This window comes from Leguminivora glycinivorella, chromosome 5 (genome assembly GCF_023078275.1).
Source record: "Leguminivora glycinivorella isolate SPB_JAAS2020 chromosome 5, LegGlyc_1.1, whole genome shotgun sequence".
Taxonomy (NCBI): domain Eukaryota; kingdom Metazoa; phylum Arthropoda; class Insecta; order Lepidoptera; family Tortricidae; genus Leguminivora; species Leguminivora glycinivorella.
The window spans coordinates 22,990,866-23,279,223 of NC_062975.1; the positions used below are offsets into that span (position 1 = coordinate 22,990,866).

The following is a 288,358-nucleotide window of genomic DNA, read 5'->3' on the forward strand; positions in this document are numbered from 1 at the left end:
ATAACATATAGTTTACTTGCCTTACTAAAACTAATAGTTTGTCTTAAAAAACTGCGCAAGTAACATCAATGTTACGCAGTTGGGTGTTGTCAGCCCCTTACAGAAGCAGTAATGAACAACCATATAAATGCACCGTTGCACTTTATTTCAGTTTCAGTTCAGCGAAGCTTTTAAAAGCTAACCTAGTCAATCAGATCCCGCGATTCCTAGTTTGCAGATCCCAGTGCGCGCTCACTCGCGATTCAAACGCGTCTGCGAACGCTCGCGTCCGTACGCCGTGCGCCCACCTTCCGCGCGAAATAAAAAAAAAACATTTAAAAAGTTAAAATGTCACACGAAGTGACTTAAAGTTGTACTAAATAAATAAACCGACTGTTGTTTATCTGTGACCGTGTTTTGTGAAGTGACTTGGTGATAATTATTTAAATTATCCGATAAATTTCGGAGTCAAGGAAACATTGAACTAGTTGGTGAGTAATTATATAGGCAATTTTCTATTTTATAAGTTGTTTATTACTTGAGCTCCTTGGTGTAATAGCTAAGCAGTTATTATGTCCGGTACTTAGATAATTATACCGTAGCGGTATATTGTCAACAATATACAATTATGATAGGCGCTTTAACCAAGATGTTAAATTCATAAGCACCTAACCATTAAAATAATTATAGTGTGTTGAAAAAATAATTATGATCATAAAAACGTGTTAGTGAAATTGAGCTGTGAAAAGAGTTACGGAGTTCGTAAGTAAAAAGCTTCGTAAGAAAGTATTTGGAGATAAAAAGTTTGGAATCTCAATTCTTTTGCGCTTGGTTGTAAACTATGTAAAACTTTTTTTAAGGTACGTATTATTTTTTAATTGCTGGCTTTACTAGCTAACTTCAAAGTAAGAAAGATTTAAAGTAAATTAATTAAGAATTCTACTTCGACTGTCGCTAAATAAAAAAAGGGTTTTTCTCTAGAGGAGTGTCAGACGTTAAATAATTTTACCCCTCACTAGCTCGGAAACACGTGTTTTGTCCTCTAATACCAGCGGGTAAAAACGCATTTTATCCACTAGTGGGTAAAGTAATTTGACCTTGAATAAAATCAAATTAACTGCTTTAAAATTGATAAAAGTAGGTGAACTTAGTAATAAAGATCATTTACCACCTGTGGAACTACTGGAAGCAGTGATAAACGCATTTTTTGCGTTGTAGTTTCCTCGCTATAGTGAGGGGAAAAGTTTTATGTTACACTCGGGTGCAAATGTATTTTACAAATGGATTCGTGTGTCACTCGCTTCGCTCGTGGTTCAACTATAGAATCCTTTCGCTTGCTCGTTTTTCAATTCCACACTCTGCGTTAAAATACAACTTTGCCCCCTTGTATAACAAATAACTATTAAATAGCGTTTTAAAATATTATAAAAAAGAAAGGACTTTTTGTTTCTGGCTAGATTGTTAATAGAAAAAAAAGTTGGTTAAGCGTATTATCCAATATTTAAATACTGTAAACAAATGAATTTGCAGAACACATACCTACATAAGAAACTGTTTACCCCTTAGAGAATATTATAGCCGTGAATTTACGTATGTATTGATACATACGGTAAAGGGCATCCGAGTCCATATTAAATCCAAAAATAATGGGATTTTTCCTCAATCCGTTTTTGCAATATTTTTAACCCCCGACGCAAAAACGACGGGGTGTTTGAATTTCAATTTCAATTTATTTATTCACAAATAAGCTTACAGTAAACACCAAGCGCTTAAATGTTAGGTTATTACATACTCGTACCTATATTATACAAGTCACTTTATACTATACAAAATTAAATCATAAATCATAAATCAATCATTTATTCGTGATAAACAACATACAACACATATAAAACAATAAAAGCACATTAAAAAAGTTTACTTACGAAAAACAAAAATAATAATTCAAAAAACAAAGAAAAATAAAACACATTCATATAATTGTTTATTACGAAATGGTTACCACTCTACTACAAAATTACATGTCAAAACATTAGAAACATACAACAATTAAAACATTATTAACAAACAAACAAATAATAAATCAATAATAAGTAATGTCAAAAAAAAAAACTATTCATACTCATCCATAAAGTAAACTAAAACTAATCTAATATACATTAAATTATATTCAAATATTCATTCATTCGTGTTATAAGTTTGACGTGTCTGTCTGTGTGTGTGTCTGTCTGTCTGTGTGTGACTCTCTGTGGCATCGTAGCTCCGGAACGGATAAATCGATTTAGATTTAGTTTTTTTGTTTGAATGTTTCATGAAAATCGGTCCACTATGTCGGGGTTTTTTTCAAAATTTTAATTTTTGCGATATTTTTAATTTCGCAATAAAATTGGGCGATAAAGGATTGTTTACCGTAGCTTAGGCGTTGATCTAAATATTAATAGGAAATTGATATGTAATCCCATTATTATACTTACATTTTATATTTTGTGCTGGCAATAAGGTATATTCAACCAATTTGAATCATAAGGCCACTGTAGAACCACAGTATAATAAAGATTATTATCGTACAGTATAGTCACTCCCGCTCCCCGCTGAAAGTGCCGCCCACCCCCTCTCGGTTACCTCAGAGTTACCGCCTGTCAAAAACGCGAACAGTCGACCTGTCATATTTCACTCATACAAGCATAGTACGCGTTCATCTACACGAGCTTAGACTGTGTGCTAGGATCTATTAAAGAAAAACCAAAAACCATGTAAATAAATAAATAAATAATAAATAAATATTGGGACACTTGTTGTCATAGATCAACTATGTTATAAACTAAAAGCGAAAAGCTTGTACTATGGGTACTAAGCGACGATATACATACGTAAATAGATAAATACATACTTATATACATAGAAAACATCCATGACTCAGGAACAAATATCTGTGCTCATCACACAAATAAATGCCCTTACTGGGATTCGAACCCAGGACCGCGGCTTAGCAGGCAGGTTCACTACCGACTGAGCCAAACCGGTCGTCATGTAGTTAGGCTCCTTAGATCCGATGCTAATTGTTATTAAGATATGCGCCCGTACGGAATACACACGCTGTATTTATCAGTAATCCGGTAGCAATTGCTGTGGATTCGTGGAATTATGATATACTAGCTTATGCCCGCAGCTTCGCTCGCGTTAAATTTGAAAAACCGGCCAAGAGCGTGTCGGGCCACGCTCAGTATAGGGTTCCGTAGTTTTCAGTATTTTTCTCAAAAACTATTGAACCTATCAAGTTCAAAACAATTTTCCTAGAAAGTATTTATAAAGTTCTACTTTTGTGATTTTTTTCATATTTTTTAAACATATGGTTCAAAAGTTAGAGGGGGGGGACGCACTTTTTTTTCCTTTAGGAGCGATTATTTCCGAAAATATTAATATTATCAAAAAACGATTTTAGAAAACCCTTATTCATTTTTAAATACCTATCCAACAACATATCACACGTTGGGGTTGGAATGAAAAAAAATATCAGATAAAACATTTTTTTCCATTTTTTATTTTTGCACTTTGTCGGCGTGATTGATATACATATTGGTACCAAATTTCAGCTTTCTAGTGCTAACGGTTACTGAGATTATCCGCGGACGGACGGACGGACGGACAGACAGACATGGCGAAACTATAAGGGTTCCTAGTTGTCTACGGAACCCTAAAAATGCGGAATGCTTCATAAAAAATTTCACCCATTATTTTAGGGAAGCGGGGTTAGAAAGGCAAAATGTAGCCTATGTCACTCTCCGTCCCTTCAACCACACCTCGGACATTGGCGATCAAATATATGAAAGAGGTGCGTTCCTAGCACACAGTCTAAGCTCGTGTAGGTGAACGCGTACTAAGCTTGTATGAGTGAAATATGACAGGTCGATTGTTCGCATTTTTGACAGGCGGTAACTGTGAGGTAACCGAGAGGGGGTGGGTGGCACTTTCAGCGGGGAGCGGGAGTGGCCATACTGTACGATAGTACTCTTTATTATACTGTGCTTCAACTATCTCCACTTAAAAAATCACGTCAATTCGTCGCTCCGTTTTGCCGTGAAAGATGGACAAACAAACAGACACACACAATTTCCCATTTATAATATTAGTATGGATGCGAGATAAGTATGTACTTAACTGGTGGTGGTGGGGTATGTGAAAAGATATTTTTTTACAAACTGAATAAAATATCTTATTCTTATTCGTCCCTCGGAAATACCTTGTTTTTGTTATTTGTGAACGACCTACCATCGAATATTGGAGCTGGCTTGCCTGTATTGTTTGCGGATGACACGAATGTATTAGTTGGTGCAAGTACTTATGACCAGTTGGCTTTAAAAATTAATGATGCTTGCCACCAATTGCAGGTGTTAGTTATATAATAAAAATAATAAGCTATATGGTATAGATTATTGAAATATGTTTAATGATAAATAAAAATAAAATGATTATTATATACTAAGCAATATTTGAATATTATTATTTTCTTTACTAAGAAATAAACCAATATGTGAACAAATAGCAAAGCAATATCTACTATAAAAATTATTTCATTTCATTTAAATCACAGCAATATAGAAAACAATAAAATGAAGCATGATCGTACCTCTTGTTGTCTTTTCGCTTAACCAGAACAAACTCTGCCCGAGAACCGAGCTACCTGGCCTTTTAAAGCCTTTAGAACAAGGAGCAACCATGCTAGTATGACCAGTTATCACTGTTATCACTTAACCATCTTTTAAATTGATGGACAATACATTATGATCACAATTATCATCTTTACGAAACTTCAAATCACATAAGATATTTGTTTTCTTAGATTACATTACAATAAAATACAATTAAATTATAGATAGGAATAATAAACACTAAACTGAAACATCAACGTCCAAGTAACCAAATTGTGATACTAATAATGAGGGTAGTTTACAATTCTGAAATGTTACTATGACACAATCTTTAAACATAATGAGGTTTTATAAATCTGTAAGTATGTGTATGTGTTTGTATTGTATTGTATTATATTAGATAGAAAGCTATTGCAAATATAATCTATCACAGGCATGGTTTTCAACAAATGGTCTCTTACTCAATTTTTCTAAATCAAATATAATGTTATTTTCCGGTCGAAAGGCACAACCACCATCATGCATGGCTAATTTTCCGATGCCCGTGTGCGAACAGAGTAAGTTTTTAGGGTTCCTGATAGACAACACTCTGAATTGGAAGTGCCATGTTGACAATCTTTGTGATCGATTGGGTGGTGCGTCGTTTGCGTTGAGGAAGCTGAAGCCTCTTATCTCCGCGGAAGCCTTAAAGCAGGTGTACTTTGCGCATTTCCACTCTATCATGGCATACGGATCGCTGCTCTGGGGAAACTCATCAGATACAATAAGAGTCCTTATAATGCAGAAACGTGCAATACGTATACTTGCTGGAGTAAGAGACAGGCACCCTTGCAGAGAGCTCTTTATTTCTCAACGTATAATGACGCACTATGCACAATATATGTTTGATATACTGTTATTTGTTAGAAAAAAAATATCTCAATTTGCTCGCGTTGCCTGTCCGGGCAAACAGCTTCGAGCTACAGGCCGTCTGAGAACAGTCCCCCGTCGCATGGCACTTTCAAGAAAGAACCCGCGTGTCATCGGCCCTACTTACTACGAACACTTACCTGCCGATCTTAGGAATGAGCCATATGACGAAGCATTTAAGCGCAAATTGAGAAACCTTTTGTTAGATAACCCTCTGTACTCTGTAAATGAGTACATGGAATTGAATTTGTGATAGCATGCATTTGATTACACTGACTTCGGATTTTATTTAATTTCTTAATTTTATTGTGTTTTGTGTATTTCTATTTGTAAATGACGATCCTTATTGGGAGAAAATATTCATTTTATTATTTTCAATTTATAATGTAATTTTCGACGATCATGATGAGAAGATAAACATAACTTTGGCATGTAACAAATTTATAGTGTAATTTTTATCATGAAATAAAGAAATCTAAATCTAAATCTAATCTATAAGTACATATATTAAAGAAGAAACGGTGCAGGCGAGATACAGGCGTTTTTTGAGAATTTCTTTTTTTTTTGTAAATTTTTTTTTTTTATTGTTTTAGGGAATTTTAGGTCAATTGTACTCAGAATCACGAGTACTTTCAATCTCACTGGGAGACAAAAAGTGTCCCAGAATTTCCATACATTTTTGTTACTTTCCTTTTTGTTACCCTATACAACATGTACGGAAAATGGTAACAAAATAAGAAAAAATCGTATGGGACAATTTTTTTAACTACTAGGATTGAAAAGGCTAGTAATTCTCAGTAGAAATAGCATTTTTTTTTTAAATATCACACTTCATAAAAGTGGCAAAAAAAAGAAATGCTCTTTTAGGTATCGCAGCAAAAGTTTCAAGACTTTTTCTTTAATGTATATGTATGAGTGCGGTGTGAGCTGTGGCTAAGAATTTTATAATGTTTTGTGTAGATGTATTATCCGTTAATGATCCTGATCCGTAGGTAAATAAACAAAATATAATATACAGTCTGGCAAATCTCGACTGGGAGGCAATTGTAACTGATGCATTTTTTCCATTATTACACACTATGATGTTGAGTTCCACATGTATCCACTGAACCGCCTACCATATATTAGCAGTGGACACTCTAATTAATAATGTATTGTAAATCTTGGAAAAAGGGACCAGTTACATTTGCCCCCAGTCGAGATTTGCCCCGCTGTACCTTAAATTAATAAAAACCGGACTAGACCCCTAAATAATCAACTCTAAATGCTTCGACTGACCTCAGCATTGGTCCCATAATACAAGTTGTTCATTATGACCTCAAAAGTCACTATGAAAAGTCTACAACCCCCTACAATCTTCTCTGCTAAGGTTGACTGGTAGAGAATGCCTCATGGCATTAAGTTCGCCTTTTGTACATTATTCTTTTGTGCAATAAAGTTTAAATAAATAAATAAAAGTATGGCTGCTCCTTTTTGTTATGTATGTGTGCGTGCGCGCACAACCCCGCTTACATTACTACGCGAATAAACCAGTGTGTCTATAGCCATCGGTTGTTTCACTCGTGCCCTACCCAAAATACAACACTTTTTATTTCACCGTGTTAGGTTACTGGCTTTTGCTTGCCTGCTAGAAGTAAAAAGCAGCTTACCTATTACAATATGATAAAATGAAAAGGAAAACCGCTATATACAGCAACTACAAGAAATAGTTATTTGTATTGTAGTTATTGCGAGGGTATCAAGGCACGAAGGTTAAACAAACTTTGCCACCGAGTGAAACACAAAATTTTTCACCACACCAACACTATGAAAATATGAACTGTAAAACATCAAAATAAATAAAAAACTTCAATTTATTTAACGTCCCTGATTCAAAATCATCATTTATACGTGAATTCGAACACCCAGCTTTAGACATCAAGTTAATATTTGTATGAAATTACTTTGCACTCTTGTGGATAAAATGCAATTTTGCTATCTGTTTTCGAATAGCAAAGAGAGCCTTTATCAGTTGGTGTGGTGAAAAAGCATTTGCTTTTTCCAGTTGTTTTCGCTCATTAACGTCTGAAGCGCTAATGAGAATAGGTACCAAGTCAACGTCAAAATTGTTTACGCTTCGTAAACACATCACAGCCAGGGTACGTAGCCAAATGCACAAACGCTCACGAAACGAAACGCTCGTAGATATCTATCTCTATCGCTTTTGCGTATTGGCGCGACAGAGCCAGAGACTTTCTAAGAAAAAAGCGTATAGAATCTCGGACTAACCGAGAATCAACCAAAAGTGTAGCGCCATCTAGGCGACCAAACATTTCTCTTCATGAAACTTCAAGACAGATGTCCGGTCCGAGGTTCAAAAGTTTTAAAACCAGTGTCGAGAGATATCAGTCTATACACTCGCAGGTCGATATTTTACTTTGACAGTAGTTGTCTATATACTCGATCCTCTTTGGCTACCACTAGGTAGCCAGGTTTGGCTACCAATAGCACAGTATAATAAAGAGTACTATCGTACAGTATGGCCACTCCCACTCCCCGCTGAAAGTGCCACCCACCCCCTCTCGATTACCTCACAGTTACAGCCTGTCAAAACCGCGAACAGTCGACCTGTCATATTTCACTCATACGAGCTTAGACTGTGCGGTAGGAACGCGCCTCTTTCACATATATTTGAACGCCAGTGTCCGAGGTGTGCCAATAGGTGGACCATTTTTTTCAAAGTTCTCCACCCCACTTTTTTTGTAACATGGGTAAGTATTTTTACTCGATTCATACTCAGAATCGAGAGCTCTTTCGATCCTGATAGGAGAAAAAAAATGTCCCAAGATTTCCATACATTTTTTCGAACCTTCCATTCCGTTACCGCCATACAAAATGTATGAAAAAGTGGTAACGGAATGGCTAAAAAAAACCTTGGGACACTTTTTTTCTCCTATTAAGATTGAAAGAGCTCGAAATTCTGAGTGGAGAACACATAAAAATTTCCAAATCTAAAAAAAAAGTGGGGTGGACAACTTTGAAAAAAAAATGGCCCAGGTACCAATAGGACGTACCCAGCTTTATGTACAGTCAACCAATTTGAATTATAGGCCACTGTAGAACCTTTGCATAGTAAATGTCAGTGTGACTTCTTATGGAAAATAGAACACGGTTTAAATGAGATAGGGTTCTAAAGTGGTTTAGCATTGAAATTGGTTGTCTACAATATTAGAAATCGAAATAAGTTGTCATATATTAAAGAAAAAAATCACCCACTGCTTGCCCTTAGAGTTGGTCAAAGACGCCTAGTCTTACAAAGATGACATATAGAAGAGAAATTTCGACGGCTTCCGCTGTGACGGGGTGGCCTAGGGGTTCATGGCGTTAGCCCGGATTGCTAAAGACGCCGCCGGTTCCGTAATTTTTTCTTTAATATATGACATCTATAGTCTATTATTTTTTTGACGATCACATAGATTCTTATAAATTGACTTAAATGTAATTTGTACTGTAATGATGTTGTGAAATAAATATATCTAATCTAATCTAATCATCTTATTTCGATTTTTAATTTATATATAGTAGTGTGACTACTTAAAAAAAAACACAAATGAAAATATTTGTTAAAATAATTTGATTTGTTCCCATAGTTGCGTGTACGATTTTTTTTTCTAGCCTGCGTTAGTGTCCCACTGCTGGGCAAAGGCCTCCCCTCTCTTCCTCCACTCGACCCTATCACTCGCGTTTCCCCACCAGTTGGGATAAAATTTTCCATTTCGTCGCACCATCTCCTTTTTGGTCTGCCTGAACCCCTACATACACCATCTATCGTAGTCCGTGGGTCCCACTTGGTAACCATTTTGGCCCACCTTTCAGGATGCATGCGGCAGACGTGTCCAGCCCAGGCCCACTAAAGCTTAGCGGTCTTGGCACCTACATCTACTACTCGAGTTCTGGAGTGCAGTTCCGTGTTTCTGATTCGATCAGTTCTGCGAACACCCAGTATACTGCGTTCCATCGCCCGCTGACAAACCTTGAGTTTGGACCTGAGCGTGTATGATATTGGCTTGAATATTAAGACATGAGATGTGGTAGATTATGCCTTATGCCGATCACGAATTGGATTATATAGGAAGCGGCGCTGTCGCTCGGTCAGAAATGCTGGTTAAATCATCTGTAATGTAAAGATGCATAAGGCCTAATGATGATGATGAATTAAGACAAAGGAGGACAACCCCGGTCCCGATTGGTAAATAATACATTCAAAGAATGCCTTTGGTATTCATTTCAGTATTCATTTAGTTAGGAATAAGTTATTCGAAATAATTAACATAACTAAACCTAGTGGTTTTATTTAAAATAAGAATATCAGTCGAAATGAATCCACAAAGTTTTTAAATTTAATATATCAATAATTTAATTTAAATATTTATTTCTATTCGAATGCGTAATTGCTCATTCTTTTGCACTTCACATTAATGCACAATAAAACTTATTTCATTAAACTGCTAGTTTTGTTCAGCAATTTTCTTGTTTGAATATTAGTATACTCTAGGAGATGTTATACAGTGTTACCAGCAAGTGGGCTTTTTACAAGCTTTTATTCAACTTGCCTTGTTAGTATGTTAGTTTGGGTCAAAACGTAAAAGCTAAATTTGACCCACTTCCCGGTTTCCGATTGAGCTGACATTTTGCACACATATGTAAATCACGTGACAATGCAATATTATGGTAACATGGAGCTGATTTGATGATGGAGCAGAAAGGTGGTCATAGGAACTCTGTCATGAAACGAGTAAGGGGTTTTTATAAACGTTTCGGAGAGCAGTAGATGGTTGAAAGGTGCAGTCGGCGATAAAAGCTTGTAACAAATATGAAATTTTTGAAATAAACTTATTTTCAAACGAGTGTAGTGTAATCTAACATGGTTGTTTAACTTAACTATACAAAATTTAATTAAAAAATAAACATTTTAACTTGACAAACTTTTAACAAAAAATGTTATAGCAATGTACACCATCTAGTGTGTAATATACACTTGTCATTGTCAAATTAGTGTGTTTTCACATTATCCGATCCGATATCGGATGTAGGACCGATATCCCATACATTACAGGCGCCATCTTTGATTTTTTCCATCGAAATCCTAAATCCTTCCGATATCGGATCGCGTATTGTGAAAATGGATTAAGGGCAATAACAGCTCATAACTCTTGTATTACTTAGATAGAACAATTAAATACTAGCGTACAAAATAAGAAATAGTACTTAAACCATTATAACAATTGAACTTGTTTTGCTACAATTTTATTTAAATTGGAACTTAAGGCACTTTAATTTTCAAGATAGGTATAAATTTAATTTAGTTAGCAGGTATGTACGGAACCTTTTGCGAATTTAATATTGGTTTTAATTCAATTATTAAGTAAGTCGAGTTTTGCAAAGAATTGATCGGCAAACTCCGGAGGAGCGTTATTAATTTGAATGATTACTTTATTAATACTATGAAAGGGCTTTTTTAATTAATTAATAATTTGACCACCCTATTTCCCCCTCGTCATCGACTATGGGATATGGGTTCAATTAGGGTGTGTGCGAAGGGCTAACAACTTGTCACTGTATCTAATACCACGATTTCGTTTTCTTTCAAGCCCTAAATTGCTGACTATTTAATTAAACAAAAATTTAAAACATGCATCTACCTACGATTTTATACCGTGAATGATAAAACTATGATTATTATTGTTTTTACCTATAACTTTAAACCCAGTAGTCTCAAGAAAGACCATCCTGTAAGATAATCTTTTTGTAGTTTTAGGATTATTGGTTTGAATTCATGATTTTTAAAGTTTTGCCCTTTAAGAGGATACGGTAGCGAAAATGCTAAAATGGAAAGGAGCCCCCCTTTCAACTTGAGAATTTTAGTTAAATATACAAGTGTTATTAACTAGATTTATCGAAAAAAATTGTCCATTAAGAACAACTAGCTAAAAGATATTTCAAAAAAATCTTTAAAATCGAGGTTCCGCTCTCGACTCTTTCCTCCTTCAAAACTTAATCAATCGGAACGAAATTTCAGAATCTGAATAACAATGAAATAATCTATGTCGGACCGTTTAGCTTTTTTGGTTCATTGTTACCAATCTTGAGTATCACACCTTTTTTTGCGCAACAATGAAAAAGGCCGTTTTTGGAAATTTTTGATTGGCTCTAGAGTCTTTTAAAAGCAGAATATCAAAAAAATCAAAACGGTCCGACACAGATAAAAATAATAACAATCTGTGTTGAAAAAATCATTGCTCTATCTTCAAAAACCAGGGAGGAAACAGTCGAGAGCGTTTGTATGGAGAATTGACCCCTACCGTATCGTCTTAAAGGGTTAAATTTTAATTTCAATATTGATGATATGGATTGTAAATGAGTATTTTCTATATAAATGACTGAAATTGAAGTGGCAAGACTTTTTTCAATCAAAATCATAGAGGAATAAGTATGGGAAGAGTTGTAAACTCCATGCATCAGTAAATGCGGGTTATTTGTATAGGCATAGTTAAATGACATCTAGCGACAATCACGCGTCAATCACGGGTCAACTAGCGTAAATTATCAGTACTGCTACTTGTCAATAGATGTCGCGACGAACGAAAAGTATAATTCTCACTAATTTTTAGCTAATATTTATTACAATAGTATTATTCAGTATTCTGTTTTCAATTCCTTCTGCTTGTAATATAAGTTGTAAACTGTTCTAATATTAAATTTATGGCAGACGAGGCAGTTGCCATCTAGTATCGAGTAGTGGTACTGATAATCCACGCTATTTGACGCGTGATTGACGCGTGATTGTCGCTAGATGTCATTTAACTATGCCTATACAAATAAACCGCATTTACTGATGTATGGTTACAACTCTTCCCTTACTTTATTCCTCTGTGATCAAAATAAACAGCTATGGTCGATATATCTGTCCTTGCTTGTCTAGTTTCAAAAGGGTCAATGAAATAGATCTAATACCTACGCAATACAGAAACCACTACACTAAATTACTTGGAGTGATTAATGTACTTAATTGAGAAACAGATATTACTCAGTTTAATAATTGAAAGCTGAAATGGATTTTAGATAGTGGTTGCACTTCTTGCATTTAGGAAATATTCTTAATAGCTTTAATGCATTGATGATTTATATCCATACTTATAATATTATAATTGGGAAAGTGTGTGTGTCTGTTTGTTTGTCCGTCTTTCATGGCAAAACGGAGCGACGAGTTGACGTGATTTTTTAATTGGAGGTAGTTGAAGGGCTGGAGACTACTTTTTGTCAATTTCTAACAGCTTCTTTCCCTAAAATGGGGGGTGGATGTTTGTATGGAACACGGAACGCGGGAAAAGGCTAGTCTACCTATTTATATCTACTCGATGTATGTTGATGTAATTAGTATAGACTTAAAAATAAAAATAGTATAGACTTTAAAGCGTTATTAATTAAGACGATACAGTAGGGGTCAATTCTCCATACAAACGCTCTCGACTATTTCCTCCCTGGTTTTTGAAGATAGAGCAATGATTTTTTCAACACAGATTGTTATTATTTTTATCTGTGTCGGACCGTTTTGATTTTTTTGATATTCTGCTTTTTAAAGACTCTAGAGCCAATCAAAAATTTCCAAAAACGGCCTTTTTCATTGTGGCGCAAAAAAAGGTGTGATACTCAAGATTGGTAACAATTAACCAAAAAAACTAAACGGTCCGACATAGATTATTTCATTGTTATTCAGATACTCAAATTTCGTTCCGATTGATTAAGTTTTGAAGGAGGAAAGAGTCGAGAGCGGAACCTCGATTTTAAAGATTTTTTTGAAATATCTTTTGACTGAGTTGTTCTTAATGGACAATTTTTTTTCGATAAATCTAGTTAATAACACTTGTATATTTAACTAAAATTCCCAAGTTGAAAGGGGGGCTCCTTTCCATTTTAGCATTTTCGCTACCGTATCCTCTTAACACAAAAGCCTCGGAAAGTAGTATCTTGGTTACAAGATATCTTAGCGTTATCTTAGTTATCTTAACGTCGGGACAACAGTATGACAAAGCCGACCGGTCTGGCCTAGCGGGTTCGAATCCTGGTAGGGGCATTTATATGTGCGATGAGCACAGGTATTTGTTCTGGATGTTTTTATGTGTATAAGTATTTGTATATATATATAGTCCTCCTCATCGTTTTCGATGACGGCGACCCTAAATAAGTCTTACGGACGTTTCCTTGCGTGTGCTCTAATGTGGCTGGCCAGGCCGAACTTTGTTTTAAATACTCGCTGGCACGGGTGGCAACAAAGTGGAGCTTGCTGGGAAAAGGTCATCTTGGCGAACTACCATCTATAAGTATTTGTATATATATATATCGTTGTCCTTAAGAAGGCTTGTGATGTGGGCACTCCAACATCACAAACCTTCTTGAGCTTACCGTGGGACTCAGTCAATATGTGTAATACTGTCCTATAATATTTATTTATTGTTCTTATAAAGCCTGCATACAGTTGGCACGACGACGCTGTGCTCGCGAGACGCTAGATGGGGGGAGGGGGGGCTAAGAGGTATCTTAGCGTTGAAACTCTATGCCCAATGGGGTCCCACCGCGTTAGTAATTACTTTAACTTCGTTTGAGGAGTAGGTACAATATACATTGTATATTTTATTTATTTGCTCTTGTTTCAGTACCGTATGAAAATATGTTTAATAACACACTTTGGTACAGCAAATTCAGCTATCCGCATGATTTTTATAAAGATGAAAGGAGCATTGCTGATTCGTAATATGAAACACCAATATCAAATTACTCGAGACATGAGAAATTGTCACAAAAGAAAAAATCTGTGGGTATTTTTTTCTAATTTATTTCTGTCAAATAACACTTCGTTCAAGATATATACTTAAATGTTTCTTTGAACATTTTCCTTGCTCAATTGAAATATGATTCTTCTCTACTTAGAAGTACTTCAGTGAGATTAAAAATGAGGGGAAAATCATTCCTTGTATTCTGATGGTTTTTTCTTTGACGACGTGCCGACCGCGGAATTTTGATATTTTAGAATACGTTACCCGATATTGTAAATGCTAAGGAAAATTACATGCTATGTATGGAGAACGCTGGTGGCCTAGCGGCAAGAGCGTGCGACTTTCGATCCGGGGATAGCAGGTTCTCGTACCAATTAGTTTTCCGAACTTATGTGCAAAATGTCATTTGATATTTACCGACCGCTTTCCGATGAAGGAAAAAATCTTAAGGAAACCGCACTAATTCCAATAAGGCCTACACTAGTATGTACTAGTACAGTATGGCCACTCCCGCTCTCCGCTGAAAGTGCGCCCACCGGCGCTCGGTTACCTCACAGTTACCGCCTGTCAAAAACGCGAACAGTCGATCTCTCATATCTTACGCGTTCACCTACATGTGCTTAGAACGCGCCTCTTTCATAATTATATTTGATCGCCAGTGTCCGAGATGTGCTAGTATCAAAACTTACATAAATAAAAACCATACTGGAAAACGAAAAGGTATTATTTTTGTCCTAAATGCGTGTAATACGAGTTTCCACAAAGGTGTGCAAAAAGTGTTGCCCTTTTTAATTATTTTTTGCCTCGAAAACCCAGCAATGGTTTGCTCAAATTAAAATGAAAAGTGATATCTGAGGATCCGACAGGTAAATTTTAACATAATTCGCAATATTGCAACACCACATGGCAGGCAAGTATGGTCGCGCGATAAATGATAAAACATCAGGCTGTTCCTATCGCACTTACAAATAGTACAATAGGCGATCTGCCGGCGTATCATGCTTTCAATTTTATCACTTATCTGCGTGGATAAGACACCCGTGGAGAAAGGGCCGCGCGCTGGTATGGGACGCTATCTGCGCCGACATGTTGGCAGCGTCCTACATCCAACTGACCAGCAAAAAGGGCGGAGCGGCGGCTGACGCACGGGAGCGGTTTAAGGCCAACAAATATAGCTGTCTCGGCGCCAACTATGAGTTCGTAGCATTTGGCGTCGAGACACTAGGACCGTGGGGTAAAGGAGCGCGTGGGCTTCTCAGGGAGTTGGGGAAGCGGTTAAGGGGAGCAACAGGTGACCCTTGATGAGCACTTTGCCGAGAAGCCAGGGTTTAGACTTTTAGGTATTTATATTTTTTAGATAGGTTTAGTTTTGGTTTTCTGTCTAGTATAATTTTAATAGTATAATTTGTAGTATGTATTTATTTCTAATAATAAATCTTTTTAATAACAATAAGTTATTCATTAGAATATTCTCAAATTAAGCCAGATAGGGTTTGTCCGAAATACATTTGCTAGACTATAATATTGGAAGCACCATTTATATGTACTCCCTAAAATAAAAAAAAATCAGACCTTATAAATATCAGATATTGCTACCTTCAGATCATACTCTGCATGGGAACATAATATCTTATCTTATCTTATCTTAAATCTGCGGGGGCCCTTACGGATACACTTCGACCCATCGGGATCTTTTGTGCAATTACCCCCTACGATCCTAAGATCCTTCAGCTATTCAGGAGCTTCTCGACCATTTCCACGTATCGGGTGATGAGGCTCATGGGTAGCATGATGGGAACATAATAAGACAAAATCGTTCTTTATTGGATTGAAAAAATAGACAAAATAATACTAATCATAAACTAAACGTTAATCTAAAAATAAATACCTAACTTAACTAAAAATATTAAGAACTAGGTGAACTCCTTAGGCATGGCATGGTGCCGTAGACACTGGCAGCATTTCCTCGCTGTATCGCTAGGCTTATTCTTTGGGCGAGGAAGCTGCCAGCCCTACGGTCTCCGCTGACCCTTTTTTTTTAATAATAAATGGGCTTACTCTTGGCCACAGACTAGCCAAAGGCCTTTAGATGTGGCCTACGATGGAGTGAGCTCGACCAGAAGATGCCTGTTCACTCTTGATTTGAAGGTTACCGGGTTATATGAGCTCCTCCACCACCTCTGACAGTTTTTTTGACAGTTGACCTCTGACAGTTTTTTCGACAATGCACATGTCGACATTTAGACTCGGTTTTATTTGATTGTATACTTAACGATGCAGTCTTTACGTAGGTATTTTTTTTTTGACGGCATATTATATAACTGTTACAATAAAATATTCGTAATTATTATAAAACTTAAAATGCTAAAAAGTTTTAATTTTTAATAATGTTTCCGTTTTCCATTAATATTACTCATAAAAAGTGTGTAAATGCGAATGAAATATAATCAGAGTCCGCGCAGAATTTAATTGAGGCCAGATGGTAAATAATTTCGCGAGTAACATTTTTACCAAGTTGGGGTATTCTGAAAAGTTAAAAACCACACTGCACACCTCGGACACATCTCGGACACTGGCGATCAAATATATATATATATGAAAGAGGCGCGTTCCTAGCACACATTCTAAGCTCTAAGCTCGTGTACCATGCTTGTACGAGTGAGATATGATAGGTCGACTGTTCGAGTTTTTGCCAGGCGGTAACTGTGAGGTAACCCAGAGGGGGTGGGCGGCGCTTTCAGCGGGGAGGGGGAGTGGCCACACTGAGAGAAATTTGCATTGTGAATTTAACAAGTTCGACTTGTTGCGGTTTATCCGTTTGAATCAGCCAAACGTATGTTTAAAACAATATGTGTCAGGTTGTTTTTATAAAATCGACTTGTTGATTCAAATATATTGCCGATTCAAATGACAAGTAGCTTGTTGTTTGAACCAAAGAGCACGTAGGCGCTATTTTAACCAAAAAACTTGTTGATCGAACATGAAAACTGGTTGTATTTTCTCTCAGTGTAACTGTGAGGTAACCGAGAGGGGGTGGGCGGCGCTTTCAGGGGGGGGGGGGAGTGGCCATACTGTACGATAGTACTCTTTATTATACTGTGCCTCGGACAACGTCGATTAAAATATATGAAAGAAGCGCGTCTCTTTTTTTTTATACTACGTCGGTGGCCTGATGGAAATCATCATCATCGGCCTTCAAGTCTCTAACAGACTATTCAAGCAGTGTCAGGTAGGGCAACAATGTTTTTCGTGGCTGTGTAAGCCAATAAATACGGGAGCGGCAAACACGACCACAACTCTGGCTGGTGTAGTGTGCCCGTGGCGAAGAGGTATCGCGCTGATAACACTTGGCTCGCTTACTTGCGAGTGCCGCAAACCAAGCATTGTTGTGGATTGTACGTCCATCATACACCAATTTGCGGCTGATGGAAAGCGGTCACCGTAACCTATGGACGCCTGCAACTCAAAGAGTGTCACATGCGCGTTGCCACCCCATTAGAAACTTTTACACTCCTTTTTGCTGTGTTGCAGTACAAGTACACAGCAAAAAGGAGTGTACAAGTTCCAGTGTTCGGGTTGCCGACGACTCAAAGGACAATAGACGGAACAAATTATTTCCGTAAGTCCTCCCGTCGTCGGCACACCGCACCCTCGTTGAGTTCTGGCAGCCTTACTCACTGGCAGGAACACAACACTATGAGTAGGGTCTAGTGCTATTTGGCTTCGGTCTTCTGTAAGGCGGAGGTACTTCACCAGTTGGGCTCTGCTCTAGATTCGAGCGAGAAGATAAATCCGCCGCGCTGTGCCCTACCACACAAAGCGGAATATCATTCGGTATGCCCTACCTCTTACAAGTTCCTACGCACAAAGTCTAAGCTCGTGTAGGCGAACGCGTACCATGCTTGGACGTGAGATAAGACAGGTCGACTTGTCGCTTTCTTGACAGGCAGTAACTTTGTGGTAACCGAGAGCTGGTGGGCGGCACTTTCAGCGGGAAGCAGGGAGTGGCCATACTCTACGATAATACTCTTTATTCATCATCATCATCATCTTTTTCATTGGCCACATAGCAGATGATCGTTGCAGTGATTTTATTGTGTGGTGCCGGTACATCGTCTTTGGTGGCTTAGTAGTCCGATGGCAGCCCGACACCTTTTGCCACATCTGTCACAGGTGAAACGCGAGTCAAGAGGAGGAGGAGCTTGGATCGGAGCCTTTTCTGCTTAAGGTTGTGGAGCCAGGCTTTGTCGTGCTCCGTCACCCCGTCGGTCAGTCACGGCGCCATTCAGGGTGGCTAGCCGAATGGCACAATCGCTCACGCAGGTAGTGCTAGCGCGTGTCTCCCAACTGTCTAGGTTTATACTAGGGATGTACCGACTAGTGATTTGGCCGACTAGGCCGACTACCGACTAGTCGGCGCTTGGGTGGCCGATTAGTCGGCCGACTAGTCGGCTAGTCGGCCAGAACATAATTTTCGACTAAATTCACCAGAATTTTTGAATGACATTTTTGAACCTTCGCTCGCGCATGATTTTCACAGGTTCAAAGTTCAAACGTCTATGAGAATACTTATAGACCGTAGGCCTGAACAACCCGAAATATTATAACCACGCACTTTTTGAGGTAAAAGGAAACGAAAAATATATTTAAATTATAAGACTTTTTAATTTATGGAGAGTGAGTATGAAAAGTCTAGAATACTTACATAGTGGTGTAAATTTCAGTCAAAAATGCGTTTTTGCCCGAGTTATGGCGGAAAACAGTTTTAGAGAAAGATGTAATTATCTCTGAATCAAAGCCAAATCCAGATAATTTGACATTATAGTGTCTAAATGTGGAATACACTGTTAAAATCTTTCGGGTTATTTAGGCCCACATTGTATTACACGGTTCGGCTTAGTGGGTAGTGATCCTGCCTATAAACCGATATTCTTAGGTTGGACGTTGGACATTAATTTTTGTGATAATCTCAGATCAAATATCTCTGATCATCACATTCTTTTAACTAACAGAACTAAATTATACAACCATACCAGCTTTTCATTTATTTTTGTACTGTTTTTCTATCAGTCATAAAGTGCCGACTAATCGGCCTTTTTTACCGACTAGTCGCCGACTAATCGCCGACTACAAATGTGGCCGGATAGTCGGCCTTCCCGACTAGTCGGCGACTAGTCGGTACATCCCTAGTTTATACTAAAAGATTGCATATCCCGTTTACATGAATCTTTGAACCTTAACATTGGCAAAACACAGAATAAGTAATAATACTGCTGACCTATCATTGGCAGTCGTTTCTTTGTTTAAAGCCAATTACAATAAACAATAAAAAAGTTAACGTTATGACAGAAAAATTCTACGCTTAGCTAATTAAAACAATTCTTCTTCTTATCGTGTCGAGGTTCCTTTCTTATACAGTAGATGCCGAATAGGCAGCAGCATTAAAACAATTAAAAGTTTCTCTAAGTTTGACGGCATTTATATTGAGTTTTCATTTCATGCTTATATTTTCCTGTCGACTGTCGCAATTTCTGTTTCTTAATTTTCGACTTCACTGTAGCGACAACGTCTTCGATTTAAGTCGATTTGTTTATAACCAACTTCGAAGAAGGAGGAGGTTCTCAATTCATCGGGATCTTTATTTGTATGTCCGGATGTCCTCCTCTACAGACTACGTAGCCAAATGCACAAACGCTCACGATAATATCATTATCGTAGCTATCTATCGCTCTTTCATATTGGCGCGACAGAGCCAGAATGCGTTTCGATAGGCGTCTACCGTTAGCGATTGTTGAAACATTTTGTGAACATATTCTATTTTTTTTTTGTCTGTGAAAATAGTTGATAATGTGAAAATTGCCATAAATGACTCAAGCGCCAATAAATCTATGAAACTTAGACCATGGGGACTAGACGGTAGTGACATTACAAATTAAGTTTTTTTCCGTTTTGCTTTTTTAACCCCCGACGCAAAAACGACGGGGTGTTATAAGTTTGACTTGTCTGTCTGTGTGTGTGTGTGTCTGTCTGTGTGTGTGTCTGTCTGTGGCATCGTAGCTCTCGAACGGATGAACCGATTTTGGTTTAGTTTTTTTTTTGTCTGAAAGCTGAGTTATTCGGGAGTGTTCTCAGCCATGTTTCATGAAAATCGGTCTACTATGTCGCGGTCGGGGGTTTTTTAAAAATTGTAATTTTCTAAGCATATCGCGAAGGACTACAGCTACAGCTCACCGAGCCACTATTTTACAATGAGGTAAGCCAAAGTAAACCGTAAAGTAACCGCCTCTTGTTTTACCTCTTAAGTTGTTGTGTATACTTACTATATTGTTTCCTGTATTGAAGTGTGCAATAAAGAGGATTTGTATTGTATTGTATTGTATTGTAAACTAATCTAAAATCCTAATTAGATAGGTAATTTAGATAGAATGGTGAGTCGCCAAATTTAATCTGAGTATAAAAAAATCTATGTTCCTGCACTGTTGTTACATTACCAGAAGGGAAAATGGAATGTTCCTGTTTTTTTTTTCATTTTACCTCTGTCGTCCCAAGTTAGAAGCAGGTAACTGACAAATTAAATTAGAATCTAATTGTTTGTGGCGGAATGCAGGCCTACCTCCTGCCTGTACCTAGCCAACTTCACAATCGCTTACGTTTTTCGTAAGCGTATCGTAACTCAACTCGTTCTCTCTATCGCTCTTTTGTCACTACAAAAAGCGGGACAGAGCGTTTGCATTTCGCCACGTAGCGTCAATAATTCTCACGTCGGCTAGACTGCCTGGGCAAAATTTCTGATGGTAAAATGATTGCAAAAGGAATGAAATTTCATCCTCTGGTCCTAAGGAGCAATACTGTCAAAGAAAATTTGTTGTTCATGCTACTCGGAGTATCACTAACCTAAAAAAAACTGGCCAAGAGCGTGTCGGGCCACGCTCAGTGTAGGGTTCCGTAGTTTTCCGTATTTTTCACAAAAACTACTGAACCTATCAAGTTCAAAATAATTTTCTTAGAAAGTATTTATAAAGTTCTACTTTTGTGATTTTTTTCATATTTTTAAACATATGGGTGGTTCAAAAGTTAGAGGGGGGGGACGCACTTTTTTTTTCCTTTAGGAGCGATTATTTCCGAAAATATTAATATTATCAAAAAACGATCTTAGTAAACCCTTATTAATTTTTAAATACCCTATCCAACAATATATCACACGTTGGGGTTGGAATGAAAAAAAATATCAGACATTTTTTTTTGCACTTTGTTGGCGTGATTGATATTGGTACCAAATTTCAGCTTTCACGCTAACGGTTACTGAGATTATCCGCGGACGGACGGACGGACGGACGGACGGACGGACGGACGGACAGACAGACATGGCGAAACTATAAGGGTTCCTACTGACTACGGAACCCTAAAAAGGACTAGCTATGTGCTGTTAATAAATTATTAATTTACTCATCGTCATTCCCTAGCCCTATTCCCATTATTTGGGGTCGGCGCAGCAGATCATCTTCCTCCATTCCTCTCTATCAGCCGTCATTTCCATACTACTAACTTTCACTCTCATAAAATATGAATTTACTATCGACGAAAATCTATTAAATCTTAATTTGTAAGCAAATATTAATTTGGTGTACCGTACCAGTACTGATTATAATCATATTTTTGTTTTCGGCATCTCAAAATGATGTTACTTACATAATTATTTTTACAAATTAAAAACATTTTACTACAACAATTACAAGCTTTTTTATCTGCTTAAAATATTAACAGATTCAAAAACATGTTACTGTCCTAATTAGCGACAAAATTAGTGCTGACCCGTTATAGGTACTTACGTATTAATTGTTTCAATTTTTAATTTCACGGGTTGCTTATTAAAATTGTAATGAATGCAATTCAAACGGGGCCTCCACGGTTTTAGGGTTCCGTACCTTGAAAGGTGAAAATGGAACCTGTATGGGATCACTTTGCTATCTGTCAGTCCGTCGGTCCATCTGTACGCGTGTCATCTTAGAACGCTGAAAAATAGTAAATTATTTTACAAGGGGTTAAATATTTGATACCCAAGCAAGCAAAAGATTCCAATATCAAACTGCGAGCGTATCGAGTTCAGAATGTGGAATCTTGAGCGTTGCGAGGCTTTCAAGCATTTATTTTATTGTTACTTAAGATGATCAGGAGGTCCATTCTCCATACAAACGCTCTCGACTATTTCCTTCTTGGGTTTTGAAGATAGAGCAATGATTTTTTCAACGCATGTTACTATTATTTTTATCTGTGTCGGACCGTTTTGATTTTTTTGACATTTTTATTTTTAAAGACGCTAGAGCCGATCAAAAATTTTCCAAAAACGGCCTTTTTAATTATGGTGCAAAAAAGGTGTGATACTCAAGATTGCCAAAAAAAAACTAAACGGTCCGACACAGATTATTTCATTGTTGTTCAGATTCTAAAATTTCGTTACAATTGATTAAGTTTTCAAGGTCGACAGTGGAACCTCAATATATTTTTACTGAGTTGTTCTTAATTTTCAATTTGTTTGCGATAAATCTAGTTAATAACACTAGCATATTTAATTAAAATTCCTAAGTTGAAAGGGGGGCTCCTTTCCATTTTAGCATTTTCGCTCCTATAGCGTCTTAAACATTCAAAATAATCAATTAAACGTCAATTCTTCAAGTCCGCTTTGAGCAATAAGTTAAAATTTGTAGAAAATTACTTTGCACTCTCGTGGATAAAATGCAACTTTGCTATTCGTGTTTGAAGTGTCAAGAGAAGGCTTACCAGTTGGCGTGGTGTAAATAAAATTAATAGACTGAATATAAATCTGCAAAAAACTGCGTTACTTTCTAGAAAAACAAATTGAATTACGCCTTGGGGCACGTTAATGTTGTTCATCCATCACAATTTAAAATTAATAATAATATTATTTACGTCACTCAACATGTCTGTATAAATTGAATGATAAATCATCATCTGAATTTAAAAAGCACTAAAATCTACGCAATATATGTCTAAAGAAATATTTAATGTATTTTTGTGGGTTGAAAGTATTTATTTAATAAAGCATTCTTTTATCATTCGTTCTTATTTTATTTATATTATTGTGAACGAGCACTGTAATCATAGATTCTAGGTATTCTTTCTGTAGAAATTCATGTACGAAGATCAAAATATAGAAACATCCTTGGGGCCCATTTACACGGTGCAAGAGCTCAAACGAGTTGATATCTGATGACAACGGTATTTTAACGTATTATAAAACTTCAAATTCACTGTAGATTTCATTCATTTCATTTATTTCTTGCTTTTGTGGGTTTACAATAGATCTTACAACTAGACATCAGTGCTTTTACCACAAATCCTGTTAGGGCGCTGCATTATTATATACTTATACATACATATACATATAATCACGCCTGTATCCCATAAAGGGGTAGGCAGAGCACATGAACTACTAAGGTTTTAGTGCCACTCTTGGCAAAGAGGGGTTGAAAGAAATCCAAATTGTGACATTGCAGTGACAGGTTGCCAGTCTCTCGCCTACGCCACAATTTAACCCATATCCCATAGTCGACTTCTACGACACCCACGGGAAGAAAGTAGGTGGTGAAATTCTTAACCCGTCACCACACAGGAAACCCCAACTAACTTATAAACTAAAATATACAATATTAGATGCTCAAGTTACGTTGCCAAAAGCCTCCTACCTCTACCGCTCTTCCGTAATTGGCGCGACAGATGGCTGCGTTTCTATCGGCGTTTAGCGTCAACGATTGTCATTCGGCTAGGCTACTGAGCTAGCAAAGCATTCCTACTGCCTGTTATCCGATAACACTGAGATACGCTTTGCTAGCTCAGCAGGGCATCAGCCGAGCCTGACTAAATGTTGTATCTCAAAATACCAAGTTTGTGAGAAATCAATTCAAGCGATAAACATAAAATGTTACAACATTTTCATACATTTTTGAATGGATTAACGGACAAGTTCTGAGAAATCGTAACTCAGCGGAGAAATAAATTGTTAAATATTTTTTCTGCAAATAAAAAGACCGGGAGACATGATTCTGCGTAACTCATTCTGCGTAACTCAGCGGAGGAATAAATTGTTAAATATTTTTTTCTGCAAATAAAAAGACCGGAGACATGATTCTGCGTAACTCATTCTGCGTAACTCAGCGGAGGAATAAATTGTTAAATATTTTTTTCTGCAAATAAAAAGAGGAGATGTGATTCTGAGTAGAAAAAATATAAAAAATTCCACAAAAAAAAACAGACAAAAAAATGATAATCTGATTAGGCCGGCAGGTAGTTGGCACCACCATTTTTTTTCATTAACAACAGCACAAATATTGACAAATTGATATTTTAAGTAAGATGACAAAAAATGGAAACGTAATTAATCCTCATAATATCCACTCGTAAGCTCGTAACCTTATATAACTCAAATGGTTTGTACATTATCTCTAGTGCCTTTATTGTATTTCCATTTCCAGCATTACAAGTACCAAAGACATATATAACTCCGTATAGACAGATATAGGTCTAAGAAAGATGTACTGTCATCTAGATGGCGCTACACCTTTGCTTGATTCTTGGTAAGATGGCGTTACTATTAATATGACAAGTTTGACAAATATCAAGTTAGGAATATAGGCCAAATTGTCAAAACTGACTTTCAAACGTTTTAATCATGTGTCGAGAGATGGCAGTTTATCCACTGCGACTACACATTTTACTTTGACGGTAATTCTCTATATACTAAATAAATCCTCTTCTTAATAAAAAAAAAACTAAAAATACATTAAGAAAATATGTTTCTAAGTTGATATTAGAATTTCTTTCATATTTCTTCTAAAATTATCTTTAGGTAGCCATTTATAAGCATTGGAAAAGAGAAAAATGGCTCTTTTTATTGTAAAATTATGATAATCACAGAATATTTGAGGATTTAACATGTTTCCTAAGTAAAACGCCCACATGAGAATTTTCTCCATCTACTATACTAGCTTTCTCGCACGGCTTTGCTCGCGTTAGAAAGGGACAAAAAGTAGCCTATGTCACTCTCCATCCCTCCAACTATCTCCACTTAAAAAAATACGTCAATTCGTCGCTCCGTTTTGCCGTGAAAGACGGACAAACAAACAGACACACACACTTTCCCATTTATAATATTAGTAATGATTCGTATGCGAACTATGGTGTGTAAGCCCGCTAACACCCGCGGTCGTGGCAAGCCGCCCCTTAGTGCGTTTTCACATTATCCGATCCGATATCGGATGTCGGACATTCCTCTATCTTCAAAAACTAGGGAGGAAATAGTCGAGAGCGTTTGTATGGAAAATGGACTCCTCTTGTATCGTCTTAATTTATCGCCACTCGTTTCAAATTTCCTCTTTACCGCACTTGTATCGTAATCTACCATTTCTCAGTTTTAATGTATTTATAATGCTGAGGTAAACTATGTCGCCATACTACTTGTTTGAAACTGACATTTTAGCAAAAATTTACCAGGATTCGAACCCGGATTAGCAGGCAGATCACTACCCGCTACGCCAGATGGGTCATCAACTCATCACACAGTGTAAAAAAGAAAAGAAAAAAAAAAGTATAAAGAAATGTGAAAGTAGTAAAATTTTATTAAATTCTATATTCTGGATACTCAGAAATATTGATGCTCTTTTTGTAACAAAATAAGAATTAAAAAAAATGTATTACTTAGGTATTGACTATTGAGCGTATTGAATATAGAAGAATTATACGTAGCTGTCTAAAAATCTTTGAAAATTTCGATTTATAAATGTTTGTTGCACAATTACTTTGATAGATGCTACCATGAGTTTTTGGCCCAGCGCAAATAATGTATGCAGGGTAAACTCGCCTCATTCGGTGACACGCCAAATTCGGTGAAACAACTCCCATGAAACTGAAAACTTACTTCAATAGTTAATTTTATGAATAATGTAATATTTTGGGCAACAAAATCAATGTTTAATAATTGTTCACACTGTATTTTAATTATATAGGCAACAAAATATGTTTAATAATTGTTCACACTGTATTTTAATTATACCGCGGTACAGGCCTAGCCTAGTGCGGGGACCCCTGGAAACTTATGTTAATAATAATAATTAATTAATTAGGCTATGCACAAATGGGTGTAAACTTTTTCTTCAGCAATTGTTTTTGTGTTTACGTGCAATAACCGAATTTTTATGTTTAAAAAAAAAAACAAAAACAAAAATCGTATTTCGGAACAGTGCTTCAAAGCTTGTATCACCGAATTAGGCGTGTCATCACCGAATGAGGCGAGTTTACCCTAGTTACACCGTGGGCCCGAAAACACACAAATAATGCAACATTATAATGCTGAATACTTATTTGTAAATATTATACTGATGTTTTCAGCTTAGGCGATTCATTTTCATTGTACGTTTCATTGTATGCATGTTATTTACATTTTCAACAATGGTAATATGGTGTTATTGCTATAATAAATCAAGTTCACGGTGTGAATAAAGGCAGATGAGTGACAGGTTAAAAAATATACACGTATGATAGATAATCCTCCTTTTTAATCGAAAAACTGAAAGTTATGTTCAATATTTTCCGTTATAATGAATATTAGATAGATTAGATTAGATTCATTTATTTCATAATACAAATTACAGTATAAATTGCATGTCAATCTACAAGAATTCATATTACGATCGTCAAATACAATAATATTAATAATTTCATAATACATAGTTCTAAAAATAAACTATTATACAATCTAATTAATGTTTAAGTATTATCTCCTGTAGCGGATCGTCAAATTACACAAATATAAGTCAAATTACAATAAATTCAATAACATATTTAATACATGGGGCCTAACAAAGGCGAAAAATTGAACTGTATGTACTCCTTATACTGATCAACATTTGTTCAGTGACTTTTAAAAATTATGAAGTTTTTAAATTTTAAATTTTTCATACAAAATAAATATTAGCTTCAATGTGCCATTATTGTTGTCATTGATCGTCACACAAATTAACAGAATTCGCAATACATTATAGAAAAAGCTTTCAAGGGTGATAAAAATCAAAATACAAGTTATTTTTAAAAGTCGCCGAACAAATGTTGATCAGTATAAGGAGAATAGCCTACAGTTTAATTATTTAGGCCCCATATATCGATTTATAATAACAACCTAATTTAGAACATGGTATTCAAAAAAAAATTTTTTTTTCAGGTTTAAGAACTTTTATTTCTCAAAATGTATTAATTTCAATATATTATCTCCTGTAGTGGATCGTCAAAATAACCATTCATATATTCATTAACAGAATAAAACGGTCTATCCAACAAAAAATCTCTGAATAGGCGTTTGAATGTTTGGTCGCACAGTTCATTTCTTACGGTGGCTGGAAGGCGTTCAATATTATGCCGTGAACTATTATCCTTGTAAAAATATTGTTGATTTAATAACACTTTATTATTTTAATTTACTCAATTCAATAAATAGCTTTTGCCCGCGGCTTCACTCGCGTTAAATTACAAAATTGCGGAATGGTCCACACAATGTTTCACCCCCCATTTTAGAGAAGTGGGGGTTAGAAAGAGACAAAAAGTGGCCTATGTGACTCTCCATCCCTTCAACTATCTCCACTTAAAAATCACTCATTTCGTCGCTCCGTTTTGCCGTGAAAGACGGACAAACAAAGAGACACACACACTTTCCCATTTATAATATTAGTACGTTAGTATACTTGGTAAGTAGGTAGGTATAAGTATGGATCGACGCCGTGTCTTGCGTGGGCGACGGTCGCGCGACCGTCGCCGTCGCGTCTCATACTTCCATATCGATAAGGTTTGATTTCGTATGCGTCGCATCGCCGTCGCGCGACCATCGCGCGACCGTCGCCCACGCAAGCCACGGCGTAACAAGGCAAACGTCCATAGTTCGTGATCACTGATCAGCAACACAGGCTTCATTAAATGGTCTGAAAATAAACCTGCTACAGGATTTTTAATGAGATTCATATTTCGAACTACACTTTGTGGTTTTCAATACCAAATTATGATAATAAATTATTTTATCCTTTGAAATTTTCTTCAATAAAGCAAAACATCTATCTCAAAACAATAAAAGAAAAAACTTAACTAAACTTAAAATCTACCACGCAACATAAATGTAAGGTACAGCGGGACAAATCTCGACTGGGGGGCAATTGCAACTGATCCATTTATTCTATTATTACACTATGATATTGAGTTCTACATGTATCCACTGAACACGCCTACCATAAATAACCGGTGGACACTCTGTTTAATAATGCAAACATTGTAAAAAATAGACCAGTTACATATGTCCCCCAGTCGAGATTTGTCCCGCTGTACCTTGCACAAAATATATTTACAGAAAGAAGATAGAAGGCAGGTAGCATTGCCGCGCTAGATGTAATTGCTAATCCGCTGGACAAGAAAGGCACCCACCAGCCCACAGGGCCCATTTCTCGAAGCTACAAGTTACAATTTACAAGTGTGTGTCGATGTCTAATATGACAAGTTGAAACAGACTACCGCTTGTAACTTGCAGCTTTCAGTTTCGAGAAATGGGCCGTCGTCACCCGTCGCATCAATAAGGGCCACTTTGCACCACCCGCTTAAGGGTGCTTTCGAGAAAAACGTCAAAATAATGTAAAATTGATAGTTTTAGTCGGTGAAATACTACACTTTTCATTATCTAATAGATATATTTAATTCAAGTTTCAATTAGATCATCTTATTATCTTGATACTTATCAGACTGGATTTTAGAAAACTAACTCATTAAATTAATTATGAATTTTTCTCTGATGCACGTTTAGGAAAACATAAATACTACGTTTAGCTTTCTTTTATGCGGGGGGCTTCGCCCCCCGAGCCTCCCTTTGTTTGCTCTTAAAGGTCACAAGAAAACGCTAACCCAACTTATTTTAAATACTACGTTCATCTTTCTTTTATGCGGGGGGCTTCGCCCCCGAGCCCCCTTTGTTTGCTCTTAAAGGACACAAGAAAACGCTAAACCAACTCATCTTAAATACTACGTTGATCTTTCTTTAATGCGGGGGGCTTCGCCCCCGAGCCCCCCTTTTTTTGCTCTTAAAGGTCACAAGAAAACGCTAACCCAACATATTCTAAATACTACGTTGATCTTTCTTTTATGCGGGGGGCTTCGCCCCCCGAGCCCCCCTTTGTTTGCTCTTAAAGGACACAAGAAAACGCTAAACCAACTCATCTTAAATACTACGTTGATCTTTCTTTAATGCGGGGGCTTCGCCCCCCGAGCCCCCCTTTGTTTGCTCTTAAAGGTCACAAGAAAACGCTAACCCAACTTATTCTAAATACTACGTTAATCTTTCTTTTATGCGGGGGGCTTCGCCCCCGAGCCCCCCTTTGATTGCTCTTAAAGGTCACAAGAAAACGCTAACCCAACTTATCTTAAATACTACGTTGATCTTTCTTTTATGCGGGGGGCTTTGCCCCCCGAGCCCCCCTTTGTTTGCTCTTAAAGGTCACAAGAAAACGCTAACCTAACTTATTCTAAATACTACGTTGATCTTTCTTTCATGCGGGGGGCTTCGCCCCCCGAGCCCCCCTTTTCTTTTCTCTTAAGGATCACAAGAAAACCTTAACCCAACTTATTTAAATACAACGTTGATCTTTCTTTTATGCGGGGGGCTTCGCCCCCCGAACCCCCCTTTGTTTGCTCTGAAAGGTCACAAGAAAACGCTAACCCAACTTATTTTAAATACTACGTTAATCTTTCTTTTATGCGGGGGCTTCGCCCCCCGAGCCCCCCTTTGTTTGCTCTTAAAGGTCACAAGAAAACGCTAACCCAACTCATCTTAAATACTACGTTGATCTTTCTTTAATGCGGGGGCTTTGCCCCCCGAGCCCCCCTTTGTTTGCCCTTACAGGTCACAAGAAAACGCTAACCCAACTAATTCTAAATACTACGTTGATCTTTCTTTCATGTGGGGGGCTTCGCTCCCCGAGCCCCCCTTTTCTTTACTTTTAAGAATCACAAGAAAACCTTAACCCAACTTATTGTAAATACAACGTTGATCTTTCTTTTATGGGGAGGGCTTGGCCCCCCGAGCCCCCCTTTGTTTGCTCTGAAAGGTCACAAGAAAACGCTAACCCAACTTATTTTAAATACTACGTTAATCTTTCTTTTATGCGGGGGGCTTCGCCCCCCGAGCCCCCCTTTGTTTGCTCTTAAAGGTCACAAGAAAACGCTAACCCAACTCATCTTAAATACTACGTTGATCTTTCTTTAATGCGGGGGCTTCGCCCCCCGAGCCCCCCTTTGTTTGCTCTTAAAGGTCACAAGAAAACGCTAACCCAACTTATTCTAAATACTACGTTGATCTTTCTTTCATGTGGGGGCTTCGCCCCCCGATCCCCCCTTTTCTTTACTTTTAAGAATCACAAGAAAACCTAAACCCATTTTTTTTTAAATACAACGTTTATCTTTCTTTTATGCGGGGGGCTTCGCCCCCCGAGCCCCCCTTTGTTTGCTCTGAAAGGTCACAAGAAAACAGCTATGATACGATGTTCCATCATGTAGTTCCAGTTCATATCTTCCGGCTCCATCATCAGACCTTGAAACCTAATCGTAGTCAAAGTTCATTACAAGACTTTTCTAAGAAGCCCAAAAACAGCTATGATACGATGTTCCATTATGTAGTTCCAGTTCATATCTTCCGGCTCCATCATCAGGCCTTGAAACCTAATCGTAGTCATAGTTCATTACAAGACTTTTCTAAGAAGCCCAAAAACAGCTATGATACGATGTTCCATCATGTAGTTCCAGTTCATATCTTCCGGCTCCATCATCAGACCTTGAAACCTAATCGTAGTCAAAGTTCATTACAAGACTTTTCTAAGAAGCCCAAAAACAGCTATGATACGATGTTCCATCATGTAGTTCCAGTTCATATCTTCCGGCTCCATCATCAGGCCTTGAAACCTAATCGTAGTCATAGTTCATTACAAGACTTTTCTAAGAAGCCCAAAAACAGCTATGATACGATGTTCCATCATGTAGTTCCAGTTCATATCTTCCGGCTCCATCATCAGACCTTGAAACCTAATCGTAGTCAAAGTTCATTACAAGACTTTTCTAAGAAGCCCAAAAACAGCTATAATACGATGTTCCATCATGTAGTTCCAGCTCATATCTTCCGGCTCCATCATCAGACCTTGAAACCTATTCGTAGTCAAAGTTCATTACAAGACTTTTCTAAGAAACCCAAAAACAGCTATGATACGATGTTCCATCATGTAGTTCCGGTTCACATCTTCCGGCTCCATCATCAGATCAGTTCAACAGTACCATATTATTGTATTGTCATCAGAACTACATACAGCTGCCAATTTTCATTACGCTACGATCCTTGGAAGATGGTTAAATTAGCCTCCGCAGATTCCATTACATAGTTAGTTACATACACGACGACCTAATAAAAGCGTGTTAAAAACAAAAGCTGTGCTCATCTCACAAATAATATTCCCTTGCCGGATTATTACGCAATTCAATGATAGTGCTGCATTCAGCACTATCATATCGGCTGAAACACGTGCGTTAAAGTGTATAAAAACACGTGTTAGTCGAAATAGTGTATCAAGTGGAGCGCCGGCGCCATTCTGTGGAATCTTAAGTGAAATATTAGTGCCAAACGCTTTTGACGGCTATTTTGATATCGAAAGTGCTAAAAAGCTACTTAAAAAGTTTGGGTGAAATGGTCTCCCCTTGCAGTACTCCCCTTTGGATTGATGGTTACTGTCGTTACTGCGTTTGTGAAGCCGAACTTGTATTGGTGTTGGTGCTGAACTAGACAGCTCTCGAAGCAAATTACGTAGCGATTGTAAGTAAAGGCAGCAATGGAGAGAAAATACACGGCCTGATGCTCGACACTGTCGAAGGCTTTTTCGTGATCTACGAAAGGCAGCCGCTGAATCGCATGTGTTAAAATGCGCAAAAAAGCCGTTATTGTATCTGACCTTATCATTGAACATTGAGGCATATGTACAGTCAACCAATTGGAATCCTAGGCCACTGTAGAACTATGTCATAGTGACGTTATAAATCAGATTGAAAGAAATCTCTTATTGCATGTCAGTTTGACATGGTTGTAGAGTGGCCTAGGGTTCCAATTAGTTGACTGTACCTGGCTGGTTGCAACGAAAATTAGGTAAAAAGAAAATTAAATATTTATTTCCAAGTAGGCATATTACAATGCGCTTATGGATGTCAAATAAAGCCACGAGAAGATTTCAGTCAACCTCCGTTAGGAGGGGACCGTATCCACTATGGGACCGGTAAGAAACTCGGCGAGCCACTTATTTCAAAACATTAGGCGACTCACTCATTCAATTCGTTCACCTATTCAATCAGTCAGTGACAGAACAGAATGACCAGAATGGTTTTGAATGGTGGAATGGTTGGTTGGAATGTGTGTGTTTTATATTTAGATCGAGTGCAAAATGAGTTAATGTTTGTTTTTCAATAATTTGAGGAAATAGCAATGTAAAATATTTAAAACGGTAAAAAGATGGATGTATTTAACTAAACGCAAAAATGTGCTGGTCACTTGACAAAATGTTTTTGAGGTTATGTTAGGAAGTTTCACTTTTTGCGCGGAGGGACTCCACACACTGTCTTTTTAGTGCCAAGATTTGGTTGAACGTTTTTTTTATACCACGTCGGTGGCAAACAGGTATACGGTCCGCCTGATGGAAAGCGGTCAACGTAACCTATGGACGCCTGCAACTCAAGGGGTGTCAAATGCGCGTTGCCGACCCATTAGAAACTTGAACACTCCTTTTTTGTAGAACCCCATACTGTAGTTCATCGGGAATACCTCGGCAAGGGGAGCTCATTCCACAGCCGGAGCGTCCGCGGGAGAGAATTCCTCTGAAACCGCATGGTACGCAACCATTGCTTTGCATGGTGTGTGGATGAGCGCCCTGTCGATGGCGAGCGGTGCGATGATGAAAAGTGGACGTTGGCATCATGTCGAACAGTTCCTCAGAACACAACCCATTGTACAGGCGTCTCTAGAAGTCGGTGATTTTGAAAAGCGTGCAAAAACACGAGCCAAAATAGTGAATCAAGCGGTAGCCGGCGCCATACGGAATCTCGAGTGCTAATACGTCTAATGCCAAACGCTTTGGTAACGGCTATTTTGATATTGGGAGTGCAACGTCTTGGTTAAATTTTGTATAAGGTACAGCGGGGCAAATCCCAACTGGGGCAAATGTAACTGATCCATTTTTTCCAAGTTTTACAATGTTTGCATTATGAAATAGAGTGTCCACCGGTTATGTATGGTAGACGTGTTTAGTGGATACATGTATAACTGAACATCATAGTGTAATAATGGAAAAAATTGATTAGTTACAATTACAAAAGCCCCCCAGTCGAGATTTGCTCCGCTGTACCTTATAGAAATACTTGCGTAACAACAAATGTTACTTTTTACATGGAGGCAAAGTTACTGTTTGGAAATCGCGTCCGTTTTTATTGATAACCGTTAACTTTAAGCGAAGGTTTTTTAGGTCAAATAGAATTAATTTCGCTAAGGAACTCATGTCTTAACTCTTACTATTATTGAGTTGTTAAAAAAATAAATTGAATGACTGATAAAGTGAATCAATACCTTTACTAATTGCTAATATTATTTATTTTGACATGTGCCATCAGATACTTGACATTAAATTTTATGTTTTTTCGAATTTGACAAAAGGCGATTATGTTACCAGCGGGCCGATTTTTGAGTCTCACGCGTTCGAATTCAGAAAATTGTCACTGAAAATAATAAGCAAGTCACCGTTTTCAAACGGTATTTTAGTGACAAAATCCCGTATGCGAGATTCAAAAATCGCCCTCCAGTTAGCTTCTGTTAACGAGACTAACCTTCCGTGGAAGTTAATGGAACTCAAAAACCGGCCAAGAGCGTGTCGGGCCACGCTCAGTGTAGGGTTCCGTAGTTTTTCGTATTTTTCTCAAAAACTACTGAATCTATCAAGTTCAAAACAATTTTCCTAGAAAGTCTTTATAAAGTTCTACTTTTGTGATTTTTTTCATATTTTTTAAACATGTGGTTCAAAAGTGCGTCCCCCGTAATTTTTTTTCCTTTAGGAGCGATTATTTCCGAAAATGAAAAAAAATATCAGCCCCCACTTTACATGTAGGGGGGGTACCCTAATAAAACATTATTTTCCATTTTTTATTTTTGCACTTTGTTGGCGTGATTGATATACATATTGGTACCAAATTTCAGCTTTCTAGTGCTTACGGTTACTGAGATTATCCGCGGACACGGACGGACGGACGGACGGACGGACGGACGGACGGACGGACGGACGGACGGACGGACGGACAGACAGACATGGCGAAACTATAAGGGTTCCTAGTTGACTACGGAACCCTAAAAAAGCACGGTGTATAATAAACCACCACAATTTAGGAATTCGTCGCCACTTACCTCCTACCTATTTTAAAATTAAGTACGCGAGTAACGCGAAGCTAGAATAAATGTAAGTTTTATCTGATCTCCTTTTATAGCATTGTATTACAAAGAAATGCACTATAAAAGTACTCCTTAGTCAGGACACGTACCTATTTCAGCTCAGAGTACTCAGAGGGTATAATAATATTACCCACATTTCTATACACGTGCGAAAAATAGGAAATTTACACCTCATGTCGATTTAAAATACTCCGCTAAAGATAATAGGCACATATTCGTAAACTCGTAAAGTGATATTTTATGTATTCTTTATATATTCTTATCGTCAGGATCGAATCAGCTCGTGATTCTGAGAAGAATGAGCCCAGACACGTCCAGATCTGGTGAAATTCGACATTCGAGATTTATCTTGGAAAACGCCCATGTTTATATTTGTTATTACTGTCTCTCGTTTCAGTAAACCAGAGGGTGGAATATTTTCGGACAAAGAAAATGTGTAGGTCTGAATTTGACAAAGGGTTCTTTTTATTTGGAAAAATGCACGGTAGTTTGAACACTTTGAACCGCAGGGGATGATCGAAAAATGACAGTTTCGAACTTATCTGTTTTACCTATAGGTTTTTTTTGTTTTACATGCGGTGAAAAATGTTTTACTTCTTTCAGAGTTAATAAATAGATAAAGCAGGTATTAGTAATAGCCCTAAACAGCTTAGAAAGTCAATATAAGTATGTACACATTATACAGGGTGTCCCACGGCGATGCCACATGGAGGGAAAGTACCTTAAATATCATAGATAGCATATTTTGCTGAAAGAAGACTTTATTTTATTTTCAAAACTTAGTAAAAGTGCATTCAAATTTTTTTAATTTTTACTATGAGGAGGTATTTTGATAGCGGGGCAGTAAGGGCAGCTATGAGATCCCGTAGTCCTACATGAAAATAGTCTAAGGGGCATCCATCAATCTGAAATTGATGAAAAATGGCAATTACAGATTTTGGAAAACACATACAGGGTGCGAGAAAAAGGGCATTTTTGACAAACTTTTTTTTTGTATATTATTATAAGACGAATATGTTGATCGGCCGACGATGGGCATGGATGTGTGACATAATTATGTCCATAAGATTACGTGTATTTCTGACAATCAACAACAAATTAAGTTAGTGAAGATTTAGATTTAGATTAAATTTAGATTTCTTTACTTCATGATAAAAAATACACTATAAATTTGTTACATGTCAAAATTATCTTTATCTTTTCATCATGATCGTCAAAAATTATATACCTAATAAATTCTAAATAAAAATAATTGTGTCTAATAAATAAGGTAATTGTAATTTATAACCCTAATATATACTGACATTCTTATTTTTCTTTCTTCGTTATTTCTATTAGGTTTAAATTAAGATATATGGCTCAACCATTCTTGTTTAAATATTGACGATACTATTTCTAGACAGACACGTAGTCTAGTCAAATACAAAGTTGTTTCGTTGGGTCGACGACATCCGAAAAATTGCAGGTCACGTTTACCGAAAAACAGTGACTATTTTATTTAGATTCATTAAAACCACAATGATTACCTATAGGTATCATTTATACACCGTGTTTTTTTTTGTTTTCCGTTACATTCGACACGCAGTTAGGTTCATTATCAGGAACCATCCTGTATATCGCTTTTTGTTAAATTCGAAAAAAAAAAAATTTTGGTGTCCATACATAATAAATGGATTAATTAGCGCGAGAGGACCTTAATCATAACATTAAAGTCATTGTCAAGTGTTGGACGGCACATGTCAAAACAAATAACAATAGGAAGTGGTAAGGGATGCCACACACGTGTTCAGTAATTATTTTTTTTTTTTTTAATAATTTGATAACCGTAAGAGACTAGTTTCTTAGAGAAATTGATTGTATTTGAACTGAAGAATCTACTCTTAAAGTTAACGGAATTCAATAAAAACTGGGTGTATAAGGTGTTACCAAATTAGTCACGGATATTTTTACGGCTATCAGCTTCGTTTCCTGGAGTATATTTATGTATGAAACATCATAGGTTTTGTTATGTTTTTTTGAGAAAACTAGGAAACAAATTTGCAACATTAAAACACCCTGTTAGTGTGATCATATTTTAATGAAAACTCATTGAAGGTTTTATTACCTCTTAACTGTAACTGGCCAGTATTTCCGCTGAACCACAATGACATTTAATAAATACAACAATTAGGTAGGTAAAGTATTTTGAATACGTTATAACGATCACAAAAAGTCAATATAACATGGTGATTATTTTCAGATGAAAATTAAAATTTTTTGTTCGGTAAATGAAAAAAAAAATCATATGAATAGTTTCTTTTTAATTTCTAGTGGAAGTTAATTGTTTTGATGTTCATTAATGGCCCTTAAAATATCCGTGATATAATTGGTAATCCATACTTATATTATAAAAGGGAAAGTGTGTGTTTGTTTGTCCGTCTTTCACGGCAAAACGGAGCCACGCATTGACGTGATTTTTTAAGTGGAGACAGTTGAAGGGATGGAGACTGACATAGCCTACTTTTTGTCTCTTTCTAACGCGAGTGAAGCCGCGGACAAAAGCTAGTACCTTGTATATGATCATGACGTATCTTTAAATATGCCCATGAACTTGTACCTTGAATATATATTTAGCTCCAACTCCGGTATCAGCTACTTGAACAAGATACCGCTCAACAGCGGATATCAACCAATATGAATTCCTTTCATTCATCATTGATCATTTTTAAACATGGAGGAAATAGACTGGAGACTCCTTCATGTAAAAAAATCTGCTGAATTTTGAGGGGAGTGAGGAAATAACACATACAAAAGCTTATACTTACTTACTCACTAATGCAGAAATCTTTGTCAGTACACACGCACGTTATGATAAAAACAGTAACATACTCGTATTCTCATTATTATGCACACAAACATATCACACATTATCCTGGTTAATATACATTTATGATTATAAACTCTGTTGTAATTGCAATTGAGTTAATGCTTAAAAAAATAATAAAATCGAGTCTCAGAGGGGGAGTGCGATGGACGTAGGTATGTATTTATTATCCGCAATCGAATTTTTAAATCGATTCGGGCTACATTTCAAATACAAAGTCCCGATAACACTTGAGATGGTCATTAAGCATTACCAATAGGGTTAGTAAAAGAAAAGATACCTGGCCAGTGTGTGTAGACGAATGCACAAACACTTCACGAAACGCTATTTTTCGGCGTGGCACGAGTAGGTATTTAGTTGTAAGCAATTTGCACCGAAGCGTGTCAATTTAAAGTGGTCCTAATTAGATAACAAAAGGCAAACATTATGAGCTCTTTTCTTCAAGTACTATAGCGCCTTCGTGTTTGAAATGGATGATCCAATTATATCTTAGAATCAAATCAATAAAGTTAAAGTGCTTATACGTAATATTTCAACATGTCTCCAGCCGTTGGGTCACATCCAAGACCTGGTAAAGTTAATTGAAAACCTCTTTGGCACGTGCCACCTCTTCTGATTTATTTTACGCTTCGCTTGTGATGGTACATGACCAAATACGCAAACGCTTACGATAATGTCGTTATTGTAGGCAGCTATCTCTATCGCTCTTCCGTGTTGGCGCGACAGAGCTAGACTGCGTTTCGATTGTAAACCATTTTTGGCACGTGTCACAAATCTTCTGATTTACGCTTCACTTATCAGGACGTGGTTTGGCTGAGACTACACAAGACCCGCTACCATGAATTTCTCATTCTTACCACTACGAATATAATTATTTATTGATGTGAAACTTCTAATGCGACTTCTAACTGACAGCGCGTAACACTCAATCAGTGTTACGTTGCGTGAAATGCCGACTCACTCAGCGCGGAACATTCTGTCAATGTCGTTGTGCTGAACGCGACTCATTCATTCCATTTTATTCACTCAGTCAGTGTTACGTTGCGTGAAATGCCGATCACTCAGCGCGTAACATTCTGTCAATGTCGTTGCGCTGAACGCGACTCATTCACTTCATTCATTCACTTATTTACTCAGTCAGTGAGTTCAGTGACAGAACCGAATGCCCAGAATGGTTGAGAATGGTGGAATAGATGGTTGGAATGTGTGTGTTTTTATTTAGATCAAGTGAAAAATTAATCTATGTTTGTTTTTTCAATAATTTAAGCAAATAGCAATGTAAAATATTTTTTTAAAACATATGGTTCAAAAGTTAGAGGGGGGGGATGCACTTTTTTTCCTTCAGGAGCGATTATTTCCGAAAATATTAATATTATCAAAAAACGATGTTACTAAACCTTTATTAATTTTTAAATACCTATCCAACAATATATCACACGTTGGGGTTGGAATGAAAAAAAATATCAGCCCCCACTTTACATGTAGGGGGGGTACCCTAACAAAACATTTTTTTCCATTTTTTATTTTTGCACTTTGTTCGCGTGATTGATATACATATTGGTACCAAATTTCAGCTTTCTAGTGCTTACGGTTACTGAGATTATCCGCGGACGGACGGACGGACGGACGGACGGACGGACGGACGGACGGACGGACGGACGGACAGACAGACATGGCGAAACTATAAGGGTTCCTAGTTGACTACGGAACCCTAAAAAGAGACAAAGTAGATCGATCAATCTGGGCGACGACGTAACAGCGTGGCTCCGTTATCCTAATACAGAATGATTTGAAGTCAAACTTTGCATAATAATATTGTCTTCGGTTATCGCCATAGCTGGGCACCGTTAATCAAAATATAGTTAACTTCGATAATCGTTAATCCGTTACTTAAAAAGTTAACTTCGTTAATCGTTAAAGCGATACATTTCGGTAGATTTAACGGAAGTTAAAGTTAATCGATAATCCGTTAACACGTCATAAAAATAGGACTCCACTGTAGGTATTATGTATTTCTATTTACTAAGTATCCACCAAAAACCATTAAAACCTGTGACGCCAATCGGTAAAAAACCGAAATGTAATAATTACGGTCTCTTCGGGCTTTTACCGCCGTTGGTTGGCTAAATCGTAGGTTTTACTTCGGATTGGTAATTATTGGGTCATTCATGCGGTCACGATCGTGGTGTGTCAGTTCTTCAGATTGAGATTTGAAATGACAACTCGATGCTGTGGGTCACGATAGGTAACTTGGTAGAGTAATCTAAGGCAGCGTTCCCACGCGTCGCGTGTCTCGGGGCGCGCAAAGGGCGTCCGCGCCACGCCACCTGAGTGTAATTCAAAAAGCGTCTCCTCAGTACATTTTGTATAGGAAGGACGTAAGGCGCGCCGCCAAGCGGCGCGGCGCGCGCCCGCCGCCGCCACGCCACCTGGGGCGCGTCTTACGTCTTTTCTATACAAAATGTACTGAGGAGGCGTTTTTTGAATTACACTGAAGCGGCGTGGCGCGGACGCCCGTTGCGCGCCCCGAAACACGCGACGCTCTGGTGTGGCCGGTCACTAAGGCCCGCGCCGGACTCTAACTTGATGCGTCGGTTGCGCGATTTGTCTGTCATGCCTGATGATTGCACTCTATTCCCAGGTTAGTGATCGATCTAGCACGCCTAATAAGATTTAGAAGATCTCGAATTTATAAGTGATCCAAAGTCGCCAATTGGTCTTTAGACTGTTTATAACCGACGGATCTGCTTTTACCGATAAAACCTAGGTTTTGCCGTACTACGGGCTTTTACAGTAGCAGTAAGAACGTGGTTTTCGCGGCGCAGCGAGCCGCTTGGGGTGCTGTATTAACGATTAACGGACTCTATGAAATTTAACGGAAGTTAACGAATCCGTTAACATTTTTTAAAGTTAACTTAAAAGTTAATCCGTTAATCGAAATGTTAACTTCGTTAATTAACGATTAACGGATTAACGAGTTAATGCCCAGCTATGGTTATCGCGATAGTTACTCATGAAATAAAACTATGGAAACGGATTTAATCGCATTGTAATTTTTCCTCAGTCACCCGTTGACCACGAACGCTTTAAAGAGTTCGAAACGTCGGGATTATTTTTAAATTCATTATACGCGATTTAATTCGTTTCCATAGTTTTATTTCATTTGCATAATGACTTTTGAGATCATAATGAACCAATTTTAATTAATATGGGACCAATGCTGAAATCGCGAAAAAAAAATTGGCTATTCCATAAAAATAAGCGGCTTCACTTCTGTCGAAATGTATGAAACAGCCAAAACGTTGATAATTCTGACCTTAAAAGTCACTACGCAAAGTTTGGAAAGTACCTACTTAATATGGACCTAGTTACTTACAAAGTCAACCTGTAGGTATATTTTTGGCACCATCTTCGAATGTCTTTGACAGCCTGCCTATACATTCAATATCGGATCGGATAATGTAGAAACGCTCTGAAACTGACATTTTCGCTAGCGTGTTTTTGATTTATTTATTGATAATGGATGGAATCGGGAGTTATTTTGCGTAAATCCATAATAATAAAAGTTTAGAAAATTTCTTTAACATCCTCCAGCTCTCCTGAGAATGCCTCGTGGAGAGGCGAAACACGTGTCGAGTTTTGTATTTTTGGTGGTTTGTTATATTTATTTGTGTTGAGGAGGGTTGCAACATTAATTGAATATAAAAATTAGGGCCATTTTTAGGGTTCCGTAGTCAACTAGGAACCCTTATAGTTTCGCCATGTCTGTCTGTCCGTCCGTCCGCGGATAATCTCAGTAACCGTTAGCACTAGAAAGCTGAAATTTGGTACCAATATGTATATCAATCACGCCAACAAAGTGCATAAATAAAAAATGGAAAAAAATGTTTTATTAGGGTACCCCCCCTACATGTAAAGTGGGGGCTGATATTTTTTTTCATTTCAACCCCAACGTGTGATATATTGTTGGATAGGTATTAAAAAATGAATAAGGGTTTACTCAGATCGTTTTTTGATAATATTAATATTTTCGTAAATAATCGCTCCTAAAGGAAAAAAAAGTGCGTCCCTCCCCCTCTAACTTTTGAACCATATAAATAAATAAATAATAAATAAATATTATAGGACATTCTTACACAGATTGACTGAGGCCCACGGTAAGCTCAAGAAGGCTTGTGTTGTGGGTACTCAGACAACGATATATATAATATATAAATACTTATATATATATAGAAAACATCCATGACTCAGGAACAAATATCTGTGCTCATCACACAAATAAATGCCCTTACCGGGGATTCGAACCCGGGACCGCGGCGCAGCAGGCAGGGTCACTACCGACTGCGCCAGACCGGTCGTTAATATGTTTAAAAAATATGAAAAAAATCACAAAAGTAGAACATTATAAAGACTTTCTAGGAAAATTATTTTGAACTTGATAGGTTTAGTAGTTTTTGAGAAAAATACGGAAAACTACGGAACCCTACACTGAGCGTGGCCTGACACGCTCTTGGCCGGTTTTTTTTTAAGTTGTCCACCCCACTTTTTTTGTAACATGGGTATTTTTTACACGATTCATACTCAGAGTCGAGAGCTCTTTTGATCCTGATAGGAAAAAAAATGTCCCAAGATTTCCATACATTTTTTCGAACCTTCCATTCCGTTACCGCTATACAAAATGTATGAAAAAATGGTAACGGATTGGGACACTTTTTTTCTCCTATTAGGATTCGCGATTCTGAGTGGAAAGCACATAAAAATTTCCAAATCCAAAAAAAGTGAGGTGAACTTTGAAAAAAATCGCCCATCATCGAATTTGACGTGTAGCGGTCATATATGTCAGGTAACTTTCGAATGTAACGCGAATCAAATGGGCATACTCGCGAATAAAGATTCAAAAAACTTTTTTTTTCTAAAATAGGCAAAGTTCTTCAAGCCCTTTCGATCTAATTATGTTAATAAAAGCGTCCCAAATTAAATTTTTCTATTTCGTTACCATTTTTCAAACACTTTATACAGCGGTTACATAGTGGAAAGTTTGCAAAAAAATGGAAAATTTTGAGACCACTTTGTTGTCATTTTAAAATGAATAAACAGAAAGAATTCATTTATAAAGAATCATTTTATTTCTGTATTTAGGTACATTTCATTTTGAATCATAAATGAAATGAAACAGTGGTGTTACAAAAATTAGTGAGCGAAGTACTACTGTCCTTGCAGAAACTATTTCCATATAACTTTAGTAACTTTACACTTGTATGTTAAGGCCCAAATTCAATCGGACATATCGTGAACGATCGTCGCATCGAAGGTGCCAGCCACACACGTCGTATGTGATCAAGTAAATTGTTAACTATGTATACATACACTGTCGATCAGTCGTTTCGATTATACGTACAGGGAATCTTCGCGGTAACAAACAATCACCAAAAAAATTTCTAAGGTAGGTAAACTAGGTAGAGCGAGCGAGCGATTTCCGATATCATGAAATCAAGAATTGTTAACTATGAGAAACATGTCGTCGGTCATTTTCTAGGGAATTTTCGCGAAAACAAACTTTCCACTTTGTAACAAAGTGTTTGTAAAATAGTAACAAAGCGGACAAATTAAATTAAGGGCGCTTTTTTTTAACCTAGTAGGGTCGAAAGGGTTCATGATTCCGATTTGGCCTATTTTGGAAAAAAAAAAGGTTTTGAGTCACAGATATATCGTACCGTGAATGGGGGGCTTAAGACATACATATAAGTAGTTGGTCAATACCGGTTCCGTCTTTGAGAACTGCCAACTATTGAGCCAGTTCACCCAGTGCGAGCCATCGCCACCGGGTAAATTGGATTGCAACTATTGGATCACATTTGTGCTATGTGTAAATTAAGCCTTCATTTGAAGGTACATTTGTATGTCATTTGAATTAGAATGCTTGCAATATCCAGCGACTTTAAAAGTTATTTACGTGACTTTAGTGTATCTTCCATACTTACAATAACATCCATGTAAATAGTTTTCTATACAATAGCTCGCTCGCGTTAGAAAGAGACAAAAAGTAGACTATTTATGTCACTCTCCATCCCTTAAACTATCTCCACTTAAAAAATCACGTCATTTCGTCGCTCCATTTTGCCGTGAAAGACGGACAAACAAACAGACACACACACTTTCCCATTTGTAATATTAGTATGCATTAGTAATAGTATGGATATACCTAGTCTAAAGTCATAAATTGAAATAGATATGATATGAAAATCAAAAATATGAAAATTGAAATATATACGATCTATTTCTAGCCTTGGAAAAAGAAATGACAATCTAGTTATATAGTTGACGCTAGGAAATGACAATCATTGATTTAAAATTTAAACGCAGTTTGCCTCTGGTGCGTCAATACGGAAGAGCGATAGAGATAGCTAGCTAAGATAACGATATATCGTGAGCGTTTGTGCATTTGGCTACGTACCCAGGTAAGAGTTTATCAACTAGTCTAGTGATTGGCTGTCAGTTCACTGTTGAAACGTTCGATGATTGAAATGAAACAAATGACTAATCGATGAATTATTATATGATGTTTTCTTTGCAACATAATATTGTGGTGTATGAATGTATCTATAGATATATATGTCACGTATTGAGTAGTCTGTACTCGTAAGTTGGGTTTGAACAATAAACATGTAATCTACTTAGCTCCGTACTTTATTGATATTCCGCCAACTGTACATGGCGACCTTGCCAGGATACAATATTCTAAATTAAAAAAATATAGTATCGGTTGCCGATATCGTAACGCAAAAATTACGATGCAACAGTAGATAAAGATTTCTTAATTATATTAAGGTAAAAGTTACTAAATGTAAATCAAACCTGTGCAATTTTCAGAAACGTTAAGTAGTTTTCATTTTTTTTATACTACGTCGGTGGCAAACAAGCAAGTGTACGGCCCGCCTGATGGAAAGCGGTCACCGTAACCTATGGACGCCTGAACTCAAAAAGTGTCTCATGCGCGTTGCCACCCCATTAGAAACTTGTACATTCCCTTTTGGTGTGTTAAATGCACAGTAAAAAGGAGTGTACAAGTTCCAAGGAGGGTTCGGGTTGCCGACGACTCAAAGGACAATAGACGGAATAAGTCAATTCCGTAAGTCCTCCCGTCATCAGCACACCGCACCCTCGTTGAGCTCTGACAGCCTTACTCACCGGCAGGAACACAACACTATGAGTAGGGTCTAGTTCTATTTGGCTGCGGTTTTCTGTAAGGCGGAGGTACTACCCCAAATGGGCTCTGCTCTAGATTCGAGCGAGATGATATCCGCTGTGCTATGCCCTACCACCATAAAATATCCAATATAGCAGTAATGGAAACTGTATCTACAACAGTTTGCAATAGCAGCAAAATGAAAATAAAAACCATTTTTAAGCTCACTTTCTACTAACTGCTTGCCCGTAGTGGGTAGCCTATTGGTTTTTATTCTTTTTTGCGCAAAATCGATAGGCCGTTTTATTTCATGCTGTTTTTATTTAGTTTAGTTAGTAGGTAGGATTAAATATGAATTTAAATTAATATATCGACTAAGACATTATGGGTTCCATTGTGCTGTGGGCGATGGACAAACAACCGGTCCGGGCGCGATCAGTGTCGTGCTCTGTGTTTATTTCGGATAAATTGCAAATTATGGCGAAATCTACGATAGATTCATTAGAAAAAGCGTTAGAGAAGTTTCTGCTACCAAAAATTGGATGTGCAATAAAGGAGATTAAGAAGTTAAAAGGAAAATTAAGCCTCCTAGAAAACAAGCAAGTGATTTGTGCTAAGTGCTACCTACCTACCAACTACCTACCTGTAAAAGAAGCGGTAAATTTTAAAACTATATTGCTCACCGGCGAATTGTCTTCATAAAACTCGTTCCTTCCTAAACCTTGACGTTGACGGATTCATAGACGAGCCAAAACATTAAGGTCTCATTCCCATAGAAAATTTTGATTTCGCGCCATTTTTGAGTGCTGAGATTTGGTTGATCGTCTATTTAACCTTTTGAATCACTAATTCAATCTGTGCTGAATGAACTGAGTCATCGTGGATTCCATGACGCATTTACATACAGTTGATACAGTTTTATCCATTCCGCTTAATTTATTTTGTTTACATACACGCCTTCAGAGTGGTGTGTAGCGAGATATTTATTTTTTGTCGGTATCTTTCTCTATTAATACTCTGCTGGCAGCTTTGAATCGAGACCCAACACGTAAAAGTGCATGGAAAATTTCATCAATGAATTTATTCATAATTTCTCCATGCAATTTCGCATCTCACTGTACCCACATATCGTCACTACTTTTAAAAAATCTCGTATCTCACGCTGTTGCTCAAAGTTAAAGCGCAGTAAGTCTATATGCATTCCATACATACTTACTACAATTTTATTTTCATTGACAGACGAAGATACAAGTTTTTTTTTAAGTAGTGACGATATGAGTTTTGAATGATTCACGGTTATTTTCATGAGACTTATATTGACCGGGATATAGACCGTGATTACCTTTTTGATTTTTGTCGAGCTCCCGATATTTCGACGCAGTTGCATGCATCATGATCACGGAAAACTGACGAAGGCGGGTGGATGTTAAGGTAATCACTAGGGTGGAGCGAAAAAACACTTTTCTGGAATTAGCAAACCTAATAGTTATCAATCAATGCCCCTTAGTCTATGAAGCCTTTGTGCAAATTTTCAGCTTTTTAAATCAACATCTTCTGCCTCCGCATTAGGGTTGAAATTTTGAAAATCTCATACAAACTTAAAAATTCAACTTTCAGATAAAAAAAAAATTCGACTGTATTATGTTTAGTATATGTTATTGATACATATCATTATGAGAAACTACAAAAAGTTGCGAAAATAGCGTCAAGAATGGCCAAAGTTTGTCTAGTTTCAGTACATTCGCCAAAATAGCCGCTAAAATACTGAAAATTGGCGATTTTTAACGCTATTTTCGCAATTTTTGGTAGTTTCTTGTAATAATATGTATCAATAATGTATACTGAACATAATACTGCCGAAAAACATTTTTTATCTAAAAGTTGAATTTTTGGGTTTGTATGAGATTTTCAAAATTTCAAACCTAGTGCGGAGGCAGAAGATGTTAATTTAAAAAGCTGAAAATTTGCACAAAGGCTTCATAGACTAAGGGGCATTGATTGATAACTATTAGGTTTGCTAATTCCAGAAAAGTGTTTTTTCGCTCCACCCTAGTAATCACGGTCTATATCCCGGTCAATATAAGTCTAGTGACGATATGGTCTATTACTTAAAAAAGTGGTTATAGTGTAGGTCAAAAATATCTTCATAAATAACACTTATTTAGGTCTAGTCAGCTTTTTTAAGCGGCAACAAATTGATCTAGCAAAGTTTTACTCCTGGGAAATCCAGGATTTTAAGGCAGACAATGTTCTCTAGGTCAAGCCATAATTTTCAACAAATACTTTGTAGCAATTCTTTGCTCGCCTTCTGTAAGAAGGAAAGGCACATTTACAGCGCTTGGTATCCGTTGGCTCGTTGGGTGGACGACATCCAGAAAAATGTGGGTCACAATCAACTGCCGACGTATCATGCTGCCAATTTTATCACTTATCCACGTGGATAAGACATCTGTCACTCTCACACTGGACTTGATAAAGTGACGGATGTTTTACCGGGATAGTGATAAAATTGGCAGCATGATACGCCGGTGGACCAGTGGACCGGGATAAGTGGTGTACACTAAGGGAGGCCTATGCTCAGGAGTAGGCGATTACTGGCTGAAATGATGATGATGATGAATCTATGTCGCGGCGAGACACTGTTGCCCAGTTGTAACGTCAAATCCCAGTGACGATTTCCCTTGTATCTGTTGCGTTTGTTTATAATTTAATGTCGTCGTAAAGTGCGTATCGCGGTCTGCTCACAATGCTGCCACAGATAAGAAAATAAATAAAACGAGAAACTATTTCAGTCGTAATGTTGTCAGTGTCAAGGTCGATGTTTTGGATAAACATTTGAACTTTTACTGTTTTATAGTATGTTTTTACTAGCAACGTGCAACGCTTCTGGTATTTGTATAAGTACGAACAAGAGATCTGATATGAGTCATATTAGAGTACATTGTGCAACATGGGGCGTAAGATAAATATACTTACGCTCCGAGTTGTTAGGTGTTTGTTGTTATTTTTGTGTCAGTGAAAGGTGTTATAATATAATGTACGAAATTTGGGATAGTCGTATTGTTAATATTTTTAGGATAAACCCTAAATAAACCAGTTTACTACTTTCTCTTATGCATAAAAACAAAACCCTTAAAATATTACGACCTACCTAACTTACACAATGTTTTTCATCATACTTGTAATGAAAAAGAAATTAAAAATATGTAAAGTTGTACAAGACATTTTATAAATCTTTCAGGAAAAACTATTTTCTAGAACTTTCGCCTACGTGCAATCGTATATTTACTGTGCATTGAGCAATTATGATTATGATAAAAAAATTATATCTAAGTAATCTCTAGTTCCATGGTCGGATGCGAAAAAAGTCAACCTTTCAGAAGACAAGACCTAATAGACCAATTTTTTTAACCCCGACGCAAAAACGACGGGGTGTTATACGTTTGACGTGTCTGTCTGTTTGTCTGTCTGTCTGTCTGACTGTCTGTCTTTGTGTGTCTGTCTGTGGCATCGTAGCTCTCGAACGGATGAATCGATTTAGATTTAGTTTTTTCTTGTTTGAAAGCTGAGTTAGTCGGGAGTGTTCTTAGCCATGTTTCATGAAAACCGGTCCACTATGTCGCGGTCGGGGGTTTTTTCAAAATTTTAATTGATTTGTAAATTCGGATCTTTCTTTTATTTCTAGAAGAGTTCAAAACTTAAATATAATTTGTATTTGTACAATAGAGAAACGAGAGAAGTTACGAGGATAGGTAAAAGGAATATACTTATCATGTACAGTCGACCAAAAATGTGGTTTACCACCCTACGGTTGAGGTTCGTTTGAACGTCATGAGACAACAAGGTCAGTGACAATTGCTCTGTCTATATATGATACTTACGTCATGTCATGAGTCAAGTCAACCTTAGCGATCGTTAGAGCACACAGAAACTTTTGTCAAAACTGGCAGACCATTTTCTTGGCCCACTGTACCTAGTTGCAAAAACTAGTTGAAGTAGTACCTAGTTGAAGTTGTCAAAGCGGACCCCATCAGGCTCCCATGAGCCATGGAAAATGCCGGGACAACGCAAGGAGGATGATGATGTACCTAGTTGCAAAAACAAGTTGACATTTATAACTCTTTATGCTTTAGCCAATTTGTTGCAAAAAGCTGACTAGACCAAAAACTGCGAAAGATAAAATTTGCCATACACTTTTGAACTGCCGTCCTAAGGTAAAAGGCAGCTATTCGACATTTTGCCGAAATTGAGTTATTGTGATATCCGTAATGTACCTACAGATTAAGCTGCATCGACCACTCTTTTCCGTTTTCCGATATGTTGCCTAGTTTCCGAGAAAAAAACTCTCTTTCCGAGATTTCCTAGCCTAAAAAGCAGATATTTAACAAAACTAAGCTAAATCAACGTATATGCAGATATACGTTTTTTTATGCTCTGGTTGCGGGATAACGCAAGGAGAATGATGATGTACCTAGTTGCAAAAACAAGTTGACATTGTAAAATCAACTTAATGTTAATATTGTAACATTTATAACTCTTTATGCTTTAGCCAATTTGTTGCAAACAACGCTGAGAAAATCCGCTGCAATCTCTTCTGTATCTTGTGAAATAACATTTAGAGCCAGCGACAGTATTGCGACTAGAAAAATCCAAGTCCGTCTATAGTTCATTTAGGAGACTTACAACTAAATTACTTCTGCGTAACGGTGATAAATAGTATCGTAACTTTTCCAGCAATTCCGGTGCAGCATGGTAGAAATAAAGGAATTCATACATGTGTCTTCTACTCTCAAATACTGTTTTTTTTTATATTTACCCTAATTAACTATTTCAGCTGTCTTAGGACATACCGGGTGCCCGGTAATTAATGGACAACCTTTTAACCACCAAGAGGGCACCTTAGGGTCCCCCCACATCTAGCGTCTCGCGAGCGTCGCGTCGGGCCAACTGTATGGGAATGGCGTCAGGCTTTGCCCATACAGTTGGCCCGACGCGACGCTCGCGAGACGCTAGATGTGAGGGGACGCTTATACTGGTCAAGAAAATCGACATTAAGGTTTAATAAAAGTCGAGATTTTCACACTTTAAAATTTTAGGTAGTATTAAAATTTTAAAAAGTGTGAAAATCTCGAAAATCAGGCGACTTTTACTAAACCTTAAAGTCGATTTTCTGGACCAGTATAAGGTGCCCACTTGGTGGTTAAAAGGTTATCCATTAATAAAACCCATAAAATTTTAAGAAGTGTGAAAATCTCGAAAACCAGGCGACTTTTACTAAACCTTAAAGTCGATTTTCTGGACCAGTATAAGGTGCCCTCTTGGTGGTTAAAAGGTTGTCCATTAATTACCGGGCACTCTGTATATAGGTACTTAAATACGATAATGCTGCACAATAATTGCTGGAAAATTTATCATGTCTGTTGATAATAGTGAGTGTCTGTTCGGTATGTGATCCTTCTGACTATATCTCTCCGACATTTTATATTCTCTTTCCGACAACACAGAAGCCGAATGGCACAAACGCTCACGAAACGCTCACGTACCGAAACGCTCGTAGATATCTATCTCTATCACCCATGCGTATTGGCGCGACAGAGCCAGACTACCTTTCGCGGCGTTTCGTTTTCGTTTCGCGTCGCAGAAATGCCATTCGGATACGGCACTAGGGTGGAGCGAAAAAACACTTTTCTGGAATTAGCAAATCTAATAGTTCACACTGATTTAAACTTTCACGATTATTACACATCATTATTTCCCATCATTATCATCATTATTTTTTTTTTTAAGTCCCGATTTTAAAAATAATAATCTAATAGTTATCAATCAATGCCCCTTAGTCTATGAAGCCTTTGTGCAAATTTTCAGCTTTTTAAATCAACATCTTCAGCCTCCGCATTAGGTTTGAAATTTTGAAAAACTCATACAAACCTGAAAATTCAACTTTCAGATAAAAATTTTTTTTCGGCAGTATTATGTTCAGTATACATTATTGATACATATTATTACAAGAAACTACCAAAAGTTGCGAAAATAGCGTCAAAAATCGCCAAAGTTTGCCTAGTTTCAGTACATTGGGCAAAATAGCCACTAAAATACTGAAAATTGGCGATTTTTAACGCTATTTTCGCAACTTTTGGTAGTTTCTTGTAATAATATGTATCAATAATGTATACTGAACATAATGTTGCCGAAAAAAAATTTTTATCTGAAAGTTGAATTTTCAGGTTTGTATGAGATTTTCAAAATTTCAAACCTAATGCGGAGGCTGAAGATGTTTATTTAAAAAGCTGAAATTTTGCACATAGGTTTCATAGACTAAGGGGCATTGAATGATAACTATTAGGTTTGCTAATTCCAGAAAAGTGTTTTTTCGCTCCACCCTATACGGCACCTGATCTAATTTGAATCTCAATAATCCGCTTTCTTATGCAATTTAATGTTGCTCTCACACTGGTCTGTTACAAATGTTATATAACAGCCAGTGTGCGAGTACCATTAGGAGTCATTTAAATTTTACTTTCTCCCCCAACGAACCATTATGGCTCAAAACGTCTTGAATTTAAAACAATGATACTAAAAATGAAGCATTTTATTGCTTCAAATCTCTTTAAAGACGTAATTTTCTAAGGAAATTTATACGGACTTCAGGGTCTTAAAAAAAAGAAGACTTATAATCCCCTGCTAGGTACTACCGCTCTACCGCTTTTATGAGTTTATTTCTTTTACGCATTTTGTAAATAAAAATGTTAATTTATAAGTAGTGACACTTGACGAACAGTTTGTCGTAGTCGGCAGTGACCCTGCTTACTAAGCCGATGGTCCTGGGTTCGAATCCCGGGAAGGGCATTTATTTGTGTGATGAACACATGATATTTGTTCTTGAGTCATGGATGTTTTCTATATTTATATAAGTATGTCGCGTAGCACCTTAAGTTTAAAATGTGAGTTAAGTCTGTTATGCTTGTAATAAGTTACAAGTGCCTCCTACAGATCATAAAACACATAGATAACATTAAATATAGTTATTTACCTTTTTTAAGTGCCTAAAAAAGTCATTATCCTCCTTGCGTTATCCCGGCATTTGCCACGGCTCATGGGAGCCTGGGGTCCGCTTTTGACAACTAATCCCAAGATTTGGCGTAGGCTCCAGTTTTTACGAAAGCGACTGCCATCTGACCTTCCAACCCGAAGGGTAAACTAGACCTTATTGGAATTAGATAGATAGATAGAATACTCTTTATTGGCACACCTCAGCAAGAGATACAGAAAAAAGATACAGCGGAGACAAAACAAATGATTATAAATAGAGGCAGACAACAGGCGGTCTTATCGCTAAAGAGCGATCTCTACCAGACAACCTTTGGGTAGCGGAAATAAAAAACTTAATCAGAAAGAGTAGGTGCTTCGAAATGAAAAATCATACTTATTCTAATTTCCGACACACAAATTGAATAAACATACACAACACTAGTCCGGTTTAAGTGCCTAAAACTACAGAGTATAAAACAAATACGCGTTGTACGTCTTAAATATTAACTAGTCTACCAGCTACGAATCAAATAAGGAGCGAAGGAAGATTTATATCCTAGGATATGCTAGTAAATCTAGCAAATTGAGAGGAGCTGGCGTTTACGGGCTGAGATTACGTGGAGGGACGTGAACGTGAGGTGTTATTAGGTTATTGACCCTGCGGAAGGGAAAATTTGAGTTTCAAGTATGTGTGAATAAAAGATGAGCTAGATTGTTATTCAATTTAGACTATAAATTATTTTAGTTTATATTGTGCATTAAGATAATTTCGAATGACAGAAATGCGCGGGCAATTTCGAAAGGGGAATCTTGATATTATGATGGAAATAATGGTGATTTTTTATGCGAATTTCGAAATTAGACGACTTTCGAAATTACCCTTCGTTTTCATATTATCCGATCTGATATCGGATGTAGGACCGATATCCCATACATTTAAGCCGCCATCTTTGATTTTTGCCTTTGAAATCCTTTCGACATCCGATATCGGATCGGATAATGTGAAAACGCACTAATGCACCTTACGTCGGTGGCAACTGAGCGAGGACTGATGGTACGCAGTCTCTGTAGTATATGGACGCTGTAACTTTCGCGGTGTTACGTGGAATTCATTAGTTGGTTTAAAAAAACAATAGAGATGAGATAAATAATTAAAATAAAGAAATATTCACTACTGCACTGACAACATGGCCGCGCGTAAAACAATAGGTAAAACATCAGGCCGTCCCTATTGTACTTACAAATAGTGCGAAATTATCGCGCGACCATGATTGCCTGCCTGGATATCACATAAAACAGGTTTTTTTTTACAAAAATATCAGAAAACTTATTTTCTCGACCTCCTGTGACCCATAACGTTAAAATATTCGGGTGTTTGATCCCCAACAAGGCGCTATGGAAGGTCAATAGGCACTTAAGGCGCCGCGTTTAGTTAACGACCCCTGCCTATAACCCCTTATGTGTGCCTAATAGCAGAAAACTGGTACACATACATACATACATACATACATACAATCACGCCTGTATCCCATAAAGGGGTAGGCAGAGCACATGAAACTACTAAAGCTTCAGTGCCACTCTTGGCAAATAAGGGGTTGAAAGAAAACGAAACCCCTTATTTGCTAAGAGTGGCACTGAAGCTTTAGTAGTTTCATGTGCTCTGCCTACCCCTTTATGGGATACAGGCGTGATTGTATGTATGTATGTATAACTAAAACTAAAACTACAACTAAACTAAACTAAAACTACAAGTAAACTTGTGTAAAACTGGTACACAATCAGAAAATCTTGATATTTTCCTTATTCTAATGCAAATTTGTAGTTGTGTTAATAATTAGGGCTATTGCCATAAATATGTACAAAAAAAATCATTAAACATTGGTTTCACTGTTACCGTAGCCGCATAGACGCATTTTTTTGGGATAGGAGGCAAACGAGCAGACGGGTCGCCTGATGGTAAGCTATCACCGCCGCCCATGGACACCAGAAACACCAAGGTGTTGGAGGTGCGTTGCCGGCCTTTAAGATGGCTGTACGCATATACAACTCTAGAGGTGTTACTAACACTTTGTTTCCGCGCAGACTCGAATTTATTACATATAAATGGAATTAGTTGTAATGTATAATCATTCGAAATAAAAAAAGTAAGTACCTATTCATTACTAGACATTACATAAATTCAAACCGACTTTGAATCTCGTCGGCGCTTAGAGCTTGACGCCAAGCGTGACACAATTAAAGCCAGACCACCAGCGGCAATAATATACAATTATGTTAATGGTGTGCTCACATGCCCGCAATGTTCGCGAACATTTACCGCCAAGATTGGTTTCGTCAGCCACTTGCGAGCACATCAGCGACAGCACCGGAGCTGACAGCAGTCGCCGTGGCCGAATTCGGCCGTGGAGTTATTATTATTTTTTTTTTACATAAATTAGTTATTTTGCAAATCCATACTAATATTATAAATGGGAAAGTGTGTGTGTCTGTTTGTTTGTCAGTCTTTCACGGCAAAATGGAGCGACGGATTGGCGTGATTTTTTAAGTAGATATAGTTAACGGGATGGAGAGTGACATAGGCTACTTTTTGTCTCTTTCTAACACCCCACTTCCCTAAAATGGGGTGTGGAATTTTGTACGGAACATGCCGTATTTAACGCGAGCGAAGCCGCGGGCAAAAGCTAGTAATCAATAAATTAACTACTTTGTGACCTCTTATGACCTGTAAAGATAAAATATTCATGTGTCTGGTCCAAAACAGGGCGCTATGGAAGGTCAATAGGCACTTAAGGCGCCGCGTTTAGTTACCGACCCCTGCCGGTAACCCCTTATATGTGTGCCTAATAGCAGGAAACTGGTGCATAATGGGAAAACCTACTTTTTCTCAAACATGCATTGAAATATTGTCTTTACGTTCCTTAAAATGGGCTGGGAAGTATCGCTTTTTGGGCGCAACAACTCGAGAGGACTGTAAAGGGATTTCATATAATTTTTTAGGCCTAGGCCTGCAAAGTAACTTTTTTTTATAAAATATTGTCCTTTAGAGCATTTTTTTTAATTTCATTGTATGTTTGAGAAAAGCACTATACATGCCTCGGCGTGAAAACGGATTCCCGGCCTCGTATCTTATCCGGCCTCGCCTCGCACGCTCGCTCGGCCGTATATACCCACATGGCCGGAAATCCTCATTTTCCCGGCCTCTGATGTAATGTACTATTTCAGTACGTATGGTGTTTTTAACCCGTACTAGTGTGCAAAGTGCGTGTATAGCCTAGCGGTAAGTACGTGCGTCTTTCGTTCCGGAGGTCGCGATGAGTTTTTCGGAATTTATGTGCCAAAAAATGTAATTAGATATTTGCCAGTCACTTTTCGGTGAACGAAAACATCGTGAGGAAACCGGACTAATTCCAATAAGGTCTAGTTTACCCTTCGGGTTGGAAGGTCAGATGGCAGTCGCTTTCGTGCCTACGCCAAATCTTGGGATTAGTTGTAAAATGCGGACCCCAGGCTCCCATGAGCCTTGGAAAATGCCGGGATGACGCAAGGAGGATGATGACTAGTGTGCAAAGTGTTTCAGAAGGGCCCCCCCACATCTAGCGTCTCGCGAGCGTAGCGTCGGGCCAACTGTATGGAAAAAGACACCTCGTCGACGTCGCGCCGATGCGGCGTCGGGCTTTGCCATACAGTTGGTCCGACGCTACGCTCGCGAGACGCTAGATGTGGGGTGGCCCTTATTTGTCATGTCGAAACTTCCAAAGGACATAATGTACTGAAAAACGTCTTACGCGACTCGTGCGAAGAGAGAATTCGGGACTCGTGTAGATTTAAACCACTCCCTTCGCATGTCGTATTTTAATTTATCACCGTTCTTTTCGAATTTCCTCTTTTCCACACTTGTATCGTAATGTAGTATTATTAGTCAGTAATTGTTGATTAGTAAACTATCCTGTACTATCCTCATAGTAACTGACAGTAAACTGTGGTTTTATTATTACATAATGAAAGAAAGTTCCCGCCGCGTCTGTTTATGTATGTGTGTGTATTCATGATAAATTCGCGTGGACTTTAATCGAATGCGCCGCCCAATCCGACTGAGAGAAGTGTACAACAAAAAAGTACCGTGTACCTTTGAAATGTATGGGCATTTTAGGGATAAACTGGACGGGCACTGTTTCGCACCCTGGAAGTGGCAAAATTTTTTATTTCAATATCATGATATCACGTCAATACACATTTTGAAAAAAAAAAAAAACCGGCCAAGAGCGTGTCGGGCCACGCTCAGTGTAGGGTTCCGTAGTTTTCTCAAAAACTACTGAACCTATCAAGTTCAAAACAATTTTCCTAGAAAGTCTTTATAAAGTTCTATTTTGTGATTTTTTTCATATTTTTTAAACGTATGGTTCAAAAGTTAGAGGGGGGGACGCACTTTTTTTTCCTTAAGGAGCGATTATTTCCGAAAATATTAATATTATCAAAAAACGATCAGTAAACCCGTATTCATTTTTAAATACCTATCCAACAATATATCACACGTTGAGGTTGGAACGAAAAAAAATATCAGCCCCCACTTTACATGTAGAGGGGGTACCCTAATAAAACATTTTTTTCCATTTTTTATTTTCGCACTTTGTTGGCGTGATTGACATACATATTGATACCAAAATTCAGCTTTATAGTGCTAACGGTTACTGAGATTATCCGCGGACGGACGGACAGATGGACGGACGGACGGACGGACAGACAGACATGGCGAAACTATAAGGGTTCCTAGTTGACTACGGAACCCTAAAAATGTAGGCATCAGCAGTTTAGTTATGATAGTATTTAATAGGTGGCGCTAAAAAAATGAGGTAGGTACGATTCTTAGTATGAAGATCAAACCCTTATTAAATCATCCTTGGTTTTAACATCACGTGCCGCATATCAAAATTGATTATTGGAAAAGCCATGATATTAGTATTTAAAACTATAGATTTGATTTACAATGGACAAAATATGTACATCAGCAATCTCAGCGTATTTGTTACTTTCAACTGCAAGGAATCTTGTCTAACCTGTACAAATTTTCTCTTATAAGTAAATAAAGTTCTATAATTTTTATTGACATGAACAGGACAAAACTATGTACGGTGGAATTGTACCTCTTATACAGTTCTTCAAAAAAGTCCCCGATAGCATATGACTATATTTTACGGATAACTTACTATCACCATTTTTATGATTTAATCCCCGCGTGTAGCCGGGGGCGGGCCGATAGTATAAGTTGTAAATGTCAAGAAAATACTTTCTTTGTCGGCACATTTATTTTAGGTTTTCTTAGCTTTACAAAAAATATTCATCCTATTTTGTTTATTCACATTGTGCTTGGTCTCAAAAACGCTTCGCCAGTTTTTGTTATCTTCACATCATTCTTTTATTCGAAATAACTGACCCGTAGAATATTTAGATCCTTATTTCATTCATGGATTTAGTTGAATAATTTCAGTTTTGAGGTTATTTTTCCTGGAGAAAAAAACATTTTTCCTCATTTTAAGCAGATGGTCCCTGGAACGAGACACAACTTAAGAACAATAATGAAATTACAGAAATATTGTTACGGTAAAAATAAATTTAACAGTAAGAAGTGAGTTTCTTTGAAATTCTACAGATATTAAAATGTAGCGGGTTTACATGGAACTTCGTGTTATTTTTACTCAGAGTGAATTACTTCGAATGTGAGGAAGTTGTGTGTATAATTTATTTTAGTTAGTGCATACAACTGTCGATGAAATTAACCGTTCAGCTACTTTTTATAGTTTTAATTGTTTTTCGCCATCTCCGCTTTGCCCTCTGGTCGCCAGAAGCATCTACATAATTGGGCCATTTTTTTTAAAGTGTTCCACCCCACTTTTTTTGTAACATGGGTATTTTTTACGCGATTCATACTCAGTATCGCGAGGTCTTTCGATCCAGATAGGAGAAAAAAAAAGTTTCAAGATATTATACATTTTTCAAACCTTCCATTCCGTTACCGCCATACAAAATGTAAGACAAAATGGTAACGGAATAGGAAAAAAAAACCTTGGGACACTTTTTTTCTCCTATTAGAGAGATCGCGATTCTGAGTGGAGAGCGCATAAAAATTTCCAAATCCAAAAAAAGTGGGGTGGACAACTTTGAAAAAAATGGCCCAATTATTAAGCCGCTTAAAATACCCTTTGAAGTTTGTAGCATGAGAAAATTTACTCCTATTTTTCTTTCAATTAGGTATAAGACATTTCTTTTAAACTACTTGTCTTTTGTCGTTCCTTTGTTGTTGTTTACACGTTTACAATGTTTTAGCGAAACTAACCTAATTAAGTTCACCGCATTCTCGACAACTAAAGCTAAGTTTACAAAGCGTAAGTTCCTTGTTTTGACGAGAAACTTTTCATTGAATTTGATCAACAACAATTCAATAAATATCAAATTTAGATACTACACGAACGTTATTTGTCATTTAATAACTCTTACAATGCCGCGAATATTACCAACTTGTCATTAATAAAAGTGACATTCCGCCCACTAAAACATCACTTTGATGCTGACAAATTGATATTCTATCGATGTAAAGTATTGTTAGAAATGACGGTGCGGATTGTGTTCTTTCATATCGACTGTCATTTTACATTATTCCCATTTTTTAAACATAATAAAAATATATAAAGGAGGATCTATGTAAGAGCATTTAATTTTTTATCTCATCTAGTAAAATGATTTGAGTAATAACTTAAAGCTAGAGCGTCCATTGTTCGTTATGTCTGCATGTCTTATGTTGTGGCGTTAAATAAATGTTAATAATGTAATCGTTTCAATTGTCACTTTCACTGAACAAGATTTCAAATGTGTAAAAAGCTAATACTTCATCTAATCATCTAGTAACTAATACACTAGCGAAATAAAACTATGGATACGGCTTAAATCGCGTATAATTAATTTACAATTCATCCCGACATTTCGAACACTTTACAGCATTCGTGGTCAACGGGTGACTGAGGAAAAATTACAATGTGCAAAAGCTACCCACATACAAGAAATATTAACGAACCATGACCATAAATAATATACATTTTAAAGGCAGGTTCACACACTATTAATAAAGCTGGTTAAACAATATTCAGAAAATTACCATTACTATGTTAAACAAAAACAATTAAGTCCGGTGGGACGGACAGGTGATAAAAAAAAATATTTCGCTTTTTAGGTAGAATTTTATTTAATTTAACATATGGAAAGAGACTCTTTTATGATACATGCTTTGTATAAAAATACTATTTGACCACTGTCAACACTCGTTTGACAGTTACTCGTCAAGATGGCACCGCATCAGAAGTCAACTGTTTTTAGCAAAATATTTATCTTTTGGTTTTTGTAAGAACAGGGTACTGTTGTATAAATAATAAAATATACTGCAAATATCCAACACCATACAACACAAATGTCTCACAGTCTTCGTCGTGCTTGGTCCTTTATCAGATGTACTACTGGATCCCAAGCCGGTGGTAAAGTAAAGCCATCTTCTCTATTAAAGTTTGGATACACTAGTATCAAGACAGTTACTAACCTCGTGTAAACCCTGCATAATATAAAGTATTTACAGCCAGTGTTTCCAAATGATCTAATCCATCTACGTATGGACCTGAGCGAGTTAAGCCAAACAATTTGGACATAACCGCCTTAAGTGCAAGGAAACCGTCGGTTTTAATTAAAAACAATTATGCAGAGTGACTGCTCGTTTATGTAATTTGATCGTTTAAATCCGTAAACCTTTTGAGTCCCAGTCTGTGGTTCTACCCTGAGTTTTTGACGATTTAAGTAAAGTAAGTTACTCTATAGCGTAAACGTCTCGGAAATAGTACATTACGATACAAGTGCGAAAAAGAGGTAGGTCGAAACGAGTGGCGATAAATTCCACCACGACTGAAGAAAGTGTTTTAAATTGATACGAGTTATGAATTTCCTTTTGGCAGGTGTATCGTAGGTACGACGTTTTTCAGGACATTATGTCCGTTTGAAGTTTTGACCTGTCAAAAAGTGTGCGTAAAATAAACACCATCTGTATTGACAATGATATTTTCATCACACTACTACAGTAAATGTGCAATTGCACGCAGGCGGAACGGAAATGGTAGAAATGGTCACCCAAAGGAATTATGACATTTATGGTATCGAATTGACGACCGGTCGCCGCGGTCCTGGGTTCGAATCCCGGTAAGGGCATTTGTTTGTGTGATGAGCACAGATAATGTTCCTGAGTCATGGATGTTTTCTATGTATATAAGTATGTAATTATCTATTTAAGTATGTATATCGTCGCTTAGCACCCATAGTACAAGCTTTGCTTAGTTTGGGGCTAAGTTGATCTGTGTAAGGTGTCCCCAATATTTAATATTTATTTTTTTATTTAGAATTTCACGTGTGTTTTCTTTTTACATATTTTATGTTATATTATTGCAAGTATGATGAAACACATTGAGTGTAATTTGGGGCGTAAGAATATCACAAACTCGTCTTTAAATCGTTCCGGCAAGCCGTTGCGATTAAAGTTGATCTCGTTCCACTTATTAGCTCATTGAGCATACAGTTGTCGTTATGTGCGTGTGCGACGATGTTATTTACATTTCCACAAACATGGAAATGATGAGCGTGTATTGCGCAGTAGCCCAATGGGAGCGTTCATCTTCCTTGTGTTATCCCAGCATTTGCCACGGCTCATGGGAGACGAGGGTCTGCTTTGACAATAAATCCCATGATTTGGCGTAGACACTAGTTTTAAGAAAGCGACTGCCATCTGACCTTCCAACCCGAAGGGTAACTAGACCTTATTGGAATTAGTCCGGTTTCCGACTGGCAAATATCAAATGACATTTCGTACATAAGTTTTGAAAAAGTCATTGGTACGAGCCGGGGTTCGAACCTGCAACCTCCAGATTGAAAGTCGCGCTCTTATCGCTAGGCTACCAGCGCTTTTTCTTTCCTATATCTGGGGCCCATTTCTCGAAAGTTATTATTATTACAAGCCTGTTGTATCCCACAAGTGCGCGAACTGTCAAATCTCGGGCGTATGGGTTGTCATGGAAACAGTCGTCCCGCCATCGCCGGCTTGTAATCGCAAGGCTTGTTGTGGCAATCTTAGCCCCAGCTCACTCGGCATGCGGCAACGTGTCCAGCCCAGTCCCACTTTAGCTTGGCCGCTTTCCGAGCCACATCGACAATTTTTGTCGAAAGTTATTAGTCCAATAATATTAGAGTGTCGTCATGTCAGCCTATACGATTTGACATTTCGTGGACTAATAAAATTTGTCTAATATCGTTCAAGAAATGGGCCCCTGTAGTAAAAACTCATGGTCTTGGCTCTGTTCTAAATTTGCCAGTCAACAAACGAACGTGCGGTTTTAAATTTAGAATTTGATTTTGACTGCGTTTTCGCACGCTATTTCGCGTCTAATCGCGTTAGTGTAATCGTACTTACTCCTGTTTGTTTTCCCTAAAGAAAAGGGGAGAGGTCACGATATGTAAATTACTCGTTTTAAAAACTAATTTGCCCTTTTTGTCACGTTTTTTGCACATAAGTTAAGTAGGTATACGCTTGTTTCTTTATAAATTATTTTTTATTATAAAAAAAGGTATACGTTTTAACTTGATTATCATGAAATATGAAAATGTAAATAATATTAACAAATAATGTAGTTGAACTGTTAATAATAGGCGAGACGACTTAAAAAAAACTAATTAGCCCGTGAGTTAGATTATCAAAGAATTTTAGACACGTATTTGTTCTTTTTTGTCGTAAACGAAAAATGACGACGGTACAGTGCGTTGAAGTTTCGCGTGACGTCAGCTATGATAACTATGTTGCCTGATACCTTTGTATTTTTTTATTAATTAGAAAAAGCGAAAAATATGCGTTCAATATTTTTGGACGATCTAACTGACGGACTAAACAAAATGCCATTTTTTATGTAGTCGTCATACCTACTAGTAAAAAAAGTATCACTGTTTAATGTACTATAATAAACTCAAGGCCTTAGCGATGATTGTTTTTCAATGCAATGAAATCCAGAGTGAAACGTTCCTTTACTAAATGGAATGGCACTTTTTAGATTCCATTCGAAAAAATTCTAAACCGGCCATGATGCCTAGCCAACGTCACAATGGCTTACGCTTCGTAAACGATTCGTACCTAGCTCTCATCTCTTCTGTAGAGGCGCGACAGAGTGCGTTTCGGTCGCCACGTAGCGTCATCGATTGTCACTGTGCCTAAACCGTCCAGATCGTTAACTCTGATTGCACAACATAAAAACGGTTTAAACCCGTATTAGAAATATTTCTTTTGTTCGAATCAAAGACATATATAACTCCGTCAACCAATAAATGGCCTCTAACATCAATAATATGATGGGTTAAGCAGCGTCCATTTAGATTGCGGCACTTCCGCAAATGGTTACTGAGCCCAATGACGCCACCGCAAAGCTAGCAGGAGAATGTGGCCGTGTCCAGTGACAAAGGTTGGTTAGCGCGCTGCGCTGGTGTACTAATTCTCGCCTATCGTGAAGAAGAAGAATAGACGGATAAATTCTAAAAAAAAACGGACCTCGAAAACATCAAGAGAAATGTACGGTCGCCTAGATGGCTACGCCTTTGGTGGATTCACGACTAGATAGCGCTAATTATGTTTTACAATTCACAAATTGCCAAAACAGATGTTCAAGAGTTTAAGCAAGTGTTGAGCGAGGACAATATGAAGACGCTTACGCGCCAGAAAATTAAACTCATGCGCACGGATGTCCATACCAACGAGCAATTTTTGGGCGGCCAAAGCTGATTCCACGTCGATAGGTTTGGGGAGACCCTATAAGTGTTCCAAAAATATTCTAACTCAAAAAAGTACGATTTTTATATAATTCGTGTCAAAGTAAATTTAGGTTCGGAATAAAAGGAGTCCCGATATTTCGAAGTTTCATCATGGTCACGGCAACGCGTCGAAATATCGGGAGCTCGACAAAAATCAAAAAGGTAATCCGGTCTATATGAGTTGCAGGCGTCCATAAAGTTACGGTGACCGCTTTCCATCAGGCGAACCGTATACCTGTTTGCCACCGACGAGGTATGAAAAAAAAAATGGAAAATTACTGCCTTGAGTGAGGTATGAATGTAAAATGTTAAATATTGATCAGGGTGCACACCCTAAGAAATATATTTTTTTATAGATTTTTCCTATGTATTTCATTAGTTTTAGATTTTATTTGGAATATACACTTCTATACGCAATATCACTACCAAAATCGCCAGTTCCGTCGTCATTCTTTTTTCGGAAAAACTATCTGTATACAAAGTTTACAAATAATATATCTAAGCTAATATTTGTTTTATTTTTGTTCCAGGTTTTCCAGAATAACACGAGCTCCAATTTGAATCCAGGTAAATAAAACAAAAACTAAAAAAAATCAATAAAAAAAAAATATTTTTAAAAATAAAAAAATCATCAATTATTCAAATACTAGTATTTAGGCCCTGAAAGTACTGAAACTAAACAGTACACATAACTCACTATAGATCATAGAGGAATAAGTAACGGAAGAGTTGTAACTCCATACATCAGTAAATGCGGGTTATTTGTATAGGCATAGTTGAGTGACATCTAGCGACAATCACGCGTCAACTAGCGTAAATTATCAGTACTACTACTTGTTAATAGATGTCGTGACGAACGAAAATTCTAATGCTCACCAATTTTTAGGTAATATTACAATAGTATTAATCAGTATTCTGTTTTCAATTCCTTCTGCTTGTAATATATAAGTTGTAAACTGTTCTAATATTAAATTTTTGGCAGACGAGACACAGTTGCCACCTAGTATCGAGTAGTGGTACTGATCATTCACGCTATTTGACGCGTGATTGTCGCTAGATGTCACTTAACTATACCTATACAAATAACTCGCATTTACTGATGTATGGAGTTACCACTCTGATTCCCTTACTTATTCCTCTATGCTATAGATACTAGAATTGCAGGCATTGCATTATGAATCGTAAAGGTTCATCATAATTTCTTAAACAAATCTTTTTCCATCAAAACTGTCGCGATAAAATTACCTTAAGCAAACAAAAATCATGAACTCGTAAATATTCTTATGACAGTGGGACACGCTATCTTAAATACCATATATCTTTTGGGACATTATAATTTGTTAAAGTGCAGTGTTAGGGTACTGAAGTCAAATAATTTCAGTGCAAAAGCTAAAATAAGAATGTTGAGACTGAGTAACTCAGTATCCAAGTATTTTTCGACAAGAGTTACGAATTTCCTTTTCGCATGTGTATTATACGATATTTTTCAGTACAGATGGGCCATTTTTTTCAAAGTTGTCCACCCCACTTTTTTTGTAACATGGGTATTTTTTACGCGATTCATACTCAGAATCGCGAGGTCTTTTGATCTTGATAGGAGATAAAAAATGTCTCAAGATTACCATACATTTATTCGAACATTCCATTCCGTTACGGCCATATAAAATGTATGAAAAATGGTAACGGAATCGGAAAAAACCTTGGGAAACTTTTTTCTTCGATTAGAATTGAAAGAGCTCGCGATTCTGAGTAAAAACCACATAAAAATTCCAAATTAAAAAAAAAGTGGGGTGGACAACTTTGAAAAAAATGGCCCAGATAGACCTCTGAAGTTTCGATCGGACAAAAAATAAACTACTTTGCGCACTAGTGCTGGCAAAAAGCAACATCTGGGTGCGTAGCCGAATGGCACAAACGCTCACGAAACGAAACGCTCGTAGCTATCTATCTTTATCGCTCGTGCGTATTGGCGCGACAGAGCCAGACTACCTTTCGCGGCGTTTCGTTTTCGTTTCGCGTCGCAGAAATGCCATTCGGCTACGGGGCCTGTACTGCAAAACAGATTGCATTAGTCTGTAGGTACCTGTCTCTTTTGTACTTCACATTAAAATAGAATTAAAAAAATAAAATAAAATAAGAGTGTCTAATTTTTGCTGTCTATCAAAATGTCAGTTCTTATTAAGATATAGGTAACTAAGACACTTACCAAAACTTGTATCTCGCTTCCAATAACATTAGTAATCGATGTAAAACTTTCCGAACCCAAAGGAATACATTTTGCCCCAAACTTAGTGTCTAATAGATAATGCAATAGTGAGACGAAACACTGAATATTTTATCGGTGGCTGTAACCAAAGACACATATAACTTCGTAAAGACAGATACCTAAAGACTAAGATAAAAAAAAACAGTGCGTGGAGTCCCTCCACGCGGAAGAAGTCAAACTTCGTAACATAACCTCAAAAACATTTTGTCAAGTGACCATCACGTTTTTATATTTAGTGACGTCCATATTTTTACTGTTTTAATTATTTTACATTGCTATTTGCTCAAATTATTGAATAACTCATTTTGCACTAGATCTAAATATAAAAAACACATTCCAACCAACCATTCCACTATTCAAAACCATTCTGGGCATTTTGTTATGTCACTGAGTGAATAAGTGAATGTATGGAATGAGTGAGTCGCGTTGAGACAGAATGTTACGCGCTGAGTGAGCGGCATTCCACGCAAAGTAACAATGTCTGAGTGTTACGCGCTGCCTGTTGGAAGTCTTATTAGAAGTTTCACTTCAAATCGTACCTCTGAACCATCAAGTGAAATGCAAGGTCGACTAGATGGCGATACGCAAGTGACAATTGCCGTGCAATTGACAACTAGTTTCAGCTCAGTCAAAACCCTCGCATCTTGTTCTAGAAGAAAGTATCAAAATAATATTATAAATAAATAGCGCGTGGTGTCCGCGCGAGCGGAAGAAGTGAAACTTCGTAACCTTAAAAACATTGTGTCAAGTGACTGTCACGCTTCCATCTTTTTACTGTTTTAAATAAATAAATATAAATAAATATTGGGGACACCTTACACTGATCAACTTAGCCCCAAACTAATGTAATGGGTGCTAAGCGACGATATACATACTTAAATAGATAAATACATACTTATGTACATAGAAAACATCCATGACTCAGGAACGATATCTGTGCTCATCACACAAACAAATGCCCTTACCGGGATTCGAACCCAGGACCGCGGCTTAGCAGGCAGGGTCACTACCGACTGAACCAGACCGGTCGTCAAAAATATTTTACATTTTTAGGTAATTGCTTAAATTAAAGAGTTCTCTCTTAAATTAAAGAGAGCTCAAGTTCAAGAGTTTCACTTCAAAAATTGGTATACCTATTCCTGGCATCAGCCTAGCATTTTTTTTTTTAAATTTGAGTTGAGACACTGAGCGTTAAACGGTTAACTCTGTCAGTTGGAAGTGGCATTAGAAGTTTCACATCAATAATATCAAAACTATAACAAGTTGTAATCCGAATCGGGCTCTGAAATATTGTGTAACTATTGTTTCTACACGGACCCGGCCGTTTGATGTGAGGCTTAACAGCTTAACTGCGGGGAGTCTGAGTAAGTGTTGGCAAAACTAGACTCGATCGATCTCTGAGACTCGATTTAATAATACACTGAAAGAATCTACCTACAATACAAGTCTGGCGTAGTGACCCTGCCTGTGAAGCCAATGGTCCTGGCGAATCTCGGTAACGACATTTTATTTGTACGAATCGACTAGCATGGCATGGGCATGTGATGCGAAGGATTAAAGTCATGTGAAGAAAAGGTATTAGGAATGAATGTCGAAAGAAGGAACAGGGGGAAAACCGAGGGAAGAGTGGATGGATCCTGAGTGAAAGATCGGAAACAAAACAAATGAATGATGAGATGATGGCGATATAGAGGAGGATATGCTGCGTCCCAAGTGACTGGGATAAGGGCAGACGAGATGAATGATCAACAAAAATAATAAGCATTTGCAAGCCAACCTAGAGCCTCAAAAATAGGAATCTTTAGACTCGAAAGTTCTAGTCTCATTAGACTCGAAAGCCAACGCCATTGCATGGTGTTCAATGATCAACGTATCAGGTGTTAGGGAGTACCTTCTGTTTTATATTAATATTGATTAACATTCGAGACTTACAGTTGTGAGTTTCAGAAATTCGAATCGAGTCTAGACTCTTTAGACTCGAAGGCCAACACTACTGAATGATTAACGTGTGAGGTGATAGGGAAACCACTAACCCAAAACTAACGGATTGATTATTGTGAACCTAGCGGTGAAATGGCTTTTACTGTTATAGGGCTGTAACTATACCATTCATTGGGTAGTTAAAATATAGAACATAATTACAGGTGTAGTGCGAAAAGGGTTTCCTTCGTATTTTTCCGTAAACGTTGAATGAATGAATGAATGAATGAATGAATGAATGAATGAATGAATGAATGAATGAATGAATGAATGAATGAATGAATGAATGAATGAAATATTTATTTGTATCAAACAAGCGTATATACAGGTCTTACATAATAGTGGTTTTTCACGAACGATTCTTGTTTTGCCACGACGGGCGTACAAATATTGTTCTTATAACTAACTTATTTAGGTACTATGTACAAGATACAAACTAAATTCATGCATTACATGCAATTATATATATACAAATTTATTTTTAAATTATATTTTATTAAATATCATTATCATTTTAAAAATTTACTAGTAGTAATATTAATTATTTCAATGATCATAAATTACATTTGTTGATGAATTCATTAACGGAATAATAACATTGTTTTATTAAATAATCAAATAATTTCTTTTTAAACATATTTTTAGGCATTTCTTTAAATGTATCAGACAGAGTATTATAAATTCGTATTTGTCATGGTAGTTCAGTCAATGTAAGTAAGTACATCTTGTACTGAGACTGACTGAAATGCATGACACGTTCGTAAGTTTCCGCAACAATACGAAGGCAAATATTTTCGCACTACGTGTGTATGTAATTCTTAGCAGTCTATTTGCAACAAAAATATTTATTTTACTTACTTACTTACTGCGATGGCTCAGCGACCCGAAGTGGATCTTGGCCTCCGACACTAGACTCCGCCATTCGCTCCTATCCTGTGCAATCTGATGCCACTCAGTCACTTGAAGGTCACGCAGGTCTTTCTGGACCTCGTCGATCCATCGGTACCTGGGCCTTCCGACCGGCCGTTTTTCAGTAGATCGCCACAAGTGAGCTCTTTTGGCCGCACGATCCTCTCCCATCCTCTCCACATGGCCGAGCCATCGCAGACGAGAAGCTTTACTCTCGCCGATGACGTTGGGCTCGCCCACTAGCTCTTCCACCTCCAAGTTCTTCCTGACTCTCCAAGAGCCATCCTCTCGTCTCGTAGGGCCTAAATACATGTAAATAAATAATATATACTTTTTTCTACTCCCGTCTTCATTCGTTATTTACATAGTATTTTTAAAACCCAACATATAAGTTGCCAAGATAAGTCTAAAAGTACAGTCAACAACACAGCTGGGAATACAGAGAAAGTGCCAAAAATACGTATACAGAACTTTATTCCCTGTACATTAAGGTGTGTATATATATTTTTTGCACTTTGTATTCACAGCTGTGTTTTTGACTGTACATGGTCTGTGTTCCCCAAGAACGCATTTTTGTAGCTCTGTGTCTTTTTGGGTTTGTACGTAGTGCGTAACATTTCTAGCAACTTAACAACGCAGAAAAAAAGACAAGTGAACCATAGACATGTTTTTTTTTTCAAATTTTGTGTCCAGGAAACAGTGTCCTATTTCACGAAAGTTATTATAAAAAACTATTAAAAAGGTAAGTGCATGGTCGTTGAAAAAATGTAGTGTAGGGTTTAAATGTAAGTGTGGGGTTTAATTTTCGGATTCGCATCAAATTATTACCCGCGTGTTGTTTAACAGAGAAAAAAAATACTCGTGCGTCTTTATTACTCGTCACAATTTTCGGCTCCGCCTTAAATTTTTACCCACGTTACTCGCCTTTTTAAACCTCTTTTGAACGCTGATTACATAAAATACAATTAGCTACGCCTCCTTCAAGTTCGGTTATATCAAAAACACACGCCGTTTAAAGTAGCCCCATCAATAGAATTTGTGAACAATGTAAACAAACCTTGTAGTCAAAATGTATTTAATTTCCATTCTAACTCATCAGATACTGGCTAAATCCATGTGTTATTTAATCAATTCATATCATATTATGATCCTCAACCTTTAAAATAATAAAATTGTGCTAGAATATTGATATTTTGTACAATGATTTGTTTACATTGTTGACAATTTCTGTTAACAGCGATTTTAGTAACGTTTGGCCTCAGCTGCGATATCGTAGTGCATTTCATGCTCCTCGAGTTTCCCGGCAAAATTTAATCTTGTAGGGACTAATATTTCACATTCCCCACGGAGCTTATAATATAAACCGCATATTTAATTTCAGCAACACACGTTTTGCAAACGGTTACGTACCGCTTTATACACGGTGCTCGTGAGGAAACCGAATATTTTAACTACGTATTTCTAAGGCCAAATGAAAGAAAATATGTTATATACGGGGGAAATTTGGCAAACAAAAATTTGTTTTTGTATTTTATTAACATTCATACTAATATTATAAATGGTAAAGTGTGTGTGTCTGTTTGTTTGTCCGTCTTTCACGACTAAACGGAGCGACTAATTGACGTGATTTTTTATTTTAAGTGAAGATAGTTGAAGAGATGGAGAGTGACATAGGCTACTTTTTGTCTCTATCTAACGCGAGCGAAGCCGCGGTCAAAAGCTTCATAAACTTATATTTATAAAACTGGCACTTAGAATGAGTTTTAAGCTGATTTTTTCTATAACCTCATTTTTGAAAGTTTTTAATTCTCACTTTTTGACATTTATCTATCAATGAAGATAAGAGAGAATATAAGAGTTTTAAATGATTCACGGTTAGTTTCATTAGACTTATATACGGACTTATATATGGGATACATTCCCGTGATCATGATGCATGCACCTGCGTCGAAATATCGGGACCTCAATAAAAGTCAAAAGGGTAATCACAGTATACAGGGTGATTCATGAGTCGTGAGCAGGAGTGAACAGGGTACTGGGGAGGGTCACACTGAGCAACTTTCATAATGGGGCAACACTAAATTGTGATTTTTTTTTTCTTAACTAATATGACTTAGTTGATAGTTTATCATCAATTAAGTCATAATTAGAACGTAATTGATAATTAGCTATCAATTAAGTACTTATCAATTAAGTCATAGTTAAGAAAAATAATCACAATTCAGTGTTGCCCCATTATGAAAGTTGCTCAGCGTGACCCTCCCCAGTACCCTGTTCACTCCTGCTCACGACTCATGAATCACCCTGTATATCCCGGTCAATATAAGTCTAAACAGGGAATCATCATTCTCTTGTCCTCTTCCCATTATTTGCGGTCGGATTTTCCTCCTCCATTCCTCTCTATTTCCATACTAACATCTTTCACTCTCATATCATTCTCACATTCCATCCATCTTTTCTTAGGCCTTCCCCTACCGTTGTCGCCATCCACCTTCATATTTACCGCTCGTTTTATAACATTGCTTTCATCCCTCCGCATTACATGCCCGTGAGCATGCTAATCTGCTTAAGTCTAAAGAGGGAATATTCTCCATAAAGGCATCAGCAGCCTTGTACTGAGTAACAATAAAAAAAAATATTATTGTTCAATTATTATACTTTAGAATTGACACTTTAGACTTAACATGGGATCAGGAATACGCTGTTAAAATTAATCGGTTTGCTCATAAGCACCGTGTATAAAACTTTGGTATTTAAAATGTAGATTCTGCTTTAAATGATTTGCTGGAAAATTGTACGTAAGGCCTTTTATGGATGTCATATTGTAGCCATTTAAATGGCTGAGGGGCCCTTATCCAAGGTGCTTTCCACAGGAAATTCTAATAAAAAGATCCTTACGGTAAGATAAATTAATGAACATTTTGGTATGGAACGAATATAATTGTTTATTAATCTAATAAAACTGTGTTTGGGTAACTGTACCTACAACATCTTTTGATTCAATTTCGAAAACTGTTATTCATCATCGTCTATGTGATCATCCTCCGAGTTATCCTGGCATTCGCCATGGCTCATAAGAGCCTGGGGTCCGCTTTGACAACGAATCACAAGATTTGGCGTAGGCACTAGTTTTACGAAAGCGACTGACATCTGACCTTTCACACCGAATGGTGACTGGATTTTATTGGGATTAGTCCAGTTTCCTCACGAAGTCGCTTTTGGGAATTTTGGGGAAATGAAAACATCGTGAGGAAACTGAACTACTTCCAACAAGGCCTTTAGTTACCCTTAGGGTTGGAAATTCAGATGGCGGTCGCTTTCGTAAAACTAGTGCCTACGCCAAATTTTGGGATTAAATGTCAAAAGAGGACCCCAGGCTCCCGTGAGCCGTGGCAAATGCCGGGATAATGCAAGGAGAATGATGAGTGTTTGATTGAAGTACGTAGAAACAAAGAGGATCGAGTAATATGGAGAGTTACTGTGAAAGTAAAATGTGTAATCACAGTGCATAGACTGCCATCTCTCAACACATGCTTAAAACTTTTGAACCACAGTTTTGACAATTTGGCCCATATTGTTAACTTGATATCTGTTAAAATGTCAAATATTAATATTAGCGCCATCTAGCCGAGCGTTCCCCAAAGGTGTAACACCATCTAGGTCACCGTACCTTTTTGTCTATGGCTTTGAGGTACGTTTTTTTCTTAGACTTTATCCGTCTATACGGAGTCACATGTCTTTGGTAGAAATAACATGATTACATGATGATTTAAATTACCAAATGTCACTTCAAAGCCAAAAGGAAATAAAAAAATAAATTACACAAGAAAATTGCACGTAATTCACCTCGTTTTATAACTTCAGCGTTAATAAGAAGAAAACGAAGTGTTTTATGTAGGTTAATAAGACTAACGCATATATTTGGTAAACAACTACGCACCCGGACTCATTTCGGGGACGCCTGACTAAAAGACGGTAAACTTTTTTTTTAAATTAAACACAATACTTTTAGTATGTTACGATACAAGTGCTAAAAGGGGAAGTCCATAAGAGGATACGGTAGCGAAAATGCTAAAATGGAAAGGAAGAAGGTCAATTAAAATGTAATGTGAAATTGCCTTATGCCGTCGGGATCGTAGTTAAGACGCTACAGGAGCGAAAATGCTATGGATAGGAGCCCCCTTTCAATTTGGGAATTTCAGTTAAATATACAAGTGTTATTAACTAGATTTATCGAAAAAAAAATGTCCATTAAGAACAACTCAGTCAAAAGATATTTCAAAAAATTCTTTAATATCGAGGTTCCGCTCTTGACTGTTTCCTCCATCAAAACTTAATTAATCGGAACGAAATTTGAGAATCTGAATAACAATGAAATAATCTATGTCGGACCGTTTAGCTTTTTAAGTTAATTGTTACCAATCTTGAGTATCACACCATTTTTTTGCGCCACAATGAAAAAGGACGTTTTTGGAAATTTTTGATTGGCTCTAGTCTTTAAAAAGCAGAATATCAAAAAAATCAAAACGGTCCGACACAGATAAAAATAATAACAATCTGTGTTGAAAAAATCATTGCTCTATCTTCAAAAACCAGGGAGCAAATAGTCGAGAGCGTTTGTATGGAGAATTGACCACTACCGGAGTGGAGATAGGTAAATGTAACGTAACGTAGTAACGTATAATTACCTTCTTTTTATAATTGGGTTCTTTTTTTCTAATTATTTCTTTAGTATTATTTATTACATTTTAAGCAGAATATCAGGTGTCGGATAAAAAACCTGTGGTATTTTACATTCATTTTCTTGAAAGTTGAATTTTCTTGAAGCGTTTTAAGATTAGCTATAAAAATAAGCTTTGAAACATTAAAGTTTCAAAAATTCGTTGCCCGTTGGAAAAATTTCAATTGTACCTAGTGTTTCAAATTTATTTGTTACATAATATACAATTCACTATTGTTTTTGTCGTTAAGTTTAAAGGTCGGATAGCAAACTCTTGCGTGAAAACTAAATTAGTTTCCGAACAATAGTTATGTTAGAGATTGAATAATTTTCAACACAGATGTGAAAAACAAACAATAGACCGTAGAACATTCAGATGTAACCTATTTACAGAGACATCTATTGATAAATTTGTCAGTTTTAAGCCCCATTTTATAAACAAGGCTCAAACCAGCAAACGTAATATTTGCGTAAACAGAAAGCCAATCTTCCTCAACTATCAAAACTAATCCCCGTCTCTAGCCAAAAATACTATCTTTAAAACTCCGTGGCAAACGATACACCACTGCCTATCTCGCACTAATACGGGAGAGCGATAGACAGATATGAAGACGGTCAAGCAAATCTTGGTATGAAAAAGACGGCAAATTTGAAAAATGTAAGGCTCATCTGCCAATTGTCTTCGCAAAGTGCGTGCCTTTCTAAACCTTGACGTTGGCAGAATCATCGACGAGCCATAACGCTTGAAAAAATATTGAAAATGTAGGGGCAAAGGTATATAACATACATTGAGAACTTGAATTTCGCGCATTTTTTGTGCCAAAATTAGGTAGATCATCTTAATCGTTTGTATCTACGATACGCTTTGGAGCATCAACTATTTTGGCAACGTGCGTGACGGAGTGGCGCTGATTGTCATAAAATCAAAGACACCTTCAAGAAAAGAACGTACACCCATCTTAAATGCCGACAACGCACCTCCAACAATCTGGTGTACCGGGTGTCCATGGGCGGCAGTGATCGCTTACCATCAGGCGACCTGTCTGCTCGTTTGCCTCCTATCCCATCTTATGAGTATCTTATTGGCCATGTCCAACATTAATGCTAGCGTCGGCCGTTGGAAATAATTTGACACAATACAATTTTGAACCCCCTACGTAAAAACGAAGGGGTGTTATATTATATACGTTATGTTATACATAATATCTGGGCAACCGAGCTTCGCTCGGTTCTGTTTCGTATCCTTGACATGTGTCGCCATCTAGTTCAAAAATTAATAGTACCTACATCGAGCGAAAGAATTCTCAGCCTTAACAACACAACTACTCCACACGAGATGGCGCGCATTTCGCCACAAAAACTCAAATAGTGTATTTTTCTATTCGTTTTAGCCTTGACCTGTGTCGCCATCTAGTGTTTGCAATAAATAGTACTTACATCAACCGAAAGAATTCTGTCTTAACAGTACAACTACACACGAGATGGCGCGCGAAGAAAAACGCATGAAAACTCGAAAATTCGCGTTTTCCGGGACCTAAGGATAAGTTAGTTTTTTTTTTTCACCCCCAAAAACCCCCACATAACAAATTTCTGCGAAATCGTTAGAGCGGTTCCGAGATCGTCAGTGTAAATAAATATATATATAAATAAATAAATAAATAAATAAATAAATATACAAGAATTGCTCGTTTAAAAGTATAAGATACGTTCGACTAAGAAATTGTTTCCATCAACGCTTCGCCTTACAGTTTGATGTGGTGTGTGTGTCTGTCAGTGGCAGCGTAGCTCCCGAACGGATCATGAACCGATTTAGATTTGGTTTTTTTTTTTACTGAATTAGTCGGGAGAATTCTAAGCCATGTTTGATGGAAATCGGTCCACTATATCGGGATTTTTTCAAAATTAAAATTTTGTGGTTAGGTTATACATATATGGAAAAGCCCACAAAATGAGGGTAGCAAGCAAGTAGCGAATACTCTTGGCTAGAGTGACCCCGCAAATCTCAGATTCACTACAAATTGAGTTATAGGATTTTGATCCGACCGCGCTTTACGATCATGTAAATCAGTTGAAAGAATCCGGTGATAACTGTCTGCCGTTTCTGTTCGGTCGAGAATTGTTTTTAAATCGACTCAGACTGAAATAGGATTTTAAAATTGGAATGCAGTGATTTGGCAGTGTACTGGCGGATTTACACGATGTGAGCAGTTTTGATTCGTTTCTTACCATCGACTTGTTGGTGATGTGCTGCTTACAAACATTTTAAATATGAACACGCCTGTAGCCTCGGTTCTTAGTTTTAATCTCAATGAGGGCATTTTTTTTTATTTTTTTTTTTTTATAATGAGTGTGGTTGGAGTTTGGAGCAATGCTCCATTATATACAATTGTTTGATAAGCACAGGTATTATATTTGTTCCTGAGTCAGAGCTGTTTTGGGTGGACCCTGCAACAAAAACAAAAAAATATACTCCCTAACTAGCCAATATTTTGTTCAGCGACTTAAAATAACTTGCATTTTGATTTTTTATCACCCTTAAAAGTTTTTACTAAGAAGTAATTTATTGCGCATTTTGTTAACTCTAAAGCGTGATAGACGTTAATGACAACAGTAATGGTGTATATTGAAGCTAATATTTGATTTGTATGAAAAAAAAATAAGACCTCATAATGTTTAAAAGTCGCTGAAGAAATAATTAGCCTACCTCTACCTAATACAGTTTAAGAGGATACGGTAGCGAAAATGCTAAAATGGAAAGGAGCCCCCCTTTCAACTTGGGAATTTTAGTTAAATATACAAGTGTTATTAACTAGATTTATCAAAAAAAAATTGTCCATTAAGAACAACTCAGTCAAAAGATATTTCAAAAAAATCTTTAAAATCGAGGTTCCGCTCTCGACTCTTTCCTCCTTCAAAACTTAATCAATCGGAACGAAATTTGAGAATCTGAATAACAATGAAATAATCTATGTCGGACCGTTTAGCTTTTTTGATTAATTGTTACCAATCTTGAGTATCACACCTTTTTTTGCGCCACAATGAAAAAGGCCGTTTTTGGAAATTTTTGATTGGCTCTAGAGTCTTTAAAAAGCAGAATATCAAAAAAATCAAAACGGTCCGACACAGAAAAAAATAATAACAATCTGTGTTGAAAAAATCATTGCTCTATCTCCAAAAACCAGAGAGGAAATAGTCGAGAGCGTTTGTATGGAGAATTGACCCCTACCGTATCGTCTTAATGTTTCGCTTTTGTTTCAAAGCCCATCCGTATAGTATTAGTTTTTAACCTCCGACTCAAAAACGACGGGGTGTTATAAGTTTGACGTGTCTGTCTGTGTGTGTGTCTGTCTGTCTGTCTGTTTGTCTGTCTGTCTGTCTGTGTGTGTGTCTGTCTGTGGCATCGTAGCTCCCGAACGGATGAACCGATTTAAATTTAGCTTCTTTTGTTTGAAAGCTGAGTTAATGTGTTCTTAGACATGTTTCATGAAAATCGGTCTACTATTTCGCGGTCGGGGTCGCGGTTTTTTCAAAATTTTAATTTTGTGGTTAGATTATATTTATGTATCGTAATACCACAACACAGGCTTTCTTGAGTTTACCGTGGGACTCAGTCAATTTATGTAAGAATGTTCTATAATATTTATTTATCCATACTATATTATAAATGGGAAAGTGTGTGTGTCTGTTTGTTTGTCCGTCCTTCAAGGCAAAACGGAGCGACGAATTGTCGTGATTTTTTAAGTGGAGATAGTTGAAGGGATAGAGAGTGACATAGGCTACTTTTTCTCTCTTTCTAACGCGAGCGAAGCCGCGGGCAAAAGCTAGTGATCTATATTTTAGTCTGAAAGCAGATTTTATTGCCATAAAACCCGAAATACTTATCTGCCTCAACATATTTTCCATATTCGCTTCTAAAGGGTCGGCAGTGATTGATTACAATTATGATAGCTAGCGGCGAAATTAATAACCCAATCTTATCCCCAAGCACGTCCCACTGAGGCTTCCATCTCGCTCATATGAATTAGAAAATGCGTTGGAGTGAGTGGGATTGCCTATGCGTAAGTGGTACATTATTGGCTGTTAATCTCAAGGATCTTTAGATTATGTTCATGAAAGTTTCATTACTTGGAGCGTTTAGTTTTCCATCTGGTGTCGAAGGTTAATTAAAATGTAATCTGAAATTGCCTTATGCCGTCGGGATCGTAGTTAAGACGCTACAGGAGCGAAAATGCTATGGAAAGGAGCCCCCCTTTCAATTTGGGAATTCTAGTTTAATATACTAGTGTTATTAACTAGATTTATCGAAAAAAAGTGTCCATTAAGAACAACTCAGTTAAAAGATATTGTGAAAAAATCTTTAAAATCGAGTTTCCGCTCTCGACTGTTTCCTCCGTCAAAACTTAATCCATCGGAACGAAATTTGAGAATCTGAATAACAATGAAATAATCTGTGTCGGACCGTTTAGTTTTTTTGGCCTTTTTTTGCGCCATAATGAAAAAGGCCGTTTTTGTAAATTTTTGATTGGCTCTAACGTCTTTAAAAATAAAAATATCAAAAAAATCAAAACGGTCCGACACAGATAAAAATAATAATAATCTGTGTTGAAAAAATCATTGCTCTATCTTCAAAAACCAGGGAGGAAATAGTCGAGAGCGTTTGTATGGAGAATTGACCCCTCCTGTATCGTCTTAAGTGAGATTATACTGATTTTTGGGTTGAGATTATTCTCAATCCTTTTTAACCCCCGACGCAAAAACGACGGGATTTTTTAAGTTTGACGTGTTTGTCTGTCTGTCTGTCTCTGTGTATGTCTGTCTGTGGCATCCTAGCTCCCGAACGGATGAACCGATTTAGATTTATTTTTTTGTTTGAAAGCTGAATTAGTCGGGAGTGTTCTTAGCCATAAGTCGCGGTCGGGTTTTTTTCAAAATTTTAATTTTGTGGTTAGGTTAGTTCTTTGGTAGTTCCTCGTCAAGGTTTAAATTTAATAAGCACAATACAAAATTTAAATTTGAAAAAGCCTCCGACATAGTAGACCGATTTTCATAAAACATGGCTAAGAACACACCCGACTAATTCTGCTTTAAAAAAAACGAAATCTAAATCGATTCATCCGTTTGAAGAATATGATGCCACAGACAGAGACACACACAGGCACACAGATACGTCAAACTTGTCGTCGGTTTTGTGTCGGGGGTTACACATTAGAGAAATCGAAGATGATTGAGTATTATAGAGAGTTACTGTCGAAGTAAAATGTGTAATCACAGTGCATAGACTGCCATCTTGACACAGGCTTGAAACTTTTGAACCTCAATTTTGACAATTTGGTCCATATTCTTAGCTTGATATGTGCAAAGACATATATAACTCCGTATAGACAGATAAAGTCTAAGAAAAAGACGTACCTCAGTACTATACAGAAAAAGGTACGGTGGCCTAGATGGCATTACACCTTTGGGGTACGCTCAGCTAGATGGCGATAATATTTGACATGTTAACACATATCAAGCTAAGAATGTGGGCCAAATTGTCAAAACTGAGGTTCAATAGTTTTAAGCCTGTGTCAAGAGATGGCAGTCTATGCACTGTGATTACACATTTTACTTCGACAGTAACTCTCTATAATACTCGATCCTCTTTGATAAAATACGTATTAAAATGTCAAATATTAATATTAGCGCCATCTAGCCGAGCGTCCCCCAAGGGTACCTTTTTCTGTATGGTACTGAGGGTACGTTTTTTTCTTACGTTTTTTGAGGTAGATTCCAAATATTTTTAAAATGATGATGATTGTAAACATTATATCTACAATTTCTTCTGTCTATGAAAGTTAACCAATCGTATAAAGACAGTTGAAAGTAAAGTAAATGTCAGAGTTAATCAATTTAATAAACAATTTGCTGAGTTTGGTATTGCTTAGATAAATCGAGATCCCTGCCGTCAAATTTTCAATGTCGTCTTGTGCTTGAAGAGTTGCCGAACAAATTCATTTCCTTAATAAATTAATAAATACCATAGAACATTCTTACACAGATTGCCTGTCCCACGGTAAGCTCAAGAAGGCTTGTGTTGTGTGGGTTGTCAGACATCGATATATATAATATAGGTACAAATACTTACATACTCGTACATAGAAAACATCCATGGATCAGGGGGCCGATTTTTGAATCTCACGGCGTTCGAATTCAGAAAATTGTCACTAAAAATAATAGGAAATTCACCGTTTTCAACCGGTATTTTAGTGACAGTGAGACTCAAAAATCGGCCCCCTGGAACAAATATCTGTTTTCATCACACAAATAAATGCCCTTACCGGGATTCGAACACAGGACAGCGGTGGACTGGTCGTCAAAACTTATCAATATTTAAATAAGCATTAGGCGATATGGGTCTGATATTGTTTGTATATTTTTCTTTTTTTGTGTGTGTTTGCGAATAAACTAATTCTGTATACTGACTACAGTTAATTTTTCAGTAGCCATTGTATTATAAAAAAAAAATTGCAGCAACAGGCAAGAATTGTTCCTCTTCTACAAAAAGAGCCAACTCGGTAAAAGGAACTTGCATTGAAAGAAAAGCGTGGAGTTTTTTAGTTGTTCTGTTTACGCACGTCTATTATAGAGGGTGGTATTTGAAGGGTTTCATATCTCAAGAGAAAAATATGAATAGGTTTATAAGTATAGAATTGTGTATGTCTGTATTACTAATTGTTCGCCAAAGTCTATTCTTGGAAAGCATTGGGACGCTACTGTCATCGTAATTTATATCATTAGAGGACCCGTCGCGAACATATGTCAGTTTCAATCTCTATAAAAGACCCACTGCCATTCACTTTCCGGACGGTAATTGCCGGGCAATAGTTCGAATAACTCTTACCCGCAGTTTTGACAATTTGACCAATATTCTTAACTTAATATGTGTTAACATTGTCAAATATATTAGTGCCATCTAGTCGAGAATCAACCAAAGCTGTAACGCCATCTAAACGACCGTACATTTCTCTTCATCCGAGGTACGTTTTTGTCTTAGACTTCGTCTGTCTATACGACGTCATTATGTCTTTGATCAGCAGTAGAGTTGTGCCTGCTCGTTCACTGAAAAGATCGCTCCCAACTAGTACGATCTCTGAAGTGTACTAGTTCATTCTTTTAGGACATTTAGGACAGTAGTACACCGAGAGAGCGAGAAACAAATTGTGCATATGGCGTACAGTAACGCTCCCTCGTACTAGCCGAGAGCTGATCGGCCGTTTTCGCGCGCTCTCTGTCCGAGTCAGTCGGTTTTAGTTCGGTTGCGATCGGATCACACGGATCGCTTTGCTGTCATTGTCACTCCTCGGCTCTTCGCTCTTTCGCTCTCATTCTATTGCGCGTGTGTGAGTGTACTAAATGTACTAGAGAGCAGAATCATTTGGGAGTAGTTCGGTCTAGTACAATGCAGGGAATCGTGTCTTTTGTACTATTAGTACATGTCCTACACAAGCCTAATCAGCAGACATCTTAAATTAGCCAGCTGTAATTATTGTTAAATAGGATTAATGAGCCTTAATTGATCATCTGCCTAGTAAACACATGTATGATTTCCCTTATTTCTACGCACCGAAATTGCTAGAAAAGGTACGATGTCTGTTGATCAGACAAACTCTCCACAAATCTACTCATCTAAAAACTTCACCACTTTTTCACTAATGAGACTTGTTGAAAGCAAATCTGTAACATTTGCGATGCAAAGTATCGTGAGAACCGTGTGGGACCGATACGTGATACACATGATAATATGAAGAAGAGTAATAGGGGCATTTACATAAGTTGTCTTAGGTTTTTTATGCGGTCGCGATGTCTACAGATTTATCACAGCATTAGACAGGTTTTTATTTTTTTTTCTAATTCCGTACTTTTATTTGGCATTTGTTATAGGGTCGTGCACAGATCGTTAAAACCCTACATAATGATGTAAAGACTAGTCTATAGTCCCTAAATACTCAATTGTACAGTCTCCAATAAAGCTACGAATATATCCAAAGTGCCAAAAAAATTTACACAGAAGTTAATTGCATGTACATTAGGGCGTGTATACATCATTTTGGCACTTTGTATTTACAGCTTGGTTGCTGATTGTACATGCATGTAGTATGTTTTAAATACTAGTGGCGTCTTTTTAACTCCCGACGCAAAAACGACGGGGTGTTATAAGTTTGACGTGTCTGTCCGTCTGTCCGTCCGTCCGTCCGTCCGTCCGTCCGTCCGTCCGTCCGTCCGTCCGTCCGTCCGTCCGTCCGTCCGTCCGTCCGTCCGTCCGTCCGTCCGTCCGTCCGTCCGTCCGTCCGTCCGTCCGTCCGTCCGTCCGTCCGTCCGTCTGTCTGTCTGTCTGTTTGTCTGTCTGTCTGTCTGTCTGTCTGTGTGTGTGTGTCTGTCTGTGGCATCGTAGCTCCCGAACGGATGAACCGATTTGGATTTAGTTTTTTTTGTCTGAAATCTGAGTAAGTCGGGAGTGTTCTTAGCTAGGTTTCATGAAAATCGGTCTACTATGTCGCGGTCGGGGGTTTTTTCAAAATTTTAATTTTGTGGTTAGGTTATATAAAAACGTTATCTTGGGGTATGCAGACGACAGCACAGTCACGGCGAGATGTTTGTCCGCGCGGGCCAGTGCCAGTGCAACCCACCCTAGATAGTCATATCATATCAGTAAGGACTCGTCTACTTACTGCTGATATACTTAATAGATTAAAACTTTTTTAAATAAATTTCCCGATTCCCGAAATTTCCGTAACTGGCCTCGTAGCCAATTTTGACACACTCCCGGGAAATCAAATATGACTCATTCCCGGGAAATTGCAATCACTTGTTTTTATTAACAATTTTCGGCTTCGCCTCAAATTGTTACTCACATCACTCGCCTTTTTTGACCTTTCTTAAACGTCGTTTGCATTTCTATTTCAGTACAAAAAAGGAAGTAAAAAAAAAATAACGACACCTTTGATACTCCATAAAAATTTAATTGGGCTCCTTATTGTCACTGACAAAGGAGTTATATTTATGAATTCTCTGTATTGTATACATATTGCCATACGATTAAATAAATTGTTAAATTATTTCCAAATGTCAATATGTAAGCAGTTTCTCCCTTAAAACAGCTTAGTAACAAAACAGTTTATATAGTAGGTAAGACGTTTTAAAAAGGCCCTTTTTAAAATGTTACGGCGCGTTTATTTTACTGGATAACAGCTGCCCTTATATACATATAGTATTTTATGCAAGAGGCGTTTAAAGGAGGTCAAAAAAGACGAGTGGCGTGGGTAACAATTTGAGGCGAAGTCGAAAATCACGAGTATTTTTTGACTCAGTTAAACACCGTTGCATACAATACTTTTTCTACGACAGTGCACTTAGTTTTTAACAATTTTCTTGAATAACTTTCGTGAAATTCACACTGTTTCCTATATTTTGACGCAAAGGTTTGCACTGTCAGCTCAGCTGCCCAAAGCCTTCCCGCGCACGCGCGCAGTATCGTTATAACAATGCGTTGCCATGGTTACAGAGCCAAACAATGCGTTTTCAGTTTTTTCGATACTGCGCGCATGCGCGGAAAGCCGGTGGACGCTGGCTTGGGGAATAGACTTTTATGTAGGGTTTTAAAGATTTATGCACGACCCTGTAAATGACGAATAACAGTTCGGGAGTAGAAAAAATACTTCATTAGATCCCTTGCGGTTTTATTCATTTGGACGTCTTAATTGAATATGTATAGTTTAGACTAGTTTCAAACTCCAAAAAATTGACAAGTTACCTATAGAAAAAAACATTGCGTCGAGTTCCTCCACGCGGAAGAAGTGACATTTTGTAATGTGTTATATTTCAAAACTCGAGTTGGCAACACTGAGCGTTAAACGTTTAACGCGTTAAAGTCAGTTGGAAGTCTCACTAGAAGTTTCACTACAAAAGTAGTGCGCGGAAGAAGTGTAACTTCGTAATGTGGAAATCATAATAGAAATGGGTATTTAGGGGTAAAGATTGAAGTTTCTAAAGCTTACGACCCTGAAGGAGCGTAGAGAGCGTAAAGACCTGATCGAGACATTACAAAATACTAACCCAACATTATGACCTCAAAGATTTTCATAAAATGCTAGAACGTAACAACAACACCCGTCTGAGAGCTCATCAGGTTTCTCGCAGTTCATACAACAATCCTCATAGACATTTCTTTAGTAACAGATTGGTAAAAGCTTGGAAACAGCTCCCGGAGGATGTAATATCGACCCAAAGTGTCAACGAATTCAACGTATCCGCCACGTGTTTTCCTTGCCTTTAGATTAAAGTGTCTAAAAGGGACTCTGTGCTGTTAGCTTCGCCCCACACATGCCTCCCAAAAGTCCGGGACCCCATGGTAAGACACACATAATAATAATAAAATTCGAGTTGGCTACTACACTGAGCATCAAAGGTTTAACGCTGCTAGTGAGCGTTAAATGTTTAACGCTGTCAGTTGGAAGTCGCAAGAGAAGTTTCACTTCAAAAGCCTAAAAACACAAAAGTAAATTATTAATGCATTTCGGTTTGCCCATAGGGCCCGTTTGACCCACATAGCTAAAGGCTCCTTATTGTCGCTCATTCAGAATGTACCCGTCTTAATTCTGTATTCTGAGGCAAGTGGTTTAGCAGAGTAAGGCAGTAAAGGCAGGATGCCCGACTGTTAGCGAGAAGCGAGTAGAAAAGGATGCTTATTTTCAAAATATTGACATTGTCGCTAATTCAGAATCTTAATTCTGTATTCTGAGGCAAGAGCTTTAGCAGAGTATGGCAGTAATAGCAGGATACCCGACTGATAGCGATAAGTGAGAAAAATAAAGCGATGGTCGATTTCCAAAAGATCATATTGACAAGTATTCTGAAACGTGTTCTTAAGCAGCATAAATATATGAAGGCATAACGATGAATGAGTGTTTTCTAAGGGATCCTTATTGGCACTGCTTGTCTTAATTCTGTATTCTGAGGCAAGTGCTCTAGCAGAGTATGACAGTAAAGGCAGGATGCCCGACTGATAGCGGTTAGCGAGTAGCGATTGGTGCTTATTTTCGAAATATCGACAATGTCGCTCATTCAGAATGTATCCATCTTTATGCGAAACAAATTAAGTTATAATTAGGTTAAATGAGCAAAAAAAAAACAAAACAATGACTTATTTATAACTTAAACTAAACAATTTAATATAAATGTGCAACTTAAAACTACACAAATTAATATATTTTTACAAATAAAAAATGCTGTATTTTGAGGCAAATGTTTCAGCAAAGTAGGCAGGCTGTCTGGAAGCGATGAGTGAGATGCGCGTAGTAAGGCGAGTATCTTGTTAAGATACATACATACATACATACATACAATCACGCCTGTATCCCATTGCAGTGACAGGTTGCCAGCCTCTCGCCTACGCCACAATTTAACTCATATCCCATAGTCGCCTTCTACGACACCCACGGGAAGAAAGGGGGTGGTGAAATTCTTAACCCGTCACCACACAGGCAAGATCCTAGCCTTATATTGTGTTGTGTTCGAATGTTTGCACATTTCTCTTAATTTTGAGGCAAGTGCTTTGATGTCGTCTTTGTGTGCACGTGTCTAACTGACAGTGATCAGCAGAAAGCAGGAAAGCACAGAGCGAAAAATCTTCTCGGCAGGCGGAAGCCGATGAATTCACCCTTCCAAACCATGAAACTTTAGAATTGACTAATCCAGTATTCTTTCAGAAAATCTGCTCCAAAATACAAAGAATCCCGTTTGACAACTTCTTTATTTATTGGTTAATAATCGCTCTTTTGCTTCGCTGACAGTGGGACGGCTCCTGAAACATCCGGATCTTTAAATGATAAGAGGGTTGCTAGTTGAAGAAAGTGGTCGCTCGTGGTCCAGAAAGTAAAAATAGTATCTTACTTTTGATGATTACTTACGATAAAGCAGAAAATAATGAGTATTGAAGCTCCACATTCTTACATTAAGGAAAAATAATCATAATAATAATCATAATCATCAGGGCAGTGCTCGTTGACATCACCATCCCCCATGATGAGAATCTCGTGAAAGCCGAGAAGGACAAGTCCAGTAAGTACCTAGACTTGGCTCACGAGATAACCGCCATGTGGGATGTTGAATCAACTATCATTGTTCCGATAGTCGTTTCAGCGAACGGTCTCATAGCGAAGAGTCTCGACCAACATCTTAAGAGACTCTCGCTAGGTGGCTGGATCAAGGGCCAGATGCAGAAGGCGGTGATCTTAGACACAGCGCGGATAGTTCGACGGTTCCTCTCTCTGCAGCCCTAACCACCGGCAGCTTGGGCCCTGCCCTGCTGCTGGCGGCACCCTAGGTTAGGTTTTTTATAATATGTTTATATGTTTTTATATTGTTTTGTAAGTGTTTTTTAATTTTACTTTTATACTCATATTGTAAAAAACCTAGCATAAGAAAAAAAGATAAATAAAGGAAATCATAATCATAATCATAATCAATTTATTAATAATAAAATTACAGGTCATTTACATTACATAGTTATTCCCTATATCTAATAGGAAACATAAATCAAAATTAACAATATATAATTAACACCTGCAAAGTGCAGAAGGTTCCACTACCTGGTTATAGAATTCCTTATGGTCATAGAAGGCCTGCTCGATTAGCCAATTCTTGAGTTTTGATTATATACGCTTCCTCCGGGACTTGACCCCGTATCCTATGTATTCCGTGCATAATTCTTAACCATTTGAACTACGGAAGCCCTGCTGGACCATTGCATCATAACAAAAAAAAAATCAAAAATATATCACATAAAAAAGTGTATATTCAACCAATAGGGAATGTGACTGTTATGTAGTTAAAATAAAATATTTTATACCATAATTATAAGAAAATATGGATAGAAGTTATTTTTAACTCCAATTTATATTTTATAAATCCTATAGAAATATATAAAGTAACTGAGTTGACCGTGACGTCACTGAATTTGATTTCATATAAATTCCATATTAGCAAAGTCGTTCAGAAAATTCGTTTTAACAGTTCTTAACAAAACCGACCAAGAGCGTGTCGGGCCACGGTCAGTGTAGGGTTCCGTAGTTTTCCTTATTTTTCTCAAAAACTACTGAACCTATCAAGTTCAAAACAATTTTCCTAGAAAGTCTTTATAAAGTTCTACTTTTGTGATTTTTTTTATATTTTTTAAACCTATGGTTCAAAAGTTAGAGGGGGGGGACGCACTTTTTTTTCCTTTAGGAGCGATTATTTCCAAAAATATAAATATTATCAAAAAACGATCTTAGTAAACCCTTATTCATTTTTAAATACCTATCCAACAATATATCACACGTTGGGGTTGGAATTAAAAAAAATATCAGCCCCCACTTTACATGTAGGTACCCTAACAAAACATTTTTTTCATTTTTTATTTTTGCACTTTGTTGGCGTGATTGATATACATATTGGTACCAAATTTCAGCTTTTTAGTGCTAACGGTTACTGAGATTATCCGCAGACGGACGGACGGACGGATGGACAGACAGACATGGCGAAACTATAAGGGTTCCTAGTTGACTACGGAACCCTAAAAATGAGCTGATTTGACTAGGAGGAAAGAAGCCTATTGGAGTTTAAGTACAGTCAAGTTGTCTATTGGTTGACTGTACAAAAGAAACAAATGCTCAGTTAATACTAAAAGTGTACCGAAAGTGAATATTATGGTTTTTTACACTATTTACTATTCAGTCCAGGCTTCATCTACTTATAATTGCCGTATAAATCTTCTTCCACGAGTATAGTTAGGCTAATCAAAACTACGTGGTGCATACTAATATACGCTAAAGACATAGATTTATTGCTCTAAAAAAACCGGCCAAGTGCGAGTTGGTCTCACGCGCTTCGTACCAAATTTCAAGACTTATTCTTCTTCTTAGTCGTATAGGTACTCTTGTCAGAGTAGTCGTGGTCATTGGGGTCGATGTAGTGCCTTTTTAATGGTTTCCCATATTGCTCTATTTGCAGCGTTCCGCGCGCAGAGATTTAAGGGTGAGAGCCCAAACTTGGTCTGTCCATCGCATTGAGGGGCGCAGTATGGGTCTTGTACCGCACACTCTTCTCTGAAGAACAAGTCTCTATATGGCTAAGACTTAAATTGACCGGGATATAGACCGTGATTACCTGATTGATTTTTTAACCGACTTCAAAAAAAGGACGAGGTTCTCAATTCGACTGACAATTCTTTTTTTTATTTTTTATTTGTATGTATGTTATCTGATATTTCCGAGAATCGTGAACCGATTTTCAAATTTTTTTTTATAATCGAACGGGTATAACCCCGAGATGGTCTCATTGGCACCAAGTCGGGGTCTGATGATGGGATCTTGGAGACATCGAGGATCAAATGTTATAGGCACTTGTAATGTTTTTGGTGTATTTTTCAAAGGTACACTAGTATTTACGTCTGATGGTAATAATTTTATGTGTATAAGCTGATGATGGAAGGTCAACTCCTCAATGGTTAGGAGTTAAAGGATAATTCTTTCACTACTGTACGCATATTCGGACTGATACTTATAATATCAATAGGAACCACTGAAAATACACAAATAAATAAACTTAAAAAAAAACCGCCTTCAAAAATGAGCGCATTATCATGGAGAAACTAAAAACCAAAAAATAATAAACCTTTGAATTCAGAATTCTTATCGGATTGCAATACGGGAGAAGAAAATATTTAAACTTGCAATTCATTACAATATTTACTGAAACGAACGAATCAAAATCATTCAAATGAAAAACATTCTGATTTAGCGTTAACGCTGATTAGTTTAATCAAATTCCACGTACGAGATTTGGATTTGTATATGTCAGGGGTTCTCAATCTTTCTCAATTCGCACAATTAATTTACATTACATGGTTTCAAATCTATGTATGCACACAGTAAGTTAAAATAGACGAAGTTAAAATGATCTCATACAAAATTGTTGTTTTGTTTTAGAATTTTATGTCAAAAATGTGATAGTTAAGTAGAAAATGTACGTTAAGTACAATTTTATGTCGCAATATACACTTACATTCGAGATGAGGAAGATTTCCTCATGACGCCTTTTTGCTATCAACTGCAAGTTCGGTTCAGTTCAGTATCTTTATTGGTAAAAATAAAACATTTTACGGGTCATATCAGGTTATCACAGAAATGTAAAGTTAAAAGGTAAAGTCGCCGTAAATAGAATTTGTAAACAATGTAAAAACCTTGTAGTCAAAATGTATTCAATTTCCATTGTAACTCATCAGATACTGGCTAAATCCATGTGTTATAATCAATTCATTTATGATCCTCAACCTTTGAAATAATAAAATTGTGCTAGAATACTAATATTTTGTACCTACAGTGGTTTGTTTACATTGTTGACAATTTCTATTGATAGCGATTTTACACATTAAGTACGTATTATTCTATGTACTTCTACTACTATTTTGTACGATTTTTTCTGAAAATATGCACTATCGTAGTGAAAAGCAATACAATTATTACATGTACGCCATCAAAACAAAATTCATAATCATAACTACGTATTTCAAATTTCAAATCGATAGCATAAGTAGTTCTCAGGATATTTAGTAATGTGACAGACGGACAGAGTCAAGGGTTCCTTTTTGTACCTTTTTGGTGCGGAACCCTAAAAACATTAAAGCATTTTTTTTAATATAAAAAATTACCTTAACATTTTCTGTTAAGAATACTCATTTTAAATAGTCTCTGGTTCAATTTAAGTTAAGTATATTGACTAATATTAAGTGTAAGTTCATCTAAGAAATGGAAGCAGCAACGTGTAAAGTTTCACGTACCACCATAGATTAAATATAATAATAATAATAATGGCTGCACCCTAGGTTAGGTTTTTTATAATATGTTTATATGTTTTATATTGTATTGTTAGTGTTTTATTTTATTTTACTTTTATACTCATATTGTAAAAAACCTAGCTTAAGATAAGAAGAAAAGAGATAAATAAATGGAATAATAATAATCAAGGATGTGACGACCCCATCGCCCATTGGTTTTACCAGTGCAATCAGTCAACGCAGGGCAGCTTGTGGCGAGCTGTTGGGGAACAGCGACCCCACGTACCCGAGTGCTCCTGGGGAGTTCTGTTACCCGTAAGGCGGGTGGGTGGGACAGTACTCTCTACCTCTGGCTTGCCTTGGCTGGCCGTCCAGAGTGGAGTCGTTAGGGCTACATGCCCCAGGGGTGGAAGTGAAAATTTGCATAAGACGCGAGTTGGTACAGTGGCTTAACAGCCACTGGGCAGAAAGCGGTGTTCACCTCTCGACACCCTTGAGTTCTCACACCGGTGTTGCCCTTGAGCCATCGTTTTATTAGGCAGGCGTCCGGTTTTTTATCCATAGCCCAGTATTTAGTCCATCACTTTCATCAAAATAGATCAGTTCATTTTAGATTTCATTAACTCTCAAATAGTCCTTACACCCTGGCGGGTGTTGCCTCTGCGTGTGTCCCATGATACGGGCAACATTAAAGTGTCGAAAAGGCCTCTACACGTTGGCTTCGGCCCCGCGCACGCCTCCCAAAGGTCCGGAATACCATTGTTCCGTGATGGGAAAGACATACAAATAATAATCATAATCCATGATCTCTGGTACCACATTATAACATTATATATCTCGTTAACAGATGTTTCTGCTAACCACAAAATGGAACAAAAGTTTATATTAATTAGTAATAACTTACAATTGTACCTCAGAGGCAATACACCTTCGACCCAGTTAACTACATTGTATTAGCAAACATTTACTTTGAAACTGGGAACTATTAAACCATATGAAACCTACGGTAACCGACGAAACATCTGTTAGGCTGATCGCACATGTCATTTATTGCCCAAATAACTGCTGCATACAAATTTTAGAGCCTTTATAGGTTCATTAAATTTTGTCGGTTTAGAATAGACCGTACGAAAAGGCACTAAAAAGTCGGCAAAGAAAATGTAGGGCTTACCGGCCAATGAGGAAGCACACTCGAAGGTTATGGCAGATGGCGCCACCCTATTAGTCCATACGTGAGAGCGAGAAGATGATATGGTTTTTCTCTCTCACACGTATGAATGACAGTCACATGCCTAGCACAGGCGCCGCCTGGCGGGATAAAATGTCAGTGTGCTTCCTCGTTGTCTTCATAAAACGCATGCCTTGACATTGGCGGAATCATCGACGAGCCATAACACTTCATTTTTTTAAATGTAAGGGCGAAGGTTTAAATCTCGTAGAAAATTTGAATTTCGCGGCATTTTTAACTGCCAAGATTTGTTTAGGTGCGCTGTTACTTTCCCCATGTCATGAATGTTTTTTCCGTCCTTCAACTTATTCTAAGGGTCTCCCCAAACCTATCGACACGGAATCTGCACTAGCCGATCAAAAATCACTCACTTGCATGCGTACGGCTGCGTTTAGCTTTCCGACGCGTAAGCGTCTTCATACTAATTAGAGATTTTTGATCGGCCAGGGGCCCATTTCTCGAAGCCACAAGTTACCTACAATTTACAAGTGGTTGTCAATTTCTAATATGACAAGTTGGAAAGAGATTTCCGCTTGTAACTTGTAACTTTCAGTTTTGAGAAATGGGCCCCAGAGACGATTCCGCGTCTGCGCGTGATTCTTTTAACGTGTGGGGAAACCCTAACACGTTAAAAGAATCATGGTAGGGAGTCAAGTCACTTAGGCTGGTTGCACATGTCATTTAGGTATGTCCCACATGACTCTGCATATGAAATTCAAAAGCGGTTATTCTGGAAAGCAGAATCGTGTTTCGCTTGAAATTGACGTCAGTTCTGACGTCTCAAATTATTCGTGAAGGCAACGTTTGTTCGAATTTATTTCACCCTCCTCGTACGTAGCCAAATGCACAAAAAGCTTACGATAATATCTTTATTGTAGCTATTTCTATCGTTCTTCCGTATTGGCGTGACAAAGCCAGACTGCGTTTCGAGCTTCGATCAGCGTCTAGTGTCAACCTGTCAACTATTGTAGTTTCGGATAGGCCGACTGAGCGCTGCGTAAGCGCGATTGTCACAGAAATGTGTGCGGTTATTCATAATTTATTTATTGTTTACACGTGTACATAAATAAAAGAAATAAGTAGTAGAAATAGTATTATCAATTGTAATAGTAGAATTAATTGTAGTATTATCAATAATTGTAATTTCAATTCAGTTTTAAATCTTTTGTTAATTTGCCGAATAAGTTATTTTGATTTATTTTTTTGATATGACTTTACTTCCTGCATTGTATTGGTGATTTCTAATAGAAATAAAAATGTTTGTAATGTGACTTGTATCAAATAATAAAAATGTGTTTTAGACCTTGTGTAGTTCGTGATTTTTGTCCATTGAGCCAACGGAAAAATAAAACTGAGAATAGGCTAGTTTCCTATACTTAAAATAAAATATTTTATGCAGTGCACGAAATTAAGCACCACCTAATTAGAAGAAAAATATGGACAGCAGTTTTGTTTAAACATTTCTATTTAATAAGTCAAAGTAAATGAATTGAGCGTGACGTCACTCCTCAGTAGTTCATAGTAATTCTGTATTAGCAAATCGTTTTGACAGTTCTTAAAAAGAAGCTGATTTGACTAGTAGGAAACTAGCATATTAGAATAAACACAGGCTCTCGAGAAAACCATCAAAGGCAAAGACGTAGTCTACGATGGAGTGAGCTTGCCTAGAAGATGCCTGTTCACCCTAGATTTGAAGGTTGCCGGGTAAAGGGCCAAGGCCGGGGGCAAGGAATTCCACTCCTTGCAGTGCGCATAAGAAAAAAAAACCGGCCAAGTGCGAGTTCTACTCGCGTTATAAGGGTTCCGTACACTACAAGAAGGGTTTAAGCGCCTCCTTTTTAGTAGGAACTTAAGTCATTTTACCGAATAATCAATATTTTGAACAAAACGAAACAGAAATGAGTTTATAATATGTAATATTCAAACGCGCTCAAACAATTTCAAGAGATTTGGTAACTCCTTGCAGCGGCATCAGTGAGTGAAATTCGTAATTTGAGTTTTTTTCTTTTAAGTCCGACTTACGCTTTACTGTAGATTTAGATTTCTAATAGGTTTTTCTGTAATCTACAGATTGAAAACTATCTCGTGTATTTTTTTGAAAATTTTACGCATAGTAGTTTCGGAGATAAGGGGGGGGGGGTCATTTTTTTGCCTTTTTTCTTAAATAACTTGAAAATTACCTTACTAAAAATTATTAAAAAAATATTTTTGAAATACTTATAAAAACCTCTTTCATTTGATATGTAACACAATATAGTTCTAGAAACTTTGATTTTTAATTTTCACTTTTACATTAAATTTTCTTAATTTAAATTACATGTCCGCCTTTGGGTTAAGGTTTACATATGCGAGCCAAATTTCAAGTTAATAGGTTCAGTAGTTTCCGAGAAAATTGGCTGTGACGACGGGCAGACAGACACACTAGTGATCCTATAAGGGTTCCTTTTTGAGGTACGGAACCCTAAAAATGAAGCAAAGCGCTTCGCGGAATATCTACCAAGCGAGGATGGCCGGCCATGTGTCTGAGTCGTGTCGTGTACGATGCCCCTAACACACTGTTTCAAAGGTAAACACACCAATGATAGCAACTAAAGTTCATTAGGCCTTGTAGTTAGTTTTCACTGGGCTATATTGAACAAATAAATTACTGGGACTGTGTGAATAACCCTTAACAACCCTGTAGCGCTTGACGGCCTTGAGTTCTATTCAGATTTTAGGTTTTGCCGTGTTCATACAAATAGTAGAATAAAATTAACTATTCGGAGCGCTAAAACAATTCAACTTTATCAAAAACTGAAAAACTTTTTACAAAAAATATTTAAATAAAAAAAAAATGGTTTCCATCCTGGCCCAGAAAATAACTCCGTAAGGGTGCCTTTCCACCAGAGCTGCGCTACATTGTGTTCGATATTCACCAATCGTGATCATTATTCCATAAAGCATAGCGCTAGTAGGATCGGGTAGTAAAATAATACTTTAATAGTACATTACATCAGAGGTCGGGAAAATGAGGATTTCCGGCCAAGTGGTATATATGGCCGAGCGAGCGTGCGAGCGAGGCCGGATAGGGATACGAGGCCGGGAATCCGTTTTCACGCCGAGGCATGTATAGTGCTTTTCTCAAACATACAATGAAATAAAAAAAATGCTCTAAAGGACAATAATAATAATGGGGCAGCTTGTGGCGAGCTGACGGTGAGTGGCGACACCGCGGACCCCTATTCCAGAGGGCACTTCCATCTAGCCCTCGCCTCTGCGCTTGCCTTAACCGGCCAGCCAGAGTGGATTCGCAAGAGCGGGACCTATGCTCCAGGTTGGAAGTGTAAAATGTCATAACGCCGGCGGCCTGCTGAATGGAACACCAGGAACCAAGCTACCGCAGACTCACCTCTCGACAACCTTTTAGCCACTCTCAAGTGTTGCTCTGTTGTCGCACCGTGCGTGCGGCCGTTTTGCAGGGCCCACTCAATGAGTTGGCGAGTCACCGCCTGCCTTTTACAATTGTGAGACTAATTGTCACGGCAGGTGTCCGATAGTCTCCTCCCATAGCCCTTTAACCAGTTCATCCAACTTTCAAAACAATAACCTATGACCTTAGCTCCCATCGCAGCACAAAAGTGCTGCACTGCAATAGTCTTTGCACCTGGCGGGGACCATCTCCGGTTGTATCATATTGTGCGCTCGGGGATGGTATCCGCCACGTGTATCCCTTGCCTTTAGATTAAAATGTCTAAAAGGGCCTCTGTGCTGTTGGCTTCGGCCCCACGCATGCCTCCCAAAGGTCCGGGACCCCATGGTCCCGAGATATGGAAAAGACAGACAAATAATAATAAACCCCCAGGGCAGCTTGTGGCGAGCTGAATGGGAAGTGGCGTCCCTTGGGTCCCATGCCCCCGAGAGTCGATCAGATCCCTCCCTCCGGCTTGCCTTCATTGGCCGGCCGGAGTGAACACTGAGCAGGGGTCGCAGGACTCTCACCTCTGGCTTGCCTTAACCGGCCGTCCAGAGTGGGGTGCCAGAGCTATATGCTTGCAGGGTGGAAGTGAAATATGCATAAGACGCGAGTTGGCACAGTGGCTGTTTCGTACAGACTGGGTAGAAAGCGGCGCACACCTCTCCACACCCTGAGTCGCTCACGCTATGTTGTGCCCTTGTCGCTCCGTGCGAGCGGCCGTTTTCGGGGACCCATATAGTGAGTTGGCGAGTCACCGCCTGCCTATTTTGTCATGTTTTGTAACATATGAGTAAGGCAGGTGCCATAGTTTTTCCAATAGCACCGGTTACGAATCCACTAGCAACTCAACATAATAGCCCGGTTTCTTTTTGTACCTTTATCTTACAATAGTTCTACACTAACCGGGGCTTGTCCTTGGGTGCATTACTATAGTGTGGACAGGGATAATCGCTGGTTTGTGTCACATTACATTTAGATTAAACTGTTCTAAAGGGCCTCTGCGCTGTTGGCTTCGGCCCCACGTATGCCTTACAAAGGTCCGGGACCCCATGGTCCCGAGATATGTAAAGAATAAATAAATAATAAATATTGGGGGACACCTTACACAGATCAACCTAGCCCCAAACTAAGCAAAGCTTGTACTATGGGTGCTAGGCGACGATATACATACATATACATAGAAAACATCCATGACTCAGGAACAAATATCTGTGTTCATCACACAAATAAATGCCCTTACCGGGATTCGAACCCGGGACCGCGGCTTAGCAGGCAGGGTCACTACCAACTACGCCAGACCGGTCGCAAGAACAAACATAATAATAATAATATATACTTTATTGTGCACCACTTATTAAAAGGAGATTACATTAATAAAACGATTAAAACTAGGTAACAACAGGCGGTCTTATCGCTTAAAAGCGATCTCTACCAGACAACCTTTGGGTAGCAATATTTTATAAAAAAAAGTTACTTTGCAGGCCTAGGCCTAAAAAATAATATGAAATCCCTTTACAGTCCTTTCGAGTTGTTACGCCCAAAAAGCGATACTTCCCAGCCCATTTTAAGGAACGCAAAGACAATATTTCATTGCATGTTTGAGAAAAAATATTTTTCGCTGTTTTTAGGTTATAATAAAATATGGTACCTAATATTTTATCGTAATTCGACAGTACTTAATCATATAAGACAGGCTTTATAAATGGTCAAGTAGCCTATTTGCGTTGTTATCAATATACCACCTCCTGCCTTCATCATCAGATCAGCTCCATATGGTTATTACATTGTTGTCCAATTTACATATAAATACGTTTCAACTCGATTGGCAATCGGGAAGTGGGTCAAACTTATCTTCTAAGATTTGCATAGGTTTACAACTAACGATAATAGAAATTAAATATAATGGAATTTAATATCCCTAAACAAAATTGTTGCCATTTTTAACCAATGTCATTTAAATATTATTTAATATACGCTCTTGTTTATTTTTACAATATTTTCTCATTTATTTTTTGGATCAGAAATGTGCCACTGTATTTACAAACAGGGCATGTTGTATAGACTTATGAAAAGAGAGCTTGTGAAAGAAATAATCTCTGCTTCCCATAAAACAGACTCCTCCCCCATGTTTACGACAATCTACAAAATCGGCTTAGGTACCTGGCCTCGTAGATCAGTCAATGAATGCTCAAAAGGGCGGTCTATCTGAGACAAAAGTTTTCTTAAAATATCTTACGTACATTGATGGTAATTTCGTCACATGATTGTTATTTTGCACCGCCCACAACTTTTCTGCTTTGCCCAAATGTTGATTGATAGAGAATTCTTTATTTCGTCATGTTCGCCTTTAGTATTAATTTAGACATGCGGCAGCGTGTCAAGCCAAGTTCAAGTAACTGGCGAGCAGCACCGTGTGTAATATTACTCGAACCTTTGGAGCCTACCTTTGACCCTCTCATAACTCAAAAACTTTTTTACATAAACGTGTCAAATTTGGCTTATATATTGACACTTGCGAGATACTTATGTGCTCCAAATTTCATAAACACGTCTCAAACGGTTGTTTACATAATAACGCCCAAAAATCGTCAATTTTATCAGATACCTATAGACATAAACTGTAATCCAGTTCCAGGTAACCTAGAACGTTCAAATTTGGCATGAAGATAGGTAATTAGGTGAACACACAGGAAAAATCTAAAATTGCTAAATTTTCATCATTTATAAATGTGATATGGTCAGTAAAAACATGTTTAGTTTAACCGGGGCTTACTAGATGGCGCTAGTAGTTATAGATTTTCCAGTCAACTTTGTGAAAGCGTTCCTGTAGCCTTAAAAAAACAACAAAAAGTAATGATAGATATCCCATCAAGACCATAAATGTGAAATGAGAGCCAAGTTAAATAATATGATATATATGCCTTTGTTGTTCACCTCAACGAAAAAAGAAGTGATATATCTAAAAGGTGCCAAGTTCAATGGTCAGTCCTGAAATTTATTTATAACAATTTTTTTGTCTTTTTCGTTGAAGTGAACAACCAAGGCATATATCATATTATTGAACTTGGCTCTCATTTCATAGGTATTTGTATTTTTGATGGGGTATATTTATTTGTGAAAAAATGGATTTTTAAAAACCATTATTTTTAAAGTTAGTGAACATATAATCACAGTTTGCTGAGTATAATCAGGGGCGGCTCAATCCGCGATTCTATCGCCGCGCTAAAAGTACATGCCGGGGGCCGCGAGTTCGAGGCCCATTGTATGGCGACGACCTTCGCGCGGCGCAATAGAATTCAATGTCGGCTGCTAGCGTGCGGTCCGTTTGTCAATGTAGGTAAGCATTTATAATCGGTGTATTTTGTGTATATCAAAGGAGTGAGCCTTCTGTACTTGTACCTACTATTTATATTCTGTGGTATAGTCTATGTGTAAATTATTCGCTCATATTACAGGCTCCACGCTGTGTATTTAAGCACTTAAACAAAGACGTTGAAAAATGTAAGGCAGAGAAGTATTGGGATCATCCACATATTACGTCACACCAAATTTCAGGTTTTTTGCCCCTCCCCCCTATGTCACGCATTTTTTGTATCCCTTTAACAGGGATTGTCACATTTAGTATGACCCCCCCCTTACACTGTGACGTAATATATGGATGACGCCTTAAATATTGCCAGACGTTTTTAAGCTTTGTGTCAATACTAAAGACTTACAATTTTCGTTGATTTTATCTTTTATCGGTACTTTACTTGATTGCTGTCTGATAGCTTTTGTTGTATTTAAGAATATTCTGACAAATTGAGAATATTTTCTTCTGGCGTTAGTCAAAAATCGGTTGACTTCTTACTTGATTGATATTTGGATAGAATTGTACATTGCAATTAAGGGCAATCCCTTAATTCCCAAAAAAAAAAATTGTGACATTGTAGTGACAGCCCCTCGCCGTGCTCTCGCCTACGTAACTATTTAATCCATATCCCACAGTCGACTTTTACTACACCTACGAAAAGAAAGTTAATAGTTAACCCGTCACCACGGGTAATTTCTATCTTTTACCCAAGGATTATTTATATAGGATTTACATACTTCATACTAAGAATCGTACCTCGATTTTTTAGCGCCACCTATTACCATCATAACTACACTGATTATGCCTACAATTTTTTTCAAAATGTGTATTGGCGTGATATCATGATTTTTAAATAAAGAAATAATTATGTTATTAGTTCTTATAAAAAATAAAGACATGTAAAAATATTTTTGGGGAAAATATGATTTTGCGAACAGCCAGCCAGTTTTAAGCCTAAAAGGCCCATAAATTTCAGGGGTCCGTTTTTTTGTATGGGCTTTGTCAGTCCAGTATTAAATAGTTCTTGTTTTTAACACGCTTTTATTAGGTCGTCGTGTATGTAACTATGTATGTAATGGAATCTAAGGAAGCTAATTTAACCATCTTCCAGGAGTCGTAGCGTAATGAAAATTGGCAGCTATATGTAGTTCCGATGACAATACAATAATATGGTACTGTTGAGCTGATCTGATGATGGAGTCGGACGATATGAACTGGAACTACATGATGGAACATCGTATCATAGCCGTTTTTGGGTTTCTTAGAAAAGTCTTGTAATGAACTTTGACTAAAATTAGGTTTCAAGGTCTGATGATGAAGCCGAAAGATATGAACTGGAACTACATGATGGAACATCGTATCATAGCTGTTTTTGGGTTTCTTAGAAAAGTCTTGTAATGAACTTTGACTACGATTAGGTTTCAAGGTCTGATGATGGATCCGGAAGATATGAACTGGAACTACATGATGGAACATCGTATCATAGCTGTTTTTGGGCTTCTTAGAAAAGTCTTGTAATGAACTTTGACTACGATTAGGTTTCAAGGCCTGATGATGGTGCCGGAAGATAAGAACAGAAAAAGGGGGGGGGGGGTCGAGGGGGGAAGCATGAAAGAAAGATCAACGTAGTATTTAAAATAAGTTGGGTTAGCGTTTTCTTGTGACCTTTCAGAGCAAACAAAGGGGGCTCGGGGGGCGAAGCCCCCGCATAAAAGAAAGATCAACGTTGTATTTAAAATAAGTTAGGTTAAGGTTTTCTTGTGATCCTTAAGAGTAAAGAAAAAGGGGGGCTCGGGGGGCGAAGCCCCCCGCATGAAAGAAAGAGCAACGTAGTATTTAGAATAAGTTGGGTTAGCGTTTTCATGTGACCTTTAAGAGCAAATAAAGGGGGGCTCAGGGGGCGAAGCCCCCCGCATGAAAGAAAGATCAACGTAGTATTTAAGATAAGTTGGGTTAGCGTTTTCCTGTGACCTTTAAGAGCAAACAAAGGGGGGCTCGGGGGGCGAAGCCCCCCGCATAAAAGAAAGATTAACGTAGTATTTAAAATAAGTTGCGTTAGCGTTTTCTTGTGATCCTTAAGAGGAAAGAAAAGGGGGGCTCGGGGGGCGAAGCCCCCGCATGAAAGAAAGATCAACGTAGTATTTAGAATAAGTTGGGTTAGCGTTTTCTTGTGACCTTTAAGAGAAAACAAAGGGGGGCTCGGGCGGCGAAGCCCCCCACATGAAAGAAAGATCAACGTAGTATTTAAGATAAGTTGGGTTAGCGTTTTCTTGTGACCCTTAAGAGTAACGAAAAGGGGGGCTGGGGGGGCAAAGCCCCCCGCATAAAAGAAAGATCAACGTAGTATTTAAAATAAGTTGGGTTAGCGTCTTCTTGTGACCTTTCAGAGCAAACAAAGGGGGGCTCGGGGGGCGAAGCCCCCGCATAAAAGAAAGATCAAAGTTGTATTTAAAATAAGTTGGGTTAAGGTTTTCTTGTGATCCTTAAGAGTAAAGAAAAGGGGGGCTCGGGGGGCGAAACCCCCCGCATAAAAGAAAGATCAACGTAGTATTTAAAATAAGTTGGGTTAGCGTTTTCTTGTGACCTTTAAGATCAAGCAAAGGGGGGCTCGGGGGCGAAGCCCCCCGCATAAAAGAAAGATAAATGTTGTATTTAAAATAAGTTGGGTTAGGGTTTTCTTATGACCCTTAAGAGTAACGAAAAGGGGGCTCGGGGGCGAAGCCCCCCGCATAAAAGAAAGATAAACGTTGTATTTAAAATAAGTTGGGTTAGGGTTTTCTTGTGACCCTTAAGAGTAACGAAAAGAGGGGCTCGGGGGGCGAAGCCCCCCCGCATAAAAGAAAGATCAACGTAGTATTTAAAATAAGTTGGGTTAGCGTTTTTTGTGACCTTTAAGAGCAAACAAAGGGGGGCTCGGGGGGCGAAGCCCCCGCATGAAAGAAAGATTAACGTAGTATTTAAGATAAGTTGGGTTAGCGTTTTCTTATGACCCTTAAGAGTAACGAAAAGGGGGGCTCGGGGGGCGAAGCCCCCCGCATAAAAGAAAGATCAAAGTTGTATTTAAAATAAGTTGGGTTAAGGTTTTCTTGTGATCCTTAAGAGTAAAGAAAAGGGGGGCTCGGGGGCGAAGCCCCCCGCATGAAAGAAAGATCAACGTAGTATTTAGAATAAGTTGGGTTAGCGTTTTCTTGTGACCTTTCAGAGCAAACAAAGGGGGGCTCGGGGGGCGAAGCCCCCCGCATGAAAGAAAAATCAACGTAGTATTTAAGATAAGTTGGGTTAGGGTTTTCTTATGACCCTTAACAGTAACGAAAAGGGGGACGAAGCCCCCCGCATAAAAGAAAGATCAACGTAGTATTTAAAATAAGTTGGGTTAGCGTTTTCTTGTGACCTGTAAGAGCAAACAAAGGGGGGCTCGGGGGGCGAAGCCCCCCGCATAAAAGAAAGATAAATGTTGTATTTAAAATAATTTATCTTTCTTTTATGCGGGGGGCTTCGGACCTTTCAGAGCAAACAAAGGGGGGCTCGGGGGCGAAGCCCCCCGCATGAAAGAAAGATCAACGTAGTATTTAAGATAAGTTGGGTTAGCGTTGTCTTATGACCCTTAAGAGTAACGAAAAGGGGGGCTCGGGGGGCGAAGCCCCCCGCATAAAAGAAAGATCAACGTAGTATTTAAAATAAGTTGGGTTAGGGTTTTCTTGTGACCCTAAAGAGTGACGAAAAGGGAGGCTCGGGGGGCGAAGCCCCCCCCGCATAAAAGAAAGATCAACGTAGTATTTAAAACAAGTTGGGTTAGCGTTTTCTTGTGACCTTTAAGAGCAAACAAAGGGGGGCTCGGGGGGCGAAGCCACCCGCATGAAAGAAAGATAAACGTTGTATTTAAAATAAGTTGGGTTAGGGTTTTCTTGTTACCCTTAAGAGTAACGAAAAGGGGGGCTCGGGGGGCGAAGCCCCCGCATAAAATAAAGATTAACGTAGTATTTAAAATAAGTTGGGTTAGCGTTTTCTTGTGACCTTTAAGAGTAAACAAAGGGGGCTCGGGGGCGAAGCCCCCCGCATAAAAGAAAGATCAACGTTGTATTTAAAATAAGTTGGGTAATGGTTTTCCTGTGACCCTTAAGAGCAAATAAAGGGGGCTCGGCAAAAAGAAATAATATACTTAAATTTTGTTTGAATTAGTTGAAATGTGACAATATTTTCTAATCGAGTCAAACAAAATCCCACTAGCTGAGAGCTTCAAAACAATGTATGGCGAAAGTATGTCTCTCTCATGTCTTCAAAAAGTCCGCGATGGCACATGTCTATATTGTCTATCTTTTACGGATAACTTACTAGGTATAAACATTTTTATGATAATACCGTAATAAGAAGGTAGCCGCTAGTTATTATTAAGTAGCAATTAGCAATAAGTACACGTTAAGCCATAAATGGCATGTAAAATCCGCCTACTTGAAATAAATTTATGTATAAATGTTAAAAGTATTTCATTTTTAATGACTAAAAAGTATAAAATAAATTAATAGTTTAAAAAACACTATAAAACACGCTTTTATAAATACACGTAAAAGCCAAAAATAAATTATGGATCCTTCAAGTTGTCTCTATTTGTGAGCTGAAGTTTAAAAACTATGTGCTTTTAATTATAATATTTGATTGTAAAAGCGTGGGGCGCTGGAACAGGAAAGACTTTCTTGTAAACAAATACTAATCCGAACTTCCTGGCGAATGAAGTTGCATAAGAACATAACGTTTACATATGCCGCCTAAGGGTTACCAAAGAGAACCAAAGATATCTCGTCCACGAACAAGAACTCTGCATCCTGTCACTGTAGACACTTTCCCCTTTTGTACTTTGATTACCGGAAAAAAGCGGCGTTCTAAGTGTCGGCGACTGTCGACTCTCCTCGCTACTAGCGCATATTTTGTCTGAGTTCGATAAACTGGTACCTACTTTAAACACTGACTTTTAATTGATTTGACTGTTTAATGTAGAACCTACTAGTCATGCTGCAACTCCAATTAGCGCGTCAATCTGTGTAACCTCCTTCCCGTAACATAGCATAATTTGATTTATCAGCAAGCTATACAAAAAGTCTTTCCTGTTCCAGCGCCCCACGCTTTTACAATCAAATATTATAATTAAAAGCACATAGTTTTTAAACTTCAGCTCACAAATAGAGACAACTTGAAGGATCCATAATTTATTTTTGGCTTTTACGTGTATTTATAAAAGCGTGTTTTATAGTGTTTTTTAAACTATTAATTTATTACCATACCTACTCTAAGAGGTGAATGTTTACTCGTATGTAGGTAAAATGCTAAGATAGTAGTACAATCGTTTTATGAAATGTTGTTTTTAACCCCCGACGCAACGACGGGGTGTTATAAGTTTGTGTGTCTGTCTTTCTGTCTGTCTGTGTGTGTGTGTGTGTGTGTGTGTGTGTCTGTAGCATAGTAGCTCCCGAACGGATGAACCGATTTGGATTTAGTTTTTTTTTGTCTGAAAGCTGAGTAAGTCGGGAGTGTTCTTAGCCATGTTTCATGAAAATCGGTCTACTATGTAGCGGTCGGGGGTTGATTCAAAATTTTAATTTTGTGGTTAGGTTATATCCACGTAATATTGGATAAAGCGAGTGGTCGGACTTTGAAAACTTTTCTCTTTTATTGTATGATATTATACTTATTTCATTGTATACTTTTATAGTTGGTGTCTAATTTAATTAAAATGTTATAAATTTATAATGGTGTACTTTAAACAATTATTAAAGCGAAATAAAGTTTAAAGTTTAAAATTAATAAGTCGGTAATAATAACTTACTATCGACAACACAAACCTGTGGTGGTTAGTCTAAATATTATCTTCTTGATTGTATTTTAGGCTTGTGTAGGACATGTACTAATAGTACAAAAGACACGATTCCCTGCACTGTACTAGACTGAACTACTCCCAAATGATTCTGCTCTCTTAGTACATTTAGTACACTCACACACGTGCAACAAAATGGGACCGAAAGGAGCGAAGAGCCGAGGAGTGACAATGACAGCAAAGCGATCCGTGTGATCCGACCGCAACCGAACTAAAACCGACTGACTCGGACCGAGAGCGCGCGAAAACGGCCGATCAGCTCTCGGCTATTAGTACGAGCGAGCATTACTGTACGCCATATGCAATTTGTCTCTCGCTCTGTCGGTATACTAATGTACTAAATGTCCTAAAAGAACGAACTACATAGTACACTTCGGAGATCTGGAGACTGGTTGGGAGCGATCTTTTCAGTGAACGAGCAGGCACAACTCTATTGTATATAGGCACTTAATTATGAAAGCTTGTTTACTTTTATCAATTGTGGGCGGTATTCATAAAAGTTCAATTATTTTGCTAAAATGTACAAGCCGCTCTTAATTACATCCATTATCATTAGAGTTAATTAAATTTTCACGATCATTAAGTATGATGAAGCCGAATTATTTTAATGGATGGGCATACACAACATACAGTTTATTAATCTACGAGTAATAAAAATAGTTTAAAAAGTCAGATATGTTATTATAAGCTAAAGTATATACCATACATTAAAGAAAAAGCGATCAAGCCCACTGGTGGTGAAGCAGGGAATGGAACCCGTGTCTCCAGCTATTGTGGTAGTCGTGGCTGACGTGCTAAACCGCTACACCACCTCGACTGCCGCGGCCGAAAATAAAATTCTCTAGTGTATGTTATCTCTGAAGGCTAGGCGCCTTTGTCCAACTCTAGTTCGACAGTCAGATATGTGTTCAGTTCAGTTGCGGTGTGGGTCTGTAGGCGATAAGCTAGCAGCCTGTCACTGCAAATCTATCACGATTTCATAATTTTAGAACAAAACGGGACTTAATCGCGTAAACACTTACATTTATATTAGGCCCGACGTTTCGAACATCATTTATGAGTGCAAATCGTGTTAGTCTAAATCAATATATCACGATTTCGTTTTCTTTCAACTCATTATTGCCAAGACGTGTTGTACAGTCAACCAATTTAAACCCTAGGCCACTGTAGAACTATTTCATAGTGACGTTATAAATCAGATTGTAAGAAATCTCTTACTGCTTGTCATTTTGACATGGTTGCACAATGGCCTAGCCTAGGTTCCAATTGGTCGACTGTACCTATCGGGTCCAAGATCCAATGCATTCTACGACTCTTCTCTTTCCGAACAGACTCTAGTTGTAGAGTTTTATATGTATATAGTCTGTATGTTTAAATAATAATAAACTTTCCTAGTGAACTGCTAGCTATCTCAGTCGGCTCGTATCGGATACTCGTAAAATTATTTTTACACGAAGTTTACCATTGTTTGTGTTTGAGAGTTGAGAGTTTTATAATGAAGGATTTTGTAATGAATCATTCTTCCGTGTGTAGAGACTAAATAGAGTACTTAAATAAAACTATTGGTTCTTTGATCTTTAAAACTTGACTCTGCTGATGTTGAATATAAAAAAAATATTTTGCAATAAACATTTTACTCGTATATCTAAACTGTTAATCATCATTTTTCGAGAATTGTTTGTAAATCATACGAAGAACTTATCTAAGAATCGAAATATATTTGATAATTTGTGTTATTTCTTTGTGTGAAGTCAGTAACATCCAGTAGGCCTAGCACATCATGGCCGCGAGAGTATGTCGCCGCGATAGACTACCCGTTATTATGTCATTAATACAGTTAGAAGAAGACGTGTCGTCTATCTCGTGGCTACATACTCTCGTGTACTACAGTATAATACATAATTATATGAAACTTTTGTATGACCAAGTTTTGTATATTTCAATTTAATATTTATTCATAATTTTTATATTGAAGTGCTTAATATGAATGTAAATAATATGAAGATCTATTGTAGCAGCTCATAGCTTTTTGGCGTTATGTTTAAATCTTATACTTTTAAACGAGCAATTCTTGTATATTTATTTATTTATTTATTTATTTATTTATATATATATTTATTTACACTGACGATCTCGGAAACCGCTCTAACGATTTCGCAGAAATTTGTTATGTGGGGGTTTTTGGGGGTGAAAAATCGGTCTAACTTATCCTTAGGTCCCGGAAAACGCGAATTTTCGAGTTTTCATGCGTTATTCTTCGCGCGCCATCTCGTGTGCAGTAGTTGTACTGTTAAGACAGAATTCTTTCGGTCGATGTAAGTACTATTTATTGCAAACACTAGATGGCGACACAGGTCAAGGCTAAAACGAATAGAAAATACACTATTTGAGTTTTTGTGGCGAAATGCGCGCCATCTCGCGTGGAGTAGTTGTGTTGTTAAGGCTGAGAATTCTTTCGCTCGATGTAGGTACTATTCATTTTTGAACTAGATGGCGACACATGTCAAGGATACGAAACAGAACCGAGCGAAGCTCGGTTGCCCAGATATTAAATATAAATACGTGCAGCTTTGCAGTGGCAACCTGTCACTGCAATGTCACAGTTTCGTTTTCTTTCAAGCCCTTATTTGCCAAAAGTGGCACTGAAGCTTTAGTAGTTTCATGTGTTCTGCGTACCACTTTATGGGATATAGGCGTGATTTTATGTATGTATGTACTCATATGTACGTGCAGCTTGGTAAGAAAAAAGAAATGGAACAATTTTTTTTATTATACGAGTAGCAAAACTTACTTTTCTCATACAAAAGTGACTCAATAGTTGCCACATCATCATCATCCTCCTTGCGTTATCCCGGAATTTTGCCACGGCTCATGGGAGCCTGGGGTCCGCTTTGACAACTGATCCCAAGATTTGGCGTAGACACTAGTTTTACGAAAGCGACTGCCAACCTTCCAACCCGAAGGGTAACTAGGCCTTATTGGAATTAGTCCGGTTTCCTCACAATGTTTTCCTTCATCGAAAAATGGCAAATATCAAATGACATTTCGCACATAAGTTCAGAAAAACTCATTGGTGGTTCGAACCCGTGACCTCCGTATCTCCAATAGGTGCCACATGCAAAACATTTTACATAGACTGCGGCGCCCCTACTATTGTCTTCTACTCTTTTTTGCCAGGTCTTGTACTTTTTTTTGTAAGATATGTTCTCCTTTACCTATCTCGGTTAGGGTGGTTCAAAAAATATGTTTTTTATTTTTTCTTCTTCCCCAGGGCTTTTTTACTCGATTTGATTCCAAATGTCAGTATACAAAATTTCAGCGAGATAAAGTAGTGTTTAGGGGTCGCTATGATTTGACGATTTTTCAGTTTTCATATAAAATTTCAACATTTTGGTACAAAATAGTAAAAAATCTAGAGCATATAGAAAATAGGCATTTTATCTTCCATGATAACATATTATTGGACTTTATTTTTTGTGCGATGTTGATGGACTAGGTTGAACCTGAAGCCTTAAAAGTCAAATAAACAATTTTTAGTCGATTTTTGTGCATTTTTTAGCATTTTGATGTCTAAAAACACCAAATGTGACTTAGTACGAACAGACACCGGAATAAGAATTCGAAAATGAGTCTTGCTTGCATTGCGCCGGACATATTTATTGATTTTACAATTTGAAAATTTTCGACTTCCATACTAATGGGCTCCTACTTGCAAATCATCGCAACCTCTAAATGAGCCAATAAGAAGCAAAATTTTTGGTACATATCAATTTTTGATCATAATGAAACAAGAAAAAACCTGTGGAGCGAAAATAAAACACCTTTTTTTTCTCCATACATTCGTGAACCACCCTAATCTCGGTGCATGGGGACAGAGGAAACAGCTGCTCACGTGGTGCTGGAGTGCAGCGGGGTGGCTCCATACAGGGCAAAACATCTCGGATCTGCGAGAGACCTCCCCGAGGTTCTACTCAACATCAAGGGTCTGGTAGGATTTCACAAGGAGTTGGGATGGCAGCACTAGCCAACCCCACATATCACGGAAAATAGGCGCAAAACGTCGAGTTGCGGAAAATCGCTAATCAATCACGCCGACAAAGTGCAAGAATAAAAAATGGTAAAAAATGTTTTATTAGGGTACCCCCCCCTACATGTAAAGTAAGGGCTGATTTTTTTTTTCATTTCAACCTCAACGTGTGATATATTGTTGGATAGGTATTTAAAAATGAATAAGGGTTTACTAAGATCGTTTTTTGATAATATTATTATTTTCGGAAATAATCGCTCCTAAAGGAAAAAAAAGTGCGTCCCCCCCCCCTCTAACTTTTGAACCATATGGTTAAAAAATATGAAAAAAATCACAAAAGTAGAACTTTATAAAGACTTTCTAGGAAAATTGTTTTGAACTTGATAGGTTCAGTAGTTTTTTGAGAAAAATACGGAAAACTACGGAACCCTACACTGAGCGTGGCCCGACACGCTCTTGGTCGGTTTTTTGTCTCTTTCTAACGCGAGCCCCAAAGCTAGTAAAAGTAAATATGTAACTAAGCGAAATTCGTGAGACATGCGCTAATCATCAAAGCAGGTATGAATGACTTCTTATGTCCAGTAGTTGAACTTCGAACATTTTTTTTTCTTATTCACAATTTTTATGCCATAGGGAGTAAACATAGACATAAGCAACACTAGGGGAATCACTTACGCGTTGTCGACCTTTGAGAACCCTAAATACCTGGTCTGCTTCTTGAAGAACCCCATGTCATAGTGCAAGGGAAACACGTTAGTAGGTTAGCTCATTCCACAACTTACACGTTCTGGGCAAAAACGAGCGAGAGGCCCGTTTGTTCTTGATTTGCCATGTATCGACGAGAAAGTAATGGATGAACTTTGTTTCTTTGGCAGTTCGTAGGTACAGTGAGATGCAAAAGTGCATGGCTATTCATTCATAATTTCTTCATGCTATTTCGCAGCTCAACGTTGTAAATTAGTTTACGGTGTATACCATAAAGGTATTCCTCTATACTTATTAGTAAGGGAAGAGTTGATGGATTTATGGATTTAAAATTGTAAATCCATAAATCCATCAGTAAATGCGAGTTATTTGTATAGGCATAGTTAAGTGACATCTAGCGACAATCACGCGTCAACTAGCGTAAATTATCAGTACTGCTACTTATCAGTAGATGTCGTGCAGAACGAAAAGTCTAATGCTCACCAATTTTTAGCTAATACATATTACAATAGTATTAATCAGTATTCTGTTTTATATTCCTTCTGCTTGTAATATAAGTTGTAAACTGTTCTAATATGAAATTTTTGGCAGACGAGACACAGTTGCCACCTAGTATTGAGTAGTGGTACTGTAAAGGTCGTGTCAAAATTATAATATCTCCTTTTAACCAGGTCGATATTTTTGGCTGCAGCATTGGTATATACAAAATACATATTACGAACATACTTAAAACTAGTAACTAAACATAATAATAATTGTTCTCTTATCCGATTCATTAGCCCTAGTATTTGTTCAATTTATGAATTATAACTCAAAGTAAATTGCATCTACAATGTCTCCTTCTTAAGAATTTAGTATTGTATTTCTGTTCATTATATTATCTTTGTTATGTAACTGAGCCTTAAGCTCCAGTATTATACCTACCTTAGTAATAAGTACCCAAATGAAAAACCCTCCGAATGATTTAATGTACTGTATTTAGTAAGTGGTGAACGGTGTTGGTCACACATACTGTAAACACTATCTTTATACTTTAAATAAGCCTGTTTTGTAGTGACTGTTTGTTTACCTAAATAAATTGAAAAAAAAAAAAAAAAAAAACTGAATCTGTCCCTCAGATCTCAACGTTAAGAGGGATCGAAATTGCCACTAGCCGTGAATGGCCCGATGTACTTAGGTGATGTTAGGATCCGCAACGCTTTATATACATCAGATCCCTACTACGAGTATTTGACGGAGTTTTTCAGATCAAGAGTGAACAGGCACCTTCTGCGCGAGCTCGTTCCAACGTAGGTACATCTTCGCCTCGGCTAGTCTGTGGCCATATAAAACGGATATAGGATAAGGATATATTATCACATATGAAAACCAAACAAAATATACATGTGCTATCGACGTGGTTGGATGTTATATGCGAAGTCGTACTAACCGGACTCGATTACATAATTATATAACTCCGTACATATAGACATGAAATATAAGATAAAACATAGCTACCTCGAAACCACCAAGAAATGTTTTTATGGTCACCTAGATGGCGCTAATATTAATATTTGACACAATTTTAACACTTATCAACAGGGCCCGTAACTTTCTTGCCGATGACATAAATTTGACGTCATGCTGCATATAGGATTCAACAGTTTTATTTCATAATTAATCATTATTAATCAAACATTTTAATCATAACTTCAAAAATAATTGATATACAGAGTGGGGCCTGTAACAAAGGCGAAGAATTGAACTGTAGGCTATTCTCCTTATACTGATCAACATTTGTTCAGTGACTTTTAACAATTATGAAGTCTTTAAATTTTTAATTTTTCATACAAAATAAATATTAGCTTCAATGTACGCCATTATTGTTGTCATTGACGTTGTCTGTCACACTTTAGACTTAACAGAATTCGCAATACATTACCTCTTAGAAAAAACTTTCAAGGGTGATAAAAATCAAAATACAAGTTATTTTTAAAAGTCGCCGAACAAATGTTGATCAGTATAAGGAGAATAGCCTAGAGTTCAATTCTTCGCCTTTGTTACAGGCTCCACTCTGTATACGTGAAATAATTAATACCAAAATGACACGTGAAAAGTAAATCAAATTATTTGACCTAAATTGTCAAAACGGAGGTTAAAAGTTTTACTCCTGTGTCGAGAGATGGCACGGCTGTCCAAAATCAAAACCTAGCAAGGGACATTTTTTGTCAAAATACGTTTTTTTAATCAATCAGCCTCAAATTTTGAGCTGCGTCTAATGCAAAAACACCTGTATTTCTATCTCAATTAGAATCAAAGTTACGGAACCCTCTAAACCTAGCAAGTGCATATCTTACATGCAAATATCAAAATCAAAATCCTAGTAAGTAACATTTTCAAGTCCAAAAACCTAGTAAGTGCATGCTATACTAGGTTTCTGAGTTTGTAAACGGAACATACTAGGTTTTTGAATATGGAATTGTCCCATACTAGGTTTTAAATTTTAAAAATTGCCGAAGGGTTGAACAAGGAATTCAAATATAACAATAAATAAAACATAGCAAGTCAGTAATGAGTGAAGTTTGAATTCAAACGGTCGCCGCTCCCGCGCCCCCGCCCGCGTTTGTTCTGTTCGGGATCCGAATTTAGGGAACGAGTTTCAACCTGAAGTTTCTAGTTTGTCGTACTTTGCGCTGCTGCGCGGACGCATGATGAATAAAAGTGATCGATGGAGACGAATTTTAGCAGCTGCTTTTAAATAGTCATTCTCATTATGTTCGTTGTTTTAGCCCGTGATATTATACTTATTTAATATTGTGTGTGGCGATCGCAAAAGTGTTTGTGGTGCTGAATTGTGTTTTTTTATTTGTGATGTTTTAATGGGGCTTGGATCGAGGTATTAACATTCGGAACGCTTTTTAATATTATTTTTGCGATCTATTTTACGTAGGTACCTACTTAACCTACTTATATATATTTGACGATGGGAGCAACTTAAAATAGTTCTAACAATTATGCCTTTCCAATCTACCTAAAGGAATAACTGCCAGTTAGTACCTAGTGCTTGTAACAGGTTGTTGATGTGCAGTATATGGCGTGTGTTACATTTGAAACTATCGTGTTAAAAAAAGGACACTCTAGTTGCAAAATTAGTGCCTTTAATGCCAGAAACAAGGCGTGATTTTTGGAGTCGATTGCCAATTAATGACCTTTCGGATGATCTTTAAACTGGAGGCGAATAAGCTACTAGACTCATATCTAATTTGGCACAATAAATAAGTGTCTTCTGTAATATTTTGGGTAACTATTAAATGTGTACGATGTCTACGTATTTTTAATTTAAAAATGTGAATAAATTTTTTTTGGCCACCGAAAACTCTGTCGGCCGTGTGGTGACCTCATAGAATTCATGTCAAATCAATCGCTGACATTACATAATACCTTTATGCCTCGTACTTAAATTGTCAGAAAGTGTTGTTTTCGCACTGAATGACTTCATTCACAGAAAATTTATAGATGACATGGCTGATGTTGTTTTTACCTGAAATATTACGTAAACGTATTCTTTAAAAATATTTTTTTGCGGTTTATAAGCCATAATAAAATATAGGGTTTACTGACGATTCGCCAAAAAACGTTTCCCAAAGTTTCACATCCCAAACTATTATTCCCAAATTATCATTTCCCAAATAAACGTTTGGCAAAACAACTTATCGCAAATTGACATTTAGCAAAACTTTTTTTGGCAAGTATTTGTTTCCCAAAATATTTGCTTGGTCAAATTTCATTTTACCAAATATTATTTAGTCAAAGGTATTGTTAGGCAAAATTTCCATTTCCCAATATATTGTTATTAAATGTCGCACTAGAAATTTGTTTGTTGATTTTATACTTTGTGTCCAAGATTTGTGTGAAATAATGTGTATGTCGTAATTTTTTTCCTCCTGCTGCAAATGTCAAGGATAACATTTTCACTTACATGTCCGGATACATTTTATTAAAAAGAAACCTTATGTTTTCAAGACCATTATGTTCTATTAATTTTTAATTACTTTAAAAAGCCATTTCCGGTTTGCTCACTGTCAACCTAACACGCTCCTCCTCGCTTCGCTCGTCGTCGCACCTAAACTGACCCTGTCGCACACGAGTTTTCTGTTACAATACTAATAAAATTATTACATTACATTTATGCCTTGTAATATTTATTTATTGTCAAACGTGGTTTTGCATGGTGTAATTTGTAGAAACATTTTTTGACAAAAAAATATTTGACAAAAAAAATTTTGTCCAGTAGTTAATTTGACAAAAAAAAAGTTGAGCAAACTTTTCTTGTCCAACTGAAGTCTTGGGAATAAACCTGAAATTATTATTTGACAATTTTAAGTTAAATTTGGCAAAATATTTTCGAAATTTGCGATGTGAAATTTTGACCAAACATGTTTTTGGGATATAAGTTTTGCCATTAAAAACGTTTGCGAAATAAAGTTTTGTCTAAATAAAATTTGACTAAGTAAAATTGTGCCAAATGATAATTTGACCAAACAAGTTCATTGCGAAACATACCTTTGCCAAACAATACTTTGGGAAATGAAACTATTGCGATATGATTATTGGGAAATGAAATTTGACGAAACGTTTTTTGGCGAAACGGCAGGACACCAAAATATAGTGATATTTTTTTCCGTTAATTGGATAGTAAGTAATGCTATAAGACAAACTATAAAAAGGGTCAAGTAGCCTATTGTTTACCCGATGACTGATTTTTGTTTTATACATAAAATTTAATTAATTGTCTAATAATGTTGCCTTTTGTTATTATGATCCCATCAAACAAATATTATAATGTGATCAGACACGAAACGACATTTTGATATTTGCTAGTCCCTTTTCGGTGAAGGAAAAAACGTGAGGAAACCGGACTAAGTCCAATAAGGCCTACTTACCCATCGGGTTGGAAAGTAAGATGGCAGCCGCATTTGTAAAAACTAGTTCCTACGCCAAATCTTGCGATTAGTTGTCAATGTGGACCCCAGGCTCTCATGAGCCGTGGCAAAATGCCGGGATAATGCGAAAATTAACTATTTAAAATACTTAGTAAGACCACTTGCTAGCTTTTTGTTTTGTAATTGACGAAACAATACTATTATTTTTTTGTAATTAATTGTTAGTAAGGCACATAAAAGTTCTAAATAGATACATACATTTATTTTCAACAGTTTGTCTTGTAAAGCAAGTTATACTTCTTTATATAAAACCAAGTCTTGTGAGAAAAAGGTCTTTGGTACTAATTTTTTTTAACAAAATCTTTGTTTGCCTCTCCTGTAAAATTTCGGTAAATGCACTTGCTAGGCTTTGATTTTGGACAGCCGGGCAGTCTATGCACAGTGACTACACATTTTACTCGTACTTTGACGGTAATTCTCTACTAATGTATTAGTATCCTCTCTGCTTGATGTAAGAAGCCGCAGTGTTAGAGATACTACAAATTAGCCTTTAGATAAACGCGTTAATAAAGGAAAGCTTTGACTAATAAGAACGTTTTGAGAGCTTGAACATAAATATACGGTATTTAGACCCTTGCAGCATGCATGTTGAAATCATACCTAGGTGTCTATTCAACATGTACTTATGTTGGATATAGTGTACCCACGTGTTTTAGTTTTTGAGTGCGGGACTGAATTTGACGCGCTAAATGTGTCACCAAAAATAAAAGAGCGATAGGTATGTATATTCCGTACACCGAGTTGGAATTACATACGACCAACACGTAACTCCGTATAGACAGATACAGTATAAGAAAAAAACCGGCCAAGTGCGAGTCGGACTCGCCCACCGAGGGTTCCGTACAAACTTTCTTTCAAACTACCTAGTAAAAATAATCTCATATTTTCATATAACTCTAATGACTTGACTAGAAGACAAAAGTATAGGCACTAATGAGTATTATAGTGTATAGCGCCATCTCCCGGTCAATTTGCTAACTAATTTGCGCGACCTGGTTTTTCAGGGATAATTCTTTATAATGTTAACCGATTTAAACAGTTTTTACTTTATTGGACAGAAGATGGCTTACGTAACATCTCGTATTAATTTTAAGTACGATATACATCCGCAAGGGTGGGTAAATTGAAAGTAAAAATCTGAAAAGTTTTTTGTGAATTAAAAAAAAAGTATTCAAAATACAAACACGATTATATTTTTCCTGTAATATATAGCATAAAACCAATGTTTACTAAAATTTTCATAATTTTTCGTTGGTAAACTTCGGAGATAATGAGGGGGGGGGGGGCGGTATTTTTTTTTACATTTTCCTTCAAAATTCTGTTTTTTTCCACAACAAAAAAATTATAAAAAATAGTTTATTTACGTTCAATTTAAGCTCTTTCCAACGATACCCCACTTGACCTAGTAACTTGAAATTTACAGTTAACCCCCCTTTCATTTTGGCCATTTTCTACAATTAAAATTAATATATTTAAAAAAATTATACTTTCTATTTGTAGAGGTTTACAATGTTCACAACTATTCCAAATTTCAAGTTGATAGCATTAGTAGTTCTCGAGATATTTAGGAATGTGACAGACGGACAGACAGACGGACAGAGTCGCACCATAAGGGTTCCTGTTGTACCTTTTTGGTACGGAACCCTAAAAACGAACCCTGAGTACTGTAACAGTCAAAAGGAGACCTACCTACCCTAGCCTATACTCTACCATAAGCACCCCATATATTTAACAACCCAAGAACCCATTAAGCTTAAGAACTACCCCTAAATTTAATTCCAATTTATTTTGTTTGTTTTGTTCTGCATTTAAAACGATTGGCCATAGAAAAATAATAAAATGTGATCGTTTAGTAAAGGTAGGAAGCCTAAGCTGTACGAAGTAACCACAAATCCTTTTCTCAAGTGTAGGAAGTTTCAACACACTAGATATTCCCCTAACATTTAGAAATTCTACCTCCTAGGTAATAATAGTTTCCGCTATTCTGATATTCCCTATAGATGAGTACCGATACATAATTTATTTTATAGAGCAATTACAACCAACATGTTCATTCAATTCTCATAGTCAAATATACACTTTGTGAAGTAGAAAGAAATAAAATACAATAATTAAGGTGAAAATTTCAATTTATTAGTCAAATTTTTTAGGAATTTTATTTTTAAAGGTGTTTTATCCCCAACGCGTCCTAGTATGAATTACAATACATAGTCGGTAATACATACTAAGCTCTGACCATCAACGTAGAGCTATTTGCCAGTTCAATTATTTCTTTGAATCGAATATAAAATTGGAACTCTATTTCTATTGTTTCTATTTTAAATTATCAGTGAGAATCAGCGAAAATACAACTTCACTATTAATACTATTCACAGATAATTAAAGGAAAACTCTCAGCAATTCAAGAATTCCAAGAACCCCTTGTTTTATTTTGTATTTAGGGCTTTATTTAGGCAAATACCCCTGGTTTGCGCATGAGGTATGGTCGCCTATTCTATCATCTAAAATGCCAGGCCTTGGATCCTTTCTTAGAATCATCTTTTCTGGAATGTGAACCTATCAACCGGTTCTCTCAAAAATTTTGAACTTTATAAACCATAGAACCCCAGACTCTCCTCCAACATATCGACAAATGAAAATTACAATCACTATATTTGAACAAGAAAATTCCATTTAATGGCCATCATTGTATGTGGTAAGCTCGTACGCATTGCTATACAAGACTTGCCTCAACTGTCACGTTACGCTTAGCTGATATACTCAAGCCTGGACCTCCTGCCCAAACAAGCATCATAACTTCAATGCCAAGTAGCTAGAGAAAAAGACCCGAGTCTCTTTAATTTATCAAAAACAAATCCGAAATAAAAATATTTAAATCAAACTGGCATTCCCGACAGAACCTAGTCCCTAAGCTTCTCAAAACCCAGCTATCCCATATACTTCAGCAATTAAACCTCCAAAGATATAGTCCCCATTAGCAGCTCATTCTACAGATATAATAAATAATAAAAATATAATATCACGTATAAAGAAATAAAAATGATCTTTTATTTCTGAAGAATAAATAAAATATAATTGGCTTCAGCATTTTCTGAAGTTGATTAAGAACCTTAGTTCATTTAAAAGCAAAAGCTTGTACAGAATAACCATATAATTAACACATAAAATATCATTTAGTTTGCTTCAGGACTCCTTGGAATTAATATAAGATCCTTGGATCTCAAACAGAAAAGCATGCAGTTAAGCATTGTGTTTCTGAAGTTGTTTAGAACCTTAGTCCAATTAAAGCAAAAGCTTGTACAGATAACCATATAATTAACATTGTAATAAGTTCTCATATAAAATAATTTAGTTTGCTTCAGCAATCCTTGGAATTATTGTAAGACCCTTGGATCTCAAACACAGAAAATATGCAGTTAAGCATTGTAATAAAATATAATATAATATGCTCCAGAATTTCAGAGAGTTAGTTAAAATCTATAGATTATTCTAAGTGTATAATAAAACCCCTAATAAATCAGTTATATTTCAAAGTATCACAAAATAGTCATATAACAAAGCACAATAGAACATCATAATGAAATCACAAAGAAAAACAGTGATAAATATTAAAGAACTCACATGACTCCTTATCTTTGGAGAGATCTCTCCGTGGCTGCCTCGACCCGCGACTCGTTCCTGAATGATCCCCCTGCGCCCCGTGTACTGGCTTATATAGCCCGCTCGGGTGCCGGCCCCGCCCGAACCTGCCACGCTAGCGTCCCCCCGGAGCCCCGACGGCCCTGCTCGCTTGTATTACCATATATGGGCATCCGACGCGCACCCTCCAGCGCCGACGCGCTCATCTCGATCGTGATTGGCTGCGCACCATCGCCTGACGCCAAGTCGAGTTTCGACCTGTTTCCTAGAACTTTTGCTACCGATGTTTTGAATGATGTTTCTATTTGGAATGAAAATGATGATTAATATTGCAACATATTATTATTATATATGCATGCATAGATTTGTACGAAACGAGATGATCGGATCGTCACAATTGCCCCCAACATTTGTCACAGAGGAAAGGTTTGGTAATCCTTGACTCGGAGCACAAATGTTCCCACTCTAAATCAGATATTGTTATTTAACCCCTTGATGTAAATGTGGTGTGTAAAGTGACCATTACTAGAAAGGAAACAAATTATCCGGCATGAAATTATAAACCCACAGAATTATGACCCATGAGTCCAATTGCTTTCAGACAGAATTTCCACCCTCCATGCGACACTTGGTTGTGAGGCAAGTGAGCCCTATGTAGCAAAGTCCTCGCGTTTCATCCGGAATCTACGACCGTAGCCATTGAGATTCCACCACCTACATTGCCCAGATGTCCAGAAACAACGAAAACCTCCCCATAAAGAATGGAAAAACCTTTGCGGTAACCTCCAACACTTTTTCCCAGTGGCAATAACTCCAGTCAATAACCCACACAGGACAACCGATTCCTTTCTTTCTTGGCGTGATGTAGTACTCTATTTCCAAGCAAGAAAGCTAGAAGTATTTTGAATTCATATATATTACGTTATGGCTCAAATGATTTCCACTCGATTTTTTTTTTTTTTATTCGTGTGGAACCCAAACGAACTCTAAAGTCCTTATCTGAGGTTAGCGTCAGGATAGATGGACACGAAGTAATTCAAACATGTGTTTTAATTCACATGCTTGACCACCCCACATCACGTAAGCTCAGGAGTCAGCCAAATGGTCAGTTAAGAATGTAGAAGACATCCTTAAAAGTATTTGAAAGTCTCGACCGAGTTACTGGTAATACAAATGGACAGGAAGGAACTCCTGGACAGCCTCAGCCTTGCTATTACATTAATAATAACTTTATTTTATTTTGTGGAAGTTATTATTATCATAATCCTACTTATGATGAAAAATTACTATAAAAATTATACATATCTGGATGTATATCGGCTGCAAAATGCCATACTAATCTACAATGCAATTGATTTCAAAAAAATCATTTCTATAGAAAGCTTTTCAGTTAAATAGCAATAACCAAAACTGTCTATCAGAGGCACACATTTCTCTCCAAAGGTAGGACCGCCACGTCACTGCAGTTCAAACACATGGTTCTTTTTTTTTTTCCACGTGCTTGCTGTGCAGCCCGGTACCCCGGATCCCCTAAGATAGGTTAAGCAAACTAAATCAAAACACTCCTTCTGCAAACCCACTCGTTCATAGAGAGTGTGACGGACGAATAGTGATAGCTTCTTGTAGAGTATTGTGTTATCAAAAAGAATTTACCTATAAAAGGTATGACCTTAACCTAACACCAATATTCTCTTGATAACACATCTTTGTTCCCCTTTTCCCCGTTTGCAAATAACAATAACTGTTGTCAATATTTGATGATAAACAACTCTTAATAAACTCTCTCATACAAAATCATACATCAATTCTTTCATCCATCCTCTCTTACATCTACACATAACATACATCATCTGAGTCGTACACACATATCATACATGTTCCATTCAATCATCTTTTATTCTTCCTCACTCGCTCTTTCATACAGTTTAATACAAAGTCGCAAACAATCAAAATATTGACAGTAAAAAAAAGTTAATCCCATTTCCTTTTGAATAAAATATTTATTGCATTGTGCTTTATATTGAAAAAATCTACATATTATACTATACTACAAAACATAACTTATAATTAAAGTTTACGCTTACGCTTAATGTTTAACGTAATTGGTTGAGACAAATTACGCTAAAAATAAATATAGTCAGAGCAACGTTAGAATTAATTCCTGATAGTCATGAATAAACCCTTACATATACGAAACCATGACTTGCTGTTCAACAAAAAGCCATAGCCCCGCACATGCACTGGCCACCCACAACCACCAAAAACCAATCCCACATTACTCCAACCATAAAAGTTACGCCTTATATGCTCTAAAAATTACGCTTGGTTACGCCTTATATGCTCTAAAAATTACGCTTAATCATTTACGCCAAATTGCAATTAAATTTACGCAAAATGTACTTTACTTAACGCCAATTTAGTTACGCCAATTGCTTTAATCAAAATTACTACGCGCTATGCCACTTAACTTAGGTATTCTAACTACAAAATGGTAACATGTTCATCTTACATCTGACCAGCCACAAATATCCTGAACCAAACGATTACCACGTCTCATTCTCCACTATCCAGATCCTCTTCAGATGTTTTTGAACTTGTTTATTCTGCTGAAGTAGTAGATGCTGACTGCACAAATATGTTCTTGGAGGGGCTTCAGGCGAAGACAGCCACTTCAAATCGTAAATTTCCTACTGCAACTGCTGGCCCGTACTACTACTGCTGTCCCGTACAACTGCTGCTGGCTCTGTAACTCAAAAGCTCGAAGCACGAAACGCGTCGAGTTAGCGTAATTACAAACAAAATATGAACTTTGGATTATCCTTTATTTTTAGTTTCCCCAACACAACATTGCAAAATTAATACTGTTACAGTTACACGATATTTTTAGCTAGGTGGAGGATAAAATGACGGCTTAAAGACGGATGTCCCTTATTTACAATCAGTTTTACTTGGGAATAGAAAAACATGACTAAATCTATGCTTGATAAACAAAATAATAAATTTTAGTGTAAGTAGCTAATTGGTTCATCAAACTAAGGTCTAATTAATAGGTTCTCGTACAACTTCGCACATAGTCATTACATTGTAGTTCATTGTTGCTAGGTCCTTGAATAAAATATTTCTATTCATTTCCCATCCACATGATAAGAAACATACTTTAAAGAACAATATTGTCATGTAGCAATGCGTAAATAGATACTACTATGCCACCATAACTAGATATCCTAACACTAAACTTGCCCCCATGTCATTGCAAGTTTTATGCTATTGACTAACTCTGTAAATGTAAAACTATTAGTTTCTGGCTTCTAACCTTTGCCGAATTATGATGACGAGCACCCTCAGTTATTAATTAAGTTAATCGGAAACAAAAGTAACATACACATACACTTACAATTTAAATCAACTGTTGCTTACTCAAACTAATTACAATGTTACATGCTGGCACACGTGCCCCCCTGCGAACTAAACTTTTACTTAATCAGTTGTGATAACCAGACCCGGGAATAACTCACAACAAAAGTCCTCTTTAACACACGTCGTAATAATTACAACTCTCTTTACTCGCTGGCATACATGCCCCCGTGACAACTAAAATTTAGCGTACTCTAAAGGGTTCAAATTGTGAGAAGCTAAATTGGAAACAATTGACCAAAGTTTAATCACAAATGGATAAACTTGAACAATAAGATTAAAACAAAACTAAAATAAATATAGAGGAAGAACCTTAAAACTAAACTAAAACAAATTAAAAGGAAAAAACTCAAACAATAAAATACACAAAAATATTTCATTGCCGGGGTTCGAACCGGTAATCTACCGCTTCGTAGCCCAATCCACTGAACTAAGTGTGCTACGGCGACTGTGGTGAAATAGGCAATGTATATCGACGAAGACAGATTGCCTTGATGTTTAATTTTCTTTCATTTATCTTTTCTGATTATTTTACCACCGTAGGAACAATTGCGTTTAGGACAAAATGTCGCACGAAAAATATGAATGAACACTAAGCACATTTAGAACTAGTCCTGTAAATACACGAACAATCGTATAACACTTACCCCGCGACAATAACATACTCTCACGTACCGCTTGTACATATGATTACGGTATACACCGTCCTTTTCACGTACATAAAACAATTAAACTTCCCAGTTTACATTTCTAAAATGACGAAATTTTCTCATTGACCTATCATCTTCTTCTTCTTGACGGTCCATCTTCATTTTTTTTCGCGACACCCTACTTTTTAAAATAAAAAATGTACCAATCTATCCGTTGCCCTCTAAAGACAACAAATTGAAACTAGATGGCGTTATTAGGAACATATAATGTGATGTTATGCTAAAACATCATGTTTCAACCACAAGCATTACCGTATCACTTGAAACAAGCGAATACTAAAATAACATACATACACTATGATTTAGGTTTTGGTGATGAAAATGAATAGTGATTAATACACTTAGTTTATTATTCTAACTTTAAGCTTTATTTAATTGCGTCAACGATTTCAAAAGGAATTAATAGATGAATAGCCCTTAATAGAAAATAAATGACTTCTAAATAGTCTCGTAACATACATACATTACATACCTACATTCAAAAACAAAACTATACATACCTACATTCAAACACACAACTACAGGTACATACATTCAAACACAACTATGAAAATTGAAATTTAACTTTAAGTGTGTTCTCAGTTCTTACACTATCCGATCCGACCTCCGATATCGAATGCGAAAACTCCCTGAGTAGAGTGCACCTTTAACCTCTTAATGTAAGTTTATCTATGTATAATGATGGTAATGACAAACTACGTCTTATTTCGTTAATCTGCGTATAATTAGAATACCTATTGATAATGTTACCTTATACATCACGCAAAATACGCGCAAGACATCGGTTGCGGACAATCGCTCGTACTACAATACAATAATTAGTACATATTCTTACCCTCTGCTGACCATTACATTGAGTTGAAATTCGACGTACCTAACTTTTACTATTTCTAAAAATCACGTCTATGTTTTCAAAATCAAAATCAAACAACTAGGAGGTATAAATAGGTATATCTATGTTTATGAAAAACGTGATGAACTATCCCTTATTTACTGAATCGATACTATAGAATTGGAATGTAAAATTGGATTTAAACAATTGAATATAATAGACGCAGATTTTACTGAGTAGGTATGAAAAACAATTTTCCTTCCATGTAATATTATGAATACCTACTTACATACCTACTTCCACAGAATATATGATAGAACAAATACTTACTACTTACTTGGTACTTACTTATACCTATTACTTACTACTTACTTGGCTGACACGATAACCCAAAATGAGTTTCGTCGTTCAACACAAGAACACGCCGTTTCGTTCGGTCTTGAGCGGTGTCATTACCTCACATTCACCTTGAGAGAATGGGAGAACGCCGCGATACGATAGAGTGGAGGTAGACTTCCGTGAGCTCGATGTTGACGAAAGCAATATTATGAATACTCGACGATAATGGTAATCTAATAATTATATCTAGTAAAACAAGTACTTACCAGGTACCTTGGTTTAAGAAACTAATTAAAGTTAAGAGTGAAACGTTTTGTAATACTACTTGTATATTTGACCTTATTTGACTCTAATGGTAATCTAAAAGTTTACTCTTAAGGATGTTTATCAAAATTTAAAAGACTGGTTAATTTAAGGACTAAAACTATTACTAAAACTGCTACTACAACTAGTTTTGTTCCAAAAAGTATAAAAGAATAACATCAAAATCCTTCTAATTTTAAATAAACGTAGTAGTGGTAAGTAAAACCGACAACTATACAGCAATATAAACTACAAGAAGACTCAATGAAACTACAGTTGCACTCACGTTGTCATATCGCTACTGTTGCAACATGTCTCGGCCAATAAAAATAATCACTCAAGAAGATTCCAATTTAATTGAATGCATTAAGATTTATCTCTTCGAATCTATAAAGTTATAATTTCAGACATGCTCACTTACCTCGACATAATATGAAACTGCTAACTGACTCTAACTAGTCTGACTTCATTTACCATTTTACCAATTTCTTCTACCACGTCGATGACAAACAGGTAATTATACGGCCCGCCGGATGAAAAGCGGTCCCCGCAACAATTTTTGAAACCTTTTAGTATCTTCTGGCTGATATTTACTCCACTGTGCCTTGAGTCAATTCACATAAACTTCTAAGTTTACTAAGCTATAAATGGGGAAACAAAACAATGGAAAAACATAACAGTACACAACAAAAATAAATAGGGTTAGTATAAAACAACAAAAAGGTAAATAAACATTTCAAATATGTTCTTCTCTTCCTCTTCATTCCTTCATCTTGCTTTCTTAAGTTTTCTAAGCTACAAATGGAAAAACAAACAATAGAAATATATAACAGTACGCAACAAAAGTAAATAGGGTTGGTAAAATCAACAAAAGAGTAATTAAACATCTCAAATATATCCCGTTAACTTGTGAATCTTGGTTTCTTCCAACTTCGAACTTCCTGCATCTTCACGTGCCCCCCCTTATAGTAAAGTCTTGACCCACCATTATAGAACAAGATAAGTAGTGTAGACCTAAAAATATAAAAACACAATGTTAAAAGAGAAATAAAAATTATGCAACTATCGTCTACTTTTACTCTGATTTCGAACTTTACTGAAAGACTTGGTTGGACAAAAACCCGCCTTCAACAGAAGTTTCAGCCTAAACGTACTTACATAATATCTACACATTATGTGACTATGTTTGGTAAAACATATAACTTTTTATGGGGTAGGAGGCAAACAAGCAGACAGGTCACCTACTGGTAAACGATCACTGCCACCTATGGACACCGGAAACACCAGAAGTGTTGGAGGTGCGTTGCCGGTCTTTAAGATAGGTGTACCCTTTTTTTGAAGATTTCAAAGTAGTATCGGTCCGGTCCGGAAATAACGCCGATGACGATCCATTCTATAGTTTAGCTGTATGGACAGACATAACAATCGAAGACATTTAAAACCAAGTTCGGCTTTGCGAGCCATACATATTCATAAAAGAAAGTTGTAAAAGTCGCTGATATAGACTATATTTTATTCGCTTTTTAGTGATAAGACTGCCTATTGCTACCTATTTACCTAGTTATACTCTCACTCAACATTCTGTATACATAAATGTAATGTGTAAAATGGTGCAATAAAGTATTACTTACATAATATTAAGTGATAATGATTACTTAATGATATGTACTTAAAGTGTTAGTTCCTTATAACAATCCCTACAAAAACGTTCCTTCAATGTTGTTCTTGAAACCCTTTCATATTTCTACTCATACATACATATAATCACGGCTATATCCCATAAAGAGGTAGGCAGAGCACATGAACTACCAAGTTTCAGTGCCACTATTCATACGAAGAAAGTTGAAGTAATCTTTGCTTTAGTTGCTAACACTAAAACCTGACGTCATATGAACATCTTATAAACTATAATATGCTCTTCACAAAATCTGAAGGATTAAAACGAGCTTTGAGACTAAATAAGAACTAATATTTGTTAAATATTAAAATAAAGACTACATGAAACTTTACACTAGCCGTGTATATAAACAATGATATCCTAAATGTTGAGGACGACAATCGTTCACTACGTAGAATTGCTATTACAAAATGACAGGCGTTAAGTTTGTGCCATACTAACTAACAAAATCCAACTCACTAGACTATCCTGTTTGCCGTTGGTAAACACAAATCTATTCTATTTTGACCATCTATCAAATTATAGAACTTCCTACTCTAATGTTGATAACCATACAATAGACCTATACATATCAACACTAAGATTAAGTAAAGATAAAAGTGAATTAAGTAAAGGTAAGTTAAGAACATGTTAAGTTTTAAGTGAGAACCCTTATTCTATGGGATAAAGTCCTGCTCCAAGGTTTTCCAGAGCTCTCTATCTGAAGCTGTCATCAACCAGTTGGGACTAGTCGGCGACGGCGGGCGGCGGCGGCGAGGCGGCGGCGGCGAGGCGGCGGCGACGGTAGGCAAGGCGGTGACGGCAGGCAAGGCGGCGACGGCAGGCAAGGTGGCGTCGGCAGGCAAGGTGGCGTCGGCAGGCAAGGCGGCGACGGTAAGCGGTCTGACTAGCCCATGGAGCATGACTAGGCGAGGCGGTGCATGAGGCGGCGGCGGCGAAGGCTGACAAACGCGTGGCGCGTGACGACACGGTGAGGTGAGGCGGCGACGGTAGGCGACGAGGTGGCGGCGCGGGTGCGGGCGCGGCCGTCCCTCTTCTCGTTTGAATCTCAAGATTTGGCGTAGGCACTAGTTTTACGAAAGCGACTATCGACTGATCTTACTACACGTAAAATACTAAATAAATGCTAAACAAGTAGGTATGTTGAAGACATTGAAACTAAACTATTGCGGCTATGTACTTACAAAGTAAAACTTACAGAAATAAACTAAAACTACCTAGAAATAATATTTAACCTAGAAATAAAACTTAAAACAGGAAATTTAAGTTGCCTGGAAATATGTGAATATAAATTATGATGTATTATTTTTGGAATTTCCCTTTTTATTCTACTTAAGTAGATTTTTCTTTCTCGCTGATCCAACAACAAAATCTATAATGGTCGTTAGAACCAATAGCATAACAGTATATTCATAAATTCTATAGATAATCAAAATCAAAAATATAACTGTATATAAATATAAATTACCCAAATATCCTAGAAAAACAGGAAAAGTAAAAAAAAACAGAAAAATTTGATTATCCCATCAGAGGTTCGAACTCTGGACCCTCGAATCACATGTCCGACGTACTGCCGCTGAGCCACTTACGCTGTTAGCATAAGCTCGAATTTGTTGACCAATATCCTCCCGTGTGACATAGTTTGAAAACCCCACGATCCCTAAATCTTTGATCAATTTTACCTATAAAAGATTTTAGCTTAAATTTTAGCTCGCTAACATTACTAAACACTAAAACTAATTTTCCTACGCTTTCATGAAACATGACTAAGAACACTCCCGACTAATTCAGTTTTCAAACAAAAAAATAAATCTAAGTTGGTTCCTCCGTTCGGGAGCTACGATAGCACAGACAAACACACACACAGACAGACAGACAGTCGAACAGACAGACAGACATACTTACATACACAAACAAAAAATAAATATAAGTTGGTTCCTGCGTTCGGGAGCTACGATAGCACAGACAAACACACACACAGACAGACAGACAGTCGAACAGACAGACAGACATACTTACATACAGACAGACAGACATACGTACAGACAGACAGACAGACACACGGACAGTCGAACAGACAGACAGACGTACAGACAGACAGTCAGACATACATACATACAGACGTACAGACAGACAGTCAGACATACATACATACATACAGACAGACAGTCAGACATACATACATACATACAGACAGACAGACAGACACACGGACAGTCGAACAGACAGACAGACGTACAGACAGACAGTCAGACATACATACATACATACAGACAGACAGACAGACACACGGACAGTCGAACAGACAGACAGACACACGGACAGTCGAACAGACAGACAGACGTACAGACAGACAGTCAGACATACATACATACATACAGACAGACAGACAAACAGACAGACTTATAGCACTCCGTAGCGCGTCGTTTTTACTCGCTACGCTCGTGGTTCAATACCCTACTATCAACTTTGGCATGACCGGTCAAACAACAAACCACTCGCTACGCTCGCGGTTCAATACTAGAATCCCTCGCTTAAGTACTCAAGTATCAACATCGGCACGGCCGGTCAAACAACAAACCACTCACTACGCTCGCGGTTCAATGCTGAAATTCCCCGCTTAGATATTAAAATATCATCATTGGCACGACTGGTCAAACAACAAACCACTCGCTACGCTCGCGGTTCAATGCTGAAATTCCCCGCTTAGATATTAAAATATCATCATTGGCACGACTGGTCAAACAACAACTTTGCCCCCCTTATAAAATAAATAACTAGGTATCTATTATTATTTATCTAATCCTACAATACAATACTAAATTAACCTACCAAACCCCTGTTTACAGTATTTTGAACAATTTTGTCGAAAAAAGACATAAAACCCTCTAAAAATCAAAATCCGTTTTGTGATGAAATTTTGAATCCCTCGTATATTTTCAACCTGAGCGCACCGTCTAGTAACCACGTAGTCCACCAGACTATACTCGCTCTGTCAGTGTTGCCCGCTAAAGTTTACTGACAGATGGCACTTTTCCTCACTAGTAACAATAGTTCCATAGTTTGTCAAAAAAAACAAGCAACTTTTTCCGTGTTTTCACTTGTTTATCAAGTTTTTAAAGTAATATTTATTCTATTATCAAGTGGAAATATATTCGCATACATAACAATCAATGAGGTAAAACCCCCGTACAAAAATAAGTGATAATTTAACCGCAATTCCACGACTATTGAAGCCGGCAAAACAACGTAACCTATCAGTGAAATTCATCATTTACTGTGAAACGAAATATAACAAATCTAGTTAAAATGTGTAATGTGTTAGATATTCAGTAACTACCACATGTTGTGTAAGTGAATTGTGAACTAGTGTTAAGTGATATGTGGAAAGAAAATGGTCAATCACCATTTATTGTCTTCAAACCCGTTAAATGCTGTAAGGTTAGTAATCAATTTATAGTTACACTGTATATAAATAAGATGCGCGTAATCAAAACTACTCAAACTGAATACAATAAGTTGAAACTACAACTTGAGTCCTTTTTCACTGCAACAAATTGTGACATTAAAACATGTCACTTGCAAAACAAAACAAATACACTCTTAAGTAAGACAAAGACATGAACAAATGTAAACAAATGAAGCTAACAACATTCTAATGTGGCAAACAACCGCAACATGGCATACGAATGCCCATCCTGATCACAAATAGCCCGTGCTGGTCGCGGCACCAGATTGTAACAGTCAAAAGGAGACCTACCTACCCTAGCCTATACTCTACCATAAGCACCCCATATATTTAACAACCCAAGAACCCATTAAGCTTAAGAACTACCCCTAAATTTAATTCCAATTTATTTTGTTTGTTTTGTTCTGCATTTAAAACGATTGGCCATAGAAAAATAATAAAATGTGATCGTTTAGTAAAGGTAGGAAGCCTAAGCTGTACGAAGTAACCACAAATCCTTTTCTCAAGTGTAGGAAGTTTCAACACACTAGATATTCCCCTAACATTTAGAAATTCTACCTCCTAGGTAATAATAGTTTCCGCTATTCTGATATTCCCTATAGATGAGTACCGATACATAATTTATTTTATAGAGCAATTACAACCAACATGTTCATTCAATTCTCATAGTCAAATATACACTTTGTGAAGTAGAAAGAAATAAAATACAATAATTAAGGTGAAAATTTCAATTTATTAGTCAAATTTTTTAGGAATTTTATTTTTAAAGGTGTTTTATCCCCAACGCGTCCTAGTATGAATTACAATACATAGTCGGTAATACATACTAAGCTCTGACCATCAACGTAGAGCTATTTGCCAGTTCAATTATTTCTTTGAATCGAATATAAAATTGGAACTCTATTTCTATTGTTTCTATTTTAAATTATCAGTGAGAATCAGCGAAAATACAACTTCACTATTAATACTATTCACAGATAATTAAAGGAAAACTCTCAGCAATTCAAGAATTCCAAGAACCCCTTGTTTTATTTTGTATTTAGGGCTTTATTTAGGCAAATACCCCCTGGTTTGCGCATGAGGTATGGTCGCCTATTCTATCATCTAAAATGCCAGGCCTTGGATCCTTTCTTAGAATCATCTTTTCTGGAATGTGAACCTATCAACCGGTTCTCTCAAAAATTTTGAACTTTATAAACCATAGAACCCCAGACTCTCCTCCAACATATCGACAAATGAAAATTACAATCACTATATTTGAACAAGAAAATTCCATTTAATGGCCATCATTGTATGTGGTAAGCTCGTACGCATTGCTATACAAGACTTGCCTCAACTGTCACGTTACGCTTAGCTGATATACTCAAGCCTGGACCTCCTGCCCAAACAAGCATCATAACTTCAATGCCAAGTAGCTAGAGAAAAAGACCCGAGTCTCTTTAATTTATCAAAAACAAATCCGAAATAAAAATATTTAAATCAAACTGGCATTCCCGACAGAACCTAGTCCCTAAGCTTCTCAAAACCCAGCTATCCCATATACTTCAGCAATTAAACCTCCAAAGATATAGTCCCCATTAGCAGCTCATTCTACAGATATAATAAATAATAAAAATATAATATCACGTATAAAGAAATAAAAATGATCTTTTATTTCTGAAGAATAAATAAAATATAATTGGCTTCAGCATTTTCTGAAGTTGATTAAGAACCTTAGTTCATTTAAAAGCAAAAGCTTGTACAGAATAACCATATAATTAACACATAAAATATCATTTAGTTTGCTTCAGGACTCCTTGGAATTAATATAAGATCCTTGGATCTCAAACAGAAAAGCATGCAGTTAAGCATTGTGTTTCTGAAGTTGTTTAGAACCTTAGTCCAATTAAAGCAAAAGCTTGTACAGATAACCATATAATTAACATTGTAATAAGTTCTCATATAAAATAATTTAGTTTGCTTCAGCAATCCTTGGAATTATTGTAAGACCCTTGGATCTCAAACACAGAAAATATGCAGTTAAGCATTGTAATAAAATATAATATAATATGCTCCAGAATTTCAGAGAGTTAGTTAAAATCTATAGATTATTCTAAGTGTATAATAAAACCCCTAATAAATCAGTTATATTTCAAAGTATCACAAAATAGTCATATAACAAAGCACAATAGAACATCATAATGAAATCACAAAGAAAAACAGTGATAAATATTAAAGAACTCACATGACTCCTTATCTTTGGAGAGATCTCTCCGTGGCTGCCTCGACCCGCGACTCGTTCCTGAATGATCCCCCTGCGCCCCGTGTACTGGCTTATATAGCCCGCTCGGGTGCCGGCCCCGCCCGAACCTGCCACGCTAGCGTCCCCCCGGAGCCCCGACGGCCCTGCTCGCTTGTATTACCATATATGGGCATCCGACGCGCACCCTCCAGCGCCGACGCGCTCATCTCGATCGTGATTGGCTGCGCACCATCGCCTGACGCCAAGTCGAGTTTCGACCTGTTTCCTAGAACTTTTGCTACCGATGTTTTGAATGATGTTTCTATTTGGAATGAAAATGATGTACCATACAGAACGAAAGAGATGACGGATCGTCACAGTACCATACAGAAAAAGGTACGGTGGCCTAGATGGCGTTACACCTTTGAGGGACGCTCAGCTAGATGGTGCTAATATTAATAATTGACATTTTAACACATATCAAGCTAAGAATATGTGCCAAATTGTCAAAACTGAGGTTCAAAAGTTTCAAGCCTGTGTTAAGAGATGACAGTCTATGCACTGTGATTACAAATTTTACTTCGACAGTAACTCTCTATAATACTCGATCCTCTTTGATACGACGTATGTACAACAACTGCAAGTCTTACCCTATTAACATAATAATATGTCAAAGTTATTGGATCTCGAAAAAAGTTAGGCGCAATGAAAAATTTCTTTGCCTTACGCGAGATATGAGTTAACTTTGATGTGACAGCTTTTATCTTAGTAACCAGCCAGCCTAGCCAAAATGACAATTGTTGACACTCGACGCCGAACGAAACGTATCTGCTTCTGTCGCGCCAATACGAAAGAGGGATAGAGCTACGATAGCGATATTATCGCAAGAGTTTCTGCATTTGGCTCCGTACCCCGCAATGCTTTAATGAGTCATCATCCTCCTTGCGTTATCCCGGCATTTGCCACGGCTCATGGGAGCCTGGCGTCCGCTGTGACAACTAATCCCAAGATTTGGCGTAGGCACTAGTTTTTACGAAAGCGACTGACATCTGGCCTTCCAACCCGAAGGGTAAACTAGGCCTTATTGGAATTAGTCCGGTTTCCTCACGATGTTTTCTTTCACCAAATGACATTTTGCACATAAATTCCGAAAAACTCATTGGTGCGAGCCGGGGTTCGCGCGACCTCCGGAACGAAAGTCGCACGTACTTACCGCTACCAGGCCCCGTAGCCGGCATTTCTCCGACGCCAAACCGATACGCCGCTGGCTTATAAGATAGCAATTCGTTTATGATTGTATTTTGTTCTTCTTAAATTGTTTGAAATTTTATTTTCTAAATCAAATAGATTTAAGACCATTGTTCTGCAGTGGAAGTGGTTGAACAGTCTATAAAAAAAATATTGACAAACTTGTACGGTATCTTTTTATCGTGTCTCTTTTGTTTCGCTTTCATTTTATCTTTAGTTGCTTCGAGAAATTGTTGAGCTGTGTAAGATTGACGTAAAGGACTGATCTCTGCTCTTTGAAGTTATCTTCATAATGTATTTTTGTGTTTATTTCATTTAATAATCATATGTAATATAATCAATGAATGCATCTTTCAATTAAATATAGACATTAGCTAGCTTTTAAGTTTAGTCTTAGTTTCTTATATAATTATGTAAATATGTTCATGTAAATAAAGAGAATTATCAAATTAAATATTCGAAATTATAACTAGACTGAAATTGTAATAATCTTAATTTAATTGCTGTTAAATAATTTTATTGATGAACGTGTAATATTTATAATATTATTAATAAAATGTCTATGTCTATGTCTAATCTAGGTTAAATTAGGTTTTTTAAAACATTAAACATTTTGAATTTTTAGTTTTAATAATAATGTACTTTTTTCGTTTTACTTATATTATTGTGTGCTGTATTCTAATAATTAAATTTATTATTTAGACAGAGGTAGACAACGTTTATATCTTTAAAACAAAACGTTGTAATTTTTATTTTTTATTACGGAATTACCTACGTGATCGACGGAAATTTTTTATTATTTCGTAAGTAATTCCGTAATCGGCAAGTATTTCAAATAAAGCAAATTTAGAATCGAACAGTAGTAATTGATGTCATATGTCCAGATAATAATATTATTATGATAAATATTCAGATTTAATTAAGAGACCCAAACATGAGTATGGAGTAGTAATTAATACTGGTCTTCTGCCTTTTCGCAGAACTATCTTTGGTCAAGTTTCATTTGCCTACCAACATTTCTCCGACGATTAACTTTAACAACTAATGGTTAGCCACTTTTTGTATATGAATTTTTCAATTGGTAGAATGATTGTAAAGCAGACTTTTATAACGCCTCTAAACTTTTGGGAGACTTATCATTTGTCAAATGTTTCCCTCGGTCAAACAACTATTCAGCGAATCATGTTTCTTTGAGGCGCCATTTCCTTTTTCATACAAATGGCAAGTTCGAGATAAGAAAAAGGAACATACACATAATATACAATACCAACCTACAAATATTTGTTGGAAATAAAAAAAGCCAAAAATTTTGTAACAGACAAGTATAAGTATAGTGACGACCGGTCTGGCTTAGCGCGTAGTGACCCTGCCTGCTAAGCCGCGGTACCGGGTTCGGATCCTGGTAAGGGCATTTATTTGTGTGATGAACATAGATATTTGTTCCTGAGTCATGGATAGGCAAATATCAAATGATATTTTGCACATAAGTTCCGAAAAACTTATTGGTACGAGCTGGAGTGTCGCACGTTTATACTAATAGGCCACTAGCGTTTTCGAAAACCCAAATTAAATTAAATATCTACATACATACATACATACAATCACGCCTGTATCCCATAAAGGGGTAGGCAAAACACATTAAACTACTACAGCTTCAGTGTCACTCTTGGCAAGTAAGGGGTTGAAAGAAAACGAAACTGTGACATTGCAGTGACAGGTTGCCAGCCTCTCGCCTACGCCACAATTTAACCCATATCCCATAGTCGCCTTCTACGACACCCACGGGAAGAAAGGGGGTAGTGAAATTCTTAACCCGTCACCACACAGGCAATAAAAATAATAAATATCTATTTCATATAAATAGTCAATTTGAGTAAGAATGCCCTATAATATTTATTTATTTTGAGCCCCACGGTAAGGTCAAGAAGGCATGTATTGTGGGTACTCGGACAACGATATAATATATATAATATACAAATACAAAACGTCCATTCCACTCAGGAACAAATATCTGTGCTCATCACACAGATGAATGCCCTTACCGGGATTCGAACCCAAGACCGCCGCTCAGCAGGCAGGGTCACTACAGACTGAGCCAGACCGGTCATCAAAAATAATAATAATTTAATAAAATGATTTAATTCGTTTCTTAGTTGATATCAAATAAAAAACCAAGAACTCGTTGGCCTAAATAAAGCAACTTATTTTCTTGATTCCGGTACTGTAATACTTTATTGGTTATTTATTCAAATCAGTTTCATCCTCTTCCCTGTAAGGAGGCAAATTCGTTGCGGCAAATCTTATTGGATCTGCCATCTGGTTTTGTTCTTACTATATATTACTTTTAGTAGTAAATATAGTAACTATAGTAACTATACATAATATTAAGTTCATACCTTTGTCAGTTCATATTTTTGGGAGAGTATGTATGTTATTTTTAATGTGTTTTTGTACAATAAAAAGCTACTACTACTACTTACTACTTCATAACGTACATAACTACTTCATAATTTGATACTTATTACACACGGGCGTTTATTATCGATTCATCAAATGCTATGAAGATTGACACTAAGGCCCCATTTAGACGGTACGAGAACTCGCATACGAATTTAATTACATTGCGGTATTTGATGGCTGTGCAAAATTTGATGTAACCCCAACAGCCCGCAATGTAACTAAAATCGCATGCGATTTCGCACGCCGTCTAAATACAGGCCTAAGGCAGGTCCCACCAAAAGCAAATGAGCTATCAGCAGGGCCCGTAACTTTCATGCCGATGACATAAATTTGACGTCACGTTACTTCTGTTCTTTCTATCGCCGATAACTTATGACAATTAACGAGAAAAGAACAATACCGAGAACTTTCCATGAAAAGTTTTGCAATTTTGAAACTTCTGTTTGAAACATTTCTAACCTCAATTATCATTGAGACCTAAATTATCCGCGTTTCATCTTATTTCATCAAAACAGGCAATATCCTGTTCGAGCTCGATAGAACACTAACAGCAATTTAACCTTTTTCTTTCAAAAGGAAAATCGCAGAAAAATATAAGATGTCATCGCGCTGACAGCCAATTATCTGCGATCGTTTTTGTATCTACCAAAAGGGTCAACGGTAGAGATGGGCCAAATATTTTGCCGACTACAAATATTTTGCTAAATATTCGGTATCGGTAATATCGAGCCGAATATTAAGACGATTCATTCTGGTCATTATTAGCAGCTAAAGCTGAAATATGAGAAACTAGCTTTTGCCCGGGGCTTCGCTCGCGTTAGAAAGAGACAAAAAGTAACATATGTCATTCTCCATCCCTTCAGTTACTATCTTCACTTAAAAAATCACGTCAATTCGCCGCTCCGTTTTGCCGTGAAAGACGGACAAACAAACAGATACACACTTTCCCATTTATAATATTAGTATGGATAAGTATGGATGACACTGACAAAAAAATGTCGAACATGTTTTTGATAGCAGGTTACCTACTCAATATTGCCAACCCAACAAGCATCAACCAGTTTTTAGGGTTCCGTAGTCAACTAGAAACCCTTATAGTTTCGCCATGTCTGTCTGTCCGTCCGTCCGTCCGTCCGTCCGTCCGTCCGCGGATAATCTCAGTAACCGTTAGCACTAGAAAGCTGAAATTAGGTACCAATATGTATATCAATCACGCCAACAAAGTGCAAAAATAAAAAATGGAAAAAAAATGTTTTATTAGGGTACCCCCCTACATGTAAAGTGGGGGCTGTTTTTTTTTTTCATTCCAATCCCAACGTGTGATATATCGTTGGATAGGTATTTAAAAATGAATAAGGGTTTACTAAGATCGTTTTTTGATAATATTAATATTTTCGGAAATAATCGCTCCTGAAGGAAAAAAAAGTGCGTCCCCCCCCCTCTAACTTTTGAACCATATGTTTAAAAAATATGAAAAAATCACAAAAGTAGAACTTTATAAAGACTTTCTAGGAAAATTGTTTCGAACTTCGTAGGTTTAGTAGTTTTTGAGAAAAATACGGAAAACTACGGAACCCTACACTGAGCGTGGCCCGACACGCTCTTGGCCGGTTTTCTTTCTTAAATGTTCTAGAAGTTTTTAAGGTTTTGCAAAGTCGATGACAAAATAAACCATTAAAAATCCTAGGTATCAAAGTCAAATAGGTAGTAATGATAAGATATATGGCCCCATCTCTAGTCAACGGCACAGTACTCATAAAGGGTTGAAATACGATAAAAGGAAAACCTATTATTCATTATCCGTTTGTGTCTGATATAAAAAGGGACATATAAATCGTTACCTACTTTATGTATGTCGGCCTAGTATGTGTAGTTTAATATGTTTTCTCTTTATTCACTTGTTATAAATGGCCACAGCGGCAGCGTAGGTCTACGTTTTATTTTAACCTCGATTTGCTTTTGTGTATCCGGGTGTTCTCCTCTACAGGTCGAAATTCTTGACCGATCTTCATGAAAATTTGTAACTAGATTAGTGTTACCCTCTAGTTAGTATAAGTGTGTGTGTGTGTGTTAGTATAAATCAAAGATAATCGAGTATTGTAGAGAGTTACTGTAAAAGTAAAATGTGTAATCACAGTGCATAGACTGCCATCTCTCGACACAAGCTTAAAACTTTTGAACCTCAGTTTTGACAATTTGGTCCATATAACAATATGAACACATATCAAGCTAACAAGCTTGATATGTGTTAAAATGTTAAATATTAATACTAGCGCCATCTAGCTGAGCCTTCCCCAAAGGTGTAACGCCACCTAGACCACCGTACCTTAATACTTACCTTTTTCTCTAGGGCTTTGAGGTACGTTTTTTTCTTAGGCTTTATCCGTCTATACAGAGTTACATATGTCTGTGGTATAAATGTTACCCTCTTATCTACAGAGCTCACAAAATTCTCAATAAAAGCACTTCTAACTTTAATAAACTCAAATAACTGTTATATCTAAGGCCAAGCACATTTTATAACGTTACCTTTTCAAATCATGCGCTCTCAGGTTTAATATGCCCACAACAAACTTTAATAAGAACGTTATATCCGGGAAATCCTCCCATCTGTACGAGGATTTCACGCACGACAGATTTTTCTAGATCCCGTTTGAGTACTGTTCAAATAGCTCCTTTATCTGTTAGAAATGTGAGGACAATATTAGTCTGGTCGATCTTGAATTTGGATTATATTCTATGAAAATACTTGAGACGTGAGCACAGTATAATAAAGAGTACTATAGTATAGTATGGCCACTCCCGCTTCCCGCTGAAAGTGCCGCCCACCCCCGCTCGGTTACCTCACAGTTACCGCCTGTCAAACACCCAAACAGTCGACCAGTCATATCTCACTCATACAAGCATGGTACTCGTTCACCTCCACGAGCTTAGAATGTGAGCTAGGAACGCGCCTCTTTCATATATTTGATCGCCAGTGTCCGAAATGTGATGTGAGCGAGCGTTTTTGTACTTATTATGGATAAATAAATAATTATTTACACTGAAATATATAATGACTAATTCAATCAATTCAATAAGGACTTGTTTGTATTGTAAGGGTTTAATCGGAATTACTTTTTCTTTCAACCTAGTCATGTGAAATACAGATTGCAGGAACATAATATTAATGGAGTGGCTTGTTCAACTTTCAACATTCAATTATTTCGAACTACGACAAAGCAAATAATTTTATTGATGTTTTTAAGTACTCTTACTACTACTATAAATATATTATAAACTGAATTAGATACCACACAAGTACAAATAATAGATCAAGTCCACTGGTGGCCGAGCCGGGAATCGAACCTGGGGTCTTTAGTAGATTAGATCTCTTTAAGGCTAGGCGCATTTGACCAGTCTAAAGGCGAACAATGTGTTTGCATTATATGGTAGCGATTTAACGTTGACAATGACATCTTTAATTTTTATCATACCCGCGGAATAAAATAAGACGTAAATAATTTTCAAGACGATTTTAATTTGTAGTCTTGCCAAGGAAAAAAAAATATTTATTCAAGATTTTGGATGACCAATAAATTTTAGCACAACCTTAACTTAAGTGTGATCCATGAGGGCCATTTTTTTCAAAGTCGTCCACCCCACTTTTTTTTGGATTTGGAAATTTTTATGTGGTATAAACTCAAAATACTTTCAATCTTAATAGGAGAAAAAAGTGGCCCAAGGTTTTTTCCCATTCCTTTACCATTTTTTCATACATTTTGTATGGCGGTAACGGAATCGAAGGTCTGAAAAATATATGGAAATTTTGGGACTTTTTTTCTCCTATTAGGATCGAAAGACCTCGCGATTCTGAGTATGAATCGCGTAAAATATACCCATGTTCCAAAAAAGTGGGGTGGACAACTTTGAAAAAAAAAAAGGCCCTTAACCTGGTTTATCTCTTCTTCTGGAACATCATTCAACTGGATTACATTTTATAAAACACGGGTCACCATGATTTTTCCACGTACGGTCAGCCAATAAAGGGGTTTACCACTTTTCGACTCTATTTTAAACTCATAAGGTCGAAAAGTGGTAAACCACTTTTTTGGCTGACTGTACAACAGTCAAGCTTATTTACATTACAGTACTCGTATGTTACAAAAATAAAGGCACTTTCTTTTTGTCTGTTTTTATCAAAATTACCACAAAACATGTTTAATTCAAGCCACTCTATTTCTTCCCTGTGCCGCTCAAAACAAAGTCTTTCACGTTTTTATTCCACCAAAGGAAAGAAAGAATGCCATCAATACACCCAAATTAATGAATGCGATTTCAAATTCCGCTTTTTGTTGCTACCACAAATGGCTTTTACGAAGACTTTCGCCCTGATTCGAAATGTAATGTACGCCAAATGTGTTTTATCTGTAATTTTTAATAGAAATAATTTTGAAACTAGGTGAAATGCAAAAAGTTTATAGAAATAGAAATATATTTATTGCAAGAACATAGTTTTGTTACAGTCAGTGTGGTGTTACAATGGCGTTTTACTTTTACTTTGTTCGTTTTTTGTCTTTTATATGTAATGGGTTTTTTTGCCTGAATTAAAATTTTTTTTTTTAAGAAGGTCCCTATGTTCCATCTTATGATAGGTATGCAATATAAAGCTAACATGCAAAAACAGTGCTATTAAAAACCTAAAAATATTAAAAGTATAATAATATCACAATGATAAAGTCTATAGTAAGGGAATTTCGAAATACAATACATTTTAGAATTATTGAATTAATTTAGCAGTCAACAAATAATCTAAATTTATTTTTACAATAATAGAAAAATTACACATGTCAAAATTATAAGCAAAATAATCAATGAGCATCGTGGTTTTCATCAGACATAAATTTTTGGATTGAGTAGACATTGTAGTGTTGAAATGTGGCGAGGAAATACGCTGTTAAAATTGTTCGGTTTACCTAAGTTACACCGTATGCGTGACGATCACGTTCCAAATTAGTGATAAGCGATATTTATAAAGCGCCGACTATAAGGCCGTTTTCACATTATCCGATCCGATATCGGATGTCGGAAGGATTTCAATAGAAAAAATCCAAGATGGCGCCTGTAATGTATAGGATATCGGTCCGACATCCGATATCGGATCGGATATTGTGAAAACGCACTAATAAGGCACATTTTACGTCGGTCGATTCATGAGAGCTGGGGGCCGATTTTTGAGTCTCACGGCGTTCGAATTCAGAAAAATGGTACTGAAAATAATAGGCAATTCACCGTTTTCAACCGGTATTTTAGTGACAGTGAGACTCAAAAATCGGCCCCCTGGCATGAATAAAATGAATAAACATTTATTTTGTGTGAATGAGACTTGTCTATTAATACAGTCGTAAGAGGCCTTACGCCTTGGAAAAATTCTTCAACTCAAATTTATGTAGAAAGTGTGAGTAATTTTAACTGTTGATTGTATATAATACTTTGACCTTAATTTGAGCAAGTAAAAGAGTCAAAACTTGAATTTATTGCGTGTAGTAAATATAGGTGAAAAAAAAAATCAGTTTTGCTAAAATTTGGTCAGTTTTGAGTGATTATTGAGTTGAGATTTCTCTATAAAAAGTCACTAAGTTACATCTAAATTGTATGTTTTTAAATCGCAATAGCCATGTTAAAGTAACAAGGAAAAAAATATTATGATTTACGTTACATCACACTGAATAAGTACTTAATTCATAAGCGGTATTTAGGCAATAAGGCCTCGTAACTGTCAAAAAGCAGTAGGCTGGGCACGTTAGTCGCAGGACAGACGGTCGGTGGAACCGAAAGGTTCTTGAGTGGAGACCGCGACTCGGCAAACGTGGTGTAGGACGCCCTGTGACAAGATGGAGTGACGACGTACGCAAGCTGGGTGGTGACACACCTCGGACACTGGCGATCAAATATATTGAAAGAGGCGCATTCCTAGCACACAGTTTTAGCTCGTGTAGGTGAACGCGTACTATGCTTATATGACAGGTCGACTGTTTGTGTTTTTGACAGGTGGTAACTGTGAGGTAACCGAGAGGGGGTGGGCGGCACTTTCAGCGGGGAGCGGGAGTGGCCATACTGTACGATAGTACTCTTTATTATACTGTGGTGGTGATGCGGGCTGGATGAGATTATGTCCAGCAGTGGACGAGGATAGACTGATGATGATGATGATGATGAACTGTCAAAATCTGCCATTTTATTTGTTAACCTGTCACACACATGCATATTTTCATTCACTCATTTTATTCGTGCTAATTCTTGCTCTTATGAATTGACCACACATATCGTCACTACTTTGAAAAAATCTCGTATCTCACGCTGCTCCTCACAGTTAAAACGCAGTAAGTCTATATGCATTCCATACATACTTACTACAATTTTCTTTTCATTGACACACGAAGATACAAGTTTTTTTTAAAGTAGTGACGATATGCATCCAGTTCGAGGAAGGCTTTTATTCTAAAAGTACCGTTACGATACTGTGAATGCTTATATCTCGTAAAGGCACGCTTTGTCATAGAGATTAGTGTTAATGTGTTCAAGCTCGTCTAAGCTTTGAATGTGATAAAGTTATAAATGACTTGACCTATAACCTATTGTTAAGAACGCTGGTATTAATAGACATATGACTTACAGAATACTGACATCATCTACGAAATAAATTATGTATCTTCCTTGCGTTATGCCAGCTTTCTGTCAAAATTAGCAGTAGGTAGTGGTATTAAAACACTTTATTGTACCAGAAAATAATACAACAAACAAAAAAGAGCTTGTCACTAGTACAGAGACGAACTTATCCCTTTAAGGGATCTCTTCCAGTTAACCTTTGAGCAGTTGAAGGAGAATTGGAGATGGTAAGCATACAGTACAAACGACCCTTAAGCTCCACCCTTTACGAAAGCTAACTATTGCCATCTGCTTAACTACATACATACTTAACATTAGACTTATATTGACCGGGATATAGACCGGAATACCTTTAAACTAACAGTAAATCATTTCAAACTCTTATCTAAATATATAAAAGAAGAAACTGTCTGATTGACATATCAACTCACAGTCGAAACCACTGGTCCTAGAGATTCCAAATTTGGCACGTATAGGTTCCTTATAAGGAGCACTAAGAAATAATTTTTCCCCTCACTAGCTCGGAAACACGTGTTTTGTCCTTTAATACCAGCGGGTAAAAACGCATTTTATCCACTAGTGGGTAAAGTAATTTAACCTTGAATAAAGTCAAATTAACTGCTTTAAAATTGATAAAAGTAGGTGAATCTAGTAATAAAGATGATTTACTTGACTTACTTGACTTAATGTCCTGTGTCCCCTAGATGGGGCAGAGGGCATCCACAGTGCGTCGCCATCCCGAGCGGTTTTGAGCTTCGCGCTTTACTTCGCTCCAGGTCATCCCTATCGCCTTCGCTTCTGCAGTGATCGTCCTCCGCCAGGACTGCTTAGGGCGGGCACGTCTTCGCTTTCCTTGGGGATTCCAGTCTAGGGCTTGCCTCGGTATGTGGTCGGGGTCCCTTCGGAGCGTATGGCCAATCCAGTTCCATTTGCGGCGTTTGATCTGCTGGTTGATCGGCGTCTCACCGCAGCGTTCCCACAGAGCTGTGTTGGAGATTTTCTCGGGCCAGTATATTTCGAGAATGCGGCGAAGACAGCGGTTGACAAAGACCTGGATCCGTTGCGAGATGTCCTTAGTGACCTTCCACGTCCGACATCCGTACAGCAACACGGGTTTCACGTTGGACCGGAATATCTTGAGCTTAACTCTCCGAGTCAGTTTCCGCGATTGCCATATAGGACGGAGTCGTGCGAAGGTTGCTCTCGCCTTGGCGATCCTCGAAGCGATGTCCTCTTCGGTCCCTCCAGTTTCCGACACTACACTACCAAGGTACGTAAATTTGTGGACTGTCTCCACACCCTCTGTGCCGATGAGCAACGGTACCGAACTGGTTGCTCTGCACCTCATGTCTTGGGTCTTCCTGGTGTTGATTTTGAGTCCCGTCTCCAAAGCCTCTCGCCGTAGGTCGTCCAATTTGGCTTGCATGTCGGCGCGTGTGTGGCTCAATAGGCATAGATCATCGGCATAGTCTAAATCTTCCAGCACGTTGGACAGCCCCCACTCTATGCCGCGGCGCTTTCTATTGGTCTTGACCATGATGCCATCGAGGACGATGGCATCATGGTCAAGACCAAAAGATGATTTACCACCTGTGGAAATACTGGAAGCAGTGATAAACGCATTTTTTGCGTTGTAGTTTCCTCGCTATAGTGAGGGGAAAAGTTTTGTGTTATATACAAGGGGGCAAAGTTGTATTTTAACGCCGAGTGTGGAATTGAAAAACGAGAAGTAAAATATATTTGCAAATAACTATTTCAAAATTCACATCCAAATGGGGGTCCAAAGTTCGTTATTTGAATAAGATTACTTTTAGTACGCAGGCGAAGCCGCGGGAAAAGCTAGTTATACATAGTTAACTTCACAATCGCTTCATAAGCTACGCTAAGTAAATAAAATAAGTAAACGTTTATATGTTTAAACATTTAACGAACGAATTATGCAACAAGAAGAAATGGGCCTCGCTCGTTTTTGCCCAGAACGTGCAAGTTGTGGAATGAGCTACCTTCTGAGGTGTTACCCTTCCACTATACGGGGACGGGGTTCTTCAAGAAGCAGGTATTCTGGAAGCGGGGTTCTCAAAGGTCGGCAACGCATAAGTGGCTCCCCCGATGTCGCTTATGTCCATGGGCGGCGTTGACTGCTTCTCATCAGGCGGCTCGTCAGCTGCCTATTTCATAAAAAAAAAACGACAACGTTCGAATCGAAAATAGTCAGAAAACGTACGAAAATAAAATCATCTAAGAACTTGGACATGTAACACAGTATGCCTCCCGAGACTCAGGACAACCCATATCCAAAAATAAAACGAATTCGACAATTGAATAATAGAGAAGGTGCGAAAATAAAACCGGCCAAGTACGAGTTGTACTCGCGTTGTAAGGGTTGTACACTACAGGAAGGGCTTAAGCGCCTCCTTTTCAGTAGGAACTTAAGTAATTTTTGCGTATAATCGATATTTTGAACAAAACGAAACAGAAATGAGTTTATATTTATATATAATATTCAAACGCGCTCACACAATTTCAAGAGATTTGGTAACGCCTTGCAGCGGCAGTGAGTGAAATTCGTAATTTGAGTTTTTTTTTATTTTAAGTCCGACTTACGCTTTACTGTAGATTGAAAACTATCTTGTGTATTTTTTTGAAAAGTTCATTCACTCTTAGTAGTTTCAGAGATAAGGATGGGGGGGGGGGTAATTTTTTGTCTATTTTCTTAAATAACTTGAAAATTATCTTACAATTTTTTTTTAATACTTAGGAAAACCTTTTTAATTTGATATACAGTATAGTTCTAGAAGCTTTGATTTTTAATTTTCACTTTTACCCCCCAAAATTGGCCCCTATAATTAAATCTGCTTAATTTAAATTACATGTCCGTCTTTGGGTCACAGGTTTGTATGCGTGCCAAATTTCAAGTTAATCGGTTCAGTAGTTTCGGAGAAAATTGGCTGTGACAGACGGACAGACAGATGCACGAGTGATCCTATAAGGGTTCCGTTTTTCCTTATCCCCTACGGAACCCTAAAGAAGTCCAAAATGTTTTATTTACATTTTGTAAACTTATGTAGGTATTCAGTATTCATTACAACGACTACAACATCAAAATAACTCCGTATTTACTAGTAATACGTACTATATATTCAATGAAAAACCCTAAAGGGCTATATTCTTGTCAAATAATTAAGTGGATCCCCTGCCACGCTAGCTTAGTTTTAAGTTACTGGACACGTGACCTGAGACCTCGACATTGATAGATGAGTGTTAGACACTTTAGCTTACTTAGTGGGTTAACAAGATCATCATTCAACGTAGCACCACAGTATAATAAAGAGTACTATCGTACAGTATGGCCACTCCCGCTCCCCGCTGAAAGTGCCGCCCGCCCCCTCTCGGTTACCTCACAGTTACCGCCTGTCAAAAACGCGAACAGTCGACCTGTCATATCTCACTCATACAAGCATATGGTACGCGTTCACCTACACGAGCTTAGAATGTGTGTTAGGAAAGCGCCTCTTTCATATATTTGATCGCCAGTGTCCGAGATGTGGTAGCACTAAAGTTACTTAAAGAACAAATTATTTATCTAACGAGTGGTCTGGCTTGCAAAGCCGATAGTCTTAAGTTCTAATCCTGGTACAGTCAGACAAAAAAGTGGTTTACCACTTTTCGACTCTGTTTTAAACAGGTCGAAAAGTGGTAAACCACTTTTTTGGCTGACTGTACAGATACAGCGCGAAATGTTTTTCCTTCGTATTCCCACGGAAACACACGAACGTCATACTATTTCAGTCAGTCTCAGTAGGTATAAGAAATACCAAAGAGGATCGAGTATTATAGAGAGTTACAGCATAAACTTCCATCTCTCGACACAAACTTAAAACTTTTGAACCTCAGTTTTGACAATTTGGCCCATATTCGCAGCTTGATATGTGTTAAAATGTCAAATATTAATATTAGCGCCATCTAGCCAAGCGTCCCCCAAAGGTGTGTCATCATCTAGGTCACACCGTACCTTTATCTGTATGGTTTTGAGGTACGTTTTTTTTTAGACTTTATCTGTCTATACAGAGTTACATATGTCTTTGGAAATACTGACGATGACTAAACTAGCACGACGAATAAGAACGTTTCCGAGAAACCAGACGTGATGATAACAGACATTGTTCCTGAGTCGTGGTTTTGATATGTATTTACAATGAAAATGTCTTGTGTGATAATTTTTAAGGTTTAGATGTCTCCATGTATACATACATATATACAATCACGCCTGTATCCCATAAAGGGGTAGGCAGAACACATGAAACTACTAAAGCTTCAGTGCCACTCTTGGCAAATAAGGGGTTGAAAGAAATCGAAACTATGACATTGCAGTGACAGGTTGCCAGCCTCTCGCCTACGCCACAATTTAACCCATATCCCATAGTCGCTTTCTACGACACCCACGGGAAGAAAGGGGGTGGTGAAATTCTTAACCCATCACCACACAGGCAGGCGTCTCCCTGTATAAATAAATAAATAGCTATTAAATTCGTCACTATATATAACGGCCTAAAGCCTGGTACTTAAAGAGTAGGGCGAAGCCCGACGTATACGGTCTAAAGCCGTCCCCACTCAGCGAGCTTTTCCACCATCATATGGATCAATCGAACCCCTAGCGACATCTACCGGCAGAGTGTTAAACTACTGATCTTCTTTTTCAGAACCATGGATCCGGAGCAAGTAATGGAAGAGATGGACACCTCCACTCCTGGGGCCCTGGTATTTCCGAATGAGAACAGAACACTAAATAGCACCAACGCTACTGACATCAACTACTATTACTTCTATGAGGTAAGAAGCGGTGTCTTCTTTCTAGCGTTTTTCTTTCTTTCTTCCATCTTTCTAATACGGCTCATCAGAGACTAGGGTCCACTTTTGCAACTAGTTCCAAGGCTTGGCATAGACCAAGGATAATTTATATAGAATATACAATCTTCATACTACATAAGAATCGTATCAATTTTTTTAGCGCCACCTATCATATACTATCATAACTACACTGATGATGCCTACAATTTTTTTTTTAATATGAGTATTGACGTGATATCATGATATTAAAATAAAGAAATAAAAAATATTTCGGGAAAATATGATTTGCGCCACTTCGAGACTGCGAAACAGCGCCATCTATTTATAAGCCTAAAAAGCCCATACATTTCAGGGTTACGCTGTTTTTATGAGGTTTGTCAGTCCCTTATTAAATCGTCGTTGGCATATACACTATCACACTAGTTTTAAGGAAAGCGACTGCTAGTGCTATCTGACAGGCAACCATGGTCGCACGATAAATGATAAAACATCAGGCCTTCCCTATCGCACTATTTGTGTGTGATATTTTATCATTTTATCGCGCGACCATACTTGCCTGCTTGATCTTTTTTATTATTTCAGAGTAAACTTGAAAGGGACAGAAGAAACATGACAAACAAAGCACGGTGTCAATAAGACACTGTTCTACTACAGTGGTCTAGAAATCAAATTGGACTATACTTCAGGTACTTGAGAAGTGTGCACTAGTTTGCAAAGTCGCAAAACTTGGACGATTCAGTTAAGCGTTGACTAGGTTTGAGTGTTTGGAGATATCATATCGCAAAGTTAGACTGGAGTTTCAAAATTCATTGCACTTGGATCTAATGGGTGAATCCACGTAAATGTAACTGCTGTGTTTTGCTGGGACGTCAGTCTTCCGCGACCACGGCCAGTGCAACCTGGCCGAAACGTTGGGAAAAAAGGTAAAAATAATGTTAATTAATCGCGTTCGACCTGTGTGTGACTTTAAATAAATGTAACGTGAGTCACGACTTCAGTGAGTGTTTATTTGAACTACAGCTGCAAATTAAAGGATCTATGCATATATCCGGAAAGAAACACTTATTTAGAGATAGATTATGATTTGAACTTCTATCGTAAATGGAACATGCCATTAAATCGTGACTCATGTTACTCTTCCCGCGAATTGACCCTAATTCAAAATTTCATAGTACATTTTACAACGTGGTCCGGAAGTTGAATATTGCGATTTAAAGGCTCGCGTTTGCAATATTCTTACTCCCACATATACAATTTTTTTAATGATAAAATTTAATTTCAATTCTAAGTTACCTAATTTGCAGAAAGAAATAAAGGAATTCATACATAATTCTAGGTAGATGATCAAATAAGACACATTTTACTGTTATATTAACCTATTCCAGCTGTCTTTGGAAATATAAATATTACCAAATATTACTTAACACGACAATGCTGCACCAAAATTGCTGGAAAAGTTACGATGTCTGCGAATTACCTATATTTCTTATGTCCTATAATATAACTGACCACCGTTAAGAGATTCGCCCGTATTTGATTTACACACAATATCTATTGGGTTGGTAAGAAAGTAATGAGCGATCGATTGAATTCCACATAAAATTTTTGAGATAGTTCTAGAATCTTCTATGGTCGAAAGTATATAAAGGGCGAGTCGCAAAGTTTCTCGTCAGTCATTCACTAGCTGTCACCGAGCTAATATAAGGAAGAAAATGGACGAATTAAAAGTGCATGTAAGGCATTGCTTACTATATGAATTTCAGTCTGGCCATTCAGCCGCCGAAGCAGTGCGTAATATATGTCAGCGTGTTGCTCCTGAAGTTGTGTCTGAGGCCACGGCGAAATGATGGTTCCAGCGGTTTCGTAGTGGCGACTTTTCATTATCAGATCAACCTAAGTCTGGTCGACCGGTGAAGATTGATGTAGCCAAATTAAAAACCTTAATTGAAGGAGAACCGAGGCTAACGAGTCGTACTCTTGCTACCGAGTTAGGCTGCTCTCATGTCACCATAGAAACACATTTACACGAGTTGGGAAAAAACTACAAATACAGTGTTTGGATACCGCACGAACTTGATAGAGATCAACTAAACCGCCGTGCCGATATCTGCATACAACTTCTGTCTTTTCGCCGCACATTCAACTGGTTGGACCATCTTATCACTGGAGATGAAAAATGGGTCTTATATATAAATCACACACGCAAACGTCAGTGGCTAGCTCCAAACGAAAAAGGAATAGAGGCACCAAAAACAGAGCCTCACCCGAAAAAAGTTATGCTGTCCGTTTGGTGGGATATTCATGGTATTATTCACTGGGAACTCCTACCAAGTGGAATGACTGTTACCGCATCAGTATACTGTAATCAGCTTGAAAATTTAAACCAAAAAATCTGTCAGAATCGTCCACAGCATGCTAAAGTTTTTTTCTTACACGACAATGCTCGCCCACACATTGCAAAAGTGACTCGGCTAAAGCTATTGGAGCTAGGTTGGAAAGTGATACCTCATCCACCGTACTCTCCAGACTTGGCACCTACGGATTACGCATTGTTCAGATCGCTAAGCAATGCCTTGAATGAAAAAAAGTTCGATGATCAAGCCCATCTACGACAGTACATAGCTGAGTTTTTGAATCTAAATCTAAGAACTTCTTCGCCGATGCTATTCATTCTTTACCAGAACGATGGAGACAAGTAGTAGATAACGAAGGCCATTATATTTTTGATAAATGATTAAAATAATAAATTAAATAAAAATTACAATATTGGTTATGATTCGCTCATTACTTTCTTACCAACCCAATATATAGGTACTTAATATTATAGGTACTGTTTGTTTGTCCGTCTTTCACGGCAAGACGGAGCTACAATTTGACGTGATTTTTTCAGTGGAGATAGTTCTTCAACTATCTCCACTGAACGGATGGAGAAGTAACATAAGCTACTTTTTGTCTCTTTCTGACCCCCCACTTCCCTAAAATGGTGGGTGGAAGTTTGGATGAAGCATTCTGATTTTTTTTTTATTTAACGCTAGCGAAGCCAACGGTAAAAGATAGTAGGTACCTTTATAACGTAAAAATATGATATGACGAACCCACAACGTCCGATAAAATGTCCGCCACGAAGGGCATTACATGTGCGTTAGACCAGGAAAAATAGCTTGACGTGGACATAATTCGATAACCGTAATTTTCTTTTTCTGTCGTATAAAGTATCATTAGTGATAGTTAAAATGCAAATTATTAATCAAATTAGGGTTCTGATTCAATTAAAAAAAAAATAAAAACGAACTTTGAATATTTTTTGATTTTATAACTAAAGTATTAAATGTAATCCGGAAAAAGTGCTTGTATTATGTTGTGACACCTGCATTTCATATAAAAACATCAAATTTTTATAAATAATTCATACAGAACTATCATTTATAAAGAAGGTTTAGTAAGTTACACATTTTCAGGCGTATTTCACTAGAAAATATTGTTAACCGTAATCCTGCAATTTATTATGAATATAATATTACGTGTGTTGATAAATTATTAAAACTTATACCAATACTTTTGGCGCTTGTTCAAAATCTTAAATATTGATAATTTTAGGAAAGGAAAAATACCTAACTAAATTGAAAGATGGTAAATTTTGCCGTTAATATATTCTTAGTACTATACGAAATCAATTAAACAACAAATATGTAAGATTCATTACTTAATTGATATTTTTCTTACTTGCGCTTTAATATGAACGTTATTACCTGCAGAATAAGGTCGTGCACAGAGTAGGTACAGCTAGTATAGTAGTAGCGGGAACGGGCGGCGAGTCGTCAACACGTGTTTCGCTCGACGATATCAAGGGCGCCGCGTTTTCAAAACGCTTCGATAACAAATATTTCACCGTCCAGTATAAGAGAGCTCCCTTATTACAAGTGACAAAAGTCATACAAATCAATTAGTCCGATAGGTCACGTTAAACTGGTCAAGTCGTTAGCTCAATAATAGTACCTATCGAGCTTGACGAGATGCTTGGATCACAACAACGTAATATGTATGAAAGCTTGCGGCGCTTAAGACTGTATTCTTTCGAGTCGTGTGTAACGTATTTTGGCGAGGCAAATTTGAAGCACAGTGCGTGTCTGTCTCACTCACCCTTACGGTAAACCTAATGAACTGTTTCACTTTCAGAGGATTTTTGAAGTAATTTGGGTAATGTGACATTGTCGCGGTGAGGTCTTTCCGGTACAAATTTATCGGTGGATCTTTTCGGATTTGTGGACGATGAGCCGATGCGATGTCGCTCATTTTGAAGTGTCGACTCTCGCGAGGGAGTTCTTAGAGGACCGCGAGGAGCGCGTGTGACTGTTGAGTTTTTGAATGATTTGAAGTTTGTGAATGATTTTATTTTGTGTGTATTTGTGTGGGCATGAGGTGTTTGTGTTGCGAGAGTCAAATCAATAATATGAGTGGTACAAATTTTATTAGGGGGCCTCATGTGTGAGAAACTCAACACTCGAATGCTGCGTAACAATGCGAGCCGAAATCGCCTAATCGGAAGTGTCCGACTTGGTATCGACTAATCTATACACGTTGTAACATGAGAAACCAGAAATCAAAACCTGGTTTCTGGTATCTGGTACCCGGTAACCGGTATCCGGTATCCTATATCCGGTATCCGGTAACCGGTATCCGGTATCCGGTATCCGGTAACCGTTAACCGGTAACCGGTGACAGGTCTCCGGTATTCGGTGACCGGTAACCGGTAACCAGTAACCAATGACCGTTAACCGGTATCCGGTAAACGGTGACCGGTAACCGGTAGACGGTAACCGGTATCCGGTAAACGGTAGACAGTAACCGGTAACCAGTATCCGATATACGGTATCCGATATCCGGTTTCCCGTGTTCGGTTTCCCGTTTCTGGTTTGGTTTTGGTTTTGGTTTTAGTTTTAGTTCTGTTAGTTTAAACAAAAACAAAACTGAAAACGAAAACGGAAACCGAAACGGGAATGGAAACGAAAACCGAAATCGAAACCGAAACCGACACCGAAACCTACACCAAAACCGACACCGAAACCAAGACCAAAACCGAAACCGAAAAAAATATTTAAGTTCCTAGAAGTAAAGAGTGACAGAGATAGCACTATAATCATTTAAGTTCCTGGTAGTAAAGAGTGACAGAGATAGCACTCATGTTAGTCAAACTCGTGGTATGTGCACTTCCCGCACACAGTAAAGAGTGACAGAGATAGCACTATAATAATTTAAGGTCCTGGTAGTACAGAGTGACAGAGATAGCACTATAACAATTTAAGTTCCTGATAGTAAAGAGTGACAGAGAATAGAGATAGCACTATAATAATTTAAGTTCCTGGTAGTAAAGAGTGACAGAGATAGCATTTTTGTTATTTAAATTTCTGTTAGTAAAGAGTGACAGAGATAGCACTATTGTTATTTAAATTTCTGTTAGTAAAGACGTAAAGAGTGACAGAGATATCACTCACGTTGGTCAAAGACGTGGTTTATGGACTACTATTTGGACCCCCCAATGTCACGCTTTTTTAATCCTTTAACATGGATTGTCACATTTAGTATGACGTAATATATGAATGACGCCTAAAGATTGAGAGAGACAGCAATATTGTTCTTCAAATTCGTGGTAGTAAGAACAGGGTGCGTAGCCGAATGGCACAAACGCTCACGAAACGAAACGCTATAGTAGATATCTATCTCTATCGCTCTTGCGTATTGGCGCAACAGAGCCAGACTGCGTTTCGTTTTCGTTTCGCGTCGGAGAAATGGCATTCGGCTACGGGGCCTGAACAGAGACAGCACTATGTATCGCGCGGCCGCCGACTACGCAAGTCACCGCGTAATTATAATAACCGTTCGGCTCCTTTTTAGATCGTGTACAGTCAACAACACAGCTGGCAAGACAAAGTGCCAAAAATATGTATAGAGTATTTTATTTCCTGTACAAGTGTTGGTACTTAGTACATTAAGGTGTGTGTATACATATATTTGGCACTTTATCTGTATTCATAGCTGAGTTGCTGACTGTACCAATAACGATCAACTATGAACTTTTGTGGTTTGTTTTAAATAGTTCTATGCAGATATAGATTAGAATACCTATTCTATCGGTACTTTTTGTATAGGTTATTATAATAATTGGACAAAATAATTATAATCAGTGCCGGCGCACTCCGCGATCACGATTCTTTCGCCGAGCTACAAGGCCTTGATATATAGGATGTATTATTTTATCAGCAACAAAAATATGTGATGATATTGAATTAAGGCAAAACAAGACATATAAACGCTCTCCATTATTTCCTCCCTGGTTTATGAAGCTAGAACAATGATTTTTAACACATACGAAATTCGTACACTGAAATAAAGTGATGATACTATAAATATACTCGACATTCAAAGTCGATAATCTAGTGACGTGAGAAGTTATTGATATAACAGAATTTTGCACAAAATAGGCTCACCCTTTGATGTTGAAAATGCCGCCACTCTATAAAACAAACAGACCGCACACGAGCAGCCGACATTAAATTCTATTGCACGGCGCGAAGGTCGAAAGCCGCGCCCGCACCTGGGCGTAGGTAGCGAGATCGGGTGCACGTGCGCTTACCTTTGAAATCGCCGACACGCAGGTGTCGCCGTTCGCCCTCTCTTTTCATTTATGTTTCTGTTTCAATCGGTTAGCCGTTTGCCGGCCGGCAATAAAGGTTGTTTTTTTAACCGACTTCAAAAAAAGTAGGAGGTTCTCAATTCGACTGAATGTTTTTTAGGGTTCCGTAGTCAACTAGGAATCCTTATAGTTTCCCCCTGTCTGTCTGTCTGTCCGTCCGTCCGCGGATAATCTCAGTAACCGTAAGCACTAGAAAGCTGAAATTTGGTACCAATGTATCAATCACGCCAACAAAGTGCAAAAATAAAAAATGGAAAAAATGTTTTATTAGGGTACCACCCCCCCTACATGTAAAGTGGGGGCTGATTTTTTTTTTCATTCCAACCCCAACGTATGATATATTGTTGGATAGGTATTTAAAAATGAATAAGGGTTTACTTTTACTAAGATCGTTTTTAGGGTTCCGTAGTCAACTAGGAACCCTTATAGTTTCGCCATGTCTGTCTGTCCGTCCGTCCGTCCGTCCGCGGATAATCTCAGTAACCGTTAGCACTAGAAAGCTGAAATTTGGTACCAATATGTATATCAATCACGCCAATAAAGTGCAAAAATAAAAAATGGAAAAAAATGTTTTATTAGGGTACCCCCCCTACATGTAAAGTGGAGGCTGATATTTTTTTTCATTCTAACCCCAACATGTGATATATTGTTGGATAGGTATTTAAAAATGAATAAGGGTTTACTAAGATCGTTTTTTGATAATATTAATATTTTCGGAAATAATCGCTCCTAAAGAAAAAAAAGTGCGTCCCCCCTCTAACTTTTGAAGCATATGTTTAAAAAATATGAAAAAAATCACAAAAGTAGAACTTTATAAAGACTTTCTAGGAAAATTGTTTTGAACTTGATAGGTTCAGTAGTTTTTGAGAAAAATACTGAAAACTACGGAACCCTACACTGAGCGTGGCCCGACACGCTCTTGGCCGGTTTTTGATCATATTAATATTTTCGGAAATAATCGCTCCTAAAGGAAAAAAAGTGCGTCCCCCCCCTCTATATTTTGAACCTTATGTTTAAAAAAATATGAAAAAAGATCAAAAAAGTAGAACTTTATAAAGACTTTCTAGGAAAATTGTTTTGAGAAAAATACGGAAAACTACGGAACCCTACACTGAGCGTGGACCGACACGCTCTTGGCCGGTTTTTTTGTATGTATGTTACTCGATATCTCCGAGAATCATGGACCGATTTTCAAATTATTTTTTTTAATCGAACGGGTATAACCCCGAGATGGTCCTATTGGCACCAAGTCGGGGTCTGATGATGGGATCTTGGAGAAATCGAGGGAACTCTTCAAATGTTATAGGCACATGTAATGTTTTTAGTGTATTTTTAATAGGTACACCAATATTTACGATTGATGGTAAAAATTTTAATGTCGCTGAGCTGATGATGGAAGGTCAACTCCTCAATGGTTAGGAGTTAAAGGATAATTCTTTCACTACTGTACGTATATAATATCAATAGGAACCACTAAAATCAATAAATAAATAAATTTTTCTTTAATATAAAACCGCCTTCAAAAATAAGCGCGTTACAAAACACGGAGAAACTAAAACGCAAAAAATAATAAACCTTTGAATTCAGATTTCTTATCGTATTGCAATAATCTAAACATCCAAATTATAAACAAATCAATTATTTTTGGAGTCGGAGCCAGCCTGGGTATGGTTGGGTGGGGCAAACAGGCATGAGGGATAAGAAATCTGAATTCAAAGGTTTATTATTTGCATTTTTATTTGACATTTTATAAACTGTACGAAAAAGATCCGGATATTCATGCAACTTTTCCATGGTTTCGAAATATCTGTAATGTTCGGATAATTTTCGCATAGGGTGAACCCAATATCTCCTGTGCCTCTGCATATTGAGAATTTGCAGCAAGGCAAACGCATCTTCATCATCGGACGAGGAAGACGTTTCCGCAACGAAATCAGCCTGTATAATGACGCATCGAGCCGTGTTTTCACCTCTTGTGTGTAATTTAGATTGCGTCCGCGCCTCGTCCTCGCCACGCCCGCGCCACGCCACGTCCGTTGTGTTTATTTTAGACGTAAGACGCGCCCCCAGGCGGCGCGGCGCGCGCCACGCCGCCGCCACGCCGCCTGGGGCGCGTCTTACGTCCTTCCTATACAAAATGTACTGAGGAGACGATTTTTGAATTACACTCAGGTGGCGTGGCGCGGACGTCCGTTGCGCGCCCCGAGACACGCGACGCTCTGGTGTGGCCGGTACCTTACGTCCCTAACCTATTAACCGATCCGCCGCGGTGACGCGGCCGGTGCGCGGCGCGCTCTCCCAGGCCCGCGCCCCGCGCGCTCCCCCCGCCCCGCGACAGCCGCTCTACGACAACTTTGCACCCTTTTAAATTACTGACATTTACAGTTTCTTAAGCGCGACCTTCACAGTATTAATTTTGATAAAATCATGATTATAGTACACAAAAACCTGGTCTTAAGCAAAAAAATCTCAGTTACAATTTATACCTACTGAGAAATTCATGTTTATTTAAGCGTTAAAAATATATGTTTAAGATCGGTGCTAAATGTCTATATATACTCAATACAATGCAAATTGATCTATATATCATGGTCACCATTTTTACCTACCTAGATATTCACATTAAATGAAAACGGTAAAAAAAGTACACAATCAGATTTATTTTCTGTGTAATATCGCTAATAACTGATCGCATCTGAGTGCACCACAAAGTTAATCTAACAAAGTTTTCGGTTAACTATTTTGCTGTTAGCGAAAAGTGGGATAATGTACTTTATCTCATGATTTTTATAAGATATGAATACGATCGTCTTTTTTTTAATCTATGTACATAATTACTATTTGATGCTTAATAATAATACCCAATAAAATATCAAAAAGGACGAGTTATTGAATTATGTCCAGGGTACCTTACTTTTACTCCACTACGTAAAATTGACACACCTAGCCGAAAAGCGTCACCGCCATAAGCCATGAAAGGTTTAATCGAGTAATGGACACTTAGTCGATAAACGTAGGATATAGATAGGCTATCGGGATTGAGAGGCTTTCTAATTTTGGCAGTTGATAAGACATGTTGATAAATAATTAAACTTTATTTCTATGGGTTTGGGATGACACGTGTTAAACTGTAGGTAAACTTTCGGCTGAGGACAGGCGTCCACAGGATACATAGGCAAAATGTCCATATTTGTTACTCAGCCGCTTATTGCCGAATTTAATCTTGCCAAGTGCTGTGCGTTTCAAACGAACAGTTTGGTCGATATATTCGGCCAAAATGCGAATCATTCGGTATTTATTACCTATCATATCATCAGCCTATAAGTATTTCTGTAAAGCCACATAATTTGTAACGCCTTTCATTGTCCCCAGGTGGCGCAGTTCACAGTAATGTGGGTGCTGTTCATATCCATAGTGCTGCTCAACGCGTCAGTCATCGCTGCACTTCTCTGCACCAACGCCAGGAAGAGTAGGATGAACTACTTTATCATGCAACTCGCTATCGCCGGTAAGTACGTTTATCTAGAACTAAGTTTTTTCCCGCGGCTTCACCCGCGTACTAATCTAATCTTGTTTTCCCATACAAACTTTGGACTCCCATTTTACCCCGTTAGAGGTGAATTTTGGAAAATCCTTTCTTAGTGCTCCTCTACACCTTATAAGGAACCTATGTGCCAAATTGTGAATCTCTAGGATTAGTGGTTTCGGCTGTGCGTTGATATATCTGTCTAGTCAGTTTCTTCTTTTATATATTTAGATTATATTTGACCGGGATAAAGACCGTGATTATAATAGGCCTTTGCATCTATGACAGATGATTTAAGCAGCATCCTTACGACACTTGAGTTCGTGGCTGTATAGCCCAATTCGAGAGAGGATCCCTCGTCCGCACACACGGCATGTGTATGCTCCCCCAGATGGGCGGGGGTTAGAGGCCTGCTCGTGACGCCTCATGCGTTTATCATTCAAAGAGGAGAACCAGGCATTGTCGTGATTACCTTTTTAGTTTTTGTCAAGCTCCTGATATTTCGACGCAGTTGTATGCATCATGATCACGGAAAACTGAAGAAGGCGGGTGGATGTCAAAGTTGCCGGACCGCAACCGGACTAATTCCCAATAAGGCCAGTTATTACCCTTCGGGTTGGAAGGTCAGATGGCAGTCGCTTTCGTAAAAGTGCCTTTTTTTTGTTTAGGGGGGAAAATGCGTTCCGCATACCACTAGGGTGCGAGGGGGACCCTAGTGGTTATGTGGGACTCCCGTATTGGCTAATGAGGCCACGGTATACCCACTAAAAACCCCCCCACATGCCACCTCGCCGCCTTGTTGGCGGGGTTACCGGAACAGTTTCGTAAAAGTGCCTACGCCAACTCTTGGGATTAGTTGTCGAAGCGGATCCCAGGCTCCCATGAGCCGTGGCAAATGCCGGGATAACGCAAAGAGGATGATGATAATGCATTTTGTATTAACCACCGATCTCTACTAGCTAAGTGCATCTCGTTTTAAGTTTTATTTTTAAGAAATTTTAATTTAATTACTCTGAGCACTCAAACAAAATGTTTTTGCAGTTTGTCTATCCGATGTAAAAGAGTTTTAAGTTTGCTTAAAAAATAGGATTTTTTAATTTAGTTGCTCGTTTCGAGAGCCCTTTTTTATGGTTTTACAGCATTGCAACGTAGCCGAATGGCACAACGCTCACGAAACGAAACGCTGGTAGATATTTATCTGTATCGCTCTTGCGTATTAGCGAGACAGAGCCAGACTACCTTTCGCAGCGTTTCTTTTTCATTTGGCGTCGCAGAAATGCCATTCGGCTACGGCACCTGGGGTATGATTTTGTATTTTTTTAGTATATAGAGGTAGTTAGTAATAGGTAGAGCACGGGTGGTAAAGCATAAAAATGTTTATAATAAGTTCTCCTTAAAAGATAAATATATGCCATCCCAATTTTTTTAGATCTGTGGGAAAAAGACAATTTCGCCATAAATTTGTTTTAAAATATCTAGCTCAAACGGTTTGAGCAGCATATTCATATTCAATTAAAATATCGTCATATTTAAAATAAATCATGCAAAATCTTAACAAATTATAACCCAAAACATTCTCAAGAATCACTCTATTCATAAGTGAAAACCACATGAAAATTCGTTTAGTCTTTTCGATTTTCACATACACACGGACTTACGTTTATATTTGGCCCGACGTTTCGAACATCACATGTTCGTGGTCACGGGTAGACTGGCGAGGAATTGCATCAACGTCTTCTAGCCGCGCGAGTTTTTCGAACTACCCGCACTTGATCTTGATTGATGTCACTACTTATCATTAACTAGCTTTTTCCCGCGGCCTCGCCCACGTATTAAAAGTAATATATTTATTCAAACTTTGAACCCCCCTTTCACCCCCATAGAAAGAGAACTTTGGAAAATCCTTTCTTAGTGCTCATCTACACCTTATAAGGAATCTACTATGTGCCAAATTTGGAATCTCTAAAATCAGCGGTTTTATCTTTGCATGTCAGACAGTCAGTCAGTTTCTTCTTTTTAACCCACGACGCAAAAACGACGGGGTGTTATAAGTTTGACGTGTCTGTCTATCCGTCCGTCCGTCCGTCCGTCCGTCCGTCCGTCCGTCCGTCCGTCCGTCCGTCCGTCCGTCCGTCCGTCCGTCCGTCCGTCCGTCCGTCCGTCCGTCCGTCCGTCCGTCCGTCCGTCCGTCCGTCCGTCTGTCTGTCTGTCTGTCTGTCTGTGTGTGTGTGTGTGTGTGTGTGTCTGTCTGTGGCATTGTAGCTCCCGATCGGATTAACCGATTTCGATTTAGTTTTTTTTGTCTGAAAGCTGAATTCGTCGGTAGTGTTCTTAGCCATGTTTTATGAAAATCGGTCTACTATGTCGTGGTCGGTTTTTCAAAATTTTAATTTTGTGGTTTGGTTATATACAGCGCGTAAACCTAATAAGGGCGATAAATGAAACCAGGCATATAATTCAATATTGTTATCATTAATTACAAGGTGTTTTTGAGTTACTCTTAATTTTCAGCCCATAATTAATTTTTGAAAAATTTCCCAGCAGCAATGACAACTGTCAACGAGCGTTTAACGCGAGTGTGTTTGCATTACGTTGCGGGCCGAATTAATTTGTATGGATAAAAAAAATATTTCAATTTTAAGTAAAAGTTAACTAATTCCATTTTTTATGTCCTATACTCACCACCGTTAAGAGGTTCGCCCGTATTAGGTTTACACCCTGTATATTTAGATTACTTTTAATGTTATATTTATCATTCAAAATACAATAGGCTAATTTCAAACTTAGCCGACCAAGTGTAAGGCATTAAGGATTCTTTGAAAACTAGCTTACTGAACTTAAAACATTCAAACCAAAACTTTTGTGGGTTGACAAAAGCCGGAGGAGTATTTAAATATTCTGTTTATTGTTAAAGACGTCATACTTCAATAGCGAATTTTAGATAACTTACTTAGGAGCGAAAATGCTAAAATGAAAAGTTTAATACACTAGTGTTATTAACTAGATTTATCGAAAAAAAATTGTCCAATTTGTCCATTATGAACAAGTCAGTTAAAAGATATTGCGAAAAAATGTTTAAAATCGAGGTTCCGCTCTCGACTGTTTCCTCCTTCAAAACTTAATCAGTCGGAACGAAATTTGAGAATCTGAATAACAATGAAATAATCTGTGTCGGACTAGTTTAGTGTTCAACTCAGGTGAAAATATGGCAGGAGAAAAATTTTGGGTCGATAATAATTAGCGCTAGTGGCCTAGCTGTAAGAGCGTGTGACTTTCAATCCAGAGGTCGCGGGTTCGAACTCCGGCAAGTTCCGAAAAACACTTATGTGCTTTTCGGTAAAGGAAAACATCGTGAGGAAACCGGACTAATTCCAATAACGCCTAGTTACCCTTCAGGTTGGAAGGTCAGATGGCAGTCGCTTTCGTAAAAACTAGTGCCTACGCCAAATTTTAGGATTAGTTGATAAAGCGGACCCCAGGCTCCCATGAGCCGTGGCAAATGCCAGGATAACGCAAGGACGTTGATGTAAGGTGTTTGTAATATTCCTACCCTATAAATACCTAACTAACATCAATTACCTATTTAGTTAACCTATATAACCATACAAAAATTGAAACTCTAAAATTTATTAAATAAAATTAATTACCATGAAACGAAATCAATCAATTAAGTTAATATCTTAAATTGGATCAGTATTTTGACCTAGTGATCGTTTAGTGTCTATGTAGAACCCAATGTTGTAGCCGTAAATAGTAACCAGTCCTTTTCGCATATTATGAAACAGTAATGCCCTATTACGCCTAATAAAATAACCCTAAAATGTCAATAACCAAAATAGATGGATTAAGTCCACAACAAAAATCAGAGTGAATAATAAGTTGTAATTAAAAGATGGAGTTTAATCAAATATAATTAGATTGTTTTAGTTAAATAAAACACAAATAAACAAATGAACATAATAAAATTATGTCAAAATTAAAATAACTAATGTTTGTCAGTAATTAATCTAAAATGTCACTATATTATTAGAAATAGAAAACCAATAGTAAATATAATACATTTTAAATATTTTATTTTTGGGGTTATAGATGTCGCTCCGCCTCCGCGACAGTCCATGGCCATCATCCAGTTACGGGTCAGACCCCTGCCCCAGTTCTGAAGGAACTATTTTGTGGTCCTGAAGGGACATCTTTTCATAATGACAGGACTACTTTCATTTGTCCGAGCCATTATGTTGTGACACTTTCATCACTATAGAGAGGACTTTCAAAGGGACAATTTAAAATATCAAATGCTGGTAGTAGAGCAGTGTATCTGACCACTCCAATTCTCCAGAATTCTGTAACTTTGTACATCATTGTTTTTTGTAGGTATTTATCAAAATAATATTATCCAAACTGTTAATGTAGTCATTTTGTATCACCTTTCGGACCAAAATAAACCACGATCTTGCAACTTTCTGCCTCGATCCAGTCTAGACAAATCATTTATGATAGGTATTTGGAATAATATGACTTTATATTTGAAAGCCATTATGTAAAAATCACAGGCTCATAGATAACAGAATAGACAGACAAACTGCTGAGGGACAAGCTAATTAAAAATAATCATTTTTATTTTAAAAACAAAATGAATTTACAATCTTACATTATATTGTGAGCTATTTAATTTTATTATTCCCACAATATATTTATTTACTACCAGTAGGTATACAAGGGACCAAAAATATATATAAAGTCATAAATGTATATGTCGAGTTTGTCATTTGTCATAAATAAACATAGTTAATATAAATTCCTATAAGCCCTACTAATCCCAAATCAATAATTGAATATCATTAAATGTAAGCCTTTCTGAGCCTACCGTAGGACTCATACAATCTATGTACAAATGTACAACATTTATTTATTTATTTATTTATAAATTCACTCACACAGTTAAAGTCTAACATATTAAGTAACCAAATCCCGTGTTAATGTATAATTGAACTTTCTAGAAAATGAATAAAGACTTGAAAGGAGAAAACAATTTTAATTCTAATATTTCCTATACCAAACAAAATCCTAGCCCTAACAGCTAAACTAACCATCTACTCTACCGACATATTAGCAAACTAGCGATCCGGATCGCACATTTAATTTACTCGCGTGATTTTCCGAAAGTGCAATGGAAAATCTCTAGCTAAAGCTAACTAAGACGGGCGAAGAATAACCCTTTGACCTGACACCCTATTTCTTCACGTGGGCTGGTTCTCACACTAGGGATTGGGACAGCAAGAAGTCAGCCAGACGGGTAAAGTAAAATAGGAAAGTTGGACAAGAACCTGGCAAATTTAAGAAGTTTAGATAACAACTCAAATCGTCCAGATTCCAGGAGCAAAATCCTGTCTTAATAAACGCAGGAAACTGCCAAGAGCTCACTTGGACTCTACTAAAATAACCCAAGAAATGTCCCTTGGTTGACTAGGGCTATAGTTGAACACCGTTAGGTTACCCGCCCTATCCCTCCAAAGAACTGCAAAATATCAGACCAGTTCATCCTACTAAAATAATCTACCCCAATAATTATTTACAGAAAATAATTCATTAACTAACAAACTAAGTAATATATGAAATCCTTCAACAAAGATTATTCTAGCGTAAAATACCACTAAAGCAATCCAAGCTAAAACATTTCACACATTAAAACACAATTAACTCTTTAACTAATAAGAATCACTCACAAATCTAACCAAACTTTAAAACTATAGCAACACTATTGTTCTACAACTCTAAACTCTACTAGTACACTTTATAATACTAGCAGTGATCGAGCTCCAAAACAATAACAATTAAGACACTTAAATTTACACCAATTAAACACTGAAATATACGCTTATTAACACAAATACTCTATATTATCCTCCAACCCAAACCATACCAGTATCATGAAATACTAGCAAAATCTAGGCTAGGGCATAATATAGGTAATCTAGATTTACCCAAATAAACCTAAATAGAACCAGTCTGACGGTCGAGCGGAAGGCTCTCTAATCCCCGAATGCCAATGAATGAATCCCATGCAATGCCTTGCATCCCATTTCAAACATCCCTTCCAAGATTCTCAAATCCCCACTAGCTCCCACTTCCTCACTCCTGATTGGTATTTCTTAACCAACGCTGAAATTCATAATTTCATACAATATTTAAATAAAACATGTTTTATTTCCTGATCAGAATAAGGTCCAATTTGATCTACTCATAGGGCGTGGCCGAACTAAGTTTTTTTCCACATGTTTGGACACAGGATTGGCTCACTAGACTTTTTTCCATTTGCACATGCTTTAAAAATTGTCTCAATCAACGCTCTTTGTAATATGGTTCAATATGGCTTAAATTTGTTTTTATTGGCTAGTATCATTTAATTGTACAGTTTGAAATTTGACACATCTTCCTGTTGATTTGAATTTGACCAGGCAGCATTTCTTAAAATCCCTACTGCAAAACCTTTATGACTTTGAAACAAGACTCAAATTGGGCTACAAATAAGCATCTAAATATTTTGGTTCACTATAAATCTCCAAGCTCTCCATCTCGTATTTCTAAAATATGATTTACTTGAGACTAAACAAAATTTTAATTATCGTGAGACCGAAACAGGAATTTAATCAACTAAACAAAAAATATAATTATTATGCTTGCATATGATGAAACATGGAAGCAAGTTTCTGACATGTTACAATCGCCTCCCAAAATTTACTGTAGCTTAAATATATTAAGGATATATATTTGCAGAAGTAAATTTTCGAACAAAAGTATACAAAATGCTAAACAAAAATGATAAATTACTGCAAGTAAAACTATTAATAAAAATCTCTTTTAACATTCTTCCCTTCGTGTAAGCCTTTTTTTTTTGTTGCGGCTGTGTGTGTGTAGTGTGTGTTTATACCAAACTGAAGAATGAACATTTCTGAAGGAATAAGTTTACAGGGCCATTTATGTTAGAAATAAACAATTAAAAATGCAGCCAGTTAATTTTGCCTCAACAAAAGAATAGAAGTTGTGCTGTGTATGCCAATGGCCTACCCTTCTACCGATCCGACTGATACATACGAGAGTTTCCGACTTGAGTCTATATTTTAGCGACCAAGAAAGGAATCAAACGGTATCTCTTTTTAAGACAAAATTGAACCTTTTACCAAGGAGCATTCTATGCCACTCGAGGGGTTACTATCTTTAAAAGATTTAATTCCAACACCGTATCTGATGACTTATTTCCCCAAAAAGCCTTTCCTAGTCTGGAGCATGTTCATCAATAACGGGATGTCAATTATAAAAGTTTAAGTTATGCTATGCTTAAACTTTTGATTTCCAAATGAAATGACAAATAAACTGATAAATATACTGTTTGTTATACAATCACTAAACAAATAGTACTAACCAATAAAAAAGCACAACTAGATTGCAAATCGAATCTTTCGAAACGAGCTAAATTACTAAATATCCAATATTAAAAGCAAATACGAAGCTCACTTCGTGATTATGCTTTTCCATATGAGAGAGTACTAAACATCTCGTTACTGATGGGTGTGTAGTGTTTCCTGTTCTGATGTTGTGTGTAGTATAGAGATAACACGGCGGCAGCTTAAACCTGCTAATATGCTTTTTTTTTTTTTAGCGAGCCTAACCTAACTCCAAACTACCGTATTACCTCTTTTGTGTATGTGTGTGTGTGTTCCGGTCAGAATATCAAAAGAAATATCGTTGTTTAGTTTTGTTATTTTTTTCAGGGCCCTGCATAAATAAAAACATTTTTTTTTCATGCAATTTAACTTGTTTTCTGACAACCATCTCATTCATTCATCTACATTCTCATTTTCACACATCCCCGAAAATGTACCAAAACTTTTCCCTTTAAAGAATTGAAACTAAAATAAAAATTAGGTACAATTATTTCATTTTTAAGAAAATCTACAATTAGCAAACATATACCGAATATATTTATAAAAGAGATATACTAAAAAAAACTATTTTTTTTTATATATCTAATGGAAAATGTTCCCCAAAATGATCTATTTAAAATCAAGAAGAAGGAGAAAGAAAAAAAAATATAGAGAGCCCAGTTCAATAGCAATAAACCTTTGTAAAATAAGAAATAGCTAAATATAGTTTAAAAATTCAGAGAAATTTATTTTTTCGTTTAAATTATTATTTTTAAATTTTAAAACAGTTTTTTTTTAAATTAGAAATGTGTTTTGTCTAATTTGAATACTATTATTTTTAAAATACTGATTTTAAATATAATAGAAATTTAAAAAATCTACGTGTTGAAGAAATAATATGCTGCTATATAATCTATATAATAAATTCATTACTAATTATGTATTAGCATTAAAACTCAGTTATGAATATGTGTATTTATTTTTGATATATTATATCTTAATAACTTAAAATATAATTGAATTTAAAGATAGAATGAAGCCGCCTCACAACCCCTCCAAAACAGTTAATTCACACTAATGAATATAGAATTCTTGAATAACTTTCTCAAATAAAAATAAACGTTAATATATTATGTATAACCCACATAAGCAAAGGACCTTACACAAAACAATAGCATTTTAACTACCTCAAATAGCAAAGGACGTTTACAAAAGTATATATGATTTTAAGAAACAAAATCTATATAGATAAATCGTAAATGTTTTATGGTCGCAATTATGAACCTCTAATTCAAAACAGTAGCTTTCCTTAATTTATAAAATTTAACGAATTTATTAAACGAATTCTGTACCGCTAATACCAAATTAACCAGTAATCAACGATCCTATAAATCTGCTATTACCATATTTTCAATATTTTGAGTACCTAATTATAGATTGCCAAGATCCTATTTTTATTTTTTTTAACGACATCGTTTTTTACTAACTGACAGTCATGACACGCAAGGATAACTCGTTTTACTAAAATGGTGTAGTGCTTTTCTAATAGAACCAATCTCTAATATAGGTACTTAAAACTTTGTACATGACTTGGTGACATTACTTTATGTATCTGCTCAATAAATCTATTCTTAAAACTTCTGAAAAATAGTTGACATTTTCTTGTGAATTATCTAGCTTGAAATATAATATATAATTATCAAAACTGTCACACAATGCTTAGCTATGAAAACCTTTCAATAAAAAATGTAATTTCTTCCCTGATCGTCTAATTGGTATAAAACCCCTACTAAAACTATGGTAGTGCTTACGATTTGCAAATAAAATTCTTTACTAAAGTCAGCGTTATGTAATTGTATTACGTTAATAAATTTAACTTTTACTTCGTAAAATGCCTGCTGTTGAATACTACCCTAATTCCAAAATTCTTTTTTTTTTTTGTTAATAATTCAAATAATATAAGTATGTTTATCATATAATTATATTTCCTACAACTAAGTATAAACCGTCGATAAAAGTTCATGAGCCTATAATGTTTTCAATTGTTTTATATCTTTAGGTACTGTAAATTATGAATCCGAGCATATTTACTTCTTTACATGAAACACAAAGTGTTACTAATCAATTAAATATAACCTTCCCGTTTATCTTTACTTCACAAACTGAATTAAAACGTTCGTTTAAACTAAACGCAACTACTATTATTACTATAACTGCAACTATTATTACAATTATTTTCTGATTTCAACATAAAACAGGCGGACCGTATGCTTGCTTGCCACAGACGTAGTATATAAAAAAAACCGGCCACCTTGTCGGCGTGATTGACATACACACCGGCACCAAACTTCAGCCCTCCAGTGCCCACGGTCACCGAGATCATCCGCGGACGGACGGACGGACGGACGGACGGACGGACGGACGGACGGACGGACGGACGGACGAACAGACAGACGGACAGACAGACGGACAGACAGACATGGCGAAACCATAAGGGCTCCCAGTTGGCCACGGAACCCTAAAAAATACTATATTAAAAATTGGTATCCCGCTGTCCAAAATAACATACTGAATTTAGTTATATATTGAGTATCTACAAAGTAATCAATAGGTATAACGAAATTTAAACATGTAAGAACAACTATAAAACATAAAAAATAATATTCCCTAATCGAAAATAATCAAGCTAACTAACAAACGCTTACGTTTTTATGCAAAAACCATTTATAACACTTGTTCTATCGTCGACAAATGGTCAAGTGGTTGGCGCGACAACTTTTTGTTAGATTACAAAAACAAAGGGACTTAAGATTGTAACACGTCTAGTCGAACTATAAGTGTTCTCAAGAATTTAAGTGACGCCAACAAAGATGCCATAAATAACAATTCAGAATGGTAACTTTCATTTTAGACTACTTCAAAATGATAATTTCACACGCAAACATACTAAAATGTACGTCGCGTAGTATCCTATTTAAACCGCTTCAATGTAAGTACGTCCATAACGTAATAAACTATTTAAAACACTTTTATGTACGAACGAAATGTAATTAACTATTAAAAACACTTCTATGTATGAATGTAACGTAATAAACTATTTAAAACAATTCTATGTACGCCTCCCCATGTAGGAAACTTTACTTAAACTTGAACAATATCTGATACAAATTACAATATGAGTATGAATGAATTACAATTGACGGTATACCTACTAAATAAACGTATGAATAAAATTTACAATAATAAAATTAAGTACCTATTTCATAATATGCTATCCGTCTTCACAACAACAATTGTGTTGCTATAATCAATCCACTACACGAATCAACTATAACAACAGCTTTGATCCAATACAAGATATGTAACTCAACACTATAAAAACCAAAATGAAGGAATTATAAATAATGAATACCAATGTAAATGAAATCTAAGATTTATATAAAACTAACCACTTTAATCAAAATCTATTTATCTTAGTCACGCTGGCGTCAAATATACTATTATGTACATCGTGGTAACGCTAGCGCCAATTGCACTATTATGTACATCCCGAGTCACGACAGTAAACAAAATATATATATATATACATCCTGGTCACGCACACCAAATGTAATATTCCTACCCTATAAATACCTAACTAACATCAATTACCTATTTAGCTAACCTATATAACCATACAAAAATTAAAACTCTAAATTGTATTAAATAAAATTAATTACCATGAAACGAAATCAATCAATTAAGTTAATATCTTAAATTGGATCAGTATTTTGACCTAGTGATCGTTTAGTGTCTATGTAGAACCCAATTTGTAGCCGTAAATAGTAACCAGTCCTTTTCGCATATTATGAAACAGTAATGCCCTATTACGCCTAATAAAATAACCCTAAAATGTCAATAACCAAAATAGATGGATTAAGTCCACAACAAAAATCAGAGTGAATAATAAGTTGTAATTAAAAGATGGAGTTTAATCAAATATAATTAGATTGTTTTAGTTAAATAAAACACAAATAAACAAATGAACATAATAAAATTATGTCAAAATTAAAATAACTAATGTTTGTCAGTAATTAATCTAAAATGTCACTATATTATTAGAAATAGAAAACCAATAGTAAATATAATACATTTTAAATATTTTATTTTTGGGGTTATAGATGTCGCTCCGCCTCCGCGACAGTCCATGGCCATCATCCAGTTACGGGTCAGACCCCTGCCCCAGTTCTGAAGGAACTATTTTGTGGTCCTGAAGGGACATCTTTTCATAATGACAGGACTACTTTCATTTGCCCGAGCCATTATGTTGTGACACTTTCATCACCATAGAGAGGATTTTCAAAGGGACAATTTAAATATCAAATACTGGTAGTAGAGCAGTGTATCTGACCACTCTAATTCTCCAGAATTCTGTAATTTTGTACATCATTGTTTTTTGTAGGTATTTATCAAAATAATATTATCCAAACTGTTAATGTAGTCATTTTGTATCACCTTTCGGACCAAAATAAACCACGATCTTGCAACTTTCTGCCTCGATCCAGTCTAGACAAATCATTTATGATAGGTATTTGGAATAATATGACTTTATATTTGAAAGCCATTATGTAAAAATCACAGGCTCATAGATAACAGAATAGACAGACAAACTGCTGAGGGACAAGCTAATTAAAAATAATCATTTTTATTTTAAAAACAAAATGAATTTACAATCTTACATTATATTGTGAGCTATTTAATTTTATTATTCCCACAATATATTTATTTACTACCAGTAGGTATACAAGGGACCAAAAATATATATAAGGTCATAAATGTATATGTCGAGATTGTCATTTGTCATAAATAAACATAGTTAATATAAATTCCTATAAGCCCTACTAATCCCAAATCAATAATTGAATATCATTAAATGTAAGCCTTCCTGAGCCTACCGTAGGACTCATACAATCTATGTACAAATGTACAACATTTATTTATTTATTTATTTATAAATTCACTCACACAGTTAAAGTCTAACATATTAAGTAACCAAATCCCGTGTTAATGTATAATTGAACTTTCTAGAAAATGAATAAAGACTTGAAAGGAGAAAACAATTTTAATTCTAATATTTCCTATACCAAACAAAATCCTAGCCCTAACAGCTAAACTAACCATCTACTCTACCGACATATTAGCAAACTAGCGATCCGGATCGCACATTTAATTTACTCGCGTGATTTTCCGAAAGTGCAATGGAAAATCTCTAGCTAAAGCTAACTAAGACGGGCGAAGAATAACCCTTTGACCTGACACCCTATTTCTTCACGTGGGCTGGTTCTCACACTAGGGATTGGGACAGCAAGAAGTCAGCCAGACGGGTAAAGTAAAATAGGAAAGTTGGACAAGAACCTGGCAAATTTAAGAAGTTTAGATAACAACTCAAATCGTCCAGATTCCAGGAGCAAAATCCTGTCTTAATAAACGCAGGAAACTGCCAAGAGCTCACTTGGACTCTACTAAAATAACCCAAGAAATGTCCCTTGGTTGACTAGGGCTATAGTTGAACACCGTTAGGTTACCCGCCCTATCCCTCCAAAGAACTGCAAAATATCAGACCAGTTCATCCTACTAAAATAATCTATCTCAATAATTATTTACAAAAGTTATTATTTAACTAACGGAACTAAGTAATATATGAAATCCTTCAACAAAGATTATTCTAGCGTAAAATACCACTAAAGCAATCCAAGCTAAAACATTTCACACATTAAAACACAATTAACTCTTTAACTAATAAGAAACACTCACAAATCTAACCAAACTTTAAAACTTTAGCAACACTATTGTTCTACAACTCTAAACTCTACTAGTACACTTTATAATACTAGCAGTGATCGAGCTCCAAAACAATAACAATTAAGACACTTAAATTTACACCAATTAAACACTGAAATATACGTTTATTAACACAATACTCTATATTATCCTCCAACCCAAACCATACCAGTATCATGAAATACTAGCAAAATCTAGGCTAGGGCATAATATAGGTAATCTAGATTTACCCAAATAAACCTAAATAGAACCAGTCTGACGGTCGAGCGGAAGGCTCTCTAATCCCCCAATGCCAATGAATCAATCCCATGCAATGCCTTGCATCCCATTTCAAACATCCCTTCCAAGACTCTGAAATCCCCACTAGCTCTCACTTCCTCACTCCTGATTGGTATTTCTTAACCAACGCTGAAATTCATAATTTCATACAATATTTAAATAAAACATGTTTTATTTCCTGATCAGAATAAGGTCCAATTTGATCTACTCATAGGGCGTGGCCGAACTAAGTTTTTTTCCACATGTTTGGACACAGGATTGGCTCACTAGACTTTTTTCCATTTGCACATGCTTTAAAAATTGTCTCAATCAACGCTCTTTGTAATATGGTTCAATATGGCTTAAATTTGTTTTTATTGGCTAGTATCATTTAATTGTACAGTTTGAAATTTGACACATCTTCCTGTTGATTTGAATTTGACCAGGCAGCATTTCTTAAAATCCCTACTGCAAAACCTTTATGACTTTGAAACAAGACTCAAATTGGGCTACAAATAAGCATCTAAATATTTTGGTTCACTATAAATCTCCAAGCTCTCCATCTCGTATTTCTAAAATATGATCTACTTGAGACAAACAAAATTTTAATTATCGTGAGACCGAAACAGGAATTTAATCAACTAAACAAAAAATATAATTATTATGCTTGCATATGATGAAACATGGAAGCAAGTTTCTGACATGTTACATGTTGAAAAAATCAAAGCTCTTGTACTCGTAATAATCGAAGACAGCCTTTGTACGGAAATTCGTTCCCTTTCATATTAACGGATAAAAGGGATTTATAAAGCTTATTATTACCAGCCAAGCGTGTAAACGCGGCCTAATCATAATGGGAAATTACGGTAATACGGAGCGAGGTAGGCGAAAATAAATTACGTCGATAATAAATATATTGGCATTTTTGTGATTCTGCTTACCTAATATATGTTGTAGCATGACGCTACAATTTTTCTCGTATTTTTAGTGTCGCTACATCTGTCATTTTCTGGAACTACTTCGGTGTGTACTTAGCCGGTTCGTATTGTGTATGGACTTTTGGCTGTTGTTGATTCAGGTGACTACCGTTAGATGGCACGTATATCATTTTTTTTATCAAGTGTTAAGTTTTGAACGTCATAGCTGGCTGGTAGGATTTTAATAATGTTTCTGGCTGAATATAAATTTAAGAGTATTTAGGATGATTTTGAATTTAAATTTTTTGCGAGGATTCGAGATTCTGAGGAATTTTGTTTTTCAGGCAGATCGATCGGGGCTCCGAGAGAGTGAACGAGTGTGTTTCCCTATTTAACCAATTTTTAGGGTTCCGTAGTCAACTAGGAACCCTTATAGTTTCGCCATGTCTGTCTGTCCGTCCGTCCGTCCGTCCGTCCGTCCGTCCGTCCGTCCGTCCGTCCGTCCGTCCGTCCGTCCGTCCGTCCGTCCGTCCGTCCGTCCGTCCGTCCGTCCGTCCGTCCGTCCGCGGATAATCTCAGTAACCGTAAGCACTAGAAAGCTGAAATTTGGTACCAATATGTATATCAATCACGCCAACAAAGTGCAAAAATAAAAAATGGGAAAAAATGTTTTATTAGGGTACCCCCCCTACATGCAAAGTGGGGGCTGATATTTTTTTTCATTCCAACCCCAACGTGTGATATATTGTTGGATAGGTATTTAAAAACGAATAAGGGTTTACTAAAATAATTTTTTGATAATATTAATAGTTTCGGAAATAATCGCTCTTAAAGGAAAAAAAAGTGCGTCCCCCCCCCCTCTAACTTTTGAACCATATGTTTAAAAAATATGAAAAAAATCACCAAAGTAGAACTTTGTAAAGACTTTCTAGGAAAATTGTTTTGAACTTGATAGGTTCAGTAGTTTTTGAGAAAAATACGAAAAACTACGGAACCCTACACTGAGCGTGGCCCGACACGCTCTTGGCCGGTTTTTTTTTTAAATAAGTTCGCTTTTGGTAGACTTCTGAATCGCATTTCTTCCAAATATCCGTACACTGAGAGAAATTTGCATTGTGAATTTAACAAGTTCGACTTGTTGCGGTTTATCCGTTTGAATCAGCCAAACGTATGTTTAAAACAATATGTATCAGGTTGTTTTTATAAAATCAAATGACAAGTAGCTTGTTGTTTGAACCAAAGAGCACGTAGGCGCTATTTTAACCAAAAAACTTGTTGAACGAACATGAAAACTGGTTGTATTTTCTCTCAGTGTACTGGCGTCAGTCCGTGAACCGTTCGTGTAATCAGTGCCGTGCTTCTCGTGGTGAAGCCTTAAAGTTACTCCCGTGCAGTGCTTCACTTGGTGTGCGTGAAGTGGGGCGACTAGGCCCGTCCGACTACTTCCGCGAGATCGTCGTAGTTGCAGATAGGCGTGTCACTGAATGAAGCGAATTTACCTTATATTCATAAAGAAGGTCTGTTTTAGGGTTCCATACCAAAAAGGTACAATAGGAACCCTTATGGTGCGACACTGTCCGTGTCTGTCTGTCACATTATTAAATATCTCGAGAACTACTTAATTCGTCTCTTCGAGTGTTAGACTGATTTCTCAGTCATTAACCGACTTCAAAAAGGAGGAGGTTCTCAATTCGACTGAATGTTTTTTTTTTTTTTTTTTTTTTTTTTGTATGTATGATACTCGATATCTCCGAGATGCGTAAACCGATTTCCAAAAATTTTTTTTATTCGAACGGGTATAACCCCGAGATGGTCCCATTGCCACCAAGTCAGGGTCTGATGATGGAATCTTGGAGAAATCGAGAGAACTCTTCAAATGTAACAGGCACATGTAATGTTTTTAGTGTATTTTTCAAAGGTACACCAGTATTTTCTCCTGATGGTAATAATTTTATTTATTTAATCAAAAAAGTAACACAGCATTACAGTTTACACTAAGGCCACACCTCGGACACTGGCGATCAAATATATGAAAGAGGCGCGCTCCTAGCACACAGTCTAAGTTCGTGTTGGTGAACGCGTACTATGCTTGTATGAGTGAAATATGACAGGTTGGCTGTTCGCGTTTTTGACAGGTGGTAACTGTGAGGTAACCGAGAGGGGGAGGGCGGCACTTTCAGCGGGGAGCGGGAGTGGCCATACTGTACGGTAGTACTCTTTATTATACTGTGCTAAGGCACTGTGAAACTACAAAATACAAAACAAGACATAAACGATAAATACTACAAAAAAAATGTGTTTATGTGGCTGAGCTAATGATGGAAGGTTAACTCCTCAATGGTTAAGAGTTAAAGGATAATTCTTTCACTACTGTACGCATATTCGGACTGATACTTATAATATCAATAGGAACCACTAAAAATCAATAAATAAATAAACTTTTTAACAAAAAATAAAACCATTTTTATATTATTATTATTTATGATTTTTTCCTTTAATATAAAAATGTTTAGAATCGTTAGCAGACGTTTCTGCTTAATAAAAATTAAAAAATAAAACCGCCTTCAAAAGTAAGCGCGTTAGAAAACACGGAGAAACTAAAAAGCAAAAAATAATAAACCTTTGAATTCAGATTTCTTATCGGATTGCAATAATCTAAACATCCAAATTATAAACAAATCAATTATTTTTTGAGTCGGGGCCAGCCTGAGTATGGTTGGGTGGGGCAAACAGGCAATATCAAGGCGAGCAACAGGGCTGGTACCGACTACAAAAATAATTGATTTGTTTATATTTCAAGAATACATCAATGACAAAAATGCATGGCCTTCTATAACTAAAACTTAATGAATGAATAATGAATGATAATATTTATAATATGTTAGAAGCAAATTTCATAGGTTTGTTGTTAAGTTATATTGTTTCTGTAAATTTGTTATTTATTTTTTAATTTATTTTAATGTAATTTGACGATTCGAAAGAGGTTGTAAAATCCTACTTGAATAAACGATATTTTATCTTTATCTTATCTATATAATTTGGATGTTTAGACTATTGCAATCCGATAAGAAATCTGAATTCAAAGGTTTATTATTTTTTGCTTTTTAGTTTCTCCGTGTTTTTTCAAAATTTTTGTTTTGTTATAATTAATCAAATTTGAAATTTGATTGACGTAACCGGCCCGTATTCGGCCGGCTGACAATCCAAACGGTATCATTAATTAAATGGCCGCCATGGAGGACCTACATAAACTTTTTTTGTCAAATAAAAATAAACGATTAGACTAGACTGTTGCTTTACAAAACACGTGTAATTATGTTTCACACACGATGTTTTTCGCAATCGTGTCTTCGCAATTCACTGACATGATACAAAAGAGGGATCTAATTTCCTACGTCAAATCTAACATTTTTCTCAGTCTCCAAAAATAGCTGCGCGGAGTGACGGGCACTTCAAAACATTTCAACATTCTCGTAAATACAAGAGAGTGATACATTAAGACGATACAGGAGGGGTCAATTCTCCATACAAACGCTCTCGACTATTTCCTCCCCTAGTTTTTGAAGATAGAGCAATGATTTTTTCAACACAGATTATTAATATTTTTATCTGTGTGTGTGTGATTTTTTTATATTCTTATTTTTAAAGACGCTAGAGCCCATCAAACATTTCCAAAAACGGCTTTATTGATTATGGCGCAAAAAAAGGTGTGGCATTCAAAATTGGCGACAATTATCCAAAAAACCTAAACGATCCGACACAGATAATTTCATTGACATTGTTATTCAGATTCTCAAATTTCGTTGCCATTGATTAAGTTTTGAAGGGGGAAACAGTCGATAGCGGAACCTCGATTTTAAACATTGTTTCGCAATATCTTTAACTAAATTGTTCTTAATGGACATTTTTTTCGATAAATCTAGTTAATACCACTATATTAAACTCGAATTCCCAAATTAAAAGGGAGGCTCTTTTTCATTTTAGCATTTTCGCTCCTGGTATCGTCTTAAGAGGAAAGGAGACCGCTTCTCCATACAAATGTTGTCCTGATTTTCTGTGTGTCTCATCTGTTTTCAAAGAATCAAGAGAACCCTCTTTTTCGCACTTGTATCGTAATGCACTATTTCACCACACAACTGGTAAAGGAGTAACGATAAATTAAAATGCGACCGAAAGAAGTGTTTAAAATCGACAAGAGTTACGTATTTGTTTTTCGTACGACGTTTATCAATACAGATGGCCCTCTGAAGTTTCGACCTGACATATAATGGACCACTTCTCGCACTAGTGCGTAAAAAAAGCTCCATCTGTCAACTGTACTAAAATATTACATTTCGATACAAGTGCGAAAAAGAGGAAGTTCGAAACGAGTGGCGATAAATTAAAACACGACCGAAGGGAGTGTTTTAAATCGACACGAGTTACGACTTCCCTTTTCGCACGTGTATCGAACGACGTTTTTCAGTACAGATCGACCTCCGAAGTTTCGACCTGCCATATAATGAACCACTTCTCGCACTAGTGCGTAAAAAAAACACCATCTGTACTGAAAAAAATATTATCTAGTGCCTTAAATGTTCAAAGAGTAACTTATTTCTTCTGTAGATTAAGGAATCAATAAATATTTTTATTTTATTATCTTGTAGATATGAAAATAGCTAAACTTTTCAAATTCTAATATTTCTTAAAACCGTTTCGGTAAAAGTTGTAATGCAGAAATATTTTTTTTTTTTCTCCGTTAATTTTGGAGAAAATCGCACATTCATATAAGTTGTGACATCATGGCCATCATCTCCATTAACTAATCCAACTAAATCAACAACAGGAAATCTTGTTACAAATCCGAACACGGGATATCTTCCTAAGCCTATATAATTTTATCAAAACTTCCTAATAATATCAATTAACAGGCTTGATCCCTTCCATTTATATAAGGTGCAAATGGTCAAAGTTTGAAGATGTTTGCCACCAGGGTCGGTTGTTTTGGGTTATTTCCCGTAATGAATGAAAATCTGCGAATACTAAAAGTTTGTACAAAGTTAACCAGCTAGATAGGAATTTAAATTGATTAAGTTTTACCTACATAGTTTTAAAGTCAAAACAACTCGACACATGGGATTAGGCCTCAGTGGATATGGATCTACATCTACACATGGTGTGTAGAAGCGATTGAACCGATGTCCCGATAGATGGCTGTAGGAGATGCAAATGTTTGCATTATTTTAAATGTTATAATTAATATCGCTGGCATACGTGTCACTGACAATAAAGTATTTTAGGAAATAGAAGATAGATATGATTTTTGTTTATGAATAATAATTACATTTTACATGTCATGATTACTAAGCGTAGGTTATGATTAAGTAAATATTTAACATCATCATGAAATCTCTATTGGTTTCAATAACGTTTTTGTTAAAATATAATAACACTAGCTTTTGCCCGCGGCTTCGCTCGCGTTAGAAAGAGACAAAAAGTAGCCTATGTCACTCTCCATCCCTTCAACTATCTCCACTTAAAAAATCACGTCAATTTGTGATTATTATTTTTCGGCATTTTGTTACACTGCCTGAATTGCCTTTTTCAGTAACTCGCAACCTTCACATATATGTACAAATGGCGGACTTAATGCCTGATGGTGATGGCATTCTCTACCAGTCAACCATCGGGCTAAACAGAGATATATGATAATAATAGTTGAGTAAATTTCCATTTACTATCGTGTTAGGATGCCCTGTTATTGATAGTTTATGTATATGTAATAAATATATAAAAAAAACCGGCCAAGAGCGTGTCGGGCCACGCTCAGTGTAGGGTTCCGTAGTTTTCCGTATTTTTCTCGAAAACTACTGAACCTATCAAGTTCAAAACAATTTTCCTAGAAAGCCTTTATAAAGTTCTACTTTTGTGATTTTTTTTCATATTTTTTAAACATACGGTTCAAAAGTTAGAGGGGGGGGACGCACTTTTTTTTCCTTTAGGAGCGATTATTTCCGAAAATATTAATATTATCAAAAAACGATTTTAGTAAACCCTTATTCATTTTTAAATACCTATCCAACAATATATCACACGTTGGGGTTGGAATGAAAAAAAATATCAGCCCCCAGTTTACATGTAGGGAGGGGTACCCTAATAAAACATTTCTTTCCATTTTTTATTTTTGCACTTTGTTGGCGTGATTGATATACATATCGGTACCAAATTTCAGCTTTCTAGTGCTAACGGTTACTGAGATTATCCGCGGACGGACGGACGGACGGACGGACGGACGGACGGACGGACGGACAGACAGACATGGCGAAACTATAAGGGTTCCTAGTTGACTACGGAACCCTAAAAATGACGCAAAACTTGGAATCCAAAATAAATGACATTCACATTGACACAAAAGTGATCATTGGTGTCGTTGTGTAGGTTACAGGGGTGCTGATTTCAAAATTGATGCACAATATGGAACCAAAACTTATCCAATGGTAATCTGAAAACTATTACATACTTAATGGAATAAAAAAATGATCCGGGCGTGACGAGAATCAGCCGAACCGCAATCGTCGACGCCAGATGCCGATAGAAATGCAGTCTGGCTCTGTCGCGCCAAATATGCAAGAGCGATATAGATATATAGCTACAAAACAGATATTATCGAGAGCATTTGAGAATTTGGCTAAGTACTCAGATAAGGGGAAGCTTGAAAGTTGCACCTATATCACAAACAAGTGAAAGAAGAATAGTTATTTGTTATACAAAGGGGCAAAGTTGTATTTTAACGCCGAGTGTGGAATTGAAAAACGAGCAAGTGAAAGGATTCTATAGTTGAACCACGAGCGAAGCGAGTTTTTTAACACACGAGAAGTAAAATACATTTGCACCCGAGTGTAACACAAAACTTTTCCCCTCACTATAGCGAGGAAACTACAACGCAAAAAATGCGTTTATCACTGCTTCCAGTAATTCCACAGTTGGTAAATCATCTTTATTACTAGATTCACCTACTTTTATCAATTTTAAAGCAATTAATTTGACTTTATTCAAGGTCAAATTACTTTACCCACTAGTGGATAAAATGCGTTTTTACCCGCTGGTATTAAAGGACAAAACACGTGTTTCCGAGCTAGTGAGGGGAAAACTCTTTTCCTTTTAGTTTTTGTGCTGTGCGTTCACGTTAGTATTGGCTTTATCTTATTTTCGTCATGACGCACATCCATCTTAGTAACCTCGTCTCCGACATTTGCAATCTGATTTTATTTAACCTTTACAACCCAACATTAATAAAAACACTTAGTTACATTCTTTTTTTTAATTCTGCTTGTTTTTGGTGAAACCCGTAATTAATCACTACATAGTATAAAACAAAGTCGCTTTCTCTGTCCCTATGTCCCTATGTATGCTTAAATCTTTGAAACTACGCAACGGATTTTGATGCGGTTTTTTTTAAAAGATAGAGTGATTCTAGAGGAAGGTTTACATGTAGGTATAATACCCGTGCGAAGCCGGGGCGGGTCGCTAGTATCAAATAATTTTCACGACACCAACTGGTAGACCAAATAATTATTATGCTGTTCGAAAACGGATAGCAAAATTGAATTTTATCCACAAAAGTGCAAAGTAATTTCATACAAATTTTAACTTGATGCCTTGAGCTGGCAGGTAGAATTTACCTATAAATAATTATTTTAAATCATAAATTGTATAAATTACCAAGTAGCAGTAACAGGTTGAGTGAGTTGCAAGTAGCAAGTTGAGTTACAGGCGTCCATAGGTTACGGTGACCGCTTTCCATCAGGCAGACCGTATGCTTGTTTGCCACCGACGTAGTATAAAAAAGTAGGCTACTCCAATATCCAGAGATAGATTCGAACTAGCATCCTGTTAGTACAACGTAGTCAAAATAGTCAAATGCATTAAACGCTTCCTACAGCGGCGAGGAATTCTGAAATTGAATTTTGAGCGTAGTGGTGGAAATAATATCGCTACCATGTGACATGTGACACACAGAATTACACATCACCTTTGAGGAAATCCCAAAATATGATTTATCGCTGTTGTAAAAATATTACGCACTTAATCGACATATTTTATTAAAGTAGCTTACAGCGGGACAAATTAATCTCGACTGGGGGACAAATGTAACTGGTCCATTTATTCCATGTTTTACAAAGTTTGCATTATTAAATAGTGTGTCCACCATTATAGTTGTCATATGGTAGACGTGTTCAGGGTGGACGTACAAATGTTGTAGAACTATAGGCCCCACTCTGTATATGGTAGACGTGTTCAGTGGATACATGTAGAACTCAACATCATAGTGTAATAATAGAAAAAATGGATTAGTTACATTGCCCACGTTAATATTTCATACTGGCAACCATAAAGCCCTTAAACTGAAAAGTGCCGCTTTGTTCCATTCTTACAGGGAAGATAAGTACACTTTCCAAATGGAATGTGAAAAACTTTATTGAAGGATGTGTAACTGCGTATGATCCTAAGTACGATATGATCTTGATCGTTCTTTCAATTGTATATCAGAAGGAAGCTATAAATAACTATGCACAACTGGAATATAGATACCATGTTTATTATTAAGACGCTACGGGAGCGAAAACGCTAAAATGGAAAGGATGCCCCCTTTCAATTTGGGAATTTCAGTTAAATATACGTTATTAACTAGATTTATCGAAAAAAAATGGTCATTAAGAACAACTCAGTTAAAAGATATTGCGAAAAAATCTTTAAAATCGAGGTTCAGCTCTCGACTGTTTTCTCCTTCAAAACTTATTTAAACGGAACTTCAAAATTTGAGAATCTGAATAACAATGAAATAATTTTGGGACTGTTTTGATTGGATTAGAGTATCACACCTTTTTTTGAGCCATATTGAAAAAGGCCGTTTTTAGAATTTTTTTATTGGCTCTAGCGTCTTTTAAAATAAAAATAGCAAAAACTCAAACCGGTAAATCAGATAAAAATAATAGTAATTTGTGTTTAAAAATCATTGCTCTATCTTCAAAAACCAGGGAGGAAATAGTCGAGAGCGTTTGTATGGAGAATTGACCTGTATAGTATCGTCTTAAAACATATTGTTTAGAAGCGGCGCTAGGCGATGAGAGTTTTATAATCTTTGGGAAAAAGTACACAAGACGTCAACAGGATGGAGAAACTAAAGCTAACATGTAAATAATTGTTACATTAACAGTTTATATTCGGTAACATGTTTGTATTTGTTTAATATCCTTAAAAATATTATAGAAATTGGTTATGATCTGTAAACTGAAGTAAATATGAGTCAAAGAAGATGGATATTGAAAATCATTAGTACAGTAAAATGGACAATTTTGTATGGAATAAAACTATGGAAACGGATTAAATCGCGTATAATGAATTTAAAATACATCCCGACGTTTCGAACTCTTTATTTACAGCGTTCGTGGTCAACGGGTGACTGAGGAAAAATTACAATGTGCAAAAGCTACCCACATACAAGAAATATTAACGAACCATGACCACAAATAATATAGATTTCTAAGGCAGGTTCACACACTATTAATAAAGCTAGTTATACAATATTCAAAAAATTTACCATTACTATGTTAAAAAATTATTAACCCAATTAATCTACACAAAATTGACAAAGAACAAACTGCAAATGTCCAACACAATACAACACAAATGCCATATATTCCATAGTTTTATTTCATGAGTAACTATCGCGGTAACCGAAGACAATATAATTTTGTATGGAGTCAGTCGGAGTCCTGTCCGGAAACCTAAAGAGGCGAGAGGTGGGTCATTGGATAGGCATGTCATTGTAAATATTTTATATATGTATGTATACAAGGTGCTCGCGAGGAACCCGCATGAACCACGCGTTTCTGAGGCAAAAAGAAAGAAAAATGTTATATGAATTTTAAAATTTTTTCGCAAAAATTTTTTTTTTTTTTTTTTTTTTACTTTTTTTGACGTATTTTCACATATAAAGTAATTTTTATCCATGAAGTTGGCAATTAAAATGAGTTCCTTAATTTATTTTTCTAAAAACCAAATTTTTTGGAAGTTTTTCTTGTCACATTTTGACATCTATCAATGACTACCTACTGTGAGACTATGCTCCACAACTGCGCATCAGCGCCGTTAAGAAGACCTTTTCTTAGTAACAATACGGAAATGTTTTTTTTAATTGGCAATAACTCTGAAACTAGACGAAATCTAGAAAAGTTTATATGACATTTTAGTCTTAAAATGTGACCAAGACCAAGAATATGCCGTTAAAGTTATATGGGTTCCTCGCGAGCACCTTGTATACTCACATGCTTCCAATAGCTAGAGCTACATACGAGCTTATACATCTCTGAATAACTGTGGCTACATAATGGAGTATTGACATTTTTAATGAATTTTATGTCGAAGCAATTTAGAGCGCCTTTAAAAATAGGGATATAAAAATGAGAGGAAAGACACCTCGGCGTGTTTCTACTTCTATTTTTAGGGTTTCTCTTATATGCCAAGTATATGCCAAGTTCCATGTTTTCTGCCAGCTGGGACTATACATTCATACTAATTCCCCTGTTCCGCCCCGTACTATTTGTGTGAATCCAATTGGCACTTAGCGAAATTTCATTGCAGATCTGATTTGAGATATTCCTATTTTAGTCAAAATGTTGTCACCCTTATTACTCAAGCGGAGTCGGGTCCTTTGTTCGGTGAAACCGATGGCCACACTTGCCCGGCGATAGCTGGAACAAAACCATTTACTTAATTTTATTGGACTTAGGCAAATGATGAAGATGAGAACTTCGTGTCCATATAATGAAATATTATAATATTTATAATAAGAAAATCTGGGCCATTTTTTTCAAAGTTGTTCACCCCACTTTTTTTTTATTTGGATTTTTTGTGTGGTTTCCACTCAGAATCGCGAGCTCTTTCAATCTTAATAGGAGAAAAAAAGTGTCCCAAGGTTTTTTCCCATTCCGTTACCATTTTTTCACACATTTTGTATGGCGGTAACGGAATGGAAGGTCTGAAAAATGTATGGAAATCTTGGGACATTTTTTTTCTCCTATCAGGATCGAAAACCTCGCGATTCTGAGTATGAATCGCGTAAAAATACCTATGTTACAAAAAAAGTGGGGTGGACAACTTTGAAAAAAAAAATGGCTCATCTATCGAATGAAGCAACTCTCAAATGTGTTGGTCTTGGCGCCATTTTGACGTATCTCAATGTGGGTTTTTCTGTTGTAGTGGAATGGAACATAATCATTGTCGCCATCTACTATCAAGCGCCATCTGAACGAGATAATTTTTCGTCGATGTTTCGGATGTAAGTATTTTTCTTAGACTATATTTATTTTTAACGGAGTTATATTGTGTTTTATATGGATAATTTGAATCCAAGCTCATAATTTACGTCAAATATTTCCCCATAAACAAATATTTGCTTATTTTGAATTTTATTCCAATATTGATGCAAAAAAACCGCCAGGCTTAAATGGGACTGGGCCGGCCACGTCTATCGCATGCATTCGGATAGGTGGGCTAACATAGCCACCAAGTGGATGCCGACGAAGAAGCGAGGGCCGGGCAGGCCCAGGCAAAGATGGCGAAACGATCTTGACGCCTTTCTGAAGAACTGGCCGGAGGAAACAGAGAACAGGGAGTCATGGAGAGCCAGGGGAGAGGCCTTTGCCCAGCAGTGGGACACTCAAATAGGCTAACAAAAAAAAAATGATATTTTGCCTTATTAAAATGTTTTCATGGATAAAAATAAAGTTCCGATCAGAAGTACGAGTAATAGGAATCACTGCCGGGGCACGCCGGGGGCTGTCTACAAAATAATAATAAATAATAAATAAATATTTGGGACTTAACTAAGCCCCAAACTAACCAAAGCTTGTACTATGGGTGCTAAGCGACGATACACATATTTAAATAGATAAATACATACTTATATACATAGAAAACATCCATGACTCTGGAACAAATATCTGTGCTCATCATACTGGGATTCGAACCCAGGACCGCGGCTTAGCAGGCAGGGTCACTACCGACTGAGCCAGACCAGTCGTCAAAAACCCAATATCTTTTTCATTCTTCTCCCATTCATAAGGTAACATCAAAAATCTTTCTTATACTCAATCGATACGACAAGTCAAACGCGCGTCGCGTATGATGATTATATAGTATACCTCTGTTACAGATTACTTACTAGACTAAACACTCTTAAATAAGGTACAGCGGGGCAAATCTCGAGTGGGGGACTACTACACTATTAAGTTGAGTTCCACCTGTATCCACATAACACGCGTGACATCTAAACTAAAATTCACAATTCTGCGGACTAAATTGACAAATGACTGACAGATGAAATGTTACCAGGAACAGTGAAATAAAAATAGTGAAGGGTAATATGTCGATAACAATATATCGACAAGTTGTAAAGTACAAATAACAGACTAGTTTAAATCAAAAAAATACGAATGTTACTTTTAAATACAAGGTAAACATTTTGGTTTGTTCAGTTTTCGAGGTAGTGGATGGATAAAATGCGTTTTTACCCACTAGTTTTATAGCATAAAAAGGTATCCGAACCAGTAAGTAAAAAAAATATGTTGTCCGATAATGAGTAGTCTTTATTATAAAATATTATTCATTTCCAAGCTCCGTTATTTCGTCATCTTCATCATCATCATCAGTTACATTTATAATAAAACGATCCTAGACATTGTCCACTAAATGGTCGAGTTGTAACATTTTGTCCTCGGTTTTTATTATGTGATTTACACAATCTTTTCATCTTTCGGCTGTAACACAATAATTATTGTAATAATTCATTTGTAAAGATTCAATAAACTATCATAATAAATATATAAATTTCATTTACATTATTGCTGGTTTGAAATTAACATTTTATATCTAATTAGGGGTCTACAGACCTTTCGATCTGTCGAAATCACAAAAAAAGTTGGTATATTGATTAAAATATCAAATTGCCAATTTGATTGTACCGTCTGGGTGCACCTTAAATCTACGGTGTAATAATAATTTTAATATCGATAAGAACGGCACTGGCCAAACTGTGGCAACATTTGTTCAAACTTACTTGTCAATTTGGTCCGTAGGATTATGGATTTTAGTTTATAACCAGTGGACACTTTAATTAATAATGGAAACATTGTAAAACATGGCATTTCTGCGACGCGAAACGAAAACGAAACGCCGCGAAAGGTGGTCTGGCTCTGTCGCGCCAATACTCACGAGCGTTTCGTTTCGTGAGCGTTGCCGAATGAAACCTTTTTACTGACACACATTGTCTGTTTTCATTATTGTTTACGTTGACGTGTGTTTGCAAATATTTTTTCTTTCTTTCTTTCAATATCATCATCATCATTATCATATCAGCCGAAAGACGTCCACTGCTGGACATAGGCCTCCTCCAAAGATTGCCACAATGACCTGTCCTGCGCCACCCGCATCCAGCGGACTCCTGCTAAAAATAACAAGTTGTTTTATAAAATTGGTTTAAGGAGGGGAGAGTATAGTTTAATTTTATTGCCCCTGTTAAAGTAAGCTTCAGTGTGCGTAGCCGAATTCACAAACGCTTCACGAAACGCTCACGGAACGTGAGCGAATCGTGGACGAATCGTGAGCGAATCGTGAGAAGAATCATGAACGAATCGTGAGCGCATCGTGAGCGAATCGTGGACAAATCGTGAGCGAATCATGAAGCGTTTGGGTATTCGGCCACGCACAGGTGTTAATTAATTAGGTACTCTTGAATTGAATGTAATTAAATTTTATTAACACAACCACTTTGTTTTTATCTCTCAAGTCTCGACATTTCGTTTGCCAGCTTTGCAAAATTATGCAATAACTTTTATCGTAAATAATAATTTTTTTTAAATGTTTCGCTTTCGTTTCCTAGGTACTTACACTACTAAGAATGAAAGTATTTTGCTTTTAATTTTATGACACATTTGCTTTTCATTGGGCATAAAAATATGTTTTAGCCAAGAACGATTTAATACTGAATTGACAAAGCCCATACAAAAAAGCGTATCTACCCCTGAAATGTATGGGCGTTTTAGGCTTAAAACTAGATGGCGCTGTTCGCAGCCTGGAAGTGGCCAAAATCATATTTTCCCCAAATATTATTGCGTGTTTTTATTTTTTATGAGATCAAATAACATAATATTTCTTTATTTTAAAATCATGATATCACGTTAATACACATTTTGAAAAAAAAAAAATTGTAGGCATCACCATTGTAGTTATGATAGTATTTAATAGGTGGCGCTAAAAAAATCGAAGTACGATTCGAGAATTAAGTATGTAAATCATATATAAATAATCCTTGGTTTTAGCTATAATCGTTCAGTCAGAAATAATACGAGATGAATCGCGGCAAAAGTATCTGATGAATAACTTTTCTAAGTAAATAACTACAGTACTACAGTTCGCGGTCAGAAAATTAAATATGAAAGTTATCCTTTCTATTTATATTTATTTATTCAATTACTATACATGTGGGTACAAGAACATTATTTTAAATATATAGCTCCACAAAACTGTGGAGTCAAATCTCGCTAATAAGTACAACAAAAACAAAAATATCACTATAATTATAAACCATAATAATCTCTTAAACGATCCAGTGGGCATAATGGCCATAGGATGTCCAAGAGATATTGTTTTAAGTTTATCTTGGTCTATTTTTGTTTAATGCTTTACAGAATGGTAGTTAACTTCCGAAGCCTTTTTTGATTCCGCTACATTTCACACTAACCCCGTGGCTTGCGTGGGCGACGGTCGCGCGATGGTCGCGGGACGGCGATGCGACGCATACGAAATCAAACTAAACTAAACTAAACTAACTGTTCAAGTTGTGGTATTGTACCTGAACTAAAATTTTCCATTCATCATCATCTTCATTTTAGCCGTTAATCACCCACTACTGAGCATAGGCCTCCCTTCGTGTACGCCACTTATCTCGGTCCAGTGTGCATTGCCGAATGCACAAACGCTCACGAAACGCTCACAATAATATCTCTTTTGTAGCTATCTATCTCTATAGCTCTTGCGTATTGGCGCTACAGAGCCAAACTACATTTCTGCTGCGTTTCGGTGGCGTTTCGCGTAGCAGAAATGCCATTCGGCTACGCCCCCTTTTTTTTTGACGGAGTGGGAATGCTTTTACGCACGATGGGCTACGCCCCCTGGGCTAGTCTCATCCAGAGGTGCCCTGCAGTTGTTCGAATATCGGCCTCCCAAGCCAATTTTAAAATTATTAATAATAATGTATATATTTTATTTGTCTGCAGATCTGTTCGTGGGCCTCGTTCTGGTGTTCGCAGATATCGTCCAAAAACATACGATAGCGTGGCTCGCGGGGAGTTCATGTGCAAATTCGTCAAATTTCTGCAGGTAAGCCAGTTTTTTTTTATGGGCTTACTCTTGACCACAGACTAGCCAAAGGCATAGACGTGGCCTACGATGCAGTGAGCTTCGAATATTTTCTGAAAAATATTAGAATTCTAACAAGAAAAGTTTTAATATTGTCTTCGGTTACCGCGATAGTTACTCATGAAATAAAACTATGGAAATGGATTAAATCGCGTATAATGAATTTAAAATACATCCCGACGTTTCGAACTCTTTACAGCGTTCGTGGTCAACGAGTGACTGAGGAAAAATTTTTTTTTTTTTAAATATTGTATAACTAGCTTTATTAATAGTGTGTGAACCTGCCTTACAAATCTATATTATTTGTGGTCATGGCTCGTTAATATTTATTCTATGTGGGTAGCTTTTGCACATTGTAATTTTTCCTCAGTCACCCGTTGACCACGAACGCTGTAAAGAGTTCGAAACGTCGGGATGTATTTTAAATTCATTATACGCGATTTAATCCGTTTCCATAGTTTTATTTCATAAGAAAAGTTTTGATAGTATGACAATAAATATCGTGTTTCGAGTTTTTATTTTATTTTTGAACATTGTACATACATACAACATTGTACATGCAAATTTATTCCAACAGCAATTTTTCAAACTAGTTTTAGAAATACAGTAGTGGCCCATTTCACCACAGGGATACACTTGACACTGACGATTCTGTGCCTATTGTTGGGTTGGTAAGTAGCATTATTACTCAGCGCCAATATTTCGTTGTTGAACAGGCAATGAACGGCCGACAAAAGTATTTAATAAACGGAATAAATCACAATGTTGATGATACAAGTCGAATTTGTTCGAACAACAAGGTCAAACTTGTTAAAAGATATTTGATTGAATCATCCAAACATATCTTTAAAACAATATGAGTCATGTTGCTTTTATATAATCGACTTGTTGATTCAAATAAAATACTGATTAAAATAAAATGAAACTTGTAGAATTTACTAGTTATACTTAACAAAATCTAACTTGTTGTTTGAATGCTATTTTAACCAAAAAACTTGTTGAACGAACATGAAAATTGGTTGTTTTTTCTCTCAGTGTTAACTTCCAATCAGGTTCCTGTCAGAAAAACATTTCAACAAATTGCAAGAAAGAAATCTACATTCGATCACATTATAACTTCATTTCCGCATTGACGTACCTACGGAAAGATTTGAGCAGCCGATAAGATTCCTTTGAGGTTTCTTTGGTACATGCAAAGATGTGATCAAAGGGTTTTCCTATTCAGTCTTATTTATTTTTAAAATACGTACGTTTTATTACGTAGGTACGTTTTATTTCACTTGTGGTTTTAAAAACCACTTGATTTAAACAAAGACTCAATCTTAAAATGTTACGTGCAACTCAGATTTTTATTTACTTTAATTTATATTTTTAACCACTTCAGAAGCACGGATTTGTTTAAATGTAAGTACAAGCTGGCAAAAAAAGAAAAGTGGTTGTTTTTATCATAGCAAAGAGGATCGAGTATTATAGAGAGTTACTGTCAAAGTAAAATGTGTAATCACAGTGCATAGACTGCCATCTCTAGACACTGGCTTAAAACTCTTGGACCTCAGTTTTGACAATTTGGCCCATATTGTTTGCTTGATATGTGTTAAAATGTCAAATATTAATATTAGCGCCATCTAGCCGAGCGTTCCCCAAAGGTGTAAAGCCATCTAGACCACCGTACATACCTTTTTGTCTAGGGCTTTGAGGTACGTTTTTTTCTTACACTTTATCCGTCTATACGGAGTTACATATAAATAAATAAATATTATAGGACATTCTTACGGTCCAGCCACGACATCGGTCTAATAGACCAGGAAAAATAGCTTGACCTGGACATAATTCGATAACCGTAATTTTCTTTTTCTGTCGTATAAAGTATCATTAGTGATAGTTAAAATACAAATTATTAATCAAATTAGGGTTCTGATTCAATTTAAAAAAAAATAAAAACGAACTTTGAATATTTTTTGATTTTATAACTAAAGTATTAAATGTAATCCGGAAAAAGTGCTTGTATTATGTTGTGACACCTGCATTTCATATAAAAACATCTAATTTTTATAAATAATTCATACAGAACTATCATTTATAAAGAAGGTTTAGTAAGTTACACATTTTCAGGCGTATTTCACTAGAAAATATTGTTAACCGTAATCCTGCAATTTATTATGAATATAATATTACGTGTGTTGATAAATTATTAAAACTTATACCAATACTTTTGGCGCTTGTTCAAAATCTTAAATATTGATAATTTTAGGAAAGGAAAAATACCTAACTAAATTGAAAGATGGTAAATTTTGCCGTTAATATATTCTTAGTACTATACGAAATCAATTAAACAACAAATATGTAAGATTCATTACTTAATTGATATTTTTCTTACTTGCGCTTTAATATGAACGTTATTACCTGCAGAATAAGGTCGTGCACAGAGTAGGTATAGCTAGTATAGTAGTAGCGGGAACGGGCGGCGAGTCGTCAACACGTGTTTCATATCAAGGGCGCCGCGTTTTCAAAACGCTTCGATAACAAATATTTCACCGTCCAGTATAAGAGAGCTCCCTTATTACAAGTGACAAAAGTCATACAAATCAATTAGTCCGATAGGTCACGTTAAACTGGTCAAGTCGTTAGCTCAATAATAGTACCTATCGAGCTTGACGAGATGCTTGGATCACAACAACGTAATATGTATGAAAGCTTGCGGCGCTTAAGACTGTATTCTTTCGAGTCGTGTGTAACGTATTTTGGCGAGGCAAATTTGAAGCACAGTGCGTGTCTGTCTCACTCACTCTTACGGTAAACCTAATGAACTGTTTCACTTTCAGAGGATTTTTGAAGTAATTTGGGTAATATGACATTGTCGCGGTGAGGTCTTTCCGGTACAAATTTATCGGTGGATCTTTTCGGATTTGTGGATGATGAGCCGATGCGATGTCGCTTCATTTTGAAGTGTCGACTCTCGCGAGGGAGTTCTTAGAGGACCGCGAGGAGCGCGTGTGACTGTTGAGTTTTTGAATGATTTGAAGTTTGTGAATGATTTTATTTTGTGTGTATTTGTGTGGGCATGAGGTGTTTGTGTTGCGAGAGTCAAATCAATAATATGAGTGGTACAAATTTTATTAGGGGGCCTCATGTGTGAGAAACTCAACACTCGAATGCTGCGTAACAATGCGAGCCGAAATCGCCTAATCGGAAGTGTCCGACTTGGTATCGACTAATCTATACACGTTGTAACATGAGAAACCAGAAATCAAAACCTGGTTTCTGGTATCTAGTACCCGGTAACCGGTAACCGGTAACCGATAACCGGTAACCGGTATCCGGTATCCTGTATCCTGTATCCGGTATCCGGTAACCGGTATCCGGTAACCGGTATCCGGTAACCGGTATCCGGTATCCGGTAACCGGTATCCGGTAACCGGTAACCGGTATCCGGTAACCGGTAACCGGTATCCGGTAACCGGTATCCGGTAACCGGTAACCGGTAACCGGTATCCGGTAACCGGTATCCGGTAACCGGTATCCGGTAACCGGTATCCGGTAACCGGTATCCGGTAACCGGTAACCGGTAACCGGTGACGGGTCTCCGGTATTCGGTGACCGGTAACCGGTAACCAGTAACCAATGACCGTTAACCGGTATCCGGTAAACGGTGACCGGTAACCGGTAGACGGTAACCGGTATCCGGTAAACGGTAGACAGTAACCGGTAACCAGCATCCGATATACGGTATCCGATATCCGGTTTCCCGTGTTCGGTTTCCCGTTTCTGGTTTGGTTTTGGTTTTAGTTTTAGTTCTGTTAGTTTAAACAAAAACAAAACTGAAAACGAAAACGGAAACCGAAACGGGAATGGAAACGAAAACCGAAATCGAAACCGAAACCAAGACCAAAACCGAAACCGAAAAAAATATTTAAGTTCCTAGAAGTAAAGAGTGACAGAGATAGCACTATAATCATTTAAGTTCCTGGTAGTAAAGAGTGACAGAGATAGCACTCATGTTAGTCAAACTCGTGGTATGTGCACTTCCCGTACACAGTAAAGAGTGACAGAGATAGCACTATAATCATTTAAGTTCCTGGTAGTAAAGAGTGACAGAGATAGCACTGTAATAATAAAATTTATGTTCCTGGTAGTAAAGAGTGACAGAGATAGCACTATCATAATTAAAGTTCCTGGTAGTAAAGAGTGATAGAGATAGCACTCATGTTAGTCAAACTCGTGGTATGTGCACTTCCCGCACACAGTAAAGAGTGACAGAGATAGCACTATAATAATTTAAGGTCCTGGTAGTAAAGAGTGACAGAGATAGCACTATAACAATTTAAGTTCCTGATAGTAAAGAGTGACAGAGAATAGAGATAGCACTATAATAATTTAAGTTCCTGGTAGTAAAGAGTGACAGAGATAGCATTTTTGTTATTTAAATTTTTGTTAGTAAAGAGTGACAGAGATAGCACTATTGTTATTTAAATTTCTGTTAGTAAAGACGTAAAGAGTGACAGAGATATCACTCACGTTGGTCAAAGACGTGGTTTATGGACTACTATTTGGACCCCCCAATGTCACGCTTTTTTAATCCTTTAACATGGATTGTCACATTTAGTATGACGTAATATATGAATGACGCCTAAAGATTGAGAGAGACAGCAATATTGTTCTTCAAATTCGTGGTAGTGAGAACAGGGTGCGTAGCCGAATGGCACAAACGCTCACGAAACGAAACGCTAGTAGATATCTATCTCTATCGCTCTTGCGTATTGGCGCGACAGAGCCAGACTGCGTTTCGTTTTCGTTTCGCGTCGGAGAAATGGCATTCGGCTACGGGGCCTGAACAGAGACAGCACTATGTATCGCGCGGCCGCCGACTACGCAAGTCGCCGCGTAATTATAATAACCGTTCGGCTCCTTTTTAGATCGTGTACAGTCAACAACACAGCTGGCAAGACAAAGTGCCAAAAATATGTATAGAGTATTTTATTTCCTGTACAAGTGTTGGTACTTGGTACATTAAGGTATGTGTATACATATATTTGGCACTTTATCTTTATTCACAGCTGAGTTGCTGACTGTACCAATAACGATCAACTATGAACTTTTGTGGTTTGTTTTAAATAGTTCTATGCAGATATAGATTAGAATACCTATTCTATCGGTACTTTTTGTATAGGTTATTATAATAACTGGACAAAATAATTATAATCAGTGCCGGCGCACTCCGCGATCACGATTCTTTCGCCGAGCTACAAGGCCTTGATATATAGGATGTATTATTTTATCAGCAACAAAAATATGTGATGATATTGAATTAAGGCAAAACAAGACATATAAACGCTCTCCATTATTTCCTCCCTGGTTTATGAAGCTAGAACAATGATTTTTAACACATACGAAATTCGTACACTGAAATAAAGTGATGATACTATAAATATACTCGACATTCAAAGTCGATAATCTAGTGACGTGAGAAGTTATTGATATAACAGAATTTTGCACAAAATTTTGCAGAATTTTGCCCTTTGATGTTGAAAATGCCGCCACTCTATAAAACAAACAGACCGCACACGAGCAGCCGACATTAAATTCTATTGCACGGCGCGAAGGTCGAAAGCCGCGCCCGCACCTGGGCGTAGGTAGCGAGATCGGGTGCACGTGCGCTTACCTTTGAAATCGCCGACACACAGGTGTCGCCGTTCGCCCTCTCTTTTCATTTATGTTTCTGTTTCAATCGGTTAGCCGTATGCCGGCCGGCAATAAAGGTTGTTTTTTTAACCGACTTCAAAAAAAGTAGGAGGTTCTCAATTCGACTGAATGTTTTTTTAGGGTTCCGTAGTCAACTAGGAATCCTTATAGTTTCCCCCTGTCTGTCTGTCTGTCCGTCCGTCCGCGGATAATCTCAGTAACCGTAAGCACTAGAAAGTTGAAATTTGGTACCAATGTATCAATCACGCCAACAAAGTGCAAAAATAAAAAATGGAAAAAAAATGTTTTATTAGGGTACCCCCTACATGTAAAGTGGGGGCTGATTTTTTTTTCATTCCAACCCCAACGTATGATATATTGTTGGATAGGTATTTAAAAATGAATAAGGGTTTACTAAGATCGTTTTTTGATAATATTAATATTTTCGGAAATAATCGCTCCTAAAGAAAAAAAAAGTGCGTCCCCACCCCTCTAACTTTTGAACCATATGTTTAAAAAATATGAAAAAAATCACAAAAGTAGAACTTTATAAAGACTTTCTAGGAAAATTGTTTTGAACTTGATAGGTTCAGTAGTTTTTGAGAAAAATACTGAAAACTACGGAACCCTACACTGAGCGTGGCCCGACACGCTCTTGGCCGGTTTTTGATCATATTAATATTTTCGGAAATAATCGCTCCTAAAGGAAAAAAAAAGTGCGTCCCCCCCCCCTCTATATTTTGAACCTTATGTTTAAAAAAATATGAAAAAAGATCAAAAAAGTAGAACTTTATAAAGACTTTCTAGGAAAATTGTTTTGAGAAAAATACGATAAACTACGGAACCCTACACTGAGCGTGGACCGACACGCTCTTGGTCGGTTTTTTTGTTACTCGATATCTCCGAGAATCGTGGACCGATTTTCAAATTATTTTTTTAATCGAACGGGTATAACCCCGAGATGGTCCTATTGGCACCAAGTCCCAGGCGGCGCGGCGCGCGCCACGCCGCCGCCACGCCGCCTGGGGCGCGTCTTACGTCCTTCCTATACAAAATGTACTGAGGAGACGATTTTTGAATTACACTCAGGTGGCGTGGCGCGGACGTCCGTCCGCGCCCCGAGACACGCGACGCTCTGGTGTGGCCGGTACCTTACGTCCCTAACCTATTAACCGATCCGCCGCGGTGACGCGGCCGGTGCGCGGCGCGCTCTCCCAGGCCCGCGCCCCGCGCGCTCCCCCGCCCCGCGACAGCCGCTCTACGACAACTTTGCACCCTTTTAAATTACTGACATTTACAGTTTCTTAAGCGCGACCTTCACAGTATTAATTTTGATAAAATCATGATTATAGTACACAAAAACCTGGTCTTAAGCAAAAAAATCTCAGTTACAATTTATACCTACTGAGAAATTCATGTTTATTTAAGCGTTAAAAATATATGTTTAAGATCGGTGTTAAATGTCTATATATACTTAATACAATGCAAATTGATATATATATCATGGTCACCATTTTTACCTACCTAGATATTCACATTAAATGAAAGCGGTAAAAAAAAGTACACAATCAGATTTATTTTCTGTGTAATATCGCTAATAACTGATCGCATCTGAGTGCACCACAAAGTTAATCTAACAAAGTTTTCGGTTAACTATTTTGCTGTTAGCGAAAAGTGGGATAATGTACTTTATCTCATGATTTTTATAAGATATGAATACGATCGTCTTTTTTTTTATCTATGTACATAATTACTATTTGATGCTTAATAATAATACCCAATAAAATATCAAAAAGGACGAGTTATTGAATTATGTCCAGGGTACCTTACTTTTACTCCACTATAAGCGCGTCAGCGGTGAGCGGCAGCCATACGTGCGAATGAAAAGTCCCATCGCTGTGTCTCGCTCCAAGGTATGGCCGCCGCTTACCGCTGTCGCGCTTAGACCAATGTCGTGGCTGAGTCGTTACACAGATTGGCTGAGGCTTACGGTAAGCTCAAGAAGGCTTGTGTTGTGGGTACTCAGACAACGATATATATACTTAATATACAAATACTTATATACATAGAAAACATCCATGACTCAGGAACAAATATCTGAGCTCATCACATAAATAAATGCCCTTACCGGGATTCGAACCCGGGACCGCGGCGCAGCAGGGCAGGGATGAGGCAGGGGTGTGGAGGGTTGGGATGTCTTTGATCATAGCAACAACTCTTACTGTTTTCATACAGAATGACTCAATAGTTGCCACTTGCAAAACATAGACGGTGGCGCCACAATTATAAATCTCTTATTAAATTATCTTAATCTGAAAGATGTTTGCGGTTAGGTAGATTGTGTATGTATGTAGGGTAGTCATAAAACTGTATTATAATTATGTATAACGTATTTATTTATATGATATAACGTCTATATTGCTGCAGTTTGTAGGTTAGGTATAGGTTTAGCTTAGGAACGTCTGCCGTCTCCAATTCTCCTTTAACTGCTCTAAGGTTAACTGGAAGAAATCCCTTAATGGGATAAGTTCGCCTTTGTACAAATGATGTGTGTGTTCTTTTTTCTTTACTGTGTGTGTTCTTATCTTTGTACAATAATAGTACATTGCGCAACAAGGGGAGGAAGTTGAATATTACTAACGAGAGTAAGTTAAATCGCGACGGCTTACCGGAGCGATTTAAAAACTCGAGTTTGTAATATTCATACTCCCTGAGTTACACACAATGTTTTTCATCACACTCGCAATGTAAAAAATATGTAAATAGATGTAAAAAAGTTAAGTACGGTACAAGAAATTTCATTATTGCATTGGGAGAACGATTTTTCTATAACTCACGCTCCGCCTGCGTGCAATAGCACATTTAAAGTGCGGGTGTGATGAAAAGTGTATTACTACTACTACTACTTATTTCCTACTGTTATTTGCCAGACTGTAAGAGACATTTTAAAAAATGATATCGTTTTTCGAATCCATGTATGTCTATTACTTAGCAGTGTTTACATAAGATAGCAAATATACACAATATAGTACATTACATCAGAGGCCGGGAAAATGAGGATTTCCGGCCAAGTGGGTATATACGAGCGAGGCCGGATAGGGATACGAGGCCGGGAATCCGTTTTCACGCCGAGGCATGTATAGTGCTTTTCTCAAACATACAATGAAATAAAAAAAATGCTCTAAAGGACAATATTTTATAAAAAAAGTTACTTTGCAGGCCTAGGCCTAAAAAATAATATGAAATCCCTTTACAGTCCTCTCGAGTTGTTGCGCCCAAAAAGCGATACTTCCCAGCCCATTTTAAGGAACGTAAAGACAATATTTCATTGCATGTTTGAGAAAAAGTATTTTGTTGCACCTGCTAATGAGTAATGAAATTCAAGATTAGTACATACAATATTGTAAACAGCTTTAGGATAATTTTAAACGGTTCATCCCGATCCGATCTTATTTGTAGGATGCATAGGGGTATAGTGCAGTACAGAAATGCTCGGATAATTTCGAAAGGAGAATCTTGATATGATAGATATAATGGTGATTTTTATGTGACATTCGAAATAACCCCAATGGACCCTATTCGACTTATTAAGATAAGCAAAATATATAATATGTATAACACACGTTTACAAAACTTTTCTAATAAATCCAAATACAATTGTGTAACGACGTTCCATCGTGAATTTCCAGTTCATATCTTCCGGTTCCATTATCAGATAACAGTACCATATTATTGTATTGTCTTCAGAACTACATCAATAAAATCAACAAATATCGAAAAAAATTACTTAAAATTAACCTTAAAACCCAGTGTTCCTCCCTCTGGCCATTCCTGTAGCTTCCATGCGATCAGTTATGGACCTGATCAGTGTTACGATCAATTTTTGAGGAATATTTTCCCATTCCTCAATAACTACGGCTTCCAGCTCGTTGAGGGTGGCTGGAGCAGGATCCCGTGACCAAATAAGCCGTTTTAACTCATCCCAGAGATGTTTGATGGGGTTCAGGTCGGGGCTCGTTGCTTTACGGTGCATTCCGACCTCATGCATCAGGGAGTCCCGCACTATGAAGTAGGGCTCCCGGTCGCGTCCGTGTTTCGTGTACCCGTTGCCGGGTATCCGTTCCCGTGTTACACGAATCCGGATTTCTGGCCCGTTTGGAACGGGTAATTAGGGACCGTGTAATTAAGGTCCGGGTACCCGTGTAGTCCGTGCGTCCGGATCGACGGACTCTAAAAACCCGCGGGTCCGATCCGTTCTCGACCTATAGTGATGCTTGATGATCGTTCGCGTTCTTGGTTCAAGCGAATATGAGAACCAAAAATGATAAAACCTTAATAACTAAAATGAGAAAAGGACAGCGGAGCAATTGTGACTGGGGGACAAATTTTAACTACTCGATTTTTTCCATGTTTTCCATTTTCGGCATTATTAATTATATATCAGGGCACGCGTTTTCAGTGGCCTAAATTAGAAAGCATGAAAGTTGGTATGCACATAGCTTTGACGTTCATAAGGATAAATAGAAGTAGAAACACGCTGAGGAGTCAATCTCTTCCCCCACTATTATCTCCCATTTCTAGCTTTTTAAATTTTCACGAAAACTATTAAAGGTAGGTATTAAAGGTTTTGGTATGTAAATATTACGAGTAGGTACTTACCAGAAAGATGTTTAGGAGAAGTACCATGAAATTCTCTACAATATTTCCATTTAAAGTATATTACTAACAGACGGTAGTGCTACCCCTACTCATCCCACTAGTAGTTAAACACAAATATTATGCGGGGGACTTAAGCATAATTTTAAAATGATGAGTTAAAGCTATACCTTAACAGACAGTATTGAGGGAAATTTTATGGAGAATATATTTTTCCTAAATATTGTGATTATAGCTTTCACGGTTTTCATGACAATATGAAAAAACTGAAAATAGTGATATAAAAATGAGGGAAAAGAGGGGAAACATTGACACCTCGGCGTCTGCGTACTTTTATTTTTTTCTGTTAAGTGTTTGCAAGTTATCTATATACATGTCAAGTCTCATGCTTTTTGTCACACCCTATCCGACTAGCTCAAGTTAAGAACCAGGACTATGGATACATATTCACTTCAAAGTAGTTCACTCCAAAATAACAAAAAAAAATACCATTCTTAACTAGGTATTTGTAAAACAGCGCGGCTACATCTAGAACTTTTCAAACAAAAGGTTTGTCCATGTCAAAGGGATGCCGGGTGTGAGGTTTGAGTGTCATTATTATCAGTAAAAAAAAATCACCACGGGTATTGGTTATTGTGCCGCCCACAAGTCATTATTACCTTTGTCTTCTCATGCGACGTTAATTCTACTAACTTTTTAGATAAAAACTAATAACTCGATAGTTCAAATAAATTTCCTTAATTTGAAGGATATTTATGAAATAAAATGGATTATATCGCCTATAAGTAATGAATTTACAATTAATTATGGGTGTCACCCGTTGACCACGGACGCTGTAAAGTGTTCGAAACGTCGGGGTGAATTGTAAATTCAGTATACGTGATATAATCCGTTTCCATAGTTATGTATTTATCTATTTAAGTATGTATGTATATCGTCGCTTAGCACCCATAGTACACGCTTTGCTTAGTTTGGGGCTATGTCGATCTGTGTAATGTCCCCAATATTTATTTATTTATTTATTTTAAAACTATGAGACATAGATATAACTATAATAAATTGCACGAGTAACTGTCGCGGTAACCGAAGACAATATTTTGAAGTATATTTGTCAACATGTGTACATATATGTAGTAAGTACCTATAGGTGGTATGGTCCCTATAGATAGTTAGTAAGGCACCATGAATATCATAAAACAATCAAGTAAGTAATAGAACTAATATAGTATTTTTCACACAAACCAATACCCTGTTTAGACTTCTATTAGTTAACCTAGAGACAAATAAAGTCCATTAAACTCTACTTTTCGCAATTGTCTTAAGCAACTTTATTGAAAAAAAACAGTAGACTAGTGTTCCTGGCGAATTATGGACCTATATGGAATACGTTTGTAATATTTGTATTGAATACATATCATCATAATTATTATCTAATCTGTACGAGTAGCCTATAACGTAACGGGAACAAGTGCAAAAAATATAGTTAACACGTTATTGATTCAAATAAAACGAGTATGTATAAAACCAATTCGTATTCGTTCGCTAAATTATTAAATTTCACCTATTTTTTAAATACAAACCGGCACGGCAATAAGTCGATCGGTCCGCCGGCCGCCTCGTGTGTTCAATACCCGAACGGTGCCGAAGTCCGTGCGTCCGGCCGTCCGGCCCCGAACGCCGATTCGGCACTACACGCGCGAACGGCACTACACGGGAACGGACTTCGGCGGGTTCGGGTAGTTCGGACGCTTAGCACCGCCGGGGCTAAGGGGCCGGGCGCACGGATCGGCGGGTAGTACCGAATATCCAGAGCCCTACTATGAAGGCAGTATGGCAACGGGCGTAGACGTGCATGAATTGGAAATCAGGTCCAAAAAACTCAGCGTACAAGACCATACGTTCTTCTAAGATCTCCATAATGTAACTGCCTGCAGTTAAGGATCCGTTTTGCTGTCGATGGAAATGCCGCCCCAGAACATGCACGAGCCGCTCCCGTAACTGACTGTTTCTTCGGTGAAGACTGGTGTAAACTGCTCTCCTTGACTCCTGTACACCCTTTTGCGTCTATAGTTGGTGTAAATGATCTCCTTCGTCTCGTTGGGGAACAAAACATTCCTCTATTGCTGCAACGTCCAATCCTTAACCCTTATAGCAATTCGTTTGGGGTATTGGCTCTGGCTTCAATTGGTAGCCTCTGTCAGCTCTTCGGGGTAACATTTTCTTCTCCCTCAATCTTCTTCTGATCATGGAGACACTCACTACAGTTCTTCGAGCTGTTCTAAGCAGTATCTGCAGCTCAGGAGCGATAAGAAAGCGGTTCCGCAAAGAGGCCGATACAATGTATCGGTCGTCTCTAGCGGTGGTGCAGCGTCTTCTCTCAGATCCTGGCCTCCTGATGTAGCTACTGGTCTCCAGAAACCGCAACAAGACTCGTCGCACCCGGAAACGGATTATGCTTAGGCGTTCAGCAACTTGCTACTGCCGTAGTACGTTTAGGAGCAGTACCACCACTTGAGCTGCTTTTTCTGGTGTTTTACCCCTATTGCCTTCAAGGCTTTTTTTTCTACAGGCGTTCGTCCTCGGTGACTTTTGGAGTGCAAAAGATCCACATAACACCTTTACAGCTCCTTCTAAAACCCTCTGGGGTAGCACACCTAGAGTCCCATTAAAATCGCATCAATACCTTTTTTTTTAAACCACGGCAGATTGGCGATTATTGTTTTTAAGAAAGTTGTACACCTTTTTTTTTCTTAAACTTTAATTGTACTTTGAAATGATACAAATATTGATAGATTACAGTCGATAAGATTAGAGATATTTTTGCTTGAAACGATTTTGCGCGAGGTGCGATTTTTTTTGACGACGTGGTATACCCTAACCCTAACTTATGCGAAGTTTAGTCGGCCGCTTGAAATGAGCATACTCGTGGCGATGTAGCAAATAGGTGATCTGTAGATGCTGGTGTGTTTATACTATTGATGATTGCTTTGAATTTTTGAGCCTTGAATATCGTTGAGCCATTTTTTACTGTAACAAACAAATATACTTATTTATGGCTAATAATTTAGTTATATTAATGCACAAGAAATTTATCCACTAGCAATCATAGTTTTTATATTGTATCTTAAATTAGTACTTGTGTCTTGTAGATCACAAAAATAGCAATTACTTCGTAAAAAATAATTATACAAAAAATAACCTTAATTTTTATTAGCGCTGTTTATAGGTATTTTACAAAAAAATAGAGTAAAATGTCTTTTTCATAGAATTTCATCAAAATTGTGTAGGTTTATGTGGTAAACTTAAATGGAACAATAGTATTAAACGTAATATGTTTAGAAGGTAATTCATCATTAACTGTTTTGTAATTTTAATTACCGCAAAGCATGACATAAAACTTAAAGTGACAATAATCAGTCAACGCGCTTAAAGCTACCATTACCAGTTAAAGTGGCTTTAAACTCATAACAGTGGTATTCTATTTCTTTTCAAGCGTAGTTATGGTAATTCATACAATCAAAAATGACACTAAACAGATAATGACGATTCATTCATGCAAATTCTTTTTAGCGAGTTAAGACCATAACGTCATTTTAAGTAAAAGTACAGTACAACTTTATTTTTAACCTGCATTAAGCCTAATAGTTTAAAGCTAAACCGTCATTACGTGCACAGTGTCACTATACCTATCTCAAAACGTTTAGAATTGTTAAAGTACTAGTGTCATTATAGCAAAAATGACACTGTTACTTTAAAATGAAACTCAATATTGAATAGTTTTTACAAGTTCAAAGTGACACTTTAAGGATTGATACAATGTTCCATAAGAAAATTGTCATACTTACCATTCAATCTCGCGGAACACCGTCACTAAACACAAAATGACAACTTTCGTCTTAGAGTTCACTACATTTTGATCGGCGTCCAGGTCATTAATGCAAACATGACATTGTTCCCGTCCGCCATGCGTCTATTCCCACTATTCGCCATAGTGACATTAGCGCCCCCTGTCGCTTCTAAGCGAGCTAAATCGATAGGTGTCTTTGCATTGCGTTCGTTATGAACGCGCGACCTAGATGGCGTTGTTAACTAAAAACCTATGTTTTTTGGATAGTGTCACTATGTTTTTCAAGGAGCGACATACTGCTGCCAATTTTCAGTACGCTACGATAACTTCTTCCGTTAGATTCCATTACATAGTTAGATACATACAGCTGGTTGCAATGTGCATACAGATACAGATACAGAACTTTATTAATAACGGCAAAGTTACAGGTCATTTAAATACACATTACAATAATCATAAGCAGGTACAATAGTAACCTTACAAAAATAAATAGGTAATAACTTATTGTCACATTATTTATATAAATTTATGTATAGGGTAGGTTAAAAAACTCCTCGATGCTGTACAAGGACAAAGTTAGTAACCACATTCGCAGTCTACATTTAAATATACCAGTGGAGGCTGCATCTCTGACCGCTGCGGGTAGTCTGTTATAAACGGACGGCCCCATAATGTAAGGCGAGCGCTCTGACTTAGACAGTTTGTGTTTGGGGGTGACAAGACGGTAACTAAATTTGTTACTACGGAGCGCATGACTCTCATTTGTGCCGCGTGTTTTGAAGAGATGTAAATTAGTGTAAGTGAATAGTGCGACTTGGTAGATAAGTTCCCCTGGCAATGTCAGGACCCCTAGGTCTTCGAAGAGGTTCCTACATGAGGTATCGGAAGGTACTTTAAGAATGGCACGTATTGCTTTTTTCTGCATTCTTAGTACACGCACGGAATCAGCCCCGCGGGCCCACACCTCGGCACCGTATGTGACTAGACTGTGTACCGTCGCGAAGTAGCAGGAGCGCACGACGTTGAGGGACGCGGTGTTGGCCAACCTACCCAATGCAAAACACGCCCGCCCCAGTCTCGCGCTCAGCTCATCAATGTGTCCGTCCCAGGTGAGAGAACTGTCGACCAGGAAGCCCAGCAGCTTCGTCGATCGTACTTGCTGTAATACCGTGTCACCAGCGCACACGTTGATGGACTTCTGACTCTTGCCGTTCAAGTCAAATGTCATGAAGCAGGTCTTGTCTCGGTTTAACGCGAGGCCGTTCGCGGAGACCACGCATACCAGCCGGGCAAGTCCACGGCGACAGCACTACACCTGGTGACAACTAGAGCGAAGCAGGCTATAGAAACAAGGAACTATGTCTTGCTGCATTTCTGGATGTCGAAGGTGCCTTTGATCGCACCACATATGGTGCAATCAATACTGCTGCACTCAAACATGGCATAGACCATCTGCCGCTGGATAGGTAATATGTTGAACAGCCGGCTAATTAAATCCTCCCTCATGGGGGAAGAGTTACTAGCCACAACAACAAAAGGTTGTCCATAAGGTGGGGTTCTCTCTCCGACTCTATGGAGCCTGGTAGTGAACTCACTTTTGGAAGAACTATATAAGGGCCCAGTGGGTTATGCAGATGATTTAGTGATACTCATAAACGGGAAATTCCCAGGAACGGTGTCAGAAATCATGAATACAGCACTGAGGCAAGTGGAGAGGTGGTGTAGCTACCAACAACTCTCCATCAATCCAGGCAAAACAGTGGTAGTACCGTTTATCAAGCAAAGGACCCTTAATGGCATGGAGCAACTAAGGTTCTATGGAAGGGTACTTGAGCTTTCCAATGAAGTGAAATATCTAGGGGTAACACTAGATAAAGAACTTGACTGGAAAAGACACGTTGAGCCCAGGCTACCTGGTACCAAAGGACTTCAGAGAGCTAACCATGAGCCTGATCATCCGATACGTGGAGATGGTCGAGAAGCTGCTGAATAGCTGAAGGATCTTAGGATCATAGAGGGTAATTGCACAAAAGATCCCGATGGGTCGAAGTGTATCCGTAAGGGCCCCCGCAGATTTTTTAAAATATATACATGCAGCTCGATCTAATAAGAGCAGTTCCCAAAAACTTGGACATAGCCACGTCAGAAAATTTTAATTGATCCTATTTTATTAACAACATTTAGTAATACAAGTCGACTTTCATAATCATAAGATATATACAGGATAATTGTTATAATTAAGAAAATATAGATACTAGATAACCTGAAATGACAAAATAAAACTTGAGAACTGCTGATAAAAGCATGTTAAAAAGTAACGCGCAATAAAGTTCAAGGCGAGAATCGTGATATTCATTTGTTTTACACAAAATGTCGATTGAAATCCTACCTGATTTGCGAAGGCGGAAAGAAAGGGAGTCGTGAATTGGCAATACTTTATTGGCAAATGATCAATCGAAAGTATGGAGGAATACGAAGACAAGGACATATATAGTGACAGTTACGATTGAATATAAGTGATGTGGAAAATAGAAGTCATCAAGGTAAATCAATCGGAATTGCATTTCACGTGTCGCTTCTCATGCTCATAAAAATGGCATAGGACACGTGTACGCTGATAATTCTTTGCAGGGAGGTAAAGAGATAAATATCCGGTTATAATAATAATAATAATAATAATAAAGCGTAGCATCTGGTCGGTGCCCGTCGAACACACGGAGAGTGAGTGGATGACCGTTGTCGAACGCGAGTGCGAGAACATCGAACCTATGGGGGCTATCACCATCAGCCCCGACGACGTAAGTTATGCTACCCGTACGGCCCAGAACTGGAAAAGTCCTGGACCGGACGGATTGCACAACTTCTGGCTAAAATGGTTTCGATGCTCGCACTCGCGTTTGGCAACGCAATTTCAACAAGCCCTCGATTTTGGTTCTCTCCCACCTTCCCTAACAACTGGTGTTACTTTCCTGCTCTATAAGTCCGGTAGTACCACGGAAGCAAAAAACTACAGACCCATTACGTGCTTGCCTACACTTTACAAGCTCCTTACATCCATTTTGAGAGCAAAAATTAACGCGCATATTGTCGCTAACAACATTCTGGCTCCCGCTCAAAATGGATGTAGGGTTGGGTCCCGTGGTACTAAAGAGCTCCTCCTCATAGACATGACCATCTGCCAACAAGTTCGGCGGAACAAGGGAGCCATCTCGGCCGCTTGGATTGACTATAAGAAGGCCTATGATTCGGTGCCTCATTCATGGCTGAGAAGGGTATTGGAGCTGTATAAACTTGATGCAGCTTTAATATCCTTCCTGGCTGCATGTATGAGGCAGTGGACCACAGTCCTTCGTCAACCAGGAGGCAGGGATGGCCCCCTGGCCCGCAGGACTTCATAAGGATTGAGCGAGGAATATTCCAGGGTGACAGTTTGAGTCCATTATGGTTCTGCCTAGCTCTGAATCCCCTCAGCACGCTGCTGAAGGATTCTGGGCTAGGTTGCCGGCTTCGGAGAGAGGGTGAAGTCATCTCTCACCTTCTGTACATGGACGATCTCAAACTATTTGCACCGAACACCCAAGACCTGATGGTGCTATTGAAAACCACAGAAGTTTTCAGTACCGCCATCAGAATGGAGTTTGGTGTCGATAAGTGTGCGGTCATGCATGTACAGCGGGGGGAGGTTGTAAATTCAGAACATTTTCAACTTTCTGAGACGATGTCGTTCAGATCTATCTCTGAATCAGAAACCTATAAGTACCTTGGTATGTCACAGTCGTTAGGTATTGAGGATGTTGGCATTAGACGGTCGGTGAAGGAGCGCTTTTTCAGTCGGCTCACAAAAGTCCTTAACAGTCTTTTGTCAGGAGGCAACAAAGTGCGCGCCTTTAACGCCTGGGTAATGCCTCTACTCACATACTCCTTTGGCATACTACGGTGGACCCAGACTGAGCTGGACGCCCTGGATCGGAGGGTCCGTTCACTGCTTACCACACATCGTATGTTACACCCGCGCTCGTCTGTTATGAGATTGTACATCCCACGGAAGTGCGGAGGTCGAGGCTTCCTAAACGCCAAAGATCTCCACAACCGTGAGGTGTACAATCTCAGGAATTACTTCCTTAACAACGAGTGTGGGATGCATCGTGATGTGGTGGCAGTTGACGGAAACCTCACGCCGCTCTCCTTGGCGAAAGAGAACTGGCGCAAACCTGTGGTACTAAGTACTGCGGACCGCAGGGCGGTATGGGAGAGCAAGCAGCTACACGGGCGGTTCTACAAGGCCCTCACGGGACCCGATGTAGACCTACTCGCATCGGTGAACTGGTTACGATTCGGGGACCTCTTCGGAGAAACCGAGGGTTTTGCCTGTGCAATTGCGGACGAAGTTATGATGACGAACAACTACCGGAAATATATCCTGAAGGACGGTACGGTCGACATTTGTCGGGCATGCCGCCGTCCCGGAGAGTCACTCAGGCATATCATCTCCGGTTGTTCTCATCTAGCTAACGGTGAGTACTTGCACAGGCATAATCTCGTAGCCAGGATCATTCACCAGCAGCTTGCTCTTCAATACGGTCTTGTGGACCGCGAAGTACCGTACTACAAGTACATACCTGCGCCAGTTCTCGAAAATGGTCGTGCCACGCTCTATTGGGATCGATCTATTATCACTGACAGGACTATTGTAGCCAATAAGCCTGACATTGTCATAATAGATCGATCGCAACGCCGGGCCGTGCTCGTCGACATCACCATCCCCCATGATGAGAATCTCGTGAAAGCCGAGAAGGACAAGTCCAGTAAGTACCTAGACTTGGCTTACGAGATAACCGCCATGTGGGATGTTGATTCGACGATCATTGTCCCGATAGTCGTTTCAGCGAACGGTCTCATAGCGAAGAGTCTCGACCAACATCTCGAGAGACTCTCGCTAGGTGGTTGGATCAAGGGTCAGATGCAGAAGGCGGTGATCTTGGACACGACGCGGATAGTCCGACGGTTCCTCTCTCTGCAGCCCTAACCACCGGCAGCTTGGGCCCTGCCCCGCTGCTGGCGGCACCCTAGGTTAGGTTTTTTATAATGTGTTTATATGTTTTATATTGTTTTGTAAGTGTTTTATTTTATTTTACTTTTATACTCATATTGTAAAAAACCTAATCTAAGAAAAAAGATAAATAAAGGAAATAATAATAATAATAAGGCTGGATCAAGGGCCAGATGCAGAAGGCGGTGATCTTGGACACAGCACGGATAGTTCGACGGTTCCTCTCTCTGCAGCCCTAACCACCGGCAGCTTGGGCCCTGCCCCGCTGCTGGCGGCACCCTAGGTTAGGTTTTTTATAATGTGTTTATATGTGTTTTATATTGTTTTGTATGTGTTTTTGTATTTTACTTTTATATTCATATTATAAACAGCCTAGCCTAAGAAAGAAAATAAATAAAGAAAATAATAATAAAATCTTTTATTTCGGACAAACAAGGTATCCATAGAAAGTTAGTAAACATGCCTAATCTTAATCTAGTGTACCGGTACCGGTACCGGTACCGGTGTAGTGTACCGGTTTGGCCTAGTCGGTAGTGACCCTGCCTGCTACGCCGTGGTCCCGGGTTCGAATCCCGGTAAGGGCATTTATTTGTGTGATGAACACAGATATTTGTTCCTGAGTCATGGATGTTTTCTATGTATATAAGTTGTATATTATACAGTGTGGAAAAATCGAATGTCACATCAATGGCAACTACCTTAAATATTGTAAATAGCACATTTTGTGTAAGGGACACTTTCCTTTGTTTTTAAAAACAATAAATTCTGCATTTAAGGATTTATGAAAAATTGCTTGCCTCAGTCGGGTCTCGAACCGGTCAAATGTGACAAAAAATAACTTATATATCTTTCTTTATTTTATCCGTTCAAGACAATGTCAATTATGACACCGAACTTGTTTATGTGACAGACAAGTTTGGTATTAAAGAAAGAGGTTTATATCGATTTTGTTTACACATAAATGAAAGAAAATGAGTTACGACACAACACAACAAAACACACAACACATAAAAATAGCGGTTTTTCGAGCGAAAACGAAATTTAAAAGTTTTGCCGCAAGTACATGATAACGGTTTGAAAATTAAACCGGTATCCGAGCCCTAGGTCTCACACTCGCCCGACCTCGAATGGAACGCTCCTAAACGTCTACATTCACTAACAGCGTTTCTGTTGCAGGCCGTTGTGATGTACGCGTCCACATACGTGCTGGTCGCACTGAGCATAGACCGGTGTGACGCCATCACCAATCCTATGAACTTCTCCGGCAGCTGTAAGTATACAAACAGATCGATTCTTTCTCTCTTTCCAGTATCATAATCGCTCTGCGTCAGCACTACAAGCGTAGCCGAATGCAAACTGTCGAATTCCATTTTCGTTGGTGAAAGTGGCCCTTAGTCTTATTACATCAAAGAGGATCGATTATTATAGAGTTACTGTCAAAGTAAAATATGTAATCACAGTGCATAGACTGCCATCTCTCATGTCATTTGATATTTGCCAGTCGCTTTTCGGTGAAGGAAAACATCGTGAGGAAACCGGACTAATTCCAATAAGGTCTAGTTACCCTTCGGGTTGGAAGGTCAGATGGCAGTCGCCTTCGTAAAACTAGTGCCTACGCCAAATCTTGGGATTAGTTGTCAAAGTGGACCCCAGGGTCCCATGAGCTGTGGCAAATGCCGGGATAACGCAAGGAGGAGACTGCCATCTCTCAACACAAGCTAAAACTTTTGAACCTCAGTTTTGACAATTTGGCCCATATTCTTAGCTTGATATATGTGTTAAAATGTCAAATATTAATATTAGCGCCATCTAGCCGAGCGTCCCCCAAAGGTGTATCGCCATCTAGGTCACCGTACCTTTTTCTGTATGGTTTTGAGGAACGTATTTTTCTTAGACTTTATCTGTCTATACGGAGTTACATATGTCTTTGCCGAATGGCAATCGTCGACACCAGACGCCAACAGAAATTCAGTTTGGCTCTGTTGCGCCAATACGAAAGAGCGATAGAGATAGATAGCTACGAAACAGATATTATTGTGAGCGTTTGTGCATTTGGCCACGTACCCTGAAATGTGACTTATGCCATGTAAACCGTTTAACATGAGGAGCCTGAAAGATTTTAATACTAGACGAGTCGCTTATTGGGTCTGTTGGACCCAGGATCTTCATAATCAACGCTATCTTGCTCATCAGATGAGCAAGATCTGGTACCATGTTGTTTTTAGTGACTTCAATATCTATTCGCCTTTTTATCTGTCAGTCAGGGCATCACAATCACGATCGACGGACGTTTAAAATGTTATCAAACGATAAGTGTGGTAACACTTTTAAAAAACCGAGGTCACCATCGCTTTTACTTCGTAACGCCGTGGCTTGCGTGGACGACGGTCGCGCGATGGTTGCGCGACGGCGATGCGACGCATACGAAATCAAACCTTATCGATATGGAAGTTTGAGACGCGACGGCGACGACCGTCGCCCACGCAAGACACGGCGTAAGGGCCTGGCCACATGGGCGCGTTGCGGCGACGCACCGCAAAAATTCTGCGTTGCGTTGCCGCGCCGCCAGTTTTTGCGGCAGGAAATCTGCGGCGCGGCACCGCGACGCAAGAACTCGCGGTGCGTCGACGCACCGCAAAAACTCGCGGCGCGGCACCGCAACGCAGAATTTTTGCGGCGCGTCGCCGCGCCGCCAAAACTGGCGGTGCGTCACCGCTGCTCGCAATTGTGAACTGTTGTGTTCGAATTAAACTTCGTGTCGTTTATATTTAACCCTTCTTTACACAAACATTGAATCAATAGTAGAATTAGTACAGTTTTTCACGATAAAATACTAAGCAATATTCGAATTTTTCAATATGCTATTAAAAATCATCTTTTTAGGGTTCCGTACCTCAAAGAGGAAAAACGGAACCCTTATAGGATCACTCGTGTGTCTGTCTGTCCCTCTGTTACAGCCGATTTCTCCGAAACTACTGGACCGATTTACTTGAAATTTGGTACACATATGTAAACCTGTGGCCCAAAGACGGACATGTAATTTAATTAAATGAAATTTAATCATAGGGGTCACTTTTGGGGGGTAAACTTGAAAATTAAAAATCAAAGTTATTAAAACTATATTGTGTTATATATCAAATGAAAGAGCATTTTATGAGCATTTGAAATGTATTTTTTTTTAATTTTTAATTTTGGTACTTTAGAAGTAATTTAAGAAAATAAACAAAAAATGACCATTCCCCCCCCCCCTTATCTCCGAAACTACTTAGCGTAAAATTTTCAAAAAAATACACGAGATAGCCCTCTACCTGTAGATTACAGGAAAACCTATTAGAAATCTACAGTCAAGCGTAAGTCGGACTTACGAGAAAAAACTCAAATTAAGATTTTCACTCACTGACGCTGCAAGCAGTACTAAACGTCTTAAAATTTTGTAAGCGTGATGGACAGGTAGAAAGAAATTCATTTCTGTCTTTTTCTTTTTAGAAATTGTTCAATTTTTTTTTTCATTTGCCAAAATGACTTAAGTTTCTACTAAAAAGGAGGCGCTTAAGACCGTTTGTAAGTGGACTGAGCAAAATTTTGTTCAAATCGGTCCAAAAAAAGGTCTCTGTTGACGAAAACATAGAATTTGTGCCAACGACAGCCCAAATCTGAAGTCCATTTTGCTCTATCTCTTATCGTTTCCGAGATATATACGTAAAGTCTTGAAAGTGCGAAAAGTTAACTTTGCCATCACAGTCGTTCAGGCGCTCATGAGTTCTTTGTATGGAAAAGTCGAAAACCGACTCGCACTTGACCAATGTTCATAGAACGTGTTGTGGTTTTTTACGCGGGTCCGCGACTGACGACGTTCGAATGTTTTGTTCGGAAATGTTTGAGGGTGGTTTCTTTGAAACGTCGCCGGCGGCGGGTGGTTCGATGGGCGAAGGTCACACGCCGCACGCGACGGTCTGTATTCGTTTTGTACACAACGGACGGCGGGTGGCGTCTTGATATGGAAAATGACTGACTTCACTAAAGATAATGATGAACTCATTGAGGTAATACTAGAGAGGACACTGCGAGCAAAACGTTTGCGCTACAAACATAAGTCCATTGGACTTATGTTTCTGCCTGCACACAAATAAAATGTAAAAATGCCTTCCTGCGCAACAAGATGCTGTTTAAGCCATACGAGAAAATCGAATAAAACTGACGTGTCACATTTCATCGGTTAGTATACACGCTATGTTAATCGATCTTTATTTAAGTAATTATTTCAATGAAGGGACGCGCTCCTCAAACGCGAAGCTATCGCTGCCATTTTGTTGAACGAAATCATAGATTAATCGCATCATAATCGCACAGACTTGACATGTAGGTAATGAAGTATAGTAATTGTGATTATATTCTGTTTGTAATATATAAAAGAGAAATGTTAAATTTATTTCACGTTATACTTATGAATACTACACAGTTCTAACACGAGATGTAATCGATATTTTCATACAATAATAACCTATGATTTTCTTCAAGGGCAATTAAAGTAGGTAAGGAAAATCTATAATGTCTTTTTGTTTCACTTAGTAGAACTTAAACATAGCACAATGTATGATAGTGTTAAAATTAAACTACTTACCCCCTTATTCATAAACGTTCACTAAAGTTATCAAGCCGATAAAGTTCGTTTGTCCCTTTCTATCACACCAATACGCCGAAAAGGGACAAACGAACTTTATCGGCTTGATAACTTTAGTGTGCGTTTATGAATAAGGGGGTTAGTATTTTACAAAAAGTATAAAAAAAGGTCTACACTAAGAGTGTCGCGTCTAGGTGCCTACAGCAGTTGTAGTTGTATGCATACCTAGCTCACGCACACAGACGCGTCCGCTGGCGCCGCCAGGGGCGGCTCACTCACTCCGCTATCCTATCGCCGCGCTACAAGTATATCCTGGCGGCCGCCAGCTGTGGCCGCGAGTTCGCGGCCTACTCAGGGGTGGCGCACATTCTCACGGAATGCACGTTCGCACTTTCTATTGTTACTTTACGTCGCGAGATTTTTTAAGCGATGTCCGCGGATGGAATGGCTAATAATATTTAATTAAATAGACATATTGAATAAAATAAATACCAAAAGATATTCTTATACAGATCTACTACTGATTAAGTCCCACGGAAAAGTTCAATAAGGCTTGTGATGTTGGAACCTTGAACAAAAATATATAAATACAGCGTATATACCTAGAAAGTACTCAAGACTTGAATATAATAATATAATATTTAATGTGAGTATTAATTCATTTGGATCCATTGGTAACCCTATCACCGGACACCGCGCACGTGCGGCTCGTTTCTTTGTAAGAATGTTGTAGGTATTTAAAAAGGCGGCATTTCGGAAACATCAAAGCAGTGGGCCTTCTTTACTTGTGCTATTATATATTCTGTGGCGCCGCGCCGGTGTCCACGTGCGCTCTCTGCAGTGTGCGCTGCCGCTGCCACGAAACGTTTACCTACTCCGTGTAATACTGATAAAAGAAAGTATTGACGTGAATTCACACGTTTCGGAAATGACTGTAGGTATTTTAAATATTTTAGCACAATATGTTTTTTGCCTCTTCTTGCCTATTATACAATATATACATACCTACTACGGCAACTCTATCACAGCGCAGAATATGCAGAAGCCACATGGTGGTCTGCGACAGAAACTCAATAGACATTTTTAGAGTTTTTAAAATAAGTACCTAAGTAGGTACGTGAAGTAACATGGTAAATTAAAAAAATATCATTAGATACTTATTGCGAAGGTGTAAACAATTTCCTTCGTTTTGCCACATATCAATAATTACCTATCTATATTAAATTCATTAATCCGTATACATTACATTTTTACAGTACGGTAATACTCACCCCGTTATTCATAAACGTACACTAAGTTATCAAGCCGATAAAGTTCGGTTGTCCCTTTCCGACGTATTGGTGTGATAGAAAGGGACAAACGAACTTTATCGGCTGGATAACTTTAGTGTACGTTTATGAATAAAGGTGTTAAAATTTATAGCTACGAAATCTTATCTTATACTTTTAAACGAGCAATTCTTGTATATTTATTTATTTATTTATATATATATATTTATTTACACTGACGATCTCGGAAACCGCTCTAACGATTTCGCAGAAATTTGTTATGTGGGGGTTTTTGGGGGTGAAAAATCGGTCTAACTTATCCTTAGGTCCCGGAAAACGCGAATTTTCGAGTTTTCATGCGTTTTTCTTCGCGCGCCATCTCGTGTGCAGTAGTTGTACTGTTAAGACAGAATTCTTTCGGTCGATGTAAGTACTATTTATTGCAAACACTAGATGGCGACACAGGTCAAGGCTAAAACGAATAGAAAATACACTATTTGAGTTTTTGTGGCGAAATGCGCGCCATCTCGTGTGGAGTAGTTGTGTTGTTAAGGCTGAGAATTCTTTCGCTCGATGTAGGTACTATTCATTTTTGAACTAGATGGCGACACATGTCAAGGATACGAAACAGAACCGAGCGAAGCTCGGTTGCCCAGATATTTTTACATAAAACACCTACTTTAAAATAAAATAAAAAATGTTGAATTTGGTTAACATTATAAAAGACCTCACGCCACGCAAGCTGTGCTAATTAGTTCGCGAATTCGTCGAGAGGTGGCGCTAAACACAATTATGCTCATTAGAGAACCTATACTTCTAGCCTAGCCCAGTCTTTAGACTTATGTGAGTAACGTAAAAGTACCTAATAGTTTTGTAGGTAGGTACGGAACCCTAGGTGGGCGAGTCCGACTCGCACTTGGCCGGTTTTTTAGTTACGTTGTTTCATATTAAAAAAATGGTGATAGATTTTTAGGGTTCCGTAGTCAACTAGGAACCCTTATAGTTTCGCCATGTCTGTCTGTCCGTCCGTCCGTCCGCGGATAATCTCAGTAACCGTTAGCACTAGAAAGCTGAAATTTGGCACCAAGATGTATATCAATCACGCCAACAAAGTGCAAAAATAAAAAATGGAAAAAAATGTTTTATTAGGGTAAAGTGGGGACTGATATTTTTTTCATTCCAACCTCAACGTTTGATATATTGTTGGATAGGTATTTAAAAATGAATAAGGGTTTACTAAGATCGTTTTTTGATAATATTCATATTTTCAGAAATAATCGCTCCTAAAGGAAAAAAAAGTGCGTCCCCCCCCTCTAACTTTTTTACCATATGTTTAAAAAATATGAAAAAAATCACAAAAGTAGAACTTTATAAAGACTTTCTAGGAAAATTGTTTTGAACTTGATAGGTTCAGTAGTTTTTGAGAAAAATACGAAAAACTACGGAACCCTACACTGAGCGTGGCCCGACACGCTCTTGGCCGGTTTTTTTCATTATTTTTCCAGTGCTCAGCATATATACCACCATGGTGTCATAAATCTGTAAATTGTTAAAAAAAGTAAAATCATGCAATTAAGGGTTTATTGACATTTATGGAGTGCCTCTCTAATTTATATTTCCGCAATGGGTACATCGATGGGTAGATTTAAATAATAACATTTTTAACCCCCGACGCAAAAACGAAGGGGTGTTATAAGTTTGACGTGTCTGTCTGTCTGTCTGTCTGTCTGTCTGTCTGTCTGTCTGTCTGTTTGTCTGTCTGTCTGTGTGTGTGTCTGTCTGTGGCATCGTAGCTCCCAAACGGATGAACCGATTTAGATTGATTTTTTGTCTGAAAGCTGAGTTAGTCGGGAGTGTTCTTAGCCATGTTTCATGAAAATCGGTCCACTATGTCGGGGCCTGGGGTTTTTTTAAAAATTTAATTAAATAAATAATTTTATGACTTTTATGTAATTCCCAAAAGATTTGACAATTTGTAAATACATAGGTAAAGAAAATATTCGTTCTATCTGAATATGACGATAGGTACGTACTTACGTTAAAAATAGAGCGCTTTCGAACTACGTCCGATCCGAATCCGATAAATTCGTGAAAATAAAATTACGCACTATTATGGACTATGGACGGAAATCTGGCAGGATTTTGGAGTAGGCCCTTGAGGCAACCTGCTAAGATGCTTCTCTTATCATAGTCAACCTCAGGTCTGCAAGCTGGCAGCTGGGGAGCGGGGCTAAATCGACAATCGATTATATTTTTTAGACGATACAGGACGGTTCAATTTCCATACCAACGCTCTCGACTATTTCCTCCCTGGTTTTTGAATATTCTATAAATTGATTATTCTATAAATTGAAATAGACATCATACACGAAAGAAAAAACGACAAGGCCCAAGGCAACAATTAGTGCTTGCACCTCCTATATGAATCCTTTTGCAGCATTACGATATAGCGAAAGACTATTTTTAACCCCCGACGCAAAAACGAAGGGGTGTTATAAGTTTGACGTGTCTGTCTGTCTATTTGTCTGTTTGTCTGTCTCTGTGTGTGTGTGTGTGTCTGTGGCATCGTAGTTCCCGAACGGATGAACCGATTTAAATTTAGTTTTTTTGTCTGAAAGCTGAGTTAGTCGGGAGTGTTCTTAGCCATGTTTCATGAAAATCGGTCCACTATGTCGCGGTCGGGAGTTTTTTCGAAATTTTAATTTTGTTGTTAGGTTATTAAATAACAAATCAAAAAAATATTCAATAAAATAATTTGATTTGTTCCCAGTCAGATTGTTATTAATTATTAATCTTAATATCTGTGTTGGAACGTTTTGATATTTTTATTTTTAAAGACGCTCGAGTCAATCAAAAATTTCCAAAAACGGCCTTTTTCATTATGGCGCAAAAAAAGTGATACTCAAGATTGGTAACAATTAGCCAAAAAACCTAAACGGTACGACATAGATTTGATGAAAAACGTGTGACCTGTGCCTTCAAAAAAAAAGTAAAACAAAAAAACGTACGTCGTTTTCGTACATGTTTTCGCTACGATCAATATGCAAATGGATAATTTAGTAGGCAAGTTTTATTTAAATCGATTAAATCGTAAATAGTGGCTTGCAGCTAAAAATAATGTTCAACTGGAAAAACCTAGGTACGTTTTTTCGCTAGAATCTACATTTTAGTAGGAACATTTCTTAAAAATAGATTAAAATTAAACTGGTACAGATTTTTTTAATTAGCCCGTTATAGTGCCCTACTGCTGGGCAAAGGCCTCTCCCCTTGATTTCCTCAACTCCCTCTGGTGTTATTTTTCCGGCCATGCAGTCACTCATAAAGGCGTCCAAGTCGTCTCACCATGCATGCGACAGACCAGACGTGGCATGCACAAATACACTTCAGCATGGCGGTTTTCTTCCCTACTTACTTTAATATGTACAGATCATTTCTGTCGTAGATCAATTTTAGCTGTAGACCACCGTTAACGACTAACTTACGAAAAACTAAAAAATGTTTACAGCATGTCGGTGTGTACCTTAAACAAACCATGAAAAAAAAACCGCCTCCTAAAAATAAGCGCGTTAGAAAACACGGAGAAAAAAGAAAAAAAATATTTTTTCCCCTCACTAGCTCGGAAACACGTGTTTCGTCCTTTAATACCAGCGGGTAAAAACGCATTTTATCCACTAGTGGGTAAAGTAATTTGACCTTGAATAAAGTCAAATTAACTGCTTTAAAATTGATAAAAGTAGGTGAATCTAGTAATAAAGATGATTTACCAACTGTGGAACTACTGGAAGCAGTGATAAACGCATTTTTTGCGTTGTGGTTTCCTCGCTATAGTGAGGGGAAAAGTTTTATGTTACACTCGGGTGCAAATGTATTTTACTTCTCGTGTGTTAAAAAACTCGCAAGTTCAGGATTCTATTCTCGAACCACTCGCTTCGCTCGTGGTTCAACTATAGAATCCTTTCACTTGCTCGTTTTTCAATTCCACACTCGGCGTTAAAATACAACTTTGCCCCTTGTATAACAAATAACTATTACATTGCAGCAATAATATTGATGATTAGATTTCCTACCTAAACCTTTGAAATCAGATTTCTTAAGACGATACGATACAGGTCAGTTCTCCATACAAACGCTCTCGACTATTTCCTCCTTGGTTTTGAAGATAGAGCAATGATTTTTTCGACACAGATTATTATTATTTTTATCTGAGTCGGACCGTTTTGATATTTTTTGCTATTCTTATTTTAAAAGATGCTAGATCCAATCAAAAATTTCTAAAAACGGCATTTTTCAATATGGCTCGAAAAAGGGATAGGTACTCAAAAAATCTAAACGGTCCGACACAGATTATTTCATTTTTATTCAGATTCTCAAATTTCGTTCCGTTTAAATAAGTTTTGAAGGAGGAAAAGAGAGCGGAACCTCGATTTCAAAGATTTTTTCGCAATATCTTTTAACTGAGTTGTTCTTAATGGAATTTTTTTTTCGATAAATCTAGTTAATAAAACTAGTATATTTAACTAAAATTCCCAAATTGAAAGGGGGACTCCTTTCCATTTTAGCATTTTCGTTCCCGTAGCGTCTTAATGTATTGCAATAATCTAAACATCCAAATTATAGACTAATCAATTATTTTTGTTAGTAATTAAATTCCGTTAGGCCGTTTTCACATTATCCGATCCGATATCGGATGTCGTAAGGATTTCAATGGAAAAAATACAAGATGGCGCCTGTAATGTATGGGATATCGGTCCTACATCCGATATCGGATCGGATAATGTGAAAACGCACTTACGATTCATTAAGTTTTGAAGGAGGAAACAGTCGAGAGCGGAACCTCGATTTTAAAGATTTTTTCGCAATATCTTTTAACTGAGTTGTTCTGAATGGACAATTTTTTTCGATAAATCTAGTTAATAACACTAGTAAGTATATTTAACTAAAATTCCCAAATTGAAAGGGCTCCCTTTCCTTTCCATTTTCGCTCCTGTAGCGTCTTAAATACCTAAAAGTACTTAAACACCTAAAAGTACTTAAATACCTAAAAGAACAACCAGCGAATCGTGTCATCACGCACGCACACAAGGGTAGCTTAGCTAACAACTGCGACACGACCGGCCGCCGCGGCACGTTGCCGTATCGTGCAAATGCCACATTGAGCGGTGTAGGGTTGCCAACCGTAGGTAGTATACACAAAGACAGGAAAAATGCTCTGAGGAAAATGATATGATACATAGTATTGTAAGTAATATATTATTTTGGTTCAGCGTACTGTAATTATTTTTAATTTCTGTATGATTTTTTTTGTAGGTACTGTACTGCACACAATTACACCGTCATATTTAAAATAGATACCTAACTTAGATAAGTACTCGACACCGATAGCAATAAGAAGCTGCAGGGCAATCATGGTCGCGCGATAAATGATAAAACATCGGGCCGTCCCTATCGCACTTATAAATACTTAGTGCCTGCCTGCTGTCTATAAGGCTGTCCTTTCGTCCTTCGTTCACATTAGAGATGGGCCGAATATTCGGTAAATATTCGGTATTCGGCATATTTAGTTAATCCCAGCATCTCCAGAGGTCCGACAGGTTTTCTAAATATATATTGTTTTTTTTATTCGAGGTGAGATTTTAAAGACCAGTTCTTCGAAACTTGCTATTGTCATTCTGAAATATTCTTTGAACTTCACTTCACTTGTCTTTAATGCCGCATATTTTCTTTCAAAATGAGTTCCGTCATTATTCATTTTATATATATATATGGGTTGACCCAGCATCTTCTTTTCGTCTCCTTTTTTTAAGCGCCTCCGTAATACGAGCAAGCCTAAATCACGTCACTTCATCACTTCCAAATCTAGGTAAACGGACATCTTCTGGGCGAGCTCACTTCATTGTAGGCCACGTCTTTGCCTTTGGCTAGTCTGTGGCCAAGAGCAAGCCATTTATAATTAAAAAAAAATCTATTATACATATTCGAATGTAGGTAATCGTATGCGGGAAAAGCCTTCCTATGGTTTTACACTACCTGGTTTTACAAAACCACACTTGTATTATTGTCTTACAACGTAAAACAATTTTATTAAGTTTGTCAAAATTCAACTTAACCAGTCTCTTGAGTAACGAGTGACTACGCTTGAGAACAGCCACATCAATAGCAATTAATTAAATTATATTCTCTGAAACAATTATTATGTGTAGTGAGACTGAGCGGAAATGCTTGTATATCTCTGTACCTACCTACGAACATTTTCGTCAAATTAATTCCTCATATTTGTTATATATTTCATTATTTGATTGGCGGTGCCCTGAGTCTTATTAGAGTAAATATTCGAAGAGACGGGCCACAACTGGCGACCGAAGAGCTGGCAGTTACCTCGGTCAACATGAAAACCACAATTTCTTGCTATTTTAAATATAAAATGGCACTTACGAATTTCAGTAGAATAAGCATATTTTTTAATAAAACCAATAAACTTATTTTGACCGGGATATAGACCGTGATTACCTTTTTGATTTTTGTCGAGCTCCCGATATTTCGACGCAGTTGCATGCATCATGATCACGGAAAAACTGACGAAGGCGGGTGGATGTTAAAGTTGTATAGACAGCGCGCGATCTACCCTCCTTCGCGCGCGTCGGCTGCGTTCACTTTCAGCGTTACCACTGGTCGCGTTCACACTCGATGGTCTGTCCAAACACACTACACTCACAGTGTCACTACGTTTGTTCAATTCTGACTTCACCGGTTTTTTACACAAACAAATCACTGGATTCCATACATTAGATAGTTTGAAGCCATGAGGTCAATATAAGTCTAATGAAAATAACCGTGAATCATTCAAAACTCTTAAAACCAATAAGCCAATCAAACCACAGAATAAACGAGGTATTTACTTTTCCTGAGCTGCCAGGCTCTGCAAAATACATTGTGTGTTTATTTGAGTAGACAAAACAGTCGAATTAACCATTAACATTTTATTTTATTACCAGTTGTCTGCTTTCACATCATTCTTAGGGTTTCGTAGTCAACTAGAAACCCTTATAGTTTCGCCATGTCCGTCTGTTCGTCCGTCCGTCCGCGGATAATCTCAGTGACCGTTAGCACTAGAAAGCTGAAATTTGGTGCCAATATGTATATCAATCACGCCGACAAAGTGCAAAAATATAAAAAGTGGAAAAAAATATGTTTTATTAGGGTAGGGCCGCCTTAAAGTAAAGTGGGGAGTGCTTTCAACCCTAATGTGTGATAAATATATTGTTGGATAGGTATTAGAAAATTAATAGGGGTTTACGCAAAACATTTTTTTATATTGTTAATATTTTCGGAAATAATCGTTAAAAGTTAAAAAAATTGCGGTCCCCCCTCTAACTTTTGAACCATAAGTTTATAAAAATATTTAAAAAATCACAAAAGTAGAAAAATACTTTCCAGAGACATTCTAGGAATATTATTTTGAACTTGATAGGTTGAACAGTTTTTGAAAAAAATACCGGAAACTACAGAATCCTACACTGAGCGTGGCTCTCATTTTGATCAAGGTACAGCGGGGCAAATCTCGACTGGGGGACAATTGAAACTAATCCATTTTCTCTATTATTACACTATGACGTTGAGTTCTATATGTTTGTATCCACTGAACACGCCTACCATACATAACCGGTGGACCGCTGTACCTCATAGATTATTAAAATTTTGTATTTTGCTCTACTTTTCTTTATATAGATACGTTTGTAAAATTATACAAACAGAAAGAATTTACAAATCTAAAAAGCGAAACATGTACCCGTATTTTTTATGAATAGTTCCTTTTGAAAAGGAAAAAATTGTACCCAAGTAGGTATTTACTTAAAAAACAGGAGATTCCTTGAACAAGTATTTAAATTTTAGATATTTTTGTTTTCTTTAATCGCAGAAATACAATGCTATCGAGAAGATCTTCGTTAAAAAATTCGCAGAAAAAATTTTTCATTCAATTATTTATACTTACTAAAGAAATACAAGGTTGAATCTTTTGTGTGGTAAGAATTTTGTCTAAAACGTGGAAGCAATATTAAAAAAAGTACGTACACCGTAGACGTGTTTCTTTTTATAAATTATGTAGCCTGTAGACAGTAAAATTACATTATACTTAGTTCTTAGTACTTACTTAATTCTTTGAGCTATTTCTTTTTTCGATTTATTTAGAGTACCGCGCCTATTCAATTTGCGAAAAACATTTTTTAATGACAATGCTGTAGCTATTTAAATCTTGACACGCGAATAGTTCTTGAATATATTTTTATAGAATACTTTTTTTTAAGCATTGGTCATTAAGAAGCTTTTTAAGACCATACAATGGTTGCCAAAATATGAATAGCAAGTCGTTAATTCCTTACCTACTCTTTTTTTTCTATTCGTATAAGACTTACACAAATTGAAAAAAAAAATGCACAGGTACTTAGTATAATCTGCGATATAATCCGTTTCCATAGTTTTATTTCATGATACCTTTTTTTAACATTTTATTTAGGTTTTATTCATGTTCGGGACATGTCCTTGCCTAATTTATTTCTTTATTAATTAAAAATGAATATATTACTACAATATTTTTTATGTCAATATTTGGTTTAGTTTTGTAGATTGTTTTATTTTTTAGGTGACATTTTATTGTTTCACTATAGTCTGTTTTAATGATCATAATGATGTACTTATGGTTGTTGTTGGTTTTGGATAAAAACAGTTGAATAATGTTTTTTGTTTCAGGGAACCGAGCGAGAGGCCTCATCGCGTCAGCTTGGATCATCAGCATAGTGTTTTCCATCCCACTTCTGATATTGTACGAAATTAAAGAAGTACAAGGTAAGAATTTTGTTATGAGTTACTTAGGTATTAATAATAGACATTATTACTATTTATAGGGCAGTCAAGAGTGCCGATTTACTTCGTCCAACTGGACGCTGTCCTGCTGTTCATCCTATATACCTATTGTGGAACGGATAGAGTGGAGGCAGATCTCCGTGTTTATGTCGCTTTGGATAGCGTAAAGTGGCGTGTTCTTGTGTTGGAGGCCAAGACTCATTTTGGATTATGGCTAAAACAAAGTAAATAAGAAGTAAGTAAAATATTGGGCCTGGTATTACTGCAGTAAAAAGCCCTATCTTTAGAGAGCGAGTTATCTTGTCTGCCGCTGATAAAATTGGATATTATCATGTCCAGTCATGTATTCCTTAGCTTTGAATTTACTTTATTGCTTTCAACTCATAGCCCAAGTTATTTTATTTTAATATGGAATCTATCACCTCCCAATATTAAACAGTCTTTACACCTTAGCGGCTGCTGCTGCCTCTGTGATCATCTCATGACATGCCATAAGTAGTCTGAAGGCACCCACTGATTGCAACGGTCTATTAATGGGTATTTTCAGAATAAAATTGGGGACCCCCCAATTAGCGAAAGTTGTTAACAAAAATTAACTCTCAGTTTTGTGACGATAACTGACGTCCCAGCAAAGTGTCACCGGAGATGTAAACAACACAAAACTACCCGATATTATGTTAAGAATGAAATTTAAATAAAAATATTGTTTTTGTGTTAATTACATAAACTATAAGCGATAATCTACATTCAGAATGTGAAAAAAGTAATTTTTAGACAGATTTCATGCTTAATTGTCGTCACAAAACTGACAACGAGTTAATTTTTGTTGACAACTTTTGCTAATTGGGGGGACCCAAATTATAAAAATGCCCTAATATCTGAAGAAGAACATAATATATTCTACTTCTTATCTCTTGTTCTAGCTGACTCATCATCAGTAGCACTATAACTGTCGTATTGTTTCATTTAACAAAATTTCCTCTCAACAGGGCAGCAACAATGCTGGATAGACCTGGGCTCGTCCGAGCGATGGCAGATCTGGATGACCCTGGTCTCCGTCATGATCTTCGTCTTCCCTGCCCTGGCCATCGCAGCATGCTACGCCGTTATAGTCATGACTATTTGGACGAAGAGCAAAGCAGTCGTCATGAGCCCACCTGTCAGCTCTAGAAGGACGAAAACTATGAATAATGGTAAGTAGTACCTATAGATTTCTTGCCCTTTATTCCTTTTAGTGGCAGTGAACCCTCATCGTCATTATTCTTCTTCTTCAATCGAGTGTTTTCCCGTCCTAGCGTCAGGGTCCGCTTTCCTGCTGTCTTCTCCACTTCACCTGGTCTTTGGCATCCTTAGGTGTCACATGGTTCTCTTGCATTACTTGGATGAAGCAAAAAGGTCGTCGTGAGCTCATCTATGAGCTCTAGGAGTACAAAAACTATGAATAATGGTAAATATAGTTTTTTTCTCGGTCTTTATAAGAGATACGTTTATGTATCTTTTAGTGGCAGTGCATCCTCTTCGTCATGATAATCTGGAAGAAGCAAAGCCGTGATATTAGGTTCCACCTGTGAGCTCGAGGACTACAAAAACTATGAATAATGGTAAATAAAGTTTATTTCTTGCTCTTTATAAGAGTTTGTGTTCCTTTCAGTAGTAGTGCATTCTCATCATCATGATTATTTGAAAGAAGCAAAGCGAATGTTATGAAGTTTTATTAATATCTTACGGTACCTTTGAATATGATGATGTTGTGATGCAAAAAGGTTGGTAATATGCGTCAGACAGAGCATTCATTTGAATGTGGAGGAATGAAAAAGGGAAAGAAAACGAAAGGAAAGGAAGACGAAAGGAGACTGTGTTTATATGAAAAGAAAGCAGAAGAGGACAAACGACAGATAGATATGGAAAGTGTGTATGTCTGTTTGTTTGTCCGTCTTTCACGGCAAAACGGAGCGACGAATTGACGTGATTTTTTAAGTGGAGATAGTTGAAGTGATGGAGAGTGACATAGGCTACTTTTTGTCTCTTTCTACCCTCCCACTTCCCTAAAATGGGGGGGAGGAAGATTGTATGGAGCATTCCGCAATTTACGAATTTAACGGAGAGCGAAGCCACGGGCAAACGCTAGTTATAAATAAAAAACAAATATTTTAAGACATTCTTAAACTTATTGACTGCCCCACGGTGAGTTCAAGATACTGTGAGGAACATTCTACGCTGCTGCGCCGATTACGGACGAATGTTGGACCAAACTTACCTCCAAAACTTATTAATTCTTATGACCTAAGTGCGACCTACATTTTGTTTTATGTAACAGATAAAATTACAATTATATTGACCAATTTATTGCCCAATCATTAAATTTGTACCAATTTGTCACCGAAACGACAAACCGGGATAAATTGGGGCAATAGAACTGTCGTTTGGGTAACAAGCTATAAATTCAGGGTTTAAGTCATAGACGTTTACTTACATAAAAAGAGGGAAATTTATTTATTTTGGTTTAATTGAATTAATGTAAGAGAGAGACGGATGATCTCGCGAAACCGCTCTGAAAAGCTTATTTTTTGACCCCCACACGCAAAAACGCAAAAACGACGGGGTGTTATAAGTTTGACGTGACTGTTTGTCTGTCTGTCTGTTTATCTGTCTGTCTGTCTGTTTGTCTTTCTGTCTGTCTGTTTGTCTGTTTGTCTGTCTGTCTGTCTGTGTGTGTGTGTCTGTCTGTGGCATTGTAGCTCCCGAACGGATGAACCGATGTAGTAAATGTTGCAAGTTTGCTAACATTTCGATTTATAAATTTAATATTTTATGAATGAGTTGTTTCCAAATAAATATTATGGATTGTCTTTGACCTCATCATCCTCCTTGCGTTATCCCGGCATTTTGCCACGGCTCATGGGAGCCTGGGGTCCGCTTTGACAACAAATCCCAAGATTTGGCGTAGGCACTAGTTTTTACGAAAGCGATTGCCATCTGACCTTCCAACCCGAAGGGTAAACTAGACCTTATTGGAATTAGTCCGGTTTCCTCACGATGTTTTCCTTCACCGAAAAGCGACTGGCAAATATCAAATGACAAAATGAATGATGGATTTGTCTTTGACCAAATTTACAATAAGAATGAAATAACCATTACATTAAATTATTAGTGTTATTTTTGTTGTAACACTTCTGGTCCGTCAAAAATCTACATTTTACAAAGATCAAAGACCTGCATGACCTATTTTTTCGACAACATTTAAATCAACAATTACAACATTAACGCTTATTTAAAAAATATTTTAACAACATGTCGAACGCTATATCGACTTAATACGTGAGTAACCCGCTTAAAATATTTTTTTAAATATGTATGAGTCTCACGGGAGTTTTATAGTTAAAACATTAACGCTTTCTAAAGCTCATTGTTATAAAACTATCGACGCTAAACTTTTTATGAACCCACTACAAAATATTTAAAGTAAGTACATTAAGGTTATTCCGAATTGCAAGAGTATAAATGTATATCATTGATATAGGTTTTGGTTCGACTTTTTTATTGGGTGGTGTAAGTAAATAAAAATAAAATAAATAAATAAATTATTTGAGTTACATACGAATATTAACCCTTAAATGCATGGTGATGTATATATGTATCATATATTTGATGGCCCGTGGCTCGATATGTAGCTATCCACAATCACATTTCTTGCTTAATTATTATTCATTACTTATTACTATTTAATAAAAAAATAAATAAATTAAATAATGTAATGATTTACTATTTATTATTTAAGGATGATATATACACAAACTTTAACAATCGATTAAAAGAATAAAATAAATTACTAAAACTACTAAAATACAACCTAAATTTACTAAATCTTAAAACTAGCAAAATGAAAAGATATAACTAAAATAAATAAAAACTATCTAAGGTCCCCCAAGTCCGTCCCCTGTGGAAGTGTAATTAATAATAATAATCCCTTTAAGGATTAAGATGAAATGGCGGAAAAGTGTAAAAAAACAGGATTATGGCGATTTTTAGTATGTGGTGTAAGTAAATAAAAATAAAATAAATAAATAAATTATTTGAGTTACACCCTTTTTCACTACATCCACAATATTCCCGCATTTCGGTGTATGGTTTAAAAAGTCACATTTGAAAAAAAATACAGGGTGTTTGGTCCATCGTTGGCCAAATTAAAATGGCGGATAGGTGGGGTTGCTCCCTATCTCACCACGCTTTCCAAAAATTTTTTTGACCGACGTGCATTTTTTTTTTAATTTTTTTGTTGTTTTGAAAAGAAAATCAGGACCAACTCGTTTAAAATTAAATTTTAATAAAAAATAAGTGCTAGAGACATGCAATTGTTATTGCATCGTGATGTGAAACGTTGCACTGCTTTATTAAAGTGAAAATTTCGGACATCTAACGCTTAGTTTATTTTTTATTGGCCCTTGAAGGATTTACAGCATGTAAAAATTTTGCCATAGCTCAACTTTGATTTGCAATGAAAAAAAAAATAAAAAAGATTACGCTCTTAAAATTCTTTTACTAAATTGTGTGTCTTATCCTCTTTCTAATGATGTAAAATAATCCCGGAAAACCTTTCATAAACTTGATTTATCCGCGGTTATTGTAACGGACGCGACAGGCAAATCATCATTGCCCAAACATTGACGCCTCTTTTTTGAAATCCCGTAAGTAACAAGCGGGTTTGTTTTCTCGATGACCGATGAGGTTTGCAGGTTATTAAGATTTAAAACTTATCTTACGTTAATCTGGCCTTGGAGTTGAAGGTCAACTTTCACATTTCAGCGTGAATCGTATCTTATGATAAGGAAGTGTTTTTGAAAACAACACGTGCAAAGCCGGTAAAGACTGCTATCTCCCTCTTACACAGCACAATACGTGCAGTTGTCTCTCTCTTTCATGGGTTAGACGTCAAACTGATCTACCAAAGGCCAGCAGTAGGGCTAGATAAGACTAGACTCTACTTAGGTAGTGGGATCAGATCAGATCTCCTGACCTAGCTCCGTTGAACTTTTACATCTGGGGACGGGCGAAGGAACTTGTTTACAAAACGGAGGTGGAATCGCGGGAAGATTTGTCTCAACGAATATTGGCGGCCTTCGAGGTGATCAAAGCAGAAGTTCGATTGCGAATAACAACAGTGGAAATAAGAAAAAGGTACTATGCATGCATTCGCAACGGAGGTCGCCAGTTTGAACAAAATTTGTAAAAATAACGTGTAATAAAAATTTAAAAAGAAAATGGTATTTTTTTTTAACCTGCATGTCGATACTTTTTTGATACAAGAACCGGGGAAAAAATTATTTCAGGAAAGGTTCAGGATTAATGTACCATAAGATGGTTAAATTCAGGTCTCAAGTCTAATCTGATGTCACTACCTAAGTAAAGTGTAGTCTTCTTATCTTCCCTACTGCTGGCCTTTGGTAGAGCAGTTTGACGTCTAACCCATGAAAGAGAGAGACAACTGCACTTATTGTGCTGTGTAAGAGGGATATAGCATCTTTACCGGCTTTGCACGTGTTGTTTTCAAAAACACTTCCTTATCTTATCACCCTGAAATGTGAAATTTGACCTTCAACTCCAAGGCCAAATTAACGTAAGATAAGTTTTAAATCTTAATAACCTGCAAACCTCATCGGTCATCGAGAAAACAAACCCGCTTGTTACTTACGGGATTTCAAAAAAGAGGCGTCAATGTTTGGGCAATGATGATTTGCCTGTCGCGTCCGTTACAATAACCGCGGATAAATCAAGTTTATGAAAGGTTTTCCGGGATTATTTTACATCATTAGAAAGAGGATAAAACACACAATTTAGTAAAAGAATTTTAAGAACGTAATCTTTTTTATTTTTTTTTTCATTGCAAATCAAAGTTGACCTTTGGCAAAATTTTTACGTGCTGTAAAACCTTCGAGGGCCAATAAAAAATAAACTAAGCGTTAGATGTCCGAAATTTTCACTTTAATAAAGCAGTGCAACGTGCACATCACGATGCAATAACAATTGCATGTCTCTAGCACTTATTTTTTATTAAAATTTAATTTTAAACGAGTTGGTACTGATTTTCTTTTCAAAACAACAAATAAATTAAAAAAAAATGCACGTCGGTCAAAAATTTTTTTTAAAAACGTGGTGAGATAGGGAACGACCCCACCTATCCGCCATTTTAATTTGGCCAACGATGGACCAAACACCCTGTATTTTTACTTTTTATTGTTTCATAATTTAAGTTACTTACTTAATTTAATTCAAGTAGCTTTCATTCCTTTATGTCTTCAGTTTTTTCTTTTTTTATAGTTTGTATTGTACTCTAGTAGTATTTAAACTATTTAAAGTAGTAAAGCGCTGGTGGCGTAGCGTGCGACTTTCAATCCGGAGGTCGCAGGTTCGAACCCCGGCTCGTACCAATGAGTTTTTCGGAACTTATGTGCGAAATGTCATTTGATACCTATTTGCCAGTCGCTTTTCGGTGAAGGAAAACATCGTGAGGAAACCGAACTAATTCCCAATAAGGCCTAGAAGGTCGATTAGTTGTCAAAGCGGACCCCAGGCTCCCATGAGTCATGGCAAATGCCGGAATAACGCAAGGAGGATGATGATTTATACTGTTATGTGATAGTATTTAGTATTTATTCGTAGTTACATACGAATATTAACCCTTAAATGCATGGTGATGTATATATGTATCATATATTTGATGGCCCGTGGCTCGATATGTTAGCTATCCACAATCACGTTTCTTGCTCAATTATTATTAATTACTTATTACTATTTAATAAACAAATAAATAAATTAAATAATGTAATGATGATTTATTATTTAAGGATTAAGATGAAATGGCGGAAAAGTGTAAAAAAACAGGATTATGGCGATTTTTAGTATGTGATGTAGGCTGATTTTTCCGACGTTAGTAATTAGTTTATGTTTAAATATTTTATCATAGGGGTTTCACAAATAGTGTACCTTTTCAATAGTAGTCTTTTTTTTTAAATAAAACTTACTAATAACAATATATTTATATAAATAAGATTTGGCCTATTTTACTTCTAACACTGATTTAGTATAAAAATCGATCTTTAATATTTTTTTATTATTTTTCCCAGAGTCAGAAAACCATTGTCTATCACATATATTCATATCTCGTTAAAAGAAAAAAACATGCATTTAAGGGTTAACGCTGTATCAATACCAGACCCAAGGTAGGTACTCAAAGCTTTGGTATATTCCATTGTAATAATATTATGTATTCTCAATAACCCGAATATACCTTATCTGAAAATATAGCCAATCTCCGGCACTCAAAGAAAATATGATAAGTACGTCAGATAATGAAGTCTCAGAAGATTATTACAAAATGAGAAACAAAAAAATGGAGTAACTTATTTTCATCAGAGAAAATAAATAGAATTACAAAATCAAAATCGTTGGCATTTCTGTTGATAAATAGGTCTTTGAGGGGCATTCAAAATATGTTTTTGATGTGTTACTTATAGGTTATTACCCTTCGCGTATCTTATTGAACATAAATAACTGTTGTTGTTTACGAAACATCAATTATGTATAACTGAATGTACGGGCCGGGAAGATTCCGTACCTAAACTTGACTTTTATTCGTGGGATAACATTGACTTTTGAGGAATTAGTGATCAAGCTGATGATAATGATGAAAATATATGATAAATAACCGCTCAGAAACGATCAAATTAAGGTTTAAAAATTTAAAAAGGATACAAAATAAATCAACGTATCTCCAGTTTACGGTATACAGTCAAAAACGAAGACTGATGCACTGCGCTGCACTGCACTGATGATATGCGCATGCGTAAGATTTGGTCAAAAAACATCCCAACATATTTTGAGCAACAATTTTGAATGCACTCTTTTGCATGTATTTTTTTCTTTATTTGTTTGTTTGACGACCGGTCAGGCCTAGCGCATAGGGACCCTGCCTGTTAAGCCTTGGTTCTAGGGTCGAATCCCGGTAAAGGCATTTATTTGTGTGATGACTTGATTGATGAGCACAGATATTTTGTTCATGGACGTTTTCCATGCATACGTCTTACTTACACGTATTTGTGTGTACTGTTATGTATATCGTTCGGTTGTCCGAGTCTTGAGCTTACCCTGGAACTCAGTCAATCTGTATAAGAATGTTATATCATATTTACTTATTTAATTTAAAAAAAAAATATATCTTTTCCCCTCACTATGGCGAGGAAAGTACAAAGAAAAAAAAACGCGTTTATCACTGCTTCCAGTAGTTCAACAGGTGGTAAATCATCTTCATCAGCATCACTAAATCTACCCACTATCAATTTTAAAGCAGACTAATACTTTATCCACTAGTGGATACTTCTCGCGTGTTGAAAAACTCGACAAGTTCAGGATCCTTTTGCTCGTTTTTCAATTGCACACTCGGCGTTAAATACAACTTTGCACCTTGTATAAAAATAACTATTATTTCCAGGACATGCAGAAGGTGACCCGGAGTCCAGACGCGCCAGCTCGCGCGGGCTCATACCGCGAGCGAAAATCAAGAGCGTCAAAATGACATTCGTCATCGTGTTTGGTGAGTCTATATCCCGGTCAATATAAGTCTAATGAAAATAATCGACATTGCATGTGTTTTAGAACGCCACGAGTTACGAATGCACTTTTCGCGCGCGTATTATTCATTTTACATATTATTATAGCCCTCTGAAGTTTAGACTTGACAAAAAAATGGTAACTACTTTGCGAACTATTTCGGGAAAAACACCGTATGTACTGAAAAAATATTTTATAATTGATACTTTTTTATGGTAAGTATCTGGTTTCACCCATGACATTTTAAGTGCTTCCGTTTGCTACAAATTTAACGAGTTACGTCTATTTCTCAAAGTTTGCCAATTCCTTTTTTATAGTTTCCTCTGGTTTAGCGGTCAAAAAATTGGCAATGTTTCTTTAAATACTCGTATTTTTTGTTTATTTATTTTTAAAGGACCTTTATAACTTTAAACATTTATAATTATGAATTTTATAGTTTTATTGTGAAAAATGTATGGCTCACCGGCCAATTAACTTCATAAAATGCGTGCTTTCCTAAACCTTAAGATGCTACAGGAGCTAGCGAAAATGTTAAAATGGAAAGAAGCCCCCCTTTCAATTTGGGAATTTTAGTTAAATATACTAGTGTTATTTTTTTATGGGATAGGAGCAAACGAGCAGACAGGTCGCCTGATGGTAAGCGATCACCGCCGCCCATGGACACTCGAAACACCAGAGGTGTTGGAGGTGCATTGCCGGCCTTTAAGATGGGTGCAAGCTCTTTTCTTGAAGGTTTGAAGGTCGTATTGGTCCGGAAATACCGCAGGCGACAATTCATTCCACAGTTTAGCTGTTATTATCTAGATTTATCAGTTAAGTGTTAAGTGTAAGTAAGAGGTTACCATGGTAAAATTACTGTTACAACTCTAAAATTTCATAATATTCGGAGCTACACATACTGAATAACATCTTTGGGATTGAGAAATTATTAAATTTAAATTTAAATTATTACTTTCACTGCTTGAAACAACGCTAAAAGATTAAGGGGCCGTATAAAATGACCACCAATTAAAAATGTCCGCATCGTGAGACTTTCGGGATTTCTACTGACGTACCTTAACCCTTTACTGCGTGGCCGCGAAAACCGCTTCTAGCCGTTTTAACCCCCGACGCAAAAACGGGTGTTATAAGTTTGACGTGTTTGTCTGTTTGTCTGTTTGAATGTATGTATGTGTCTGTGGCATCTTTGTTTCCGAACGAATGAACTGATTCAGATTTTTTTTTATTGAATGCCGATGCAGACGGGTGTGTTCTTAGCCATGTTTCATAAAAATCGGTCCACTATTTCGGGGTATTTTCAAAAGTTGATTTTTGTGGTTAGGTTATTTAACATTATCTATGGCATTGACGCATCATGGCGGTTTGTTTGACGCGCCTACCGCGAACCATGTTTGTCGTGCTACATTCCTGTCTCATTTATAAATGTGTAAATTTAAAAGTGCGACAAAGAGGGAACACGCCGACTAAGGTTCGCAATAGGCCCTCTTTAATGTACAGTGAGCTGCAAAATTACATGGAGAAATTATGAATGAATTCATTGATAAATTCACCATGCACTTTTGCAGCTGATAGTACTAGAGGCGCCCTTTGAGCAAAGTTTTGAGAAACATCTATTCTATTGTCACACAATCGCTTCGGACAATCGCGATCAGGGTACGTAGCCGAATGGCACAAACGCTCACGAAACGAAACGCTCGTAGATATCTATCTCTATCGCTCGTGCGTATTAGCGCGACAGAGCCAGACTACATTCCGCGGCGTTTCGTTTTCGTTTCGCATCGCAGAAATGACATTCGGCTACGGCACCAGATATAGGTATATTATGAAAGAAGCGCGTTCCTATTCCTACACTTTCTACGCACACAGTCTATTCTCGTGTAGGTGAACGCGTACTGTCGTTGTATGAGTGAGAATAGTGACATATGGCAGGTCGTCTGCACAGGAAAAGTAGATATCTATCTCTATCGGTCGCGCGATAGACGATAAAATGCCATTCGGCTACATGGTCGCGCCGATAAAATAGCAGGCCGTCCCTATCGCACTATTAGTAAGTGCGATAGGGACGGCCTGGGGCCCATTTCTCGAAGCTACAAGTTACAATTTACCTACAAGTGGTAGTCAATGTCTAATGTTACAAGTTGGAAAGAGACTTCCGCTTGTAACTTGTAACTTTCAGTTTTGAGAAATGGGCCACAGATGTTTTATCATTTATCGCGCGACCATAATTGCCTGCCTGTAGGCCTAGCACATGATGGCCGCGGGAGTATCGCGCGACACGTCTTTGTCATAAATAAGGACAGGTAGTCTATCTGCCGCCTGGTCACATTTCACATTTCTGACAGGCGGTAACTATAAGGTTACCGGGAGCGGGTTGGCGGCACTTCCAGCGTGGAGCGGGAGTGGCCATACTGTAGGTACCTAATTGTGTTGGTTTGACATAAAAAATATTCAAAAATTAATGGAATTATTTTTATATTCGGCCTTTTCATATTTTATGAACAATAATTTTTTTGAATATAAATAGGTACCTAATGTCATCGTTAGCACCAATAACAAAAGAAATGTTCAAAAGAGAAATTTGTGGCCTCCAGAGAATTGTTAAATATTATAAATACAAATTCGCCATTTTATACTTTGAACGCGTTTTGGGCCTTTGAGGATTTATTGGAAATACCGTGTTTGAAATATTTAGAGACCAAAAATAGCCGTCGTAAAATAATTTTATCTCTTCCTTTTTTTATCAGAGATTATTTTATTACAAAAAAAAAATCACTTCAAAAAATTATGACTAACCAAAAACACACGTTTGTCGTATTTATGAAAACCATTTTTTACAAATGTTTCCGAGAGACGAGAGAAATATTTATTTCCATAGTTTTTATATATATATATATATATTTTTTTTTTTTAACTAAAAAACCAAAGGCGTAACCCTTGTAAGGAGTCGCGGTAGACCTCGCCAGAGATGGCGTGACGAGCTTGACGCCTTTGACAAGGACTGGTGGGATACTTCAGGGGATAGGGATGCGAGGAGGAATTTGAGGGAGGCCTTTGCCCAACAGTGGGACAACACTGGCTCTTAATAATAATGAGCGGGCTCGAAAGACCCGAGAGTTTTAGACGGAGATACAAATAATAATTTATTTGAAAACATATTTCAATGTCATTACAGATAAATCCAATGCGTCATGAAACTTAAATAAAAAAAAACAGTAAATAAGAACATGAAGAAAAACAAACAATAAAAGTTTACAACTAAACAATTGATTTGGGCGATGACGTAACAACGTGGCTCCGTTGCGTCGTTTGCCCCGGTGTAGGATTCGGCAGGTTGCCCCGGCACCGCCGAAAAACCACACATTTCGGCCAGAAGTCTGCGCTCGCGATGGTGTCCAGCAGCCGCGGCACGCGCACAACGAACGATAAAAACCAAATGATTTGTTTCAGTATTCGTCCTCTGCTGGCTTCCATACATCGGTTTCGACCTGCTGCAAGTCTACCACTTCATCCCACCAACGCAGACCAGCATGGCCATAGCCACGCTGATCCAGAGCTTGGCACCTCTTAACTCAGCTGCAAACCCGCTGATATGCTGCATGTTTTCACCTCACATCTACATGAGCCTCAGGTAAATTCCCCATTAACTCACCAGTGCCCTGTTGATTCCTGGGGGGTTACCATGACGTACTAAAGGCGTTCAGTTTAGGTTGAGAGAAAGGGACACAGCTATAGCAGTTACATAGCTCCGTCCCTCTCTCTCAACCTAAACTGAACGGCTTTAGCACGTCATGGTAACCCCCCTGATCACGTCGTAATAATCAGCCTGTATTAACCGAAATCGGAGTTCATCCGAATCGGGTTTTTATTAAGGTCATCTATAGATTGGTTGGGTTTGTTTTATGGCAACCCTGAAAAGTTACGCGTTTCTAAGAAACATCAAATTATGACTAACGAAAATGTGGACAAGCGATACATTATGACTTAAAGAGTTTATGGGAACCAACAGAGATCCGACCGAAATATAAACTCCCCTTTTACGAGGGATTACCTTTTAGTTCATTCGAGTGAAGGCGGGGACGTTACTCTTTGAAAAAGATTCTCGGAAACGGATCGAAACATATCGAGCGTTATTTCGACTTAATGAAACCAGTTTAAAATAGTTTATATAATATATGTTTGAGTCTTACGGGAGTTTTATAGTTAAAATATTTTAATGAAAAATATCGTCACTACTTTGAAAAAATCTCGTATCTCACGCTGCTCCTCAGATTTAAAACGCAGTAAGTCTATATGTATTCCATACATTCTTACTACAATTTTATTTTCATTGACAGACGAAGATACAAGTTTTTTTAAAAGTAGTGACGATATTTTTTTTATCAAAATCTGAATTCCTGTTTTTACTCTAATGCCCTCAATTTTACGTATGATTTCCTTCTCTGGGAACTAGCGGTTTCAGAAGAAACATTATTATGTTTTGACAGAAATATATGAATGTAGGTAATAACATCCCACACACGTTACGCTAAAATGTATATTGTAAACATGATTTTCCACTTAACCTTTGGAAACCGACTAAAATATTATTTCCTGCGCTTTGTCGCAAAAAAGGAAAATTTCATTTGAAATCGAGTCTCACGCGTGACTGACTTAAAATCTTTGAAGACTGGGATCGGATTATCAAAACCTCTGAATTTTGTAAGGTATCAAGTAAAGGAGAATAAAATTATTCTCGTCTTTATGTCTTATGGATATAGATTAGTAAATTGAACAGTGAATTCGGAAGATTCCTGGGCGTTGAGGATTGATTTGTGTTGTTATTACATTAATCCGTGATTGCCATTGACTTTGTGCGCCCTTCATTCAATTGAAACGTTTGATTGAGGTGTCTTAATTGATTAATTACAATTAATATTAGTTAAAGTTTGACCAGAAATATATGACTACGCGCCATCTTGCGAAATTTCATTATAACTATTTTCGTCATACTATAATGAACTGACACCGCATACATCAGAATAACAGCGCTCTCCTGACAATAGTCATATATTTCTGGTCCGGCTTTAGTATTAGTGAGCAAATAATTTAAGCAATATTCTTTTCATCACACTCGCACACTAAGGCCTGAAGACGACCGGTCTGGCTCAGTCGGTAGTGACCCTGCCTGCTGAGCCGCGGTCATGGGTTCGAATCCCGGAAAGGGCATCTATTTGTGTGGTGAGCACAGATATTTGTTCCTGAGTCATGGATGTTTTCTATGTATATAAGTATGTATTTATCTATTTAAGTATGTATATCGTCGCTTAGCACCCATAGTACAAGCCTTGCTTAGTTTGGGACTAAGTTGATCTGTGTAAGGTGTCCCCAATATTTATTTATTTATTATTTAGACGGCGTGCGAACTCGCATGCGATTTTAGTTACATTGCGGGCTGTTGAGGTAACATACAATTTTGCACAGACAGCAATGTAATAAAACTCGTATGCGAGTTCTCGTACCGTCAAATGGGCCCTGAATGTGCTAAACGCAGGCGGAATGGGAGTTATAGGAAAATCTTTCTCGCTAGGGAGTTATGAAATTTCTACTAGGTACATATTTTTTATATCGCAAGTGTGATGACTTGATGAGATGAAAAACATTATGTAACAACTCAGGGCGTAAGAATATTGAAAACTAGATTCTTTAAAAATATCGCTCCGGCAAGCTGTCGCGATTTAATTTACTCTCGTTAGCAATATTCAACTTCCACCTCACATTGCACTATTCCTGTTTTCCATAATTTTCATAACTAAAATTATATTTTCCAGGCGAGTACCCCCATACCGATGGCTGTGGTGCAGCCGTCGCCGGCGCCGACGCGGACGCGGCACGTTGCGATCACGGTCCGATTCCACGGCGAATTCGGACCTGCTGAGCCATTCGACGCACGCGAGGAGATCGCAGTCTGTTGCCATGGTAACTACATTCACAACAATTTTTGGTAAACAAGTGATGTATAATATGTATATCTGTGGCACAGTAACCGTCGGTGACGGTACGGACGCGGCACGTTGCGATCACGTTCCGACTCCACGGAGAATTCTTCTTAGGGTTATAAATATTCTTATTATGTGTATAGTAAGCGAGGGCCTTGTATACTTGTATCCGTCGGTACCGGCACGGTGGTAGCACGTTGCGATGACGGTCCGATTCCACGGATAATTCAGACTTGCTTAGCTATGCGATGCATGTGGGATCGCAATTCGTTGTCATTGTAACTACATTAATAACATCTTAGGATCCAATAGACTACAGCCTCTGTACCGATGGACCAGTACGGAAGCGGCACGTTGCGATGTCGGTCCGATTCTACGGCCAATTCGGACTTGCTCAGCCATTCGTATAATATAAGCGTACGAGTAAATATTCATTTATTAAAATATAGGAAAGGCTATACTCGAAGGTATATTATTACTCTATAAATTATTTTGATCTAAATTGTTGACTAAGTGCTTTATTACGGTCTTTTCAGTCGCTGAACCGCACGCGAAGCAGCAGCGTATCCCGAGCGATCCATAGCGACCGACGCACACAACTACTTGTGTTGACTACTGTACGTGACTGACGACTAACTGACACTGACGACGTATTGCTGTAGATAACATGTATTTTAAAATAAGTACACATAATACAGTGAGTTGTATTGTATGCGTAGCGTATGGCGTGATACATTGCGACCGACGCATGCAACTTACATATGTATATTGACGACCGTACGGGACTGACGACTAAAGCCCCCCATTCACGGTACGATTCATCGCTTCGATCAATCGGACAAAGACATCACATATCATACACGAAGCGATTAATCATAACGATCGATCGCCCCGTTACTCGAACGACACGGAATAATAAAGTCAGTAGGTAAGTATGAGATAAAAATAGAATCGTTGGTCGCAAGCGGCCACACACTTTCGAACCATTGTTGCGATATTCATGATTGCACGGGATTATGTTGCGATTCGCGATCAAGTAAATCGTTAACGATATTGAAATACACTGTCGATCGGCCATTTCGATTAATCTGTTACGACGGATCGCACAGGTGAATCGTACCGTGTATGGAGGGCTTATGTCTATTGCTGTAGATAACATGACAAAATTGATAATATGTCGACTAACTGACATTGACAACTCTGTTCTGTAAATAATAATCGCTGTGGCGCGATTACTAGTTACCTACCCCCCAAATTGTACGCTTTCTGTCATGTTAGATCACATCACAAACATTGACTGGCGTCCTAGAATTTCTACTACTGAAAGATGTTGAAATACATACATATATTTAAAAAAATAGCAGAAAAACTGACATAGGTAACACTTTCAATTGTGTCGCTTAACTTCAAACTTGGGTAAATCCATTCTGCTATAAGGTTGAATATATAAAAAATATTATATTTATCTGAAAGGTAATCAACTTTATAGCCGAATTTACCCAGGTTTGAAGTTAAGCGACACAATTTTAATATTTGTATTCTTGTTAATGGTAATACGATATGCATACGTCAATCAAAATAATAATTCCACAATTTGAAAAATGTTTTTCTTTATAGAACAAAAACATTACGTATTTTTACTAGATAGAAATTATGCTAGTATTTCTATTTTTGTTGCTAACTACTAGATTATTCAGCTCTTAGAAATTTGGAATAGATAAGGTTAGGTTATGTGTAAAGAATGTTTGTACATTATATCTTGAAATAATACATTGTTAGACTGGCGTATATAAATGCATAGTAAATGTAGTAAGTACTTAAATTAGGTATATAATAAATATAAATATATTATTTTCTTACTATGGTTGTTTGTTGTCTAGGTACTTAATAATTATTTATTATATTCATGTATTCTTGGAAGAATTAAGAGTATCTTTACTTTTTAACTTTTTTTTTTACATCAGGGGCTCATTTATCAAAACTGAAAGTTACAAAGCGGAAGTCTCTTTCTAACTTGTTATATTAGACATTGACTACCACTTGTAAATTGTAACCGGTAGCTTCAGGAAATGGGCCCAGGATAGTAGTTTTTAAAAGTTATTTTAAATGTTTATATTGCTATTTCTCATGAAATATTAATTTATTAAATTAAGAGTTATATTCATTGTTATTGATCTGGTTTAGTTTTACTGTGTTTAGTTACTACTACTACTATTTTAACGAACAGATTTTTACTGCAAATTTGGCTTCATGATTTTTTATGTTTACAGTTAAATAACCTGTAGCTGAAAAACTATAATTTCTCTTTTATGCTATTTTTTTTGTTCAGGGTATGTAACTTCAATGTTTATAATTTGTCTGAAATACGTATAATTATGTAAATGGAAAACAAAATAAATCGATTTCCTAACTACGACGAGATTATGTGCCTACTTTAAGATTTCCTAATTTAGTCATCATAATCAATCACAAATCACCTAGATAACAATTTGTAAACTTAAATGATAATAACTACCTGACATTTACCCCCTCATTCATAAAAAAAATTATGAACTGGCCCCGTAGCCGAATAGCATTTCTGCGACGCGAAACGAAAGCAAAAAGGTAGTCTGGCTCTGTCGCGCCAAATACGCAAGAGCGATAGAGATAGATAGCTACGAAAGAGATATTATCGTGAGCGTTTCTCGCGTTTGTGCATTCGGCAACGCACACTGATTAGTTAAGAAGTGTTTTGTCCCTTTCTCACAAATACATAATTCAACATGACAGATTATTGACAAAAGATAGCTTATTCCAGCGTAGAAGCTTATTTAAGGTTTATAAAGCGTTTATGAATAACAACATTAGTATTTTACCAAAGATGACTTATTTAATAGAAGTTATATACTTTTTTGTTATTATTGATTGATTGAGAACATTAATGATGGTATCTTGCATTTAAAATGTTAGTAAGTAGGTACTATCAGCTGCAAAAGTGGATGGAGAAATTATGAATGAATTCATTAATAAATTCGCCATGCACTTTTGCAGCGGATAGTACCTATGTAGATGGTTTTAATAAAACAATTTTTTTTTTAATACTACGTCGGTGGCAAACAAGTATACGGCCCGCCTGATGTAAAGCGGTCACCGTAACCTATGGACGCCTGCAACTCAAACAGTGTCACATGCGCGTTGCCACCCCATTAGAAACTTGTACATTCCCTTTTGCTGTGTTAAGTACACAGCAAAAAGGAGGTATTTACTTTTAATGATTAAAAACATTACCTATATTTTACATAGTTTCACTAGTCAATGCAGCATTTATTTATTTTACTAATAATTTAATTAAAATACCTACTCTAAGTTATTTATTGCAATGAATTTCTTTTAATATTTAGGTTTAGTTATGGCCGAATTATATTTATAAAAAAAAAATATTTCGGAAAGAACGGACTTAGATTTGCTCCTGAGTTCCAGTGAAATGTTTAGTATCTTTGATTATTTTTGTTTTTGTTTAGTTACTACTTGAAAAAAAACAAACGTTTGTTATAATTATGTATTAATCAACTCATTTTTTGTGTTGGATACTTTAGGTTAATCAGTATTGTTGTGACAAAATATATTTAGGTAGATTATAAGTAAATCATTAAACATAACTACGTAAATTAATATTTTTTATTGTTTGGATCATTCAAAAATAAGTATACTTAATTATGTTTGGAAGAGCAGCTGTGTCATTAGTTTTGATGTATTTTTTTATAGGTAATAATAATAACCATGAATATTTTTTTTTTTTTTTTAATTTATTTCTAATAACACTATAAAGATGCTTACTGCTACAATTTCGCCAAACCAAAGTTTAACGGCGAGGTTATGCACTCTTATATTAAATACTTATAACTATTCATTAACATGCACCATCAGTTAATACAAAACTAACCACTAACAGTTGAATTTGGAGGACACGTAACATGTCAACAGATCCAGTCATATCCTATGCTACAATCTACATTAGGTATGTATGCACGTAGGTTGTTTACATCTTACGCCGCCTCCCAAGAGCATAGTATACTAAAGCTACTTATTGATTAATGTATCTATGTTCTTTAAACTAACACTGAAATGATCTAAATGAGAGTATCTAATAGGAACTTTTTTACTCTGTTTTTAAAGACTACTTTACTACTACTATTGTTACATGATTCTTCAAGGAAAACATTGTTAAAAATTCGGGGTGTCAGGTAACTGCGCGTTCTCTTCCCGTAATAGTTACTAGCCAAAGGTTCAACATACTTTTGAATAGTCGTATCTCTTAAACTACGGGTATATAATTTAGGCTTTTTAAAATCAGTTTTTTTAAATTGGTCCGTTGCTATTAGGTACTTTATTTTTTCATGCACCGGCAAGATTTCCATTTTTTGGTATAAGACTTTATAGTTTCGGTTGCACTGTTCTAATATTTTATTATCCATGAACTTTAAAAATGTACAAAGTAATTTAAAAATCTTACCTCCATACTTTTTAGGTAATTATCAAATTGTAATATCATGTAATGAATCTGTAAAGTAAAAAAAAGTATAGTTTAGAAATAAAGTTATTTCTTGTAGATGACTATTGCTTAAACAAAGAGAGAAAAAAGATGTTGTCTAATCATATTTTTGTACGAAAGTCCGAGTTTGTCTATACCTACACATTAAAAATGTATTTAAAGCTATTTATAAAAATCAGTCTATAAGTCATTGTATGGTAAATCATGTATGTTTCGGAATAAAAATGTTATAAACATGTGTTTAATCATTTTTCATTGAACCTATTGAACCTAAAAACGAATTATAAAATGGTAGGTATTGTTTTGGATTTGATGAAGGACCAGGCAGAAAAAAAATCGTAAACTAGAACATTCCTTTGCTAATCCGCGAATTGATAACGTGCAAGTCAATCAGTGTTAACCCGTTATACTTACTTGCGTATTTTTGACATGCAATTAATTTTCCCACCCTCCCACCGCATAAATATAACAACGCAAATAAATATAACAACCCACCACCAAAAATACAAAACTCGACACGTGTTTCGCATCTCTACGAGTCATCCTCAGGAGCTGTTCAACTGGTCAGTTGCGGAACTTCGGACCGTCAACATCAGCTCCTCAGGATGCCTCGTAGAGAGGCGAAATACATCATATTAAAGATAAAAAAACAGCCGAAATACATACAAAGAGTTTTTAGTGACGACAACATCACTACACTTCATGTTTGAACTTTGTTTTGCAACGCCATCTGCTGAGAATCAAAGAAACCTATCTGCGTACCTTTCCTGGGAATGTGACTAAAATTCGGTGGCGCCTTTTCGCTGGGGTTTTAGAGCTTTCTTGCTAGAGGGCGCTTACTTGAACATTTCTCACGGTTCTGTATCATTTTAGATTTTTTTTTCATGTACTAAATTGTGCAAAACAATATTACACAATAGGGCAACAGGTTTAGGTGTTATTAAAGCAAGACACAAAATTTCACGAGAATCGGTTGAAAATTGCGACGCGTAGATTATAACATCTGGACATACAAGAAACAATCAAGTTAAATCGTAGAAAATAGTTACGCCGTGTGCCGTCAACATAAATTAAATTAAAACTACATCATTATTTACATATAGGTATTATACAATTATAAATACCTGCAATTGAGGCAGCCCAAACGCACTGTTTTTACTACAATAGGCCTAGCACATGATGGCCGCGGGAGTATGTCGCCGCGAGATAGATGCCACGTCTTCTTCTAACTGTATTAATGACATAAGGACGGGTAGTCTATCTCGCGGCGACATACTCCCGCGGCCGTCATGTGCTAGGCTTACAGACGTCATATTTAAAGATTTTACTTCAACAACAACAACTTTAAATATAATTAAATAAATGCAATTTCAGTTCACATTTGCGTGAAAAAAAAAACAAAAGGCGCACGACATGACCATAATTTATTTTCTCAGTGGCCAGTGGGCGCGGTTGGGTGGTGCGGTCGGACATGCAAGTTGGCCACGTCCCATGTTACTACAGTCATGTCGTAACTTCAAAGGTTCAAAGGGCCGTATGCACTGTAAAACGTCGACATCTTTGGTCGTCATACACTTGCGAAGACGGAATTCGTAGGTAACTCGTGTCGATGTGAAACACTCCTCAAGTCGAATTGTCTTTTTTCCCCACGTAACACTATTTTTGATGTTTCCGAGCAATCCGAGGTATTGTCCCTTGTTCACTCATTTGACAGGAAAGTTAATGGTAGGTGACAGGTAATATGAGTTATTTCCTGATAGAGCTAGATGGTCAGGAAAATAGAATATGTAATTTACACATTTATGAATGTTTAGTGCTAGGTCATTTTCATGTTGTCTTTTACCGATTCAAACGAAAATTCACGCCTACATATTTGATTTATTTTGAAATGCCACTAAAATTGATTTAGATACAGACCTACAAAACTTAAACTACATGAAATTAAAGAAATGCTGCTTTATTCACATGAAAATTAAAATTCCCTTGAAACAAAATTTACATCCTATTGAACATTGGGTTGCAAAAGGCTCAAGTATTTCGCGGTTAAGCCTACTTGTGCGAAGAGAACTGCGAATATTATTAAAAGAACGTTGAGAAAATACACAACATTTTCACGCTTTTTCGGGTAAATATGTAAATGCATCATTTCAGCGGTTCTGATGGTTTAGCAGGTAATGTTATTTATGCGGGGAAAAGAAACAGTAAAATGAATATACTGTCGCCCGCTGTGTTTCAACTTTCAAGAAATCGTACTTCCCACAGATACGAAACGGATAAAACATGGCTAAGAATACTCCCGACTAATTCAGTTTTCAAACTATAAAAACTAAATCTAAATCGGCCCATCGGTTCGAGAGCTACGATGGCACAAACAGACACACACACAGACGTACAGACAGACAGACAGACAGCCAATAGAAAGACACACAGACAGACAAGTCAAACTTATAACACCCCGTCGTTTTTGCGTAGGGGGTTAAAAAACCTGACATACGAGGCGGTTAGTATCGAATACGCTTGTTGTAGGTTCTTCAACCTACACAAAGCACACAGCCACACACACACTTGTAGATGGATAATAAACGCGCGTCATTTCCATGTCTGTGTACATGCGAACGCCCAGTGTCTGCCAGTTGTGTCATCACGCACGCACACAAAGACAATTGTAGGTTTGCTCAATAAGTTATCAACTGTGACGACCATCGGGGTTCGTCCGCTCTCTAGTATTATATGATCTGAGGTAGGGTAAACTCGCCTCATTCGCTGACACGCCTAAGTCCGTTTTCACATATCCGATCCGATATCGGATGTCGGAAGGATTTCAATTGAAAAAATCCAAGATGGCGCCTGTAATGTATGGGATATCCTGTCCGATATCCGATATCGGTTCGCATAATGTGAAAACGCACTAACTCGGTGAAACAACCAAAAATCGTCTTTCGGAATAGTGCTTCAAAGTTTGTATCACCGAATTAGGCGTGTCACCGAATGAGGCGAGTTTACCCTACTCCCACAGTTGAATACAAAATAAATTGCATTGTCAAAATGAGTGTTAAGTACCTATATTATTAATTATTACAGGGTAAATTGCCAGTAACTGGCCCCTTCCCAGTAACCGGCAATCTTGTGCTAAAAATGAAAACTGATAAACAAAATTAATTTTAGCATAATGTGGCTAGTTACAAAAATAAGGTAGCCAGTAATAGAAATATCATATAAAAAAAATAAGCGCGTTACAAAACACGGAGAAACTAAAAAGCAAAAAAATAATGAACCTTTGAATTCAGATTTCTTATAGGATTGCAATAATCTAAACATCCAATTTATAAACAAATCAATTATTTTTGTAGTCGGTACCAGCCCTGTTCCTCGTCTTGCTATATTGCCTGTTGCCCCACCCCACCATACGCAGGCTGGCCCCGACTCCAAAAATAATTGATTTGTTTATAATTTGGATGTTTAGATTATTGCAATCCTATAAGAAATCTGAATTCAAAGGTTCATTATTTTTTGCTTTTAGTTTCTCCGTGTTTTGTAACGCGCTTATTTTTGAAGGCGGTTTTATTTTTTGTTAAAAAGTTTATTTATTTGTTGATTTTAGTGGTTCCTATTGATATTATAAGTATCAGTCCGAATATGCGTACAGTAGTGAAAGAATTATCCTTTAACTCCTAACCATTGAGGAGTTGACCTTCCATCATCAGCTCAGCTACATAAAATTATTACCATCAGGCGTAAATACTGGTGTACCTTTGAAAAATACACTGAAAGCATTACAAGTGCCTATAATATTTGAAGAGTTCCCTCGATTTCTCCAGGATCCCATCATCAGACCCCGACTTGGTGCCAATGGGATCATCTCGAGGTTATACCCGTTCGATTAAAAAAAAATTTTTGAAAATCGGTTCACGATTCTCGGAGATATGAGGTAACATACATACAAAAAAAAAAACATTCAGTCGAATTGAGAACCTCCTCCTTTTTTTGAAGTCGGTTAAAATAATTTATTTTTAGTATAGTATGTGTAAAGATAATTTATTTTTAGTATAGGGAACGGAACCAATACGGAAGAGCGATGGAGCTAGCTAATAGCTACGATACGATATTATCGTAAACGTTTGTGAATTTGGCTATACATTGTACTCTGAAGTCTATAAGCAAACGAATCGTGCCTAAAATGGCCGACTTCCGGTCCAGAAACAGCCTCCATTAAGCCTTGTTTCGCATGAACGCCTATTTTATTTGGTACTTTATCGATAGTTATGGGCTTTCTACAACTAAAATATACGGTCCATTTAGTAGCTGATCAACCAAAACATTTAGATTTTTATAATACGTACTTACTTACCTAGAGTAAACGGCCATAAAGAATTCACATCGGTCTTTAGAAAGAGACAATTAACGTTACATAAGCAAGAAAGAGACACGCTTTACGAAGACGAAAAACCGATGTGCAATCTTGGTACTAAGGAGGATTTTGAGGATAACCACCTCAAAACCTTGGATGAAAAGCGCCAATTGCGAAAAGAGAGACCTAAGCCCTCCTACTTTTACATGTGGCAATGAAGTCCGCTAGCGAACTTCATTGCGCGAGCGAGTATTTAAAAGCAAGTTCGGCTTGGCCAGCCACATTCTAAGAGCACACGCAAGGAAAAGTCCGTAAGGTTTATTTAGGGTCGCCGTCATCGAAAACGATGAGGAGGACTATATGCAGCTGGCTCAGCGACCCGAAGTGGATTTTGGCCTCTGACATTAGTGACATTAGACTGCGCCATTCGCTCCTATCCTGTGCGACTTGTGGCCCGTTTCTCGAAAGGTACAAGCCTTGTATTACAAGTGTGTTTCCATGACAACCCATACGATTTGACAGTTCACGCACTTGTAATACAATGCTTGTACCTTTCGAGAAACGGGCCCTGATGCCACTCAGTTTCTTGAAGGTCACATGGGTCTTTTTGGACCTCATCGAGCCATCGGCATCCGGGCATTTGATTCCTTTTTATACATAATAACCTCGTAAGGCCCAAAGTACATTACATTTACATAGTTGTTGCAATCTAATTTGAATCTTTCGTGAACCGTGAACGTAAAATTTCCATTATTAGGTACATTGATTTTTGAAACTAATGGAAATCTTACCAATTATAGAACAAGGTTCAAATTCAAAATGGGAAAACTAACTATGGTGGCCCTTACGAGAATAAGTAATAACCAAAAACATATGTAACTCCATATAGGCAGACAAAGCAGAAGAAAAAAACGTACCTCAGTACCATTACGAAAAATGTACTAACAACAACTATTACAAAATAATATGTTATTATACGTACATGGCAAAAAACTTTTGGTTAATTTGAGCTACATATTTATGCTTAACGAACAATTATAATATTTAACTATTTTAGTACAAAAACTAAAACTTTAGTCACTTTAGTGACGTTTAAACCCACAGTGAGGTTTGACGACCGGTCTTACCTAGCGCGTAGTGAACTAGTGACCCTGCCCGCTACGCCGCGGTCCCAGGGCATTTATTTGTGTGATGAGCACAGATATTTGTTCCTGAGTCGTGGATGTTTTCTATGTGTATAAGTATTTGTATATTATATATATCATTGTCTAAGTACCTGCAATACATGCCTTGCCTTCTTGAGCTTACCGTGGAACTCAGTCAATCTGTGTGTGGTGTAAGAATGTCCTAAAATATATATTTATTTATTTAAACCCAGTGTCGAGATATGGCAGTCAACGCACCGCAAAATTTTACTTTGACATAAATTCTCTATTGTCCCTCCCTTACATTCAAGGTTTCCTGGAGGTAAATGAATATTGTATTCGATTTGTAAGACATGGTGACATGGGTGTAAGAAATAAATCCCATAGCGACAGGTCACAGGGGGCATTCGAACACCGGTCCTAAAGTTGTGTTATTTACTTGTACAGCATTAAGCAACGTTGGTTTCGTCATTACCAAACTAAGATGGAGTTAGGCGGGACATGTTTCTAGGCAGAGTTATGGTAGGTGGACTAAAATGTTAACGGAATGGCGCTTGGCCGTTGGGTGGACGACATCCGCAAAATTGCGGGTCACAACTGGATGAGACTAGCTCTCAGTAGGCCTAGCACATGATGGCCGCGGGAGTATGTCGCCGCGAGATAGATGCCACGTCTTCTTCTAACTGTATTAATGACATAAGGACGGGTAGTCTATCTCGCGGCGACATACTCCCGCGGCCATCATGTGCTAGGCTTACAGGACCGGGATACATGGCGTACTAGAAGAGAGGCCTATGCTCAGCAGTGGGCGATAGGGCTGACATGATGATGATGATGATGATGATGATGACAGAAATAATACGGGTGAATATGTTTTTTTTATTATAAATGGCTAACTCATGGCCACAGACTAGCCAAAGGCAAAGACGACGGCCTACGATGGAGTGAGCTCGCCAAGAAGATGCCTGTTCACTCTTGATTTGAAGGTTGCCGGGGTTGTGGTGAGTATAAGACATAAGAAAATGTTATTAGATAAGTTTTACTTAAAATTAAACTGAATTGTTATACTATTCAGCTATGGTTATAAGTATGATAAGCAGCAATCGTGACTTTTCCATCAATTTCGGCGCAGCGTGGCACAAATGAAGGAATTCAGCATACTTGTTTTTTCTACGTAGACGATCAATTAAGGCTCAATTACTGTTATTAAATTATATTACTTTATTAATAATATAAATGATCCCATTTACTATTCCAGCTGACTTCGGACACGTAATTATATTCCTTTACAATGATGCACTAAAATTTTGTTTTGTAAAATTTTGTAAATTTTGTAATTATATTTAAATAGTGTAAATGTGAAATGAAATTATTATGTATATGAGTCCTCGTTACTTGAAATAAATGTTTTTTTTTTTTAATCGCTGGAAAAGTTACAATATCTGATGATAAGTAGCTTTATTTTGTACCTATATTTACAGTCAACGAATTGGAACTCTACTCCACTCTACAACCATGTCAAAATGACAAACAGTAAGAGATTTCTTACAATCTGATTTATAACGACACTATGACATTGTTCTACAGCTAATAATACCAAACCATTACAAATATCGAATCACAATCCAATTTTTAAAGACCAAATGGCCAGATGTTGTGCAAAATCAGGCAAACGGAAAATACGTCTGTTCGGGTGCCGATGTCGGAAAATTGAATTACACCGTGACCCTCCAAGGGAGAACGGAATTTGAGAATTTACTAAAATTGGTTATTTCATTTCATTTCTCTTTCTAAAAATTGGTTATTTCATTTCATTTTTGAATCACGGCCATTCGATTTAGTTAAATTCGTTCGGCGAAAATGGAAGGTTAACCCACCATTTTATATGGAATTTAGCCCACTAACCTTGAGTTAAGTGGTTGGTGCAAGTGGACTTAACAAAATCGAAAAAAACCTAGTAACATATAATTTACTTGCTTTACTAAAACTTTGTCTTAAAAAACTGCGCAAGTAACATAAATTTTGCGCAATTGGGTGTTGTCAGCCCCTTAATATTAGCGAGTGTTATTTACATCAAGTACGTTCTTGTTCAAAGCAAATAGCTATAATCGTTCATTCTTTAACAGTATCGTTCTTCTCACCATATGGGATCAAAGAGGGGTCTCATATGTTCTACGTGATTTCCTCAAATCCTGATTATTCAATCTTGTAACCAACAACTGCACAATAAGCTTTAAATACAGTGGCACAGATGTTATTTTCATTAACATACAGTCAACAATACAGCTGTGAATACAAAGTGCCAAAATTATGTAGGTATACATAACTTTATTGCCTGCAGAGATGTTAAAAAATAGGTAGCGCAATGTATTTAAATACAAAATGCAAATACTTTGGTTTTTTACCTAAGTATTTCAAATAAAAATACAAAATGGTTTTATTTACAAAAAGGTATTTGAAATACAAAATGCAAAATAGGTATTTTCAAAATACCTTTATTCAAATAAAATACTGTTTTGACATAAGGTAAAACTTTAAAAGATGTGTTTAAAACACAGAATCACCAGAGAGCCCAGAAACCTGGCTCTATAAAATTAACACGTTAAAAAGTGAAGTCAAAAGTAGACTGTCTCCATGTCTTTTACCTAATATTATAAAAATCGAATGAAAGAGTTATATTGCAATAATTCATAATACTTTATAATTCATAATACTTTTTCATAAGTACAGCTGTACTAAATAGAAATGCCTACAGTCATTAGGTATACGAATCATATGGATTTTCCTCGATTTTTCGATGTTCACGGTCAGGGTGCTGCGTCTGGGATCTTACAACAAATCGCTTACTATTTATTGGACCTTAATTATTATAGGAACCACTATGTTGGCAGCACTAAAAACAAGTGTGTTTTTGTAAAACATTAAATTAAGCGCTTCCGAACGTATTGTTCCGGTCAGGACATAACTTAGGCAGACAAAGAAAAAATAGAATATGCGCTCGGTACCATCTATCTTACGTCAAAAAGTGACAAAAAGCATTTTGTATTTTGAAGTGGTAGAAAATGCAAAATACTTGTACTAAAAAGTATTTAAAATAAAATACAAAACAGTTTTCGATAAAAGTATTTAAAATACCAAATACAAAATAGGTATTTTGTATTTCTATTTGAAATGCTTTTATTTCAAATAGTTAACATCTCTGATTGCCTGTACATAAAGGTGTGTATACATGTTTTTGGAACTTTATGCAGCTGAGTTGTTGACTGTACCAGATGAAATATGTTCAAGGCTATAAAACTGGACAAGCTTGGACAGCGGTTCCAAAATAATTAAAAGGGTTTTTAGGTAAATTATCTTGATATTACAAAAACGTCATAAGCGTCAGTAATATCTATTGGAGTTCATTCGTTTTGAAATTGATACTTTGATGCCAGAGGCGTTGGAAAAGGGACTGAAAGTATTACTTAAATGTGTTTTGTTATCCGGATTTTGTTTGACGATCGGTCTGGCCTAGCGGGTAGGATCGTGGCCTGCTAAGCCGCGGTCCTGGGTTCGAAACCCTCACATTAAATTCGAAAATCGCGGAAGGCTCCATACAAACTTTCACCCCCATTTTATAAGTGGGGTTTAGAAAGAGACAAAAATTAGCCTATGTCACTCTCCATCCCTTCAATTATCTCTACTTAAAAAAATATGTCAATTCGTCGCTCCGTTTTGCAGTAAAAAACGGACAAACAAACAGACACACACATTTATAATTTTAATAATTAGTAAAGTATCGATGTACCTACTCGATGATTATTAATTATAATAATTTTATTATGAATTAAAAAAAACCTATATATATACGAGGGTCATGCCAAAAGAAATTAGATACTCAAGATTTACATACAGCTATTTATTCTTTATTACAGCTATCTATTTTTTCGAAGTATTCACCGTGAACACGTATACACTTTTCCATCCGTCTAAACCACTTAGAAAATACCGATGACCACTCTTCTTTAGACACCTCAGAAATTTCGTAATTATACGCAGCCAGGGCATCTTCTTTGTTCTCAAATCGCTTTCCTTTTAATTTTTCTTTAATTTTAGGAAAAAGGTAAAAATCACAGGGGGCTAGGTCAGAGGATCGACATAAATGGAGCAAAGCTATCAAACCTTAGGTTTGCTGACGATATTATTCTACTTAGCGACAACCCACAAGACCTAAACATAATGTTACAACAACTAGCTGATGTCAGTAAAGAAGTTGGATTAACAATGAACACCGAAAAAACAAAAATAATGACGAACAGTGGAAAAGAAGAGATACTCATAGACAACAACCTCATTGAATATGTAGAACAATACACATATCTCGGGCAAGTAATATCACCTCAAAATTTGATGCAACAAGAAGTGGACACTAGAATTGGGAACTCATGGAAAAGATATTGGTCACTACGAGAAATCATGAAAAACAACCAAATACCTACAAACCTTAAGTCCAAAGTCTTTAACACATGTATCCTTCCCTGTCTCACGTATGGATGCCAAACTTGGGCCCTAACGGACAAGGAAAGGCGAGCTCTCCAAGTTTGCCAAAATAGCATGGAAAGAAGCATGTTGCATATAAAACTTAAAGATAGAATAAAGTTGGATACCATTAGAAAAAGAACAAAGATAACTGACGTAAATCAGACAATGAAGCAACTAAAATGGAAATGGACTGGCCACATGCTCCGAGATAAAAGAGAAAAATGGTCTAAGGACATAACATCATGGTACCCAAGAGATGGCAAAAGGAAGGATGGCGGACAAAAAATGAGATGGGAAAATGAATTCAGAAAGGTAGCTGGAGCCTTGTGGAGAAGACAAGCTCTAGACAGAGAAACATGGAGAAATATGGGAGAGGCCTATGCCAAAGGCAACCAGACTAAACGTCTGCGGAGAAAGGCTAGCAGTAAGCAGTAAGTAAGTAAGTAAGGTCAGAGGAATATGGGGGGTGGGCCAAGCTGACAGTACTCTTGGGGCACAAACTGTCACATACCATTCTGAATTAACTGTCTTTTGATCTTCTAGCACTATTTTAGCAATATGTCCCGTCTTGCAGAAAAATGAGGCAACCATTTGTTTTTGTATGCTTCGGGTTTGGCGACATTTTGTTGGCGTCGGCTCATCTTCAAAACACCATACTGTGGACTGTCGCTTTGTTTCGGGATCGTAGTTATATAGCCATGTTTCGTCACCTGTAAGTATATCATATACGTTTTTTTTCTCGCCTGCGTGGAATTTATCTATCATAAATTTGCACCAATCCACGCGACGGCCTTTCTGTAAATCGGTGAGCTTGTGCGGCACCCATCTTGAACAACGCTTATGAAGAGACAGATTACTATGAATTATAGTTTGCAATGCTGCTGATCCAATGCCCAGTTCACGCTCGAGCTCTACATATGTAATTCGTCGGTTCGCACGAATATTTTTTTCCACAGTCTTTACATTTTCTTCAGTGACTGCGGTTGGCGGCCGTCCGGTCTTCGCCTCATCTTCAAAGCTCTCCCATCCTTTTTTAAGTTTAGAAAACCAATTAAAAACAGTTGCACGTGAACACGCAAACTCTCCAAAAGTCGAAACTAAAAGTTTAAAACACTCATGAGGTTTTAAACCTTTTTAAAGTCATAATATATCATAACACGAAAATCACGTCGAGTAAGCTCCATTGTTGCAGAAAATTCTCGCCAAAATTATTTAGAAAAAAAATAATTAAAAAAAGAATCCTAAGAATTTCCAAGTGTTCCATTTTTAAATTTATAAGCAAAAAACCTACCTTTAAAATGGTGTATAACTGGCCAGTATCGATCAAATGACCATGGAGTATCTAACTTCTTTTGGCATGACCCTCGTATATCATGCCTCCGATACTATACAACAAAGTTCAAATTTTAACATAAAATTTTCACATAGGAATGTAAGTGAATTAGAATAATTTTGATGACTTAACGCGTCGCTTAGTCAATAAGTAAACACTGCCACTGCAAACAGCGTTCCACGATACGATCTGTCCTTTCCAGTAATTTCTTGATAATGATAATAGGTACACCATTAAGTGCAAATGCATTCATTAAATTATGATAAATTAAGTTAATATTTGGGTCAAACAATTTGACCAAAAACATGGCTAAGAACACTCCCGACTAACTCAGCTTTCAGACAAAAAAAACTAAATCAAAATCGGTTCATCCGTTCGGGAGCTACGATGGCACAGACAGACGCACACACAGACAGACAGACAAACAGACAGACAGACAGATAGACAGACAGACACGTCAAACTTATAACACCCCTTCGTTTTTGCGTCGGAGGTTAAAAATAATTATATCCCTGCACCAATGCGACTAAAACTGCACGAGGCCATGCGCTTGGCGAGGAACAGACGCTATCTATGGAGGGACCTAGTCTTCAACAGAATGACATGATGTCATGATCCTCAGCATTGAGGGAACGACTAAAGAAGAAGAATTATATTGGATTTATGAGTAAGTATAAATTTTTAAATTAGTGCGGTGCGGTTTCAGATAATTTCCTACTGCGGACGCTCCGGCTGTGGAAAGAGCTCCCTGCCGAGGTATTTCCGATGAACTACAGTATCCAGGGGTTCTTCAAAAAAGGAGAGTACAAGTTTCTATGGGTCGACAACGCGCATGTGACACCCCTTGAGTTGCTACCATCAGGCGGACCGTATACCTGTTTGCCACCGACGTGGTATAAAAAAATAAATAAAGGAAAAAATAACTCAGTTAAAGACATTGAGAAAAAATATTTAAAATCGAGGTTCCGCTCTCGACTGTTTCCTCCTTCAAAACTTAAATCGTAACGAAATTTAAGAATCTGAATGAGAATGAAATTTTATTTTATTTTTATTTTATTTCATAAGGTACATAAAACAGACAGTAATCGAAATAACATAAGAGATACAGGTTAGAAAAGCTTAAGAACTAGATTACAGTCCAAAATTATATGTACACAACATGACTATGAGTTATACTTATTATAATTTATAGCATGTTAATACAATTTTTATATGACAATAATAAAGAAATTTAAAGAAGAACAAGATACCAAAATTTTGAAATTAATTTAAATTAAAAGAAGACAGAAGGTAATTACAAACGCGCTTAACTATACAAACTTTAATCAAATATTTTTTGTGACCAAATAAACAGACTTTTTAAATTGAGATATCTTGGAAACATAAATATCAAAATCCTTACAGACTCGAACCATATCGTTAAACTCCCGACACATGCGAACTATTGGATTATAGTATGAGGTATTATTTTTATATACAGCCAAAGCAAACGTATTCGGAGATCGAAATCTGTAAGCTGTGTTGATATTCAGCAGCGACAATAGATATGGAGAATCAATATGAGAATGGACAATTTTGTACAAATGTAGAAGGTCCGATTGCTTACGTCTTACTTGAAGTGATGTGACATGAAACTTTGCCATACGTTGATTATATCCCGAGACAGACCGCCCATAATGGCATCGAAAACACAAGGTTCTAAGAAACTTCCTTTGTACGGCTTCGATTTTATTAGAGTGTACAGCATAGAAAGGTGACCATATAACAGACCCATATTCTAAAACACTGCGTACCAAACTATTATACAATAGCAGCATACTTTGAGGGTTTCTGAAGTTTTTAGTGATACGTACCTATAATAAATCCCAGAAGACGGTTACTTTTATTAATTATGTACTCATAATGCTCATGAAAGGATAGCTTATTATCAAAAAGAACGCCCAAATCTTTAGCTACAGACTTCCTTTCCAATACATGGGACGATAATTTATAAGAATATTTTAAAGGGTTACATTTACGAGTAAACGATATTACAAAACATTTAGCAGAATTAAGGGACATTCGGTTTTTAAGACACCACTCATGAATCACATCTATATCGTTTTGCAATTTAATACAATCTTGAATATTTTCAACAGTTGAATATACTTTCAAATCATCAGCATATAGCAAGCTAGGACAAGACAGATGACTCACAAGGTCGTTTATAAACATTATGAAAAATAACGGCCCCAAATGAGATCCCTGTGGTACGCCAGATGTAATTTTCTGAAGGGATGACTTAAAACCTTTGAGAGTAATAAGTTGGCTACGATTATACAGATAAGAGCAAACCCAGCGAAACAATGACCCATGTATCCCATAAAGAGAGATTTTATGACATAACAGCGAATGATCAACTTTGTCGAAAGCTTTGGAAAAATCAGTGTAAATGGCGTCAACTTGGCCTCTAATAGCGAAAGCGTTGCACAGATAATTTTTATATGTAAGCAGATTACTTATGACAGATCTATTCCTGACAAATCCATGTTGGTTTTCTGATATAACTGGCTTGACATGGTTATACAAGTAATCATACACCAATGATTCAAACACTTTTGCAAAACAAGGAAGGATACTAATTGGCCTATAATTTTCACATCGAGATTTATCGCCAGACTTAAATATAGGTACAACATGTGCTGTTTTCCATGTCAAAGGGAATACACCACTAGTCAATGATTTGTTATAAATAATACAAAGGGGACCACAGAGTTCCCTCCAACAGGCTTTAATAAATGAAGCGGGAAAACCATCAGCACCAGCACCCTTTGAACCATCCAATTGTTTGATCGTATTAGCTACATCTTTTTCAACAAGCCTCACAGAGCACAGAGTAGAATCCCGAGGAGACATAGTACAATTATAATTGCTACTTACAGGCGAATTGTTCTCAAATACTGATCCAAAATATTCTGAAAAAAGTTCACATATTTCAGTACCGTCCGAACTTTTTTTCCCATTGTATGTCATTGTCTCAGGAATGCTTGCGTGACCCTTTTTAGAACCAACAAATCGCCAAAATGCTTTAACATTTACTAGCAAAGAATCTTCTGTAGACTTTAACATTCTAGTGTAGCATTCGTCGATAAGTATCTTACTTCTAGAGCGCAAATGTGAAAAAACATCATAATCTCTGGGGTTACCGTACATTTTATATAGCTTATGGTATTTATTTTTTTCCTTCAAACATTTTTTAAGAGCATTATTGAACCAGTAAGGATACTTCTCGGATTTTTTGCTAGTCTTAGGTGTATATTTATCCACGATGCCATTCAAAATATCATAAAATTTCTCAACACATTCGTTAACATCAGTTGATGAGAGAACAAGTTCCCAATCAATATCTAGTAATTCAGATCGAATTTTATCCATGTTACACTTACTGAAATTGAGCTTTTTAAGATCATTATTTTTCAAAGACTTAGTAGTAAAACTAGTTTTTATATCGATGGAAATTGGGGGATGATGAGCGTCAATTTTGCTAAGAGGCTGTACACCGCTTACTTTTACCGAAGACAAGGTACACAAAACAAGGTCTAGACATCTGTTATTTTGATTAGGTAAATAATTAAATTGATTTAAATTGCATAATGATAATGTTTCTAATAACAGATCAGATTTACGATCTTGTGGATAATTGGGTACAGGTATAGTGGAATTGGAAGACAGGGTCCATGTTATATTAGGGGTGTTAAAATCGCCTACAATGATAAATTCGTTATTCCCTCTTTGATTTAAAATAATTTTCTGGCAATTTAAATAAAAAGATTCAAGTTCAGAAAGTGGCAAATCGGGTGGTAGATAACAGACACATAAGTTAAGTATAGGATCATTATGATTAATCGATTTAACACTAATCCAAATATCCTCCGATCGACTATCCCATGAGTACTGACGAATAACATTAAAATGCTTTTTTACGGCAATCAGCACCCCGCCGCCATCCTTTTTATGAGAGGACAAAAGGCATCTATCTCTACGAAACACATTGTACCGTAGATCAAATATCTCACTATCGAACACACTGTTATTTAAATTAGTTTCAGTTAAACATATAATATCATACTCGAACTTCAGAACGTTCAGGCTAAATTCATTTAGTTTTGTGCGAAACCTATTAACATTCTGATAATAGACCACAACCATAACTAGGTAAATGTGAAATAACCGGATATAGAGACTGAGTTAAGACCAAAAATATAATATTCTGTTAATCAGCTTAATTTTGCAAGCGTGTCCATGTTTTTGACGTGTAGCGCACTGGAACCGTCGTCTTTCCTCATGTAAACTCGATTGTATCGTACCCATACGTATTTAAAACCCAACTCCGTCGCCCGCTTCCTCGCGGCTGCGTGCAGTTGCTTGACTTCAGGGGAAAGGTGCTCCGACACGAATATCCTGCGCGTCTCACCCGTCAAGCCCAGGTGGTTCGAGTTCAGCAGGTCGTTCGGGTGTGATTTATTGTAGCGGTGCACGGCGGAGATCAGGTTGTCGCGTAAACGCGGCGAGGAGAGAGTCACCAGGATATTACGAGGCCGCTCCGACGATGTGTTGAATTTCGCAACTCTGCGACACGCATGGATGTCTGATTCCAAAATAGGGCTATTGATGACCTGACACAGAGACTTTAGTAGCAACAGGACATTTTCACTTCTGCTCTCAGGAACAGCCTGAATTTCGAGGTTGCGACTGCGTGAAATGTTCTCAACAGATGCAAGACGGCTACTAAGGACGGTTACCTGCGATACCAGGTTAACTTTCTCACTCTCAAGTTGCTTAATCTTTTTGTCTTGCTCGGCAATGCTCGCTTTTAAGTCATGTTGTTCAGCACCAAGAAAATCAGTTGTAGCTGTAAATTCATCTCTTAATGTTTGGGTAACATCTTTTACCTCAGCAGCTACCATCTGTTTAATATCTTCTTTTAGTACTCTCCTCAGGTTCGTCATGTAGGCAGAAGAAGGTGACAATTTTTGATCGAGTAGAGCACTGATTGTCTCGATAGTCAGTGGCTGCGATGATAAATTTACGTTGACAGGAGAAGCAGGTCCAGATGTATTCGCACTTTGTAATTCATCACGAAGGACGAATGACGGTCCGCGGCGAGTCGGTGTCTCATCAGTGTTTTTCCTGCGCTGGGTGATATTGGTGCAGGAGGGGCAACCAATGGAGGCTAGGTCTTTCTGACTAATTTTAGATAAATCGTTTAAATTTACACCCAAACATTGAAGGCAATATATTGCCTTGCACATATTACAGTTCAAAAAGTCATTACGATCTGTCACTTGTAGACACCCGTGGCACCTCATATTTTCAATCTCACACCGAGTTATGCCGCACAGAGGATTGTACCTAATTGACCAGTCTCTATTTAACTAATCACCGCACGGGACAGCGATAAGACGACCGATGACGCGCGCGCGCCTCCGCGCACACGACTGTCACGGTTATCTACTTCACTTAACCGCGAGTTTCGCTTGCAGCTTCCGCGCAGTTAAAGTTAAACCCGTTTGATTACCGTGCATTTAAATTATATTTTGTCACTGTTTTCACTTATGTTGCACTGTTAAACGCATAGTTTTTGCATTCACTACAATAAAACAATGTTTTTCTACCAAATAGTTTAAGTTTTAACAAAAAACTAAAGCGAAATGTACTTTAATAGGTGTATTCTATTCCGAGCAAAGAATAACACAACTCACTGTAATGATCATAGACTAAGAATAATCTGTCTCGGACCGTTTAGTTTTTTTGGCTATTTGTTACCAATTTTGAATACCACACCTTTTTTTGCGCCATAATCAATAAGGCCGTTTTGGGAAAATTTTAAAAGCTAAAGCCTTTAAAAGTAAGTATTTACCTTTAAAAGTAAGAATATCAAAAAAATCAAAACGGTCCGACACAGATAAAATAATAATAATCTGAGTTGAAAAAATCATTGCTCTATCTTCTAAAACGGAGGAAATAGTCGAGAGCGTTTGTATGGAGAATTGACCCCTCCTGTATCGTCTTAAACAATTTTAGCTAAGTGGCGATTATTTAAAGTCGAACGCGCGATTTTTACCTTTTTTCCCAACAAAACTGGTTGGCCGTGTCGTGGTCGTGGTCTTCCGCGACCAAGCAACCTGGCCGAAACGTTGGGAAAAAAGGTAAAAACTGTTAATTTGTGTGTTACAAAGCGCGAGAACTTAAAGTGTTATAAGTGGCGATTCCCAAAAATTACCCTTTTCTAAGTCAACTGTTAGTTCCGGGGTTCGATTTTCATGCTTCATAAATTTTATATCATAAATTAATGAAAATTGGGAACCAGAGGATTAAATAGAGGGAGCAGATTCAGAAATCATCAATATTTATACCAACTTGACGTGAACTAGAATTCTTCTGCACGTCGAAATTGCCTTAAATATAAACATTACTCCTATACATATAAACATTTTGGCGTTGAAACTCTAGTCCATGGTCTATGTGGTCGACACGCACAAGTTTTTCGTAAAAAGTGGTTCGGCTGGAATGTGATGACTTCCTCGCACAACATAAGTGCACAATATGATGGTTACGCGACTACGGCTTTGGTACTTAGTTAAGTTTTTTTTTTTATATTATAGGACATTTTTACACAGATTGACTTAGCCCCACGGTAAGCTCAAGAAGGCTTGTGTTGCAGGTACTCAGACAACGATATATATAATATACAAATACTTATATACATAGAAAACATCCATGACTCAGGAACATTTGTTCTCATCTGTGCTCATCACACAAATAAATGCCCTTACCGGGATTCGAACCCGGGACCGCGGCGTAGCAAGCAGGGTCACTACGCGCTAGGCCAGACCGGTCGTAATTAGACCTGCATATGATTGTCCTTAGTCAACCTGCCCATTGAGTCTTTTCGGTGTCTTCGGCTAGCCATGTTAGTACGAGTATCACATTAGTAAACTCCGAATGCGTCCCAACCAACGAGGCATAACCGACCCCCAAGCACCATTAGACTAATGTAGACTTATTGTCCATTAAATAGGGTGTCCTTGCGGAGATAAGCGAGGTCTTTGGGTCAGTAGTGTAAACGTGCCTCGCGTTTTGTGTTTACCGAAAATTATGTAACTACTTCTGGACAAAAAATATTCAAAGACATCTTAGATGCCTGATAAGATGTTGACTGAAAGTTGAATGGTTTCATGTGCTCTGCCTAGCCCTTTGTGGGATATAGCCGTGATTGTATGTTATTAGGGCACTGCAATATAACTAATATTTAACTTAACTAAAATACATTATTATGTAACTATGGCTTAAAGCAATCTATTAGACACTGCTATTAACATTTATAGACATGATGCTGTTAGACATTTGTTGGGGATTACCATCGCCACTCCTTTACGCTCGTTGCCACTACGTCAAAGCAAAAGAAATTTCCTTTGGCAGTCTTTGGGAATTCTCTCAAATTTACATCAAAAATCTGGCTGGCTCCACTTAAACACGTTTTGGGAATACAAAGATGAAATCCACAGGAAATCTTTTGATCATTCAACGCCGTACTTGACTTTTTTTTAATTGGCGTAAAGCGTTTTCTGGTATAGTAAGCGCATAGATATAAGCAAAGACATATATAACTCCGTATAGACAGGTAAAGTCTAAGATAAAAACGTACCTCAAAACCATACAGAAAAAGGTACGGTGACCTAGATGGCGATACACCTTTGGGGGACGCTTGGCTAGATGGCGCTAATATATTAATATTTGACATTGAACACATATCAAGCTAAGAATATGGGCCAAATTGTCAAAACTGAGGTTCAAAAGTTTTAAGCCTGTGTCGAGAGACGGCAGTCTGTACGCACTGTGATTACACATTTTACTTTGACAGTATCTGTATATAATACTCGATCCTCTTTGATATAAGGTGACAATTAACACATTTATTATGGGACCAATGCTGAAATATACAATAGTACATTACGATACATTAAATAATTTGAAATTAGAAAAAAGTTCCGGAGAAAGTGTTAGCCAACGTGGGGGAGGGCAGCACCATCGTCGAAACCAAGCCATCTGGCAGCGGGCTTGAAGCGGTGGCGAGTGCCTCGAATGCACATACTTGTAGCGCGTATTACTGCGACATTAATTCTCGCTCGAAGCCAGCCTAGGATGGTACTCAAGGAGCGATTCCAGCGTTCAGATATGGTTTCTGCCATATGTTTAATGAAGGAAGACATTTGCGGAGCAAAGACACCGTCGACCGATGTTACGAGTGGTGAAAGTTGCATGTCGTAATTCACAGGCATTATTATATTTTCTATGTTTTTCATCTTCGGCTGATTTAAGGATGGAAGATACGGGTCTTGAGATATAAGAAGGAGCGTCGGTGTCAATGATATAAGTAATAAGACTAAGGGCCACTTTCACCAACAATATCTCAAATAAGTAGGTTATACTTTTAGTGTAGGTAAGTAGATGCATATTATAAGGATGTGTGAGGATCGGGCAGTCAAAAGGGCCTATTTGGGTCGTCCAACTGGACGCCGTCCTGCTGGCCATCCTAAAGTTGTCTGGGCGGATAGATTGGAATCAGTTATTCGTGATTTCGCTCTGGACCGCGTAAAGTGGCGTGCTCTTGTATTGGAAGTCAAGACTAATAATTTTCAGCAAAGTAAGAGACATATTATTGGTTATACCAAGAACGATTTAATACTGGACTGACAAAGCCGGGTGCGCCAAAGTTCATATAAAATTGGTACATAGATTATTGGTAGTCCGAAAATGTTTCTCATACAAATTTTACATTATAATGCTCATTATTTATAACAATGTTATGTTAATAACTATCGTAACTTCGAATGACATGTCATTCATCATAAATACATTTTATACTCATGTTAATGTTTATATACTTATTGATCATGACGATTGCGAGTAATATAATTTATCGTTATATTATTGTTAGGTAATATAATTTATCGTTATATTATTGTTAAAAGGACAGAAATCACATGTGACAGAGTCTAGTTAGGTGCGACGACGAGCGTAGCGAGGAAGAGCGTGTTAGGTTGACCGTGAATGACTTTTTATGTAAATTGTATATGTCACTGTAAAAGCTCCAAGCGCGCTTCTATAAATGGCACAAGTTTTTCATAGAACTTCCCCAAAACTTTTTTAATAACTTTATGATGAATGATTTTCTTAAACACAAAATTATGAATGTTATTAAATATTTGTATAGAAGTTATGATTAAAATATTTTTCGGCCAAATTATTATTATGAACAGTGATAGTTGTACTATTGATAATAATGAAACAAAATTATGCTAAGTAAAATTATGAGAAATGATCATTCGGAGCACAAATCGGTATAAACAATAATTTTATAACAAATAATTTTATATGAGCCAATATGGACCCGACAAAGCCCATACAAAAAAGCGTACCCCTGAAATGTATGGGCCTTTTAGGCAAATCATATTAAAAAAAAAATTTTGCATGTTTTTATTTTTTATAAAAACAAATGACATAATTCTTTATTTTAAAATCATGATATCACGTCAACACACATTATGAAAAAAATAAATTTGTAGGCATCAGTGTAGTTTTGATGGTATTTAATAGGTGGCGCTAAAAAATCGAGGTACGATTCTTAGTATGAAGTACTTATGTAAATCCTATATAATCCTTGGTTATACTAATTATGTATTTAAGTATCAAATAATACTAACTCATATGAAATTGAATACAATACCTACAGTAACTAATTAAAAACTAAAACCCATTTCAGGCATAGTGCCTTCCATTCTGGCAGCATTTCCTCGCTGAATATCAATGCTTATTCGTCGAACGAGGAAGCTGTCTTGTCTTTTGTCTCGTGATATATCAAACGGTTATGATATTAAAATATTTATTGCAGAATTCATCGCCATTTAACGAGCAAAAACCCCTACTTTTAGTTTCCAAGTTTAATGACGGGGAAGGATTTACGACTAAGATTATAGCCAATTTAAAAGCACTTTTATATATTCAGAATTGGGGACAGTTCCTGGTGGATGCTTTATTGGACTTCTTAATTATTTGGTATCTGCTTTATTCTGCTTATAACCAAAGACGTATATAACTTCGTATAGATAAATATAGTCTAAGAAAAAAAGTACCTCAGAATCATCAAGAGAAATGTACGATAGCCTAGATGTACACATTTGGTTGACTCTCAACTAGATGGCGCACATATTTACAGTTTTAAAACATAACAAGTATATGTAAATATGGACCAAATTGTCAAAACTGAGGTTGAAAAGTTTAAAGCCTTATTACCTTTCCAAATAAATCAATAGTTATTTGTTATACAAGGGGGCAAAGTTGTATTTTAACGCCGAGTAAAATACATTTGCACCCGAGTGTAACACAAAACTTTTCCCCTCACTATAGCGAGGAAACTACAACGCAAAAAATGCGTTTATCACTGCTTCCAGTAGTTCCACAGGTGGTAAATCATCTTTATTACTAGATTCACCTACTTTTATCAATTTTAAAGCAGTTAATTTGACTTTATTCAAGGTCAAATTACTTTACCCACTAGTGGATAAAATGCGTTTTTACCCGCTGGTATTAAAGGACATAATACGTGTTTCCGAGCTAGTGAGGTGATTATTATATTTAATTTTCATGACCGATACTTTTCATTTATTTATTTGGATAAATCTACTTTTTCGTGTTTTTTGTTAGAAAAGCGTCAAGAAGACATAAAATGAAACGCATATGCGTATATATGAATAAAAGCATGTAAACACAAGGTTCTCCTCAGGGACGACCATTAAAACAACCGACTGTTAAAATTATCCACACATGTGGTGCTATTTGTTAGGTAGGTACTAATTTATAAACTTAAGCGATTTTCATGTTCAAAGAATACCGATTAGTGCATTATGGTACAAGTGCGGAAAATAGGGCATTCAAAATGAGTGACGATAAATGAAAACACGATCCCTCTTCGCACGTGTATCTTACGGCGTTATTTAGTATCTAACTAAATGACCTAATGAAGTTTCGACCTGATAAGAAATTTATGTACTACATACTTTGCGATCTAGTGCGTGAAAAATACTAAATATAAACACGATACAATAAAGAATAGTAGAAGAATAACAGAGAATTGCTACTGTAAAAATACGACAGTAAAAATTCGAAAGTAAAACCGCAGATTATTAATAAATTTACTAACGTAACAGATTCTTCACTTGCCTGCAAACCGACAAATACCTACGCTTTATTTAACTAATAAGTTACTACGTAAAATGAAGAAGAAAAATAGTATTATTTACATTAATTAATATCGTCACTACTTTTAAAAAATCTCGTATCTCACGCTGTTCCTCAAAGTTAAAACGCAGTAAGTCTATATGCATTCCATACATACTTACTACAATTTTCTTTTCATTGACAGACGAAGATACAAGTTTTTTAAAAGTAGTGACGATATGTATATTACTTGAATACTTGCTGTGGTGACTACATAATGAATGAGCTAATTAAATAAAATGTCACACGGCAAGAACATACTGTGTGAACGGAACTCGTTTAAGTTACATTAGTAACGAATAAAATGCACTTAAAGAAAAGCTCTTTCATGAAAATCAAGCCGTGTGCGTAGCCGAATGCACAAACGCTCACGAAACGCTCACAATATTATCTCTTTTGTAGCTTTCTATCTCTATCGCTCTTGCGTATTGGCGCGACAGAGCCAGACTACCTTTTTGCGGTGTTTCGGTGGCGTTTCGCGTCGCAGAAATGCCATTCGGCTACGGGGCCTGACTTCGAATAAGCTTTATTATATTGCTTTTCATTATATAACATTAAGTAAATAGATATAGTATTAGTACATTATTATTTTATTTCAATAAATTCTCTAAAAGTCCATACTTATTACATACATATATTATAAATGGGAAAGTGTATGTCTCTGTTTGTTTCTCCGTTTTTGACGGCAAAACCGAGCGACGAATTGACGAGATTTTTACGTGAATATAGTTAAATGAATGTAGAGTTACTATTTGTCTCTTTAACCTACCCCTTCCTTAAAATGGGGGGTGGAAATTTGTATGGAGTATTCAGCAATTTTCGAATATAACGCGAGCGAAGCCGCGGGCAAAAGCTAGTGTTATCATAATTCCTCTTATAAGCTGATTAGAAATGCGACTTATTCTAAATATAATTTTCAATATCTGTGCAAGCAGATGCAAGGTCTAAAACTTAATGACAATTTCATGTGGATTGGAACGTTATTGCGTAACTACGTCCAATTAAAGAGCACTTTATTAAAATAATAGAAATATGGCGCAATTTGAATTAAATAAGTGAAATTATTGCACCATTCCACCGAGCGCACAATCCAACGGGTTTATTTTCCTAATTCAAATAAATATTACAGTCGCCATCATAATATATCTGAGCAGCCAAAGTGCGCACAAATATAGCTACACGCACTTTAACGCTTTGGTAATAAAGGCGAGTTTCGATGTTTTTGAGTACTTCGCCCGCTCCGATGTTTTTGCTTGCGACTGTATAAACCTCGTATACATTGTAATATACAACCTTATGCTTTAAGAACTAAAGTAGATGTTTATTTAAAGAGATTTTGTAAATAAGAGTTTTTGGAAGCTACTGGGAAATGATTGCAAACAGTGCTAAGGTTTTATTAATAGGACAAAGGAACGAAAATGGAGGATTAAAATTAGATTTAAGGGACTAATAAAGGGGTTTATTTTTAAATGACAGACAAACATGTTATTTTGAATGTCAGACACAAATAATAGTTATTTGTTATACAAGGGTGCAAAGTTGTATTTTAACGCCGAGTGTGGAATTGAAAAACGAGCAAGTGAAAGGATTCTATAGTTGAACCACGAGCGAAGCGAGTGGTTCGAGAATAGAATCCTGAACTTGCGAGTTTTTTAACACACGAGAAGTAAAATACATTTGCACCCGAGTGTAACACAAAACTTTTCCCCTCACTATAGCGAGGAAAGTACAACGCAAAAAGCTTATCAGTGCCTGTGGAACTACTGGAAGCAGTTTATCACTGCTTCCAGTAGTTCCACAGGTGGTAAATCATCGTCATCACTAGATTCACTTCACTTTTATCAGTTTTAAAGCAGAAAAAATGACTATATTCAAGGTCAAATTACTTTATCCACTAGTGGATAAAATGCGTTTTTACCCGCTGGTATTTAAAGGACAAAACACGAGTTTCCGAGCTAGTGAGGGGAAAAAATAGTTATTCATTTTACATGAGTGCAAAGTTCTTGTTTAACCGCATGTACTATTAGCTGCAAAAGTGCATGGCGAATTATCTATGAATTCGTTCACAATTTCTCCATGCAATTTTGCAGCTCACTGTACATTGATTGATACCCGAGCAAGCGAAAGATTCCAACATTGAACCGCGAGCGTAGCGAGTTTCGAAATGTAGAATATTGTGTATGTAGAATTTCAAGGCACGAAGGTTAGACAACTTTGCCACCGAGTGAAACACACATTTTTTTTCACTTCACAAATATTCACTTTAAAACATGAAGCTAAATCAAACACATCAATTCGTCAAAATTGCGGTCCCGGGTTCGAATGAGCACAGATATTTGTTCCTGAGTCATGGATGTTTTCTTTGTATATCCTGTATTTGTATATTATATATATCGTTGTCTGAGTAACCACAACACAAGCCTTCTTGAGCTTATCGTGAGACTCAGTCAATCTGTGTAAGATCGCCCTGTAATATTTATTTATTTATATGTTGGATCGTGGGCGTATCATACCAGAACCGTTGTCAGGACCCGTTGTAGTTGTTTATGAGAGCTTTTCAATGAAATACCATGTCCATTTCACAGAATTTACTTCACAAAATCAATTACACATTAAATTACGTTATAGGTTACATCCCGCCTATTATTTCGAGCAAACTGCCGGATTAGACCGAAGAATCTCCAACAACGCCAGCACTCCTCAACCATTTTCCCTGCAGCTCTATTAGCAGCCTCCAATCATCTGTCAATCATCTGTTTTTCGATTCTGTTCTTTTAGACAATAGCGTCCTCTCTGATGGCGTTTTGGCAGAACTCAGTCGAATACCAGCCAGGTTGTACAAAGCTGTAAAACCCTTGTTTGCTCTATTTGTCAAATATAGCGTCATAAAACGTATCTTAAACCACATTTTAGTCATTCTCCGACATATAAAACATTTGTGATTTAAAATCACCGTGTAAACGTCAATTCTAACAGAGCTAAAAGTCATGTTAAAATTTGCATGAAATTTCTTAGCTCTCTTGTAGATAACATGCAACTTGGTCATTCGGTCTTTAAGTAAATCCTGACCAGAATATTGACTACACACCATGTTTCGGAATTTCATTAGAAGGGTAAATCCGCGTAAACGTAACGTGAGTCACGACTTCATCGCGTGTTTATTTGAACTACAGTTGCAAATTATTTATTTTATTATCTATGCATGTATAGGGATAGATTATCACTTGAACTTACGTAGTGAATAAACGGAATATGCCATAAAATCGTGACTGCCGTTACTCTTGCCGTGGATTGACCCAGAACTATTTTCCTCATACTAAACTGAACTGTTACCCCACACATCAGAATATATTTCTGGCCAGGCTTTATCAAAAGAGCGTTTGCCGGTTGGTATGCTGAAAAATACTTAGCTAACTATTTTTTTAGCGCAACAGAGATTTATAATAACTCAATTTTCAAACCCTGAATGCCTGAGGAAAATACCTCGAATAGCGTATTAATTTTACAGCGTAATGATTCGGCTGCCGCGATATCTATATAATATAAAGCTACAACCCGACTGACATTTTTCAAAAAATGGGCAGAAAGAGTTTTTGCAGGTGGCAGTGTTTGGTGTGGTCGTATAGAGTTTGGTCCTGCGACCCCGGATAGATCAGACCGTCGGTCTACCGGTTCCGGGTAAAAAAATGTCGGACGGCCTGGCCAAACGGCTGGAGTTAGCCGGGGAGTGTTCGACCAAATGTCATAGAGGACCCTGGGCAGTTTTTGACGCCGCCATTTTTTTTTCAAAATGGCCGACTTTTTTTTTTGACAATTTTTCAAATTTATCGTGGAGTGCTCAAATTTTGGTCGTAGAATCTCCAAGCGGCCTTGATTCGAATGAAATAAAAAAAATTTGAAAAATGCTACAAATGTGGGAAAACTGGCCACTTTTATTTTGTATGGCAACTTTTAAACCGTAAGAGATAGCCGGGGGGTGCTCGACCAAATGTCATACAGGTCTCGGAGTAGAAAAAAGTTGCATTAAAAAAAATTCAAAATGGCCGACTTTTTTTTTTGAAAAATTTCAAAATGGTCTTAGCGCGCTGAAATTTGGCACATGGGTGGAAGGTCGCCCCAAGATTTGTATTCAAAAAGAAAATTTTGAAAAATTCAAAATGGCGGCCTTTGAGGGCCAATTGAAATTTGAATGGAGGTTTTTCTTTTAATTACCATAGCTCCGTAACGGTACAAAGAAGTGAAAAGTGCTCAAACAAATGTTATACAGTCACCCGAGGTCCATCGAATGGCATTAAAAAAAAATCAAAATGGCCGACTTTTTTTTTGAAAAATTTCAAAATGGTCCGAGCGCGCTGAAATTTTGCACACGGATAGACAGCCACCCCAAGATTAGTATACAAAAAGAAAATTTTGAAAAATTCAAAATGGCGCCCTTTGAAGGCCAATTGAAATTTGTATGGAGGTCCTTTTTTAAATCCCCATAGCTCCGTAACGGTAGGGAAAAGGTTAATAGTGCTTGAACTAATGTTGTACAGTTATCTGAGGTCCATCGAATGGCATTTACCAAATTTCAAAATGGCCGACTTTGAAATTTTTTTTTTATTTTCGGTCCGGGCGCGTTCAAATTTGGCACGTGGTAAGAACGGGGGCCAAAAATAGAAATGAGAAAAAAAAATTTGCAAAAGTCAAAAACGGTGGCGAGAGGGGACAAAGTCAAATTTCCCTACCAGTTTGTATGGAGGTTTTTTTTTTAAATCCCCATAGCTCCGTAACGGTAGGAAAAAGGTTAATAGTGCTTAAACTAATGTTGTACAGTTATCTGAGATCCATTGAATGGCATTTACAAAATTTCAAAATGGCCGACTTTGAAATTTTTTTTTTTTTATTTTCGGTCCGAGCGCGTTCAAATTTGGCACGTGGTAAGAGCGGGGGCCAAAAATAGAAATGAGAAAAAAAAATTTTTGGAAAAGTCAAAAACGGCGGCGAGAGGGGACAAAGTCAAATTTCCCTACCAGCCTGAGGGAGCGTTCTACAGCCCGACGGTCATTGCTCCGGTCCAAGTTCCGAGCTGCGTACAGACAGTGCTCCCAAGCAAGAAAATATAAGTAAAAGTGTCTAAAAAAAGCGACGCGGCGGGCCGGAGGCCGCAGGACGGAGGTCCAACTTCCCTACAAATCCTACAATCCCCACAGTAACTACGCGGAGGGCCGAAGGCCCGGAGCGTGTCTGACAGGCTCCCAAGTACGCGAAGGCCGCAGGCCGAGCTGCGGGCAGAGTGCTCCCAAGCACGCGAAGGCCGCAGGCCGAGCTGCGTGCAGACTGTGCTCCCAAGAAAACAATAACAAAAAGTATCTAAATAAGCGAAGCGGCGGGCCAAAGTCCCGACGCGGAGCTTCGAAACCCAGCGAAGGCCGAAGGCCGAGCTCCGCGTAGGGCCGAAGGCCCGGAGCGTTCCTGATCGGCTCGCCGGCGGTCCGGGAAGTTGGAGGTTACACACGACCCAATAATAAAAGTGTCTTAGAGAAGCGAAACGACGGGCCGGAGGCCGCAGGCCGCAGGCCCGTCGTGAGCTTCTCAAGACACTTTTACTATTGGGTCGTGTGTAACCTCCAACTTCCCTACAACCCCCACAGTAACTACGCGGAGGGCCGAAGGCCCGGAGCGTGTCTGAGAGGCTCCCAAGCACGCGAAGGCCGAAGGCCGAGCTGCGTACAGACAGTGCTCCCAAGCAGAACAATAATAAAAAGTGTCCTAAATAAGCGACGCGGCGGTCCGAAGGCCCGACGCGGAGCTTCGAAACCCGGCGAAGGCCGAAGGCCGAGCTCCGCGTAGGGCCGAAGGCCCGGAGCGTCCCTGAGAGGAGCCGGCACGTGAGCCCTGCGGGCCGCAAGGCCCGCGGGGCGAACCCACGCGGTCAAACTGCTCACCCAAGTGTCTTAATAAGCGTAGCGGCGGGCCGAAGGCCCGACGCGGAGCTTCGAAACCAAGCGAAGGCCGAAGGCCGAGCTCCGCGTAGGGCCGAAGGCCCGGAGCGTCCCTGATCGGCTCGCCGGCGGTCCGGGAAGTTGGAGCTTAAACACGACCCAATAGTAAAAGTGTCTTAGAGAAGCGAAACGACGGGCCGGAGGCCGCAGGCCGTAGGCCCGTCGTGAGCTTCTCAAGACACTTTTACTATTGGGTCGTGTTTAAGCTCCAACTTTCCTACAACCCCCACAGTAACTACGCGGAGGGCCGAAGGCCCGGAGCGTGTCTGAGAGGCTCCCAAGCAGGCGAAGGCCGAAGGCCGAGCTGCGGGCCGAGTGCTCCCAAGCACGCGAAGGCCGCAGGCCGAGCTGCGTACAGACTGTGCTCCCAAGCAAAAAAATAACAAAAAGCATCTTAATAAGCGAAGCGGCGGGCCGAAGGCCCGACGCGGAGCTTCGAAACCAGGCGAAGGCCGAAGGCCGAGCTCCGCGTAGGGCCGAAGGCCCGGAGCGTCCCTGATCGGCTTGCCGGCGGACCGGGAAGTTGGAGCTTAAACACGACCCAATAGTAAAAGTGTCTTAGAGAAGCGAAACGACGGGCCGGAGGCCGCAGGCCGTAGGCCCGTCGTGAGCTTCTCAAGACACTTTTACTATTGGGTCGTGTTTAAGCTCCAACTTCCCTACAACCCCCACAGTAACTACGCGGAGGGCCGAAGGCCCGGAGCGTGTCTGACAGGCTCCCAAGCACGCGAGGCCGCAGGCCGAGCTGCGGGCAGAGAGTGCTCCCAAGCACGCAAAGGCTAAAGCAAAAAAGCAAACAAGCAAAGCAATAAATCAAACAAGCAAAGCACAAAAACAAAAAGCAAAAGCATAAGCAAAGCAAAAAAACAAAAAAGCATAGCTCAAAAACAAAAAGCAAAAGCATAAGCAAAGCACAAAAGCAAAACAAAAAAAGAACACCGCGGGGCCCTCGGGCCCCGCGCACCTTTAAAAAACTAGTTACCGCGAGTTAAACTTGTCTGGCGCTCTAAGCTCCACACTCTAAAAAAAATTTGGTTGCTCCTATCAATATTTTGATAGTCGTAGTCAAGCATCTTGATTCCATACGAGCCTGATAAGATCTTAGACAAATCGAATATGGTAATTTTGATTGCTCTTACTTTTGCAACGTAACTGAATCGATTAAGATCTTGTTCAATAATTCCATGAAAAATAATTATGTTAACTAAATTACTTTAGTAAGTTCAACTAAGGATTGAATTAACCTATATTACATAGTTATGCCTAACAAGTTCATAATTGATTCAAGGTGTACAATGGTTAGGAATAACAAAACACCTAAGTTATTAGTTCAATCATACATTCCCTTGTTGTTTTTAGTAATCAGCTTTATTTGAATTATATAAGATCGTAATTGTACTAATTAACTTAACGTCAACTAAGAGAAAACTGCTCTTAGTTGGTCTTCATTTTTTAGAGTGCACAGTCTGCTACTCTTTAATACGCGTAGACAAATAATTTGAAGAAAGTCCACATATTTAAAGTCACATACAGGTCGAACGCGATTAATTAACATTTGTTACTACCAATTACTAATTTACTAATATATTAATTTTAATACACCATGTAATAATCATACAAATAAATTATGACGTGTAACATGTACCTAACAATATTATAAATAATTGAGTATGAGTATGACGTGCTGATTCGACTTCAAGTCTCGTTCCTTCCGCGCTGCACTAGCACCACGGCAAAACATTGCAACATGTCGTGCGCTTTATTGGAGAATTTGATAATTTTAATAATACCTAATATTGGCGCGCGGTTTTAAAAATATTAGGGCAAGCCCGGCTTTTGGGCTTATATTTATATGGCTGTACCGCCACTGCATTATGAGTATGAGTATTTTAGCTTTTTAGGGTTCCGTAGTCAACTAGGAACCCTTATAGTTTCGCCATGTCTGTCTGTCCGTCTGTCCGTCCGTCCGTCCGCGGATTATCTCAGTGACCATTAGCACTAGAAAGCTGAAATTTGGTTCCAATATGTATATCAATCACGCCGACAAAGTGGTAAAATAAAAAGTAAAAAAAAAATTGTACAACCCTTACATGTAAAGTGGAGACTGATTTTTTTTTTCATTCCAATCCCAACGTGTGATATATTGTTGGATAGGTATTTAAAAATGAATAAGTGTTTACTAAAATCGGGTTTTGATAATATTAATATTTTCGGAATTAAGTAAGTAAGTAAGTAAGTAAATATTCTTTATTGCATTAATCGCTCCTAAAGGAAAAAAATTGTGTCCCCCCTCTAACTTTTGAACCATTATGTTTAAAAATATGAAAAAATCACAAAAGTAGAACTTCATAAATAATTTCTAGGAAAATTGTTTTCAACCTATCAAAGGTTTAGTAGTTTTTGAGAAAAATACGGAAAACTACGGAACCCTACACTGAGCGTGGCCCGAGCCCGACACGCTCTTGGCCGGTTTTTCCCAACGTTTCGGCCAGGTTGCAGGTAGGTGGGTGGTTGGCATAAAGTGTTATATTGAAGAAAGTCCTCCTGATTTTAGCAATTTTACTAAAATAATATCTGCGCCGCACCAGTCTTTCATGAAACTAAACACGTACACTGAAAAAGGTTCGAAATTAACTCACTTACGAGTATGTCAATCTGTGCGATATGTGTAGAAAAACCAGGTCAGGGTGGGTAATATAAATAATATAAATATTGGGGGACACCTTACACAGATCAACTTAGCCCCAAACTAAGCATAGCTTGTACTATGGGTGCTAAGCGACGATATACATACTTAAATAGATAAATACATACTCATATACATAAAAAACATCCATGACTCAGGAACAAATATCTGTGCTCATCACACAAATAAATGCCCTTACCGGGATTTGAACCCAGGACCGCGGCGCAGCAGGCAGGATCACTACCGACTGAGCCAGACCGGTCGTCTAAATTAGCCAAATGCACCACAGCTTACGATAATATTGTCAAGTCATGAAAATGGGCCAAATGTCAAAACTTAACTGCATATTGTCAAAACAGAGGTTCAAAAGTTTTCATTCTGTGTCCGCAGTCTATGCACTGTGACTACTACACATTTTACACACAGTTCCGGAGGTCGCGGGTTCGAACCCCGGTTCGCCCCAATGAGTTTTTAGGAATGTATGTGCGAAATGTCATTTGATAGTCGTTTTTCGGTGAAGGAAATCATCGTGAGGAAACCGGACTAATTCCAATAAGGTCTAGTATACGAGCCCCAATGCAAATGATATCGTCTAGTCACACTTCAACGTGCGATATTTATTTCCGAAACTGGTAAACCCAGATTGACTTTGATGATAAATGGAATACACGACACACTAAGCCATTAAAACTAGTTTAATCTTGCGCCGTACAAAATGCCCTAATGTTATATGTTTTAATATAATCATATCATAAAAATAACATATCTAAAGCAAATAAATACGCCTAGTTCATATTTGAGGCATAATAGGTCGTCTATTTTAAATAAAAATAGTTTAGTAAGATTTATGTTATACAATAATATTTTAAATTGAATTGATAATATTATAAGTCGTCTGATATGATAAACGGCTACATAAAAAGGTAAATTCTGTAAAAAATATAATTATTCTACAACATTTTTATACCAAAATAGCAAGAGGTAAGTCGGTGCCTGAATCAGTGAGGAAAATTATAATTTCCAGTAACAATAGCGGCAAATCTACGTTCCAAAATATCCAAAGACCTTTTTTTGCCAATATCCGGGCGCATACAATCATCCAGCATCAACTAAAACACGGAACCGACTCCTGTTTAAATAAATCTGGCCGTCGAAGTATAACTGCCAAAGAGAAAACAGAATTTTGAGGAGCATCATCAGGAAAAATCGTCATACAAGAGCAGGAGAACTTACCTAACTATGGCATGACGCGATCAAAATAAACATTTCAGTCGATACCTGAAAGACAGTAATGAAAATAATGGGCTTCGGTTTTCACACCGCTAAACAGAAACCATTACTTACTCAAAAGCAGAAAACTAACAGGTTGAAATTTGCACAAAAGTACAGAAACTGGACTGCCGATCAGTGGCGAAAAATAATATGGAGCGACAAATCCAAATTTGAGGTCATAGTTGGCGATGAACGAAGTAAAGTCATTCAAGAAAAAGGAGATGCATTTCACAAAGACTGTCTTGAACGCAAGGTGTAGTTTCCAGCATCATTAAATGATTTGGGGCTGTATGTTGGCATAGGGTGTGGGATGTCTGCAATTTATAGATGGAACCGTCAATGCAGAGAAATACAAAAGCATCTTGGAATAGAGTTCACTACCGTCTATAAGAAAGTTCAAGTATATAAATGGATTTACTTTTCAACAAGATGGTGCCTTATATCATACTGGCAAGTGGCAAGACAACGATGGAGTGGCTGAAACAAAAACAAATTCCTACCATATCATGGCCAAAGAATGAAATGAACGAATGATTTTGGGAAAGAAGTCGCCAAACGGTAACAATGTGTGCACGCGTAGTGCACACTTCTGTCACTTTTGTGACCATTTGTGCCTGTTACCAATCGTCCCCATTTGGGTCGCCGCGACTAAACGTCGACCGTACTGCGACTAAGCATTGAGACCCGAAGACCTGTGTGTACACAAAATAGGAGGATTTGCGTAGGAACGGCGACCGATTATGGTTATATGGGAAGAAACTTAAACTTTTACTCCTAAGTCAAGCATGTTATACTGTCGAGGACTTTATGAAATGATGTATGAATGTAATTATTTCTAAATAATGTAATAATATAATTATAGCTGGCACAATCATTATTATTATCTCAACAAAGTAAATGTAGACCTAAGTATTCTTTATAATGAATTTAATTAATAATGTAAGTAATTTATTATTTTATTGTGTACCTTTTAACTTCCTATTTCTGTGATAACCTGATATGACCTGTAAAATGTTTAATTTTTACCAATAAAGAAACTGAACTGAACTGAACTGAGTAAAACATCTGGAATAAATGCACCATCTTACGTTACCTACTCTGCGGCCCCCAAGTCTAGGTGTACACTTTAATTGAAATTCCTGAGTTGATCGCCCTCAACTTTGGCCGACTGTACTCGATGGCGATGGCGGCGGTAGCGAGTCAAACTGTCCAAAATTTAATTAAATGTTCATTTATTTATCTTGTAACTTAAACTTACATCATTTAACACGTATTAGCCAATTTAACATAAAATATATACTTAGCTACCCCCTCTTATTCATAAATATTCACTAAAGTTACCAAGAATACCAAGCCGATAATAGTTATTTGTTATACAAGGGGGCAAAGTTGTATTTTAACGCCGAGTGTGGAATTGAGAAACGAGCAAGTGAAAGGATTCTATAGTTGAACCACGAGCGAAGCGAGTGGTTCGAGAATAGAATCCTGAACTTGCGAGTTTTTTAACACACGAGAAGTAAAATACATTTGCACCCGAGTGTAACACAAAACTTTTCCCCTCACTATAGCGAGGAAACTACAACGCAAAAAATGTGTTTATCACTGCTTCCAGTAGTTCCACAGGTGGTAAATCATCTTTGTTACTAGATTCACCTACTTTTATCAATTTTAAAGCAGTTAATTTGACTTTATTCAAGGTCAAATTATTTTACCCACTAGTGGATAAAATGCGTTTTTACCTGCTGGTATTAAAGGACAAAACACGTGTTTCCGAGCTAGTGAGGGGAAAAGTTCGTTTGTCCCTTTCTATCACACCAATACGTTGGAAAGACAAACGAGTTAAGCGACACAACAGTTTTTAACCCCCGACGCAAAAACAACGGGGTGTTATAAGTTTGGCGTGTCTGTTTGTGTGTGTCTGTGGTATCGTAGCTTACGAACCACAGAATTAGATTTACGTAGAAGAAACAAGTTCATCTATTTGCATGGCGGCCAAGCGTGTCAGATTTTGTACTGAAGTTGTTACTTGCCTGTGATTTTAAATATGTCTCAGGCCCTTGAGTGTTCATAATTTTTGTGTTGTATCAATTAAATATCACGTAACGAGGCATTTTTAATGTTTATATTGACTTCAACTTACAAAAATTTACGCCCGAAAGCTGCAAGCTGCGATCAAAGACGGACAACTCAGTGGATTTCACTGAGTTCATTTGACACGCTAAGTAGATACATTTGCTTGATCTATGGTATATATGACATCTATGTTACGAACGGAGATACCGATGTAGATTTTGTTTCTTTTGTTTGAAAGCTAAATTAGTCGGGAGTGCTCTTAGCCATGTGTAATGAAGATCGATCCGATTTTTTCCAATTTTTTTCGGTTTTTCCGAATCGATTTTTTTCCAAATTTTTTAGCTTCTTCGTTTTGACGCACACTAACATACTAACAAGCAAAGTTGAATAAAAGCTTTTAAAAATGGATAAGTTGCATTTGGCCCCCTGTCGAAATTGCCCCGCTGTACCTTATAAATAATTAAATGTATAGCATTTGTCTTAAACAATTTTCCTCATTTATGACCACACTTCTTACATTCTCCGAAAACTGGCAGAAATTACCAATCTAAGGTGTTATTAGGAACAAAGTGCTCCCGAAGTGGATTTAAATTTGCTCCTCAGGAAATGAGGTTTTGCTCCCAATTTTCCAACCTCATTTTGAGGTGAGTTTTACAAAAAATATTTTAACATACCTACGTTGAATTTTAAAACGAATAAGATACAAATCGTCGCTAATTTATAAAAAAAACTTGTACCTTAGTCTGTCAATGAAAAGAAAACTGTAGTAAGTAGGTATGTATGGAATGCATATTTATAGACTTACTGCGTTTTAACTTTGAGGAGCAGCGTGAGATACGAGATTTTTTAAGTAGTGACGTAATATCATAATTACCTACAAAGTAATAATTTTAAATTATGTACATGGATTTTTTATTCAAATATCAATTAATTACTGATTCAGGATGCCAATCCACTAGAGTTGCGCTACGTGAATGCGTTTGAATATCCACCAATCATGTTCATTGTTCCACAAAGCATAGCGCTAGTGGGAACGTATTCGACTAAGCTAATTGGCGGATATCAGACGCATTCATAGCGTAGCGTAGGACATCTCTGGTGGAAAGGCATCCTTATCGAAGCACTGGTGGCCTAGCGGTAAGTACTTCCGGTTCGAGCGCCATCTTAGCGGTATCGTGTCGTACCTAAATAATTTCTCCTTCTTTTGCTCATTAACAGAGGGCGGAATTGCTCATGGCAAAAATCAAACGTCAATAGAGTTGGAACGTTAAATTCTATCGACTATCGATTACACTGAAATTATCAGTATATTGTTGAGTTGTTTTCGACGTAAGTACGACAAGGATACTTCTTTATCCATTTGTTGACTGTTTTTCGTTTTGGATTAACCATTTTTTTCAAACGTGAATTAGTTTCAAAAGGACTAGTGACAGAAATGGTAATTGTAATTATATGTCATACAATTTACTTTTAATCTAATCAAAGAGGTCAAAATCAAATGGTCGAATAGCTAATCAAAGAGGTTTAAAGTCAGAAATGTAAAAGGAGACTGATATTTATCGATAGCTGAAAATGTCGATAAAATTTTACATTCAAACTCTATTGACGTTTGATTTTTGCCATGAGCAATTCCGCCCTCTGCTCATTAATGTTGTTTAAAGTGTAATATCGATAGCTTATTATGCAGTAAACTAATGTTAGGTATAGTGAGAAGCTGATGAATAGGAAATTAATCTCGAAACGCGTTTAGCCACTTTTTTGCCGTCAACGGCCGATAGTCCACGTGCCCTTGTAAAATCTAGCTACAAGTACACTGTCGTACTTACCGTACCAAAATCAATAACAATTAGCTTATATTACCTTGACTGGCAAAATAATCCCACCAATGGACTGAGGCCATTTAATTTTAAGAACTTAACTTAACTTTCAATCTAAAGGTCAAATGCTGGCTCTTACGCAAGAAATGTAAAAAAATCGTGAGGAAACCGGTCTAATCCCCGCAGAGCCTAATTTGACTTGGGTTTATAGTTGAGATGGCAGTCGCTTTCGTAAAGCTAGTTTCTAAAATAGATATTCAAATAACATGGTAACAGGGCCGATATATACATACATACATACATACAATCACGCCTGTATCCCATAAAGGGGTAGGCAGAGCACATGAAACTACTAAAGCTTCAGGGCCACTCATGGCAAGTAAGGGATTAAAAGAAAACGAAACTGTGGCATTGCAGTGACAGGTTGCACGCCTCTCGCCTACTCGTACACCACAATTTAACCCACATCCCATAGTCGCCTTCTACGACACCCGTAATTTTTATAAAGGCGCTTTAAAAAAATTAAAACACAAACTTAGGTTGTATAGGCCTCGGACAAAAAATATCCTATGAAAGAGGCGCGTTCCCTACGCACACAGCCTAAGTTCGTGTAGGAGACCGCGTACCACGCTTGTGTGAGTGAGTTATGATAGGTCGACTGGTCGTGTTTTTGACAGGCGGTAACTGTGAGGTAACCGAGAGCGGATGGGCGGCACATTCAGCGAAGAGCGGGAGAGGCCATACTGTACGACTATTGGCGACATATTATTTCGAGTCATATGGAGACCCGTCATCAGGCATGAGTGCTTTTGGCGGCTAGACTCCGTGGAGCAAAAATGCTAAAATGGAAAGGAGCCCCTTTTCAATTTGGGAATTCTAGTTGAATATACTAGTGTTATTATTAACTAGATTTATTTAAGATATTGCGAAAAAACTTTTAAAATGGAGGAGCCGCTCTCGACCGTTTCCTTCTTCAAAACTGACTCAATCGTAACGAAATTTGAGAATCTGAATATCAATGAAATAATTTGTGTCGGACCGTTTAGTTTCTTTAGCTAATTGTTACCAATTTTGAATACCACACCTTGTTTTGCGCCATAATCAATAAGGCCGTTTTTAGAATTTTTGATGGGCTCTAGCGTTTTTTAAATTAAGAATATTAAAAAAATCAAAACGGGTCGACACAGATAAAATAATAATAATCTGTGTTGAAAAATCATTGCTCTATCTTAAAAAACCAGAGAGGAAATGGTCGAGAGCGTTTGTATGGAGAAATTGACCCCTCCTGACGTCTTAACTTTTTTTTTTTTTTTTTTAATAGCCTATATGGTGTCCCACTGCTGGGCAAAGGCCTCCCCTTCCTTTCTCCATTCCTCACGGTTTGATGCCCGCTCTTGCCAGTCTCTGCAAAATACGTCGAGGTCGTCCCGCCATCTCTTCTTTAGTCGTCCTCTGCCCCGGCTAATTTGCGGTAACCACTCAGTCGTCACTTTGGCCCACCGTTCCGGGTGCATCCGGCATACATGCCCTGCCCAATCCCACTTAAGTTTGGCTGTCTTAGCACCCACATCTATTATACCTGTTTTGGAGCGCAGTTCAGTGTTTCTAACTCGATCGGTTCTAACTTTAATAACTTTATTCTGCCAAAGAAAATCTGTTGCTTTTGCATACCCAACTAAAAATATTTAGTTTAAAAATAAAATCAACTGGAAAAATATCTCTGAGGAGATAAAGAATTTCCCAAAGGCGAACTAGAGTAATGTTCCGTCTTAAGCAAAAACCTCATTTTGTAATAAAATACGATTTGTGTCAAGCGGTTGTTGGATTTGCCATTATAATGTTTAATAATTGTAACATTTTAAGGTACGTTTCTCTCAAACATTTAAATTTATGGCAATAATGTCGGTAGACAAAGAAACCGGGTCGGTCTGGCAAGTTTACCTGGACTGGTTATAAAAGGGACTGCTCGTCGGCGAGCAGTCACTTTTAGTTCTACCAGCGCCACGAACAGAGATAAGTACCTTAATCTGATTATATAATAATAATAATTGTCTGAATTAGTTTATGAAATTATTTGAAGTACCTTAATCTGATTATTTAATAAATACCTGAATTAATTTATAAATTTATTCAATGAAAATTGTCTGAATTAATTTATGAAATGGATTAATGAAAATGTAATTAAAAAGTTAATGTTTTAGTGTTTCGTTATAAACAACTCTACAACCCTGTTTATGTCTGATTATTTAATAATAATTACCCGTATTTAACTATGAAAATTAATTAATGAAAACTACCTGAATAAATTGATGAAACTGACTAATGAAATTGTAATTAAAAATAAGCATATTTTACTATTTCATTATACGTAACTTAATAGTAACCATGTTTATGATTTTACTCCCTTGTTGAATATTTGATGTGTTTCTAACGAGTAAATATATAATTGGTGTCATTGATTTATAACCAACGCAGTTTTATTATGTCCCATATTTGCCAATTGAATTACATATTTAAATTTATCCCAAAAACAAATTTAATTAGGATCGCTTAAATGGAGAATACAAATAAATGTTTACAATTATTTTATCATAATATTAGTCACTTCAGGTCATATGACATTTGGGTAAAGCTAATTTGTTCTTTGGAAGTTAGTTATTTCATCATATTAGTAGTCACTACAGGTCATATGACATTTGAGTAAAGCTAATTTGTTCCTTGGAAGTTAGTTACCTTTCTTGAAGTAAAAACGTTGATTATTATTTTAGACAAAAGGCTGCATATTATACCCCTTTAACATACTCGGTCGCATAATTGAATTGATATGATCTCTCATACAAGTATAAAATAAAAACGTTTCATTATATAACCAAAATGCTAAATTCAGAAGTGGGATACGTTTTACCTAGCCATCTTTTAACACTGTGAATTATTTCAGAGATAACGGATTGAAATCTGCTGACCAACTTTCATACCACCATTCGGAGTGAAGTTTCTTCGGGCTGCCGATACCACAACATTGTGCTTCCTACATTTGGTCCTACTAACAGCGATGATGGGGCTGCACGGCCGACGCATGGTGCACCGATTTCGGGACCTTCTGAAAACCTGAATGGACTGGCGTTGTTATGATCATTAAAGTCGGTAAGGCCCTGAGGGCTCTGCATTATCATGTAAAAAATCTTGCTTTGAAGAAATATTGTTGTACCCACTGTGTTATAAACTGATTTTGTTTACTTATTACGGAACTGCAGTTAATCGAGCTAGTTATTGAAAAAGCTAGTGTTATGATTATGACATCTTGAATAAATAAATTACCTCTTATTAGATCATGTTGTTTAAAAGAAAAACAGTTAAATCCTGAAGAAAGGGTATAAAAGTCAGAACTGAACAATACAGGTTTAGAACAATACTGGTTTAGTTTCTTCCTTTGGGAATAAATTATATTTTGTTAATGACATAATTCGGTAAACAAGTTCTTGTTGTAAAGATTGTATTACGACACTACTGATCCTGAGTGATCCTATAACTGCAAAACAATATTTCGATTTTCGTATTGATATAGGGTCTAAATCTCTGTATTGACCAACGTTTATTTTATTTTCCAAAAAATATTTTTAGCTATTTCTCTTGAGAAACACTAATTTGAAAATCGCTAATATATTTTTTTTGTTTATGTATTTAGCAAAGTGGCAGTTTTCACTTAATAAATAAAAATTTGATACTAATAAGTGACTCAAGATCGATATTTTCAAACAAATATGTACGTTTCAAAAATCGTTTTTATTTTTTTTTAATACTCGCTTTTCAATTGTCCAATATTTGTTTTCGCTTACATTTTATAATGATTGTCCTCCACTTTGACCAGAATGAGACCTAAGTGGATTGCCATTATAATGAGATACAAAAAAATTGGCAATCGATATGTGATTTACTTTAGGTGGTTTCGTTGTTTATTTAACTATACTATACCAAAAACAAACAAATTAGTAAGTAATTAAACCTGCCTACCTACAAAAATGTCAAATTTAAAAGTAGTATATTAGTGTTTTCTTCAGATAGTGGCATGGCTTCAAAGTGAAAGTTATTGGTTTATTTAAATACAGTAGTTCAGTTACATACTTACCTACACCGTAAAAAAAAATAGACACAAAACTTGCTGCTAAAAATGCTGTGCTTATTTTAACCTGTTCCTGCCCACCATGTAGGTACAGTTTGAGGTATTGAAATTTAAACCAAATTATTTAATAAATATGGTAGACTTTCCTTACCTACCTAATTAATAAAAAAAAAATAGATTTAAAACTTGCTACTATAAATGCTGTGCTTATTCTAAGAAACGCTTAAACGTTTGTATCCCGCACTAACGTATTTCAAAATTATTTCACCAATTGCGGACCAATAAAATTTACTTTTAGTACCCAACAGTAATGTTACACACACATCCCTATTGGTTTGAATTCAATTAACATTGAAACTTTTTCCAAGTTGCTGTTACTTCGGACAAATTACTGATCTGATAAATGATAAATCTATTTATCATCATTGCGAGTATGTTTACAATTTTGTCTTCTCTTTTCGTTGAGAAGTAACGATTAAGAAAATGTCTGAGATTTTAATTCTACTTTCACGTTTGTGTGTCTGTTATCGCATATCTTAGGCTCCAAAACGAATAAAGTTTTATTTATTTATTTGAACTTTATTGCACAAATTAACAATAACAAGTACAAATGGCGAACTTAACGCCTTAAGTCATTTTCTATCAGTCAACCATTGGGCAAAACAGAGATAGTCTGGTGGACGCCATTATAAAGCCAGTATGAGATTTTAATGATTAAATACAAGTTGATTCTATTATAAAATAAACATATATAGATACAATAAATGAACTTACGTACATATTAATATATACGTAGATAAATAAATGGACCTAGTGCAAATAAAGGCTTACGCAACCTGCTTTATAAAGAGAGTTTACTCTGTGCTTGCCTGGTTTTCGAGTTTGGGTAGATTATTATCTACAAAGAATTTTTATTGATTTCCGTTAATATTAGGGGACGGTTCTTTAGGTAAATTACAATTAATTTCTGTAAGAAAATATTGTCTTTTCTCTTACTGTTATCGAGTTATTCAGGGAATGAATTTAGTGGCTCAGTAAGCGTAGTAATAAAGGCTGCCTTTGTAATTCCTTATCATTATTTATTGTTACATGTGTCGTCATTTACTTGAGACTGACTTTATTGTTTCTACGGGTCTCTCACATGATTAAAAAATTTATAATGTATGAAAACGGTTAAAATAAAACCTTTTTTCTAATTTAATAAGTGATTTGCCGGGTGGTTCCTGATAGGGATCCTGGCAACTGTCAAATTTAACAAAAAAAAAGTGTTTTCATATCAGCGGGTTCGTTTATACGAACCAAATTAATTTTATTACCTTTGTAATAAAATTCATTTGGTCTCCCAACAAGAAAGTCATTATTAAAAAAAGGAAAGCAGAAAAAAATAAGATTAATAAATTAAACTATGAACAATAATACAAATCTCACAGAACAAGATTCTGCAAAAAAAAAGGGTCACTAGGTAGGTACTTATTCATCTTTCATGCTGAGTAGAGTACCTACGGAAAATAGTGTGAATAGATTCAAATAAATAAGATTCTTTGGGAAAAGGGACCATTTTCAAAATATAACTGTATAAATAAGTGGGCGATTCTATATGCTTCTTTTCCTGATTATTCGTCACGTTTATGCTTTACTTCTCAAGATAGCTCATTACATAGTTAATATGTGATACTGTAATGTTTAATAAATATATTAGGTATACTATTTACTGAAAACTGTTGCTGATAAAGCGATATTTACCATGTAATAAGCTACGAATAAGGGAAGATGAGTTTTCAGTTTGTACGGCATTTGCATCTTACATGACATGCCCTTCATAAAATATTATGTCGTTAGGTCAGACTGGCCGAGCTGTTTGGAAGATATAATAATATTCACACTTGTTGATTGATCGTGAAGTAATCAGAAATAAATATATAGCTCGATTAATTGAAGTCCTAGGATATTGTATCATTTTACAGTACAGTACAAAGATAAAAACATTTTGTGATAAAACTTGATGAAAGATATACCTATCGATGATGCTATATCTGTAAAGAAAATGTAAAATAGTATACAAAATGGTAAATGGCCATATTAAGTGCTGATTATCTTAAAGCATTCCGCAAAAAAAAAAAAACTGGCTATATTCATTGTGTACTTGCTATACTGTTACATTAATTTAAGGTTACAATAAATAACTGAAAAAAAAAGGTAGCTTTTTTGCCGATTGAATTAAGTCCGGATTAGCCGTGTTGGATATATACATATGTAATAAAATGTGTAATATATATTATATACTATGTATAATTGACAACGTTTCAAAATTTTCAGTGTCCCTAAGTCGAAAACCATTTCGAGATATAATATTAATATAATTTTTTTTTTCCCGTATTTTTATGATAACAAAAAATCTTAAAAAATAGTTTAATGGGGAAGTGACCTCAATAGCTGATTTAGAGCTGTCACTATAACAAAAGAAACTTCCAGTTAGGAAGTCACTTGAGTTTGACAGTGACACTTGACAGTCAGACATACCGGACTGTTTAAGCTGAATGTTAAAACTTTTTTTTTTTGGAAATTATTTTGTCGTTTTCTTAAGTGTATGAATCAACACATGTGAAGTCATAAAGCTGTGTCTTCTTAAGCTCTTTCTACTCGAAGTAGTAATGAGGGACTTTCTCATTAAAATAGCAGTTTTTGGAAAAATAAAAAAAATACGTGTATCTTTTAGTATTGAGTTCTTTCAAACCAAACAATAAAAAGTAGTACCTACTCAAAAATATGAAATGTTGTCAATTGTATATATACTGCTGGTCGGTTATGTGTCTGATGATTGCTTGACGTCATGGTGCAGCAGGTGACGGAGCTTTCATGCCAGGGCACATAGCTACAAAAATACTGTTGGTCGGTTGTGTGTCTGATGATTGCTCGACGTCATGTCGCAACAGGTGACGGAGCTTTCATGCCAGGGCCCACAGCTACAAAAATACTGTTGGTCGGTTGTGTGTCTGATGATTGCTCGACGTCATGTCGCAACAGGTGACGGAGCTTTCATGCCAGGGCCCACAGCTACAAAAATACTGTTGGTCGGTTGTGTGTCTGATGATTGCTCGACGTCATGTCGCAACAGGTGACGGAGCTTTCATGCCAGGGCCCACAGCTACAAAAATACTGTTGGTCGGTTGTGTGTCTGATGATTGCTCGACGTCATGTCGCAACAGGTGACGGAGCTTTCATGCCAAGGCCCACAGCTACAAAAATACTGTTGGTCGGTTGTGTGTCTGATGATTGCTCGACGTCATGTCGCAACAGGTGACGGAGCTTTCATGCCAGGGCCCATAGCTACAAAAATACTGTTGGTCGGTTGTGTGTCTGATGATTGCTCGACGTCATGTCGCAACAGGTGACGGAGCTTTCATGCCAGGGCCCACAGCTACAAAAAAATGCTGGTCGGTCACAAGTCTGATGTTTGCCTGGCTTCACGGGCAGCAGGTGATGGGGCTTACATGACAAGGCTTGTGGCTACTTAATATAAGAGTAAGATTAAGATGTATAACTATGTAAATACTTTTGTACTTCGAGATCGAAGTACTTGTCAGTATGGCCGTGTTGGATTTGCCATTATAATGTTTAATAATTGTAACATTTTAAGGTACGTTTCTCTCAAACATTTAAATTTATGGCAATAATGTCGGTAGACAAAGAAACCGGGTCGGTCTGGCAAGTTTACCTGGACTGGTTATAAAAGGGACTGCTCGTCGGCGAGCAGTCACTTTTAGTTCTACCAGCGCCACGAACAGAGATAAGTACCTTAATCTGATTATATAATAATAATAATTGTCTGAATTAGTTTATGAAATTATTTGAAGTACCTTAATCTGATTATTTAATAAATACCTGAATTAATTTATAAATTTATTCAATGAAAATTGTCTGAATTAATTTATGAAATGGATTAATGAAAATGTAATTAAAAAGTTAATGTTTTAGTGTTTCGTTATAAACAACTCTACAACCCTGTTTATGTCTGATTATTTAATAATAATTACCCGTATTTAACTATGAAAATTAATTAATGAAAACTACCTGAATAAATTGATGAAACTGACTAATGAAATTGTAATTAAAAATAAGCATATTTTACTATTTCATTATACGTAACTTAATAGTAACCATGTTTATGATTTTACTCCCTTGTTGAATATTTGATGTGTTTCTAACGAGTAAATATATAATTGGTGTCATTGATTTATAACCAACGCAGTTTTATTATGTCCCATATTTGCCAATTGAATTACATATTTAAATTTATCCCAAAAACAAATTTAATTAGGATCGCTTAAATGGAGAATACAAATAAATGTTTACAATTATTTTATCATAATATTAGTCACTTCAGGTCATATGACATTTGGGTAAAGCTAATTTGTTCTTTGGAAGTTAGTTATTTCATCATATTAGTAGTCACTACAGGTCATATGACATTTGAGTAAAGCTAATTTGTTCCTTGGAAGTTAGTTACCTTTCTTGAAGTAAAAACGTTGATTATTATTTTAGACAAAAGGCTGCATATTATACCCCTTTAACATACTCGGTCGCATAATTGAATTGATATGATCTCTCATACAAGTATAAAATAAAAACGTTTCATTATATAACCAAAATGCTAAATCGGTCGACAATTTGATCTCGGTTTTTGTAAGAAGCAATTTCCTAAATGGTTCAAGTTAACATAATTTCAGGTTATATTTAAGGCATTGATTTCTAAAGAGCTTTTATAAGAGGGATGGATGGCTTCGTTTTTATTACATTGATATACTGCCGTATTCGAATAATGAGTGTAAGATATGATAAATGTGTCATTACGATATGCGATTCTTTTTAAAGTATATTTTGAAACTGTCTAGATTTTACTTGTTATTTATTCGACTGACGAATATTTGTCGAATATTCGAATACGGCAATTTCAACATTAAATTTTAGAGTCCTTTTAGGTACATATCTGATTAATTATAGTAGCTTTATACTTTAGTTAGAATTAATATTTATCTATTGTACTTAATTTAAATTCTACTTTTATACATAATATGTTGTATTTTAACATGTAAAATTGGGGGTGTTTCCTATTTGTTGAATAAATAATTTGTATTTTGTCGAAATGGAAAATAATAGTTATAAACTAAACATTGGGCCGTTCACATGCTATAAATTATACATTACGATACGGGCGTCAAAAAGGAAATTCGAAACGAGTGGCGATAAATTACGAACCACTTCTCGCACTAGTGCGTAAAAAAAACACCATCTGTACTGAAAAATAAGTATTTTAATCTCATTTCTCATTTTAGGTTAGAAGAAGGGTCAGATATCATCGATTTCCAGTTCAAATGCTACTGTCCATTGTACCCTATCGCCCCTAAGCCGGGCGTTGACTCCGGACCGGACCCATATCACTTATTTGTTCGGGACAAACTTGATACGCCGCATCTTACTAGATCCTACTTTTGATATTAGTTATTGCCACATTCGGATATTATTTGTATGTATCCTACCTAACGCCGTGGCTTGCGTGGGCGACGGTCGCGCGTTGGTCGCGCGACGGCGATGCGATGCATACGAAATCAAACCTTATCGATATGGAAGTATGAGACGCGACGGCGACAAGACCACGCAAGACACGGCGTAAGACTGCGCCAAGAGGGACATGGCAGCCTTTAAAATCGACTACCAAAACTGGGAGAAGCTTGCGGAGGAGCGGACGGAGTGGCGAAAGTGCGTTGGAGATGGTCGCAAGTTCGTCGATGAGACCTGGATTGCGGCACTTGCTGATAAAAGGGAAAGAAGACACCATATCGAAACGTCGCAATCGGTTGCAAGCTTCCCTTGTCAGCTGTGTGGCAAAATGTGTCGCTCTCGCATTGGTCATCAAAAGCAATGTCTCTCGGACATTGCACCATAATTCGTCTGAAATAGGCGCTAAGGCCAGTAGTAGTAGTATCCTACCTACCTGATTTATTGGTAAGATACTGCGGGGCAAATACGTTACGACTCGATTTTTTCCATGTCTCATCATCTAGCTGAGAATCAAGCAAAGGTGTAAGTTGTCCAGTTGCCCATACATTTATCTTGATGGTATCGAAGTACGTATTTATTTTTATATCTTTGACTTTATCCCTTTGTCATCATCCTCCTTGCGTTATCCCGGCATTTGCCACGGCTCTTAGGAGACTGGGGTCCGCTTTGACAGCTAATCCCAAGATTTGACATATGCACTAGTTTTACGAAAGCCACTGCCATCTGACCTTCCAACTCGAAGGGTAACTATGCCTTATTAGATTCCTCACGATGTTTTCCTTCACCGAAAAGCGACTGGCAAATATCAAATGACATTTCGCACTTATGTGCTGAGAAACCGGTACGAGCCGGGGTTCGAACCCTCGACCTCCGGGTCGAAAGTCGCTCGCCCTTAAGGCTAGGCCACCAGCGCTTTTTCTACGCAATCAGTGCATTGACTTTATCCCTCTAAACGGAGTTATAATTATGTCTTTGATAAAAGTGACAAGCTATTAAGACTAACCAGAATATGAACCCGCGACTACGACTTCCGGACCAAAAGTCTTGCCGCGAGGCCACCAGATTTTTGTCTTTTTTTTGTCATTTTCTAAATAAAACCAAAAGTCTCAGTATTTACAGCGTCTTGACCTTTAAGGTCCCAAAGCGCTTGCGATATCGCGTCGCCTCGGGCCACCGCTTAACAATATTGCGACAGTAACAATGTACTTATAGTTAGGATGAATGGAGACGAAATTTTATGGTTGGATTATTGACTATGAACAGATACGATGTTTGGTAGCAAAGTAAAGCTTTTTATTAGAATAGAATAGAAAAAAAAAATATTCAGGACGCTTAAACACTATAAATTACAAAAACATGTAACAAAAATTGAAATAAAACGTCACTGAAAAGGTTTCCACTCAGCTTGGTGTCAAGGTACCTTTTGGATACTTTGACGCTGGTCTTCCGTGGCAACCCTTCCATTACATACAAACGGAACACTCGAAAACAAGGGTAACAAGATATATTTTTACAATTGTTTTTTTATAAAAGCGAGGCGTCTACTTTTTTGTGAAGTAACTAGTAAATAATTAACGATAGAAAATACTATCTGTGTATTGTTGATTTGATGACAATATTTAAAATAATTAAAAAAAAAGTATTTTTGTAATAGTATTTTTTCTCGCTCGCGTCAAATTCGAAAATTGCGGAATGCTCCATACAAACTTCCACCCCCATTCTATAGAAGTGGGGGGATAGAAAGAGACAAAAAGTAGCCTACGTCACTTTCCATCTCTTCAACTATATCCACTTAAAAAATCACGTCAATACGTCGCTCCATTTTGCCGTGAAAGACGGACAAACAAAGAGACACACACTTTCCCATTCATAATATAATAATGTAAGTAAATAAAGAATGAGCATGGATTTTTCACGACTTTGACAATGTGTTTAATTTTATACAATTTTCTACTTATAATTATTGCAAGAGATGAAAAAGCACTTAAAATGAAAATAAATTATGTATCTGGACCAAAATATTAGTAGGTACAAGGCTAAAAGTTCTTCGTCTTCTCAAAATTTATTAAACCAAAGTTAAAATTTTATTACACCAGTGGCGGCCCAGAAAATTTAGATGGAATTCCGAAATTCCATTTTAAAGTTTTAAAGTAAAGATTCCTATAAATGACTGGTAGGTGCTGACAGCTCAGTACATCGCAGACTCGAAACTATTCTACTTGAGATATATTAGTTTGAAAACAGTACTTATACTTACTTATAAATTGTATACAGAGATATATGAAAAGGAGAAGTAGACTGACAGCAGCGTACAACTGAAATCTAGATATTTTAGATATATAAGGTGTTAACAAATTAGTCACGGATATTTTTACGCCTGATAGTACTCCGTTCCTGGAGTATATTTATTTTATGTATGACACATCATAGGTAATGTTATATTTCTTTGAAGAAAACTAGGAAACAAATTTGCTACGTTAAAAAACTAACAGGTAGTGTAATCATTTAATGAAAAACTCTTGGAACAGGTTTTAGTATCTCTTAACTGTAACTGGCCACTTTTTCCGCTGAACCATATTGACATTTAATACATACAATTATTGACATGAGTGATATGACAGCCAGCGATAAACGTCTTGTCATGGTGATTATTTTTAGATGAAAATTACAATAAACTTTTTATTCGGTAAATGAAAACAAAAAAAAATCATATGAACTGTTTTTTTAATTTCTAGTGGAAGTTATTTATTTTAATGTTAATTAACATCCCTTAAAATATCGGTGACTAATTTGTTAAGTAACACCTTATACAGGGTGGGGCCTGTAACAAAAGCAAAAAATTAAACTGTAGGCTATACTCCTTAAACTGACCAACATTTGTTCCGTGACTTTTAAAAATTATGAAGTCTTTAAATTTTCAATTTTTCATACAAAATAAATATTAGCTTCAATGTACGCCATTATTGTTGTCATTGACGTTGTCTGTCACACTTTAGACTTAACAGAATTCGCAATACATTACCTCTTAGAAAATACTTTCAAGGGTGATAAAAATCAAAATACAAGTTATTTTTAAAAGTCGCTGAACAAATGTTGATCAGTATAAGGAGAATAGCCTACAGTTTAATTTTTTGCTTTTGTTACAGGCCCCACTCTGTAGATAGATATTTTTTAGATATTTTAGAAATAAGATCAGTTTTGGACACATTTCTAATGATTTACCTACTTGATTTTAATGTGTTACTTGACAGTTTTAGCTCTCTGTCAGGTTTTATTTCCACTACTGTGCTTCGTTATTTAAAATATTATTAATGTTAGTTAAACACAAAATTATAGCCAGTAATATAAAATGTATTAAAAACTACTTACGACACAAGAAAAATATTATTACATTAAAGATAAAAGGGACCGATCTTCACCTCATAAAACAGGCGAACTACCATTTACACCACTAACAAGTAACAAGCGATCTTTTACGAGGAAAAAATGCAGCCAGCAGCCATAATTCTGACATAATTGCACATAAATATAAGTATTTGTGTATAAGAAGGTCGGTAAAGTTGGAAGTGTCTATTAAATATGGGTTCCGTGACGTTGTCGTCATTTTAGTTTGTTTAATGTCAAAGTATTCGTCGTTTATTGGCAACGCGCGTGAATGTGACAGAGTTGCGCTGATTGTCAATAAAATACACGTCATCTTGGTGTAAGGCCTGAGTAGATGGTAACTGTGAGGTAACCGAGAGGGGATGGGCGGCACTTGGAGCGGGAGTGGCCATACTGTACGATATACTATTTACTATGCCTGAGTGGAAGCGGAGTATTCGGCGGGGCGTGCAGCGTGGAGGGCGACCGAGCGTTCTATCAGCTGCAAAAGTCCATGGCGAATTTATCAATGAATTCATTCATTTCTCCATGCACTTTTGCAGCTGATAGTACATTCTATACAGCGTCTACTCCACGCTCTGTCCCGCTGCACGTCCAGTCCAAAATGAGCGTGGACTCGGGCCTAACGTAAACAGGCGATACCCTGTTGGACTTGATAGCTCAAGACCTACTCAACGAGAGTAATAACCTAATAACAAGACCAATAGGCATGGCGTGATCTGGTGTCGGCTTAAACATATTTTGGGTTGCTGTTGCTGCGTAGGGGACCGTCCACACTCAAGAGACGCATGTCCGCCGACGCGGAACGGACGTCAGCGCCACGCCGCCTGAATGTTAAAAAAAATATTTTCTGGGGAAACTATAGACGACAATTTTTGCTCAAACATTAGCAATACAGTAAAGACAGTGGTGGATTGGTTAAAATCTATAAACCTAAACGTAAACTTAATAAAAACAAAGCTTATGCAATTTAGAAACTGCAAACAAACTCCAGCAAATTTGAATGTGATAGAGTCTGGCATTTCGATAGAAGAAGTTGACAACATAAATTTCTTAGGTTTAACAATTGATCCACTGTTAACATGGAAACATCATATAGAGAAGATTAATGGTAAAATTTCCAGTCAGTGTTACGCATTGTCTATATTATCCGAAACGTGTTCTGAGGATGTTGTTATTACCACGTGCTATGCCAACGTGTTTTCTCTGTTGACATATGGTATCATATACTGGGGCAACTCAATGGACGTGCAGACCACTTTCATTTTGCAAAAGAAGTGCCTAAGAATTATTTTTCGCCTTCATTATAGACACTCATTAAGAAATGTTTTCAAGGAGAAAGGTTTTCTAACCCTAACTGGCATATAATATATACGAGCTTTGTAAATTTCTGAAGAGCAACAAAAATTATTTCATAACATTAGCTTCCCTCCGTGACAACCTCCGCTCTCAATATAAGTATGATTTAAAACTGCCTCAAGTCAATAACAAAATCTTTGACAAAAGCACATACATCTCTGCCATTCGAGTTTTTAATCAGCTGCCAGATGAATTAAAAATGTTAGAGGACTCCAAATTTATCCCTAGTTTAAAGAAATGGTTAA

The 288,358-nt window shown here is 37.2% G+C and overlaps 2 protein-coding genes across 2 annotated transcripts; one reads left to right on the forward strand and one right to left on the reverse strand.

Moving 5' to 3' along the window:
• The first annotated feature begins 248 nt into the window (after positions 1–248).
• On the forward strand, positions 249–234,049 carry LOC125226163 (cardioacceleratory peptide receptor-like). The gene is given in 13 exon segments (XM_048130067.1): positions 249–470; positions 63,391–63,427; positions 143,864–143,993; positions 154,075–154,210; positions 183,962–184,033; positions 184,036–184,064; positions 204,512–204,605; positions 217,970–218,065; positions 219,073–219,276; positions 226,569–226,670; positions 230,135–230,315; positions 232,495–232,642; positions 233,199–234,049. Coding segments are annotated over 11 exon segments (1,281 nt in total). The 5' UTR covers positions 249–470; positions 63,391–63,427; positions 143,864–143,867; the 3' UTR covers positions 233,292–234,049.
• An 18,747-nt stretch (positions 234,050–252,796) lies between these two features.
• LOC125225975 lies at positions 252,797–253,528 on the reverse strand. The gene has a single exon (XM_048129790.1). The coding sequence runs from the start codon at positions 253,526–253,528 to the stop codon at positions 252,797–252,799; it is 732 nt and encodes a 243-aa protein (XP_047985747.1).
• Positions 253,529–288,358: the final 34,830 nt, after the last annotated feature.

Excerpts from the sequence above, each read along its gene's own strand:
- LOC125225975 (XM_048129790.1), bottom strand. The coding sequence starts at position 253,528 with ATGACGAACCTGAGGAGAGTACTAAAAGAAGATATTAAACAGATGGTA.